At 40.0% G+C, this 288,358-nt stretch overlaps 6 protein-coding genes and 1 long non-coding RNA gene across 7 annotated transcripts; 6 read left to right on the top strand and 1 right to left on the bottom strand.

The window, feature by feature from the left end:
* Positions 1–2,225: 2,225 nt before the first annotated feature.
* Positions 2,226–10,700, top strand: LOC131193176 (uncharacterized). The gene is made up of 3 exons (XR_009153862.1): positions 2,226–2,336; positions 3,832–3,899; positions 9,989–10,700. It is a non-coding gene; the product is annotated as an uncharacterized LOC131193176 (long non-coding RNA).
* Positions 10,701–53,134: 42,434 nt separating this feature from the next.
* On the top strand, positions 53,135–137,925 carry ERGIC1 (endoplasmic reticulum-golgi intermediate compartment 1). Its single transcript, XM_058169435.1, has 11 exons — positions 53,135–53,251; positions 54,595–54,674; positions 77,456–77,517; positions 89,089–89,161; positions 111,341–111,435; positions 120,224–120,348; positions 124,454–124,558; positions 127,866–127,926; positions 130,006–130,106; positions 131,239–131,361; positions 136,108–137,925. The coding sequence occupies exons 1-11, from the start codon at positions 53,156–53,158 to the stop codon at positions 136,213–136,215; spliced, it is 1,029 nt and encodes a 342-aa protein (XP_058025418.1). The 5' UTR covers positions 53,135–53,155; the 3' UTR covers positions 136,216–137,925.
* Positions 137,926–139,869: 1,944 nt separating this feature from the next.
* On the top strand, positions 139,870–145,407 carry RPL26L1 (ribosomal protein L26 like 1). Its single transcript, XM_058169434.1, has 4 exons — positions 139,870–139,980; positions 141,708–141,880; positions 142,627–142,767; positions 145,236–145,407. Exons 2-4 carry the CDS (start codon positions 141,713–141,715, stop codon positions 145,362–145,364), a joined length of 438 nt encoding a protein of 145 aa, XP_058025417.1. The 5' UTR covers positions 139,870–139,980; positions 141,708–141,712; the 3' UTR covers positions 145,365–145,407.
* A 1,188-nt stretch (positions 145,408–146,595) lies between these two features.
* ATP6V0E1 (ATPase H+ transporting V0 subunit e1) lies at positions 146,596–160,838 on the top strand. The gene is made up of 4 exons (XM_058170308.1): positions 146,596–146,753; positions 150,509–150,556; positions 158,522–158,651; positions 160,555–160,838. Exons 1-3 carry the CDS (start codon positions 146,650–146,652, stop codon positions 158,613–158,615), a joined length of 246 nt encoding a protein of 81 aa, XP_058026291.1. The 5' UTR covers positions 146,596–146,649; the 3' UTR covers positions 158,616–158,651; positions 160,555–160,838.
* Positions 160,839–163,043: 2,205 nt separating this feature from the next.
* CREBRF (CREB3 regulatory factor) lies at positions 163,044–187,870 on the top strand. The gene is made up of 9 exons (XM_058171005.1): positions 163,044–163,181; positions 174,067–174,261; positions 174,927–175,052; positions 176,077–177,136; positions 178,506–178,700; positions 179,852–180,041; positions 180,911–180,984; positions 181,555–181,677; positions 186,839–187,870. Exons 2-9 carry the CDS (start codon positions 174,148–174,150, stop codon positions 186,952–186,954), a joined length of 1,998 nt encoding a protein of 665 aa, XP_058026988.1. The 5' UTR covers positions 163,044–163,181; positions 174,067–174,147; the 3' UTR covers positions 186,955–187,870.
* A 10,453-nt stretch (positions 187,871–198,323) lies between these two features.
* Positions 198,324–214,504, top strand: BNIP1 (BCL2 interacting protein 1). The gene is made up of 6 exons (XM_058171401.1): positions 198,324–198,475; positions 199,407–199,499; positions 200,775–200,866; positions 202,244–202,345; positions 205,188–205,306; positions 206,955–214,504. The coding sequence occupies exons 1-6, from the start codon at positions 198,392–198,394 to the stop codon at positions 207,149–207,151; spliced, it is 687 nt and encodes a 228-aa protein (XP_058027384.1). The 5' UTR covers positions 198,324–198,391; the 3' UTR covers positions 207,152–214,504.
* Positions 214,505–243,068: 28,564 nt separating this feature from the next.
* Positions 243,069–248,771, bottom strand: NKX2-5 (NK2 homeobox 5). Its single transcript, XM_058170469.1, has 2 exons — positions 248,438–248,771; positions 243,069–244,467 (listed from the first exon to the last, which is right to left on the bottom strand). Exons 1-2 carry the CDS (start codon positions 248,721–248,723, stop codon positions 243,842–243,844), a joined length of 912 nt encoding a protein of 303 aa, XP_058026452.1. The 5' UTR covers positions 248,724–248,771; the 3' UTR covers positions 243,069–243,841.
* Positions 248,772–288,358: the final 39,587 nt, after the last annotated feature.

Genomic DNA, 288,358 nt, shown 5'->3' with positions numbered 1-288,358 from the left:
TTGAAAACCTCCAGTGATGAAGCATCCACAATTCTGCAGGGAAGACGTTCCGCTGATTAATTGTTCTCACTGAAATTTCTTCTTAGTTATAGGCTGGATCACTCTTAAATAATCTTCCACTGATAGTCTAAGGGAGGGGTGTCAAACTCCTCTTTTCCCCCCTTTGCTAAACCAGAGGTGGGCGTGGCCAGCGCATGACGCATCTGGGCCATGAGTTTAACACCCCTGCTCTAAGGATAAAACACAGAACACTGTTACCGGTACCAACAACTTTGTGGGCAGAATCACCCTTATTTCTCTCATCTCTCATATTTAATATATTTGTATATGCATTGTATAATACATAAGTATGCAGTTATATCTGGATATGTTGAAACGTATTTTCTTTAGAAAATTAAATATCTTTTAAAATCCCTATTCTGCTCCATTTTTATCAGATCAATGTTAATATGACTCCCTCTAACCCAGTGGCCCCCCAACCAGGGACCTGTTCCGTGGAGAAAGGTTTTTCCGTAGCCTTGGGGGGGGGGTGCTGGTTTTGCATGCTGCCTGCATCTTGCAGGTGGGGCTTCTCTTGTTTGTGCTGCCCAGTTGCTGGCATACTGTGGCCTAGTATTGGTCCATGGACCAGGGATTGGGGACCCCTGCTCTAACCTACAAAAGGATGCAACTTTTGGGCACAAATCAGCTGCAAAGGCAAGACTGATCAAAATCAGTATAATATGTATATTGTTGTTACTTTTTAGTTCAACTAAAAATGGCACTAAATTCTCCTCTCTCTTACATGGTCACTTTTAAAAATGGCACCCTAATTCCAAACTGATGAGTGCAGATATTTATTTATTTGTCCTCTTTTTTTAAAATCTTATTGTCAAATAGGAAATAAAAATAGCTAATCTGTCTCCTGTTCTTTTGAGTATCTAGTCAGTTTCTCACGCATATGCCATACAAAAAGAAATTAAATCAAATGCTAGAACACTACCCTCCACATAATTTTCAATAGGGTTTTTTTTGTGTGTGTGGCACATTGTCTTTTGGCATATTTACCAAAAGTTGTGAGACCTTGCTATGTGATGGGGGGAAAAAAATTGTTAAAAAAATTTGTAAAAATTTTTGTAAAAAAAATTACAAAAATTTACAGTAAGAAAAAAAACAAAGCATCATCTAAAATGTTTCTGAATCTCAGTAACCTTAAGATGCATGGACCTCAACTCTCAGAATTCATGCTGTTTGGGGAATTCTGGGAACTGAAATTCACACATCTTAAAGTTGCAGAGGTTGAAAAACACTGCTCTAGAGGCACACAGCAACCTTGTTTCTATTTCTTTATGACATTTTAAAACTCTGGGAATTGTGATAGTGAAATGCCAGCATGGTGGCAAATTGGGAACTAGGTAGTCTTTCCAAGATGTGAGATTACAGGTAATCCTTGATTTATGACCATTTTTTTAACAATGTTCGGGGTTAAATAGTGTGAAAAAAGTCACATGACCTATCCTCAAAGTTATGATCAATGCCCCACCCTCAGGGTCACATGATTGCAATTCGGGCGTGCTTCCATGCCGGTATCCGGGTGTTCAGGTGCCAGCTCGCGCATGCGCGATGGATCCCCGCTCTTCCGGGTATCGGTGCTCCCATGCGCGCAAAGGCCAGCGGGGCCGTGCATACCTCACGGGATGGTTTCGCATGCGACTTCCGGCATGCAGGCCGGCACACGGGCATGTCAAAGGTTCTCCATCATGGTCCTATATGATTCCAGTTAAATGTCTGTCTCTTCTTGAAAACCTCCAGTGATGAAGCATCCACAATTCTGCAGGGAAGACGTTCCGCTGATTAATTGTTCTCATTGAAATTTCTTCTTAGTTATAGGCTGGATCACTCTTAAATAATCTTCCACTGATAGTCTAAGGGAGGGGTGTCAAACTCCTCTTTTTCCCCCTTTGCTAAACCAGAGATGGGCGGGGCCAGCGCATGACGCATCTGGGCTGTAAGTTTGACACCCCTGCCTTAAGGATAAAATATAGAACACTGTTACCACTACCAACAACTTTGTGGGCAGAATCACCCTTATTTCTCTCATCTCTCATATTTAATATATTTGTATATGCATTGTATAATACATAAGTATGCAGTTATATCTGGATATGTTGAAACGTATTTTCTTTAGAAAATTAAATATCTTTTAAAATCTTTATTCTGCTCCATTTTTATCAGATCAATGTTAATATGACTCCCTCTAACCCAGTGGCCCCCAACCTTTTCGGCACCAGGGACCTGTTCCGTGGAGAAAGGTTTTTCCGTAGCCTTGGGGGGCGCATGCTGCCTGCATCTTTCAGGTGGGGCTTCTCTTGTTTGTGCTGCCCAGTTGCTGGCATACTGTGGCCTAGTATTGGTCCATGGACCAGGGATTGGGGACCCCTGCTCTAACCTACAAAAGGATGCAACTTTTGGGCACAAATCAACTGCAATGGCAAGACTGATCAAAATCAGTATAATATGTATATTGTTGTTACTTTTTAGTTCAACTAAAAATGGCACTAAATTCTCCTCTCTCTTACATGGTCACTTTTAAAAATGGCACCCTAATTCCAAACTGATGAGTGCAGATATTTATTTATTTGTCCTCTTTTTTTAAAAATCTTATTGTCAAATAGGAAATAGAAATAGCTAATCTGTCTCCTGTTCTTTTGAGTATCTAGTCAGTTTCTCACGCATATGCCATACAAAAAGAAATTAAATCAAATGCTAGAACACTACCCTCCACATAATTTTCAATAGGTTTTTTTTTGTGTGTGTGGCATATTGTCTTTTGGCATATTTACCAAAAGTTGTGAGAGAGCTTGCTACGTGATGGAACATCAGTTGTAAAAATTTTTTACAAAATTTACAGTAAGAAAAAAAAAAAGCACTGACATCATCTAAAATGTTTCTGAATCTCAGTAACCTTAAGATGCATGGACCTCAACTCTCAGAATTCATGCTGTTTGGGGAATTCTGGGAGCTGAAATTCACACATCTTAAAGTTGCAGAGGTTGAAAAACACTGCTCTAGAGGCACACAGCAACCTTGTTTCTATTTCTTTATGACATTTTAAAACTCTGGGAATTGTGATAGTGAAATGCCAGCATGGTGGCAAATTGGGAACTAGGTAGTCTTTCCAAGATGTGAGATTACAGGTAATCCTTGACTTATGACCATTTTTTTAACAATGTTCGGGGTTAAATAGCGTGAAAAAAGTCACATGACCTATCCTCAAAGTTATGATCAATGCCCCACCCTCAGGGTCACATGATTGCAATTTGGGAGTTTGGCAACAGGCCAAAGTTTGTGGCATCCTGCGGTCAGATGATTGCAATTTGTAGCCTTCTCAGTTGGTTTCCAACGAGCAAAATAAATGGCAGAAGCCAGATTTTCTGGAAGCGGGGTAAAAATGGTCATAAAAAAATCACATGATGACTTGTTTAATGACAGCATTATTTAACAACTGAAATTCCAGTCCCAATTAGAGTCATAAGTCGAAGATCACCTGTGGGGGAGTGTGTTGCTACAAGAGCAATGTTCTAAAAACTGTTTATGTTTTATGCATATGTTTTATTTTACTGCATTTATTTTTTAATAGAAAAATGATCTCTCACTGGACAGTAAAGTACATTTTTAACGAAGTAAATAAATAAATACTAGATATAACTTGAAAATGTTGCCCTACAATCTATATGCCTGTGGCTGACCATAGCTAAAATATATTTTTAACTTTTAGAGTTATTTGTTTTGGTTTATAAACTCTGTAAATGTATTCTAATCTAATGTTTGATAAACATTTGTAATCTTTAGTGCCCTTGTCACAAGATGTCATCCAGAATGTGTAAATCCACTAATAAACATTTCTCAAGAACTTTAAGGTTTGTATTCCTCTATTTTTGGTTACTCCATGAGCTTTTTCCCCAGTCACATAAAAGAGCAACTTGGTATGCACAGAAGCCATTTATAGTGAGGGAAACAAATCAGGAGAAATGGTTTAATTCCACTTTTTGTGCATTGTTCTTCATTTCACATTTTTTTTAAAAAATGAAAACAAATAAATTGTACATTTAGTTTATAAAACTCCATGTATCATCTAGTTTAATCCTTAGTTTTACCATCTCGGCTTTCTGTTATGTAGCCTACATATGAATTACCCACTTTGATTACCCATAGCATGAATAAGGTCTACGTGTTTTACATCATTTCTAAAAAAACAAAGAAACTGATAGTGCTTGAAGATTGTATGAGTAGTCTTTTACAATACATTTGCATAGGCCACAAATCTGTTTGTTTAGCAGGAACATGAAGCAGTTCTTATCTGAATATTATTTGCATTTCAGCTGAACTTTTCTTTCTTTCACTGTTCGTTCTTTACGTGACACAATGTTCCTTGTCAGCAATAGGAGGTCTAGTTTCATACACTCTGGAGTGTTTTATATGTTTCAGTTACCTTAACAGGAATGAATCCTTTCTAAATAAAAGCTTGTCTCATTGGGATAATGGCCATTTTTCCCCATTTCACAAAATTGGCACCAAGCCTGCTTATGTAAATCTATCCATTTTGGATGTGTGTATTTGGATGGTGGGGGGGGGGGATCTTCATTCTTGAAAAACAGAAGAAGGCTCCTTTATCTGTATAATATAACTGCTACAAGGAATAAAGCATTTAAAAGTTTTATATATCCTTGTAATCTGAGATAAAAGTTGTAGGTTTTATACTGAGGGCAGGTGTACTTATGCACTTAAATTAAAATTCCATCCTGTTGTGTCTCGCTCGCTTTCCCCACAGCTGGGTCCCTCTTATCTCCTGCCGAACGCTGAGGAATGTCCTGGCATGCCTCCAGGCCCCAGCCCTGGCACCATGCCCAGACAGGCCAAGCAAGAAGAAGGGCCTGACGTGCCTCCAGCCCCCAGCCCTGGCTCCATGACCAGGCAAACGGAGCAACTAGACCCCTCCCCCTCCCCCACAGCATGTGAGCCTGAGGAATGTGAATTACCAACAGCTGGAGCCTGGAGAGATCCTCGCTTCAGGAGAATTGATAGGCGATGTCAGCAAAAGGAAGGGAGGGGCAGGCCTGGATAAGTGCTGAGTCATGGAGCCGCACCCCATGGCCTATATAAAGGATCTGCTTTCTGGCATTCTCTGGGTCAGGCAAAGTCTACCTTGGATTGCTGAAGTCACTTCCTGGTCTCCTGCCTGCCTTGAGAACTTTTCTAGGACTTTGGCAGAGCTGCAGAGGCACGCCTGATACGGACTTCCCCGACCCGGCCGTCAGTGGAGAAGTGGGACACGACACATCCACTTATCTTTGAGTTGCCAAAAAAAACCCAAAGCACTGGCATAAAATTAGTTGTCCCCACTGCCAATCCCTATCTTGTTTCTGTTGCATCTGACCTGTGTCCCTGCTGAATGGTGCTATCCCGATTTGTGAGTGGGTCAGTCATAATGAGAAAGGGAAAGTAAGAGGGGTTTTCTCTTCTCCTTTGATTTTTGTGCTGCGCCTTTTCATCACAGATTCCCCCCCTCCCCAATCAAGGCCTAGCAGCAGGACTGGGACAGGTTTCTCTCTCTAAACCGAATCTCTCTTCTTCACCCATCCACATTTTGGCATGTTAAAATTGCACAAAGTCAATCCCATAGGCCAGAGAGGCAGACCCTATCCAGGACTATGTAGTTCACTAGGTCCTCCAGGGCTAGAACCTGAATTAGGTAACCAGTTATGGGCAGCGACGATTGAAATTAACAAATACACAGAGGGTAGCAAATAAGGGTTATGCACTACTTCAGGAAAGTTTTGCTGTGCTGCCCTTACCTGCTGGGAACCTGGTGTCAAAGAGGAAGGAAGGAAGGAAGGAAGGAAGGAAGGAAGGAAGGAAGGAAGGAAGGAAGGAAGGAAGGAAGGGCTGAAAGTTATTCAGAAGAACGTGGAGAATGCAAAGGGTAGGAGAGCAATAGCTGAGATGGAAGTCAGCGACTGATCACAGGAAAAAAATCTTCTCCACATTATGCCTACTACTACAGGGCTGGAGACAACCTAAGTATAGCTCAATCCTTAGGAGTTATGTTAGCATTGGTTAACTGAGGCATCCTTGAAGTATATAAAATCAATACAGATTTAGACACCATTACCTTTTATGGAAGTAAGAGAAAAGAATGATATAATGTTAAGTAATGCTGGCATTGTGTCAAATAAAAAATGTTTGATTAGCAGAATAAGTCAGGGAAGGGCCCTTTCCTGAGCTTCACTATGTCTGGTTCAAAGTTTCCAAATAAGAATGTGAATCTCAGAAGACACATCCTTATTTAAATACGCACCCATAAAAGCTGGTACAGAAAAAGGAATGGGGAAGATGATGAATGGCCTTCTTAGCCAAACCATGTCAGCTGGGCTTTGGGGAGTGATACCAACTTTCTCTTTCTTCAGATGCTTGGTCTTTCTGGCATATTTTAAAACTTTTCCATATTCAGTTTATGGTATAGATTATATTTCCTTAAATGTGGGTCATCCTATTGAAGAAAAGCAAATTTCCCTCCCATAAGTATGTTCTTACCTGGTCCTCATCCCATTGGGAGACAATAGTAAGATTCTCTTCCCACCTTCATTTAACCATGGCATAATTTGACAGCTGTAGTTTATGTCCTACTGATTATGTTGTTCTTAATTTGTCCTCAGTCTACGTGTGAGACAAGCTTAAGTTGCCACAAATTGTATTGGTGACTTTCCAAACACCATTCAAGAGCATCGTCAAGGGATGTTATATTTATTAGATTTGGCCATCTGTAATGCTAGACAGAAGTCAAGTGTCTGTAATGATTGGATACTGAGGCAATTGAGGCATGAGAAGGTTTAGCAGTGGGGCAGCAAATTTTATACCAGTTTAGTTTTCTGCTGATTCCAGCATGGATGAATAGCATTTCATCTGAGTCATAGAAAAAGACCCAGTAGCAAAATATGGTTATGTTGTAGTGAAGTAGAAATGAACTAAGAGCCCTAGTGGTGCAGTGGGTAGAATGCGGTATCGCTAGCAAACTCTCCCCACAACCTAGATTTTGATCCTGATGGGCTCGAGGTTGACTCAACTTTACATCTTTCTGAGGTCAATAAAATGAGAACCCTTATTGTTGGGGGCAATACGCTGACATTTAAACTGCTCAGAAAGTGCTGTAAAGAACTATGGGGCAGTATGTAAATCTAAGTGTCATTGCTGTTGCTAAATGAGGAAAGAGTTTCAGGCAGATTCATTATCATCTTGGTGATAGCTAATTTCATGCATTAAAAATAACTGTAAGTTTCTTTTAATTTTGGTTGTTGTTGTTGTTTGGATAAAGAATCCAGAAATGAAACAAAGTCAAGCAAGTTTTTGTTTTGTTTTTCATCTAATGTTGTTTTCCAATTCTGTAAAACTGTCACAGCTTCAGCAGAACTAAAACCAAAAAAATAAAACTAGGAGACTATTATAACTATGTGACCTCATTCATATGTATATTGCAAGTATAGTTGCAATCATTAAGTTAGCAATGAACCATAGTTTCAAGCCATATTTTAGTACTCTAAAATCAGTCATGTTTTCATGGTATAAATCCCAGTTGCATCTATAACTAATCTATTTTATTTATTTATTTTATTTATTTATTTTGTCACAACAATATATGTAGGTATCATACAAAAAGATTATATAGTATATGAACACATAAATGAGTAAATATAAGGAGATATAAGCATATATATATATATATATAGGAAGAAGAAAAGAAAAACAATAGGACAGGAACGGTAGGCACGTTTGTGCGCTTATGCACGCCCCTTATGGTCCTCTTAGGAATGGCGTGAGGTCAATAGTAGAAAGTTAAAGCTTTTAGAATTATGAGAAGAGACCACAGAGTCGGGTAAAGTATTCCAAGCACTGATGATTCTGTTACAGAAGTCATATTTTCTGCAATCTAGATTAAAGCGGTTGACATTAAGTTTAAATCTATTGGTTGCTCTAGTATTATTGCAATTAAAGCTGAAGTAGTCTTTAACAGGAAGGACATTACAATAGATGATTCTATGACTTAGACTTAGGTCTTGTCGAAGGTGACAGAGTTCCAAGTTTTCTAAGCCTAGGATTTCAAGTCTGGTGGGATAAGGTATTTTATTGTTTTCAGAGGAATGGAGAACTCTTCTTGTAAAATATTTCTGGACATGTTCAATTGTATGGATGTCAGAGATGTGGTGAGGGTTCCAAACAGGCAAGCTGTATTCTAGAATTGGTCTAGCAAATGTTTTATATGCTCTGGTTAGTAGTGTGGTGTTTTTGGAAAAGAAGCTACTCAAGATTAGGTTTACAACTCTTAGAGCTTTTTTGGCTATGGAGTTGCAGTGGGCTTTGGCACTTAGATCATTTGACATGAAAACTCCAAGGTCTTTAACGGGATGGGGGTCGTCTGTAAGGTAATGTCCATCTAGTATGCACTTAGTGTTTGGGTTCTTTTTTCCTATATGTAAGACTGAGCATTTGCTGGTTGAGATTTGGAGTTGCCAAGTTTTAGACCAAGCAGTTAGATGATCAAGGTCGTTTTGAATGATAGATGTATTGTCTGTGGTGTTAAATAGTTTGACGTTGTCAGCAAAGAGAACACAATTACTTGCGATATGGTCACAAAGATCATTAATGTATAGTATGAAGAGTGTTGGTCCAAGGACGCTGCCTTGAGGAACGCCACTCTTGACAGGAACAGGATTTGATAGAGCATTGCCAATTTTGACCACTTGTTGTCTGTTAGACAGAAAAGCAGATATCCATTTGTGAAGGGGTCCTGAGATGCTATAGGATATTAGTTTTAGGAGAAGTTTATCGTGTACTACTGAGTCAAAAGCTTTGCAGAAGTCTATGTAGATTGCATCTATTGTTTTGCCTTGATCAAGATTTGTAGTCCATATGTTTTTACAGTGGAGAAGTTGTAAGTTACATGATAATTTTTTCCTGAAACCAAGAAGTAAACAATCCCATTAGTATAATGTGCAAACCATGTGGACAATAAAGGACACATAAGTGTTAGAAAGGTTCAAAATTTTAGTTCCAAATTCCTTACAGCTCCCTTGCCTCATTCTGCCACCACCCCAGCAGCTTTGTTCCACTTGGTGTTTTTTTCAATGCTATTTGCTAGACAAATGAAAATGCGTGTTCCCCTGCTTCCATATTTTATTTGTTTATTTATTTTTGTCACACAGTATATAAGCATAAGCATGAAATAATTATACAATATATAAGCATATATATAAGTATGAGTATGTAATAACTATATTAATTGGATATAATGAAAAACAATTGGACAGGAATGGTAGGCATGCTTGTGCTCTTATACATATAAATCTGATTTAGCACATTTCAAGTAGGCTAACACGAAAGAGCAAAATATTGTCCAGTACACAGCCACATTTTGCTCAGTATCAATTTTCAGGCAATAGAAAAGTGCCTGCCTGCCTGCCTTCCTTCCTTCCTTCCTTCCTTCCCATAAAACAATAAAACAACCCAATCCCTGAAGACTACATTTCCCTCCCCCCAACCACAGTCTTTTCCACTTCGGTTTTCATAAAGTAACTTTTGTTATTTTGTTCTTTTCTTCCAAATCTATTTTTGCCCAAGATCCACTCTTGATATTACAAACAACAATAAAAGTTTGCTCCACACTCAAAGCCTCTCATCAACCTGTATCTAGCATAACATAACATAATAACAGAGTTGGAAGGGACATTGGAGGTCTTCTAGTCCAACCCCCTGCCCAGGCAGGAAACTCTACACCATTTCAGACAAATGGCTATCCAACATTTTCTTTAAAATTTCCAGTGTTGGAGCATTCACAACTTCTGCAGGCAAATTGTTCCACTTATTGATTGTTCTAACTGTCAGGAAATTTCTCCTTAGTTCTAAGTTGCTTCTCTCCTTGATCTCTCACTAATTGTTTTGAATTTTTTTATCATAGACAATCACAAAGCACCTGGAGGCAGAACAAGAAGCAATGGATGGAAATTAATCAAGGAAAGAATCAACCTAGAACTAAGGAGAAATTTCCTGACAGAACAATTAATCAGTGGAACAGTTTGCCCCCAGAAGGTGTGGTTGCTCCATCACTAGAGGTTTTTAAGAAGAGAATGGACAACCATTTGTCTGAAATAGTATAGGGTTTCCTGTTTGAGTAGGGGGTTCAACTAGAAGACCTCCAAGGTCACTTTCAACTCTGTTATTCTGTTGTTCTGTTCATTTATTTGTCACAAGTAAGAAGACAGCTCTGCTTTAACCATGTGTTTGAAAGAAACAGAGCATATTTTGGCTTACTAAGGCAAGCACATTTCATGCTTATTTCATTCTGTGCAGCCTAGAAGTTCTACAGTAATCTGGAAATCACAAGCTGGTAGGCTCTTGTAAGCTTACTGTCAACTAGAATGCAGTGAGATGTATTGCCATATAATCCAGAGAGAAGTGTTCAAGTTTGTTAAAGTTTACTGTGTGCAAAAGGAAGCAGTTCTATTCTTGCTAAAACTGAAAACAACCAGAGGTTTGAATGTAAAAGAAAAGGGCATAAGGCTGAAAATTATGAATTATGAAGTAGTGGAAAAATCCATTGAGTAAAGTAACAGACTCCCATTTGATTGAGTTTTTTTAGAAGAGATTGGGAATTGAGTGGCACACAAATGTAATAAATAATAATAACAAAGATTGTTTAGTGTTTGCGTATATGTGTGCATATGTGTATGCATAATCAATTTGATATGATTATATATAAAAGAACCGTGGTGGCGCAGTTATTAGAAGGCAGTTTTGCAGGCCAATCCTGCCAACTGCCGGCAATTCAGTCCTGACCAGCTCAAGGTTGACTCAGCCTTCCATCCTTCCGAGGTCAGTAAAATGAGGACCCAGATTGTTGGGGGCAATAGGCTGACTCTGTAAACTGCTTGCAGCGGGCTGTAAAGCATTTGAAGTGATATATAATTTTAATTGCTATTGCTATTATGAACACACACACATATATAGGTAGCCCTTAACTCACATCCATAATTGAGCCCATACTTTTTGTTGCTAAAGGAAACATTTGTTAATTGAGTTTTGTCCCATTTTCCAACTTTTCTTGCCACCATTGATAAATGAATCACTGCAGTTGTTAATGTAATAACAAGGTTGTTAAGTGAATCTGGCTTTCCCATTGACTTTGCCTTCCAAAAGGTCACAAAAGGTGATGTCGTGTCCCACTCCTCCACTGACGGCCGGGTCAGGGAAATCCAAATCAGGCTTGCCTCTGCAGCTCTGCCCAAAGTCCTAGCAAAGTCCTCAGAGCAGGCAGGAGACCAGTAAGTGACTTCAGCAAGATAAGTTCGACGTTTGCCTGACTCAGAGACTGCCAGAAAGTAGATCCTTTATATAGGCCATGGGGTGTGGCTCCATGACTCAGCACTCATTAAGGCCTGCCCCTCCCTTCCTTCTGTTGCCTCCGCCTCTCCAATCTTCTGATGCGAGGGTCACTCCAATCAGCTGTTGTTGGGAGTAAACCCTCCTCAGGCTCACCTGCTGTGGAGGAGGGGGAGGGGTCTAGCTGCTCCGTTTGCCTGGGCATGGAGTCAGGGCTGGGGCAGGGAGATGCTCCTTCTTCTGCAGTTTGTGTGGGCATGGAGCCAGGACTGGGGCCGGGAGGCATACATTCCTCAGTGTTTGGGAGCAGGTAAGAAGGCCCCGGCTGCTCTGAGGGCGGGCAAGACACAACAGGTGATCACAACACCACCGCATACTGCAACTGTCATAAATACGAATCAGTTGCCAAGCGTCTGAATTTTGATGATATGACTGTGGAGATGCTGCAACGGTCGTAAGTGTGAAAAATGAGTATAAGTCACTTTTTTCAATGCCATTATAATTTTGAAAGGTCACTGAATGGATTGTTATAAGTTGAGGACTACATGCATTTATAATAAGCAGAGTGTAGAAATTGATCATATTAGACTAAACTATAAGCAAAAACATTGAAGAAATTGCAACAGAATTTCCTGGTCTTTCTCTGGTGATTGAGATAGCATGTCAGGCCTGGAAACCATATTAAACTTTAGGTTTCCAGACGCTGCCACATTTTTATCCTGAGGGGAGGAGGGGGGGTTGAGGGATAGGGTAGAATTCTTCAACGGCTCAAGGTTGGATGGTGTTCACGTCTGCAGGAAGAGTGGCAAGAAGTTCCTCGAATGAACTGGAGGAACGTGGGACCGTGTGATCATCCGAGGGGTCAGGGGGGTGGGACTATTGGGGTTTGTATAACTGGGGAAACGAATCCGGAACTTCAGTTTTGGGAATTGCATTCATCGTGTGCCAGTCTCCTCATGCTAGTAAAGGACTCTGAGACGAAAAGGAAAAAATGCTTCTGAGTCTTTATTTTACGCAGAAGAGGTATTTCTGGAACCTTGACATAGCATACAAATCAATCAATAAAAATAGATAAAATATCATTTTTATCTCTATTTCACTGCAAGCTTTTTAAAAAGATTCTTAAAATCAGCCAGCTGAACTTGACCAATCCAGAAGGGTAAATATGAGATAAGATGCATGGGCAGGAAAGCTGTCTGTATATAGATTGGTTCAATACTGAATGCCTTATCAAACAATGGAGAACAAATCTCTCAAAATCTGTCTGAAACAGCATGGGGTTATTTTGAAATCTGAACAACATGTAATAGCAGCATGATAAATTCATTTAGCTTTCTGGTCGTAATAGATTGTTACAGTGTGATATATTACTCTTGAATTGGATGAATGCTAGTCAGAAATTCACTGATCAAACTTGCAAGAACATTGTGTCCTGAATGTTTATATATTCCATTTCTGTAATTTTATAATAAATTCTTATTCTATGAGGTGAATATGTTCCAGATTTCTAAGCACGTGCCTGTAAAGTTCACTCACCCACAAGTGCTTTAGTTGCTAGCCCATATCTGCTGAGTAGATGCATAGAACATGAGTCACAGTGATGATGCACATCAAACACAAGAGCAGGAAGGGTAGTCAAAATCTTTTAACCTGATTTGCTATGTGCCATGTCAGGGTGACTCTAAAAAAGCGAATAAATGATATGACATTGCCTTATAAAAAGAACTGGCTTTTCGCTTTAGAATTTGTGTCAGTTGTTGAAACATTATCATATGATAAGATGTGACGATTTTGTGTTTCATCCTTCTTAGGACTGGCTAGCTTTCATTCTTCACGATCATAAGAGCTGCCCTGGATAAACTATGCTGGGGTCATCATAAAGTGGCACATGACTTTAAACCATCTTCCAATGGAGCATTTTTCTTATAACGTTTTAAACGACAAGACTTTCACAAACCTTTAAATCAGTGCTCTCCAAACTTGGCAACTTTAATACTTATGGACTTCAACTCCCAGAATTCCCCAGCCAGCCAACTTGTACAGTTGAAGTCCACAGGTCTTAAAGTTGCCAAGTTTGGAAACACCATTTTAAAATGAGACAAAGAACAGTTCGTTCCCAGGGCATGGCATAGTGTAGCCACAACCCACAACTTCCCCCTTTACATCTGTGTCTTAGAATTTCTCAGGGATTTCTGTAAACTGTCCCTCTCAGATACAACCCAACAATTGTCAGCTCACAAATTAGAATAATTAATCCAGAGTTCCACATTGTTAAGATTTTCTTGTTGTTGTATATCTTCTCAGGATTTAGGGTGTGACAAAATGGCTGAAAAAACCAAGCCACATTTCTGATGTGAAGAAAAGAAGGACCGTTCTACCTAGACCAAGGGTGTCAAACTTGCAGCGTCATGTTGTCGTCACATGACATATCATGACTTTTTTACCTTTCGCTAAACTGGGGATGGGTGTGGCCAGCATGTGACGCAACTGACCCGCAGGCTGCGAGGTTGACACCCCTAACCTAGAGTGATTTATCTCAGAGTAGAGATGCGGGCAAGTAGAGGAAATAGGAAGTGTTAGAGAAGGTTTCTTATCTATTTATAAACTCACTTTCATATTACGTATATTTAGCTTGCTACCCTCAAAACTTTCTCAGTGACACGAATATCATGTGTTACTCACATGTTTTTCATGACACCTATCTGACCCCAGTCAGTTCAGTAGTTTCACTAGTCCAGAGTTCCTATCATGAAAAAATGTCTACAGGAGGAAACAACAGGAGGGGGAAAAAAAACTTCATCTGATTTTTGCTGTCACTCGGCTTGATTAGTCTAGTACAGCCCACCTTACGTGGACATCAAAAATCAAGTTATACATATATTTTACTATGTATTGATTCTGAATTTATGTTATGAGCAGGTTTTGAATGATGTAACAATTGCCAAGAGTATTTCTGTTATACAGCAATTGAATATCCTTGTAAAGAGTCTTTCCCCAGTGTTATCTTCTCTGAGAACTTCCAGAAAGATCTTGACAAATTGATTTTGCATAATTGCCTATAAAAGAAGCAGAGTAAGCCTTACACTGAAAGTATAACAAGGATCATCTCAGCAAAATTGGAAAGTTCGGTGGGGCAGGTATTGCAACAGAAATATAAGGAGCTATGAGGAAGTGAGAATATTGTAGAAATCAATTACATACTCCATAACTGAGTCAGAAGCCCTTGCTCAGGTGGGGCAATTCTACTAGGGAGCCAAGAGAATAAAGTCATTACTTGGGGGAAGCATTCCAAACCCTATTCATCGATTTTAATTCAGAGAGGCAATTTAGGATGGCAATTAATTGAGAAAATATCATTTGAAAATCAAATGTATATTTTTCCCAATACAGGCACTTTGTATGATTTACAGTTGTTGAAAATACAGAACACAATTTAAATGTATTTCATGAAATACAAGTTTATTTTGAATTTCTTTGAGAGATAAGATGATTGTTGTGTTTTGAAATGTCTGATTTTGATTCTCTTCACCCAGTAATATCATTGTTGTGCCAATATTTTTCCAGTGCTGAAAGGAAGACTTACATTTCTCTTTGTCATTTCAAAAAGAAAAAGAAATGAGCATAAGGGATTAGCGACTGTTCAAAGTTACGGCAGACCTCCTCAGAGCTACTTACACTCTAGTGTCAAAGTTATGACAGTCATCCCCTTCTCTGCCATCCCATTATTGCACCATTCTGTACTCTGTTATGCTTCAACATCTGTAGGTATGTAGTATAAATTTGCTGAAGTAGCCATTTGGATGGCACTTTCAATGCATAACATTCTGTCATTATTTGCGGCAGATAGGGACTATTTTTGGGAGTGTTGGAAGATAACATTTCTATCAATATTATGACCAAGAAATAGAGAAACATGATATACAAAGCATGTATTTCCACTCTGCTGGCTGAGAAAAAACAAATGCACCTTCTTATTAGGGTTATTTTCTTTCTCTTTTTTAAATCAGAACTTAGAATCTGATAGATGTTGTATCTACTCACAATAGGAATTCTAAAGTAATCCTGCCACATCATTATTCTAAGTGTTCATGTTAACTTCTGGAATAATGTAATTGGGGTAGTCATTCCACCAATAGCTGACATTCTGTTCAGTAGGATACACATACGTCTTTTCACATTACATCTGAAGCAGGATTTTTATTTCCTGGGAAAAACTCCAACCAATGTCATCTATGCTCTTATTTATATTATCATATCTTCTAACATGAAAGAAATGCATAGTAGGATTTCTGGCCTTATTAAAAGTTGGTGAAGGATCTTTCCCTTCTCTTCTAATTCACATGTATAGAAACTAATTATATTATAAATATATAAGTATATTAGTGTATAAACTAATTAGAGTTTTGAAGAACACTTGGTGCTTTTATAGAATTAACAATGTCAGAATGCCCAGAGGAACCTTCGATTATAGATGAATTATCTATATAGTCCAAGTTGTTTCATCTGATTTTAGAAGAAACTTGGGGCTGTTGTCTTTTTATTTTTATGTAAAGCTCACACTTGATATATTTACAAAACAATAAGCAGTACCTTATGAAATGGCACCCTGATCCTTGATTGTATAAAAAAGTCTTTCAGGTTGTTGGCGCAGGCTGGCCATAAGAAAATATTGATGATTCTTTTGTATCGTAATATTGCCATTTTTGCTGGAGGGAGAATCCAGTTCTCCTAGAAGAGTGACTAAGAGAGAGTTCAGTCTTATCAGATTAATGACTCACAGAATTCATCACTTTGCAAACATATGACTCTTCCTTTTTGATTCATGGATTTTTCATTCTTTTCCTAGAATGTAATTTGTAACATGTGGTCAGGCAGTGACACATACCACATATTATGCTATGCAGGTTTAATATGTTAAGAAGCACGCCATGAAAAACTATGTAAACTCATATTCTCTGACAGATATTGAAACACTTCAGTTCAGATAGCGTTGGCTAAAAAAGACCAAATGAGACATAACTATAAGATGATTCAGTGAATATTTAACTCCATTTTATGAGCCTGGAGTTAAATACATCTCTCTCAACAAGAGCTTTTTCTCTCCTAGGTGCTTTTATGTATTCATGAACTGAATACATTGGATGACTGAAATCTCAGTAGTTGTGATATATTACCATCTTTTTTTCCTCTAGTAGTGCTTCTGCATGGTATACAAAGCAAGTTATGAAAATTTTTCTAATAAAGAGGAGAAGTGGTATGAAACACCTTATTACTGAAAATTGGAATATTAATATAACATGTTGACTGTAAATGTTGATATCTAAATTATAGTTATTTACCACTAGACCTTCCACTGGTTTTTTTCTTTTTACCATAGACTATTTTTATGCCTGTAATACAAAGTGCGTCTTGTACAAGCTGAATATGTTGAAACTGTTTATTAAGCATAAGATGCATAATAAAAACAATACATGGAAAACTATATCCAGTAGAAAGAAAGCAGGAAAGGAAAACAAAGTCAGAAAGAAAAACAATTGATCCAACATTAACACAGAGCAATTGTTGGGGTTTTCAAGAAGGGTTATTAGGCCATTCTAGACACATGCAATAGAATCTCCCTTAATAATCACTGGGATCCATCAGCTCTGTAACCATAAATATTACTGATGAGGTATCAGGTCCAAAGTTGATATAGATACTTATAGAACATAAGCCACCCTAATTCAGGCTTGGAATCTAATTAGCATCCTGTACTGTTGCTTCTACTCAGTCCACTTAACAATTTAAACACCTTTTGTAACCGTACTAAATACACAAGTAATTACACAAACAGCAGTTTACAGTAACCTAGGTATGAAGTTGCAAGTGGATGTGTTAAGTTTGGGTATTGACGAGGCAGGAGACCAGGTTAGTGACAACAGCTCTTTAATATAGTGTGACCCAGCAAAACTCTGGAGAAAAACCTCTCCTTATATACACTTCAGCCTGAGGCTGCATCCAATCAGAACCGAGATATTTCCCGCCTAAAACTCCCGCCAAAACTTACAGTAATACATTACACTCCTTCCCTCCCAGAAGGCACTTTGCCAATATTTGCATATTACTTCTCTACGTAGTCCTGCAGGTCGTGGGCGTCTCCTGACTCTCCCGGACCTCGCAGTTCACTTTCTGGAGTTGAGTCGAGCTTGCGGAGGGACTTTTCGTTCCTCTGAGCTCCTCCTCCCGCCATCCGCCCTGGATTATTCGCCGGCTCGGACCTGCCGTCCTCTAGAGGGACCGGAGGGTGTCGCTGGACCTCGCCGGACACAGATAAGTCTCTGTTTGGTTCTTTGCTTACGCTTTCTGTTTGTTCTTGGCGCCGGTCAGCTGTGGGGTTAATCAAATCATAGTCAGGGCTGTTCTCGCCTAATTCTGCCTTATCGCTCAATCTGTTTCTTAATTGATCTATGTGGCGCCTCCAGATTCTGCCATCGTCTAGTTCCACTAGATAAGATTTGGGGCCCGTTTGTCTATGACTATCCCCTCTTCCAGTTAGGGCCGTCGCTGTAATTATGTGCCCACACGAGTCTCCTATGTTTAACTCTCGGATTCTATCTGGTTTTGTTTTGAACCCGTCCTGTACGTAGTTCGGTGTAGCCGGTCTAGCGGGCACCGTAGCTTCCGCCCATTAATAGCTCGGCTGGGCTGCGGCGGTGGCCACACAGGGGTCCTGTGTTGGACGGTTAGGAATGCGTCGATTTGTGCCTGCCAATCGCGGGGCCGCTTCGTGATAGCGCTTCTTCGCACTCCGGACAAAGCGTTCAGCAAGGCCGTTCGGCGCGGGGTGGAGCGGCGCTGAGAGGGCATGTCGGATGCCCTCTTCAGCCAGGTACCCTTCAAATAATGCTGCGGTGAACTGTGGGCCGTTATCGGACACGAGGGTGTCCGGTAGCCCGTGCGTGGCGAAAAGGTGTTTTAGTGCTGAGATGACAGCTCCCGCGGTTGTGGATTTCATTAGGATGATCTCCAGCCATTTGGAGAATGCATCCACCACAATTAGAAATGTTTGGCCGTGGAAGGGGCCGGCAAAATCAATGTGTATGCGGGACCAAGGGCCTTGGGGTTTCTCCCACTCCAAAACTGGGGCCGTAGGTGGTAGTGGTCTGGATTCCTGACATACTTGGCATCGGCCAACCCTGTCACTGATTTCCCTGTCCATTAGGGGCCACCAGACATAGCTCCTAGCCAAACCCTTCATCCTCACAATTCCTGGGTGACCCTCATGCAGGAGTTCCAGAACTTTTTTTCTCAGCTTCTCTGGAACTACCACCCTATCCCCCCAGAGCAGGCACCCCCCTTGCACAGACAATTCCCCTTTTTTCTTTACAAATTCCTTGAAACGTCCGCCCGGCGCAGCGGGCCATCCCCTTTGAACCCAACTGATTACAGTCCTTAAAACAACGTCCCGGTAGGAGGCCCGAGCCACTTCCTGCGATGTGACTGGCCCCGAGTCCAAAGAGTCAATTAGTAGAACGGGTGTGCCCGGGGTGGGGTCCTCGATTTCCCCTGGCAATGGGCATCTGCTCAATGCGTCCGCATGCCCCAGCTCCTTTCCAGGCCGATGCTGCAGCTTGTAGGAGTATGCGGTCAAAAAAATAGTCCATCTGGTCAGTCTAGGTGAGAGTGCTACTGGCGTTGGGCGGTCGCCAGCCAGTAACCCCAATAGCGGTCTGTGATCAGTAACAATTTCGAAATCTCGCCCAAAACGTATTCGTGAAATTTTTCACCCTGACACTATTGCGAGAGCCTCCCTATCTAGCTGGCTGTAATTCCTCTCAGCCGGGACATCGCTCGTGAATAGAACGCTATAGGGGCTTCAGTGCCGTTTGGGAGTCTGTGGCTAAGTACAGCTCCTACTCCATAGGGGACGATCACAAACCAATACTAATGGCAGTCTGTTGTTGTATTGTATTAACAGGCTATCGCTTGATAGCAAACTTTTACTGCCTCAAATGCCCTATTCTCTGACTTCCCCACGACCAAACAGTGTTTTTCCAAGCAATTTATGCAGCGGTTCAGCAACGGTTGCCTTGTCTTTTAAAAACACGGCGTAAAGTTTACCAGACCCAGGAAAGCCTGGAGTTCTGTCTTGTTTTTGGGTGCTGGGGCTCTCTTTATCGCCTTGACTTTGCTCTCAGTGGGTGAATCCTTTTGTCTATTCTATAGCCCAAAATTCAACAGATTCGACCCCTATCTGACACTTGCTTGCTTTGACTTTTAATCCTGCCGACCTAAAAATGGCCAAAACTTTCCTTAATCGCTTCCCCAGTTCTCTTAAATCTTCCCCTGATACCAACACATCATCGAAATAGGGTACGACTCCCGGTAACCCTTGTAGGAGCCGCTCCATCAAATTTTGGAATAGCCCCGGGGCCACACTCACCCCGAACTGTAACCGGGTGCACTTAAAGGCACCCCGGTGCGTTACAATGGTCTGGGCCTCAGCTGTGCTAGCATCTACGGGTAGCTGTTGGTACGCTTGTGCCAAGTCTAATTTGGCGAAAACTTGTCCGTGCCTAGTGAGTGCAATAAGTGTTGCACTACTGGAACTGGGTAGGCGCTTTTGCAATGCTTTGTTCAAGGTAGCCTTGTAATCAGCGCAAATTCTTATGGACCCGTCTGGTTTTATAGGGTGACGATTGGCGCCTCCCATTTGGCATGGACAACTGGCACTAGTATCCCCTGGCTGACTAATTTATCTAACTCTTTGTCGATTTTAGGTTTGAGTGCAAAAGGAACCCTCCTTGCCTTTAACCTAATGGGGGCTATTTGGGGGTCTAAATTGAAGGAGATAGGGGTCCCTTGTACTTGCCTAAACGGTCCTCGAATACGTCTGCGAATTCCTCCATTAGGCGTTTTGCAGGTTGCATCCGCTCCGGTGGACGCCAGTCACCCCATTCCCAACGCCTGAACCAGTCTAGCCCCAGCAAGCTTGGCAAGGTTCCTCGACTAACGTGATGGGCAGGGTCTTTTCGTATGTCCCATACTTGACCTCGACGGTCGTTGTCCTCGAACAGGGATGCGGTTGCCCTGGTAATCCTGCACCCGGAGCCGTTGTTTCTGTAGCTTGCGCTTTGCGATGTGCGGCAAGGCTTTCACAAAAGTGTCCCAGGACATGATTGTGATAGCTGATCCTGTGTCTACTTCCAGTCGGCACGGTACGCCTTCAATTGTCGGGTTTGTGAAGATCTTTTCTTGATGCGGGTAGCTGCGTGGTCTATGGTAACAGTCATTCGGTTTGACTTCGCTCTTTCTTTCCTGGCCAATTGGGTCGCCTCGCCGATCTCGCGCTCTGATTGGCTGGTTTGAAATTTCGGGGAATGTGGGGTTTGCATCTCTGACTCAGAGCCGCTCTGATTGGCCGATTTGAATTTTGGTGGGAAGGTTGGGGTGCTCGGCAGACTTGAGCCAGGTGCCCTTCCTTTCACACCGCCGCAAATGGCGCCCTGAACTTACATCTTTGGCGCTGATGTCGCCCCGCAACTTCCGCATTCCTCCGGGTCTTCCTTGTCGATTTTCCGGTGTAGTGGACTTCTTCCTCCTCTTCGCTGGTTGACTCACGATAGGTTTCTTCGTGGTGGACTGTGCTCGGCTTTGCGCCCGCCATCGGCGTGAGTCGCTTTGTAAGGTGTCTGCTGCATGGTTGGACATCTCATGGGCTCTGGCTTCGTCCAGGCGTTTGCCAATGTCAGGTTGCTCTTGGCTAGCAACCGTCTCCTCAAACGGATGTCTCTGACCCCGTATAAGTTGTTCCAGCAGCTCTTCGTCCAGATCGCGGTACTGCAATGCTTGGAGGCTTGTCTCAGGGCTGCCATGTAGTCGCTGATAGACTCGCCTTCTTGTTGCCTGCGCCCCAAACTCGTGCCGTCGAGCGTATTTGGACGGGCTGGTGCGTAGTGATTCTTCAGGAGGGTCTGAAGGGTCTGCCACGACACGGAGTGTAGCGGTGTTGGCTCCGCTAGGGCTTCTGCGACGGCGATGACTGCTGACCCACAGTGGCTTATGAAGTAAGCCCGTTTGCGGTTGTCGGAGACTCCCTGTAGCTCGTTTGCCTCCAGGAAACTTTCGAAACGGGTCATATATATTCCCCATGTCTCCTGGGCAGGGTCAAACGGAGTGGGTGGCGTGTAGCCGGTCATCGCTGCAATGGCCGTCACCTTGCTGGGTTTGATTCTCGTAGTGAGTTCAGCTCTGTTCTGGTGCTCTGCCTCAAGATCCCACCTTCGTCGCCAATGTTAAGTTTGGGTATTGACGAGGCAGGAGACCAGGTTAGTGACAACAGCTCTTTAATATAGTGTGACCCAACAAAACTCTGGAGAAAAACCTCTCCTTATATACACTTCAGCCTGAGGCTGCATCCAATCAGAACCGAGATATTTCCCGCCTAAAACTCCCGCCAAAACTTACAGTAATACATTACAGGATGGACATTATAAGCTGGACTGTTTCTGTGTAGGAAAGCTTGTAATAGGTGTTCCAAGTCATGGGAATGATTGGAGCTTCCAATGGCGCCTATAGGAGGGAGATCAAAACAATCAAGTTCGTTGTTCTGACATGTCTCTTCACATGTTCATGTGACACAACAAACATATAAAAGTGAGTGGGCTTTGATTTGCACAGTTGCAACCATTCTGACTTTTTAAATGGACTCCTGTGGAAATGAACTTAGGCACATTCTCAAACTAGGTATAAGCTGTTTCTAACAATGGTTAATTCCCTCAAAAACAGGCATATTTCCCAATTTGTGCTCTTGTGAATCAACCATCACAATGTCTTCATCTTATTTATTTTTTAATTATTTTTTAATTTTTTTAACAACAAACAAACATAAAAATCTCGTCAAACCAATTACAATGTGTTGATGGGGTGTTTACATATCTTCTTGTGCAATTTCAAAATATACATCTCTTTCATATATCTGTCTTACATTGTCCAGGTCTCTTACTCAATCAATTTTTAATTAAACAGTAGTATTTTTTCTAATAACATTATTCATTCCATTCTCCTAAATTAGTTTAATTCAAATTACTTCTCTTAATCTTGACCTTTTTAAAAAAAAATCTTTTCTAACATGTTGTCTAACACAAAGAAGAGGGAGTCAAACTATTCTCCAAAGCACCTGAGGGCAGGACAAGAAGCAATGGGTGGAAACCAGGGATGAAATGCTCCCGGTTCGCACTGGCTCTCCCGATTAGGTAGCAATGGCAGCTGCTGGTTGGAGGACCGGTAGCAAAAATCCCTGGCCCCGCCCCCCCGCCTCTGCTGAGCCGCACCATCAGCAGAGGGTTTTTTTTTTACTTTTAAAAGTTTTTCTTCAGCCGAAACATGCCTTTAAAAGTAAAAAAAAACCTCTGATGATCGCGGGCTGAGCAGAGATCATCAGAACACTTTAAAAGTTTTTTTTAAAAAAACCTCTTCAGCCGAAGGGGAAAAAAAGGAAAAGGGGGGGGGCTTTAAAAGGCTCCTCTGGCCACCCCAGCTGAGTTCCTCATCACCAGAACCTTAAAAAACATGTTTTCTACATGTTAAAACAATTATTTTAAGAGGTTCTGGGCTGCTATGAGGGAACTTCAGCTGAGATCGTCAGAGGAGCTTTTAAAATCTTTTTTTCCTCTGGTGATCCCAGAGGAGTTTCCTGATCCTAGCAGGCTTTTAAAATCACTTTTTAACAGCCCCCACTTACAAGAGCCCCCACCCATGCCCACCCAATTCCCCCTCCTCACTTACCTATAATTACTGCATACTGCTCCTTTCGGGCTGGCAACGCAATGCTTACTTCAGCTACTGATTACAGCCTGCTTTGACTTCCTGCTTTGCTGAATGAGGAACTCTGGGATTTGAAGTCCACAAACCTAATTCGATTCTCTCGCCCCTCCTGTTCAACATCTATATGAAGCTGCTGGGTGAGATCATCAGTGGCTTTGGGGTGAGGTACCATCTATATGTGGATGACACCCAGTGTACTTTTCCACCCCGGGCCACCCCAACGAAGCTGTCGAAGTGCTGTCCCGGTGTCTGGAATCCGTACGGGTCTGGATGGGGAGAAACAGGCTCAAGCTCAATCCCTCCAAGACGGAGTGGCTGTGGATGCCGGCACCCTGGTACAGTCAACTGCACCCACAGCTGACTGTTGGGGGCAAGTTATTGGCCCCGATGGAAAGGGTGCGCAACTTGGGCGTTCTCCTGGATGGACGGCTGTCTTTTGAAGATCATTTGACGGCCGTCTCCAGGAGAGCTTTTTACCAGGTTCGCCTGGTCCGCCAGTTGCGCCCCTTTCTAGACCGGGATGCCTTATGCACGGTCACTCATGTGCTCGTGACATCTCGCTTGGATTACTGCAACGCTCTCTACATGGGGCTCCCCTTGAAGGGCATCCAGAGGCTGCAGTTGGTTCAGAATGCAGCTGCGCGGGTGATTGAGGGAGCCCCTCGTGGCTCCCATGTTACACCAATCCTGCGCAGATTGCACTGGCTACCTGTGGCCTTTCGGGTGCGCTTCAAGTTTTGGTTACCATCTTTAAAGCGCTCCATGGCATAGGGCCGGGTTATTTACGGGACCGCCTACTGCCACCGATTCCCTCCCACCGACCCATACGCTCTCACAGAGAGGTACTCCGTAGGGTGCCGTCCGCCAGGCAGTGCTGACTGGCGACACAAAGGCCTTTCTCTGTGGGGGCTCCCACCCTCTGGAACGAGCTTCCCCCAGGGCTGCGCCAACTTCCCGACCTCTGAACCTTCCACCGCGAGCTTAAGACACATCTATTTATTTGCGCAGGGCTAGCCTAGGGTTTTTAGTTTTAAATTTAGTTTTAATGGGGTTTTATACTATTTTAGTGATATTTTAATTTCGGCCTAATTAGTAAGTTTTTTAATTGTTGTTTTTACTTGTATTATTCTTATGTTTTATTTGGCTGTACACCGCCCTGAGTCCTTCGGGAGATAGGGCGGTATAAAAATTCGAATAAATAAATAAATAAAATAAATAAATAAATAAAGCTACTAAAGTTGGAGACCCCCTGATCTAAAAATATAAATAAAAATAATAAAATAAAATATTTGTGCAGCTTTCTGAAATTTGGTGTGTTTCTGTAGTGTTTCACTCTAACTACACACATACACAAAATCCCCCAAAGCTATATGTGGCATTTTCTGTGTGTGAGTCAGTTGTGTTGTGTGTGTATAAAGTGTGAAAGTGTGAGGTTCCTGCTTGTTGCAGGGGCCATTCTGGGTGAAGTGCAGCTGCTTTTACATTGTGTGTGAGTCAGTCGTGTTGTGTTGTGTTGTGTGTGTGTAAAATGTGAAAGTTGGTTTTTGGTACCTCTTATAGTTTTGTATACTTTGTTTATTATTTTTATTATTTATTGTTATTGGCCACGCCCACCCAGTCATCTAACCACCAAGCCACGCCCACCAATTAAGCCACGCCCACAGAACCAGTAGGGAAAATTTTTAGATTTCACCCTTGGTGGAAACTAATCAAGGAGAGAAGCAACTTAGAACTAAGGAGAAATTTCCTGACAGTAAGAACAATCAATAAGTGGAACAACTTGCCTGCAGAAGTTGTGAATGCTCCAACACTGGAAATTTTAAAGAAAATGTTGGATAGCCATTTGTCTGAAATTGTGTAGGGTTTCCCGCCTCGGCAGGAAACCCTACACAATTGGTAGTTGGAGGTCTTCTAGTTGGACTAGAAGACCTCCAAGGTCCCTTCCAACTCTGTTATTATGTTATGTTATGTCTTTCCTTCTAACCAGTGATAAAAGAGATCCCATATTTGATAATATTGCTTATCTTCTTGTACTCTAATTTCAAAGGTCAATTTATTCATCTCTGCACATTCCATCATCTTCCTAATAATTTCATCTTGCGAAGGTAATTTCTTATTTTTCCAATTTTTAGCAAACACAATCCTGGCTGCTGTAATAATATTCATACTCAAATATTTTAAATCTCTAGTATATATTTCAGGTATAATTTCCAACAAAAAAACTTCTGGCTTAAAATCTATATGTTTTTTGATCATTTTCTCCAACCATGTGTGTATTTTAGTCCAATATCTTTTCGCTTCAACGCATATCCACCACATATGGTAATATGATCCAGGTATCTGATGACACTTCCAACATTTTTCGGATTTATCCTTGAACATTCTAGCAATTCTTGTCAGAGGTAAATGCCACCAGTAAAACATCTTATACAAATTCTCTTTATATGCTGTAGACATTGTCATTTTATAGTTATATGTCCATAATTTCTTCCATGCCTCTATATCTGTCCCATAACCAAAATTCTTTCTCCAAGCAATCATTGTTTCTTTTACTTGTTCTTCCTCCAATTTAACCTCTAATAAATATCCATACAATTTCCTAATCAAGTTATCATCTGTACCTGTTAAAATCTTATCAAAACTCATTATATTATTATAAAAGCCTTCTGTTTTAGAATCTTTATCATATCTGGAGTGTATCTGCAAATAAGAAAACCAATTCATTTGTATGCCTTTTACTTCTAGTTCTAGCTTAGTTTTTAACTCACCCTTGTACTTGACAATTTGTTTTTAACTCATTCATTGTACCTGACAATTTGTTCCTTTCTAAATGCTATTGGATATGAGAATGCCTCAATAGATGATACCCAAATTGGAATTTTTTAAAAATGACTTTTCTTTATCTTCTCCCAGTTTGATGACAATGCCTCTCTTACTAAATGTCTTCTAAAATATCTCTGTGCTTTAGCTTGTCCATAAAAAGGCATGCCATCCCAGCAAACAAATCATGTCCTTCCAAAGTCAATATTCTATTATTTCTTAGAGTTATCGATTCTTTAATCCATATCAAGTTTGCTGCTTGATAATACAATTCCCAATTAGGTAGCCCAAAGCCCCCTCTCGTTCTCACATCTTGTAATAATTTTTATGTTAAGTTCGGGAAGTAACGAGGCTGGAGACCAGGGTAGTGACAACAGCTCTTTAATATATGGTGAACCCAGCAACCTGGCTGGGGAAAAACAACCCTTTATATACTGTTTAACCGGCGGCTTCAACCAATCAGCAACGTGCTTGTTTCCCGCCCAAAATATTTAAAGATACATAACACTCCTCCCCTCCCAGAAAACACTTTACCACTATTTACATATTATTTACATGTTATTTTTCGACGTAGTCACGCAAATAACCTGGGCGTCTCCTAATTCTTTCAGACCTGCGCGGTTCAGTCCTGGGTGGTGTTTTGAGCTGGTCGGAGGGGCTGTTTTCTCCTCCCAGCTCTTTCCCTAGGCCATCGGGCCCTGGATTACTGCAGACTCTTTTTCTTGGCCATCCGCCTTGGATTACTTTTTGAATTTTCCTGCTGTTTCCATCGAACCTGATGGCGTCGCTGGACCTCCGGGACCTCAGCTAAGTCTTGCGCCTCCCGGTTATGGTCAGCTGTGGGTTCAAATAAGGAGTGGTCATGATCTGTCTCATTTAGCTCGGGTTGTTCAGCTATTCGTTTCCTTATCTGATCTATGTGGCGCCTCCATACTCGGTTGTCTTGTAACTCAACCAAGTATGACTTTGGACCGTTGCTTTTATGATTTGCCCTGCGAGCCAACTTGGGCCGTCCCCATAGTTGCGGGCCCACACTCGATCGCCTATGCCCATTTCTCTGTTTTTCTAGTTCCCCTTGTAACCCTCTGGTGTGTAATGGGGATTCAAGCGGTCAAGTGGGCACCGGAGTTTCCGTCCATCAATAATTCGGCTGGGCTTCTGCCTGTAGCAGTGCTTGGGGTTCTGTGCTGAGCGGCCAGAAAGAAATCTATCTTTGTTTGCCAGTCACCTGGCTTGAGCCTGGACAATGCCTCCTTAGCGCTCCGGACGGAGCGCTCTGCAAGGCCATTCGACGCGGGGTGGAAAGGCGCAGAGAGGGCATGTCGGATGCCCTCCTCTGCCAAGTATTCCTCAAACTGGGCTGCCGTGAATTGCGGGCGTTGTCGGACACCAGAGTGTCAGGCAACCCGTGGGTTGCGAATAGGTGGCGCAGGGCTGCGATTACTGCCTCGGCCGTAGTGGATTTCATGAGTATGATCTCCAACCATTTAGAGAATGCGTCGACAACCACTAGGAAGGTTTGGACGTGGAAAGGGCCAGCAAAATCAATGTGGATTCTTGACCAGGGCCCTTGGGGTTTTTCCCATTCCCTGACTGGGGCCGTTGGGGGTAGAGGTCTGGACTCTTGGCAAGCCTGGCATTTCCCTACCCTCTCAGCAATCTCTGAGTCCATGAGTGGCCACCACACATAGCTTCTTGCCAGCCCCTTCATCCTTACGATCCCTGGGTGACCCTCGTGGAGGAGGTCCAATACCTTTCCCCTTAATTTATCCGGGATTACCACACGATCACCCCATAACAGGCACGCCCCTTGAGCCGAGAGCTCATCACGTTTTCTTACAAATTCCTTAAACCGTTCGCCCGGCTGGCGGGCCACCCTCTTGTACCCAACCGGTACAGTCCTTAACATAATGTCGGTATGATGCCGAGCCACTTCCTTAGATGTGACTGGGCCAGAGTCCAACGAGTCAATAAGGAGGATGGGTGTCCCGGAGTGGGGTCTTGATCGCCCCTGGCAGTGGGCATCGGCTCAACGCGTCTGCATGCCCCACTTCTTTCCGGTCGATGCTGCAGCTTGTATGAGTAAGCGGCTAAGAATATAGTCCATCGAGTCAACCGTGGTGAAAGTGCCACAGGCGTTGGCGATCGCCAGCCAGTAATCCTAGTAACGGTCTGTGGTCAGTCACGATTTCAAAATTCGCCCAAAGACATACTCATGGAATTTTTGACCCCTGATACAATGGCTAATGCTTCTTTGTCTAATTGGCTGTAGTTCCTCTCTGGGAGGACATCGTTCTAGAGTAGAACGCTATAGGGGCTTCTGTGCCGTTTGGAAGTCTATGGCTGAGTACAGCCCCACCCCATAAGGGGATGCATCGCAAACCAGCACTAGGGTAGTGAGTCGTGATATTGGATGAGCAGGCTATCACTTGAGAGCAGGTTCTTTACTGCTTCAAAAGCCCTATTTTCTGACTTTCCCAAGACCAAACAGTATTTTTCCTAAGAGCCTATGCAGCGGTTCCATAGCAGTTGCTTTGTTCTTTAAAAGACCGCGTAAAATTAACCAATCCCAGGAATGCCTGCAGCTCTGCTTTGTTTTTGGGCGCTGGAGCCTTCTAATTGCCTTAACCTTGCTCTCAGTAGGGTGAATTCCTTTCTTGTCTATCCGGTAGCCCAAGAAATCGACCGATTCGACCCTATCTGGCATTTATTTGTCTTGACTTTTAATCCGCTGTCCGGAAAATGCTCAAGACCTTTCTTAACGCTCCCCAATTCCTCCATGTTTTCCCTGAAATTAGGACATCATCAGTAGGGAACTACCCTGGGAGCCCTTGCAGTAGTCGTTCCATCAGGTTTTGGAACAGCCCTGGTGCCACACTAACCCCGAACTGTAACCTCGTACACTTGAAGGCCCCCCTATGTGTTACAATCGTTTGGGCTTCAGCTGTGCGGGCGTCTACTGGCAGTTGTTGGTAGGCTTGGGCCAAGTCTAACTTTGCAAAGACTTGCCCTTGCCCCAAAGAGTGCAATAAGTGTTGCACTACGGGAACCGGGTACGCGCTTTTCTGTAAGGCTTTGTTAAGCGTCGCCTTGTAGTCAGCGCAAATTCTAATTGACCCGTCCGGTTTGATGGGGGTGACGATTGGCGTCTCCCACTTTGCGTGATCGACTGGCACCAAAATCCCCTGATTTATGAGCTTATCTAGCTCCTTGTCAATTTTAGGTTTAAGGGCAAAAGGGACTCTCCTTGCCTTTAACCTAATGGGGGCTACCTGGGGATCTAAGTTGAAGGAAATAGGGGTCCCCTTGTACTTGCCCAGGCAGTCCTTGAAGACATCTTCGAATTCGTTCATGAGCATGTTCTTCAGGTTACAGTCACTTCTGTAGATGCCAGTCACTCCCATGCCCAGTGCACGAAACCAGTCTAGTCCCAACAAACTAGGCAGGGTCCCTTCGACGATCGTGATGGGCAGGGTCTTCTTGTGTGGTCCGTACTCGACGCGGACAGAGGTGGTCCCTCGAACAGGGATTCGATTCCCTTGGTAGTCGTGGACTCGTAGCCGTTGTGTTTGCAGGTGGCGCTTCGCGACTGATGGCAGTGACTTCGCCAAAGTGTCCCAGGACATTATGGTGATCGCTGACCCGGTGTCCACTTCGAGTCGGCACCGTACTCCTTCTATTTTGGGTTTGGTGAAGATCTTCTTCTCCACTCGGGTTGAGGCGCGGCCTATGACCACAGTCGTTTGGTTCGAATCCGCGCCTTTTTTGTTTGAGCCAATCGCGGGTCGCCTTGCCAATCCCCCGCTCTGATTGGCCGATTTGAATTTTCGGCGGGAAGGTTGGGGAGCTCGACAGACTTGAGCTAGGTGCCCTTTCTTCTCGCACCGCCGACATGTTGCGTCCTTAAACTTGCAGCGTTGGCGCTGGTGTTGACCTCCGCAACTTCCGCATTCGTCCCGGTCCTCTTTGCCGCGTTTCTCGGTTCGGCAGACCCCTTCCTCATCCTCACCGTCGGATTCGGTCTGGATCTCTTCTTGGTGCACCGGGGTTGACTTTGTGCTCGCCTTTGGTGTGAGAGGCTTTTGCAGTGTCTCCGCCGCTTGGGTGGACATTTCATGCGCTCGGGCTTCGTCCAGGGCGTTCGCCAGCGTCAGATTGCTTTTCGATAGTAGTCGCCTCCGCAAACGCATGTCTCTGACCCCCCTGATGAGTTGCTCCAGCAGCACCTCGTCCAGGTCTCGGTACCCACAGTCTTTGGAGGCTTTCCGCAGGGCGGCCATGTAGTCGCCGATGGATTCGCCCTCTAGCTGTCGGCGCTCTCCAAATTCAAAACGCCACACGTATTTGGACGGCGTTGGCGCAAAATGGTTTTTTAGCAGGGTTTGCAGAGTTTGCCACGATACCGATTGTATCGGCGTTGGCTCTGCCAGGGCTTCCGCGATGTCGATGACCTCGGGACCGCAGTGGCTCAAGAAGTATGCCCTTTTGCGGTTGTCTGGAACTCCTTGCAGTTCGTTGGCTTCTAGAAAGCTTTCGAAACGGGTCATATACGTTCCCCATTTCTCTCTGGCCGGGTCAAACGGTGCGGGCGGAGTGTAACTGGCCATCTCCGCTTTTCTACCCTGTGTTTGCTGGGTTCGGTTCTTTCGTGCTTCAGCTCGGTTCTGGTGCTCCTTAGCCTCGAAATCCCACCTTCGTCGCCAGTGTTAAGTTCGGGAAGTAACGAGGCTGGAGACCAGGGTAGTGACAACAGCTCTTTAATATATGGTGAACCCAGCAATCTGTCTGGGCCTGGTGCTTTTCCACTTTTCTGTTTTTTTAAGCGCTTACATTAGTTCCATCATTCTTATGTTCCTCTCCAACATCATTTCCATATCTTTAGGAATCTGGGGTAAATTTGCTTTATGTAGATAATGTTTCACATTTTCCTCATCAATTTCCTGTTTTCCATATAATTGCCTATAGAAATTTTAAACAATTTTTTTCTTCTCTTCATTTATGTATTGGATCTGGCCTTTATTATCCACTTGTTGTGATATTCTATGATTTTCTTTCTCTTTTTTGAGTTTATAAGCTAGCCATCTACCTGGCTTATTAGCATTTTCAAAATAATTCTGTTTTGCCCCTTTGATTTTTTGTGCTAGTTCTTCTTTTTCAATTAAAGCCATTTTATGTTTAATTAAATCCATTCTCATTTTAATATCTTTTCTCTCTGGAAATCTTTGAAAATCTTGCTCCCATTTCCTCTAGTCATTTTCTAGTATTTTGAAGGTTTGCTTTTTCTTAAGGTTTCTTCTCCTTACATAATATATCATCAAGCCTCTTACATATGCCTTCATTGTATCCCAACGATTTGGATTGAGGTATCTTCCTTTTTATTTTCCTTAAAGAAAAAGGTCAATTCCTTCTCTATTTTTTGTGCAAACTCTTTACCTTTTAAGATCATAGTATTTAAAGTCCATCTGGATCTTTTCCTTTGGCCTTTCCATATCAACATCATAGGGTTATGATCCGCCCAGGTATTAGCTTCTATGTCAATTTTTTCTATATTAAAACTCATTTCTGTTGTTATCCATATCATGTCTATTCTAGACCAGGACAAATGTCTATTTGAGTAAAAAGTATATTGTCTATTCTCTTGATTCCTTTCTCTCCACACATCCTTTAGATTCATTTCCTCTACCATTTTAAAAAAGGATTTTGGAAGGGTCTTTCTATTTTGCCTCATTGCTTTTTGTGTTTTATAGTCCAACTTTGCATCAACTACGCCATGAAAATCACCAAGGATACAAGTATTTTCATAGTCCAATTCAACAATCTTCATATGCAATTTCCTGTAGAAATCTTCTTGATTTTCATTCAATGCTATTAAAAGTATTTTTGTATTATCATCTATTATTTCCAACATCAAAATTCTACCATTCTCATCTAAATATATTAAATTTGCCCTAATTGTCTCTTTTATATATAAAGCTATTCCTCTTTTCTTACATTGTGGTAGTGAGGTAAATACTTTCCCTAATTTTGGTTGTATTAATACTTGTTCATAGTGCTTTTTAATATAGTCCTAGGAGAAGGGCGGTATAAAAATATGAAAAATAAATAAATAAATAAATAAATATGTACTTCTTGCAAACAATTTCCAATTTCAATATCCAATTTCAGTTTTTCTAATTTGTGAAATGTTTTCCTCCTCTTAATAGCTGAATTTAATCCATTTACATTTATTGATATCCATTTTCTCTCTTCCATTTCTATACTTTATTATTAGGGTTTATCGCTCTTGTCAATCTGGGGTCACGTCGTGGCTTAACTTCTACCTTACCACCCACAGCACCTTCTTCTTTCTCAAGCAATGCCAATAGCTCTGACTCCTGTAATTCAATCAATGTAACTTCAGCACTTGTATCCATTTCTTTCTCTTTAAAGAATTCTGCATAAAAATCCTTGGCTTTGTCTATAGTATCTATTCTATATTTTTGCTGTTGCCATGTAAACACCAGGCCCTCTGGTGCCAGCCATCTATAATTAATGCCTTTCTGCAATAAAATTTTAGTCAAGAATTGGTATTCTCTTCTCAACTCTCTTACTCTTCTTGTTTCAATACAATGATTTCTTTGCCTTTATATTTCAATGCTTTGTCTCTTGCTATTTGTAAAATTTGTGCTTTGATTTTTTGGTGAATCTTATATGAACTTCTCTAGGAAGGTTATTCCTTATTGCGTATCTTGTATGTACTCTGAAAATCTCATCAATACCATCAAGCGCCTTTTCCTTGCTAATTTCTAACACATCAGCCAAAATTTCCACCATTTTATCTGCCAAATTTTCACCCTTCTCTTCCTCTATATTCTGGAATCTAAGAAAAAATTCTGCTCTGTCAATCTCCCAGCCTAAAGATCCACCTTTATCTCTTTCAATCTCTCATTTCATTTAATTTCATTTATTAAATTTCTATACCACCCTTCTCCCGAAGGACTCAGGGCGGTTCACAGCCAATAAAACAGTATTCATAAACAAACTTAAAATACAGTATAAAAATCTAATTCTATTTGGCTAAAACCAATTAAAAATTATGCTAAGACAATGATAAAGCCTCATTTAAAACAATAGTAACTTAGGCCAACCCTGCACGGTGAAATAAAAAAGTCTTGAGCTTGCGACGGAAGGTCCGGAGGTCGGGGAGTAATCGTAACCCCAGAGGAAGCTCATTCCAGAGGGTGGGTGCCCCCACAGAGAAGGCTCTCCCCCTGGGGGTCGCCAGCCGGCATTATTTGGCTGGCTGACGGCACCCTGAGGAGACCCTCTCTGTGGGAGCGCATAGGTCAGTGGGAGGCTATCGGTGGCAACAGGCGGTCCCATAAATAACCCGGTCCCGTGCCATGGAGCACTTTAAAGGTGGTTGCCAACACCTTGAATTGCACCCAGAAGACCACCGGAAACCAGTGCAGCCTGCGCAAGATAGGTGTTATATGGGAGCCACGAGTAGCTCCCTCTATCACCCGCACAGCCACATTCTGGACCAGTTGGAACCTCCGGGTGCCCTTCAGGGGGAGCCCCATGTAGAGAGCGTTACAGTAGTCCAGGCGGAAGTGACGAGGGCATGAGTGACCGTGCACAAGGCATCCCGGTCTATGAAGGGGCGCAACTGGCGAATCAGGCATACCTGATAAAAAGCTCTCCTGGCGACAGCCGTCATATGTTCTTCTAACAATAGCCGAATATCCAGGAGAACGCCCAAGTTGCGGACCCTCTCCATAGGGGCCAATGACTCGGCTCCAACAGTCAGCAATGGAACCTGCCACTCGGTCTTGGAGGGATTGAGTCGGAGCCCGTTTCTCCCCATCCAAACTAGCACGGCTTCCAAACACCAGGACATCACGTGAACAGCCTCGTTGGGGTGGTCTGGGGTAGAAATGTACAGCTGAGTATCATCAGCATACTGATGATATTGCACCCCAAAACCACGGATGATCTCACCCAGCGGCTTCATATAGATGTTGAACAGGAGAGGCGAGAGAATTGACTCCTGAGGTATCCCACATGTGAGGCGCCTCGCGGTCGACCTCTGCCCCCCTGCCCCTCTCTGCGATCAGTCAGAGAGATAGGAGGAGAACCACCAAAAAATGGTGCCCCCCACTCCTAATCCCTCCAGCCGTCGCAGCAGGATACCATGGTCGATGGTATCAAAAGCCGCTGAGGGGTCTAATAGGACCAGGACAGAGGAACACCCCCTATCCCGAGCCCTCTAGAGATCATCTACCAGCGCGACCAAAGCCGTTTCTGTGCTGCACCCAGGTTGGAAACTGGACTGGAATGGGTTTAGATAGACAGTTTCATCCAGGTACCGGGGAAGCTGTCCTGCCACCACACTCTCAACAACCTTCGCCACAAAGCGGAGGTTGGAGACAGGACGATAATGTGATAAAATAGCTGGATCCAGGGAAGGCTTCTTGAGAAGGGGCCTCATCACCGCCTCTTTCAAGGCGGATGGGAAGACACCCTCCCTCAAAAAAGCGTTAACTATTCCCTGTAGCCAGCCTCATGTAACCTCCTGTGTGGCCAGTACCAGCCAGGAGGGACATGGGTCCAATAAACATGTGGTCGCCTTCAGCCTCCCTGGAATCCTGTCCATGTCCTCGGGAGCTACATCAACATCAACAAGACCAGCCTCCGTCATCACACCTGAATCTACCTCATCAGGGTCCAGCCCATCCCGAATCTGAGCAATTTTATCGTGCAGATATTGACCAAAATCCTCAGCACGTCCCTGCAAGGTATCCTCCTCCACTCCCTGATGTAGTAGGGAGCGGGTCACCCTAAACAAAGCAGCTGGGCAGTTATCTGCTAATGAAATAAGACTGGAAAAATACTCACGTTTTGCCAATCTTATTGCCACTAGATAGGTCTGAATATGAGACCTAACTAGTGTTTGATCAGATTCAGAATGACTGGCCCTCCAATCACTCTCTAGGCGTCTTTTCTGGCGCTTCATCTCTCTCAGCTCCTCGGAGTACCAAGGAGTTGGTCGAGATCGGCGCCGGGTCAAAGGTTGCAAAGGCACGACTCGGTCCAGAGCCCCTGCCGCTGATCTTTCCCAGGCGGCGACAAGTTCTTCTGCCGAGCCATGAGCTAGGTCCTCAGGAAGTGGCCCAAGCTCCATCAGAAACCTCTTCGGGTCCATCAGGCGCCTGGGATGGAACTGACAAGTCGGTTCCGTCTCCCTGCGGTGTGGGTTGGCGGTTCTGAAGTCGAGTCGAAGGAGGAAATGATCTGACCATGACAAGGGATTAATAACTAGGATTCCTAATTCTAGATCATTCTGCCATTGTCCCGGGACAAAAATCAGATCCAGGATGTTTCCCCCGTTGTGAGTGGGACTATTAACTACCTGGGTCAGGTCCAAGGCCGTCATGGAAGCCATGAACTCCCGACCCACCGCTGATGACTCGCCAACTGACAGCAGATTGAAATCCCCCATAACCATAAGTCTGGGGGTATCAATTGCCGTCCCGGCTATCACCTCCAGCAGCTCGGGCAGGGTTGCTGCCACACAGCAGGGAGCCAGGTACGTGACCAGCAAGCCCACCTGCATCACCTGACCTCACTTCACAAGGAGAGACTCACATCTGGCTATCTGCGGGATAGTGACCTCCCTCGGTTCCAAACCTTCTTAATAATAACCGGCAACCCCCCCACCCCTGCCTTGAGCCCTCTGCTGATGAAATGCACAGAAACCCGGTGGGCACATTTCAACAAGGGGACCCCCCCCCTCTGTGCCCAACCAGGTCTCCGAAATGCCCATAAGGTCCGCACCCCCCTCATGTATAAGATCACAAATAAGGGGGGCTTTATTCAATACGGACCTGGCATTGCACAACATCAGCCGAAGGTCCAGGCTCTGAGGATTCTCACTACCCGGGGTACGGGTGAAGTCTGAGGACCCGGAGTGCGCGACCGCTCGCAAACAGCGGGTACGCACTTCCCGAACATGATGTGGGCCCCCACTTCCGCCGTATCTGCCCCTCCCACTCACTGTGCCGATGGGATAACCCTCATGGAGTCAAATCACAGCTTCTTCCTTAACCCCTGAACCCATAACCGAACCGCGAGCTCTCGCAGGGCCCAGCCGCAACCCAGATGGATTTCCCCCGCAACCCATCTCAGCCCTCCCTCCCCTTAAAAACCCCTTAAAAGCAGATATTAAAAGTTCTTAAGTTTCTTTTTCGCCGCATGCCAGTCTACTATCAATATTTGGATTTTTTTGTCTCTTTGCTCCTCTCTCTCCTCAACTTTTTGGAGTCTATCCTCATATTTTTTCAGCATTTGTTGAATATCTTCCACTTCCTCTGTTCTTTGCTTGATCTGTTCTACTTCCACTTGCAATTTCTGCATCCCCTGTAAAATGAGCTGAAGGGAAGCTTCTTTATCTTTCTCCTTTTCTCTTTCTTTCTCCTGTAGAAGCATCGATTGTATTGTCCTTTGAGATCCTGATGGTGAGGAGGAAGGAGTTGATGTCACTGATCCATATGTTGTTCCTTTCCTACTCATTTTTATATAGAAAAACGCAAACAACAAAAATCCAAATAGTAGTCCAAGGCCACAGAAATTATTCAAAAAGTTTCTTCAGACTCTTCTGTGTCTTAATCCAAATTGAATTAGTCCCAAAAAGAAAAAAGAAAAAGTAAAAAATGTCAGAGATTGAGGAAGGAAAGAGAGAAAGAGAGGAAAGAGAGGAAGGAAAACGGAAAAATATTTAGAACTCTCTTTAAACTCTTTCTAGAGTCATTGCAGTTTGCTCAGGAAAAAAATAGGCCTTTTTTCCTTTTTCCTTTGCCTTCTTCCTTTCCCTTACAGGCTATTTCAATTGACAGTGTTAGATCCTTCCCTTCTCCCTCATCCTCTCCCCCTCCCCCACCCCACCTCACTCATAAAAAAAAAGAGAGAGAAAAAGAGGGGAAAAAACACAAAAACTCAAAAAGTTGGTTTATTACCACACCAAATAATATAAAAATATGAAGTCAAAAAAGGCAAACCAAAAAAAACACCACAAAAAACTTCCCCAAAAAAGGCTCAAAAACGTTTTCAAATCCAGAAAAGAAAATTCAACAATCTCAGTCTAAATCCGATCCAACATGGAGACACTCTCAGAAAAGAAAAAAGTCCCTTTAAAAAGCCAAAGATTTAAAAAGGAAATAATTTCTCTAAATATTCTTAGTCCGCCGCTCAATTATTTTTTTTATCCATTTTCTCCTCTTTCAAGTCTTGGGATGCTTTTAAACAGTCTAATTAATGAATCATCTCTCACCCCCATCAGCACATTTCCTTCCGCTCTTCCGTTCCAGAGCTGTCCCAACTTTGGCAGCCAGGGCTGGAATTTCCTGCCAAGAAAAAGGGCTTCTCCTGGATCAATATGGAACTTTGTGGTGTCCCCGAGATCCACAGGAAATGCCCTACATGATCACTGTCTCTTTGGGACAGTGAGGTCCAAAAAAACGGACCGTCCTCACAGGAATTCTTCGACTGCAAGTCTGGAGATCAAACTTGCATGTCATTTCGTCGCAACGTCAGCTCCGTCCCCCACACAATGTCTCCATCTTATTGACTCATTCAATTCTTTGGTTCTCATTCTCTGTATAGTTCATTACATCGGTGTCTTTTTGAATGAGTTGAAGTACTTCTTCCAAGTTGCTAACCAGTTGGGCTAAGATGCTGTTTATGAAATAGGCTATCAAATGTCTTTGTTTCTCAATTGTTGACATCAACTCTCCTTCCACTCATTTCCCATCCTCCTCCTGATGGTCTCTTACTTTTACTTTCTGTCAGCCTCTCCCCACATTGAATGTGGTTAGAGCTAAAGATAAAGGGCACACTTTACCTAGGGTACTTTCCCTCTACCTCTTTTTACGACTTGTTCGTGTGACCTCTTCATTCTTGTCAACTTTTTCAGATCTCCTGGCCTTTGTTTTATCAGATTATTTTTTTGTCTTCTCCAAGCCTTTTACAAATCATGATAGACTAAGGTAATGCTGTGCCAGGCCACAGCCCAGCCGCTCCACTCTGATTTCAGGTAAAAATTATGATCACTTGTAGTTATGGTCATATAACCATATGTGAAAGCACAATGCAAACAGTTATCAAAAGAAAAAAGAAAAAGTAAAAAATGTCAGAGATTGAGGAAGGAAAGAGAGAAAGAGAGGAAAGAGAGGAAGGAAAACGGAAAAATATTTAGAACTCTCTTTAAACTCTTTCTAGAGTCATTGCAGTTTGCTCAGGAAAAAAAAGAGGCCTTTTTTCCTTTTTCCTTTGCCTTCTTCCTTTCCCTTACAGGCTATTTCAATTGACAGTGTTAGATCCTTCCCTTCTCCCTCATCCTCTCCCCCTCCCCCACCCCACCTCAGTCATAAAAAAAAAGAGAGAGAAAAAGAGGGGAAAAAACACAAAAACTCAAAAAGTTGGTTTATTACCACACCAAATAATATAAAAATATGAAGTCAAAAAAGGCAAACCAAAAAAAACACCACAAAAAACTTCCCCAAAAAAGGCTCAAAAACGTTTTCAAATCCGGAAAAGAAAATTCAACAATCTCAGTCTAAATCCGATCCAACATGGAGACACTCTCAGAAAAGAAAAAAGTCCCTTTAAAAAGCCAAAGATTTAAAAAGGAAATAATTTCTCTAAATATTCTTAGTCCGCCGCTCAATTATTTTTTTTATCCATTTTCTCCTCTTTCAAGTCTTGGGATGCTTTTAAACAGTCTAATTAATGAATCATCTTTCACCCCCATCAGCACATTTCCTTCCGCTCTTCCGTTCCAGAGCTGTCCCAACTTTGGCAGCCAGGGCTGGAATTTCCTGCCAAGAAAAAGGGCTTCTCCTGGATCAATATGGAACTTTGTGGTGTCCCCGAGATCCACAGGAAATGCCCTACATGATCACTGTCTCTTTGGGACAGTGAGGTCCAAAAAAACGGACCGTCCTCACAGGAATTCTTCGACTGCAAGTCTGGAGATCAAACTTGCATGTCATTTTCATAGCGTCAGCTCCGTCCCCCACACAATGTCTCCATCTTATTGACTCATTCAATTCTTTGGTTCTCATTCTCTGTATAGTTCATTACATCGGTGTCTTTTTGAATGAGTTGAAGTACTTCTTCCAAGTTGCTAACCAGTTGGGCTAAGATGCTGTTTATGAAATAGGCTATCAAATGTCTTTGTTTCTCAATTGTTGACATCAACTCTCCTTCCACTCATTTCCCATCCTCCTCCTGATGGTCTCTTACTTTTACTTTCTGTCAGCCTCTCCCCACATTGAATGTGGTTAGAGCTAAAGATAAAGGGCACACTTTACCTAGGGTACTTTCCCTCTACCTCTTTTTACGACTTGTTCGTGTGACCTCTTCATTCTTGTCAACTTTTTCAGATCTCCTGGCCTTTGTTTTATCAGATTATTTTTTTGTCTTCTCCAAGCCTTTTACAAATCATGATAGACTAAGGTAATGCTGTGCCAGGCCACAGCCCAGCCGCTCCACTCTGATTTCAGGTAAAAATTATGATCACTTGTAGTTATGGTCATATAACCATATGTGAAAGCACAATGCAAACAGTTATCAAAAAGAAAATATCATTTTATGGCCTTTAAGCCAATGATGTATTGTTATATACACTGCAGATACCTTGAAAAAAGAATATCTGCATTTTGCTTAAAGCTGGGATAAATTTAAGTAACCATTAGATGCTGAATTTTTATGTGTGAATATTAAAAATGAAATTATCCATTTGCAACATAAAGCATTACGTCTAGAATTCAACTATTTTGTTCCTAGATTGAATCTGACATTTGGAATGCTTTAGTAAACAACAAGGGGAAAAAAAGAAAACCTTTACACGGGTGATAAATTTAAGTTTGTGGACAGTATCCTGATTCTGGTTTAGAACAGGTTATAACCAGCCTGTAGACATATACATTAGCTTATGATATATTTAGGATTTTAAAATATGAGAGAGAAATTCAATATTCTTAAACATAGAAGGTTTGCAGGAATTTGGTATGTATAAATGGAGGCAGAAAATAAACACTCTGTGACTTGGTTCACGCATTGTACTAACCCAAGATGTGATTTGTTTGGTTCTCACATTCAGTGCTTGGTTAACTGAGCTATTTAGACTTGTAAACTTGGTTTATGGCTTAGAAATATTGAGCAATTCAGTTAATTATTTACTGAGACAGGCATTTCACTGCTTCATTTTCTTGATTTAGCAATATCCCTTGAAAGAATGAACATTACTCTATTAATGACTTTCCTGTCTTAATCCTTTTTCCAAGTAGAACTTATTGTCAACTTCAGTTCTAATTATCATTTCCTAATTTCCAGCATACTGATTAGTTTTTGCTTACCTCATTTAAACTCTTCTTAGTGCTCATTCTGGCACATTCTAAAGAACTGCACCCCAATGGAATGCAGGCAAATTCCTGTTTCTTATCTCATACTTCCTAGACAACTGACTTTACTAAACAATGTAATGACGGAGGGTCTTATCTCAGAACCTTTGCCTTAACAGGATAAAAAAGGGAGCCAGATCAATGTTCTTTTTGTGAATTCCTTAGATTTTGAAGAAAATGACCTTTTATAAACAATATTTAAACATCATTATTTTACTTCCTAAAAAAGTTTCCCACATCATAACTCAAGTTGGAGCTCCAAAAATTGGCTCAAAATGCAGAAGTTGTTTTGAACTTCTGCATTTTAATCTTTGCTCTACAATTGCTTTACTAAAAATCCATCCCTACAAACCCATTTTAGAGCTAACTGTAGCCAGATTTATACTGAGGTATAGGATCTCTCACTTTTTGGTAATACAGTATCATTAATTTAAGGATGGAAATCTTGAAGAAGGCTAGTACTGGCATTCTACTGTTAATGGGCAGAATTTAGCCACATTCTATTGTTTTTTTAGTCAGGAGGATCGGAGCATTGCATTTATTTGATAAGTATGCATTTAACTTTCCTATTCAAATCACTAGTAATAAATTCTTTCCTTTCATCTAAAACTTTGTGCATAGAATTAAAAATGAAAACCCAAAACATCTTCAAGTTATTTTAGTGGTTTCGATCTGGACAAGTGTTAATAATGACTATAATTTCAATAATGTTTAGACCAAATATCCAGCCATTCAGCTTTCCCTGTTCTGTTATGCTCCGGATTCCCAAAATTCTGAACCAATATACACTTTGAATATACCCACCTTATCTGGGAATTGAAGGCCCAGCACATCTGCAGACAAATCTAACAATTTTAAATTCTTCAACTCAAACAAAGGTTATTTACAGAATACTGTAATTGTCCTGTATCTGCTACCTTGGCATCTCATTCAAAGACTTATCAATTTCACAAAGGCAAGGTGCTATTGTCTTCCATGGTAAACTTTGTTATGCAGAGTACAGATTACTGAGTAACCTTAAACCAGTGGTTGGCAACCCGCAGCTCTGGAGCCACATGCAGCTCTTTCATCCCTCTGCTGCAGCTCCCTGTTGCCGGTTGGCTCCACAATTGATAGGGCTTTCGGTTAGGACAGGTAGAGGAAAAAGGATGCTGCGCTAGGAGGAGACTCTATGATGGGGGAACTGGACTTCCGGTCGGTTCCAGAATTTAACGGGGGGCTTCGAGTTAGGACCTTTGTGGCTCTTTGAGTGTTTAAGGTTGCCGACCCCTGCCTTAAAGCAAAGAGTAATATTAAATCAAAGAAATTAACACATGAAAATCTAGATCTAATTCACACCATTGCCACTATAGTTCTGTGCCATTCTATTCTTGGAAATCAACCTTGTTTACATCTCATTCAAACATTGCTTCATAGTTTATATTTTGCTCTTTAAACTCACCTCGTTCTTTTGAGAATCTCGTCAACTTTTATCAGGGATGAAATCCAGCAGATTCTGATAGGTTCTGAAAAACTGGTAGTGGAAAGTTTGAGCAGTTCGGAGAACCAGTAGCGGAAATTTTGAGTAGTTTGGAGAACTGTCAAATATCACCTCTGGCTAGCCCCAGAGTGGGGTGGGAATGGAGACTTTGCAATATCCTTCCCCCAGGAGAAGGGAGGGAATGGAGACTTTGCAGTATCCTTCCCCTGCCATGCCCACCAAGCCGCACAATGCCCACCAAGCCACATCCACAGAACCAGTAGTAAAAAAAATTGGATTTTCACCATTGAATTCTATCCAGCTGTTGGAAGAAATATCCATCTGGGTTCAGTTCCAAGTGGGGACAAAGACACTGGAAACATGGAGGCTGCTTGGAAAGATGGTTTAATGGTGGTCAGGATCACATGGCTTGAGTTCCTGAACAGAAAAGGGCCTGAGATCCTGTGTGCTCCCTGGTTTTATGATTTTTCTGAGCTTTGACCTTTCTGGGGCACAGGAAGAGTATCCTGATTGGTTGTCAGACTCCCAGGGGGTGGGGGTCTTAGCTAGCCTTGCTGGCTGTCTCTCAAGCTTGCTTGAGCCTTGCCATGTGGTGAGTTTCAGTTGTATTGTGTTGCAAATCATGGGGGGATTGAGTGAGCTTGGTTGAAGCCTTAATTGCCCATTGACAAAGGTGGGGAGAATGAGTGAGCTTAGCTGAGGCTTTTAATGGCCCATTGACAAAGGTGGGGGGGAGTCAGGAAGTTGCAGGGAGCTCCTTTGTCTTTAAAATATGTTTCTCCATTTCTCATCCAGGAAGGTATAATATTCTGCTTTTAAAATATTTCCTAGAATATTTCATTCTTCTAGGAGGGGTGGGTGCTAAATTCCTACAATCCCTACTTTTTTTTTTTTTCAAAACGTGAGTTTTGAAACATGCTCTTGGCAAAATTAAAATTGATCAAATCAGTGGGTGCTTTTAATTTTCCTGATGCAAAGGAAGCCATTGATAGAGACAACAGAAAAAGATTCCTTCAGTGGCTCCCAAAAGCTTTCAACCATGAAGGTCTAGCAGCCAGGGGAAAAGTTCTGGTAAGAATTTTACAGTATCCAATTTTCTATGCCAATTAATTTCAGCTGTTAGATATCACTTTCTGAGAGCTTCCAGTCAGGTCAAGCACACATCCCAAAATTTTCACAGCCATGGTTTTCCTTTAAATTACAGGCTGCCCATTTCAAGGGTTGGTTACTGAACCTGCCCTAGCTCTTACTTTAGTCTATCCAAGATTTTTTTCCAGTCCAAATTGAGGTTAATCAGTGTGCAATCCAGGCTTTTCCTTTCTTCTTTTTTTTAAAAAATTACACACAATGAGCCCTGGGACTTCTACTCATGAGACCACCAGTGCAACATATCTTGCTTTACTGGGCAACTGGGCAGCATCATTTGTGGGTCATAGTCAGGGCTTGGGTTTTGGATATCACTTTCTGCTATCTCTTCAAGAGAGGAATTGCCTGAGGGGATGCCTCCCCATGGAATTAGCAGGAGATCTGACTCCTTGGGCTTTTAGTGCCACAGAGCAAAATCAACCTAAAAGTCTTGTGTGGAGGTAAGTGAAGGAATAGACTAATTCTGAATGGTGTGTCTCTCTGTGTGTGCCTGTGTATGCAGCTACTTTTACAATACAGGCAATACAAACATTTTGGACATATTTCCCTCCCACCAGACAAAAATCTAACGTGTTCAGAACTTGCTGTGGTAGCCACTCAAATACAATCCTTACATGAGTACTTTAGACTGATTACAATGTAAATGAGACAAGACAGAAAACCTTACAATGAATTTCCACCCTTCCCCATAGTCTTTCCAGTTGTCTTCTGGGAATTGAAAAGAGTCTTTTAGTCTTTACTTATACATCTCAGGGTCCTTTCTTTCATATCTTTTGGGTGGCATGCTTGTTGGTCAGTCAGGTTTGGAAAGGTCTGCTCCAATCTGGTTGCTATGATGACTTTCAGTGGGGGCTGGACTCAATTCCTGGCTCCAACAAATGGAAGGTCTCCTCTGGGGGCAGCATCTGGAACCATGTGCTCTGCTTCCAGTTGCAGAGTCATCTTTTCAGGGCTGAAAGACATTAGAACAGGATCTCCTCCCCACTTTTGTGGGTAATCTTCTCAGGAAAGGCATTGTAACAGGATTAAAAAAGGAGGGGGGTAGATATCTTGCAGGCAGAGTTTGAAAAGAAACAACACATCAATATTGCAGTTACTAAAAGATAATGCAGTTTCAACAAAATGCAGTTTCAACAACTGATGAGAAAGAAAAAAACTTCACATACTTCAGGAAGAGGATGAACAGGTAAAATCATTTAAATACACAGTAAATGCAAGACTGATTTTTTTTTTCTCTTGTAAGTGAACTTAAAACGTTTCCTCATAAACTTGAGTTGTTACTTTAAGATAAAGAGGAGGAGAAAAAAGCAGAAATGAAAAGTTCTGTACCCTATTCCCGGTGGCCACACGAAAATAGGGCAAAGGCTTTCTTTCTTTTCTCTCTCTCTCTTTTCCCTATTTTATTGCTTCAACCTTTTGTTTTTGTTTTTCCCTAACAATTTAAAATTCTTGTCTCTAGAGATCAGATACATTTTACAGTTACAATTACTTCAAGGGCCCACAAAGACAGACATACACACATAAAAACAAGGAGGACAGAGAGGAAAACAAAACTCTGAGATTTACACACACACTGATCATTCCCGCCATAAATCTCAGTTAAATTAGGGAAGGCACAAATCTTAACAGACAGACCACGTGGTTCCATAGAAGACAGAGAAAGAGACAAACAAACAAACAAACAAAACAAAAACCCAAACATTCCTATTTATATATTTCCCTTTTCTTTTAAGTACCTTTATTTAGCCAAATTTGTTTCCTATTCTCATCTTTATTACACAATTTCCTCAATTTCTTTTTCCGCATACCAGGTAAAACTGGCAGCCTCCGGGCACTCCAGGCCCCCAGCAGGTTTTCCAGGGGATTTCCCTCCACCCTCGAGCTACTGCTTCCCATGTTTCCCTCTCCGATGTGAGGTTTTATTTTTCACTTTGGCCTAGCCGGGTGGATCCTCCTACAATTTTCAGAAAAAAAAGTTCTGGGAAGGACTTCGACTCCCTTCTGTCGAAGTATGGGCACCTTCCTGTTAAGGGAGCTTCCAGTTTGGATCAAAAAAAAGTGATCCCAGAGGACCTACTGCCCTGCCAGTAGGTACGAGCACCTCTTCAACACTGCTTCCTGCTTCCTTTTTTGCATACCAGGCAAAGCTGGCAGCCTCCGGGCATCCAGGGCCCCAAGCAGATTTCCTGCTTCCTTTTTTTTTTTCTCCTTTTCTCCTTTTTTACTCTCTTAATTGCTTCATTCACACTTACTTTCCTCTCGCTCGGCTTCCGTTCCCAATAAACACAAAGTTCCACGTTTGGCTTCCCCCCCTTGCTTTCTCTATCCTACCGGTGGAGCTAGCAGTAGGCAGAGGTGCGGCTAGAGGTTGCTCAAAGAGGTGGAATCAGACTGTTTCCTTAGGTGGAATCCCACACACACACTTCCTCCTTCCTTAACAGAAGGTCCTGTGCTCTGGCAAAACCCCCATGCTCTCCAGACTTTTGGTCTTTCTGCGGTTAGGAAATGCACAGAGGATGCAAGATCCAGCTGTGATTGGGAGCAGGGCTCTCTCATTCACACACATGCAGGCATACACATATTTCCCATGCTTTTCCATGCTTTTAAAATTAAAATTTAGAGGTACTCACCTTCTTTCCAAGCAGTCTTTGAGCTCAACACTCAAAACCCCTTTAAAACCTAGTTCCAAATGGCCAAGGTCCAGGAAAACTTACCCACAGACTCAATGGGTCTGCTGCTAGCAAGGAGGCTTACCTGGGCCAGGTCCATTGGTTAGGTTAACAGAGTCCCATCTGCGGGTGCCAATTGTTGGAAGAAATATCCATCTGGGTTCAGTTCCAAGTGGGGACAAAGACACTGGAAACATGGAGGCTGCTTGGAAAGATGGTTTAATGGTGGTCAGGATCACATGGCTTGAGTTCCTGAACAGAAAAGGGCCTGAGATCCTGTGTGCTCCCTGGTTTTATGATTTTTCTGAGCTTTGACCTTTCTGGGGCACAGGAAGAGTATCCTGATTGGTTGACAGACTCCCAGGGGGTGGGGGTCTTAGCTAGCCTTGCTGGCTGTCTCTCAAGCTTGCTTGAGCCTTGCCATGTGGTGAGTTTCAGTTGTATTGTGTTGCAAATCATGGGGGGATTGAGTGAGCTTGGTTGAAACCTTAATTGCCCATTGACAAAGGTGGGGAGAATGAGTGAGCTTAGCTGAGGCTTTTAATGGCCCATTGACAAAGGTGGGGGGGAGTCAGGAAGTTGCAGGGAGCTCCTCTGTCTTTAAAATATGTTTCTCCATTTCTCATCCAGGAAGGTATAATATTCTGCTTTTTAAAATATTTCCTAGAATATTTCATTCTTCTAGGAGGGGGGTGGGTGCTAAATTCCTACACAGCCATGATATTTTCAGTTTTTCCCTTTAACCCACAACTCTTCCCTCACATACTGTACAGTAGTTATTTTGCAATTTGATTCTTATTCACTCTTTTTCTATAAAATAACCACCTAAACATATAAGTTAGTGGTTGTTGTCCACTTCTGTATTCAATTCACATTCTTTCAGCAGCCATAAATTTTTTACTTTTATTTCTTCCTATTTTTACTAAAAATACTTTTAGATACCCAATTCCAACTGCTTTTAATTCACCTTTATGTTTCTTCTACCATTCCCAACTCTCACTTATGTATAACATAGGCAAAATAGAGCTGATGCAAATAGCATTGATGGCAAACCTTTTAGAGACCGAGTGCCCAAACTGCAACCCAAAACCCACTTATTTATCGCAAAGTGCCAACACGGCAATTTAACCTGAGTAATAAAGTTTTACTACCTAAAATAATGATAAACAACACAGAGTTCAGCTGATTGTTCTAAGAAAAACATGATAAATGATAAACCTAATCTTGCGTAGCTTCTTCTCTGATAAGATTACGCTACTAACCAGAACATACAAACATTTGCTAGACCAATTCTTGAATACAGCTCATCTGTCTGGAACCCATATTGGACATTAATACAACTGAGCGTGTCCAGAAATATTTCACAAGAAGAGTCCTCCACTTCTTGCTCGCAAGAAAATACCTTATGCCACCAGACTTGAAATTCTGGGTTTAGAACATTTAGAACTACGCCGCCTTCAGTATGACCTGAGCATAGCTCATAAAATCATCTGCTACAATGTCCTTCCTGTCAATGACTACTTCAGCTTCAACCACAACAATACACGAGCACACAATAGATACAAACTTAAAGTGAAACGCTCCAATCTTGATAGCAAAAAATATCACTTCAGTAACAGAATGGTCAATGCCTGGAATGCACTACCAGACTCCGTGGTCTCATCCCAAAATCCCCAAAACTTTAACCTAAGACTGTCTACTGTTGACCTCATCCCATTCCTAAGAGGTCTGTAAGGGGCGTGCATAAAAGCACCAGCGTGTCTACCGTCCCTGTCCTAATGTTCCCTTTAGTTGTATTCATTTTATGTATTCAATTTATGCTTATACTATACATATTAAATAATATATATTTGATAAATAAATACAATAAATAAATAAATAAATAAATGCACTTTTATGCCCCTTCATTTTTTTCTGCTTTTGAAATATTACGTTTAGCTACAATAAAAAAGAAAAATTTTAGTAATATCATTTCTCTCTTTTCCTCCCTCTCTCTCTTTCCCCCATCTTTCTCCCTCTCTTCCCCTCTCCCTCTCTGTTTCTCTCTCTCTCTCTCTCTCTTTCCCTCCCTCTCTATTTCTCTCTCTGCTTCCCTCTGTTTCTCTCGCTCTCCCCCTGTGTGTGTGTGGGGGGGGGGGAAAGAAACCCCTGAACTGGTGCTGGGTGGTGGGAATGACGTGCTCATATGGCGGATGTGGAGACGGGCATCCCAACACAAGCAGCTCTGCAGGAAAAGAAACTGCTTTTTTTTGCCATGCCGAGCCGACACAGGGTCCCATTGTGGCTCCGTGTCGTAATGGGCTTCAGGAGGAGGATAGGACCCCGTCTCCCCCATTATGAAGTGTGCGAATGAAAAAGTTCACTCAATCAATTCCAACTTCGCAAGATCTTTTTCTTTTGCGAGAAGTTGGAATTGGTTGAGTGAAACACAATGGAGAAACACAATTGGAGCTGGGCTGGGGTGACTGCGAGCATGCCCACAGAGAGGGCTCTGCTTGCCGTGTCTGGCATCTGTGCCATAGGTTCGCCATCACGGCAATATAGTGTCCTTTCTGCTTCTTTGATAACCCTTCAACCTCACAAGAAATTACATAGGAACTTTCCCTTTCTATTAGCAGTTCCATATCCTAAAATTTCTCCAGCTATTTTCCTGTATTTAGTAAATATTATGGCAACATTATGACATTATTGCTCTAAGACAGTGATGGCTAACCTTTTTGCCATCACATGCCAAAAGTGGGGAGAGCATGGGGGGATCGCATGCATGCGTGCCCACATCCATAATTCAATGTGCCCGCCCCCCCACGCATGCGCACGCAACGCCCCGCTTTTGGCACGCGATGGCACGGTGGGCCCAGTAATCCCATTTTTTGCCCTCCCCAGGCTCCAGAGGCTTTCTTGGAGTCTGGGGAGGGTAAAAACGGCCTCCCCTGCCCCAGGAGGCCCTCTGGAGGCCAGAAACAGCCCGTTTCCTAACTTCCGGTATCCCCGGAAGGCCCAAAAATCAGTTGGCTGGCACACACGTGCGTGCTGGAGCTGAGGTACAGCAACACTCACGTCCTTACAGATATGGCTCCACATGCCACCTGTGGCACACGTGCATAGGTTTGCCATCACAGCTCTAGGATGTTTTTGGCAAAAATATAGAAGTTTTAATAACACTCCATTTCCCTATCAGACAGAACCACTTTGGTCTTTGCTAAAGTGGGGAATATGAATCTGCTTAATCTATCATACAGTCTGTCTCACATTTGCTGCAAACCATTTGAGTATGCAGCTAACAACTAGGGCATCATCTGCACACATAAGTGCACATACATTTTATCTACAAACACATATCTACCATCACAATAATTTCTTAGATAATTTAACCAGGAATACATTAAATAATTAAAGGGACTTCACACATCGTTGCTTTACTTCCTGCTGAACATTGAGTCATTTCCTAAATGGTTGCATTCTGTATCAGTTTAGATTGCACTCTCTGTTGTCTTTTTGTAGGTTTTAATTTTGGTTATAATGGTTGAATTTGGTCCTTTTTAGCTTGTGACACTGAGTGTTACATGCGAGAATGGCAGCCATATAAATTCAATAAAATAAATAAGCATTCTATTTATTCCAGCGAAGGGTTTCAAATTTTTTTACTACCGGTTCTGTGGGTGTGGCTTGGCAGGGGAAGGATACTGCAAAATCCCCATTCCCTCCCCACTCCAGGGGAAGGTTACTGCAAAATCCCCATTCCCTTTCGATCAGCTGGGACTTGGGAGGCAGAGAATAGATGGGGGCGGGGCCAGTCAGAAGTGGCATTTACCGGTTCTCCAAACTACTCAAAATTTCCGCTAGTGGTTCTCCAGAACTGGTCAGAACCTGCTGAAACTCACCTCTGATTTATTCTCATATTTACTCACTTAATATACCACTTTCACTGCATTCAGCAACCAGTCTTCAACTCTATGTTCATTCCATAATTCAAATGTATTTACTTTGTCATACACTTTCTCTTAACAAACAAATGTACACTTTTTTTCTCACAGTGAATGACCTACTGAAGATAAAAAATCTGTGTACTTCCCCTGTCTGGCATAAAATGGCATTGTACTTCCCAATTTTGCATATTTTCCACATCCCTATTCTCCTTTTTATTTGTTAATCTCTTGTAGCTTCTGCTTTTACTCTTGTCACATCCAAATAATTAGGAGATGCAGGCAGTACACTGACAAATATTCAGTATACTGGTGGTTGCTGTATAACGAGATACAGTGTAACAAAAAATAACTCTCATCTTTTAAATATAATGAATAATTTGTGTGTTCACAAAGGTACTCCCAGAATACTTTTCTAAATTTAATTATTGTTGGTCTGTATATTTTTCTATTGGAAAAATAAACAATAGAATAATAATATGATGTACAATGCATACATTTTTAATGTGTTGCTTAATATTTCTAATTGGGCCATGGGAAAATGTTTTATATCGCTGGGTGACTTTGGACCAGTCATTTTCTTTCAGTCTGGCCCACCTCATAATGTTGTTGTTGTGAGGAAAACAAGGAGTGTTAGATATGTTTGTCAGTCTATGGGCCCCTTGATGCTATCTGAGGTTGATTGATTTCTTGCAGATGTTTCATTAGGAAACAAGGTAACATCATCATTGCTAGAAGATAATGAAATTGCTCTCAAATTGCCCTTTCAGTATTGATGTGAATAATCTTGATCATTCCTTGATTAACTGTTGTTTACTGTTACCTTGTTTGTTTTTATGTTGGTAGTTCCTTAATTGGAGTATTATCTACTTCTTGATTGTTGGTTTAGTATTAATTTTGGTGTTTATTTATTTTTTTATTTATTTTATTTGCATTTATATCCCGCCCTTCTCCAAAGACTCAGGGCGGCTTACACTATGTCAGGCAATAGTCTTCATCCATTTTGTATACTATATACAAAGTCAACTTATTGCCCCCCAACAATCTGGGTCCTCATTTTACCTACCTTATAAAGGATGGAAGGCTGAGTCAACCTTGGGCCTGGTGGACTTGAACCTGCAATATTGCAAGCAGTTGCTGTTAATAACAGGCTGCATTAGCCAGTTGAGCCACCAGAGGCCCTAGTGTTAATGTCTGCTCATCAGCTGACTGCTGGTAAGAATATCTTTTTGTTTCCTTTTTGGCTTTTTGATTGTCTCTTTTGATTGGTAGGTGGATGTTATTTATTTCTATGTGCGTATTGATGGCTTACTTGTCTGACTGCAGACTTCCATGAATTCTCTAATATTTTTTAGATTTGGCTTGGTCTAGGTCCAGGATGCTGTTTCCCAATTGAAACTATGGTTAAGTCTGTCCATGTTTTGCTAAATTAAGGGGTTTTCATGTCTTCTGACTCTGGTTGCTGTTTGTGGATGCTCTTCACAGGTCTTCTCACCCTTTCTCCTACATAGTGGGCGTTAACAGTCCTTATGCTGTAAATGACTCGTTTGGATGATGTTGTATTGATGATCTGTTTCCTTTTTTGATGTTCAGGGTTGCACAATGTGTTTCTGCACATCTAAATAGGGTTGTTACACAGCTCTTGTGGGAGATTGGGTCGTTACTTTAGTGGAGCACTTAGTTGGTGTGGGTAGTTTTACGATAAAACCTGTGTTTTTAATTTGCCATCACTGCCTCTGCTGATGAGGCTATCCAGGAAGCATGTTGTTTTATTTTTCCCTTGTTTCAAATGTCCACACTAAGCTTAGGCAAGAGCAAAAAAAACTACTAAGGGGTTCCTGGTGTTCTCTGTGCTTGTTTTCTTACAGATGTTTCATTAGGCAAACTAGGTAACATGATCAGTGGTCAGAAGCACTGGATGATGTTACCTACTTATTTATTTATTAGAATTTGTCATACAAAAACGAGAACAAGAATAAAAGAAAAAATACAATGACAAGATGATAGGCACGTTAGTGCACTTATACACACCCCCTCTACTAACAACTTAAATATGAGGTAAGATCCATGGAAGTCAATTTGTAACTGAAACTATGAAAATTTGTAGCTGAGACAACTGGATCAGGTAGAGCATTCCAGACTTTGACAACTTTATTACAGAAATCATATTTTTTTACAGTCAAGTTTAGAACGAATTTTAAGTGGTTGGTTGTGTGTGTATTATTGCGATTAAAACAAAAAAAAAAGTCATTTATAGGTAAAGCATTACTATGTATAATTTTGTATGCAATATTTTGGGTAATGAAATGTCTGCAAAAAAACAAGCAAGCTCAGAGAGCATCAAGGACCCCTCATTTCAATCTGAACTACCAATATTGTCCTTTATTAAAAATTAATGATTTAATGGGAGTTATATCAATGATAATGAAAAAGCACATGCACAGAGGGAGAAAGAGAGGGAGAGAAACGCAGACTTATTTGTGAAATTTGTGCATATGGGACAGGGGCGGGTTCCAAATCCCGTTGCTAGCGGTATGCTCGTGCGCGCTCACATGCACTTGCAGCGCTTTTGCACATGCGCAGAAGCATCCAGGTGGTTGGGCGGAGCCTCCTGCCGCTGCCACTACTGGTTCGCCCGATCCGGTGTGAACCGGTAGCAACCCACCACTGATATGGGAGTTATATCAACGTTGATGCACAAGCACACACACACACACACACACAGAGGGAGAAAGAGGGAGAGAAACTGCAGCCTTATTTGTGAAATTCGTGCACATGGTTTTACAGGCCATATAATCTAAGTTTATTTTCGGGTTAATGTCTCTTTGTCTTCTGTACACGACACCAGCCAGAGCATAGACAGCCTAAAATAAACAGGGCAAGCTTGGAAGATGCGGGGAGACCTGGCCCAGAGAGTCGACTTAATGGATAACGTCATTGTAGATGAAAAACCGCCCGCATCCTTTTCAAAACTCCGAAAGTTTATTTCGAAAGTCACTCCACACCTATCTTTTAAATTATAGTCTTAAAACTCCCCTTTTAAAGTTTAATTTCCAGACCCCCTCCCACCCCGGTCTTTCCCAACCCCCAAGCCCTTCCAACACATTATGGAGACACGCGCCCATTTAGCAGCTCTGCAAGTTCTCCGCCGAGTCCCTTGCAAAAAGCACCCAGCGCGCCCCTCTTCCCGCGCGCCCCTCGCCGGTCTCCTTTAACTCGGCGGCGGAAGCGTGGCGGTGCGCGGGTCCCGCCGTCCAATGAGTTTGTGCAGCGCATCCTCCGGCTTGGCCGAGCTGGGTCCGTCACTTCCTGCCCTAGGAGCCGGCACGACTGAAGCCGAGATTTTGGGCAGAAGGGGGGGCGGGGACGTTGCGTTGCGTCCGCCACCAACATGCCCTTTGATTTCAGGAGGTGAGTGCGGCGACCCCCGGAAAGGGGTGTGCGAGAGCGAGACCCAAATGAATGAAAGGCTCCCCGGCGCCCGGGCAGCGTCCGGGAGACTCTCCTCCCATCACGCCCCTTCGATGCTGGGATCAAAAACGGCGACCTTTCCCAGTGGTGGGTAGCCCCGATGCCCGGCATGGAAGCGTTCTTCACTGCACAGAGGGGAACGTAAGAGGAAGCGGGTGTTGAGCAAGCCTTAGTAAATTGGTGGGGTTGGTAGAATCGAGTGGTGCCTGTGGGAAGAAAAGAGGCACGTCGCGTGGGTGGCTAGCTGACCTTTTAGCCCCGTGGTTTACCTTCCACCCGCAAATATGATGATGGAAGTGGGAGTAAGCAGGCACGTGGATCCAGGGGTGGATCTGGCTTGAAGAAAGAAACCTCTGATTTCCAGCGCAATTGGCAACCCGAAGGGAAACCTGGGCATGACTAGAAGTATTAGAAATGGCCCATTTGTTTCTGAGTCTTGTCTCTTGAGTTTTATTCAAAGTTTTGGCTACAGGTAGTCCCCGACTTACATCAGTTCGCTTAGTGGCCGTTCTAAGTTAACAACAGCACTGAAAACCTGACTTAGGACCATTTTTCACATTTATGACCATTGCAGCATCCCCCGCCGTGATCCCGTGGTTTACATTTGGATGCTTGCAGCACCCCGTGGTCACGTGATTTACATTTGGATACACGACTGCAGTGTCCTGGAGTCATATGACTTCGGAGTCATATGACAAGCAAAGTCAATGGGAAAGCCAGATTCAGCGATTCACTTAACAAATGTGGCAAGGAAAGTCATAAAATGGGACAAAACTCACTAAACAAATTTCTCACTTAGCAACATAAATTTTGGGTCAGTTATTGTTGTACGTTGAGAGCTACCTGTATTTAGGATTTTGAAGGATGTGTTATATTGACTATCAAATGTCTTATTTCTATGCATTTCTGGCCAGGAATCATTTTAATTGGGTAAATCTGTATAAGATTGCATATAGAACGATATAGGTATGGGTTGTAAAGGAAAGCTGAATGAGCAAAAAAACTCATAACTCCAAGACACAACTGGATGCATTTGTATGCCATGCTAAGCCCTGATAAATAAACTGGAAAGCTAACATGGTGTACTTCCCCCCCAATTTCCTTTTGCTGCTATTTTTCATTTTCTTCTGATTCTATGTCCTTCATTCCTGTCTCCCCCCCCGATTGTTTGTCTTACCATTATTATTATTCAATTTTTATCACACTTTTTTATTGTGCTGCGATTCTTACGCTTTTTTAAAAAAAATGTCCTACTGTGGCCAATTTATTTTATTGTTACAATTTGATCAATGATAGTCACAAAAGGTTTTCAGAGAGATCAGTTAAAAATATTATTGTATTCCAAATATATAAAGGTACAAATTATTACAGTAAATAACAATTTCTTCCCTGGTAGGTGGTAGAAATCTGAAATATTCTGTTTATTGTAGGAAAGTGAGCTGAATCACAGGTTCCCAGATGTTCTAACAGAAGTCTCTCTTTGGAGAGCAGCTTCTGATTGCTTCTCTCTGTGAGTCAAAATGTTCCACAATCAAACCTGAAGCCTCAGTTGTCCTATTATGATAGTGTATTTCCCAGAGTACTGTGTGTCATTTCATTTACTGTATGTTCATTTCATCCTGAAAACTTCTGAAATTGCCCTTCTAGAAAGAAATTTGCTTTTATTATGTAATAATAGGTGCGTCTAGTATTGTGAGGTATGACATAACCAAACTCAGAAATAGCAAGTTTGAAAGGAGGGTGGGTGTGGTGGACCCAGAATGGTGGCATAAAAGGTGTGTAGAATTTAAACATAGTTCTAAATCTATTATTATATAACCTTATGTTACTCTTCCCTGGGTGTGTGGGAAAAGGAAATCAGAGGGTTTTCTTAAATAATTTGTGCCTCCTGAAATAAAATGAAGTGAGGAAACACGCTACAAGATAAATAATTAATGAAACAATATGACAATGGTTATTGATGCACTTGTAATTTAATGGAAGAAATACAGTGTAAAATATTTGAATCTTTGAATCCAAGTAGTAAAACTTACTTGGGAAGCTGTCAAAGTACATTACATGCCTTAAGGGCCTAACAGATCTTACAATCTTCAATATAAATATTTATGCAAAGTTGGTTGAGAAGGAAATGGTATATCTTTTAGACCTCTGAAATTTTGCCCCGATTGAAAAAGATAATGATAAGCCACAATACTTTTATGCTGTTTAAAACTGTTAATTTGAAAGTACATAATACTGTACTTTCAAAGATTGCAGATATAGCTTCCTATAGATTTATTTTTTTAATTTAATTTTTTTAATTTTTTTTAATAATTTTTATACACATTTTATAAACATTTTTATAGATTATAGACCTCTAATTCTGCTTTATAATCCATCACTGTTATTTGAATTTCCTTTCTTGAGGAATTCAAATGACAAACAAGAAAATATAGTTTCATCTAAATTCTCCAGTATAATGAATATAGTGAAACCTTGATTTAGTGAACTTTGATATAATGAGCTTTATTTGCCATAGATCAAATATTTGCCATGGTATATGTAATTTGCACAATGTTATTATATACAAATGGTGTATATATATATTTGTTATATACAAATCATTCGATAACATGTTTTTGTATTTAACAGATTTTATGAAAAAAGAAGAGGATGTCCCCTCTTCCAAATTAGGCCATTAAATTAAGGTTAACTGTGATAATTTATGTGATAAGAGTACTATGTTATCTAGGAATATAAGAAATAGTAGTTTGCCAGCCCGCTCAGCAAGTGACTTTTCAGAACTTTAGACAATGTTGTCAAAGCATACCTGAAAAAGCCAGTGACAGCATCTGGGATATTGCTGACAGATTTCTGTTTTATAGTGAGCTATTATGTAAAATTATGGTAGCTCCTACTAACGGATAGGCTATTACTTTTTTTGCTACATTCTTTTCATGAACTGCCGAATATGAAATATTTTCAATGCGCTTCTTTGAAAACTCCCCAACAGTAGTAACAAACTCAAAATTAGTCATTCCAAGGGTGTAACTGCTTAATCTAAACCCACTCCATTTCCTGCAGGTGGGTTAATCTATATTCTCACCTACACTTGAATGTTGTTTTCAGCAATAGAAGAAAAACAATTAAAACCCACAGTCTTAGGGAGGGAAAAAAACCCTGTGGATTCATGTGGATTATTTGGAAGCAATGTCTTAAATTACTACAGAGCATACTGTATCACTGATCCTTTTTGTAACCTAGAATTATAACAATTAGCATCTCTGTCTTTTGAAATCAACTTTTTAAAATCAGTAGTAAAACAGTGAATTTTTAATATTCTTCTTCCCCTTCCAAAAAAAACCCCCAGTCCTTTTTTTCACAAGACAAAGAATGCACAAGGGGAACTGGATGTCCTTAAATCTATATAATAATAATTAATAGTGCAGATATAATCTTTACCTCGTTGTGCTTTAAAAGAACTTAAGATGCAGTGCAGTGTATTGAGGACATGTGTAAATAATGCCAAATGGCACAGCAAGTAACTATCTTATCTGCCAAGTCAGGATCAGAAATTGCTTACAAATTTGAACGATGTTGAACTTTAAAATATTTATTAAATTTATATTTATATAGAAAGCATTTAATTAAAGTAAATATAAGCTACACATATGTTTGTGGCTACATATACCAGAAGTAATACAAACTTTAAGCATGGACTAATTACAAAGATTTAGCCTCAGTTCTCAGTTATTTATTTTATTGATAGAGACATAAGCCAATATTGCAAACATAATTAGAATAAAATCCTGGAATTCTAGCAACGTCTGAACATGAATTTTAAGTTCTTCATTGATAATGTTATTGGCCTGCAGTTACTTTATCCTAAACGGAAAAATAAAATCTTTTCTACTGTCAGTTATTAATAAAACACTTGATGGCATAGTCTGAGTGTGTCTCTGTACACTTTGTATACTTCCAAATGTGGATAGCAATTTCTAGTTTCAAGATTCTAGATTGCATAAGATAACCTGAGTAAATGAGGCTTTTGTCATTGTAACATATTGGCCAAAAATCCAATACGATCCTTATCATCAGCAGAGAATGCTTCACATGGTACTATTTCAATTAAGGTTAGTAATCTAAAGTCCAGTTTCACTATCTTACTGGGGAAAAAAACCTGTATAAAAGCCAGAGTTGATCAAAGCAATGATGGGTAGGAGAAGTCAATATGTGTAAATGGTCACTGCATATGGAAAATGGCATCTTGTATATTTCTGAAACTAAAAGGAAATACATATTAATGACGATGACTTGATTAATTGAATGTATTAACTCTGTTATAGCTGTCTACTCTGTTAGACTATGAAGTTTACAAAATCTGGAAACAAAAACGACACATACACAGGGAGCCTAGTATAAAACAATCAAAACAATATGTCAAACCATACAGATATGATAGGAGTCTCAAACATACCTCAATAAACTCATTAACCCCAGGCCTGGTAACAGCACCAGGTTTTAAACCCCAGGAGAGTAGAGTAACAGAATCAAGATGACGAATGTATACAGGAAAATTAAACTATTAAGTTTAATTTTAAGTTAATTTTAAGTTTATTAAATGTATCAATGGACTTAAATGGATGTCAGAAAGTATGAATTGTAGATGCACATGAAAAAGTCCATTTCTGGATGAGAGTGCCATGTTGTGTTCCAGTGAATCTTAATAATGAAAAATAAGGAGTGAGTTTGGGTCAAAAATATCAGGGGAAATGGATGTGAAAACAGGATAAAAAAAGTCCATAAATATGATACAGCCATTCAGAGACTTATGAAAAAATGAAAATGGTCATTGACTATCTGCTGAGAAAAAGTTCTGGTTTTTTTGAATATGTTAATTAAGCATGTCCATTCCTATGTAGACCCAAAAAAAGAAATAACTCAAATATGTAATGAATATTGTTCATATTGAAAGATTGAGTAAATTAGTAAAGGATATGAGAGTAATGAGAGCTCTAAATGTGGGATACTGACATTTTGAAATAAAAATGGACATGGAAGAAAGGAAAATCAAAGAAGAAAGAAAGGAAGAGAAGTTACAAATCCTGTGGGGAAAATGATTTAAAATAGATTTATCTCTAGAATAATTGAAAAGTGAAAGCTGCTTGGAACAGAGTGAAAAGAATTATGTTACAGAATGCCACAGAAGAATGGAATTAGAGTAATGAAAATTTTGAAAAAGATACTTAATGGGATGCCTATTGAAAAATGCCATGAATGAAAAGTAATGCTTTAAGAGAAAGATTACTAAAAATGAGGAGGAAAGATTTTCTATAAAGAGAAATATTAAGATACATAAATATTGGCATAATAGTGGATAGTAAGTGGGGGCAGAAGGGGGGTGGAATGTGTGTTGAAAGAAGGAAAAGTGTTTAAGAGTCAAGTATCCAATCAAACAATTGGATAGGGGCCGTGGTAGCTCAGGCTGTAAGAAGCTGTAAGAAGCCTGTTATTAAAACACAGCAGCCTGCAATTACTGCAGGTTCAAGCCTGGCCCAAGGTTGACTCAGCCTTCCATCCTTTATAAGGTAGGTAAAATGAGGACCCAGATTGTTGGGGGGGGCAATAAGTTGACTTTGTAAATATACAAATAGAATGAGACTATTGCCTTATACACTGTAAGCCGCCCTGAGTCTTCGGAGAAGGGCGGGATATAAATGTAAATAAACAAAAAACAAAAAAAAACAATGCCAGCATATCCAGAGAATGTCATAATGGACAACACGTTCGAAGAAGTCAGAATAATATCTATGTCAAACTGTCATAAAATATTGTTAATTTCACATGCTAGTAAATTAATATTTAGGATCATTCAGTGTGGCTTTAAACTCCACAGGGAAAGGAAGATGCCAGATACTCAAGATAGTTTTAGAAAAGAACAAACAACAAGAAATCATTGCTGAGACATACTGGTTAATTAAGAAAATTAAAGAATATAAAAAAGTCATTTTGTGTACGGAAAGGCCTTTGATTGTGTCAACTTTGTGAGGTTTTGAAAAAAAGGTCGGAGAATCCCAGAACATCTCAGTGTCTTCAGGTGAAACTTGTATGCAGAATATGAAACCACAGCCTGAATGGTAAGGCATCGTGGTAAAAAAAACATGGACTAATATTAACAGAATAACAGAATAGAATAATAAAGTTGGAAGGGACCTTGGAGGTCTTCTAATGCAATCCTCTGCTCAAGCATGAAAGCCTATACTATTTCAGACAAATGGTTGTCCAATCTCTTTTTAAGGCCTCCAGTGTTTGAGCACCCAGAACTTCTGAAGGCGAGTTGTTCTAACTGTCAGGAAATTTCTTCTTAGTTCTAGGTTGGTTCTTTCCTTGGTTAGTTTCCATCCATTGCTTCTTGTTCTGAAGGCAGACCGAGAAGAAATGGATGGAAACTAATCAAGGAGAGAACCAACCTAGAATAATATTTATTTATTTATTTATTTATTTATTTATTTATTTATTTATTTATTTATTTATTTATTTATTTATTAATCACATTTATATACCGCCCTATCTCCCGAAGGACTCAGGGCGGTTCACAGGCAAATAAAAACATATAAATACAAGTTAAAATAACAATTAAAAAACTTATTCTACCAGGCCAAATTATTAAAAGCAGTATAAATAATAAAACCCATTTAAAACCAATAAATTTAAAATCTAATCCAGTCCTGCGCAGATGAATAAGTGTGTTTTAAGCTCGCGACGGAAGGTTCGGAGGTCCGGAAGTTGACGAAGTCCTGGGGGGAGTTCGTTCCAGAGGGTGGGAGCCCCCACAGAGAAGGCCCTTCCCCTGGGCGTTGCCAGACGACACTGCCTCGCTGACGGCACCCTGAGGAGTCCCTCCCTGTGAGAGCGCACGGGTCGGTGAGAGGTATTCGGTAGCAGTAGGCGGTCCCGTAAGTAACCCGGCCCTATGCCATGGAGCGCTTTAAAGGTGGTTACCAAAACCTTGAAGCGCACCCGAAAGGCCACAGGTAGCCAGTGCAGTCTGCGCAGGATAGGTGTCACACGGGAGCCACGAGGGGCTCCCTCTATCACCCGCGCAGCCGCATTCTGGACTAACTGCAGCCTCCGGATGCCCTTCAAGGGGAGCCCCATGTAGAGAGCATTGCAGTAATCCAGGCGAGACGTCACGAGGGCGTAAGTGACCGTGCATAGGGCATCCCGGTCTAGAAAGGGGTGCAACTGGCGCACCAGGCGAACCTGGTAGAAAGCTCTCCTGGAGACGGCCGTCAAATGATCTTCCAAAGACAGCCGTTCATTCAGGAGGACGCCCAAGTTGCGCACCCTCTCCATCGGGGCCAATGACTCGCCTCCAACAGTCAGCCGTGGACTTAGCTGACTGTACCGGGATGCATATTAAATATAAATAAGAACAAACCAGTAACAGTAAGTATAGTGACCTATATCTTAGAGTTGGCAATGAAGACATTGAAGTGATAAATTGACTAAAACAATAAAGGACTAGCAATTAAGAAATAGACTGCACATTAGCATTTGGTAGGTAGAGTAGCAGTGAAGCTGTTGGGAAAATATTCAGATACTGTGATGTGCTCATACCCAAAAACACCAGCACCAGAATTATACATCCTACAGTTTTCTTTGTGACACTCTGTAGAAGTGAAAGTAAAGCATGAATATTTTGTTTTGTGCATTCTGATATGTAATGGGTGTCATGTTTTTACATGCTTTTTTACAAGAAGAATGTTGGTGATCTCTTCAGTTGAATCTTCTGTATCCCATTGCTTATTCCCCTTATTTGATATCTGTCCTATGAACCAAGGTAACCTGACTCCTGCTAAATATAAATAAGATTGGAGCCTGGCAGTAATTTTATTATCCAAATGTTAAACTTTTCCTTCAGGACTTTTAAATGATGTCATTGTTTCCAGGATATGGTTTTGCTAACATCCTGTAAATTAAGTTATTATTGGAAAGGATGTGAGTGAAATTACTGGTTTGTTTATTATACAAATAGAATATTGGCGCTTGCATTTATTCATGAAAAATAGCTCATTGTCTTTTAATAATCTTAGGTTTTAAGTGTCTAATAGGTGGAAAATCTCTTAATTTTTTTTTATCCTGTGTTGACTTTTGTCCTCTGTTCTGTTTTATGATCAACTGTCAAACAGTTCTGAATGCATAGAGAGATACTAAAAAGATAGATAGATAGACAAAAATATAGAGGATGCATTGTTAATTAAATGTTATTCAAGACATCTTTGCAGCACATCAGTTAGCAATTAGACTGTTTCAATAATTCTCCTAGGCCTTAAACTGCTTTGTCAAATACATTATGGGATTGTGATGATACATCAGATATTTTGGGGCTACATATGAATTTAGCAATGGCACTTGTATACCGCTTCATAGTGTTTTACAGCCCTCTCTATGCAGTTATATATCAGAATATATCAGAGTGATTCTTAAATAGCTAGATTGAGCAGCTTTTCAGTAAAAGACAAGTCAAACTGTATAAAAATTTTTATCTTAGCCACCTAAATCATCAGAGATAGTCCTTATTTAGCAACCACAGTTGGGATAAGAAAATTGGTTGTTAAGCTAAGTGGTTGCTAATTGAGCGCTTATTTCAACCTCCTTTTGTTTTGCAGAGCTGCAAAGGTCACAAATGCAAGGATCAGTTGTCAACATTACTTTTTCATAGAATAGAATAGAATAGAATTTTTATTGGCCAAGTGTGATTGGACACACAAGGAATTTGTCTTGGTGCATATGCTCTCAGTGTACACAAAAGAAAAGATATGTTCATCAAGGTACAACATTTACAACACAATTGATGGTCAATATATCAATATAAATCATAAGGATTGCCAGCAACAAGTTATAGTCATACAGTCATAAATGGAAAGAGATTGGTGATGGGAACTATGAGAAGATTAATAGTAGTGCAGATTCAGTAAATAGTTTGACAGTGTTGATGGAATTATTTGTTTAGCAGAGTGATGGCCTTCGGGAAAAAACTGTTCTTGTGTCTAGTTGTTCTTGTGTGCAGTGCTCTATAGCGTCTTTTTGAGGGTAGGACTTGAAACAGTTTATGTCCTGGATGTGAGGGATCATCACCATCTTAACTGTGAACAGTTGCTAAATGAGGCTGTTGCTAAATGATAATTACCTGTATTAACATACAACATTTCCAGTAGTCACAAACAAATTAAAAGAAAGCTAAGGGTGTTATTATACTACATTATGTAATGCCAATTTTTTGGGATGAAACTGGGTGGATAGTTATTACTACTTTTCAAAAGGAAGAGAAGTAAAATATTTTTTAAAAAGTTTAAATTTTTACATTGGAATATGAGCAGCGATTTAAAATTAGTCTCTTATATTGGATTTAAAATAAATATTGATGCAATATAAATATATGTGTGTTGAGTTTTTAATCACTTCAAACTGAAGATCACATAGGGTGATCTTCCTTTTCTATTTAAAACCCAAATAGGGGAAATCTGAGTTGGTTAACACTATTCCATATGATACAAGAGATAACTTATTAGCTAAAATATTAAGTTGTCATTTTACAAACAAAAGCATTCCTGCAGTCCAGTAAGTAATTTGTAATGGCAGGACAGGGAATCCCAGTGCTGTTTCTTATACCATGGAGACGGTTTCCCAGTGTTGTATAGCAGATTTTTAGAGATTGTACAAGATGAAAGGAGTATCAAGAGATATTGTTTCTCCCTGTCCCCAGAGGGTGCATGATTCATAAGTAGAGTTTCATATGTGAACAATTAATAAATGTGAATATTTCATGTCTATCCACACTTTTACGTTCAGTAAACTATTACTTTTGTAAAAATGTCTGAGTGTTATTCAGGTTGAAGGGAGTTTCTTTCTCTGATGCTTGCTGCTTTCAATCAATTCTATATTAACATCTTATTTCCAGCATAAACCCAGTGTCTGTTCTTCCTTGGCTCTTGTTTTTGCAGTTCAGGAAATAATAGAACTGTAGGCCAAGAATAATGGCTTTATTTGTGTTTTGTTATGAAATATATTTTTATTGTATATTTCTCTTGAATTCGAGATACAAGTTGAGACTTTTCTTATTGCTGACAGACTAGTGTTTTAATATTTTTATTTAGATCCTCCCATGCTATGTAGCATATCAGGCAGAATCTTTTAAGAGGGGAAAGATTTATGAATCCTATTACTGAGTAGATTTGAAGTGCAACTTGTGAATTAATTGCTTACAGACGTACTTTATGTATAGACAATTATAATGACATATAGTCTTTTACTGAAGAAACTGTAGAACTTTGTATACATATATATTTTTCTGTTCCTGTTTATTTTTCTATTTATACTCTACCTCAATCCCTAAGGACTGTCAGTAGTCAATAGTCCAAGATCAATACTTCAAATTGCATGTGGAAAATATTGTAGCCTGTGAACTACTTAGCTGTGTGCACTTACTGGCTGAATTTTCTAGTGGCTTTTAAAGACAGCCCCATGTGGAGCATGGTAACAATTGTCCAAAGAGATGGTGATGAGGGTATCAGTTACTGTGGCAAGGCCCTCTTCTCTCAATAGGATTGCAGCTGGTGCACCCACAGAAGCTGGGTCAAGGCCTCTGGTTCTGCCTGCAGTTCCAGCAGGAGTTGGGAATCCAAGAGGGCCCCAGTTTCCTTGAGAAAGCATTTATATGGCCACCCTTATCACACTGCCTAAATTGGTGGGCATATACATGCAGTAAATAAATAATATTACTAGAGTGGCCTGGGGTGATAATATGAGTTGGGTATTTTTACTGTACTGATCATGCCAAACCCCAAAGTGCCAGATGACTTTTCCACTGGTTTATGTAGTCCTTAAATAGTGGGGGGAGTGGACTGATCCTCCCCACAAGTGACTGAAACTGTCATCTAAAGAAAGAGTATAATCAGTTCAGAAAATGCCTTCAATCTCCAACTCCTACAGCGATGGCGAACCTATGCCATGCGTGCCAGAGGTGGCACGCAGTGCCCTCTCTGTGGGCACGCAGCGCCCTCTCTGTGGGCACGCCAGCCATCGCCTCAGTTCAGCTCCACTATACATGCACATGTGCCTCCCGCTGCCTAGCTGGTTTTCGGGTCTCTGCTGTGCATGCACAGGGGGCGTGGTGCGTGCAGGGGGTGTGCATGTGTGGGGGGCAGGATGCATGCGGGAGGCTGCGTGCACAAGCGTGGGGGTGGGGCATGTGCAGGGATGTGTGTTCATGCATGGGGTGGGGTGCATGCAGGGGGGCAGGGTGCATGCGCAGGGGCCACGTGTGCATTGCATTTTGGGGTTTGGGTGCATGCACGCATATTCACGCACATGTGCACGTGCTTTGGGCACTTGGTCCGGAAAAGGTTAGCCATCACTGTCCTATAGGATACCCTTTCCTGTAGATACCTTGTTGATGATACAGAAGACAATTAAGGGGTTTAAAAGGACCCCAGCTCATCCACTCCGACAGCAGCAATCCCCAAAAAATACCATCTCTTTTCCATACCCCAGGCCTGAATCTTGACTGGGGAAGATCTATATAGTCTATTTCCTTGGATGCTCCCTAGGGAATCCCTAGAAATAAAAGAATGGAGATTGAATGTTAGTTATCTAATACCTCCGAGTTCAAAAAAGACATCTTAAGGAGGGGGTTACACCACAATTTCCTTAAGGATCATGGACAATGTCCCTCTTGCAATGAGGCATTATCAAGTGTCCTCCTTTCTGATATTCAAAGGAGCCAGGGGACTAAGGATATATTCCACAGGCAGAAATGGATCTTTTAGAATCTAGAGAATATCTTTTTCACATTGTCAGAGGACAAAGGCCAGAAAGACTCTCAGATAACATGAGAGTCAGTTTGGTCTAGTGCCGTAATCTATGGCATGCATGTCAGAGGTGGCACACAGCGCCCTTTCTGTGGGCACACGAGCTGTCACCCCAGTTCAGTTCCGTCGCGCATGCGTGCATGGCTCCTGCTGGCCAGCTGGTCTTTGGGTCTCTGGTGCGCATGTGCGGGGGATGGGAAACATACACGGGGCCTGCACGCACATTGCATTTTGGTGGTTTGGGCATGCGCATTCGCATGCGCACCCGCAGGCTTTGGACACTCGGCCTGGAAAAAGTTAGCCATCACTGGTCTAGTGGGTAAGACACCAGGTTAGAAAGCAGGAGACTGTGAGTTTAAGTCCTGCTTTAACCACGAAAACCAGCTAGTTGTCATTGGGCCAGTCACTCGTTCTCAGCCCAACCCATTTTACAGGGTTGTTGTTGTGGGGGAAATAGGATCAAGAAGGTATGTTGCATATGTTTGCTCCTTGAGTTATTTGTAAAATTAATAAGGGTGGAATGTAAATAAACAAAAGTATGTAATATCTATCTATCTATCTATCTATATCTATGTCTATATCTATTTATATATAACCAAATTTGTGTTTTGCTGATAAAGATAGTTTGTCGGGAAAGCGACTGCCTGAGGGCTCCTGAATTGGAGTTGAAAGGCGAAAGGGAAGCAGTATGCTCCCTCCCATATTGGGGCAGACCATATTGGGGCAGACCATATATATATAATATTCCTTTTTACTCTTACTCTTTTCATGTATTCAAATTATGTTTATACTTTTACCTGTTATCTTATATATGCTTGACAAATAAATAAATAAAAATAAAAAGAAATAAAATAAAATATATGATACCCGGTTATCACTTAGGCCCTGCCAAAATAAAATCAGGATTAAAACAAATGTAGGAGATTTTACTGACCTGTGGTAAACCTCAAAAATAGATTTTGTTTTCATTTTAAAAAATTCTTATTAATTTTCCCTATTTTGTTAATCAATTAAATAAAGCTAACACAAAAATATTCAGATAAGGACAATTATGAGTAGAATGCTGATCAGTCGATTGTCTATTAGTTTACACCCCCCTCCGTCCCCCTTTTTTTACAACCATGGAGGAACAAGGAACCTCTTTACTTTTGCTGTATTTATTCATTGTTTCATTACAAAAGTTTTCAGTCCAAAAATGGGTTGGTTTCTTTGAATACCTCTCCTATTACTTGAACATATTTCCCTCTGGGATGATGTAATTGTATGACAGAAAAGAAGAAAATAACCAATTTTATGGATATATTTTTTTATTCTTCTGGGCTTACTGCCTAATCGAAAGGATGAGACTCTAGCAGCATGGTTAAACTGAAGTTGCAGACTTCTGTGATTTTCAGATTTTGCTAGAGACTGATTATACCTTTTTGTTTTTCATCCTTTTTATAGTTTGCTTTGATTTCCAAGTGAACTCAGAAAATATTTTAATAAAGTCATTGGTTATGCTGCAGTAAAAAAAACAGAGCAAGAAGATTCTATCATCCTTGTCCAGTATAGATTTCAGAGGGAACTGTATCACCCTTACAGCCTGGGTAGCTCTACAGAAGAGGTAGGACTTCCAGATGTCCTTCAGAAAAGTTGCAGAACTAAAAAAACTCAGAGATTTGATGGAATTTGAAAATAACACACTAATTGAAACATCTGCTGGGCCTTCATTATGAACAGCTGGTGAAATATGACTTAGGAATCAAACAGATCAAAGGCTGCATGATTTATTGGCAGAAATATGTATGTATGTTTCTATTGGTAGAAATATGTATGCGGGAATGGGAATTTCAGTGGAAGAATATTACAGAATTTATTCTGAATATTAAAGAGAAAGTTAGTGTAAGATATTTTATTGTTGGGATAGATTCAGTTACAGCAGCAGTGAGTGCACTGTTGGAAGACCCACTTATGGGGCAGATTTTAAACAAAACTTGTCTTTTGCAAGAATTACACAACAGTTGCAGAAGGTAGCCTTCCAAGCCCAAGAAAAGATTTAAGATGTTAAAGACTGGTGCCCATATGTCTCCATGCACTCTCCCACTCATTCTTTGCCTGGTGAATCCTGCTGCACACTCTAGTACAGTGATAGCTAACCTTTTTGCCATCACATGCCAAAAGCAGGGGAGCAAAGGGAAGGTCGCACGAATGCTTGCCCACACCCATAATTCCATGCGCATGCAACACCACCCCCGTGCTCCCCTCACTTTTGGCATGCGATCTCCCCAGGCTCCAGAGCCTCTCTAGGAGCCTGAGGAGGATGAAAACGGTCTTCCCCACCCCCCTGGAGGACCTCCGGAGGCTGGAAACAGCCCGTGTTCCGACTTCCGGTCCCACTGAAAGTTGGCAAATGGGCCATTTCCGGCCTCCAGGGGGCCTCCAGTGGGTGGCGAAGGCTGTTTTTGCCCTCCCCAGGCTCCTAGAGAGGCTCTGGAGCCTGGGAAGAGCTAAAATGGGTCTCCCCCACCCACCCCCAGGCCCTCCAGAGGCAGGAAACAGCCTTTTTCCCTACTTCCGCGTGTCCCAGAAGGCCTGAAAATTAGCTGGCCAGTGCGCGCATGTGCGCTGGAGCTGAGCTTGCGTGCCCACGGATATGGCTTCCCGTGCCACTTGTGGCACACGTGCCATAGGTTCGCCATCACGGCTCTAGTAGATGGTTATTGTAATTGGCAGCTTGGTGAAGCAGATTTTACTGCTTGTCTTTTTACACTATGAAAGTTGAATAATTTATCATAGTCACCCTCTGACAAGGGCTTAAGGGGACAGAGATTAGGCAAACACAACAGAGTGTGAAGGAGTTTTTTTATTGTTTTATTTTAAACTTGGATAATTAAAGGCACCTCATCAGTAAGAGTACATGGTGATCTTATTGATATTATTTCTGGCTGTCCCTGACTGTTTAGAATTGAGTTCCTTTGACCAAGCATTACTTTTAAAACAAAGTTAAAACATCCCTTGGTCATTGTTTCAGAGCATTGATCCAAAGAAAAACTGGGCTGGAACATTGGTTATTAAATAATTTGCTTTACAGCCTGCCTTGATGTTCAGGAATGATTAATATTCTTTATTCTCAAAGGTATTGAGGAGCGTTGACGAGTGAATTTAATTTGTTTATGTTTGAAATCTGCTTTCAATTACCATGTTTTAACAACAGCAGATATAAAACAGTTACTGTTTCAAAGCATGTACAGGTTGTGCTCTTGATATATCAATAGATGACCATTCTTAGGGCTGTGGGGGCGAATTTTTAACAGAAAGAGGATGAACTTCCTTTATTTTTGAAGCATTTCTGTGGGTTTGTCCATGCACTAAATACTACTTTCCAGAGACTATTGTTCAGGCCTGATAGATAAAGGAATTAAAAAATTAAAGGACTGCGAATTGGAACAGAATGTCAGTATAAGAACCAGAGAGAGGATTTCTTAGAAAGAAAGAAAGAAACGGAGGGAGGGAGGAAGAGAAGCTTCTATTTTTCAACTCCTGCTCTAGTTTAGGATTAGAGAACCTTTTTAAAAAGCACTTGGTTATTTTATTTTTGGGGCATCCCTTCATGACACTGTGGAACCCCCAAAGTGTTTGCACACTGAGCCAATTGACTTTAACTATTGACTAACTTTAAGTTCACTAGAAAACCAAGTGAAAATAGCCTTGCTATGAGGGAAGAACAAGGAAAGGGACAGGCCAGCAGAAAGCAGATAGAAGGGATACCTCGAGGAGTACCTTGTAACAGAATGAAAAACATTGCTGATAGTTTCAGGAGTGGCAGTTCCAGTGCCACATTGAAGGGGTCTTCCATTTTGGACGTTCTGTTACAATTCACAATCCTTTAATTTTTTAATTCCTTCCATATAAGAGCTGAGGTGGTGCAGTGGTTAGAGTCCAGTACTGCAGGCTACTTCAGCTGACTGCTAGCTGCAGTTCGGCAGTTCAAATCTCACCGGTTCAAGGTTGACTCAGCCTTCCATCCTTCCGAGGTGGGTAAAATGAGGACCCAGATTGCTGGGGGCAATAGGCTGACTCTGTAAACCACTTAGAGAGGGCTTTAAAAACACTATAAAAGTCTAACTGCTCTTGCTATTTTCTTCAAATGATGGGTCCTAATTATTTTTCGGAACTGATTGGCTAGCTTGTCGTGTATGCTTTTTCAAGCTTAATATACTTTGCTTGAAAGAATCTTTTCATAGTAACATAAAATTTAAGTCATCCTCCCCACACCATCATACACATAACATAATGCATAGCCATTAACCCATTACATTCTCTCTTTTTTTAATATCCCATGCCAGCCATAAACAGTATGATGTTCAAAGCTTATATGTGCAAAATATTTCTGTTAGGCTGTGGAATAATCTGGGTTTCAGTGGGAAATGATGGTGTGTATGTGTTTTATTTAGTGCCTGTCAGAAATAGATTATAAAAATTAGAGTCCTTTCCCCCCTGCCCCCGGATTTGTATGGCTGCTCTCTGTGATTGCCGAATGATGCAGCAAAAATCCTGCTTAGTTTAAGATGCTCCTGCTAAGTTTAAGATGCACATTCACACACAATCTAAATATCATAATTCCTCAAAATTGCATTTTATTTAAGGTGTTTTGGGCGCAGCATTTCTTCTGCAAATCAAGTTCCTGTCTAGTGTTTGTCTCAATTGAGCAAATTACTGTCTTTAATCTGAGTCCTTCGGGAGATAGGGCGGTATATAAATACGATTAATAAATAAAATAATAGTACCTGAAAGAGAGCCAGTTTGGTGCAGTGGTTAAGGCTCCAGGCTAGAAACCAAGAGCTCTAGCCCTGTCTTGGACATGAAAACTGGGTGGGTGACTTTGGATCACTTGTAGTCTCTCAGCTCACAACGTCAGGCTTGGGTGATAAGCTAGTTGGTCAATTCCTATTACAATCAATTGATCAACACTTAATTGATCTGAAAAAGGTGGATCAAGCACTTGCCAGAAAAAGGCTTGGAAGAAAAATAACTAGTAGCTGAAACTGTATTTCCTATGTAGCAAGGCATTTCTGTTCCTTCAGTGAGAGAGAGATTGTGCACACATACCTTATTTGTTAGTATTAAATCATCTGAATAAATAATTAGAGGAATGAACCTTCCCTCCCCCCACCTTCCTGGATTTGCTTCTTGATGCAACAAAATAGACAGATGAAATTCATCAAAGCTCAACATTGCATTAATTTATCCTAATAGAAGTGTCCTCTGTGTATATATTTGCATACCCAGAAGACCTCAGAAGGACTCTGAAGCAGCTGAACTAAGGCTTCTGAAAATTTGAGAAACAAATGTGATTGCGCATTTTGCATATTTGTCCAGTCTTAATATTTATATGCTAATCATAGCAATGTAGCCTTCTGCGATATTATTGAAAGGTAACATGATCTAGCATTGTCCCTGATAGCTTTTTTCTAACGTGATGGTGTGATGATGTCTTTTTAAAGTTAGGAACTAAAAATAAATACTGCCCATTGGATTGTCCAGGGTTGGCAGTTATTTGTAATAGCTCGAGCAGTTGAAGAATCTTATCTATCTATCTATCTATCTATCTATCTATCTATCTATCTATCTATCTATCTATCTATCTATCTATCTATCTATCTATCTACCTACCTACCTACCTACCTACCTACCTACCTACCTACCTACCTACCTACCTACCTACCTACCAACCTACCTACCCATCCATCCATCCATCCATCCATCCATCCATCCATCCATCCATCCATCCATCCACTCATCCATCCATCCATCCATAGATCAGATCAAGTCGTTATGGCTTTTGTTTGCATCAGAAGAAAAGTCCCCATTCTTACCAATAGAACCTGACACTGCCCCCTTGCTCCCCAAATCAGGATTACAACAGGGATCAAAAGATTGAAGCCATTTATTTACTTTTGAAAAGCTTTCAGGTGTTTGCTAATTGTGCAACTAACTGAAAGCTAACTTAGCTGATATTGTCTGTAGAGCAGGGAGATAACCAGGAGGTACAGGTTACATTCAGACATCACTATAAACAAGGATTCATGACATTCTGGATTACTTTTAATTAGTAGTATGATATGATTTTTTTTGTTATTGTTAGCATGTTATTCCTATTTATAAGGAATAAATAATTTTGTATTATTAATATTTTTAACTGGAGTATTGATTTATTTTATTCTCAGACAACTCAAGAACACAACAAGCCAGGAGCTTAGTTCAAGCTTTATGCTATTCTATCTTTTTCTGCTGGATAAAAGGTTGTACAGTCACGAAGAGTCAGACAAGAGCAAATGAGCCACAGTATATATACAATTAGAATGAAGCTTGATTTAGAGTTGCCTACCACTATCGGTAGGCTTTGCCGCACACCTATGCTGCATAGGGGTTAAGCCATGTTGGTTGCATATGGCTGCAGACAGGCCAACACACACACACACTGCCCAAAACCCAACTGTGTTGTGCGGAGGTGCATACCCTGCATGCTGATTGATTGATCTGACTTCCTGTTCTGTGCTTTGATGTTGTGAGTGCCCCCACTCAGAATGTTATATTTGCAGAAATATAAATGGAACACCTATGCAACCATCCCCAAATGGCAGGCACATGTGTTTCCTGACCTGCAGTGCTGGAGAAGTCTGCTCGACCCTTAAACCCACGTTTTTTCTGTGATTGCTAAGCCAAAAAGATGGTTTTCTACGATAATTAGCTGAAATTTGTTAAACATAAAGCTTGTATGATGACCTATGCTAAATAAAATATTTCTTCACCCTGAAAATTGCCATAGTCACCAAGATTTTTCTAATATAAAATGAAAGATCTGGATCCAGTTCTTTCAGCTGAATTCAGAAATTAATGTTTTCTTCCTCTTTAGAGCCATATTTAAAAATATGTTGTGTTTAATGTCTCATTTGATGCAAAGGAAGCTTTGTCATATATATAAATATCTGAGATGCAAAAGTACCTATGGCTAAAAAAAAAAGGATTAAAAATATTCTATTGAACAATGTCCTCTTAGTTCAGGAAATACAGTAAGTATACATTTTGGACCGTAGATTAGTCTTCAGTGCCTTTCTCCATGTTCCCATCTCAATTTTATTTGGGAACTTGTAGAGAGTAGGTGGCAAAGGAATTAGCTTTTCAATGACTCACCAGAATGATTCACTTATATGTGGAGGGAGAAATGACCCTGAGAAAGCAGTTAAGCAGTGTGTTAAGTTCAGATTGCCTAGTCTAGATAACGAACATACAGTCCCATGAGCACTTTTAGTTCTAACAACTGTCCTTCTTACCATCTTGTGCACCAGTGTGATGACCTGGTTGTGTCTTATGCTGACAGATTTGTTGGGATATGAGCTTCAGGAATTCACAAAGATTAGCAAACCACAGTGTATGTCCTGGCCCAGATTTTTAATTGTTGCTCTTTTTTATTTTTATTTAAAAATACTCAGCAAATATGTTACTAAAAATATGTATTTTCTACTAATGTGCAACAGACACCAACATTAATTTACTATATGGAAATACGATTATGTGATTTTGGTTTTTTTCCCCAATCATCAATATTCGTCTGATTTTGATGAAAGAAATAGCTTGCCTGTTTTTCCACCTCATTAGCTTATAAGGCTTCATCCCTTACGTATAGTATAATGCAAATTACTAAGAGTAACTCTGATTTGGGCTATGTGAGGGTTAGGGTTAGGTCATGTGATCACCTTTTGCGACCTTCTGACAAGCAAACTCAATGGGGAAACCAGATTCACTTAACAACAGTGTTACTAATTTAACAACTGCAGTGATTCGCTTAACAAATGTGGCAAGAAAAATCGTAAAATGGGACAAACTCACTTAATAAATGTTTCGCTCAGCAACATAAATTTTGGGCTCAACTGTAGTCTTAACTCAAGGACTATCTATATAAGCAAACTTGATGAACTAAAGTTATCCCATTCAGTGTAAATCCAGCCAAAATCAATTTATTCTTTCATTGTGTCAATTTTTCTGCAAATTATTTTAAAAGCTCTTCATTTATTGATTAATCCAGCTTTTCCTCAATATATAATATTATATACAGCTAACCTTTGTTGATATTTGTTTTCTGTATAGCACTTAGTAATATAAAGTATCATTCATAATACAGCATTTTTATGCATTTTGCATAAAGTCACTGGCAATAAACATTACATTAGGCCAATTTTATATTGTATATTCATAACATTTTGTTCTAAAATAAATCTTTTGCATTCCTAGTGGAAATGTCAAAATTTGAGGAAATATGGAAAATGTTTACAAAAATTGCCAATGGTGGACTGAATATGCCCATTTTGGTATGAAATGCTGCTGATTGGAGAGGAAATGCATTTAATAGTAGATCTGAGATTTATTTTATGTACAGGAATTGTTAGCTAACCAATAAGATTCAGTTTCCTTGAATAATTACAATTTTTAAAAATTGTTTATAAAGCTTGCTATATTGATAATTTAGTTAGTTTTATCTTCTATTTGTAACTTTTATTTTCTATGTTTTAAATGGAATGCTGACTGTAATACTATAAATGGATGGCTGGAGGCTGGATGAATGGATGGATGAACTGAAAATGGGGAATGACTGGCAAGATCACTGCCTATCTAGCATTTTGCAGAGTATTAATTATAGAATTTATAGTATAATGGGTGTGGCTTTCCCACACGGGGACAGGGGCAATCCTGGTGAAAGGGAAGCCTTGCAGGCTGCGATGCCAGGCCAGCGTCTGGGGCATGGAGGCATTGGTGTGGGCATGGCGCTGATCTATATCTTGTGACAGCTATCCAGGCCACAATGTGTTCAGCCTTAGATCTGACTGGCACTGCCACCCTGGAGCCAGCAAGGGGCCACCCTGCCGCCTCAGCGCTTGCACAGGAGCCAGCAAGCACTGTGTCCTGGGTGAAAGGGACGTGCTCAGAATTCAGTCAGCCTGTGAGGCAAGATAGTCCCCAGGGACACCAGGCTCTGCGTGCTTGCTGCCTCCTGTGTGGGGTGGGGGTGGCCCCTCTCTAAGGCTGACTACGTTCCGGCACGGTTGTAGAACAGCACTCAGTCATCCTGGACTGCGCAGAGGCAACGCGGGCCAGTCCTTCGCTGTTTCAAGGCGGGCCAGATTTAACCACAATGCAGGCCAAATCTGGCCTGTGGGCCTTGTATTTGACACGTATGCTTTAAAGCCCAGTCAGTTTTCCAGTGAAAAAGATTTAGTTTAGCTAGCAATGCTTCCTTGCGTATATTATTCAGTAGTTTTTACCAACAAATGAAGTGTCTGTCTGTCATTAGAATTAATACATACCCCACTCCAAATATCTAGTATGTTTTTCCTGGTGACATTCTGCAGATAAAAATTCTGAGATTATTAAAGTGAAAAGTATCAAGAAGAAGAGATGTGTGCCAAAGAAGACATCATTTTTCTTTTTAAATCATCACTTCTTAATCCAGAAATATTGGCACTATTTTTAAAAACTTTGCAATAGATTGTCTCTTGCTCAAAAATCATGCTTCCTTTTATAGTGTCCGTATGGTGTTATTTTTACTGCTTTCAGCCTAGAGCTATTTCCTGTTTCCAATTATTTAGTTACACTCCAAAGTGCCTCTTTCCTTCTTGGCTTCCTCACCAGGTTTACTAAGGCATTATTGTCATTTTAGTGAGACGACGCCAGTGTTGAGGTTTTAATGGGCTGTGAGCAAGAAGTTCAGCTATTTCCTCTGCCTATGAGGCCATGATGTCATAAGCTGCTATAAGGCTCTTTATCATATGTTGCTGTTACAGTGGTCTGTGTGGAAAGAATGTAAACAGTGCTTTCCAGATGTTCCCAGTGAATCTGTAGGTCCATAAATGGGCCATTTTGTGGAAGAATATTATTTTCAATGAGAGGAAAGATGAATCAGGCTGTACAAAATTCAGTATATAGCTTTGACAATATCAAAGGCTAAAGGATTTTGTTCATGTGCATTTGTCACGTCGTGACTCCAGGTTCCATGTATCTGTTTCTATAAGTACTTTCCCAAATGTCCCGCCCATCTCCTGGCAAAGAAGTGTGTCATGTTAGAAATGCAGAAAGTTATATTTTCTCTGGAGAAATTAATAAGCATTGAAAGGCATGAGATCTTTTTGTTTTCAGCTTTATGTCAACATTCTCGAGGCAGGATGCATAATCTTCGGAATCTTTTTGTGTTAGATCAAGATTATGTCCTACATATTCTTGATCTAACATAAGATCTAATACATAAGTCAAGTTGCCTTTTCATCTTCACTTGCATCTAGGCCTTGCATAGACAGCTGGGCATAATTATTTCTTGTCATATGCATGTCTTGTCATGCAGGACTGCTGGCTTGGGTTTGATGGCTAAATTTAGGCAACATAATATTTTGGCGTGATGAAGAAGTATAAACCTTATTTTTAACATTTTTAGTTTGTCATTTTTTTAGGCAAAGGAGTTGTTGTCAATGATGAAAGAATTGTCTGAGTTGTATGCTGTTTATAGAATTGTACAGAACACATGTAGTCAAGTTAAGATAAATGGGGTTAATTGCCTTATGGGGCGTTTAAGTTGTAACTTGCAAATTGACTGAGATCGCATCTTCAATATTCAGCAGCAAAACAACCTATTTGGAGAAGTGATCATTAAAAAAAAAGGTTTGAAATGTAAGCAAGTGGGCCTTTCTGGAAGTAAATTGCTCCTTGTTTATTGTTAATTCTGCTCCAGTCTCCCTTCCCTATCTTCCTAAATGGTCAATAATCATGCTTCTGAAATTCTGATGATATTATCACATCAGTGGAAATTATTCAATAGCCTGTAGATCAGGGGTATCAAACTCGATTTCATTGAGGGCCGCATCAGGGTTGTGTTTGACTTTGGAGGGCTGTGGAAGTGGTGGTGTGTGGCCGAGGATGGGTATGGGTGTGGTCATGGTGGGCATAGCTGAGGTGGGCATGGCCATGGTGAGCGTTTGACACAGACTCAAGATGCATTTTTCCCTTCTTTCTTTCCACAGTTGTTACTATAACCATTTTCCTATCACTTCTATCAGCTATTACTGGCAAACATTTATTACTTGTTGTTCATACTCCACTAATTTTTTTATTTCTAAATTTATACCCCATTCTTTAATAGTAGATTGCTTTTCCAGGCAGAAAAGCTATTTATACTATTGTATTTTTATTATTTAACTAATAATAAAAATACAATAGCATAAATAACACGATAATACAAGGTCTAACAGCAGAGGTAAATTTCCAGGATAGTAAATAGAAATGGCTGTCAATTATTGATTGTGTATTGTAGATTAAATGGACCTACAATATGTAAAATCTGGCATTAAACTGTAGTATTAACACAGGATGTTTTTTTAATTTATTTATTTTATTTTGTCACAACAATATATGTAGGTATCATACAAAAGATTATATAGTATATAAACACATATATGAGTAAATATAAGGAGGTATAAGCATATATATAGGAAGAAGAAAAGAAAAAAAACAATAGGACAGGAACGGTAGGCACGTTTGTGCGCTTATGCACGCCCCTTATGGTCCTCTTAGGAATGGGGTGAGGTCAATAGTAGAAAGTTTTTGGATAAAACTTTTAGGATTGTGGGAAGAGACCACAGAGTCAGGTAAAGTATTCCAAGCACTGATGATTCTGTTAGGGTTAGGGTTAGGGTTAGGGTTAGGGTTGCTTGTTTTCTATCCAGATCAGGCACTTACTTGAGGCCACATAATTGTAATCCAGTCCAATTCAGTCCTGCCGCCCGTTTTCAGCCCGCAGGGTGCTCCTGGAGGCCGCGGAGGCCAAAAACAGGCCACAGGCCGGTCCTTTTATATTTCCTGGCCGGCCTTGCGGGCCAGATTTAAGCACCCTATGGGCCAGATCTGGCCCGTGGGCCTTGAATTTGACACCCCCGTTCTCGATAGACAAGGAAATGAACTGAATGAACAAAAAGTTTGTCCAGGTTGGTCTGCTTGAAAGAACTCCTAATGGAAATACTGTAGGTCAGCTGAAATGGGGCCACATGAATAAGAGGCTGGTAGAGAGTTGTTGGTGGCTTTTCTTGCACTTTGTATAGTAGTGAACTAATTCACTAATGAGCACGGTTAAGAGGTCTGCTTTTGGCCTTATTGAAGAAGCACAGGGAAAAAAGATAATCTTTCTCCATTCTCGCTTTCTCCTAACTTTCTCATCAGACCTGACCGGCCATAGACACAATTTTTTAAAAAATGCTGTTGTTCACTTAAAGAAGAGAACAAAAAAGTGTTTTAGCACTTATCAGCATAATTATGATGCTGGAACTATTAATAGAAATATTTGCAGTATTGTGAACGCTGAATCATGAAATGTTCCATCTGTTTTATAATGTTTGTGGATTTTTTTTACATGTTTTTTCAGGTTTGATATCTACAGAAAGGTGCCAAAGGACCTTACTCAGCCAACCTTTACAGGAGCAATTAGTAAGTACCTGTGTCTAAATGTGGGGTTTTGTGGGGGGTATTTTTTCTTTGCAGGTTTCAGTGCAGGATTTGAGTTTTTTCAGATCATTTATTTAAAACCGTGAGATGATATAGCAATAGTGTGCTGTATTGTATCTTCTTGAAGGCAATTTGAAGCAATATTGTCAGCCTCCAGATTGCATATTGGCCTTCAAAGTGAATTCTTGCTGAATCTTCCCACAAGGATAATATTTGACATATTTTTTCCTCCAATTTGGATGTAGGATGAAAGTGAAGACTGCTCTCAAGCAAATTAATATGAATATTTTTTGCTGAATCTTTATTTTTATCTTTCTTGTTGCCATATAGCATAATTTGAGGGTGATTTTTTAATTATTATTTGGGGTTTTAATACCAATACTATCATTGCATAGAATAGACACACATCAGGATCATTTTTTATGTCTAATATTGCATTTGTCTATTATTGCATATTAATAGGTACAAGATAGTATGGGATCTGCTGCAAGGAATACATGTTGATTGGAAGAATAGAAATTGGCTATGTATAACAGCATTCTTATGCCCACATTCTTATATGGAAGTGAGAATTAGGAACATGAGTAAAAGCAAAGAAATTGAATTTCTTAGGAAAATAATGTTTAAGATTATTGCATATAGTAAAAAAAAAAGAAAAGAAACAGGGACATAAGTTTAAGTTTACTTTATTGTCATTGCATCTCGAAATTAAATGCCATCTTCAGTGTACATCATACATAAGAAAACAATAAAAAATAAAACAAAAACACACATCCTTCGCATTCTATGCAATTGAATTGAAAACCGCTGATACTGCATTAACATTGCACTATACAGTAGAATTCAATCTAGTTACTGTCTGGGATAGAAGCTGTTTTTCAGCCTATTTGTCCTTGTTTTTATTATCCTGTACTGACTGCCAGATGGTAATAGTTCAAAAAAGGGGTGCCCAGGATGAGATGGATCTTTAAGAATGTTTTGAACTTTCTTAAGGCAGCGGGAGTTATAAAGCTCTTCCAAAGAGGGGAGAGGCCAACCAATGATCCTCTGGGCAATGAAATTAACCCTCTGGAGTGCTGTCCTATCTGCCACTGTGCAATTAGCAAACCATACACAGGTGCAGTAAATTAAGATAACTTAATATCTTAACTTAATAATTATTATTTATTATTATAATAAATAATAACAGAAAATAATGAAGGTGATATGTGATTAATGTGAAGTAGTCAGGCAAATAAAGGAACAGGAAAGTATGCAATAATAGACAAATGCAATATTAGACATAAAGAATTATCTTTTCCAAGGCCTTTATGGCTGCTCTACCAAGTGCTAAACTATGGTGTACTATTTCTTGACTGCTTGTTCCTTTATAGTTCATGATTGAGACTAAAAGGCAGAAGCTATCCACCACTTTTCATTGCCAGTTCTAAGGCTGGTTGTTCTATCTGTTGTCAGTTGTTGGCATTAAATGTATTTTCCTATTAAATATTTGAAGCCTTAACAATCTAAAATGTAATTGTCTTATCCTGTCCTTAAAAAAAATCCTTCTTACTTGTCTTTTGTTAGAACATATATTTTTTGCATATAGATGTACTGTATATTGAGTAGCGTTACAGTACTGTAGCGTACTGTAACACTACTCAATATAGTAAGTCTACTATATTTTCATTGTCTACTGTCTTGCCAGGCAGTGGATCATTCAAGGTTTCACAGAAAAATCTTGGCTTACCTGTATCAATGAATTATAGCTACATACCTTTGTCATCGTTTGTCTGAAGATGTGGAGCTATTCGTTAAAAAGGTGATCTAAATCTACAGTTCTTGGCTTGAACAACATTTACATAACCTTTCAAATCTTTCAAGTACTTTATTAAATATCCTTTCTAAAAATAAGGTGCATTAAATCAATTTATGTCAGCTGATGAATGTATTCTTGGTTTTGGATTGTACTGTAAAGTGCCTAGCAATAGCTGTTCCAAACATACTATGTATCATTGTGTCGAACTGCCCATGTTTGGATAAGGTTGCAGTGACATATGCTGTGGCATATGATAGCTAATATCCCAGTGGCACAAACTAAATGACATATTGACAGGAAAGCACTTCAAACAGCTGCTCTGTCAATCCCTGGGTCTTTTGGATGAACTGTATATATATATGCATGACCACATTGTGCAAAAATATTGCAAAGCTTTGAGGACAGAGGATTCTAGATACAAATGGAAAAAGTGTGATTTATGAAGTGTTCATGGTTTATATTCATAATACTTTCATAATAAAGCTAATTGGATCAATTTACTTTTAAAATATAATTTATTGTAAAATTTGGTATTACTTTAGGTGCCCAAACCCTTCTGTGCACCATTGGGGCAATCTTTATTTAAGCTTCTCCTCCCTTATGTTTTGGGGTGGAGTGCAGGAGTATAGAATCAGGATCTCCAAGTTCCATTATAGTTAGTTGGGTTAGATGGTGCCAGAAACCATGTCCAGAAAATGAATTCAGGGATTCTGTTATTGATATAGTGCTTCTTGACATCCAAATATGCAATATGCTGTTAATTAGCATAGTTTTTCTTCATAATAAAGTATCATACATATATTTTGCGTGGATTTCCTTTCTTCCTATTGATTTATAGCTCTCAAAGGGTCACCACCTCCAATATACACTACATAAACATGACAAAATAAATACAAAATTATGCATATACCCACTTATATTATATGACCCAGAGAAACAACACTGTGTAGTTCGGATGTATACATGTACTTGGCGAGAAAAACTAATCTTGCGAGTTAGTTGTTACATACAGGATAAACATTATACCCTTGGAAATCCCTGATCTATTATGGTTGATCCATTGCCACCAATTAGATCACTGAAGCTGACTGTCATGACTTTTGAACAGGGCAAAAAGAATGCATCAGAGGGCAACTGTTTTTAAACCAAGGTACTTCAAATGGGCTAATTTACAGAATGTGTCCAAAATCTGGAACCCAAGACTCCTGAGGGAATGAAATTTGGAAAGTTGTGGCTGTTTCAGTGGTACTGGCTGCTGCTACAGCCATGTGGTCTTCATTTTCAGTGTTCTGTGACAGTTTCTCAGTCAGACTTATAATGTCTCATTCCATTACAGCAGCAGCCATTTACCTCCCTGCTGGAAAGGGAAAAGGGAAGGGAGGAGGAAGGAACCCTCATGCACTCTTTCTGGCCCATGCCACCCCTCCGCGCATGCTTTCCCGACTCACGCAGCACTCCTTGCATACTACTACAAACCCTCCCTGATCTGCATTGATCCCTGCATGCCTTCTCTGACCTGTGCAGCACCTCATATGCAACCCACACATCCTTCTCTTCTGTGTGTCTTCCCTCACCGATGTGGGGGAAGAGTCACCCTTCCTGATCCATGCTGCCATCCCCCCCCCATGCGCTATCCACATAAGATACTTCTTATGTACTTTTAAGCATTTCCAGACACTATTCCAACCCATGCCACTCTCCCACAGGCCATCCCTGAATGGCATGGCACCTCTGCAACCCCCTACATTTCTTGACCTGCGCCCATCATGAGCCCCTTACCCAAACTGCATAGCACCTCTCATGCATCTCCAGGTACCCTTCCCAAGTGTTATGACACCTCTCATGCACCTCTTGTACTATTTTTCACCTGAACCCCACAAACGGGTGAAATCCAGCAGGTTATGACAGGTTCTGGAGAACCGGTAGCGGAAATTTTGAGTAGTTTGGAGAACTGGCAAATACTACCTCTGGCTGGCCCCAGAGTGGGTTGGGAATGGAGATTTTGCAGTATCCTCCCCCTGGAGTAGGGGGGAATGGAAATTTTGCAGTATCCTTCCCCTGCCACGCCCACCAAGCCACGGTCGCAGAACCGGTAGTAAAAAAAATTTGGATTTCACCACTGCAAAAAACCCCTCACTCTCTCCCTACCCAGCAGCAGCCATTTACCTGCCTGCTGGACTTGCAACTTCCTGTTGGCTTCCCCAATGACTTCTGTCCTATAAACAAAGTAAATTGGGAAGCTGGCATGAGTCTGAAGGAGGAGAAAGGAAGATAATGATAGAATAAGAGGGAGGGAGGAGGGAGGGAGGGAGGGGAAGGAAGGAAGGAAGGAGAAAGAAAGCTCCTAGGAGTCTCAGCCTGCATTACTGATTGAGAGTTCTGGATGTTACAGTTCCATCTTACACATTTGACATAAATATTTATATAGCTAACTTTCTTGTTCATAAAAATAGTTGTGTTTATTTATAGGTTGGGAAAGGGAAGCCTGTTCCTTACATCAGAAAGAAGCTGAACTCGGCTCTTCTTTGCTTTAGGTTATTGTGCTTCATTGTTTCAAGCAGTTGACTCCATTCCCTTAGCATTCTGGGGGGCTAAAATTACCCCTTTGCATCTAGGTTTTTTAAAAATATAAAAATATGTTTATTAAAACACATGACTTCTGTTTAAGGAAAGATAGTTTAAGGATTTTCCAGGATGTGAAATAGCATGCCAAACAAAAGCAGGAACAAAGGACGATATTGGGAGTATAGTTCTGCGAAAAAGAACTGGCACATAAACCTAATACCGTAAATAAAATAAACTAATAAAAATAAGTGGGTGTACATGTTGGTATAATGAAATTACGTTGAATAATTTTATTAAATATATAAATAATAATTAATGAAATTATATTAAAAAGTAAGAGAACAGGTACAGCAAGAACAATCAGTGGGTACAAAATGACTATTCATGGAATCAAGCAAATTCTTGTATTATTACCTAAGATTTGGCTAAATTTCCTTGACATGGCATCTGTATTTTTATTTTTTTAATGCTGGGTCAAGGGCTGTCATTCTACTCTTTCTAATCTGTGGTAGGTGTGAGAAGATCCTGATAAATCAGTTTGTGCAAGCTAATGCTCTTTCTAATCAGCTTGAAACAATATGTGCCTTCATTCAGGTATATGGATACATTCTTAGCAGAGTGTCTCCATATGCCTTTTCCCTTTTTTGGGTGGTTTTTCAAATATAAAACAATTTTTCTTCCTTTCTTTCCTTCATTTCTGCCTCAAGTTTGATAACATCCTGATTTCTTTAAATCATCTATAATATGGGCACAGTCATTCTCTGGCTGCAAGAAGTCTCACACTTTGATCCTATTCAACTGGACTCTTGTAAAGGGGTGTTAGTTCCAAATTGTTTTCCCATAGAATAATTTGTGGAAGAGTTACATACTTTGTCAGGCATTTATTTCCTGGAAGAGGCATTCATTCACTCATTTCAAAAAATGTTATATTCTGACCATTATATTTCCTAGTATTTATGAATGAATGGCTTGTGAGAATTATTAAGTTACTAGACTGTAACTCAAATGTCATGGTTTTTCTTGGTTTAAATGGTATGATTTCAACTTAAGTTGAAATTTATAGAATATGTAACACCCATTACTCTTTCTCATCTCAGGTTTATTAAAAAGTCTTGGCTGTGGCTGTAACAATTACAAATGTGCTTCCAGTTAATTCCAATTAATTTTTTTTCTAATGAGTAGGTAGAACAATTGATCTAAAAGTGGTTCCTGCCTGAACCAAGAGGTCATGCAACTCAAAGCACCCAATAAATAGACATTAGAAACATGCCTCTCCAGTTCCATGCATGTCATACTGTGAAATAAGTGATCCAAGAGTCTTCCTCTGTGCATGGAGAGTTGACCCAGGGCTTGCTCTGTATTCACAAATACTCTGCACACAAGGAAGATTGGAATTCCCACAGCTATTTTATTTACTGTATTTTGGTGTATCTCAATAAGCCTACCCAACAACAGAGTGGCCACAAGCTGTACAGGTACTACCCTGACACCTATTTTGTATGACAATTATTGCCAACATTTGCTAAAGAGACTTTTGAATTTCACGCACTTAAAAATCCCCTATCATAGCCCTATCATGGAATGCATGATATAGTCTTACAACAGGAGTACAACATAGATGTACTATGTTGGAATTACAATTACAATTCTGGAATTACAATTAGGCATGCTGGTGGAACAGTAAGATTTAAAATAATAAGAGTCCTTCCCAGGATGGGCGAAGAATATGGACAAGTGGCTATGCAAAGTGAGCTCAGCAACTGGCTTCTGGTATCTAATAACTGTTGAGTAAATGCATAGTAGACACAGTTGATGCATAGCTCATTTAGAATTGTTCTCCTTTCTTGATTGGCAGAAATTTTAATTTAATTTTTTTAGACAAGTGTTCCATAATGACTAAAAAAGGGATGCTACAATACATAGAACATTTCAACGGCAAGACTTTGTGGTGATGAAGATGGATATTGGAATGTCCTGGCATTGTGTCTGAAGAATGAATAAAGTCACATGGTGCTTAGATGTTCCCCTCCCTCAATACTGTGGCTTGAAGCATTTCTTCTTTGCCTAGTCCATGGTGATTCAGAATGGAGTCAAGATGTGGAGAATGTTTGCTTTAATTCATCAATAAATATCAGCTCTGCCTCTTTCACTGTCTTAGACTAATGCATACAGATTTTGCCACACCCTCATTGCTTTCATTTGAGTCTGCTTCCTTCATTCACAGTTATTGTTGAACACTATGAACACTCAACACTGTGACTGTGAAACTCATGGAGGTATTTTTTTAAAATATTTTGTTCATCCCACCATAACAATAGCTCAAGGCAGTGCCACCATAATAGTAGCTCAAGGCAGTGAACATCTTAATGGTCTCTCCTCCTCTTATTTTCACTACAACAACAACCCTGTAAGGTGAGTTGGGCTGAGAAAGAGAGTGATTGGTCCAAAGTCAACAAGCAGACTTTCATGCCTAAACTAGAACTAGAACTCACAGCGTCCTGGTTTCTAGACTGGTGCCTTAACCATACATCAAACTGGCTATAGAGAGAGATGTTTAATAGAATACTAATGCTGGTAAGAAACCCATAATTTTTAGCTTTTTTCTCAACAAAAATGTTTATTAAATCCAAGTGTAGACAGGTACAATTAAAGGAAAATTGTAGTGATCTGCTTAATACTAATTTGAGAAAAACTGTGATGTAGCGAATGAATCTAGTCTCATCTTTTAATATTTTGTGGGAAAAGTAGCACCTAAAGCTTAATTAGCTGCTGAGGCAACTAATGTGCAAGAAATCCCCTCCTCCCGTTGCATAGTGTCAACATTGGCCTGTAGGTTGCAAACCCCAACAGTTAAAGAAATCTGACTGGTGGAGTCTAGGAAGACAGCCTTCTCTGCCATTGTCCCTGCCCCATGCAATATTCTGTCCCTGGAGGTGAGACACGCCACCACTCTCCTGGCTTTCTGAAAAAACATAGTTTAGGGGCTTTGAATAGAGAACCTAAAGGAGCATGGAATTGTGGGACCAGTTGGTGCCATGAGAACCTTTCCTTCGTATTTTTAAACAACTTTTCATAATTCTTCACAGAGTTTTACTATTCCTGCTTCCTTTTGAAATTGTAATTCTAACGTTTTAATTTTATATATTTTGATGTTTTATTGTACACCGCTCAGTCCCTCTTTGAGGGAGATAAGTGGTTCAGAAATGTGAAAATAAATAAATAATAACGCATGTAAACTTAATCAAAGTTGGCTTAGAATCACAGTGTTTCCATTGAAGTTCAAAAGCTGGTATCAATAGGCAATCAGTCAATATCCTCTATCAAAGTCTTACATGTTTGTTTCAACATCTAAGGAGTATACATGTCTCCCAATTCCAATTGATAGAGAACATGAATTAGAAAAAAGTGTTTGTTCTCATGTCTTGCCTCCATTAGTCATCTTGATGCCCACAGAAAAATGCATGGGTTATACATCTGAACAGCAGGGCTATTCCTTTGGTTTATATATTTTCAGAACTGATTTCCTATCACCATGTCCATCTTCCAAGCCTTTCTTCTTACTTTGTCCACCACTGAAATAGCAATGGTGTCTCATTTCTGGAATTCACTCACCAAAGGAGCTATGTTGCATTTCCATGTTACCCCTTAGGAATCAGCAAAAAAAAATATTTTTATTTCTCTAGACTTTTTATTAACAATTTGGATATGTTAATTATTATAAATACCAACTAGTTCCTGTACTATTTTGCCTTCATCTGGCTGATCGGTATTATTATTTTGTTATTTTTTAATGATGTTAACGGAAACCATCTTGGGATAATTTTGATGTAAATATCTATACAAAATGAAATTATTCCTTTTGCAGCAAAGAAATTTTTCTAATGAGTCAGCTGCAGCAATAGGAAGCAAAAGAAATTGGCAAAAATTACCTGGAAGAGTGCGGTTATCTCCCTCATAACAGGTTATTTCTCTCTCGCCCTTTTGGGGGTGGTTGTATACCTCCACTACGTTGCGTCCTCTGTGTCCCATTTTTTGTGTTTTTCTGGCATTTGCATAGTGGTGATGGTCATATACATTTGTTTAATAAATTAAGAAATAATAAGCACTTTTGGTTTAGCCTTTTCAAACAGAAAATAAGATTGGTTAGAAATAAAAAGTCTTCTAATGGAGAAAGTTCTGTTTTTTTGAGATATTAGGAATTATAAAAGAAGAAGTAGGTAAGACAATTGCAGTAGACAGAAAATATTGGTAGTAATTGAATTTGGCTTTAGGTTTCTTCTGACTTAGAATCATATTTTCTGTTTTATTTCAACCTTTACATTATACAGGGTGGGTAGAAGGAAAAATGGAATATCTCTTGATTCATGTTAAGAACATCTAGGATGAAGAAAGATGAATAGTTAAGAACATCTCAGAGTTAATATGTCTTAGTGCTGATTTCATGGATTAAGCATCTGACTTTTATTATCCTGATGATAATCCATTTTCAACCTGTTTATATAACATACTATTTTAAACCAATGTTTATACTACAATGTTCAAAAAAAGGGCTTTTTATTCATTTTTCTTTGGGTGCCAGAACGTAGTTCTAAATTACCTGAGAGTGTATTTTCCATGCAGCCAACTTAAGACCCCTGATACATTGCTTTTAATACCTAACTATACTGGAAGGACAAGCGATTTCTGTCAGCCTTTGGGACTGACTAGGTCTAGGAGGTGTGAAAGAATTTTAATTTTGATTTTTATATACCATATATTGGAGTTTGGGGAAGCATTTCCATACAGCAAAGCAGTCTGTGGCTCAGACTGGTAAGACATTCTGTTATTAACACAGCTGCCTGCAATTACTGCAGGTTCTAGTCCCACCAGGCCCAAGGTTGACTCAGCCTTCCATCCTTTATAAGGTAGGTAAAATGAGGACCCAGATTGTTGTGGACAATAAGTTGACTTTGTATATACATATACAAATATACAAATGTCTTTACACAAAAGGAAAAAACAATCCAACCTATCAAAAACAGCACTACAAAAAACAGATTAGAAACACAAGTTAAAATAGGGAAGAAAATGGTAAGTGAACACCTGTCTACCGTAGACGAGTTCAAATCACCAGGACCGGATGGATTACACCCCAAGGTTCTGAAGGAACTGGCAGACGTGATCTCAGAACCACTGAACTATATCTTTCAAAGATCCTGGAGCACAGGGGAGCTGCCAGAGGACTGGAAAAGAGCTGATGTAGTTCCCATCTTCAAAAAAGGAAAAAAAACAGATCCAGGAAACTACAGACCTATCAGTCTGACCTCAATACCGGGGAAGATTCTGGAAAAAGATAATCAAGCAACGAATCACCGAACACCTAGAAGCAAACAAAGTAATAACCAAAAGCCAACATGGGTTTGTCAAAAACAGATCATGCCAGACTAATCTTATCGCATTCTTTGACAAAATGACAAAATTAGTAGACCAGAGGAATGCTGTCGATATAATTTACTTGGACTTCAGTAAAGCATTTGATAAAGTAGACCATAACCTATTACTAGATAAAGTAGAAAAATGTGGGTTAGACAGCACCACCACCAGATGGATTTGTAACTGGCTGACCAACCGCACTCAACATGTAGTCCTCAACGGAACTACATCCACATGGAGGGAAGTATGCAGTGGAGTACCCCAAGGCTCTGTTTTAGGCCCAGTACTCTTCAACATCTTCATCAATGACTTGGACGAGGGGATAGATGGGGAACTCATCAAATTTGCAGATGACACCAAGCTGGCAGGAATAGCCAACACTCCAGAAGATAGGCTCAAGTTAGAGAAAGATCTTGACAGACTTGAACATTGGGCGATATCTAACAAAATGAAATTCAACAGTAAAAAAAGTAAGGTTCTACATTTAGGCCAAAAAAACAAAATGCACCAGTACCGTATATGTGGTACCTTGCTCAATAGTAGTACCTGTGAGAGGGATCTTGGAGTCCTAGTGGACAACCATTTAGATATGAGCCAGCAGTGTGCAGCAGCTGTTAAAAAAGCCAACACAGTTCTGGGCTGCATAAACAGAGGGATAGAATCAAGATCACATGAAGTGTTAGTACTTAGTAATGCCTTGGTAAGGCCACACTTGGAATATTGCATCCAGTTTTGGTCGCCACGATGTAAAAAAGATGTTGAGACTCTAGAAAGAGTGCAGAGCAACAAAGATGATTAGGGGACTGGAGGATAAAACATGAAGAACGGTTGCAGGAACTGGGTATGTCTAGTTTAACAAAAAGAAGGACTAGGGGAGACATGATAGCTGTGTTCCAATATCTCAGGGGTTGCCACAAAGAAGAGGGAGTCGGGCTGTTCTCCAAAGCACCTGAGGGTAGAACAAGAAGCAATGGGTGGAAACTGATCAAAGAAAGAAGCAACTTAGAACTAAGGAGAAATTTCCTGACAGTTAGAACAATTAATAAGTGGAACGACTTGCCTTCAGAAGTTGTGAATGCTCCAACACTGGAAATTTTTAAGAAAATGTTGGATAACCATCTGACTGAGATGGTGTAGGGTTTCCTGCCTGGGCAGGGGATTGGACTAGAAGGCCTCCAAGGTCCCTTCCAACTCTGATGTTATGTTATGTTATGTTAAATAGGATGAAGACTATTGCTAACATAGTGTAAGCCGCCCTGAGTCTTCGGAGAAGGGCGGGATATAAATGCAAATAAAAAAATAAAAAAAATATTTAAATATTTAAATATTTAAAAGGGCCGGTTTAGCTCACGCTGGTAAAAGCCTGTTATTAAGAACACAGTAGCCTGCAATTACTGCAGGTTCGAGCCCGGCCCAAGGTTGACTCAGCCTTCCATCCTTTATAAGGTAGGTAAAATGAGGACCCAGATTGTTGGGGGGGCAATAAGTTGACTTTGTAAAAATATACAAATAGAATGAGACTATTGCCTTATACACTGTAAGCCGCCCTGAGTCTTCGGAGAAGGGCGGGGTATAAATGTAAACAAAAAAAAATAAAAAAAAAATACAGAAAGCAAATCGAGATCAAAGTTAGAAGAATCAGGATGTATTTTTAAGGAAAATTAAGTAGCATCCAGGCAACTGAGTGATAACATTGCCGTTATGGAATCAAGCTGGTTGGGGGGTGAACTTTTGAGGGAGGAATGAATTTAACTTTTATTTACCCATTTCTTTTCCAGTCTCTGTTTGCTGCTGTTTCTTCATATTGTTTCTATTCCTGTCTGAGCTTACTGGATTCATAGCCACTGAAATGTAAGTACAAGTCTTTTTTCTTGGCACCTCTCATTTTCAAAAAGTATATAATTTTCTTATCTGATAGTAAGGTTTTGCATGGAAAGAAGGGCTGCCTACACATAATACATAATTGTTGTAAGTCCTCGATTTACAACAATTCATTTAGTGACCATTCACAATTACAGTGGCACTGAAAAAAGTGACTTATGACCATTTTTCACACTTATGACCATTGCAGCATCCCCATGGTCATGTGATTTACATTTGGATGCTTAACAAGTGGTTCATATTTATGATGGTTGCAGTCTTCATTCACTTAACAACGGTGTTACTAATTTAACAACTGCAGTGATTCACTTGCATGAATGTGGCAAGGTCATAAATGGGGCAAATTTCTCACTTGGCAACATAAATTTTGGGCTCCATTGCGGTCATAAGTCGAGGGCTACCTATATATGTGTGTTTCTGAAAGCATGCTTCTAATACTGGGTCTTGTCTGTCTTCATCCTGATACCAAAACATTTCCCCCTCCCCACTTACTCCCTTTCCAGCCTCCTGACCAGCCTCCCTAACTACCTTCTTTCAATCAGCAAACAAATAATTCTCATTTTAGCCTTGCAGTTTTGAATTAACCCAATTACTTCTAAGGGCAAGGTAGAATTCCTCTGAAAAGCACTCTCACCACAATGCAGAAAGCTTGTTGCGCTGGTGCTTCTCTTGCTGTTCTTGAAGGTACAGCAGAGCAAGATAACAGCTGCTTTGCACAAATTGGGCTGAACAAGCTAGACAACATCCCAGAGTTTAATCAGTTTCGTAGGGGAGTGGAAGAACTTAGAATGACCAAGTGGGAAGCAAAGAGTCTCGGAGTCGACAAGTTCATGTTCTTAACATAGTGCAGGTGTTCTTCAGATTCCTGTTTGGGGGAAAATCAGGAAAAAAAATATTATTGTGACTGGGCCAGATAAAGCCCACCTTGAGAGGGTGGCTAATGCTTTGATTCAATCGTGCCCATGTGACCTCTTCCCTCTCATGATTATATAAATTTGATAAATTTTAAACTCTGGAGACATAGTTCGTATTCTCTTTTACATTTGCACATTTGCATGTAGACACACACACACACACACACACACAGATTCTCATATTCTGTAGTAATTGATCTTTACAATATTTACAAATACAACTTTGATGTAACTCTATTCAGGAATTGAAGATTCTGTTGTTAGCTAATTTCTAGAGATAGTAGTTAAATTGTGCTTGTGGAGTCTGACAGAATCTGGGAACAAGCAGATCTACACTGTACTTTTTATATTGACATATTGCAAATTCGCAAGTATTTTTCCTGTGTCTGGTTGGTGTTCTTCTATTTGTTTCTTTGTCTAAAACCACTGTACTCTTCATTGCAAAAAAAATGCCATAATGATAAAAACAAGAGAGACTCAGGCTTACAAGAGAGAAAGCAAAGGGATTGGAAGGAAAAATCATAAGAGAACTCGGCCATAAGCTATTACATAGTTGATGGGCTGTTTAGGGTTTCCCTGTTTCCTTTTAAAATCAATACCACTGCTGATCTTCTTCCAAGGGCAGATTCTAAGGCCACAGAGCTGAAATAATGTCTATTGCCGGTGTCAGGACATAGTCTACCTTGACTGATGTCCAAAAGGCTAACTTGTGTTGCGCTTGATAAGGGGTTTGGATTAAGGTCACCAAGAAACATTTAGGCTATAAACTTGAATAGAAAGTTGAGAAATATTTCAGAAGAAGGCAACGGGAAATCACTTTCATATTGTTGCCATAAAGCAATGTGGCTATGTTGGCTTGAGGTTGACTTTACATGAAATGAAATAATAGAATTTTATTCCAAATGCTTCAATAACCTAGTGAGAGACTTTTTCTTTCTACGTTGATCAGTGGGTAGTGAGTAAATTTGGATGTACATTGGAGTTTGAAAATGAGGAGTCAAATCAGCCTCTTTGGAGGTTCCACAAAGCAAAATGAGATCTCTACCAAATGGTTCAAACCACCTATTAAGAGTTAAAGCTACAAGGTCATGAATGACAGTGCCCAGGTTTGAGTTATGCATAAGAAAAGAAAGGAGCTCTTTTAATTGACAGTAATGAAAGTAAGTGAAACATCTGTGAATTCCTCACATGGTTACCTGATAATTTGAGCATTGTGTTACATAATTGGGAAAAGTATATTTTATTTAATGATAAAAGTAAAGGTTCCCCTCGCACATATGTGCTAGTTGTTCCCGACTAGTGGGTGGTGCTCATCTCCATTTCAAAGCCAAAAAGCCAGCATTGTTCAAAGACTTCTTCATGGTCATGTGGCCGGCATGACTAAACATCAAAGGTGCACAGAATACTGTTACCTTCTCACCAAAGGTGATCCCTATTTTTTCTACTTGCATTTTTTACATGTTTTCGAACTGCTAGGTTGGCAGAAGTTGGGACAAGTAATGGGAGCTCACCCCATTACACAGCACTAGGGATTTGAACCACTGAACTGCCGACCTTTCGATCGACAAGCTCAGCACCTTAGCTGAGCTTAATGATAGTGTATATATTTTAATTGGTAATGTTTCAAAGCTTAACATATAATTTCCGTACAAGCTATTTACATTTTATACTTAAAACAATTCCTATTTCACAATCACACATGCACAAAGAAAGGGAGAAAGAGAGAAAGAGAGAAAGAGGCAGGCAGACAGACAGACACTGTAGCTTCCCTACCAATGACTGCACCAATTTTGACAAAGTGAAGAGCATGTAAGAGTACAGTGTGAAATTTCATCAGCAAGAGGGAAAGAAGGACTATTCACTTCCACTATGCATATGTATCTATATATATAAAAGTGAAATACCACTCATGCATCATCACAAGATCTCCAGAACCGTAAAGGCTACAACTTGAAATTTGCCACGTATGTTCCTCTTGGCTTCTTGGTGCTCACTAAGAAAGGATTTTTCGAAATGACCATCAGAGCATTAGTATTTCCTATATTATTATTAACACACTCTGATGCTAAGGAGTTCTACTTCCCCTCCCCATCTGAAAAGAAATTGCAAAACACAAGCAGAGGAGAGGAGTTCCAAATGCAAAACACAAGCAGAGGAGAGGAGTTTCAGTTTTACTTTCACAGCAGCAAGCAGGGATAGGATAGGGGAGGCTTCTATGAGGCAAGGCTGAGGGAGAGAAGGGGATAGGATGGGTAGGTTTCTGTGGGGCAAAGCTGAGGGAGAGAAGTGGGATAAGATGGGGAGGCTTCTGTGGGGCAAGGCTGAGGGAGAGAAGGGGGATAGGACAGGCTAATCGTAAATACTCATTAATTTTCAAGCTGTAAGTGTCGATTTATCAAGCCCGATCACATGATTTTGTAGTGGAGCAAGGGTATTCAGCTAGTGTTTTTATATAATTGCTGGTATTAATTTCTTGAAAAAGGCCACATACAAGTATAAAAATAGTTGGAATGCAAAAATGAAGAAGTGCATATGTCACCATAATCTCTCCATTTTTTCTATCAATGGAATTTTAGAAACAATTTTTATAATAAGATACAGGTAACCCTCAACTTAGCCACAATTGGGGCCAGAAATTCATAGTTAAGCCACAGGGTAATTAAGTGTGGCATCCGATTTTACAATCTTTTTGCTGCTGCCATTAAGTGAATCACTGGGGTTATTAAGTGAGACTTGTGATTGCAATTTATGACTTTCCCTGCCAGCTTCCCTGTTGACTTTGATTGTCAGAAGCCGACAGGGAAGATTGCAAATTGGCAATCATTTGATTGCAAGATGCTGCAACCATCATGGCGGTTGCCAAGCACCAAATTATGATCATGTGACTATGGGGTTGATGTGACAATCATAACTTTGAGGAGGGTCATAAATCATTTTTTTCAGTGATGTCTTAACTTGGATCCATTCAGTGCTATCTTAATCAACCATTGTATGTTGAATAAATTGAGGGCTATCTGTGTAAAAAAGCTACTATTGCGTAATAAGCAATCATTCAGCATTAACATCTGAGTTGTTCCTTCCCATAGAAAGTAAGACTATGTTAGAACAGCTTCCTCAGTTGCTTGATTTTGACTAAAATGTAGTATGTCACCTGTCTGATCAAATTTAGAATTCTTGAAGTCGTGGGTTCACTAATCAGCGGATTAGAACTTCCTTATTGGCATGTAATCTTAGAATTATACCTCCCCTCTTTCTCTCCACATTTCATCTCGGTATAAATCTCCATCAGTCTAGCCAGTCTCTGCAATTGGAAAAGGTGCTATCAGACTTCAGATTTTTTTTTGCCACCATAGACTAATAAATATAGCAACATAGGAAATTAGCTCCGTTATTTTTAAAACTGAGTGAGACACCCAGGGAATAAAATTATCCCTTCTGGATTCAAGGGATAAGGTTAAATATAAAATAGCATTTGTTTTTCTCTTGAGAGTAAATAAATTGAGAGGATGTTGTAATTCAGCATTTCAGAGATATAAATAGTCCTGTTGGCAAAGACAACTATTTTGCTGTATTATTAATTTGGTGTTGCTAAATTTGGATAATTAAGAAAACCTATAATGGAAAAATGTCAAGCTACAGTTTGGAACTATTTGATTTTGAAAAAATTAGGATCAGAGAAAAATATTGCTCGATCAGGAAAAATTGGAATAGAATATGCATAGTTTATGATAAAAATAAATTTTACAGTTATCAAAATATAAAACATGTACATTTTTCATTCCAGCTACTTGCAGCGATCTAATGGAAAAAATAGTGTTCATATTCAGATTCCCCCCCCCCATTTTATGTGTAAAGCCCTAATAGTTGTAAGCACGTTTCCTGATTATTCAATAAGGGATATGCTATATTATTGTTTACAGAAGATAATATTAAATCACTGACATATTTATATTATAGTAAGACAGACAATTTTCTCCAACCGGGTACTGTGCAGTAAGGATTAAAACTTCTTCCTAGTAGAAGTTTTAATTTTGTTTTTCTTACTTGAGTGTGTTGATCACACTGTGGTTTTAGAATTGGTCTCCAAATTGTTGCTAAAAACTAAATTGCTTTGGATATATGGCAAAATTTTGAATTGGTTTGTCACCTGTTCCTCTTAAGCTTTGAATTCAGCTGCACGCCTTAAATGAATGAATAAATAAAATAAAAGCTGTTTCCTGTGTTGTTCATATTGTAATTAATTATTTGCAACTTTTTGATAAAATAAAATCATAGAGATAATTTTTCCAGTCAGTAGCAAATGAACTTCCTCCTTCAAGTTCTCTTTTTACAAAGCAAAAATCAGCTTTAATTAGTGACACTTAAGGTGAACAAATCAAGCCTGGGTTATGAATTACTCACTGGCATCCGGCCTAGATCATGATTAACTCACAGTGTTACCCATGACACATAATTCTTTGGGTATTAAGCATGGATGACTTTCCCTTGAAAAGAGCATTTGAATGAATAGATTGTGGCATCAAGTCACTGAGAGATCCTGCTTGTGTTGGGATTTGATGATGGCTGAAATAAATAGAAGCAACTTTGACTGTGTTTTCTGATTTTCAAAGACATTTTCTTCTTTCAGATTTATTTGCATTTGTTTTGATATTTTGGGGATTGCAGTTCTTACAAGCTTTTTTTCAGATTTTTCTTAAATCATTCCAGAGAGCTCTACTATTCCTCAGGGTGAGGGATACATATTTTAACATCCTAAAATATATTTAATGCAATGTGCTACATTATGTGGCGTTTCAAAAAAGATATTATTTTGATAATATTTTAGTCCTGCTCTCAGCGTGAACCCTGCTGGATCCCTGATGCTGGCTATTTGCATTGATAGGAAAATATATCTTGCTTCATACTTTTTTTTTTTGAAAAACACATATTAGAAATGTGTGTGGCAGGGGAGGGGGGAAAACAAGCCTCCCTATCTCCAAGCTGTGATCTTAGTTGGCACTAGCTATTCCACAATCTTTTTTTTTAACAAATGAAATATAAAATAACACTGCTTTATAGTTAAGGGTGGAGCTATGTAATTATTATCATACGTAGTCTGGCTCTAAGTTTGGTAAGGATAGAGGAAGCATTTCCTGATGTAAAACTTCCTGTAAATGTATTGTCCAAGTCCTGATGAAAACACAACAGTTCTTTATCTCTTAATCAGCAATTTCTTCCTTAACAATAACACCTGAGGAAGCATCACATTTCTGGTGCAGGTTTCCCTAAGTAAATGGCAGCATCAGAAGCCTCTAAATCAGAGGTGTCCAAACTTGGCCCCTTGAAGAGTGGTAGACTTCAACTCCCAGAATTCCCCAGCCAGCATGAGCTATAAATATGAGCAAGTTGCTGGCTGGGGAATTCTGGGAGTTGAAGTCCACCACTCTTCAAGGGGCCACGTTTGGACATCCCTGCTCTAAATAGACACTTTATAAGCCATTACATTATCAGCAGGTTCCTGTTTGGTTAACTTTGCATCTGTCTGAAAAGTTGGATGTCAGGAATTTTGGATGGGTATTTTTCCAAAATGAAGGTGTTTTTCCTTACGTTTTTTGTCTGATTGAGTCAATCTGTTGATTGAAGAACATGTACTTTTGGGTGCAGTAAATTGCTCATCCCTGGTATGTAGTGCTTTGGGCTACTCTGCTGACAAACCAATAAGTTGATGGCTGGGGAGCATAACAAGGCATCCCTGTTCACGGCAGTAACTCAGCGGCGCTGCGTGTCCAGTGTGACAATGTCTCAGATTCGATCTGCCACAGGGAGACACTTTAGCCAGGAGTTGTACTTTATTACTATTATTATTTTTCTAATGGCCTCTGAAAGCTAAAAGAAGAGTGGTAGTGATGTTAAGTGTATCATTTAGATCAGTGGCCCTCAACCACTGGCACCAGGGACCAGTTTCGTGGAGAGAGGTTCTTCCCCAGCCTGTAGGGGGCGTGGTTTCACATGCTGCCTGCATCCCATTGATGGGGTTCCCTTGTTTGCAGGGTCGCAGTTTCTGGCATGTAGCGGACCGGTGCTGGTCCACGGACTGGGGGTTGGAAACCCCTGATTTAGACACTTAATATGTCATTTGTAGGGTTATTTTCTTTTAAAAAGGGGAAATATATTCGGTCAAAGTTCAGGAATATATATTTTTTATTTTAATTTGTTTATTTATTTTGTCAAACACAACGATCGATATATATATAGGCATGAAATAACCACACAAATTGAATACAACCAAAAGGAATATTAGGACAGGAACAGTAGGCACGCTTATGCACACTCCTTACAGACCTCTTAGGAATGGGGTGAGGTCAAATATGATCTTGGACTTTGGAGGAGGTAGCCAATAAATGACATGGGGCTGAAGCTTGATTTAGAGTTGCCCACCACTGCACATATGTGTCGCTGCATACCTATATGTGAAGCGGTTGATAAGCGTAAATGGCAGATGGTTGTGGACGGGCAGATACACAGACCTCCTGAATTCCAACTGTGTGTTATGGAAAGGTGCGTGCCCTGAATGCTGATTGGTTGATCTAATTTCCTGTTCTATGCTTTGATGTTTGAGTGCCCCCTAGCCAGAATGTTAAGATTTACAGAAATATAAATGGAACCATCTCCAGATGACAAACACATACATTCCCCGATATGCTGTGCTGAAGAAGTCTGACCGATCCTTGAAGCTTCCTCCTTTATTATTGTCCAGCATATCTTTTAAGGCTGAATGAATGTGGAACATTTGAAATCTATTCTTGGACAGTTAAGATGTTACTGGATTAGTTTATTGCATATTCTTCTAGGAAACCACATTATTTTTTTGATATTCAGACTGAGATTAAGTGAAATCTAAGTGTAATGTATTCAAATTTCTATATTTTTTTTTCTTTGGGGTACTTTTGGGATAAAATGAAATAACGTTATCCTTTCAATTGCACACACCCCCCCTTTTTTTTTATCCCTTCTCCTTGCAAGATGAAATGTCACAACTCTCTCTGTTCTTCTTCTCTTTTTGCTGGAGAAATAAGAAAATGAAAACTGATTAAAATTTCAAAAAGCTCACATCATTATCCTTCAAAGCTCTGGTTTTTTATTTACGTGTAAAAAGAACACATTAAGGCAAGGAAGAGAGCTCTGACTCCAAGAACAAATAAAGGAAATGAGGTCAGTGTTCCATATTTGGATTTCTTTAAGGTTGACAGTCACAAACAGGTACCCTGTTCTACTAAGTGAATGACTCAAGTGGTTTGGAAAATTAAGCTGCAAGTTAAATGCCTTTGGTATTTCCTGGGCAGGATTAGTGGTAGGTTGATGTACCTCAGACAACATTCATTGTAATTTTTAACGGCCTTCTCTACCTCATCTTGCTGATACATCATAAATCAAATAATCTCTTTCATAGGTAACCCAGATTTGTAACTGGTGGCTGCTATTATTATAATGATCTAACTGGTGATATAATCATCATCCACCTTTTGACCTAATTAATAATCCTCTGTAGAAATGATTTTGAACTTTTCCATATATTCTCCAATTTAGGAAGGAATGAACTAATTAGTCCAACTGATGCCACAAATAATATTGCAAGGATGTGGATATGTTTACAGAGTTGCAAAATATTGCCAAAATAATGCATTTTTTTTATCATCAAGAAAATCTTACAGCTGCAAGTTTTGTACTAGCAAGTTATATTGTGTTTGCTATGTTGAAGAAGAGATGAATGATGGTAGAACATATTTTTATATTTTAAGCAAATCATTCCATACAATAATGCTTGAAGAGCTCAGATCAATAAAGTTGAGCAAAATTCAGTTCAATGAAGGTTGAAGAGTTGAGATAATTCTTACTCAAAATGTAATATTTGGTGCACATATCTTGTTAAAAAAATTAATGCTACTGTCAGAATTGTAGAAAACGAAGCAGAAGGAAAAAAACACCTGTAAAAAGAATTCATTTGGGGGCAAATTCTCCTACTTCGTTCAGCTAAAATTTATAGCATGTTCAAAACAGTTCACATTATATTTCATTTGAACTTTGTTCTTTGCTACAGCCATAACTTCCCTTTGCACTTTCTACATGTTTATACTAGTTTACAGAATTGGGGCTTTTTCTTGCTTTTTATCATAATAAATATTGGTGTAAATCTGGACGGATAACAATTTTGCTGTGGTTTGTGCACACAAGAAAGCTAATGTGTAAGAAAGGTGCACCATGTACTTATTTACTGGTTTAAGATTCAAAAAGAGTTTTTGTCCCATTTTCCTTTGAAATCATAAATAGAATGGATAACATGTTGGAAAAAGTACAGAGAATAGAATAGAATATTATCTCAATATCTAATAGCTATCATTTCTTTTGTTCCTGAAGATGGGGATGGCGGGAACCTATTTTCTTTTGAATTGCAGAACATTTCCCAACCAAATTCCTACTCCTTTCTCACATTACTTGTATGCTTCTAGATGCACCAAAATGTTTGCAGCCATATACTAACTGAGGAGGTGGTGGTATCAATTTGAGAGACATTTTCCTGTTTCAGGCTTATGCGTTGGGAATTCCAGTGGTTATTTTCTTGCATATGTCCTGCCTCCAAAAAGGTCAGACGGAAATCTCTGCACTGAGTCAATCGTTTCTTTCAGAGTTGACGGCAAGGATTTCTTTACAGATACTCCTTGACTTACAACCGTTGGCTTAGTGAGTGATCAAAGTTATAACAATATTGAAAAAAGTAACTTATAACGGTGGTGAAATCCAAATTTTTTTACTACCGGTTCTGTGAGCGTGGCTTGGTGGGTGTGATTTGGTGGGCGTGGCTTGGTGGGCATGGCAGGGGAAGGATACTGCAAAATCTCCATTCCCACCCCACTCCAGGGGAGGGATACTGCAAAATCTCCATTCCCACCCTGGTTGGGGCCAGCCGGAGGTGGTATTTGCTGGTTCTAACTACACAAAATTTCTGCTACCAGTTCTCCAGAACCTCCTGGATTTCACCCTTGACTTATAATCATTTTTCATACTTAGGACCATTGCCCCAAGGTCACGTGATTTATATTTGGATGCTTGACAACAGTTTCATATTTATGATGGTTGCAGAGTCCGAGGGTCATGCTTTTGCAACCTTCTGACAAGCAAGTCAATGGGGAAGACAGATTCACTTAACAACAGTGTAACTAATTTAACAACTGCAGTGATTCACTTAATAAATGTGGCAAGGAAAGTTCTAAAATGGCAAAACTCACTTAAGAAATTTCTCACTTAGCAACATAAATTTTGGACTCAGTTGTGGTCATAAGTTGAGGACCACCTGTATATCCTTGTTTTCAGTTAATACAAGGGATGTCAAGGGAGAAGGGTCATGGTGTCGGTATCACCAAAGTTTGGTCAAATACAGAAAAGACAGATGCAGCTACTTATTCTGAATGGTGCTGTTTCCTGGACTTGTTCAGCATTCTGTCTCTTCTACATTCCATTTGATGTGTAAACTCCTCCCTTCGGTCTTCTGGGACAACTGATTTACAAATCAGGCCTGCCTATGTCATGTCTATGACATCTTTGGATGGAATAGAGGTTGTTCATCAGTAAAGAGGATTTCCTGGATGGACTATTTTGATCCACACATTTGTTATTATCTCAGTGAGAGATCTGGAATGATATTCTAAGGTTTGTGTTGGCAACTGAAGAGTACCTTCTGATTCCTTAGAAGCATTTATATTATAGCAGCAGTTGGTAAAGTGTGTTTTGAGGATCCCTGGGGATCCCTGGGATCCCTTCAGGAGATGTGTGAATTCAAATAAAATTAACAAACATTCTCAGTTTTAATCTCTAACTCAATAAATATTGAGCCACTTTGGTGTAGTGGTTAAGGCACCAAGCTGAAACCAAGAGAGCACGAGTTCTATTCATGCCTTAAGCACAAAGCCAGGTGGGTGATCTTAGGCCAATCACTCTTTTTCAGCCCTAGGAAGGAGATAGTGAAAACCACTTTTGAAAAACCATGCCAAGAAAACTGCAAACTAGTATGTACTTACTGCAAAGTAGTAAGTATTCTTGGTGGTTTATTAAATGTTAACTACTCATAAGTGAGTAGTTAAACCATCTCAGATGTGAACACTGGAACTGGTTTGCACAAAATCATAATATGAAAAAGACTTGAACCCTATGAGGAATGTATGAGGCCGCTCTTGTCTTTGCTTCTTTGTAGGATACGAAGATTCTGCTGTTTTAGATTGCACATTAAAAGCTGAAGATCCTGAGCAAATCTCTTTTAGCATATCTCTGATGCTGTGGAACTGTTTTTTTTCCTTCCTACTGACATGTTTCTTCATGATGCTTGATTGTCTCAATCTTCAGCTCTTTCCTTCTTCTCTTTTTTCCTTTTCCTCATAAATGTGAAGAGTGTCAAGAATAGGTAGACAATGGAAAAGAATAGAATTCACTTAATGAGTTTCTGGAAATAAGGGTCAATTGTTCTCCTCTCTTTCTACTTATACTGGAACGAGCTGGTTTACTGATTTACTTGCTTCCCTTACTGTTTGTTTAGCCAAGGTTTGAAATTATGATGGTGCTGAAAAACAACCTTTACGATTGGTCCTTGAACATGCAGGCATTGCAGCATCCTTGCAGTCACATGATCACAATTCAGGCCAGTGGTGACATTCAATTTTTTTCCCTACCGATTCTGTGGGCGTGGCTTGGTGAGGGGTTTCCTGTGACTGAGTGGATGTGGCCAACTTGATGTTACTCACAGCTGCGCCCATTCAGTCAAAGGACTCCCTCCACTAATCCACACCCACAGAACCTGGTAGGAAAAAATGTGTGTATGAGCATGAGAAGGGCTCATAGTGAATACTGTGGCAGAGAGAATCCGAAGTTTTCTCCCTCTATTCATAACGGAGCTGCTGCTCCCTTTATGGTCCCCCCGGCCTCCTCTCTCCTGGGGGTCGAAGTACCTTAATTGAACAGGCTACAGCAGTTCCACTGTGAATGGAGAGAGAAAACTTTGGATTTTCTCTGCTGCATTTAACATTGAATTCTGTGGCAGCGATAATCCAACTTTTTCTCGTACTTTGACCGCTGGGAGGGATCATAAAGGGAGCAGCAGCTCCACTGTGAATGGAGGGAGAAAATGTCGGATTCTCTCTGCTACAGAATTCAACTGTAAATGCTGCAGTAGAGATAATCCAAAGTTTTGTCCCTCCATTCACAGCGGAGTTGCTACAGCCTGCCTGCAGCAGAGAAGATCTGAAGTTTTCTCCTGCAGTGGCTGCGTCTTCCCAAGGGGCTGGCCGCCCACCCGCGGCATGTCTCCCATCATGGGGTGGATGCTTAACCCGGCCTCGGAGGCTAAGCTGGGAAGACTGCGTGGAAGGCAGGCAAGCATGTCAGGGCCACCTGGCCGCAGGGAATAGAGTAAGGGAGGCCTTCGCAAGTGGGCCTGGCCATGGGGACTGCTGGGAAGGCGGCATGGAAGACAGGGAAGCACGGCAAGGCTGTAGGCCATGGGGAAGGGAGTAAGAGAGGTAGGATGGGACGGGGGGGCAGTTAGCTAGGCAGTGACTTGCAGGCTTACTTGGCAGGCAGATCAGGGCCGTTCAGTTGGGGCACAGCGTTTCAGGCAGGCAAGCTTCAGAGCAGAGACTGTGCGCAAGCGAAGATCCACACAATAGAAGTGAGGAGTGACTGGGCGGGCAAGTGGTGACCGGGCGACCAGTTCAGGGGTGTGGCCAGCCAGAGATTGCTACCGGTTCGGCGACCCAGGCCAAATGTCCGCTACCGGTTTGACTGAACTGGTCGGATTTCACCTGATTCAGCCCCTTGGCAACTGGCATACATCTATGATGGCTGCAACATCCTCTGGTCACATAATTGACAATTGCAACCTTCACAGCTGACTTCCAACAAGCATTGTTGATGGGGAAGCCAGCAGGAAGTCACAGGTCATGGTCATGCTTAATGGCCACTAGTGATTTGCTTCATGATCATAGCCAGAATTGGCAACATAGGTCGAGTGCAGTCATGTGATGTTTCGCTTTATGATCATATCATTTAGTGATGGAGTTGCTGGTCTGTTTCGTGGTTGGTAAGTGAGAACTACAAGTAATTCAGCTCTGGGGACTGCCTTATTCCACTAGGGGAATGGGAATAGGCTGGAGCTTCTATGTTCCAGGTGGGTAGAGCAAACCCAACAAGAACCTTTCACTTCCAGGGCCTTGAGCTGGTCTGTTTGACATGATAGACTCCTTTGCCTTATTGGGGCTCGTCTTCAACATATCAACAAACCTGATGTACCTTAGTTCTTTCACTGTGATTCTAGCAATGGAGAGATCAGACTTGTGTGTCCTTACTTATAGAGGGCAGCTAAGTTTCTCTTCTTGATTTCTGTAATAATTCTGGAATTTAGATTTAAGATTGATGCTGATGACATCATGTAGAGCTGCTCTGACCATCCAAAGATTGCTAATGTTGAAGCAGCCTGCTGCCTGATCTGTTTGGAGGTTCAGCCACATTGCAGAAATAGTCGATGCTTATGCTACTTGCTATTCTGCTATCTCTGGATGTTTTTTCTGATTCCTGGATTGGATTGGTCCATGAGAACTGGCAAGTTTTTTGACTTGGTATTCCTGAGCTCCAATCTTTAGCTGCAATATGGCTCTTGGGCTGTAGCCCCTCTGACACATGCCAATTACAGTATCTATAATTACTAGAATTGCCATCGTGGCCAGCATCGTGTATCTTCCTCCTCCTCCTACCTAGGTGAATTGGTTGTAACTCTTTCCCACTAGCTTTCTTTTTGGTGACTGAGAATATGTGTATGCCTGCCATTCACTTTTGTATGACACAAGGCATTTGGAGGTGTAATTTTGGAGGCCACAATTTATTTTGGTAGTATGGAATGAGCATATGCATTGTGTTGCTGTATGAATGAAATGTGTATCTGGGATATGTGATACATTGGGCAATTCCAGCCTGGAAGTCTTCAGATATGTGGATTTCATCCCTTCAGCTCTTCTCTACATTGTCTAATAAATTCTGGGAATTTATCCTCATGTCTGGACCACAGCTAGATTGAGAAGGTCTCTTTTCCCCCTGTACATATTACAGAAAAAGACAAGTACTGGTGGGCAAATTTTCTTGTAGAGAGCTTTTCACCAGCTCTAATATTCAAAGTTGAAAAACTTCTGAAAAGATTTTGAAGAATCTCAAGAGTCTCTAGAAAATTATTTGAAAAGCATTGGCTTAGAGCAAGTGTTAACTGTTCTAATAAGGGAAGTGTGATTTAATTGTTTGACTAACTGGTTCATTCGTCTCTGGTTTGTTTTTTCAGTACTATGACTGGCAAGCATTTGACAAATAATCTTGTTTGTATTCCTCATTATGCTATGCTTGAAGTTGAGAATCATATTTGGCTGTCTACTTCCTCAGCGTAATTAATGCTTGCTCAACACTTTTGAGATGCTTTAATGAAAGGTGTTGCAAAATTGTAGAATTGGTAAGGTTAGATTGTTCATCCTCATCATATATGTGTGTGGGTTAACAGGAAACAGAAGACGGAGTGCCATAGTGCCAATTATAGTGGCTGACTCAAATGAATGTTGACGTCTCTATCCTCCATTTTATTTTATATTGATATAAGATCTGCAGTTCCTTCCATAGTAGGCCAGAATGCTTTGAACATTCTTGGGTCTGAGGAAGTGACAAAGATGTTGAGTATATCTTAAATCTTAAAATAACTAAGCAATACTGTATCCTTTTTTTTTTAACCTACATTTTGATTACTTCAGAAGCTAATTCCTTATGGTAAACGGTTACAAAGAATCACAATATCAAGTACTAGGAAGTTGGGATACTAACAAACATGTTGGAGGCAGCAGCACCAGCGCTTAACCACAATGACAACAAAAGGATGTTATTTACAGTACTTGCTTGGTAATGTCTGGTACCAGTTATAAATTGCATTTGTGCAATGATGTCATGCATGTTTCTGTCTCTCTCTGCCTGCCTGTCTCTCTCTCTCTCCCTCCCTCCCTTTCTCTTACACATACATACACACACACACACACACACACACACACACACACACACACACACAGATTTCAGGGACACACACAAAGAGGGAAGAATAGAGGGAATCAGTAGGAAGAGTCTGGTTTATTCTGACTATTTAGGAAGTTTGACCTAATTTTGTATCTCTGCTCCCTTTTTATTTTTGGTTGAAATAATTATTTTTAATTATATTTCATTAAAGGGGTTATTTTTAATTATATCTTCTTAAATGTGTGGGGAGAAGGTTCTCCTTTGTTGGAAGAAATATCAGATTGAATATAACATTTCCAAGGCATTCATCTACTTCGAACTCCCCTTTTCTGCCATTAGAGGAGCGGTGGCAATAAAGCTTCTTACTGTATAATGATGAGGCATCCAGAGACAGGCTACCTTCTCCAGCTGAGGACTTCTGCATTGGTGAACTGGAAAACTTGGCAACTCCAAATCTCAACCAGCAAATGCTCAGTCTTACATATTGGAAAAAAGAACCCAAACACTAAGTACAAGCTTGATGGACATTACCTTATTGATGACCCCCACCCTCTAAAAGACCTTGGAGTTTTCATATCAAATGATCTAAGTGCCAAAGCCCATTGCAACTACATAGCAAAAAAGTCTCTAAAAGTTGTAAATCTAATTTTGTATCTCTGCTCCTTTTTATTTTTGGTAGTATGGAATGAGCATATGCATTGTGTTGCTGTATGAATGAAATGTGTATCTGGGATATGTGATACATTGGGCAATTCCAGCCTGGAAGTCTTCAGATATGTGGATTTCATCCCTTCAGCTCTTCTCTACATTGTCTAATAAATTCTGGGAATTTATCCTCATGTCTGGACCACAGCTAGATTGAGAAGGTCTCTTTTCCCCCTGTACATATTACAGAAAAAGACAAGTACTGGTGGGCAAATTTTCTTGTAGAGAGCTTTTCACCAGCTCTAATATTCAAAGTTGAAAAACTTCTGAAAAGATTTTGAAGAATCTCAAGAGTCTCTAGAAAATTATTTGAAAAGCATTGGCTTAGAGCAAGTGTTAACTGTTCTAATAAGGGAAGTGTGATTTAATTGTTTGACTAACTGGTTCATTCGTCTCTGGTTTGTTTTTTCAGTACTATGACTGGCAAGCATTTGACAAATAATCTTGTTTGTATTCCTCATTATGCTATGCTTGAAGTTGAGAATCATATTTGGCTGTCTACTTCCTCAGCGTAATTAATGCTTGCTCAACACTTTTGAGATGCTTTAATGAAAGGTGTTGCAAAATTGTAGAATTGGTAAGGTTAGATTGTTCATCCTCATCATATATGTGTGTGGGTTAACAGGAAACAGAAGACGGAGTGCCATAGTGCCAATTATAGTGGCTGACTCAAATGAATGTTGACGTCTCTATCCTCCATTTTATTTTATATTGATATAAGATCTGCAGTTCCTTCCATAGTAGGCCAGAATGCTTTGAACATTCTTGGGTCTGAGGAAGTGACAAAGATGTTGAGTATATCTTAAATCTTAAAATAACTAAGCAATACTGTATCCTTTTTTTTTTAACCTACATTTTGATTACTTCAGAAGCTAATTCCTTATGGTAAACGGTTACAAAGAATCACAATATCAAGTACTAGGAAGTTGGGATACTAACAAACATGTTGGAGGCAGCAGCACCAGCGCTTAACCACAATGACAACAAAAGGATGTTATTTACAGTACTTGCTTGGTAATGTCTGGTACCAGTTATAAATTGCATTTGTGCAATGATGTCATGCATGTTTCTGTCTCTCTCTGCCTGCCTGTCTCTCTCTCTCTCCCTCCCTCCCTTTCTCTTACACATACACACACACACACACACACACACACACACACACACACACACACAGATTTCAGGGACACACACAAAGAGGGAAGAATAGAGGGAATCAGTAGGAAGAGTCTGGTTTATTCTGACTATTTAGGAAGTTTGACCTAATTTTGTATCTCTGCTCCCTTTTTATTTTTGGTTGAAATAATTATTTTTAATTATATTTCATTAAAGGGGTTATTTTTAATTATATCTTCTTAAATGTGTGGGGAGAAGGTTCTCCTTTGTTGGAAGAAATATCAGATTGAATATAACATTTCCAAGGCATTCATCTACTTCGAACTCCCCTTTTCTGCCATTAGAGGAGCGGTGGCAATAAAGCTTCTTACTGTATAATGATGAGGCATCCAGAGACAGGCTACCTTCTCCAGCTGAGGACTTCTGCATTGGTGAACTGGAAAGCTTGTATTATCTCATAGTAGATATTACCCAATTTATACTAAAGCTTCAAATTACTTCAAGGGTAATTTACACCTTATTTTCAGGTAAAACGAGCATAAAAATCTGAGGAGACAGAAGGGCAGTCTGTCCTTGCTCAATTCTGCCATTCCTTCTGAAGATACCAGCCACAGCTGCTGGCAAAACATCAGAAAACTAAATCCTGAAGCTTAGCACTGCCCAATAGATACTAGCCATGGAAGTCTAATCCATCTATTGTGGCACTTTGTCAATGCCATTTGAGAATGAGGAAGGGTGACAAATTAGGATATAATTAGGTAAAATTGGAAGGAAGTTTTTTCTCCTCTTTGTTCTTAAAAGAGGTGAAGACTTTTAAGAACATCATGAAGACGAACAATTGTTTCCCAAGGCCACCAGTTAATTCTTTTGGGTGGGGGCAAATGGTGTACTTACAGCAACAGATGAGATGGAGATAGAAAGCTAGGATGCTGGAGTGGCAAGTTTAGAAGCTCTGTGGGAGAAGCTCAAGATCCCTCTCAAGCCTAGTACTACCTCTTCTAAAAAAAGAATAGTAAAGGAATAAAAGGTATATATAGGTAGTCCTCGACTGACAACAGATCACTTAGTGACATTTGAAGTTACAATGGCACTGAAAAAAGTGACTTATGACCATTTTTCACACTTATGACCCCAGCATTCCCATGGTCATGTGATTTACATTCAGATGTTTGACAGTTGACTCAAATTTATGACAGTTGCGGTATCCTGGGGTCATGTGATCACCTTTTGCAACCTTCTGACAAGCAAAGCCAGTGGGGAAACCAGATTCACTTACCAACAGGGATGTTAAACTCGCATTGTCAGGGTGGCGTCACATGACATATCGCGACTTTTTCCCCCTTCACTAAACTGGGCGTGGATGTGGTAAGCGCGATGCATCTGGGCCGCAGGCCATGAGTTTGGCAGCCCTGACTTAACAACTGTGTAACTAATTTAACAACTGTAGTGATAAGATTCACTTAACAAATTTCTCACTTACCAACATAAATTTTGGGCTCAATTGTAGTCATAAATTGAGGACTAACTATATTGTGTAGTGAAGAACCACAAATCAAAACTTTATTATTAGTCCATCATGCATGCTTGTAGAGTATCTTCTACAAAAGGCAATGGTTTTTTTTTTCCTAAAGAGGATAGCCAAGGGTGTTTTAATGTAAATTTTTACTTCAGGTACTGTTAAATAAAACCTTCAAAGCTTGATTGTTTTTGACAGCTTTGTTTGTTTCGGAGATTGTAACTGACAGGATAGATAAATATATAGATATGGATATCTATATGACAAGGATAGGCCTTGACTTTGTATCCGATTGGTCTAAAACTTGGCAACTTCAAATCTCAACCAGCAAATGCTCAGTCTTACATATTGGAAAAAAGAACCCAAACACTAAGTACAAGCTTGATGGACATTACCTTATTGATGACCCCCACCCTGTAAAAGACCTTGGAGTTTTCATATCAAATGATCTAAGTGCCAAAGCCCATTGCAACTACATAGCAAAAAAGGCTCTAAGAGTAGTAAACCTAATTTTGCGTAGCTTCTTTTCCAAAAATACTACACTACTAACTAGAGCATACAAAACATTTGCAAGACCCATTCTTGAATACAGCTCACCTGTCTGGAACCCATACCACATCTCTGACATTAATACAATTAAATGAGTCCAGAAATATTTTACAAGAAGAGTTCTCCGCTCCTCTGTAAACAACAAAATACCTTATACCTCCAGACTTGAAATCCTGGGATTAGAAAACTTAGAACTCCGCCGATTCTATCATCTATTGCAATGTCCTTCCTGTTAAAGACTACTTCAGCTTCAATCGCAATAATATAAGAGCAAACAATAGATTCAAACTTTATGTTAACAGCTTCAATCTTGATTGCAGAAAATATGACTTTTGTAACAGAGTTGTTAACGCTTGGAACACACTACCTGACTCTGTGGTCTCTTCTCAAACTCCCAAAAGCTTTAACCAAAAACTGTCTACCATTGACCTCACCCCATTCCTAAGAGGACTATAAGAGGCGTGCATAAGAGCACAAAAGTGTCTACCGTTCCTGTCCTATTGTTTTCTTTCATTATATGTGCTTGTATATAATGTTGTGACAAAAATAAATAAATAACTAAAAGATATGTCTCATAGATCCAGGAGGAGATGGGAAGAAGGGTAGTGAGTCCTTCTTGTGAAATAGGTAGTCTCATAAGCTGGCATCCCTCAGGAAGCACTAAGGTACTAATAAGGATAGGTGCACTGCTTATGAGGATTTATGCTTCCCTTGACTGAGATCATTCCTGGGAACTTGAAGAACTATATTACTTAATCCTAAGCAACTATGTAATCAGCCGGTGATAAACTCTATGGAAAGCTTAGTTTTGCCTGTTGGCAGCTGCAACGAAGGAACATGAAACCAGATCATCCATGAGTAGACATGTTCCTCCCTTCTGCATCATATTTATGAATCATCTCAACAAAGGATTGATTAATGCTTACCATCTGCCTTATGGATCAGTTTTAAGGAAGGACTGCCAAGCAATAGATTGAGTGTGTCACATTGTCTTAAAATGCAGTTATTCTGAACTTGCTGACCTGGCTCTTTACTGCCTTTCAGGAATAACTTATAACATGTTGCCCCATTTGGAATTTACCACCTAAAAACTAAAGGCTATCCATATAATCTTAGCATCTGAACAGTACATGTTTTTCTGAACACAGAACCCTCGTTCTGTTCCATTTGTATACTTGATTTAATGTGGTCCATCCTGAGCCCACTTGCTCCAGTAAAATATTTTCCTGATAATTTTGAAAAATCATGCTATATATCTTTCTGCCAAGAATCTGAAAAGAAAGGAAAATGCAAAATGGTTAGAAGGGAAGGAAAAAAACCCCTGAAGGGAAAGCAAGCAATTGCAGAATGAGCTCAGGAATTGATTGCTGGGAAAGAGGCGTGACTTGGATGAATTGGATGAGAAATAAACTTCATAATTAGTTATCCTTTATGCTAAGCAACTTCATTTGCGATTCTGCTTTATATGTCATGAGCATGTCCTTTTATTCTTTTTAAATAAAACATCTATTGGATCAAGTCAAACAATATCTACAGATTCCTCCTTTTATTGGGTATAAGCAACTATACTTACAGAAAACTCCATCTGGGAATTGGTTTAATGTGCTGTGTGAACCAGAAAAACCCGGAAAAAGAAAAGAAGTTGAAAATAGAAAATAGAAAAAAAAAAGTTGGCTTCATTTTCTGACTTGTTTTCTTTGGAACAAATCACAATCTTTCTTTTACATATGAAGGGTGAACCATACTGTAGCTGTATATAAATTAAATGGATGGAAACTAAGGAGAAATTTCTTGACAGAACAATTATTCAGTTGAATGGCTTGCCTTCAAAAATTGTGGATGCTCCATTACCGGAGGTTTTTAAGAAGAGATTGGACAACCATTTATCTGAAATGGTCTAGGATCTCCTGTTTGAGCAAGGTGATAAAGTAGAAAATTTCTAAGGTCCTTTCCAACTCAGTTATTCTGTTAATAATAATAGTGCAGCCATTCTGTTTTAATTTAATATGCTAATACAGACTTTGGTTTACCTTCAACGTTCTCCTTTATGTAATGATATTAGGTATATTATTAGTCATTTATAGGATTATGTGAGAAGCATATTATCTTAAGCCATTCTTGCTGTTGTTAATAAATTTGTATTTTAAAATAAAAATTAAGAAATATAGTTCATTAATCAGAAGTTTTTCATATCTGTGGCCTACTTTTTGCTAAGGAAATGTCTGCATATTACTTAATCCTAGAGCGCTTGCATATCTTGGCCTATTTTTTTTCTAAGAAACATCTGCATATTACTGAATCCTTGGAATGATGAGAACAGACATTAATGATGTAACACATATGAGAACATGAACATAAGGGAATACGTTGAGTCCACTGTTCCCACTTCCTGTCCCACAGTTCCCAGATAGTAAGGTTCATAGCCATGCTGCCTGAACATGTGGAAATTATAATAACTTTGAGGAAGGCAGGACCACATTGTCTCTTTACTCCATTCCATTCACATACCTCGTGCATAGAACAGTCTTTCTCCACTTCAGGAACTTAAAAAGAATTTTAGGTAGCTTGCTGGCTGAGAAATTCTAGGAGTTAGTCCACACATCTTAAAAGTTTCTGAGGTTGAGAAACACTGAAATGAAGCTTCTTTGAAAATTAATTGTGCTATATCTCAACTTTTAAATAATATCCTTCTATTTGTAAAATTGAATAATGGAGATCTAATTAAAATGGACTTATTTAGCCTAAATGAATGAAGCTGAAACCTGCCTGGAAAGAAATTGTTCGTAATTGACCATGTAATGTAAAAACTGCTATTTTGAACATAATTGTGTTAATTGAGAGTCAAGAAAGAGTATCAGTTTGCCCAATTATTAACGTGTCTAAGATTAAATCTGATTTCTATTCATTGTAAGTATAGTCTGTATTTTTATTGAGAAGATACACACTGTACTTATTATTTAACTGATTAGAACCTATTTTTATTTGTGCCGTTAGGAACTTTCATGTTATTTAACAGCATAATCACATAAAAAGTACATCTTTTCTCACTACTTAAATATGTTTCCTTTGAAATGATTGTTAGATCAGTTGTTCTGCATTCTGCACGTGTTCTAGAAAGACAACATGAGTATTTTGAAGAGCAGAGTAATTATTTTTCTGAACCTGCATAGCTCAGTCCTACAGCAAAATTTATTTCTCTTTCAGTGCAAATGTCCTTGGCACATTTCATTCAAATAAAGGCTTCTTTTAATATCTTCTAAAAAATGACACCACCTATTTTCTTCTCCCCTGCAGTGTGAATGAACTTTATGTGGATGATCCAGACAAAGATAGCGGGGGCAAAATAGAAGTAAATTTGAACATCAGCTTGCCAAGCCTGCACTGTGAATGTGAGTTTTCCTTATTCAGCTAAGATTACAATTGTGATTGTAGAACTATGTTAGTTTCATATTTCACATTCAGATTCCTATGAGTATACTTGTTCTTTTCTTGGAAAAAAAATACTTTTTTTTATGTAGAATTACATTCTTGCTTTTATGAATGACTTTTCTGGTGTTGCTAAATATTTATTTAGATAATAGTGTACTTATCGCGTAACAAGTGACAGGGTACTTAACAGAAAAGAGAAATATTTACTGAACACTCTTTTCTTAAAAAGGGCATGTAGAGCTAATTTGGCATATAATCTCATGTTTTCAGTACTATTCAAAGAGCTTTTATGAAATTCTTTTATGGTTTCAAAACGGCTGTAAGGCTGTTGTAACTATTTTGCAAGCGATGTGAGGGTACGGATTTTCTATGTAGAATTTCTACCACCAGCTCACATGTCACTGGATTTCTTTCTTCTATTGTGAGAGAAGAAACACAAAGTCCATTGAAGTGAATTGATCTGATGGCAACTCCTGTGCTTGTTTTTTTTTTTTATAAATAATTTTTATTTCCATTTTCCAACATCATATTTATGTACAAACTATTATCCATCATTAATCATTAAATTTTTATTTATTACTGATTCAGGCCTGCCCGATTGCCACTTCCTTTCTTCACAACCTCCCTCTCTACCCTCTACTACTTTCCCATCCATCCTCATCTCCTTCACTTTACTACTTCCTCTCCTCCTTCTCCACTCCTCCCTTCTTCCACCCTATCTAACCTTCTTATTCCCCTCCTCCTTCTCTACTCATTCCTACCTACTTTCTTCCCTCCTTCTACTCCTCTCTCCTTTTCTTCCTGAAATGGCAGTCGAGCATCCCCAATATCATTTAAAATTTTTAATTTCATATCTTCAAAAATTACTGTACATTAATAATCAATCCATGTATCATTTCCCCTTCCCCTCCCCTCCCCTCCCCCAGACTTCCCAGAGCAAATACCGGGTATTATGACCAACAATCACAAACTAACGTATACAAAATATACATATCCTTCTATTTGTAAAATTGAATAATGGAGATCTAATTAAAATGGACTTATTTAGCCTAAATGAATGAAGCTGAAACCTGCCTGGAAAGAAATTGTTCGTAATTGACCATGTAATGTAAAAACTGCTATTTTGAACATAATTGTGTTAATTGAGAGTCAAGAAAGAGTATCAGTTTGCCCAATTATTAACGTGTCTAAGATTAAATCTGATTTCTATTCATTGTAAGTATAGTCTGTATTTTTATTGAGAAGATACACACTGTACTTATTATTTAACTGATTAGAACCTATTTTTATTTGTGCCGTTAGGAACTTTCATGTTATTTAACAGCATAATCACATAAAAAGTACATCTTTTCTCACTACTTAAATATGTTTCCTTTGAAATGATTGTTAGATCAGTTGTTCTGCATTCTGCACGTGTTCTAGAAAGACAACATGAGTATTTTGAAGAGCAGAGTAATTATTTTTCTGAACCTGCATAGCTCAGTCCTACAGCAAAATTTATTTCTCTTTCAGTGCAAATGTCCTTGGCACATTTCATTCAAATAAAGGCTTCTTTTAATATCTTCTAAAAAATGACACCACCTATTTTCTTCTCCCCTGCAGTGTGAATGAACTTTATGTGGATGATCCAGACAAAGATAGCGGGGGCAAAATAGAAGTAAATTTGAACATCAGCTTGCCAAGCCTGCACTGTGAATGTGAGTTTTCCTTATTCAGCTAAGATTACAATTGTGATTGTAGAACTATGTTAGTTTCATATTTCACATTCAGATTCCTATGAGTATACTTGTTCTTTTCTTGGAAAAAAAATACTTTTTTTTATGTAGAATTACATTCTTGCTTTTATGAATGACTTTTCTGGTGTTGCTAAATATTTATTTAGATAATAGTGTACTTATCGCCGTAACAAGTGACAGGGTACTTAACAGAAAAGAGAAATATTTACTGAACACTCTTTTCTTAAAAAGGGCATGTAGAGCTAATTTGGCATATAATCTCATGTTTTCAGTACTATTCAAAGAGCTTTTATGAAATTCTTTTATGGTTTCAAAACGGCTGTAAGGCTGTTGTAACTATTTTGCAAGCGATGTGAGGGTACGGATTTTCTATGTAGAATTTCTACCACCAGCTCACATGTCACTGGATTTCTTTCTTCTATTGTGAGAGAAGAAACACAAAGTCCATTGAAGTGAATTGATCTGATGGCAACTCCTGTGCTTGTTTTTTTTTTTTATAAATAATTTTTATTTCCATTTTCCAACATCATATTTATGTACAAACTATTATCCATCATTAATCATTAAATTTTTATTTATTACTGATTCAGGCCTGCCCGATTACCACTTCCTTTCTTCACACCTCCCTCTCTACCCTCTACTACTTTCCCATCCATCCTCATCTCCTTCACTTTAATACTTCCTCTCCTCCTTCTCCACTCCTCCCTTCTTCCACCCTATCTACCTTCTTATTCCCCTCCTCCTTCTCTACTCATTCCTACCTACTTTCTTCCCTCCTTCTACTCCTCTCTCCTTTTCTTCCTGAAATGGCAGTCGAGCATCCCCAATATCATTTAAAATTTTTAATTTCATATCTTCAAAAATTACTATACATTAATAATCAATCCATGTATCATTTCCCCCCCCTTCCCCCCTCCCCCTCCCCCCCTCCCCCCAGACTTCCCAGAGCAAATACCGGGTATTATGACCAACAATCACAAACTAACGTAAACAAAATATACATAACCTCCCACCTTTAAAAATTTAAAACTTTAGATCCCCTCACAATAAAAATAAAAAGATAGGAAAGAATAATTAAAAAAAAGAAAAGAAGAGAAGCAATACCAACTTCACATATTACTTCTTCTTACAGTCCATTTTTAAAATTAATCCATCTTCTCAAATTCAATTTTTCCCCCCACTTGTATATTCCTTCAAATTTCATAAGTCCATTTCTCAAATTATTGTCCATCTTCTCGAACTCAAATTTTTATCACTTGTATATTTCTTCAATTGCCATAACATTTAATGTCCGTTCTTCTTACAGTCCATTTAAAAAATTAGTCCATCTTCTAAAGTTCAATTTTTTTTTCCAGCCACTTGTATATTCCTTCAAATTTCATAAGTCCATTTCTTAATTTACAATCCAGCTTCTCAAATTCAAATTTTCATCACTTATATATTTCTTCAATTGTCATAAGATTTAATATCCAATCTTCCAATACTACTCCATCAATCAAATATCATTTCGAATAAAATCTCTCAAATATAGTATTTCCAGCTTAACTTCGTAACTTTTACTATCTATAAACGTATCATTTAAAACAAATAATCATTTAAACTACATACACAATATAACAGTAAGCAGTTAAAATCATTACATCCACATTATCTAAATTCATAAATTTCACTTTCCATCCTTCACAATTGAATAATATCATCCCATAAATTTATACCATACGAATAGCAAATAACAAAAATCCTATAATTTATATCCTAAACAAATCAATTCCAAAAATTAACCATAATCATCATATTCACATCTTAAACATTCCTCCCCTCTCCCATTCTATTTTCCATCATTTCCAAACCAATTAACTTAGCATCTAACAACAAAGGATTCCCACTCTTTAAAACATTAATATAAAAATGTCTCGCTTTCATAACTGAATTAAGAAAATACTTTCTGCCTCTAAAATTCACTGACAAACCCATTGGGACTTCCCATCTAAAATATATCTGATGTTTCTTAAACTCATCCACTAAAAAAGCAAATTAAATTAATTTCTTAACATTTTAGGAGGAATTTCCTTCATCATTTTTATATCTTGTCCCAATATTTGGAATTTATTTTTATAAAAAGCTTGCAAAATTTCATACCTAACCTTTTTAGTTGTAAAATAAATAACCACATCCCTTGGTACTCTATTTTGTCTTGCCCACCAAGAATTAAAACGATAAATTCTTTCAATATTAGTCTCAAAATCTTCTGGCTCCACACCCTTTATCTGAGCAAAGGCTTGCGTAAAAATCTCCTTTAAATTTTCCTTCCTATTTTGTTTCAACCCCCTCACCCTTATAGCATATTCCATTAATCTATATTGTTATATTACTCTTTCTTCATCTGCCCTATCTACCTTTGCCTGTATATCTTCCATCTTATTATCTAAGTTCCAATTGTTTTGATTTTTTTGAGTTTCTTCTATTTTCCTTTGCAACTCTAAATTAGCTTTATTAATTTCTGCAAGATCATCCTCCATCTGAATACAAGAGCTCAATATTTGCGCAATTGCATCCTTTACCATTTTCATTTCCCTCTTCTGCTCTTCCACCACTTCCTTAAAATCCAACATCTCTTTCTCTATTTCATCAAATTTTTGATCTATTTCTAAAAAATGACTCTCCAAAAACTCCTGTAAAGAATTTCTTAATTCCTTTTTAATTTCTTCTTTTAATTTTTGAATCTGAGCTGAAGAAATTTCAAAGTTTTTAATGACTTTTGGCACTATTTGCTTAAAAGCCATTTAAAAAAAAAAAAATAGCTTGATAATGGACCAAGAAGAAGAAAAAAAAATTAAAAAAGAAAAATTCAAAAAACTTTTCTTCTAAATCACTATAATCCCAAAGAAGAAGAAAAAATATAAATCATAAGATTCTCGTTTCTTCCATTTAATCATTCCTATATATCTTCTATTTCGACACTAGCTGTTAGCTTTAACTTTCGTTTTCAATACACACATTCCACAAAACCGCCATTTGCTTTCTTCTCTCCTATCTTCGCAGCAAATATATCCTCAGGGGCTTGCAGTCTTCTTACAAACAAGTGTTAAAACTCCAGTTTCTGCTCCGTCCACGTTACAGTCCATCATAAATCAACTCCAGCCGTGGAAATTGGACGCTTCGTTTGTCCGCCATAAAGGCAGAAGCCTCACCCAGCCAGGAGCTTATCAGGCTATGGAAGGAGAACTCCCCATAAGCCTTAGAAGCTTATTAGGGTGTCTCAACTTCAAACCTGAATGCTCATCTTTCCTTCTTTGCCCGAAGGAGAGAATTCCAAGCTGTCGGACCCAGATTTACGATGTCCTGACAGCTCTACTGACTAGGGAGTTAGCAGCTAAATCATAGCTGCTCTCCACGAAGCGGAGCCATACTGGAAGTCTCAACTCCTGTGCTTGTTGACTGCCCCCCCCTCCCCTAAGGTGCATCTCAAATTTTTGGAAGGCAATTAATCACTATGGATCTTAGGGAAATAGAAAGGGAAAGCAATCATCATTTATAGCAGGTATTAAATTATCACAGCTTCTGGGAACCTTAGCATTAATACACATTTCTCACATAAATCTCTTGGGGATAAGTTCCTTTTTTTATTTCAGCTGTTCCCGAAGTGACTGAGTAGGACATGGTAACCATTTTCAGATGTTAATGGGATTAAAATTATAGGAGGGACAAGCTATACTGCGATTTATTCTTAGATGTGCTAAAAATGCCTTATTTTGAATCTAGTCCACTAGTTCATTTGTTGCTTCCTCTAACACAGAGCATCCCAGCAGAATCACAACATATTTTTTAGCTTTACTATCAATAGTGTAATGAGAGAGAGGCATGAAGTAAAGCTAAAACAAGTACCTTTACAGTACTGGGCAACAACTATATAGGAAATTGCCAGAGGCAGATAAGCCCAAGAATGATGTAGGGCAACTCAGCCAGAGTTTTTTATTTGCTTACACAAAACAGACAGAATCTTGCCAGACTAAACCTTTACTGCTCTCATCCTAATGGATATACCATGGGAGATTTTAGGGAATGGCTATACTTACTCTCTTCCTCTGTTTCCTATCCAATTTCTGGCTGTGCTGCCCTCTCCTTCTCCCCCTTTCTGGAATGTTCTTCCTCCTTCCTGGGAAACTGCTGCTTCAGTGTAAAACCTCATATCAGCTTCCCTTCTGTGAACACCATCTCTCACAGCAGTTGATTATTTTAGTGAAAGTGGCAAAGGAATCAATTTATACTACCCAGGAGACGTCAATGGTCACTTCTGTAAGAGAACCATGTGGATAGAATAATTGGCCACTTTGTGCTTGGATAAGGGCAATGAATATGCTACAGAGGAAGAGTTGAGGATCTTGAAGAGTATCCTGACCATGTTATAAATGCATTCATGACATGGCTAGAGTAAAGCCTTTGCAACTAGTTGCTGATGTTGCCATTCAGAAAAAGAAATTCCCAAGTTTAAAAGTCTGAATTCACAGTAGCGACATGGAATATAAGAAATATAAACATAGGAAAGTTCAACACAGTGTAATGTGAACTAAAACAATTACAGATTGACTTAGACATCAATAAATTGTGAGGTACTGGGACTGGGCACTAAAGTTCACACTGTTTTTTACTCTGGCCATAAAAAACAAAGAACAAAGTGTTGATTTTATAATTAGAATGAGTATAGCAAGAACAGAACATGACTGCAATGCAATCAGTGACATGAATAATACTAATTAGATTTCATAGTCCTTTCATTCAAGTTTATACTCCAATCAGCAAGACAGAAGAAGAGGAAGTTCATGACTTCTGTGATCAGGTTCTATTTGAAATTGACAGAAGATGCAAATAAGATGTTCTGCTTGTGATTGAAGACTGGAATGCCAAAATTGGAAACAGGAAAGAAGACAATGTAGTTGAATGGTATGGTTTAGGACAGGAGTCTCCAACCTTAGTAACTTTAAGGCTTGTGGACGTCAACTCCCAGAGAGTTGGTTTGTGTCCACAAACCTTAAAGTTTCTAAGGTTGGAGACTCCTGGTTTAGGAAACCAAAATGAAGCCAGAAACCAACTTACCAATTTCTGCCATTCCTGATGATTCCTTCATACCCAACACTGATTTCAAACAGCCAAATCGATGCCTCTGTATACTGTATGGACATCACCAAATGCAGCATTTAGAAATCAAGCTGACTATATTATTATTAAAAGAAGATGGAGGGGCTCAGTTATAGTATCAAAGATATAGTCAGGTGCTGAATATGGAACAGATCATAAAATGCTCATGTAAAAGCTCCAATTTAAGCTAAAGAAGAAGAAAAAAGTAAGTCAATTTCTACAATATGTTCTTGAACATATATCCAAATTTTTCAAGGAGAACATTAAGAATTATGTTGAAGTCCTGAACTTCATTGATAGAAAACTGCAGGAATTATGGAATGGACTTCTTCTAAGTTGTTAAAGATAAATATGAAAGGAGACTGCCAAAAATAAAGAAAGCAAACTGGATGTCAAAAGAAACCATGAAAATTGGCAAGGAGAGAAAAGAAAAGAAGAGAAGAGAAGAGAAGCCAAAGTCAAGAAAGACAAAAACCTCAGAATGGAACTTAACTATAGAGCTGTTAGAAGAAACAAGAAGCAGTATTACAACATCTGTAAAGTCATTGAAGGTGGAAGCTGACATGGAAAAACAAGGAAGGTTTTTTAAAAAATCTCTGTACCTAGAAGATTCCAATCTCAAATTGGTATGGTAAAGAGTGCCAATAAAAGGTAAAGGTTCCCCTCGCACATACGTGCTAGTCGTTGCCGACTCTAGGGGGCGGTGCTCATTTCCGTTTCAAAGCCGAAGAGCCAGTGCTGTCCGAAGACGTCTCCGTGGTCATGTGGCCGGCATGACTCAACACCAAAGGCACACGGAATGCTGTTACCTTCCCACCAAGGTGGTCCCTATTTTTTCTACTTGCATTTTTATGTGCTTTCAAAACTGCTAGGTTGGCAGAAGCTGGGACAAGGAACGGGAGCTCACCCCGTTACATGACAGCACCAGGGATTCGAACTGCTGAGTTGTCGACCTTTCGATCGACAAGCTCAACGTCCTAGCCCCTGAGCCACCGTGTCCCTATAACCAATTCAAAGGAGATCAAAAAACATTATACAGTAGAGATGTCAACATCCAAGATTCCTTAGAAGATAATTATTTTCAAGAACCTCTAGTATAGTTCAGCACTCTGGCCATTAGCAAATTAGAAGGCTACAGGAATTGATGGAATAACTGCTGAAAAATGGCAAGCAACAAAAGAAGATTCAGTCAAGATAGTCAGGTAGATATCTTAGGTGTCCCTAAGCTTGAAAATAAGATTATTTTCCAATGGCAAAGATGATATATAGCATTTTCTATTAACTCATTCTCTGAACAGCCACATTTAGTTGTCTTTTCTTCCCATAATGTACTAGCAGGACAATATAATTATTATTGTACTTTATTTATTTGATATATTTATGTAGCTGCCCATCTCATATGCATGAGTCTTAATGACAAAGTTAAAAACCAAAATGGAATATAATGAAAAAAACCAAAAACACCACAAAAATAAGTTTAAAAAAAAATTACAAACAATAAAAAATATATTAGAAAGGCTTTGAGGAAAACAAAAGTTATATTCCATTTATTCATCTCTTTGTGTATGGGTTAACTGATCAGATGTTTTGGGGAGCATTGTTGAGCCATATCAAATACTAGAAGCTTGTCGATAGCTTTCAAAAGAAGAGTTGATGCTTGCATTCTAGCATTGACACACTGAATACTTCTGGTAGTATTTAACAGAATACTAAATTCTACGAGTTCATAAAACTAGGGGAACATTAAATATTTAATGATGATCATTTTTCTATCTAATTTCACTTTCATACAAAAATGGGAAATACAGTTATTTCTTTATGTTAATTTATAATAAATTCTCTCTTTCTCTTTTTAACTCTGGTCTTCCACCTGTAGTGATTGGATTAGATATTCAAGATGAAATGGGAAGACATGAAGTTGGCCACATTGATAACTCAATGAAAATTCCTCTGAATAATGGCGATGGGTGCAGATTTGAGGGTCATTTCAGCATCAATAAGGCAAGTAAAACTGAACATTCAGGGGAAATCTTGAAAAGCTTTGAAAAGAAACTGTTTGTATGTCTAGAGAGTTAAATGTGCTGCGAGAACTGTGATTTGGGTCATATACAAGTACAGAAGAAATACTGCTGTTTAAAGTGGCCCTCAGATTGTAAACACTGCTGTTAAAGTGGCCCTCAGATTATATAGGAATGAGATACAAAATTTGTCATTTATGAAGAAAAAACAGGTTTGGTGTTAAGTTTTCCCCTTAATAGCATAGGTATCTGCAACTTTTCTAACTCATAATAAAAGTAAGAAGTTATTACAGAACTAACTGATGAAATCGGAACCTCTTCCTGAATAAGTGTCGTGGTTGACAATTTTCATATAGCTTTGGTTCCTGGAAATCAGAATCTTGTTAAGAAAATTGATTTTCTGTTCCATGGAACGTTGCTACAAGATGAAGCAATCTACAGTTAAGTACATTTTCCATTCTGCTGTTTCAAGCAACAGTTGGAGTGTTTAGCAAGAAAATATCCCATCCTTACTATTTTGAAATAACTTGTTAATAAACACATTCATTTCCATGCTGATTGTGAACAGTCACTTTTCATTTATGTATTCCATTTTGAAATATACTCTCCAAAATCACTGACAGTAGTAGTTCCAGTTTATTGGGCATTAGTCAGATCCCATTTTAAGTACCCATCCAGTCTAAAGTCTAGGCATTGCACGATTCAGACAAACTGAACAAGGTCAGTAGAGGGTAATATAGAGGAGAACTAAAAATAAGCTTCAGTGAAGAGTAATGGGAGAAATTACGAGTGTTTAAAATGAAAGAAGACGACTGAGGAAAAATAAAGTAACACTGTTCAAACATCTGAAAAAAATACAGGGAAAAAAGTCATGATCATCAAAATTGTGAATGTCAGTTACAGGAAATCACACTGCAAATGATTTTTTTTGGGGGGGGGAGGGCCTAAGACTTGGAAACTGCTTCTGGACTTCGTGCTGTAAAAAGAAAAAAATGAAACTGTGATTTTAGGTCTTGATGATTACATTACTTTATTTTTATAGAGATGGCTAGTACTTGCTAAACAGATAAAGCAAAAAATTGATGTTGTAATTGTATTTTGTACTCTACTGTACTGAAAAAAGTTGGAATTCACTGCCTCGTTTTTTCTTTATGTCTTACCTTTCCCTCCTTCTTTTCCTTCCCCTATTCCCTTTTTTATATTTGTCTCTATTTTTGTTTTATGTTATAGTAAATTTAGTCAAAAACTAATTAAAAAAGGACTATCGAACATGAAGGGCAATTTGATGGTACAACCAGTTTTTTAGATCAGGTGGGATTCCTTTTACTGGGTGTGTTCAAGCAAGAGTTAGACTGGAATGCTTCAATTTGGATTCCTGGATTAAGCAGAATTAGATCTGCTGTTCTAAATGGTTCCTTCCAACTTTTGATTCTATAATACGTTCACATGATTTCATAATGAAAGGCATGGTGGCTCAATGGCTTAATGAAACTGGAGATGGTCTCTGCTCCAGCAGTTTAATCCCTAGCTCTGCATGGTGGAGTGAACTGCCGTCACTTACCTTAGCTTCTGCTCACCTTGTAGTTTGACAGCATGTTCTATGCGAGTAGATAAATAGGTACCATTTCAGTGGGGAGATGAATTGGTGTTCCGTGCAGGCAATCAGATTCCTGCCAGTTCTGAATCTTCTGGGTTGTGGCACCTCTTTGCAAAGTGGCTCCAGAGAAGGGGGGGCTTGGATGATGCTGCAGGTAGAGCCACTTGTATTTCTAGCGCAAAGCTAGTTTGCTCTCCTTTGGCACACTATAGGAAACACATGTGTGTACCTAATAGCTGGTAAACAGGCAGCCAAGCTACAAATCTTCATTAGCTTGGTAGTTTCCTCACTACGTAATAATCCGACATGCCAATAATAATAATAATGATTTCATGGTTAAATGATTAGCTTTAAGACTACTTTAAATAGCAGCAACAACAAACTGTTACCAATACACTGTCACAATTAGAACTGTTGCCCATTTATATGTGCATATAACTCAACAATTTAGAAGAAAAAACCTTGCAGTTTTTTTGTTGTCATACGTATATATGCAACCAGACATCATTGGAGAAATATTCTTTGTTCCTTCTGAAAAGAGAAAATATTTTTATTAGAATTTTGTTACTACCTGAAGTTTTATAATTGCTTGCGTTAAAACAAATACTTTAGAAAGTGTAATGTATAATTAATCCCAGGGCACATCTTTCATCAGTTAAACTAGAAATTTATTTTGACTAAATGCAACAGCCCAAATTCTAAAGGAATGTAAGAAAGAAAATTGGGTATACTGTGTTTTCCTGAAAATACGATCTACCCCAAAAAGAAGCCATAGCTTGATTTTCATGCCTGTGCCTAATATAAGCCCTACTCCAAAAATAAACTCTAGTTAAGCCCCACCCACCTTCTGGTTGTACAGGGTGGGGCAAGGCACATATGTAAAAATCAAGCTAGGGTGAGGGTGAAGGGTTTGAGCTGCTCCACGTGCCCTGCACCCGCGTACCTTAGGACTGCTGCTGCTTGACTTCTGTGGCCGCTGGTGGCCATATGCCACGTGGTGCATCGCGCTGGTGCTGCTACTCACAGCAGGAAGCCGCATGGTTCATCGTGCAGTGCCACCACTCATGGCAGGAGGCTGCATGGCACATTGCACGAATGCCACCACTTCTGGCAAGATGCCGCAAGGTGTGTTGCACCAGTGTCACCGCTCACGCAGGAGGCTGCATGGCACATTGCACCGATGCCACCACTTCTGGCAAGATGCCGCAAAGTGTGTTGCACCACACCTCGCGGCATCTTGCTTGTGGCAGGAGGCTGCATGGCTCATCACGCCAGTGCCACCGCTCGCGCACATAATGGCACAACACACGAGGCAGCCTCCTGCCATGAGGAGTGGCACCAGCGTGCTGAGTCACGTGGCATCTGGATGTGAGTGGCTACAAGCAGCCGCAGAAGAAGTCAGCCAGCAGTGCAACAGATGTCGGGCGTGGGAGGCCTGGCTGCGGTGGTCCTAAGGTAAGTGGGCAAGACATCCCCCGAAAATAAGATCTGGCGTTTATTTTGGGGCCCAAAAGAAGATAAGACCGGGTCTTATTTTCAGGGAAACATGGTAGTATTTACTGAGGCAAAGGGCATGACAGAAAGAGGAAATAATGCTATATTGATAGATTCCATTTTTGGTTCATCAGTGATAGGAGTAATGTTAATATAGAATTTTAAAGTGCTTTAGAGTTGATTCTGACTTTCTGAAGAGCATAACAAGTCTGCATGTTTCTTTTTCTCTTTTCTCCTCAAAACATTGTATCTTCTGGCTTATGAGTCACCACAGGGCAAAGAGCTGTAACCTAAAGTAGTACAATGCTGCCTTCTATTCCAAGGACCTCTTAGCTAATAAAGAATGACACCCTGATGGGAAGAAGCATCTTGATTAAAGAGCGAGGATCTTCAGTTCTCAGGATGGGAGTAGAAGAGCCTCAGTTTCACTTACTAGCAGCTATGAAAAACCAGACCTGCTAGGTGGGATGGGTGGGGTGGCATTAGATAATCCAGCCTTATAAGGCCACCTGTGACTCCACAGGGTGGAGGAAAAGGCGCCTGTAGCATGTTGTTGATAGAATAAAGATGTACAGCCAACTCATGCCTCTTGTTTGCACCACAGGCTATGAAATTGTACTGCCTATTAATTCATGTTAGAATATGCCTAAAAATGGTGTGCCATCAGGCTTGTTCATTTTGCCATGTAAATATTTTCCTTGATAGAGTATGATTATTATTTTCTTTACCATGTTTTTCATATTAGCTAGTTTCTTTATTGACTAGTTGCAAAACCTAAAAGAATCCACTGTAGGGTGTGTTTTTTCTCTCTCTTAAATTATAATTACGAACATTTAAAGGGGGGGATTGAATTGTATAAGCATTTCAAGCATTTCCAGTCATTGCTGATCCTGCATCTTCCAGGGATTATAAGTGTTTTGAAGTTTCAAATTACACATCCAACATTGGCTGCTGATGGTTTTAAGCACAACAGAAACTGAACTTTGCTTTCTTTTAGGTTCCAGGGAATTTTCATGTATCAACACATAGTGCCACTGCACAGCCTCAGAATCCTGATATGACACATGTCATCCACAAACTCTCCTTTGGTGACAAGCTGCAGGTGAGTTCTGAGAGCTACAGCTCACAAGAAGGTTGTGCATCTTGTTAAACAATTGTAGGTAGCAAAATGCAAGGCATTTCTATTCAGTCTGATACACTGGTTTATTTCTGTTGTGACAGGTCGCTGCATCAGAAAAATAGCCTATGTATGGTCAATTTATTTCAAACTAGGGGAAGGGTGCTTACCAATGCATGCATACTACATAGATGGAAATCCATTTGTGTGTAAATGGCAAGGAGTTACCAACTTGTGCAACGCAGCCCGTAAGAATGAGCTCATCTGTGCATGTCTCCTTTGTCTGCTAGAAACAACTGCTAGGAATATCTGGTGCAATTATGTGATCTATGCTTACAATTGAAAAGAAAGATTGGGTGGAAAGGAAAACTAAACAAATTAGTTCAATGAGAAAAACATAATTTTATGTAATAGGGTGCTTTTTTCTGAATGTTATTTTGCAACCTGTTAAAAATATGCCTTGCTAATATTAAGTCAGGTTTATTCTTTCAACTACAAAAGCTCCAGTTTGGAATTATTTACTTCGTTATTGAGTCCTTTTCTTCTTGTCCCTCAGGAATTGCTTATTTATGGGAGTTCTTTGCTCACTATAGTGGCTCACTATAGTTTCTTGTACCTTCTGGTGTGTGTATGTGTGTGTGTGTGTATACAGTATATTTGAACAAACGCTGTGTTTTATCTCACACATAGTTTCAAGAATAGTTTTGAATAGTTTGTGTTCTTTGCTGTTACTAATAGTAGAATTGAGGGCTTATTAACACTTTGTCTTTTCTACGAATAATGGGTGTCCTACAAGATAAAAAGGGTATTTAGTATTTTTTAATTTGGTATGTACTTATATCTAACTGTAGTACAAAACATATCGTCACTTCTGCTCTATCTCAGCCTCACCCAAGCTAGCATCTTCCAGATCTGTTGGGAGTACAACTCCCGAAGTTTTGGGAGTTCCATTCCTAACATAGCTAGAGAATGACAGGTTGGGAAACATTACACAATCTGCAACACAAAGGAGTGGGCTTGAGGATCTTAGTATCAGGATAAGTCCAGAAAGAGAGGTAAACATGTAAAAATGCAGTAGTAAAGCTAAACTGCTAAGGATCATGGAGGTTTTTGTACTCTACTGTCCAAGACAGTAATCTTCAGACTATCTCAGACAAATGGCTGTCTGATCTTTTCATGAAAATATCCAGTGATGAAACATCCATAAGTTTAGGAAGCAGGCTGTTCCACTGCTTAGTGCCTCTCACAATCAGGAAATTTCTTCTTACTTAAGTTTGGATATCTCTGTATAATTCTTCCATCCCTTGTTTCTTACCTTACTGACAGGTGCTATAGAGAATCAATCTTTGTGACATCCCCTCATGTATTGGAAAACCGCTATCATGTCTTCCCCTACCCTTCTCTTCTTTACATGAAGCACACCCAGTTCCTTTAGTTGCTCTTTGTAGTATTTAGCCTGCAAGAATCTTACCACCTTTGTTGCTCTTCTCTGCATGTTTTCCAATTCCTCAACATCATTTCTGTATTGTGGAACTGGACACAGTATTGCAAGTGCTGCATATTGACTAGTGCAACATAGATCAATATGAATAGAAGATAATATATGTTGCTCAGGGTTCAACAATGAAGTCCTTGGTGCTCTCTTAATTGATTTTTTGCTTGTAGATGTTCCATTACCTGACTAGATAACATTCATCATTGCTAGTGAGTGTGGGGCTTACTCAGTGGTGAAATGTAAAATTTGTTACTACTGGTTCTGTGGGTGTAGCTTGGGGGGGGTGTAATGTGACTGGGTGGGTGTGGCCAACTTTTTTTTTTTACTTTTAAAAACATTTTTTCTACAACCTCTTTAGCCGAAGAGGTTGTAAAAAAATGCTTTTAAAAGGCTCTGCCAATCCCAGCTGAGCCATGCGATCATCAGAGGCTTTTTTTTTACTTTTAAAAGCATTTTTTTGGCCGAAGATAAAATGCTTTTAAAAGTAAAAAAAAAACAACCCTCTGATGATCACGCTGCTCAGCTGGGCATGGGGGGGGGCAGGGATTTTTGCTACTGGTTCTCCAAACCACCTGCCACTATTGCTACAGGATCGAGTGATCCGGTCCGAACCAGGAGCATTTCACCCCTGGGCTTACTCCATTTTTATACAGGAGCTTGCCCTGTCAGTGGGTTTTTATCCTTGTAGTTTTTTTATGAGGGCATTGTTTTCTTTTTGTTTGTCGGTATCAATCTCTGCTTGGCTGCCAGAGAGTATTGGATTCGATTGGATTGGATTTTTATTGTCTGGTGTGTACATATGGTTTTATTGTTCGAATAGTATGCACATATGGTTTAGCTCTATGTGTCTATTGATGGATGATTTGCTGAATACAAATCTTCCAGAAATTCCCAGCGTTTTTGGATTTAGCATGATCTAGGATGCTTACAGTTTTCCAATGGATCTATGGTTGAATCTGTCCATTTGTTGCGAGGATTTTCATTCTGATTGCTAGTTGGGGTTCTTGGAATGTCCTCAGACTGTTAGTCTTGAAAAAAAGAAACTGCCTTAAAATCGGTATCCTCAAACTCGAATCTAAATTAATCTTCTCAGTGGTTTTATATTTCAGGCCAGATCATGAAAGTGTTTTGTCTTTGTAGTGTAATGGATTCGCTGAGCTCATAACTTGGCATGAGCTCTATTTTTAAAAAAATGCTGCTTCTCAATGAGCTGTTCGGATGACACATCTATGAATGAAGTTCTGTCAAAAACAGAGCTGCGGTCATGTTTCTGCATAATCTTTCAGTAGATGTTGTGCCACTTGGTGCAGGGCAAATCTCTTAGAGTGTTAATAATTAATGCCTCTTTAGAAAACCAGCTGCACCATCCTTTTATAAGTGTTACCCTTGTGTCGGTTGTTGCTTTTGTAAAGCAAAGTTGATATTTAAGCATTTTCAATTTTTAAAAAAAATCTTACTGAAGTTTAATGAAATTCTATGATACTTCACTTATCTTTGTATGCTCAGAATTTACTGTAACTTTATAAAATTAGCTAATATATGCCAAGTATTGTAGATATGTTGAAATGCTTCGGTTGCTTTAAGATACTTTTGTTTACAAGGTCTCTGGAAATTCAAAAAAAATTGTTCCCAAGTAAGGATGAATGATGACATCAATACAAAACTATATGAAAATTGAAGAGGTTTCTTCCCTTTTGCTTCCTCCTCTTCTTATCTCTGTTTAAGGATTATTTTATTTCTCTTCGGAAAACAGAAAAACACATACTTAATGCAAAAATATATTTTGTGGTGTTTCAGGTCCACAACATTCATGGAGCATTCAATGCACTGGAGGGAACAAACAAACTCAGTTCAAATCGTATGTACAATTTGTGGTGTTCAATTTATTTTGTATTAATATAATGTTCATAATTGGAGAAGCTTACAAAAACTAATCTGATTGTATCATTGGTGGTCTTAAGCAATGAAATAAATTTGGGATGACTTGATTTCCCAGGGTACAAAAGAGATCAATTATAAATAACCGCTTCCTTAGTGTGCTAGTCTTCAGATACATTTGAATACAGTATATAATTCTCAGCTGGCCTTAGTCACTGGCCATGCTGGGAATTATACATAAGTACATCTAAAGAGCACCGGGTTGGGGAAAATTGATCTTTTGATGTTTTGCATTGTTGATGGCTTCTGCAACCAGAGATTTGTTGATTACTGTGGCTTCTAGAGATGTCTGATACCTGAATAAGATAGTATAAACTTGTCTCTAAGAGCAACTTCAAAAGACTATTGACCTTCATAGGTTAGCTGCAATTCAAAAAAGCTTAAGTCTTTTAATAAAATTGGTTAATCAGAAAAGATGCTGTCAGACCAGGGGTGAAATCTGACAGGTTCTGGAGAACCGGTAGTGAAAATTTTGAGCAGTTCAGAGAACTGGTAGCGGAAATTTTGAGTAGTTTCGAGAACCAGCAAATACCCCCTCTGGCTGGCCCCAGAATGGAGTGGGAATGGAGATTTTGCAGTATCTTTCCCCTACCATTCCCACCAAGCCACACCACGTCCACCAAGCCACGGCCACAGAACCGGTAGGAAAAAAAGTTGGATTTCACCACTGTGTCAGACGCCTTCTGATATTTTGCTACCAGTCTTACAGAGGTCTCCTCTTGGAAAACTTCCATGGATGTGTGTTGGAAGGAAAGAAACAAAGATAAAAAGGAGCCAGGGCAGAGATGCAAAGTTTTAAAGAATCATGTATATCAGGAAATGAGTCTGATCCTAGCCAACATCTTTCTTCTTGGCATTCCTTCCTTTGTATTTACTTATAGGAGGAAATAAATTAGACTAGTTTAAGGTAACTGTACTTTGAAACTATAGTAATTCCATTTAGCTACTACTGAAAGACTATTTCCTGTCCTACAGAATTTCTATCTTTGCTATGAGATTATGTTTCAAAACCCCATGTTTCTATCCAGCTTCCTTTCAAACAGATGATTTCTTCAACTTGAAATATGATGACCCTTCATTGGCAGTAATATGATCCATGACTTAAATGTAATGCTTTTTTAAAAAAATGTTATTTGAATATCAAGTGGGTAAGACCGAACATAATTGCACGTAAAATTATATACCAGTGATGGCAAACCTTTTTGGCACCAAGTGCCGAAAAGGTTGTGCGCACATCTGGGCTGCAACTTGGAAGAGGAGATGCCCAGGGTGCATGCGCACCCCCGAAAATGAACTTCCGGTTTCAGCTACTGAACTTCCAGTTTCAGCCAGCTACTCTTCTGGGTTTCTGGCGCACATGCACACCTGACGATTAGCTGGCTGGCGCGCATGCTCACGCAGGAAAATGGAAGACCAGCTCTTTTAGTTTCCGGCACTGCCGCATGCAAAAAGGCCAGCTGATTGTTGCACGCGCATGCGCACCAGAAACCTGGAAGAAGAACGGGCAACGCCATGCGTACCAGGCGACATGGCTCCATATGCCATTTTGGGCACGTGTGCCATAGGTTCGCCATCACGGTTATATACTATCCCCAAATTCATTGGACAACTTAAGTTAATATTGAAAGTTTTCTAGTGTATATGATGATTGAGCGTTGCAAATCAGAATAATCTTTCAACATTTAGTCAAATTAGATTTTTCATGTTTTACTGAATGTGGTAGAGCATCTTGCAGTCCACCAAAAGAAAAAAAAAAGGATTAGATATATTTTTGTACATTGAGAAAAATTAGGACAATTGCATATTATTTCCAGTTAATAATATAATTATTATATTTAATATAATAGCAATTATTATAATTGTTATATAAATATAACAATTAATACAATTCTGAACAGATTAAACCATGTTCAAGACTTGTACTTGGAAATCTGTACACCAGAAGAGCATTTGTGTTGTTTTTGAGTTTCTCAAAAAGAGGTATATTCTGTTTACACAGCCCTTGCTTCTCATGATTATATACTGAAGATTGTTCCTACTGTGTATGAAGACATGAGCGGCAAACAGCGGTACTCATACCAATATACTGTAGCCAATAAGGTAAAGATAATACATCCCTTTCTAAAATGACTTGATTTTCCAGTCTTGTGTCGATTGTTGCTCTTTCAATGTGCATTTGTTTAAACAGTACGCATAGCACCCTCTTCTGGAAGTATAGAAAAAAAGAAAACAAAAAGTAAGGTTGAAGTATATTTAACCTGTACGAATTTCAGTGCAGTGAAACTGATAGGAATGAAAAATTCTGTTTTTCAAACTTCCCAGTTTAGTCCAATAAAGTTTTCAGCTCAGAAACGTACCCAATCGCATAGAGGAAGTACTCAGACATGAATATTTGAATATATCTTTTCAACTCCATGGCAATGAAAATATTATTTGCAGATTAACATAGAAAAAGGATAGATATATGAATACTTGATATTCTGACATAAAGGGCTATAAATTGATTGACCAATCATTGCTTCCTACTTTGTGAGTAACTGTTTTATATTGTTGAAGCATGACTGAATTAATGGATTTTGAGATAGATCCTTCCTATCAGTTAAGTATAATTTTCTCTATCCAGGGCATTTGCTTCCTTTTACAAAAACAAATGTTTAAAAATTGATGTAGTTCGCTTCAACCCTGCTAATCTCATATGAAAGAATTTACTTTTACACAGATTACCTGACTTCATAATGCTACGTTCCGGATTTTTAAAATTATTATTCCTTTTCCTTTCATTGTTTCTCAAGACCTTTTTAATATGCACTTCAATTACCTACCAGTTTTTGGGAAATTTTGCCATTTCTAACCTTTTGAACTTTAGGAATTAAAATGCTTCTTTAAAATTTACAGGATCTCATAGTATCGATTTTCTCTCATAGCCCAGAAAGTTGTAACTGCTACTTTACAGTATAAGAGGTACTAATTTTGTCCTATCCATAATTGAGTTAAAGCAAGATATTGTCATACATGGGATAGGCCCTGTAAAATCAGTATCTTAAAAAATCATTACTAGTTTAAGTCCAATTAGATTTTGAAGGGCGTGCTCTTTAAAGTTAACTTGGATTCCAATAAACATCTCAAAGACTATCAGTATCTTAGGGAAAGTGAGTAGACATATGCAGAATTCTTAGGGGTCTGTTTTATACATATAAGTATATTTATTCTCTGCCATGCATCCTTTTTTTAGGAATATGTAGCATATAGTCACACAGGACGCATTATTCCAGCCATTTGGTTTCGATATGATTTGAGCCCTATTACAGTGAAGTACACAGAAAGGCGACAGCCTTTGTACAGATTTATCACAACGGTAAGTTACTGTCACCCTCTTGTCCTTGCTTATTCTTAAACTGAGTGTGTATGCTAGACAATGAAGTCAAAAAAGAGCTATAATGCTGAACTTGTTCCCAGATGCATCCAGAAAACAAAAAATTGTTCAGTTAGGACAATGGGAAGGTATTGAATGCTTTAGCCTAAAGGCTGAGACATTGAGTGGGAAGTGGAGGGAGGGAGGTTAAATTGTGGGTTTTTAAATTTGATTTTAATGTTGTAGCATTTAATGTAGCATTTTGTAAAAGATTCTCAAATTTGTACTGCCACAGATAATATTCCCAAATAGCAACTCTAGTGTGCAAAGATTTTATTTTCATCGCACATTGTCATCCTGCCCTCACAACACAATGCTAGAATTCTAATATTATAGAATCAAAAAAGGGAGGTTTTTTTTTAGAGTTTGTTTTACAGATATTGTGTTTTCTTAACAACGGCCACAAAAATGGTCATACAATTTGAACGGTCATGTGACCAACTCAATTTATGACCATCATGACATATAACCATAATTGGCAGGCTGCAGTATAGTTGTTTGTACTGTAGTGAAATATTCTTTTTCTTTATTGTATCTCATTAGACTAATACAGTAGAGAGAAATGCAGTTTGTTCATTATGAAATCATGACTTCATGGAACTGTAGTTAGGCGGTATCTGAAGGACTACATATTACACACTACTCTGATACATTATTCAGTACAGAAATGTTGTTGTGGCTCCAGCCCCCAAACCTGGCCCCATGTCCGAAAGTGACTCTGAGAGTGAGGGGGAAGGGCCGGTAAGGCTTACCTCAGGAGCACCGATTCCTTTGGCCCGGCTCCAGGAGCCAGAACCAGGCCAGTTGGAGGACGTAATGAGGCCGACATCCCCTGATTCCTCCCTTCCTCAGGCTACGCCTACAGATGCAGCTGATAATCATACTAATCAAGCCTGGACCGACCCGCGCTTCAGAAGATTAGAGAGGCGGCGTCATCAAAGGGAACGGTGGGGCAGGAGCCCCACCCCACAGGATATATAAGGAGCTTTGGGACTGCTCTCACTTCTACGGGAAGCAAATTAGCTGAACCGTGTTGAAGTGAGCTGAAGTCTTAATCTGTTTGAACTTTTTGGCAGGCAGCTGCGTTTTCTCGGCCAGGACTGATAGGAGCCGTGTAACCACTGGCTGTAGGCCAGCTCGTTACTCCAAAGTGAGGACGGAGATAGAACAAATGTAAATGTAAATTTGTGTTTGCAATCCTTCATTTGTTGTAATTTGTGGAATTTTTGAATGCCCATTGGCTTTTTATTTTAGTGCTCTTTACCTATCCCTTATCATAAGTGTTGTCATTTGCCCATTTGTCCTGGCTTCTAATCTATTCTATATGGTAATAGCGGCTTGCCTATTTTAGCGTTCTTCCTTTGTCAGGGTAGTGATTTAAGAGCTGACCAGCTGCTGCAATGATGCAATGATGTAATGATGGGAATGAGTCAGCAAGGTTTTTGGGCTGTTATCCCTTTAAGAGCCTGTATAATAAGAATAGGCCCTGTTAGGGCATCGCTCTGTCACTGTGTGTTCTTCCCTGCTGTAATTTGCTGCTTGTTTGACCTCTGCCTGTAGTAAGTGTATGCATAGTATATATTCTTTTGTAGATAAAACCATTATTTATTACAAACCTCTGTTTGCTGTTATTGCTCCTGGATTGTCTCACGTAGTAAAGTTGTATGCACTCTGACCTCCTTTTCTTAATTTTTTTTTTTTAATTTACATTTATATCCCGCCCTTCTCCGAAGACTCAGGGCGGCTTACAGTGTGTAAGGCAATAGTCTCATTCTATTAATCTGCTTCTTTGGCACTAGGATCCAGTTGAACTTCTCACATCTTGGCTTATTTGTTTTTTTTAATGCTAATAGAGTATGAAGTCAACAAACAATCAGGTTCTAGCTTTAGGTCTAAAGTTCTTGATCGAAGGGACAATCCCTGTTCATATGTGCTTTAATGTGCCTTTTTCTACCATTACTAGAAATTTTTCTTGTAAATACTAACCTTCCATTTCTGTTATGTTGAAATACCAGCCTCTATGCTAGGACAAAATCTAGAGGAGGCTCATAGGGCAAAGGCCTTTCAAACTAGCAGAGTTACTCTCCAGGCCATCATCATTTTTGCTGTCCCAAGTCCCTACTGCATCATGATTGACCTGGAGTTGAATTGGAATAGTCATGATTGTGGAGAGGGCTATAGCCTTCTGGCCCAGGCAAAAATTATTGATTGGCTCAACATAAGAGGAACTGGAGATGTTATTTTCATTTTTTTGTGACTCATGTCTGCATACTATCCATTTGGCCTAATCATGCTTATTGATTGTCGTATAATCATGAGATAGTGACGTTTCGTCTAATAAATGTCCTAGCTCCTTAATTGAAGTGAAATGGTGGCTATCCTAAGAAACCCAGTTGTTTCTACCCGTTCTGTGAATTCTCTGTGTGTAGGCGCGTTTCATTTTTTGAAATAGACATGGAATTATATTTTTCCTATGTTTAGAAAAGTGAAGTCATACTTTCCTGCTTTGATGCATCAAGTATTTCTCCTCTACCATCTTGTGGTTTAAAACCTCTTGTGTCAGCTGATTTGTGTTGGTTGAAGTTACCTAACTCATTCTGCTGTTACAGTCCCTAAAAAGTAACTGTGCATCACTTTTGGTAGAAGGCAGGGTAAATGAACTAAGAGGAGTAGTTGGGGGAAAACATTTTACTTTGCAAAAAGAAAAAAAAAGTAAAGAGATCAGTTTCTTTCCTTTCTTTCTGTGGTTTTTTTATCTCCCAGAATTTTAGTTGTGTTTTGAAAAATGCATTAACATTTCTTTTTTTAACGGAAACCTATTTCCATCTCACTGAGCTCACTGGACACAAATATTTGAATGAAAAATACACACAGAAATGAGCAGTTCCTCCTCCATTGCTTCTGTTATTGCTGTTGAAGTTCTATATACAGAGAGTCACAATCACAACTGAGCCCAGAATTTATATTGCTAAGTGAGACATTTGTTAAATGAATTTTGCCCCATTTTATGACCTTCTAGTCACAGTTGCTAAGTAAATAACTGCAGTTGTTAAGTTAGTGACATGGTTGTTAAGTGAACTGGCTTCCCCACTGACTTTGCCTGTTAGAAAATTGCAAAAGGTGATCCCATGACACGTCAATCGTCATAAACATGAGTCAATTGCCAAGCATCTGAATTTTGATTACATGACCATGGGGACATTGCAACACTCGTAAGTGTGAAAAATGGTCATAAGTCATGTTTTTCAGTGGAATTGTTCCTTTGAATGGTCAATAAATGAAGTTTTTTGTAGTTTATTTATAACCTTATCTGTAACCTTATTCCTAGTTCCCTTCACAATTGAATAATTATTAATCTCAGTATTACAAGTCCTGTGTACAAGAACAATAATGTTTATCAAATTCAGTATGTAACCCAAAGAGACAAAGCATCCTTCCTAACTTAGTGGCCTGATGGCTACAATTAACATAATGCCCAGCCAGTTAATGGGATTGAGACCAACATATCTGGAGGGCATCCAGTTCAGGGGTGAAATTCAGCAGGTTCTGACAAGTTCTGGAGAACCGGTAGCGGAAATTTTGAATAGTTCGAAGAATTGGCAAAGACTACCTCTGGCTGGCCCCAGAGTGGGTTGGGAATGGAGATTTTGCAATTTCCTTCTCCAGGAGTGGGGAGGGAATGGGGATTTTGCAGTATTCTTCCCCTGGAGTGGGATGGGAATGGAGATTTTGCAGTATCCTTCCCCTGCCACACCCACCAAGCCACGCCCACAGAACCGGTAGTAAAAAAAAATTGAATTTCACCACTGATCCAGTTGGAAGAAGGCTGCTATAATATCTATCCAGAAGTAAATTCTATAGTATTAGAGTCTTGCATCACAGGAATCCTATGTATGTATACCCAGAGTGAGGCACACTGAGTTTAGTCAGGTATACTCCTAAAACAGTGATTAAAGAATGCTTCTCAAAATAACCTGAACAGCACTAAACAGCTGCAACTAGAAGCAGCCACAATGGCGGGAGGAAAGGAATGGAGGAAAGCAGAATGGGAAGCAAATGTCATCCCAGTATAGTTTTTTGCATGGATGGGGCGATTAGTTGGGAAGATCCTTAATCAGTAGTAGGTTGCTACCAGTTCGCCCCAGATCAGGCAAACCGGTAGTGGCGGCAGGGTAGGCTCCGCCCACCTGCTCGGACGTCTCTGTGCATGTGCAAAAACATTGCGCGAACGTGCAAGCGCCCATGAGCAAACCGGTAGCGATGGGATTTGAAACCCACTACTGTCCTTAATGCTATATTGTACTATACTGGGCATTAAAATGACATGACCTCAACCTAATGTGGTTCTAATGTAATCAGGAAGAACAAGACAAAAGATAGAAATGGGGTTGAAACGCACGCATTAGTGATTTTTTAAAGGGAAATATTTACTAAGATCTAAAGAATTCAGAAAAACACACTACAACACTAAGGTGTTTTATACTGTATTTAACAAAAGGTTCAAATGTTTATCCAGCTCATTGATTAAAGTTACATTAACTGCATCTAGCATGTTTCACTAAAAAGTAACAATAAAAATCAAGCAGCTGTATGTTGAGGTCTTTCTGAGGCTTGTGGGGAAGGAAGTGGGAGGGGAGGGGAGGTAAGGCAAACAGTACTTAACGTTTCCTTCTTCTTTATCCATTTCAGATTTGTGCCATCATTGGTGGAACATTTACTGTGGCTGGGATTCTTGACTCCTGCATTTTTACAGCCTCTGAAGCCTGGAAAAAGATCCAACTAGGAAAGATGCAGTAACAAAGCAATCTTCAGCCTAGTCTTGTGAGAAGAAGCATAGAAGAAAGAGCCCACGGCTATCGATTTTTCTTCGTATCATTTCAGTTGACAAATGTCACACAAGCCGCTGGAAAAATAAGGCTGCAGAAACAAATAAACCTCCCAAACAACCAATCATAGTCTTTGAAAATTAGCATCATTTGCAAGGGAACGTGGTTTTATATGTACCATTCTCATTCAATGTTTTTGGGGTTTATTGTCATTTATGTATTACAATTAGATCTGACAGATTGGTATAATTATGTTTTAAAATCTCAAAAGGCAACTTCGGGCAAGATTTTAATTATGTAACTCAGATTTTATCCAAGAATTATAGAACTGAACAATCATACAGTACAAGTACTCCTTGACTTATAGCCAGTCGTTTAGCAACTGCTTGAAGTTACAACAGACCTACCTTGGGACTACTTATGACCCATATTCAAAGTTCCAGTGATAGATTTTCCCCCTGCAGTCACGTGACTAGACTTTGAGCGCTTGCTGACATGGCCACGTTTGCAGCCATTTGTGGCATCCACGGTCACGTGACTGAATTTATGATGATTTGGCCAAAACCTGGAGTTACTTTCAATTTTTGGCAAAACTGCATTAATAGTGAACCATTGGTTTGTTTAATGACCGTGGTGTTCTCTTAATGACCTCAGTGGCCGCTTTATGACCATATCATTTGTTTTACAACTCATGATTTATGGTCTTGATGACTAGGCTCCATTATGATCGTAACTTGAAGGACCAGCTGTACTGAACAATAATATTGATTTCAGTAACATTTTGTTTTGTTAAAAAAACTAGCCCAGATATTCAGAACAGTCTATTGATCTTTTTGCATTATGTATTTTTCAGATGAACAGAAACCAAGAACCTATGATCTTGTTATCTTTTTGGCAGCTGAGAAACATTTCCTGGGTGAACATTTAAACGGTTTAATCTTCCTGGGATTTGATTCTCTAGCCCAGTTAGCCGAAAGATGACAGTAATTCTTTTATTCTTCTGGAAGGTTAAAATATTTTTACTTAATTTCCAACAACATTTGATCATTTGATAGATAGAAGTAGCCTAAAAAAATAGAAACAATTAGAAAAAATGAAGGAGTATAAATAAGTCTCATTTGTAAATAAGGCAGATTATGTTTTTGTATTTGTGAGACTTCTCTTCTTACTTTTTGAATGATACAGATCATTCAGCTGTCCAGATCAAAAAAAATAATTTAAAGGAAAAGCAATGAAGACAATACTTGGTCGATACTCCAATGGGGTAGAAGAGTATCATATTTAAAAAGAGGAGTATCTTCCATAAATACTGGAAATATAGTAAGTTATCTATCTTCAGGAAGTTATTGGACAATAACCTGCTCATCTTTAAAATGTTAATTTCCAAGCATTTGCCAAACTGGTAGCCTTAAAGGCAAGAACCTAGTTTAATGATTCTTAAAAGCTAGGTACCACGCTGTATAAAAGGAAACTCATTTTGTGTGTGAACATTTTCTTTTGTATCTGTTCTGAGTATAAAATAATTGTTTATTTCATTCTGCAAGTGAATGTGGGGACAAAGTGATAAGGCAAATATCATGCAAGTTAATACTTTTTTATATGGTGTTGGCATTGATTTATAGGGGCTTTCAATAGAACCCACCAGTTTTCATAACGACAACTCTTTTGATATACAGTATGACTCATAATTTGGGAATGCTTTGTACATTTTATATCACCTAAGATGGATACAAATGATATGTTCTTTAGTTTTTCTGTACCTTTAAAAAGAAACAGCAAGATTGCTGGTATTACAGTTTGGAAACAGTCATTATTTGCTGTCAGAATAACTTGTGATCTTTTTAAGAGTGACCTTTTAAAATTTGAAAGTGTCAAATTAATATGCTGTGATTAAATTGCTTTGGGCCAGAAAACCTTTATCTATTGTTCTATGATTCTTTTTGGAGAAGTAAATCCCATTAGTTTAGTGGGACAAACTTGTAGAAATGAATGTTCCTCTAATTTGCCCAACATGTCTATTTTTACTTTGTTACAGGTACAGAAAAGATATTTTTCTTATCTTGAAATTCTTGCTGATTTGCCCCCCATCTTTTTCTTTCTTGAATTTTCTATAAAATATTTAGAATTTTCCACTATTTTTCTTGAGAAATTATTTTTATTTTGATGGATTTGTACCAGGGGTGGGTTCTACTTACCTTTATTACCGCTTTATTTTATTTATTTTTATTTATTTAAACTTTTATACCGCCCTTCTCCCGAAGGACTCAGGGCGGTGTACAGCAATGGGAGCGCACACGTGTGCTTCTGCGCATGCGCATATTGTTAATTATGATGTCCAGGCGGGTAGGTGGAGCCTCCCGCCTCTTTTACTACCGGTTCTAACGAACCGGGAGCAACCCACCACTGATTAGTACTATTTGCATGGATTTTACATATATTTTTCAATATGTAAAAATCTGAAAAAAATGAACACATAGTCATTTCTGAGTGCCTGTGCCTTTCTTCTGAGGAAATGAAGATAGTGTTTTTGAGGTGGAAAGTTTGGCAGCAGTGTTGTTTTGCTTCAGATTTTGTTTTTTATCTTTAAGAAAAAAGATAAGTGCAAGATATTTATCTAGCTAAATCAACAGAATATTGGCTTAAGCAAAAAAAAATAGAACACCTAATATTAAGAAGATCCATTGAGTTCTCTTTTTTACTAAATTTCAAGAAAGCTTTGTTTTTGAACTCATGTAGTAGTGTGTTTTAGTCTAATAACATATCTATTAGAGCAGCAGTGAGTTTTAGATTTACCTATATTGGGAGAACAATCTGTATTTCAATGCTACTTCTGCAGGAAAATTACATTACATCTTGTGGTGTTTTTAAGTACCACTGTAAAATAAATTAATTTGTTCAATGTGTGATGCCATTGCATAGTGGGGGGAATTATCAGTGAATATTCATAATGTCATGTGGTTAAACATCTGTCAATCATCTACGTTTTAATTCGTTTTTGGTTAAAATCTGAATGAAAAGGCAGGTGAGCTCTTCCTAGGAATTTGGCAAGCCAGTACATGCCAACCCTGTATTATACGGTAGTATTCATTATGTATACCGTTCCTTCAATCCACGCTTGGATCCTGTTCAAACCTTTTTCGCTCCCAAACTGGAAAGTGCGCCTATTGAATACGATCCAATTCAAACGCACGGAATCTCTTTAAAATGTCTCGCAATTTGAAAAGGATCGTTCACGTTTGTGAAAGAAAGAGAAACGTTGATGTTACTTTACTTTTGCGGCCTTTTTCATTTCGTCACCACTAACCCCACCGCCGCCACCGCGCGTGTATCCCTTCCAATAAGAATTTTTCCCGAACCCTAAATAAGGGAGACGCTGAAGGGAAGGGACAGTCACAAAAAATGGGCGACGGAAGAATGGAATAAGTGAAAGTTGAATGAACTGATAAATAGGTTGCGGTTTTTGCGAATGGAAAGAGAAAGTATGAACGGGTGAATGGGACATGAGCCTGAATAAAGAACGGGGAGGGGGGTGCATTGACAATACAGGAATTGAGACGCCCAGCACCACTTGCTATTACATCGCATTGGACGCCAGGTGGCGCCGACCCACACATCTTTCTGCTCAAAACATTCTCAGAGTTGAGGCAATTCTCGCGAGACCTCGAAGAGACCTCACTAGAACCGGCGGAAGTAGGAGCAAGCTCTTTCCGGGCGGCCATAGCCGATCGAGCTGCAGGTAAAGACTATATGGAGGGGTGGGTTTTTCTAATCCGTTGTCATCCGTTCGTTGGCGGCACATTCTCTGTTGTGATTTGCGGGAAAATGCACAAAACGGAAAGTCTTTTGTTGCCGTTCCTGTATTTTAAGCAGCAGAAACTTCAGGATGTCATTTCTGCGGCGGCCCTTCGGTCCGCCGATCTCTCCCTCCTTGGGGGCTGAAGGGGCCGGTAAAATCTGTCCCCTGGTGGAGGTTGCCTAGAGCATGTTGTCTTCAAGCTGCTGCAAGGGTCTTATTTGAATGACTATATTTTCGCCGTGTATATGCATACATTCGAATTAGACTGATGTTTCTCTGTGTCTTGTGTGTGTGTGTGTGTGGGTATATGCATAATGGTTATCTTTTGAGAGCTGAATGCAACGAAATTGCATTTTAATGTATGCTGATTAGTGTGCATTTAAAGTGACAGTAAAGTTTTATTCTGTTCTATTCGTTGTAGACTTAAAAGGTTGTTGTTCAGCCTTAGCAAGGCGAGAGGTTAGAATAGTAACTTCAAATCGTTTTGAGGTGGCTTGCCATTTTTCACATCAATACTTATGCGCCTACCCCCCCCCCCCCTTGATACTGGGGAAATGAGCTCTTTTCAAAATTTGTCTGCTACTTGCCCTAATGAAAGTGTAAAAATTATTTATTTGGGGATCTTACGACTTCAGCAATATTAGAATGTTTAATATCTTAACATAATATCTTACATAAGCTTGCAAAGAAGTACAGTATTGTGAACATAGCGAAATTTATAAATATTTCTGTTTAGGATTTTTTGTCGGTTACATATTGGTTGTTTTCAGGTTACTCTCTGAACTTTGTACTTACTTTAAGAGGCATAATGAAAAATATACATAGGAAGATTAATTATTGTAGGTAGACTACTAATCTACCAAAGACAATAAGGTCTTTCATGATTTTATTGGTTATGTTGATAATTAGAAATACTGCACTGAAGAGTCATAAACATTAGACCTTTATAGAGAGCATATTGTAGGACATTATTAGAGCAGGAAAGAAATAATTTTTTGTATGTTTTATAAACTGGCATTCAGTTGTCATTTCCCCACCCTTATGTCCAAGATGCAAAAGTATCTTCAAGTTCCCATAGATACAGGTGATGTTATATATTCTGACAATAATATACTCTTACCTTGAAAATACTACAATTATATCTGCCCAAAGTCCAGTTGGTCTTATCGTTTATTTACTTGATTTTTATAGCCCTCCATCTCAACAAGTGATTCTGGGTTTCATCCTAAAATGTAGAATCAAAATCAGATGTAACAAAAGAATATGGTCACCAATTAGAACTATTGCCATGGATGTTAATACAGCCAAGAAACAGACCTTTAACACACTTGAGGTCCAGGGGCACAACCAAGTGTTCGTGGTTTTATGAAAAGCCAGATGATCAGAGTCATCTTGATTTTTGAAGGGAAAATGTTCAGAGGACAGAAACTATGGCTGAGAAGGCACTTGCCCTAGTTCACACCAGCTGACATTCCTTGGCAGATGGGGCCCAACCTGCTGGACTAAATTGGATGGATAGAACCAACTGGGAGAAGACAGTCCTAAACTATGAAGGTCTTTAATAGTAATAAGCAGCACTTTGAATTGCACCTGGAGGCAAACTGGCAGATGCAATCTTAATATATTCCTCAATTAATGCTTAATTATATAATGTGTATTTTCTCCAGTCAAAATGAAGTTCAATCCATTTGTGACTTCGGATCGCAGCAAGAATCGCAAACGGCACTTCAATGCTCCATCTCACATTCGGAGGAAGATCATGTCTTCACCCCTGTCCAAAGAATTGAGGCAGAAGTACAATGTTCGTTCTATGCCCATCCGAAAGGATGATGAAGTTCAAGTATGTGAAGTTTTCCATTTCTTCTATGAATCATAATGAAATCCATAAGCAATTAAAATAGTACAATGGGGAGAGGTGAAATAGCCAAAGCACTACATAACAAGTCCATAAATCACACAAATTGAGCTTCCTTACTACTTGTGGAAGACCCAAGTTTTAACAGCCTTCTGCAAGACTAAGGTGATTTGGGCTATCTGAATGTTACGTAGGGCAGTTACTGCAGCAGAGAAAGTAGCATACATTCATTTATAGTGAGCTCATTACAGCAGAGTCTCTGAATTAAAAACCTTTCTTCCCAGGTTTTTTGTTGTTTGGGGTTAACTTGCTATTTATGTTAAGATTGCCAATGGACTCAACCCTTGTATCTATTATTTATACCTGCTCTTTCTTCCACTCCATTCCCAACTTCCACAATCTCTCAGTCGCACTTGCTTTAAGGAATAGTAAACAGGTGATAACATTTGTTCCACCTAAAGCAGGGGTGTCAAACTGGCAGCCCGCGGGTCCACCTCAGCTCCATGAAGGGGAAAAATGTCACTTGACAGCAACATGACACTGTGGGTTTGACACCCGTGACCTAAAGCATACAGTATTGCCTTCCAAGTCTGTGGGGCTTCACTACAATTAGTGTGGTTACTATATTATGGGTGTATAAAATCATGTTAGGATGCTAGGATCATTCATAAATCATAAGTATTATATTAAAATGTAATGTTTTAAAGAATAACAGATATTTTTATTTCTAGGTTGTTCGGGGCCATTATAAAGGACAGCAGATTGGCAAAGTAGTCCAGGTATATAGAAAGAAATACGTTATTTACATTGAGCGTGTACAGCGTGAGAAAGCTAATGGCACAACTGTACATGTGGGCATTCACCCTAGTAAGGTGAGTTTTAATCAGACGATTATTTACACATATTTTATAATTATATGTTATTACTAATTTCAAAAATGAATGCATTGAAATAGTTGTACAAAGACATAAGAAACCATAATACAGGATAAATTAGTCTTCCCCTCTATTTTCAGCTGGGTTTTGCTGACTAGCAGTTCTGATTTTTGAAGTTCATGTGTGTGATTAGGGCATCCATCTTTCACAAAGCTGGTGTAGAAAAATGGTTAATTTCTCCAAAGCTTTTTCCTAGTATTAGTCAAAAAATTATTCTATTTGTGTTTTATGATTGTACATACTAAGTTCTGAAATAAAAGATGTCCGCAGTTAAGCAAGTCCTGGGTAGTACTTGGATGGTAGACCATCAAGAAAGCCCAGGGGTGTTAGACCTAGAAGTTAAAAAAACATTCCAAAAGAAGGCAGTGAAACATCAGTCCTGTACTGCTGCCAAGACATGCCTGTGAAGTCACTTATTTATTTATTTAATCAAATTTTTATACCGCCCTATCTCCCGAAGGACTCAGGGCGGTTCACAGCCAGATAAAAATACAGAAATCATACACAATAAAACTGATTAAAAAACTTATTTAAATAGGCCAGAATTAAAATTACAGTTAAAATGATAAAACCCCATTATCTAAAAATTAATAATTAACTCCGGTAAAAATTAAGTAAAACTTTTAGTCCAGTCCCGCTTGGATAAATAAATGCGTTTTCAGCTCACGGCGAAAAGTCCGAAGATCAGGCACTTGGCCTAAACCAGGGGGAAGTTCGTTCCAAAGCGTAGGAGCTCCCACAGAGAAGGCCCTACCCCTGGGGGTCGCCAGCTGACATTGTTTGGCGGACGGCACCCTGAAAAGACCCTCTCTGTGTGAGCGTACGGGTCGGTGGGAGGCATGGGGTAACAGCAGGCGGTCTTCCAAAGGGGGTGGGTTATATTTTATCTCTTCAGCTTTCTCTTTATGTTGAATGTGTTTTGAAGGACATGCTGATGTGTTTTCTTGACTTAATTAGCAATATATTATTCCTAGAAAATTTAGCTAGACTCTATCCAAAGCAGCAAACATAATTTCTATTAAAGGAAATTATTACTATTACTACTAACATGTTCTGTCTCTGCATAATGCTTGTGTGGATGAGAAAAATCAGCAAGAATATATATTTTTTAAATTTATTTCTGTTTATAGAAATTATAGTGGAAATATAATGATTTTAACCAAATCATTGTATTCCTAAATTTTTCTGGATCTCTATAAACTAATACCATCTGATTCAAATCCCATGATAAGAAACTGAATATATAATTCAAATAACAGTGAGAGAGTAACAATAGGCTTACCAAGAATATCATTATTTTTGGTGTTTGGTGATAACGAGTAGAAGCACTAAATTTATTATTGCAGTATTCCAGGAACTGTCCAAGCCTAACGTTTTAAGGACTTCTATATTCTAAAAATGTTACCATTGTTTAAAAAGTTATGACTTGTTTTAAGTGAATTGTCAGTTTATATCGGGGCGTCAAACTATTTCATTGAGAGTCGCATCAGAGTTATGGGTTGGTTTGTTTTTACTGCTTGGAATCATACTTTATAATAAAGATTTGGAATAAATCTCTTATGTGGACATCAGATGTTAAAAATCATTCCCTGCATTCCTTTAGAAATTCATAATTCCAGACTATAACATGCTCAAGATTCTCCAAAGGGAATATTTGTATTTATGTGATTTTGTTTGAATTCATTATTTCCATTGTTCCTTGACTTAATATTGATCCACTTCTACATTTCATTTAATTTAACTTTCCATCAAGTGCATTATTTTTAGTTCTTAGAAGCTTGGCCAGGTGTGCCATCTCAGCCGTGGGAAAAGATGGTATAGACTGGTGTGAGTGGCATGTTAGGTGGTGGCAGCAAAGGGCAGGGCAATCAAAAAGGCAGAGATGAAGGGGAAAAAGACAGGCATCACGAAGACTACCAACTACCTTAACAAAATACACCACCTAACATCTACCATGCAAACTCAATAGGAGAAAAAAAGACAATAAAAGTCAGAAGAGGCAGTAGAGTGCAGGGTGGCCAAAAGGGCAGAGAATGGAGGAAGTGGAGAGAGCAGCAGGGCCGAAGAGAAGTCTTTGCCTAATAACTGCAATTCTGGGTAACAAGAACTGCTATTGCTAAGCAGGGTAGTAATGTTTTACGTAACAACTGCTTTGCTTAACAATGGAAATTCTGGTGGCAGTTAGGGTCTTTAAGCTGAAAAGAAAGCCACAAGAGACAAGCTGTAATGTAGGGTATAACTGCATCATTTTAAAAAATGAGCAACAAATCTACAAGTATGATCCACTTATTTACTCTATAAATTTATTTATAAATTCTATAAATAACTTACGTAGTGAATCATTCATACTGATGTTCCTTGGAAGATTTAAGGAAAAATATAAAGTATTTGCTTTGACATTACAGGTGGTGATCACAAGATTAAAGCTGGACAAGGATCGTAAAAAGATCTTGGAACGCAAAGCAAAGTCTCGCCAGGTTGGAAAAGAGAAAGGAAAATACAAGGAAGAAACAATTGAAAAGATGCAAGAATAAAATGGACTTTTTGTCAGATCCATTAAAATTCCAGTAAATTGTATTGTATCAGTGTTCTTATTTTTGCAATTTATACTGTACTTTGGTATAGTAACAAAAAAGCAATATATTGCAAATTAGGTGAAAAAATAGATTTTTCCCCTTATCAAAAAATACATGGATGCAGAGAAATGCTTAGCTATACTAGTTAATAGTATATTTGTTGCAGGGAATTCATGGTTGAAAGTGAAAACTATGGTATCAAACATTAACTTCCAGGGCTATTTTTCAAATCATTGAAATTAAGCTAAGAAATTAAGAACTACTATCCTAACATCTTAGTTCATAAATAATTAACATTGACAAGCTAGTAGGGATAGTGTTTTCTACAAGGCAAAATCTAACTACAGCATCCTTTATAATGTTTTCTGAGTAGAGAACGTAATAACTGGGTTATTTTCATTGGCAAAATCCAGTGATTTGGATTAACAAGATGGTTTGGGAATGGAATACAAGCCTGCATTCCTTGTTGGTTAAAGGCCAAAGTCTCTTGTATCCAGATGTTCTGCTTTAACAGTTGAATTTGAAACGGCTCCCTTCTGCTCAGCATTGCCCATTCTTCCTCTGTAACTACTATTTTAGATTTGTACATCACGCAGGTTTGTGGATGAATTACTAATCTCTTGCCACTCAGTTGCTGAGGTGAACCTCATTTCCCAGGTTCCTTTCTGCCCATTTTGCTGCAGTTTCTGTCGTAAGAGGGAAAGGGACCTTGGAAAAAATAGCCTTTAAGCAAAAACCAGCTTTCTTTCCAACTCGGATGAGGGAGGGAAAGAAATCTTAATTTGTAAATGTATTTCGCTGTGAAATGTGTCAAACGTTAAGATAAGTAGTTAAGAGTTACAAATGATATAGCCACGATCGGGGTGGGGGGGTGGGTGGGAGCTGTGAATAAAAGGAACGCCAAAGCTAGGTGGCGAGTTGCAAGACACCGGGGCAGTTAAACGAAAGACCGGCCTTATGCGTTTGGCCTAAGGAGGCCACTACGCAACAAACGTAGAATATATTATATATATATATATGTACGTTTAATATAAACGTAGAATATATAAGCTAGAAAAGCCGCGCTCTCAACGAGAAAGACCCTCACCCCCTGCCCAAGGAGGCGCGAAAAGACGCCTTCCGCAGACCTACGGCTCCTCCGATTGGCCAGGACGCCAAGGCAGGCGTGGCTATCGAAAACGGGTGTCGATCGGCCGCGTAGCGTTGGTTAGAGAGCCGGAGTCAGTACGGAAAGGAGGCAGCTATGGCGTACGGCGGCCTAGTAGTGCCCATCATCGTCGTGAGCGTTTTCTGGGGGGTGATCGGTGGAATTTTGCCGTGGTTGGTCCCCAAGGGCCCTAACCGGGGGTAAGTAACCGGAAAAAAAAGGAGGACGTCAGGGCGCGCCGTGGAAAAGGAGGGAGAGGCGAAGACCCTGGCTTCCCTTCCCCCGCTTTTGGCCTGCTTGCCTGCCCGGAGAACGCTTGTCACGGCTCTGGTGCCGTCCCGGGGGACAAGAAACAATGGGGGCTTGGAGAACCACTGCAACGCAGCTCCCTTTCCTTCTCCCCCCCCCCCCCACATGTTGTCAGCAGGTCTCAGATGGGTGTTTGTGGGTTGCCTCTTAATCATGAAAACACTCCCCACCCCCCGAGGGAACCCCGCTCTCCCGCCCGAACCACTTGGGCTTGTTTGGGGGCGGGAGGGGGGGAAGGAATCTTTTATGTGGCGAGGCCCTTCCTCGCAACATCGGCTCCTGCGAGGCTGGCTGAAAGGAGCAGAGCCTTATCAGCGTCTTGTGATGGCTTTTTTTTTTTTTTTGGAGGCTGCTCTCTTCATTTAAGTTACTGTTCTTGCTCCAAGGGGGGGGCATGAGACAAATGTTCCGGTTCGTTTTGTCATTTTATATAGCCTATTTCTGTAAACGCAAATCGCTGAATACGAATGGCATTTCAGGTAACTTTCCCTATATCGTTGTTCCGGATGCTTCGTTTTCCTTTTACAGCATTGATATGAAAACGTGATTTATCGCTCTTCGTTTTTGTTTATTTTAAATCTACAAAGCGCTTTTTATTTTATTTTTTATTTTATTTTAATTGCTAAGTGGAGGTGAATGGAAGGAATGGAACAACAAAACAAAAGGAAACTTTGAGGGCTGCCTAGATGATTTGAATTCCCAAATCTCATAAGCCTTGCCCAGGAGGTGGTGGTGGTTGTTGTTGTTAGCAGTGGTGGTGGTACTACCAGGAGAGGTTGTAGTTCAAAGGATTTTGAAGGTAAGAGATAGCTGCTCCCTACAATTAAAGCAGAAAAAAAGAGCACCATTTGCAGTAGAGCAAAATAAAATTACTGCGCAAATTATAGGAAGCTATTTTTGCCACTAGAAGGCAGGCTTCTGAGAAAGGAAGCTTCAAAATTAGGCTGCTTTGGATAAGAAGACTCTACTATTTCTACATGTAGACTTCAAAAGAAGATAACAGTTGGAGCAAGATCTCCTTGTCAAAGAAGAAACAGGTTTTGAGGTATTCTAGCCCAAAACTACTTAGGGCTTTCGCAATAACTTGGGTTCAGAAATGTACTGTGGGTGAAACAATATAGAGTTGCATACTTATTAATCCAGTTGCAGTTTCCGAAGGCCACCCAATATACTTCTCCATTTGATGCTTGAGCAAGGGATGAGTAAATGTCCTGATTTGCCTTTTCCAAGGAATATCTGAGCTGGTCTGTACAGTAAAGTCTTGCACTTCCTGTGTTGCATTGGATTTAGTTAACATTGTTCTTAAGTGGGTTTTTATTTCTTTGAATTTGTAGAACAGGTGTCTATGTATGCTAAGTTTCCACATACAACAGACTGCCATATCATAGATAGGTATATTGTGACAAATCACTTTTAATAAATGTATCAGTTCAATGTGTGACTAGATTATATTAATAATACACACAATGAATTTAAGAAAATAATCCAAAGTATAATGGAATAACAGAGTTGGAAGGGACCTTGGAGATCTTCTAGTCCAACCACCTATTCAGGCAGGAAATCATATACCATTTCAGGCAAATAGTTAACCAATTTCTTCTTTAAAACTTCCAGTGTTGGAGCTTTCACAACTTCTGGAGACAAGTCATTGTTAATTGTTCTAACTGTCAGGAAATTTCTCCTTAGTTTTAGGTTGCTTCTTTCCTTAGTTAGTTTCCATCCATTGCTTCTTGTCCTGCCTTCAGGTACTTTGGAGAATAGGTTGACTCCCTCTTCTTTGTGCCAACCCCTGAGATATCAGAACACTATCATGTCATCCCTAGTTCTTTCTTTCATTAAACTAGATCAATTACAGCAACCATTCTTTATATGTCTTTTTGGCACAGAAAATATATAAGCTTCCAAAATGGCTGTAACTACTTTTCTATCAGTGCCCTGGCCTTCATAAAATTCACTGGAAAACAATAATCATAGTTAACAGATTATAATTAGTTCAGTGTACAGTATTTTCTTTTTGTTTTGAATAGAATTTGAATTCTGTAGCTGAACCAACTGTCATCTGTTCTAACTATAACCTAATTCAACGTGAGAATGATTGTGTAGATGCTTGGCAGAAAAGGAAAGCAAGCATAACTAGCCATACCAGTGGTTCCCTGGTCTTTTACTTATGGAAATCAGCAAAAAATCATTTTTACTCATAGGGAATATAATTTGAACTGAAACTTTTCCTGAAAACATTGTTCTTACCATTGCCATGGTGCCTTTCATATAGGGTATTAAATTCTTATAAAACCCACAAATAGCAATGATATAATTAGCTTGGTTCTGATCTCTATAGCAAGAATAGCTTTCTGTTAAAATTGCATAAATAATTAATGGCCTATAATGAAAATAGTGATTTTGCAATATCTTCTATTTAGAAAAATGTTTTTATGTCCAAGTGTCAGATGTCCGAGTGTCAGATGTTGAATAATATTTGCATAAGCTTCATGAGTCTGGGAAAAGAATGACCAAATGAATGGTGGTTTTCAGGATATATTTTGATGCCCTCTATTTCAAACAAAGTCTTATTCATTCAGCTTTGCAAGCAGTCTTTTTTAATGTAATTGGAGCATTGATTTTTTTTTTGTCTGATTTACTAACTCTACTGAAACAACAACCAAAGCCAGTTTGGTGCAATGGATAAAACATCAGACTAGAAACTGGGAGACCATAAGTTCTAGTCCCACCTTAATCACAAAACCAGCTGCATGACCTTGGGCTAGTCACTCTCAAGCAATGACAAAGCACTTCTGAAATATTATAAAACTGCAAGAACTTTTCCAGACAGTTGCCAGGAGTCAATGGTGACTCGAAGACCTCTGTAGAAACTGGATTATATATGATAATGTCTGAATATTGCATGTTTTAAAAATGTATATATAAATTCTTAGGCTTATATGAATGGACAGTATTTTATTATTTTGGATAATTTATTTTGCTCTAGTTGAGAAGGTTAGGCAGCTAACTCTGATAAATATATCTACCTGCTATAGTTACTGAGAATTTATCAACCATAGGCTATAGATGCCATTGGCTTCTCATGACAGGTATGCATATACAAAAGGTGCTTTTCTTTAAAAAGAGAGAGAGAGAATAAGGAGGAGAGGCAGAAGAGAAATAAATCCCAAATTTGGAATGGTAGCATTTCATTCTTTGAAAACATGGTAATGACTGAAAGATTGAGTTGTGGATCTAAAAGTTCCTGATAGCAGAATGGAAACTACTGTTGGAACAGATTTCCCATTCTTTCCCAATGATCTGGATTAGAGAGTTTGGAAAGAAAAGCTTTACACTTTCATTTTACATTTTATACAAGTTGGCTGTGTCCTAATGATTCACTCTTAATTTATCGTAAACATGGCCTTGTTTACTTTGAGCTATGATTATGGTACTGACTTATCTTACAATAACCTAATGTAATCTACAGTACCCTACATATTTTAACATTTAGGAACACTTTGGAAAATTATTATTTAATGATTATATCAGTATGTCTCCATTGTGTGTAATAAAATTAGAGAAATATCTTTCCCGCCTTTTTATTTCTAATGCCAATTTGTAAGTATGACTTTTATTTTATTAGCCATCTTTCTTCTTTCCACAGTGTTATTAATACAATGCTGGTGATAACTGCTGTGTGCTGCTACCTATTGTAAGTATTAATGTTTTATTTCATATGTGGTAAAATCTATGCTGTAACTACAAAATAATCGTATTTTGACTTTAGTGTCTTGATTTTGGAATGGGAAGATTTGCATCATAGTGAATAATGCAAAAAAAATGTGTACATGACATATAGTATTGATCTGTAAGTGTTCATGTATTTTTTGTCATTCAGTGTTTTCGTCATAAAAAGACAGCATAACATTGGTGGCAAATGCAACTTGTTCATCTTTTAATATTATCTACGTTAGCATTGTTTCTACTTATTATTTTTATTTGTTATCCTACTAAAATAGTAGGATTCTGTATTTGGATTCTGTAGTAGGAATGAAGGTCTAAGAGCTTTTTTGTTCTATGGTATTGCTATACTTTGCAACAATCTGTGCATTTTAATAAGCTATGTCTTCTGCTAGTCTTTAAATTCTCTGAATAGTTGCAGAAATAATATTCCTGAATACTGTGATAATGAAAACAAAAAAACAAGCAAATAATCTGAACTATTATTGTGTATAGCAAGTTTTATCTAAGCATTGGCCTTCATCTTGCCTTGAGAGCATAGGCACCAAGACAAATTCCTTGTGTGTCCAATCACACTTGGCCAATAAAAAATTCTATTCTTTATAAACTGTGAGTCACATTGTTTATTCCTAAACAAGATATGACTTACAGTAGCTTGAAGTAGCCTAGGAGATAAAAGTCCTACATAACTTGTTTTTTATACACATGTTGTACTTATTTATGGTTCAACAAACCCAAAGACTCATAAATATGAAGCTATGACCCCAGTGACTTTTAAAAATGCTCTGCATCATGATTTTTCTGTTTTAATGTTGCATTGAATGAAAGTCCCTGTATTCCTTATCATTGGCTCCTAACATTTGTAGATTAATGTATGAAGGATCATTGCCCACTGTCTTTGAAGTAGTCAGGAGATTTCCAGATCTACATATATACATACATACATTCACACAACATACACCTATAGTAATATTAGCTGTTTTTATACATCTTTCTTTTAGGCTAGCCTGCTAGCAAAAGAAGAAAGCAGTGGTGGTATTCAAGTAGTTTAACAACCAGTTCTCTGCCGTAATGATTTCTTCCAACAACCAGTTTGCCAGAAAGTTAACAACCGGTTCTCCCGAAGTGGTGCGAACTGGCTGAATCCCACCACTGGAAGGAAGTTATATTATCCTAAGTTCTTGGCTACCAATCTGTCAGATAATATTTTAAAATATTTTGTGTACAGCCATCCATAAAGTACTTTGAGAATGTTTCAGTGTTGAGAGATTGTGTTGTTAATAAATAAGGAGTTAATAAACTTGGAAATATGTTTGGGAATGTAAGTTTCAGAAGATATGTGTGAATTCAGCATAGCTTACACCCACCTATCTTGATAAACACACCAAAGCTAACATATTTCCTCTCTTCCCTTTAGCACCTACTAGTTGAGCTAGTGAGTATGAGATCCCTGAGATTGTCAGCCTCTCTTCTAGTTTGCAAGTGAATTTACCCAGTGGCTTATCCATTGCAATGGACTGGAAGGAAGGAGCTGTTGCTCTCCTGATCTGGTAGAATGCCAGTATGTATGAGGGGGAAATGACCATCCACCCACTCCCATTTAATTCCCCCAAAATCGTACTTATCTACAACAATGGCAGTGTCCAATATGTCAGTGAGAGTATTCAGTTGTTGTGACCCAGACCCAAGCAGGTAGCAACAAATGCAGTCCTTAATAAAAATAAACTTTATTCAAGCAGCTGGGAATTGACCCATTCCCAACATCGTGATACTCAAAAGAAAGCAAAGGCTTCTCACACAAAATAATGTGTCATTATCTCCAACCTGCTCCAATTTAGATAATTGCCAAGGCCTTTGCAGATAAGCATCTGGAGCAGAAAAGGGAGAGCTGTCAAGGTCTCTTCAGAGAAACATCCAGAGCAGGGAATGAGGCGAGCGCACCAGTGCTGGTCTCCTTTTAAACCTTATGGGAGGGGCCAATTATCTCTTGGCCCTACTCCTGAGGTGACCTCTCTGCTTGAGCTGCTCCTGCCTTCTGGCAGCTTGCCTCATGCCAGCATTAGGAACAGGCTCATCGCATCCGATTCCGCCGACAGCACCCCAGGCTGCTGACGGATCACAACATCAGTTACCCATCAAAAACATCTGGAGCCAGTTCTGTTATTTGAACTTGACTGTAGTAAGTGGTGAACCAAGTAGGTCCTTGAATGCAAAAAGCTGCCTTCATATTATACTGAGCCCAAGCATCTGCTTTAAACTACAGTGATGGCAAAATGATAAAGCATACATCACGGCACAACCCTGTCACTATTCATACTTTGATTTCAATTTTGCATGCAAGTACATATATCACAGTGTGTGTGTTGTATTATCACAAGGCATTTTTGCAGCCCTCTATGCTGACTCAGACTATTGATACAGCCAACTGATACTATTATTGATAGTGACAGGCAACAGCTTGATTTACAAAACAATACCATATCATATAGTGATCCTGCAGCATGAGTTACTTGCCCCAGGTAATAATTTATTTATTGTATTTATTTAGCAAATGTATATAGCTGCCCATCTCACAAATGAGGCTAGGCAGCAAACCACAACAAATATTTGAAATAAGTATAAACAACTATTAATGACAATTAAATAGAAATAAGACTTTAATAGTAAAAAAAAGGAGAATTTACATTGATGGAAAACATGCTGAAATTAAAGCTCTTCTTTTTTTCTCCCGCATCACCTGCTTTTTTCCATTTCATCTGTGCATTCTATACATTAATTTTATACTTATATAATTTTAGAAATAGAAGTCGTTATAGCAGATGGGAGCATTAGCTGATCTTCCCTGATCCCCAAAATACTAAGCAGTGTTGGACTTAATACTTGGGAAGCAACCAAGAAAGGCAAAGCTTGGCTAGCTTGGGGAGACCAAAAACTTTCTCAGAGGAAAGCAGTAGTGCCTGCTATATAATTCATTGCTACCAACCCAAATTTACTCATGCTGACACTGGAGTCAAGCTGAATTGAAGCAGATATTACATTTGAAGTAGAGATAGCTTTATTAAATAAATATCATTTAACATGGTTATATTTATGATGGGTACAGCTCATTTACACAAATATAATTTTAGATACTTTTCTACTGTTCATGAAAGCAATACTTCACTGGCTTGAAATATGATTATGAATGTCTACAAAGTAATGATTGCTCATTCACAATAGAGAGCATCCTTGCCTGACCTGACATCTTCCAGATGTGTTTTGAAGTACAACTCCCCAAATTCTCAGACACCAGATCTAGAAGCCACCACACTGGGAAGGCGTGTACACGTGTAGAGGAAACCAAATACTATCTTAGAGTATAGAACAGGATTACAAATGTTTGTGTGACTGGAAACCTAATTTTTAGTGTTATGGAGATTTTGTATATCATTTTATCACTTGATAATAACTTATTAATATACCTTCAAGAACTTTTTAATTAGCATTTTTATCTTTCAGAGAACAAAAGGATAGGCATTATTCTTGACTCTTTATAAATCACATTCATTTCTTTTAATTTTCCTGACACTGCTAAACAGCCATGTTACACTTAAACATCTTACATAAACAGCATCTCGGTCTATATGTATTTATTTAAGTTGTGTGAATTGCAGCAAAACTGAGTGGAAGTTCTTCCTGGCAAGTAATAGTAAGGTATGAGATGCTCAATTTAAACTTCTTTGGTTATTCTGTTATTAATAAAACATGTAAAAATAATATCTTAGTATAAAGCATAGAGTGAAGAGCTTCTTAAGAGTTGAAATATAATGGTCACACAATAATTTTACGTCTTTCTAATACATTTCCTGCTTCAGCTTGCCAGCTGCACAGTTAAAGCTCACTTTCTGTCCAGTTGTCCATTATGTTATTCAGTTTTAGCAGATAGCATTAGAAGATGGTTGTAGCAGATTTCTCCTTTCCCAGTATTCCTGCATGCTGTCTATAGTTCATAATGAATACATGACTTTTCTTAATTTAATAATCCTAATTTTTGTCCTTCCAATAAAAAATGCAGTACTCAAACAGCAGCTCTGAATGTCACTGTTGCTGTACTAATGGGGTTTCTATTGTTCCGGCTATAACTAATTATTTCAATAGATGGATGAGTGAAATGTTAAGCAGCTACCTTGCTATCAAGGGGTCAGCTTTATCTCCTTTCGATGTTTGTCTTTGGGACCTATATTTTACATTAAAATAACAAATTCTTAGTAACAAATTCTTGCTTTTAGTTTATATACAATATTCCAGCAACATATTTTTGGGACTGCTAAAACTGTTTTATCTTGTTCATGGAAACAAAGCCTTAACACGGCACTACTGGCACAAGGAGTTCTTCCTCTTTTCTTCATACCCTTGGGCAATAAAAGACTATTGGAATATACTGAAGTGAACCCACATGAAATCTGCAAAAGACAGTACTGACATTGTCTGGAATTGTTTTGTTTACAGCGTGACTCAGTTTTTCTGGTGTCCAGCGACTAAATCTCTTTTTCAAGTTATAATATCTTCCATGTTCAGAAGAATTTAAACTAACTCTTGAAGCGTCCTTGGTGCTCTCTGAACTTGCTTGTTTTCTTGCAGACATTTCATTACCCAAACTAGGTAACATCTTCAGTGCTAGTAAGGAGTGGAGTTTACTCTCAGTTTATATTCTAGTGGCTCTCCTGTCAGTGTTGGTGGGATAGTTTGAAGATTTTCATTGATTGGGCTGCTTATACTCTTGGCTCGTTCGACAGTTCCTTGATTGGAGTATTGTTTACTAGATTGTGGGTCTGACATTAATTTTGAAGTTGAGCTATGCATATCTGGGTGCTGATTGCTGATGGAGAGGTGTTTGGGGTTTTTTGTTCCTTTTTTGGCTTACTGATTATCTCTTTTGCACAGTATGTAGATATTCTTTATGTCCATGTGGCTATTGATGGCTAATTTGTCAGAGTGCCAGGCTCTTAGAAATTCCCTAGTGTTTTTGGATTTGGCTTGGTCTCGAACGGTCACAGTTTCCCAGTTGAAATTATGGTTGAGTCTGTCCATATGTTGTGAAATTAAACAGTTTTTGTCATACCTTCTGTCTACTAGTTGGTGTTCATGGATGCATTTTGCCAGTATTCTGCCTGTTTGTTCCATGTAGTGGCTGTTGCACTCATTAAGCTAACTCTTGCTGAAAAGAGTGTGAAAAATCCAGGGTAATTTGGAAACTGGATAATTTGCCCCGAATAATATAGAAAGCTGTGTATTAGCCATGGTATATATTCCATTGGGGAATTCGTGATAATAGATGTGTACTGTGCAGTATATTTGTGTTTTTGTGAGTATGCTTTTCCAAAAGTCTTGAATAATACTAGTCTGCTTTGTAAAAGCCCAGTATTCAGTACAACAAAAAGAGGCTGTTTACATTTATTCAGTCTCCCACCCGCAATCCCATTTGCTTTTGTAAGCTTCTAGGAATGCATTTTTTTTTTTCAAAATAATCAATTTTTGGAAAACATTTCCTGCATTTTTGTCATAGAATCTCTGTTAGTTTCAAAGCTTACATTCCACAGTTGGTTGGAATGAGGAATTATAATTAACTATGGCTAGGAACTAAAGCCCTGTGTTTGCTTATGAACTAAGCATAGACCATAGAGTGCATTCCAAGCTTTTTGATGCTGTACAACAGCACATGATAGGAAATAAATATTGGTAAGAGCAGAGACCCTGTAGAAAACACTGTCTTTATCAACAACTTCTGAAAGACCTTCTCAATTTTTGTGAAATAGAAATTGATAGAAATACTGACTTACGCAGCCATAAGTAAATATTTGCAGTGGTACTTGCACATTATATGGTAAGAAGATAAAAAAACATGAGGGTGTTTTTTTTTAGAAAGGATCACATATAATATTGTGCTACTAGAGGTCCTACCAATTTGATGTAGGTAAGGATATCTATAATGCAGCTGTCTATCCTGAAATCCCCGCGGACTAGCAGTAAAATAAGGAAAATGCTAATGTCTCTTAAGGTCCTGTATGTTGTTTTAAAGATTTAGACTGATTTTTGTTCAGTTGTTTAACATGTACTTAACATTAGAGGGGGAAATTAATTAACAAAATCTAAAAATAGTTAATCTTTGTATCTGTCTATGGTTGTTGTTTTATCCCCCATCTGATCAGTATTTTATTTTTTGATGGAAGCATCCAGGTTTGTATGGAATTTTCCATGACTGCCAAAGCTCTCTGCATTTATAGCAGCTCCCATTACAAAGCTGCTTTGCTGTTTCTCCTTCAAAAGCATTCTAGAAATAGCAGTTAGATGTACCATTGTGTTCACAACCTGTTTTGTATACTGAACATTAGTTCAGCAGTAATTCTCTACAGTTTAAAGAGATTTTAAAGTCCATTTTCAAATCTGAATTAGGTTAAATTCAGTGATTAAAAAACAAATGTGCTGCATTTTCCTCTGTGTTTTCCATTGTGAAAAATGTTTGTATCTTAGCCATGACTTCTGTTTGGTTAATGTGACCACTGCTTTGAGAAGGAAGGTCTTGTATATTATAATATACTACTGCGATTTCAAAAGTTCTTAAGAGCAATTTTGCATAACATTATTAAAATATGTGAGTATAAGCTTTTTCTTTGCTAGAGATGTATGATAAAAATAATTAACTTTTCTCTTATTTTCTTGTATCTAAGGCAAAAAAAATCAGTAGCAAAGTGGCATACAGATATATACAGATTCTCTCTCTCTCTCTCTCTATTAAAGGAAGATCTTGCAAAGATTTTTTAAAAACAGAAAAACTAGAAAAAGTAAAATAAAAAGGAAAGGGAAAAGGAAAAGGAATAACAAAAAAGAAATTTTCAAAAGCAAATTCTGACCATCTTTGTAGCAATTATAGACATGGTAATTACCATCTCTACCTTCTCATTTACATATCATAGTTTACTTCTTTCCATAAACAAACCTTTGCAATCAGTCCCAAAATCATTTCATTTTTTTTCCATTCTCAGCAAAAAATCTATAAAGGAAAGATATCTAAAAAAGCAAACTCTGATCATCTTTGTAGCAGTCATAGACATGGTAATTACCATATCCAGCCTCTCATATTACTTATCATAGTTTCCTTCTTTCCATAAACAAACCTTTGTAATCAGTCCCAAACTCGCTTCATTTTTTCCATTTCCAGTAAAATGTCTACATATAAAACTATGTATAAAGGAAAATAAATGTATATGTTCTCAAGGCAGAACATACTCGCTTAGAAAACAAAATACAAGATAATTTATAGTTCAGATTAATAGGTATACATAAGTCATATATATAATTGCTATGATGCTAAAACAGAACCATATTTCATTAGAAGAAATGAAAGAGGTCTGCAACAAAATATTGCCGTTTAGAATCCTCCTGCCAACTGTGTCCTCCTCAGTAGTATTCCTTTCAAATTCCTCTGACGTTCTCATTTTCCATTTTTTTGTCTTAGCATTTGGTGGCTGCTTGAGATACTTATTGCCTATTTTCAGGAGCAGGACAGGGGAGACTTTTTTTTTTCCCCTTGTACTTTTCCTTGTACCTCAGCAATTTTTCCAAAACATAATTCAGAATCTAAAACTTGAAAATTTGGTAGGGAAAAGTTATTGGGTTGTTGAATGTGATACATCTTTAGTCATATAACATTTTATCCCTTTTAAGAAAAGTATTAATAAATAGATAATTGATAGGATTATCTATTCTTTGAAATGAAAAGGGCATTTTCTAAGAAATATATCCTGGACTTGTAAGTAAATCCTAAGACTATTATAGTCCTTTTCTTTTGAAATTTCAGTTCTGCTAGTATTAGTGTAGATGCTAGACTTATTCTATTTCTGCCGTGTTAATATTCCTTATTAGCCAATTATTTAATAAATCTGCTCTTATTTTGCAGCTGGCTGATTGCCATTCTGGCTCAGTTGAACCCACTCTTTGGACCACAGTTAAAAAGTGACACAATCCTGTATCTGAAGGAACAGTGGCCTTAACAATTACGTCTTTTTCTATGACAGTATATCAGCTAGGTAAATGCCATTTTGTTCTTTTTGGTTTTCATTATATTTATATATATCTTTTTGTTCAAGGAGTGAATATTGTTCTCCCTGTTCCATCATTATTGTTATATAGTTTTGTGATTATTTTTGTATATGTGCAGCATATCAGAGATGACAAAACAGAAACTGGGAGCTCAAAGCAATAATCTTGCTGAGATAGGATAGTTATTGCATAAGATGAAACCAACTCACTTTACTGAAAAAAATATAAGCATAAACCTTGTTTTTCCTAACAACATTATTATGTCAGGGGAAAGACTTAACTTTTCAGGCTCAGCTTTGATTGCAGTTCATCAGACTTAGAAACGGGAATAGGGCTGGTCATTGATTAAAAGAGATTGGAGAATAGTCCAGTGATAAAATGTTAATTATAGAAGGCCAAGGAAAGGACTAATGGAACTTACCAGAGGAATTGGTATTCTGGTCAACAGATAGAACAGTTTCTTCTTAGATCTGTTGACAGATGACCCTAATACAGTGTGCTATATGAACATCGAGACTGTATAATATAAACTGAGATGGATATTTATGTGCAGCTCATGGACTAAACTAAAACATTCTTTTGTACCTGTTTCATAGCCACAGTAAAAGAGATTTCCACTTAGAGACTTTAGTAATAGTTAATTTTTCATGTTTTTCTTTTTTTCTTCCTTAATATTACTTTTCATATGAAAAATAATGGATATTTTCTTTTATATTACTGAAAACTATTAATAGCATGGGTCCTTTTTGATTGTTGGCAATATCTGTGTAAACTGAATTCCAAACTTCATATTGCCATACCGTAGAAGACTTTTACTACATACTTATCAGAGAGCTTCAAAAAACAGGCAACCCAATGTAATTAGGTTGTTTATTGAGCTGTATACTAATTATTCTAAGCCAAACAGGCAAATCAGTCCCCTTTCTAAAGCCGCCATATGTTATTAATTCACAAGTACTTTTATTCATTGCTATTAGCAAGACTACAGTATTCATTTTATTTGTCTTTTAAATATGAGACAGAAAAGCAGCCATATCACCTGGGCTTGAAGTGCATTGTATGGAATATGAGCAAGTTTTTCAGGTCCAAAAGTAAATGGTTTTGGGTGCAGAATGGTGAAGTTTGCCACACAAATGATTACAGAAAGGATTATACCAAACCATGAATCTGGTTCCTGTTATAACAGTTTAGAAAGCGTCTTTGCCTTTTATTTCCAGAACTCTGATTTCCCCAAATATAATTTGTTCTGTTGGAAACAAGTTGAGGAGAAATGTTATGCTTTTAATTATCTTTTTTTCCCCTTGAGACAAAGCTTTAGTGTTTTCAAATCAGACATGGAATGAATTTGGGTGATGACTCAGGATTGGGGGTGTAGATTTATTTCCTATTTAAAATTTTAGTAGTTCATAAAAGACAGTGATCATACTGTCCTTTGCAAAGAGAAACCTTACACGATGAAGCAATGATCTTTATCATATTTGTTATGGCGAATTTGCTGTTGCCAAATAACTTTGACTTGGAAGTATGGGAGTGTCAACAAAAGATTAGCTAGGGTCTCAGCCTTATTAGTCAAAACTGATATTCTATCACTAGGTTCAGTTTTCATTTTAGACAGCTTCTTTTTAAAAAGAACAGTCAGATTTAACATGACTGTTAATTAATATTCATATATTAATATTGCATTATTAGCAGGACTAGCAATTGTATTGAAGCAAAAACTAGTATTTCAAGACCCAAATGATACTGGACATTAAAATAAAACTTTATTTGAACTGTTGCAGTATCTTGAATATTAAAGTTTTATATCCGTCCCACCCTCTGGAATCTTATAATTGCTTCATTTTTGGATTAAAATGCTTCTGAAATAAATTGTTTTTTCTTTCCTTATAGGTTATGATAAAGTTCCATTGATTGAATGGTGCCTTTGCTGTATTTTGAATCAATCCGTGTCTATGTCCATGTCTTAATGCTTCTGTTCTGTTATGAAGAATACTTAATTCAGACATTTTTCATACTCCTGAAGTGCCTAAAGGGTATTTTGTACCCAATTTCTGTAAAATTTTGCTTGAATTTCAAGTGTTACAAAATATTCCATCATTCCTATGATGGCTAGGTTTATTGACAACACCGTATATCTCACCAAGCAAACTTGGAATAAATTTCTATTCTGTTTACTTTTCTGGCTTTACTTGGGTTGTTATTTTTGCATTAATGTATAGAAACGTAAGTTTTGAATCACACATTTATGAATTCATGACTTTTAGAGTGCTATTAGTTAGAGTGCTATCAGTTTAGTTACACTTGGCTATTTCATTGTAACTTCATTGATGATATATTTCCTTTTGCAGATACACCTGCACATTCAGAAAATATAGATCTTGTGTCCAATATCTTCTCAATTTTATTTTCTCAGATTTAACTAATTCCAGAGCCTAAATATCATAAGATATGAAAATATGAATAGCTTCATTGGATTTGTACAGCAGAAACCTGTAAAACTGTGCCTTGAAGTCCGGTGTAATAATGTCCAAGTTGTAAATAAGTGAAATTGGTCAGGAATTTCAGTATTTATGTATAGAATTAGTTGAGATTACCAGTATTTGTTATATTCAAAATTAAATTGTAGAAAGAGATCTGTTCATTAAATAGCTAAAATTGTTGTTCAGGTCAGATCCGAATTTACTGCAGAAATACTGCTGATGGTTGATTGGTCAGAGCTGAATGTGTATCTAATTTGAAGGGAAAATATTAATAAATTATGTCAGGTACAAAAGATAATTCAGTGTAAATGGTAACCATGGATACATTTTAAAAAGAATATGATGCTCGTGGAAATACTGCAAGGGGATGACTAAGCTTTCTGAAGACAATTGTGATCCAAATCCTAGGTTGAATCCATACATGTACATACTTATTTTCCCCCCTCTCATGTCTAGATATTTGCACTAGCATGTATGAACAACTACACTGAAGAACACTATTAGAGCTAATAAGAAAATTTTGGTCCAGTATTTTGACTTCTGAAGGTTTATTTACACAGACAGTAATCCTCAACTTGCAATCACAATTGGAACCAGAATTGCCATTGCTAGCAAGTTGGTTGTTAAGAAAGTTACACCAAATTTTATGATTTCCTGGCTACAGTTGTTAAGTGACTCACTGCAGTTGTTAAGTGAATCCAAATTAAGTCAACTACAAATGACTCAATCCCATGTTAGATGGGATTTAGAGAATCATTTGGAAAAGACAATGCTTCCTTGGGATCTATTTGTAGGGTTTTTTTATTAAACAATTTTGCAACAACCAAACAATAATTTGCTTTCAGTAGTTCAGATCCCATAGGCTAGACATTTTAGACCCTTAATCCTGCAGCCAGTACTTGTGCAGTTTCTCATGCATCCAAATTATGTTTATACTTTTACCTATTATTTTATATATGATTGACAAATAAATAAAAATAAAAGATAGCTAGATAGCTAGCTAGCTAGATAGCTAGCTAGCTAGATAGATAGTTAGTTGCACAATGAATAGGCCCTCAGGACTGTCATCCTAACCCTCACCAAGTACCTGCGAAGTAGCAGGACTATGCATCCTTCCCCATCTGTTTTTAAAGGATTAGGGTGGATTTCTAGGATGACACCTCATCATAATGGGCCTCTGTGGCTCAGACTGGTAAGACAGTCTGTTATTAACACAGCTGCCTGCAATTACTGCAGGATCTAGTCCCACCAGGCCCAACGTTGACTCAGCCTTCCATCCTTTATAAGGTAGGTAAAATGAGGACCCAGATTGTTGGGGGCAATAAGTTGACTTTGTATATAAATATACAAATAGAATGAAGACTATTGCTAACATAGTGTAAGCCGCCCTGAGTCTTCGGAGAAGGGCGGGATATAAATGCAAATAAAAAATAATAATTCATTCTGAATTAAGTAAGGTTGCACGACCGACTCGGTGCCCCCCCCCCCCCAACACGAGTCTGGCAAGATTGGAGAAAATTTAGAGATCACTAGAAATCAGCTGGGATCGATTTAAAACCGAGCCCTTTGGTTCTCCCTCCATAGACGAGCGAGCAGCGCGACTACTTTGCAATGAGAAGCTGTGCTAGCTCACCACCACCCCTCCCCCGTTGAATTCCCGCCGCCGTCCCCGTCAGCTGAGCAAGAAACCTTCCCTTCTCCCCGCCCTCGCCCTTCGTCCGTCACATGAGAGGGGAGACCACTTTGTGCGGCTGCTGATTGGTCCCTGACCGCGCGCTTTCTGATTGGAGGCCTCGACGCCTCGCTTTCTGCCTCGACTCGGCCGTGTTCGCCCTTCCCCCCACTCCCTCCCTCCCCGTTTTTTAAAGGCCACGTGATGGGGGCGAGTCACGCGATTTCCGGGAATCCGTCAGGAAGGGACATAAACAAAACAAACCCCAGAGCGGCATGGAGGGGCCGGGCCAGCGCTATAGCCCCAGCAGAAGCTGGGACCAGAAGTGAGACGTCCTCTATCCCCCCGCTGGGTCGGGGCCCCAGGTGAGGAGCCACCAAGGGAGATGGGAAGCCGTTGAAGCGCCGACCGAGAAGGAGGTGGGGAGGGAGGGAGAAGTTTGGGGGGCTCCGTGGCCCCGCGGCGGGAGTGGGGGGACGAGGACGGCCAGAGCGACGGTCCCGGCAGGTTCTTGCATGAGCCGGGAAGCCCTTCTGCGGGCGGAAGGATGCGGGCGGGAGGCGCCGATGGTCCTTGCTGCCCAGGGGCAGCGGGAGGAAGAGGGAGAAGGGCGATTTAGGATGGAGGCTGCTGAGAACGGCGCGGTCGAGGTCGCCTTCGTGGAGGCAGCGAAAGGTGGTTGTCCTTCCGCAGCGTGGCTCGGGGAAAAAAGCGATCCGGGGGCCACCGCATTGAGAACTATCGGCGGAAGGGGTAGGTTTTAGGGCAAATGGGGCCGCGTTGGTTTAAAGTTAAGATTAAAAGGGGTTGTTGTTGTTTTTCCTCCCCGTTTTTGCAATCCTGGAAGTGTCATGTAGAGTGGAGAGAGCGAACATGCCCGTCGTCTTCGAGCGCTCGCCCTGGGTGGAAAGGGACATGGAAGGGGGCGTGTGCTTGCTTGCCTTTCTCTTCAGACTGCAGAGGTTTCTTTTGGTCTCCTTTTTCCGGGTAAGCTGAAGGAGGGAACCTTTAGGCTAGGCGTTTCTTCAGACATCGGCATTTGAGTCCTTGGGATGAATTTAGTGCTTCGTTTTTTGTAAGGAACTTTTTTCATTTTAATCTCCTCCACCCCAAAAAAAACAACAACAACCCGGATTTAACTCGTTTATAACCGTAGGAAGTAGAGAGATGGAGGAAGAAGGAGACCTAGCTTATTATGTTTTGTGCAGAATTTTGGGATGTTTTCTTTTACTAGTTGGGAAACTCTTTCACCTATTATAAAGAGCACGCTCCAGTCTTGCGAGGTCCATTCGGCTTGGTTCCATACAACATTTTCCGTTTCAGAAGAGTTTGTCTGTCTTAGGTGTAACGACAAAAATACGCTGTCGGGGTTTTTTTTTTGTTAATGAGAAAAATCTGTAAACACTGTTGAGTACAGCTGACGAAATGGTGAGAGAGCCAAGTGTTCGAAGAATCTCGTAGGTTTGAAATCGCGTTCACAGCCGAAGGCTTGCACACGTCGGCCCGGTGTGCTCACCCCAATATTGGTTCCCCGCTTAATCTATAGGGGAAGGAAGCGAAACAAGGTTACGTGGCTCGACCCTCGTGGTTGTCATGTTGGGTAGTAAATACCGGCGAGTGGAGAAAACGCAAGTGATTGGCGGTGGGATCCCCTCCGCCCCCCCCCAGAGCAGACACTGATGGGAAAGGAGAAAACCTTTCCCTTCAGTTTTGCAGTGCTGAATGTGACTGGATGGGGCGTGTGCGGAGTCCTTGTATGTATTGCAACGCTAGGAGTTGGCAAAGTTCAATTGTAGCACTAAGGAGGGAAACGGAGGCATCTGAGATTCACCATCGCTACCCACCTTTAGTGTGGACCCCTCTTCTCTGAGATCCTCCTAGGCGGCATAAGAATGTTTGTAATAAAATAAAAAGAAACCCCACCCATCCCGCATTGATAGGCTACAGGTATCTTATTCTCCCTCTTCTTTTTAAGAAACTTTGCAGCACAAAAACATTTATTTATTTTTTACTTCCACGATGGGATTCAGAGATCTGCCCAGATCTCTTCCCCTCGTTGGCTTCGGCGGGGGGCTGGCGGAGGCCGGCGGACTTCTGATTAGTTTGGAACATCCAGAAAGTGATTTGTTTACATGTCGCGTCATTCTAACTTGAGAGAGGCCGCTAGTCAGAAAGAAGGACGCCGAGCGCGCCCAATGGCGGCAGACTTTGGGATAGAGCGAGCCAATAGGATTACAGGGAGGGCGGAGCGAAACGACAATTAGTTGGAGTGTGTTTCGGTCCTGTTTGATGGAGCGGCCATATTGGATGGGAGGTGTGTTAGTGGTTCAGCTTAGTGATATGAATTGACGAGTTTCGAGCACCGGAATATTAAAAGAAATCATTCAGTTAGAATTGAGGGGTGATAAGAAAAAAGCTACAGCTGAGAAACAACTCTCTAATCATACAGTATTGTAGAACTGGCAAGCAGTAAGCTGGGCACCTTTTTCATAGCAGAGAGGAAAAAGTTGTAAGCTTCTCCATTACCACCAAAGTGCAAGAAGACTAAATAAAAAGTAGGCAGGACGTGCTTTGTTTTGTGCTGTGTGTATAACTTCCTTCCCTGGGTTAATGGGTGCAGTTCAAATACAGTGCCAGATTTCTATCTATTAGCAGGTAGATGATAGAAATGACTAGCTGAAAAATAGCAGACTGTCCATCTTTGAGAAGTGACAATGAAGATGAAAGTAAATGCAGGCTGCCCATTGAACGGATGTCCTTCATTACAGGACATTTTGTTCAGCTGGTCACTGAAGTGGATACTTCAGGTGGTTGGACCTCTTTGCAAGCAGGACCTAGGTTGTGGAATTTTGAATGGAAGAAATACGACTATTTTAGATAAACAATAGATTGTATGGTTTAATTGCATTTTAACACTGCTTGATATTGTGTTTTGATTGCAGTTTGTGGAATTTATTTTTTCTACATCTTTTTAAAGAGGTGATGATTCTGCTATAGATTTAAATTGGACATATTCATCCTAAAACAAGCATACTCTTATTCAGGCCCTACACAATTCAGGTTTTAAAGATTTAAATCTTGAAAATCTAGAAAATAATTACCAACCAGCACATATTTTTCCATTGTTATTGGATTATAATCTCCATAATATAAATCTAGCTGCATTTTGTATTAATTGAAGTTTTCAGGGGCTCTTTAAATGTATAAATATATAACATGTATTGCAAACTTTTAAGTATGATGTTACCACAGATGGAATAATGTTCAGCTGAGTATAGAAAAGGTTGAAATGTATACACTGAATTTTAAGGTATCCAATCCAGTATCATCAATACATTGGTACCATCTCTTTCTACAGTTCCCAATTTATCCAACAGGTTCAGATTTTAAATAATAATAGGGACAAAATAGAACCTGTAGCATGTCAAGGATATGGTATCAAGCAACTTTCTAGTATGCCAAACTTTTTTCAGTAGGACTGAAACAGTTGCTGCTGTATAGCATCTGAAAGATATGCCTTTACTAGGTTATCAAGAGAGCTATCTGGGCTAATACTGTAATACAAAAACCCCTAAGAATCCAGAAGAATTAACACTTCCATTATCCAATTTCTTTTGTAAATTTTAAATAATACAATCAAAACATTTTCACCAATAAATAATTGAAATAAATACAGTACTATATACAGTAGTCCTCAATTTACAAACTTTCATTTAGTGAAATCTAAATTATATTTTATATTTGTATTGCAAAACCAGAGAAATTATTCAAAGCTAATCAATTTTTAATTGCATTGATATTTTTTATTGTCAGCTCTACAAAATAGACAATGATTGTTGCATATGGTAAGCAGTTTCTAAATCAAAATAAAAAAACAAGACATGAAGATCAAACTCTTCCTTTGCACTATGAAACCTCTTGCTGCCTGATCTTTTCTTTTATGTACACTGAGAGCATATGCACCAAGACAAATTCCTTGTGTGTCCAATCACACTTGGCCAATAAAATTCTATTCTATTCTATTCTGATGTTGCTTAATTTAAGTCCCCGCTTTTCCTTCTTGGTATGTGACTGTCTAGGCTCTTCTTAAAAACCTCCAGTGATGGAGCACCCACAACTTCTGAAGGCAAGCTATTCCACTGGTTAATTGTCCTCACTGTTAGGAAGTAAAACTTTAATTATAAGGTGGGTTAACTGTCCAGCTACATCAAATTTATATGTTTTCTTGGTTTATTTAAGCCTCTGCCACTTGTGATCCATTAATGCAGGCTATTATGTGTTTTGACCTTTCAAAGGCTTGAGACCTCAGGTGCAATCTTCAGCTTCAAAGCAGGCAACATGAGATTTGATGAATCAGAGATTAAGCTAGTTACCAATTACTTTTGAAAGCAGAAAAACCCTTCTAGGGTGCTGATCATAAAAAATTCAGTATTTTTGAAGAACCAGTAAAGTAGGACTTTCAGTTCTTTTACTCTGTGGTCTGGAAGAGTGCAGGAGAAATGTGTCTCTGCTAGAACTTTATCTTGTAATAGCATGGCTATAAGGATGCTTCAGTACACATAATTAGAACAGAATATAAATTTTAGCTATACAAATGCCAGACCTTATAAAGATACTTTATTGACTAATTTCCTGTTTCACCTGTAGATACATCCTTATTTTTAAGGAAGATTTATTGATAAATTCATTATATGGTATATCTATAATACGTTATGTTTGTATCGTGAGTCTGTACTAGGGAGTTTTTCATGACAAAATAATCTCTTTGTTTTGACTGATATCTCTTAGGCCTGCAGCAACAAACGTTTCCTGAGCTTGGAAACAGCAAGTCTGTGAAGCAACTAGGGAGAATCAGTTTATAGAAATCAGTTTATTCATTGTTTCTTGGATGAAAGATCTCAAGTATCTTGATTTAAAATTGAAAATTAAGAACTAATGCAAGAAAAATTTGAAGATAAAAATTAGATGAGTACCCTTTTATTTTAATTGTTGCATAGGTCTGTCAAGCAGGAATAGAATGAAACAAAATATTTGCACTGTAAATTGCAAACTGCTTTTAACAATTTGTATTATGAATTGAAAAATATGCACTTCTATTTTTATTTTTTAAAAAAACATTTTTTCTTTTAAAAATATTTTCCCTCAACTTTTAGTTTTATTTCAGGGATGCACAAACTCTGGGGGCCAAAGATTACAGTTTGTTTTTAAGTAGTGTGCTTAGGGCAGCACTTCAAAAACTGAACAGGACCAGAGCATTGATAAAGACAAATAAAATTGCAATATAATTAAATGGTATTACTTTCCATACTTTTTAAAATATGACTTTTATGACAGAGTAAATGTCTGTCTTATCTATTTAATTTTGCAGCAGCTGTTGACTAGATCTCCATAGCTAAGCACAAGTACCTACAGTATAGTTACATATTCTGAGGAGAAATCTGGGTCCTGCCTTACATACTAGTCAGGCTTTTCAGTAGTAGAATATTGACACACGTATGTCATTCGGCTTTTAACTTTACAATACCTGTGATGAGTGTTCTATACATGCACTCAGTTCTCTTTCCCCTTTCCCACAAAAAATTGTGTCCCCTGTATTAAACAATGTTTACATTGGAGAAGCTAAGCCAATTAAAGTTTTAAAATTCCTGTGAAGAAAAGGAAAACAACTCTGAGCATTGACTTTACAACCCAAAAGAAATCCCAAATCCCAAATATTATATTTTTGAAAGTAAATTTGTATCACACTGAATTAAATTTTTCTCTAAATTTACAGCCTGTTTTCTTACAAAATTGCTATTAAGTTTTCACTATACTGTAGTGAAGAGATTGCTGTGTTTTATTAGGAGTTGTGATACACTTAGAAGCTAAACCTTCGTATTAGTTTTAGGAAAAAATCACCACTGTCCTATGCTGAGAGTTACGTAAATTCCAGTTGGTATTGTACAAATTATTATAAGATGTTCAGTAGCAATTGAAGACAGTTCTGTCTGTCTTCAGAAGACCTATCATTTATGGACCATAGAACCTCAAATGCTTCATATAATAAAAATATTTGTGCTTCGGTCAGCAGTGCGGTATGCAGGAATACCTGGGTCTCATCTGATTCATTATCAATTAAAGCATTTGCACTACTTTGCTTGGAGGGGAAAAAATATTTGAACTATTCTGGCATGGTCATGTAGATTGGGCAAAGTGATCTCTTAGACATTGCTGAATTACAGTTTCAAACATCCCTCACTATTGATATGAATTATGAAAGTCATAAGACCAATGTCCAGAGATCTTCAATTCATTCTATATTTAATAGATTGCCATAAATGACCTTTATATTAAATTATAAATGTTGGGTTCCAAACTTACATGCAACTTGTAATTTTATTTCAAATTACTCCAAGAAGGTATGTTAGTAATGCAAATTCAATAAGCAGTATAACTCCAAAATGCCATCATTTAGCCACAGAATTAATGCAGGTACTGAGTTTTACATGTGCTCCATTTAGCTTGCTCTAACTTTTCTTCTATTTGCAGTTTGATTTATTAGAAGGATGGAGTGATAAAGCAAGTAAAGAAATAACTAGAGCACAGGTAACTGTAAACTCAGAGGGAACTTTCCAAATCCAGGAAACATTCAGAATTGTCAATTACATAAAGCTGAAAGGGGAATACTCTGCCCTATCTCTAATACTGTATCCTCAAAGCTACTAGCCTGATCATAAAAGAGAATCTATTAAGCATTAAGTAATCGATTTTGCAAAAAAAGCTGATGGGGTAGATGTGGTTAGTATTTGCATGATAAGTTACCAGAAATCTGAGACCCAAAGGCTCAACTGGAAAATAAAAAATTACCAGACAATGGCATTGGCAAATCATCATGTCTGTAGCACTGGAGTTTTTCTCAAAAAATTGAATCTTGGATTCAGCAGGATACAATTGGATGGCAAGAAACATTTTACAGAGTAGTTTGAGTTAATTGGGTTTGGGGAAAATTGCTTTAAATATTTCTCTGTAAAGATTGGATCCCTTAAATTGATGGATGCTAGATTTCTTAGGTATGTCTTGATTAAGCACACAAAAGTCCAAGGATTTTTTTTAAAAAAAGTCTATACCAGCTTTTCATTTTCAGATCATGTTTCTATTTTGCTTTCTATCCCAAGTTCCAAATATTTTAGAGGAAATGGCTAGTGCTTTTTCTTAGAACAAGGGTAAATTCACAATTAGTCTTTCTGCACAGTTTTATTGCTACAGCATTTCTGTTTTTCAGAATATTTTCACAACATTTGTATCTCAGCAAAACTGCACTTTTGTTTTTCCAGGCTGCTACTTACCAATAAATTCTCAGTTTAGTTAAGAAGGGTTTAAAAATAATTGGAATATTTCTGCTTGAACGTGGAATTATCTAGGTGACTTTTAGATGTATTTGACACAATTCCCATCATGTTTGTTCACTGGATGTATTAATTGAGGAGATTGTAGGGGATTCTTTGTGCCACTGCAGCTAGAACAGTGTCATAATGAACATGGAGACCCTCCACAAGTTGAGAAAGGAAGACATAAAAATGAGCTTTTCATTGTCAGCTATGATAATTGATCAACAGTAGTGAATTCTGCACAAGCAGAATCTATGTTATCATTCTGTAATAAAAGGTTTATATATATTGTGCATAAGGATACATAGCATAATGCATAATTTTTGTAATCTGGCATAATCGTCATGAATGCCAAAGTTATTTATCAAAGCTATTAACAGAGAATTTTTTGTGTGTGTATGCATTTGAAGTCTGCTTTGTGTTGTGATCTGTACACCAAGCTGTACACAGGAAAAATCTTTCTATAAATACTGTTCTCAAGAGTGTGAAAGGCCACCTTCTGGAAGTCAGTTTTAAAAAAATCAAGGAAGCAAGAACTCCGGAACTAGAAAAATGAAAACTTCCTTCTTAGTCTTTTTAAAAAACCTTATTGTTTTGAGCAAATAATTGTTATAGTCCTTTAAAATTTCAAAAAGAAAAAGAATATTCTCCAAATCTAAATTATCTAGGTGTGGTTTGTAATTGTTGCTTTCCTATTGAAGGCAGAAATAGAAAGCAAATTAAAAAATTAGATGGCTGATGGATGCTGCTCTGTTCAGCTGTTTGAAGCAGTTTAAAGAATTCAAGCAGGGTGATTTGAGCAGTCAGAACAAAGGGTGATGGACTGCTACTTGACTTAAATCTGTGCTACAATTAGTCATTTTTTCCTTGTAATAATTATTGTGAATGGACATTAAGGTGACATATCTTTCATTTTTCCTCATAGCAAATAAATTCAGATGTTGCTCTTTTTACTTACATTACAACAATACATGCAGTATTGCTCAGGAGCCTTTATCCTCCTCTAGGTGATGCAACTGGGGGATTGAGAACTATGAATATAGCACCTGTCTGTTTTTTAAAGGCCTGCATCTTTAAACCAACTGCACAGCCCAAGAAGAGATGCAGAGTTGCAGACAGGTGCACTATTCATTGACTACATAAAAGCCTTCGACTGTGTTGACCATGACAGGCTTTGGAACTGCCTCAAAGAACTGGAATATCATCACACCACATTCAGCTCACTCAGTCATTGTACTCTGATTAGGAAGCTGCTGTAGAAATGGAATATGAAGACACAAAATGATTCAGAATTGGAAAAGACACTTGACAAGGTTGAATCCTGTCACCTATCTTATTCAACATGTACACACCAATAGTTATGAGAAATGCACATTTGGAGAATCTGCCATTGGATTTAAAATCAATGGTATGAATATCAACAACCTCCAATATCAGATGATACAACATTGCTCAAGGAAAGCAAGGACGATCTGGAGTGGCTAATTCTGAGAGTTAAAGATGAAAGTGAAAAATTTAGACTGCACCTTAACATCAAGAAAACAAAGGTAATGACAACTGCAGAGAACACACAGATCAGAATGCAGATTTGTGAGACCATCAAAAAAGTAAAGAATCTTCCTGAGCTCTAAAATTGACCAAACTGGTGTCTTCAGCCCTGAGATAAGAAAGCATATAGCAATTGGAAGAACTGCAATGTCTTGCATGAATAACATCTGGAAGAGTAAAGACATCAGCCTCATAACCAAATGCAGATTAGTCAATGCCTTTTTTCCCCAATTGCTACTTGTGGCAGCAAAATCTGGACTCAAAAGGCAGATCAGAGAAGGGTGAACACCTTTGAACTGTGGTGCTAGAAGCAACTATTTTACACATCCCATTGACTGCAAAAATAACAAAGAAGTCTAGACCAAAACTGCCCAAAAATATCACTTTAAGTCAAGATTGCCATACAAAGGCTGTTGTTATACTTTGGTCATATCATGAGAGCTGACTCATTTGAAAAGTCAATCATGCTGGGAGAGATCAGCAGAAGGAGAAGGGGCCACCCTAGTACCTGCTGGCTGAACACTGTAAAGGGTGACACCGGGATGACCATAGCAGATCCAAAAGAGATAGTGCAAGACAGAGGGGCAGGAGAGTGCGGATCCATAGAGTGCCCAAGGGTTGGATAGGACTGAATGGCTGATGATGGCTGTATTTGCTCTTCCTTGTGTTTCAAAGGATCTTTTTGGAACCAAATATAAATGGATCTTTGGAATCAAATCTAAACCAAATCTACAGCTGTAAAATCTGTATTAATTACTAATCTATAAATAAAAGAGTACTGCTATATACATACACTGCCTTGGTAGTGATGCTGAGTTAAGTGATCCTTGTGATTAACAACTTTTTCGGTGTTGATAATTTGTATCTACATCAGTTTGTCAAAATGCAGTTGCTATACATGAAAATTCTAAGAAAGTTTAATTCTTTACAAAAAGTCTGATCTTCTTTATAAGGGAAAAACATTATTAGAAATAAAAATTATTAGAATTTGTTTTCTTTCCTTATTCTGGTATATCTTAACCTGCTAATGTTTCACTGAATTGTTATATAAAATTGTTCCTAGTATGTAAAGTAGTCACCCTGCTTTAATATGCTTAATTTTTGTGTGCTTATTTTAAGGGATTTTATACCATGAAATATTTTTTTCCAATAATAAACAGTAGTAGAATAATAAAGGCTTCACAAAAACACCATAATTATAACATGGGACATTAAAAACATTGACAAATGAAGTTGAAATCAGGAATAATAAAACATTAAATAATAGCAGCAGCAGATAAATCACTTATTTCTGCATAATCAAATACAGACTGGGATGGAAACTTTTCAAACTGTTTGGAAACTTGATATGCATAATAAGATCATTTTCATATTTTATTTGAATTACATATAAGTTTTTCTACATTTGAAAAAATAGCTTTATACGTTATAAAAAGAGATGGATATGCTTTTATGATTCAGGATAATGTGCCCGAAAGTAATTCTATTAGGAATAATTATACAAGTAGGACTAAAATATTGTTTTTCATAATGACAAAATAGCCAATCCTGAGCAAAACAGTTGCCTCTGTAAAGTCATAAGAGGCAACTTCTTGTGTATGAATATGAATTCTTCTGAATCCATAGGACCACCTACTTTCTTGTGACATAGCATAGAAAGTACCTATTACTATAGAAGCACAAACATTTGGCCCATGTTAAAATAATTCATCTGAATATTAACATTAGGCTGAAGCAGTCCCATGCTCTGGTTGTACTTTGATACTTATTAGAATATTGAAATGAGGATTCCTGGACCAATTCCACATCCTGGTAACACATTGTTCAGTTTACATACAGTGTAGGGCTGTCTTTGAAAACAATTGAGAAACAGTCATTGCAAATGTTCTGAATACAAAACTGTGTTTTAGAGCAGAGTTAGATGAAGGAAACATATATTAAAACAGCTGCACAGACCATTTCTTTGTTTCCAAACATAACTCAGATATGACAATAGATAAAAAGAAAATGTGAAAGAGAGAGAATGAAAATGGAAAAACTGGAGGAATAGAAAGTACAAGTCCTATGTGGGAAAGTATTTGATTAAATTAATCTCATAACACAATCCCGGTTGATATAAGATTATATAGAAGCTTCTTGGACTAGAATTGTTTTACAAATTACCTCTGAAATCTGCAATTACATTAATAGAAAGTATGAAAAAAGAGGATGAAGAGAAAGAGAATGTAGAGATGTGTATAAAAATAATTGCAGCAACAAATGAGGACTAAGATACTAAGCATGCATTTAATGTAAAATCACTTAATGGCTTTCTTTTCATTTCATTTCATTTCAGGCACAAATTCCCTGGAGAAAAAAATATTCCAAGTAATCAAAGTAAACATTTTCCTAGCAAAAAATCTGCAACTCGCCTTGTATGAGTTATACGCTGCCTACTAACCCGGAAAAAAAGCTGGAACAGAATTTGCAAGCAAGGAAAACAAAAAAGTTGGAATTGAATTTGGAGGATCTGGGCCTGGAAATGCCTCAGGTAAATGCCCAATTGCTCTAAGCAGTTTTAATCCTGTTTCAAAAGCAAAATAACAGCTTAAAAGGATTGTATCTAATTTGGTATCTACCAGTGTAGTATCATTATTCTTCAAAAAACAATATACTTTGGTGGATTTCTTAAAACAGGAATATATGTTCTTGGGAAAGAACTCCAAAGTAGAACAAGCAAGAAGGCATGTAGAACTTGCTACCTCTTCTGACCATTATGTTATGAAAAGATATTTTTATTATCAATAAAAGTAAGAAGTTTAGATGGCTACAGTACATATTTTTTAAAATTTCAAATATTGTAGATAGGATAGAAAGATGTAGAGATCGCGCCTTGTGCAAACCCATCATTTGTTTTAATCATTTTTATTGAATAAATGACAGTAGCTGGATTCACAGACAAAAATAATGATGGGTTCAGAAAAATGCTAAACCAAACTGAACCAAATTGGCCCAGCACATCTCATAAAGTCAGCCAGAATCATAATACCATATTTGTAGAAAATACTAAAAGGTTGTTCAAATGTTTATTCTTAATGCATTGTAAGAATGGGAAAAAAAGGAAAAGACAGGATATTCGAAGGATTGATATTTTTGTTTAGTTTTATAATAGAATATAGATGTTTTAAGTTCCAAACTAATATTTATTTATTATAGCCCAGTGTGAGTGGAATGGACCCTCCATTTGGAGATGCCTTTCAAAGCCACATGTTTTCGGAACAGACACTGATCAGCACAGATCTCTTGGCTAATAATTCTGACCCAGATTTCATGTATGAATTGGTAAGCTGCATTCATTTGTCTTTAATTGCATGAAGCATTTTTCTTGTTCCTAAAGAAATTTAGGTGAAGCTACCTTTTGAAATCATAATATGTATATCATATAAGTTAATTTTTATACTTCTGTAAAAACTGTTCTAATTCTGACTTTTCTTAAGTTTATGAGCTGTATTATAATGGGGATGACATAAAATGTGTGTGTATCTGTGATTAAGTGTATGTATGTGTATTAGACTTTTATATGGTGGATACTAAAAATTCATGAGAAGATTCCTTTGGATCAGACCAAAAGCCTTATCTGTCACCTCTGTCATGTGTACATTTTTAAATTACATCATACTTGCTTTTATTCAGTTTTTTTCTAAATCACATAGTTCCAAACTTGTAGTCTTTCCTGGTTCGAGGATTAATTCAGACTTTCGATCATTTGGGATGATGCCCATTTTAAACATATTCTAATATATTTAATTGAATTTAAAATGGTCTCCGGGGGATGGCAGAGAACAGGAAGGCCTGGAGGAAAGTTGTCCATGGGGTCGCGATGGTCATACACGACTTCGCAACTAACAAAAAATATATATTTAATATATAATTAAAATAAAACACTTCAGAATCTGAATGTTATGTGATTAATTTGAGAAATAATGGACTTCTTACCACTTTGTCTCTTGTTCTGATTCATTCAGTGTCATTGACCATGTCTTATTGAGTTTTAAAGAAAGGAATGGTTGTTCCTATTGGCAGGGTAAGCACTGAGGTAACCATAGGAATCGTTGACTCTCCAAACTCCCAAAAAGTTCAGAACCAATATACAGCATAGGACTATGTATGATAATTTGGTAAACCCACTGGATTCAATGCAAGTTACTTTAGGATTACTGCTAAGTTTTATATATGTGACATGTGTCCTTCAAGGTGCACCTGATATTATTAATTTCTTTTGGTCTTAGCTGGTTGATGGGATAAGAATCTGGATAGAAAATGCATTACCTGTTATTGATATGCTTATGTCTGTTTACTTTAATAGGACAGAGGAATGGATTGCCAACAGAGTTCCAGGGACAATCTCCTTTCTGTAGAGGACTGTAAAGAATTTGAGAACTTAGAGACTCTTACTGAGATTCTGGATACTGAAATGTCTTTCCCTGCTAATTGGGATCAGTGGGATACTTACTGTGAAGATTTAACAAAGTATACAAAATTAACCAGCTGTGACATTTGGGGAACAAAAGAGGTGGACTATTTAGGTCTTGATGATTTTTCAAGCCCGTATCAAGATGAAGAGGTAATAAGTAAAACTCCAACTCTGGCTCAGCTCAACAGTGAGGACTCTCAGCCTGTCTCAGATCCACTATGCTATTCAGAGTTGCTGTTCAATGCAAAACAAACCCAATTAACGTCTCTGCCAACCAAGAAAATTACAAGAGCAGCCGCGCCAGTTTGTTCATCAAAAACTGCTCAGGCTGAAGCACCTTTATCTGAGTTTGCTCAGAAAGCAAGCAAAGCCAATTCAAGCACACAAATCATGGTTAAGACCAATATGTACAATAATGAGAAAGTGAATATTCACATTGAATGTAAGGATTATGTTAAAAAGGCAAAAGTGAAGATAAATCCAGTGCACCAGAACAGGTCCGCTCTGAGCCAGGCAAATGCTGATGCTGCAAAAGAAAACACCTGCTATTGTGGAGCTGTAGCAAAGAGACAAGAGCAGAAAGGAATTGACCTCCTTCAGAATCACAGTGCTCCTGTATTGCCTTTCAAAGAGACTCAGGCTCTGCTTCTCACGCCACCCCAGGAAGCTCCAGGACTTATTGCTGAGAAGAGCAGCCTCTCTGCTAGCACCTCGGTGTCAGATCCTTCACAGAAAAAAGAAGAGCATAATTATTCTCTTTTTGTTAGTGATGGCTCAGCTGATCATGCAGGCACAGCCGATCCTGATGAGGATGAAGATGATGAGGAAGAGTTGGAAGATGAAGATCACGATGAAGGCTTTGGAAGTGAGCACGAACTATCTGAAAACGATGAAGAGGAGGATTATGAGGATGATAAAGATGATGACATCAGTGATACATTTTCTGAACCAGGTAATTAAACTCATGTGATCTAGATGCAAACTATTAAACCGCTCTTCTTGGTAATGCTCGATGTTCTTGAAATTGAAATTGAAAATGAGTTTTTAGCCAAGTAATTTCTTGCTTAATGTAACCAAAGGAAACACAGTTTGGACTGCAACAGTGCTGTATTGTAATATAATGTCTTATACAACACTGATGAGGTTTGTTTATATTTCATATTTCTAAACCACCCACCTCAAAGAGGGAGGTCCTGAGCAGTGTAGGTTGCTTTTAAGATAAGCTGTAAATCATCAACAATATATATAACAGCCTGTCAAGCATCCATTTAGAGGTGTAGGTTTTTTTACATTTTGGGAATGTTGAGGTCTTATACAAAAATTTGATGGCCAAGCTGTATGATCTATATAGAAGTTTTTCCAGAAATGGTGTTGATCATTCTAATGAATAAATGCCACTGCTTCTTGTTTTCCATCAAGTGATTTATTATTCTTTCCATTGCATAGCCTAATATAAATAATTCATGGCTGTAGCTATCTAACATTCTATCTAACATTCATTTCCTATAAGCATAAACAGACACAAGTACAAATGACTTCTGTGGGGAAAAATCATATCTGGTCTGGGAAGCCAGATGCCTATTTTAATATGAGATTAGAAAAATACCTGTTTAGGCTGATTGGTAATAGTAAAATTTCACTCTTTGTTTAAAGTAGTGGTTGCCAACCCGCAGTCCGTGGATTGGTACCAGTCCACGGGCCTGTTGGGACCCGGCTGCACAAATGGTGAGCAGGCGAGTGAAGCTTCATCTGCACATGCGAAGGATCTAGGTTGCATGTGTGAAACTCTCCCCACCCCCAGTCCATGGAAGACAATTTGTCTTCCGAAAAATTGGTCCTTAGAGCCAGAAAGGTTGAGGACCACTGGTTTAAAGCATAAAATGGAAGCTAAAAAGTTTTATGCATTTAATGTAATATAATATTACTCTGTAATTCTAGTGCATATTTTTATCTGTATCTGACTGTGCACTGTAACGAATCAGTGATCATTTTGACTTTCTAAAATCAAAGAGGTAGAATGCTGATTTGGAAGAGACCATTAGTTGAGGAGACAATTTGGTAAAGAACTTCCAGGCTCTGCTTAAGAACAAAATGGTTTAGAGATGCTCTGGAAAAATCCTATGCCATTAGTCATCTGATAAATTCTCTGATGGCATATGGAAGGAAAAAAATTGAACACTGCCAGAAATTGTCAGTTTAAAGTCTCATTTTCCCTTTATTCCAATCCCTTTTACCCTTACTTTTGATATACTCTCTTCTACTTATCTCTGGTCAATTTGCTCTGGACAGGCTCTATAAAAGTTCAACTTTATAATGTTTAGGTTTTGAAAATGATTCTGTAGAAGATTTGAAAGATTTGACTGCAATATCTTGTCGAAAAAGAGGCAAGCGGAGATACTTCTGGGAATATAGTGAACAACTGACGCCATCACAGCAGGAAAGAATGTTAAGGCCTTCCGAGTGGAATCGAGAAACCTTACCAAGCAACATGTATCAGAAGAACGGATTACATCATGGTAAGAGCTGCTGTTTACAGGGGCATGGCACACTTCTTAAAGTTTTGTCAGAATTTCCTGTATCATTTAAATAAGGCATTTCAAACCTGTTTAATATGTATAGGGTTAACATTGTGTTGGGATTTGGAGGTATTGAAATGTGCATGAATATATGGTGGTAGTATTCTAAAATTTCCTCACCATAACTTTCTTTTAAATAAAATATGCAACTTTTATTCATTGTTCCATTAATTTATTGAAGTAATTGGAGGAGGAGGAAGGAGTCATAAAACAATTTGCTTTTGCAACTTAGAAACATTTCTTCCCTATTTTGTGTATCATTTGTGACACTGGCAAAATTTGTTTTCATCTTCCTCTTTCCAGGAAATGCCTTATGGGTAGTCCTCAACTTACAACTATGATCGAGCACAAACTTTTCATTGCTAACTGAGACAGTTGTTAAATCAGTTTTATCTATTTTATAATGTTTCTTGCCACACTTGTTAAGTGAATCATCATATTTGTTACGTCAGTAACATGGTCGGTAAAGTGAATCTGTCTTACCCATTGATTTTGCTTATCAGAAGGTTGCAGAAAGTGAACATGTAACCCCCAGGACACAGCAACCATCATAAATATGAGCCAATTGCCAAGTGTCTGAATTTTGATTGTGTGATCATGGGGATGCTGTAATAGTTGTAAGTGTGAAAAAGGGTGATAAGTCACTTTTTTCAGTGGTGTTATAACTTCAAACGGTCATTAAATGAAAGCTTGTAAGTCAAGGACTACTTGTAATAGTCCGCATTGGTAAACATTAAACTTGGTGAAAGAAATGAAAATGATGCTTTTTATGTTATTGGTTAGAGCGGTTGTCATTAGTTACATCAACATTTATCAAAAATGCTTTAAATTAAATATGTAATAATCTAAAATAAACAGATGTATTACTGATTTTCTAAGTATCTCGTGCACCTGCAGCATGGTATTTATTTTTGCCTAGTATTATTTCTAACATGTTTTGTAAGTTGTTTAAAGTCCACATAGACTTCTTAGTTGTACTATAAGAGTACAAATAAACACCAGTGTTCAATAAGCATTGTAACTTAAATGTATATCTTCAAATTAAATGAAAATTTGCAACCTATTGATTATAATTGTATATATTTAAACAGGAAAATATGCTGTTAAAAAGTCACGAAGGACTGATGTAGAAGATCTGACACCTAACCCTAAAAAACTACTACAAATTGGAAATGAACTTAGGAAACTGAATAAAGTAATTAGCGATTTGACCCCTGTCAGTGAACTTCCCTTAACAGCAAGACCAAGATCAAGGAAAGAAAAAAATAAACTTGCCTCTAGGTAACAATTTCCTGAATAAATATAGCATTAACAATTCTATTTGTTCCCTGTTTATGCTTTGTGTTTGTATGCTTGGGTGTATACATGCACGTATATAATATATAAATATATTGATGTGAGCCACCGAGAGTTGGGTAGTATACAAATCTGATAAATTATTATTATATTCCTATTGACAAGCATTTGTAGAATATTGAAAAAGGAAAAGTTATTCTGCAAGTGACAGATATTCTGTATCCAACGGCTTGGTTAAGTCTAATCATATACAAAAGTTTGTATATTATTTATTTAACAAATTTATAAGGCAGCCCAACTCATAGTGACTGAGGGCATTAAATTCTTCCTTACTTCCTTAATTAAAATTCACCCTAACTCTCTTGCCTCACACACCTCATAGCACATTGGAAGAGTCTCTGATCAAAATTGCCTGCTGTGTATAGCCAGAATGGTTACATTTTAACTGAATTACTGAAATGTGTAAGATTCTGGGATGGTAAGATGTTATCAATTTTGGGTTGTTGTTTTTTAAATTTTTATAGTATCGTTTTTGTTTTAATGTCATTTTTTTATTCCTATTTATGACAGTTCGTTTTTAAGATTGTACTGTACATGTTTTAAATTGTATTTGCTAAATATAAATGCCTTAGAGTCTCTTGATTGTGATGGATAGAAATACGTTTAATAAATAATCACAGAGGAATCATTTTGTTAGCAAAAGGAGAAACGAGAGCTGGAATCAGAAATTATAGTCTGGGTGTACTGCTTGGTAACATCTAATATTTTGAACCTCTTGATTATTTGTGCGATGAACAGTCCAAACAACAGGAACAATATCTCACCTTCAATTCTTTTCCTTCTCAACATCACAGGGCTTGCCGACTGAAAAAGAAAGCTCAGTATGAAGCCAACAAAGTTAAACTTTGGGGACTCAATACTGAATATGGTAAGCTTTTATAAAAGGAAAAAAAGCAGCTGTTGTGTATTTGAAAGTATTACGCGTACTTGGTTTCAATTTATTAAAATTAGGATACCTTATTAAATCTTTCAAGTATGCTGATTGATGAAACTGTCCGTTTTGAAGTATGATAATTATCTGAAAGCTGATTGATATGGGTAATTTACAAGGTATTCAGTAAACTTATTGTGCTTTTGTAAAGACATTAAAAGGTTTAACAACCTGAAATATTTGCCACATTGATGGGAAACTAGGGAGGAGGGGACATTGTAGTTTAGGGTGTCCCCCAGAGTCTTGTCTGGCATCCATTTATTTGTTACATACAAAGATTTTTTTCTTTAAATATTTTTTCTACCTTTCAATCTTTAGTCTACCTTTTTTCTGTATTTTTATGAGTTCTGTCTTCAGCATTAATGTAGTTTTATTAGTTACTTTATATCAATATGGAAATTTCAGGTGGAGAATGGTATAAAATTGCTTTTACATAATAGATGTATTCTTCCTTTTCAGAAAAATTGCAGTAAGGAGGACTGATATTGTTGCTTGATCTCTTTGCAGATAACTTACTGTTTGTGATCAATTCTATCAAGCAAGAAATTGTGAACAGAGTGCAGAGTCCTAAAGATGAGAGAGTAACAAATATGAGTCAGAAACTTGATGTACTTATTAAAGACACTCTTGGTAAGTGAACAAGAAACACAGTACTATTTTTAAGCAGTAAAAAATCAAAATAGTGCTCCCACTTTAGTATTTCTAAATTTTGAAAATCCTGATTTTAATTATCTAATTTATGCACTATTCATGGCCATCCATCTCATAAAAGGGGACTCTGGCATATAGCAAAAAAAAGTATTAAAACAATAAACATGTCAAGCGTAGTCATAAAAAAAACACACGAGAGATTTGCTTAGCAATGGAGCCACCTCAAAACCTCACTGACCCCTTGAAACCCTCTAGACCTGATGATAAAGCCAGGTCTTGAGGGACTTCCAGAAAATAAAGGAAGGATGAAGCTGAATCACTTCAGGGGGAAGAACATTCCATAAGGAGGGAGCCATAGCAGAGAAGGCTTGTCTCCTCAGGCCTGCCAAATATAGTTCCCTGAGTAACGGAACCTGCAGGATGTCTCCCTTGCCAGATTTGATGGGATGAGCAGATGTAATTGGTAGAGGCAGTCCCTCAAATAACCTGGCCCCATGTCATAAAGAGTTTTAAAGATCAAAATACAGCATCTTGAATTGGATCTGAAAGCAGACTGGCAACAATGCAGCTTACAGAGCAGATATGTAACATTTGTTTTAGTACACATAACTGCCCACATTACTGCACTTTGCACCAGCTGAAGCTTCTAGATACTCTTCGAGGGTAGTATAGCTCATTACAGTAATCCAATCCGGAAGTAATTAGGGCATGAGTAACTGTGAGCACTGCCTCCCCCTGCATGATCCAGGAATGGATGTAACTGTTCAAAGCATGAAACTACAAAGGCATAATCCTAGAACTGGCAGGCACCAAACTCTAAATGACTCAGTTTTGCTAGGGTTCGGGTAAGTCTGTTGTTCCCCATGCAAACCCCCATGCCACTGCTAGAACCCAATCATAACACACACACACACACACACAAAACCAGGCTGCTTTGACAAGCCAGATCTAAAGAGCAGTTTATTTATTTATTTTATTTATTTATTTATTTTTCATATTTTTATACCGCCCTTCTCCGAAGACTCAGGGCGGTGTACAGCATAAATAAAACATAAATATCAAAAAATTTAAAATACAATATTCATTAAAAATCTGATTCAATAAGCTGACAATTTAAAATTAATAAATAAAAATTATAAAATAAATTAAACTCCTTAAGAACCCCACTAATAAACCCTCAAATTAAAATTTATCATTAGGACAGCCCTGCTTGGTGAAAGAAGAAAGTTTTGAGCTCGCGCTTAAAGGTCCGAAGATCAGGGAGAAGACGTAGCCCCACAGGTAGTTCATTCCACAGGGCCGGAGCCCCCACAGAGAACGCTCTTCCCCTGGGGGTCGCCAGCCGACATTGTCTGGCTGACGGCACCCTGAGGAGGCCCTCTCTGTGGGAGCGCACAGGTCGATGGGAGGTTACTGGCGGCAGCAGGCGGTCCCGTAAATATCCCGGTCCCATGCCATGGAGCGCTTTAAAGGTGATAACCAAAACCTTGAATCGCACCCAGAAGACCACCGGCAACCAATGCAGCCTGCGCAGAAGAGGTGTTACATGGGAGCTACGAAACGCTCCCTCAATCCCCTGCGCGGCCGCATTCTGTACCAGTTGGAGCCTCCTGGTGCTATTGAAGGGGAGCCCCATGTAGAGAGCATTGCAGTAATCCAGACGGGAAGTAACGAGGGCATGAGTGACTGTGCATAACGAGTCCCGATCCAGGAAAGGGCGCAATTGGCGAATCAGGCGAACTTGATAAAAAGCTCCCCTGGTGACGGCTGTCAAATGATCATCTAAAGACAGCCGTGCGTCCAGGAGAACGCCTACATTGTGCACCGATTCCCTGGGGGCTTAGTTGGCTTAGCTCACAATTGTAAGAACTCTGTCCGGCTCTTCAAACTCAACAGATTCAAACCAAAGTCTGATCTGGTTACTCAGATAGCACACATCATCTTTTACCCTTGATGTATATCTTCCCTTTCATTCAAGAGATCAACAATTACCAGTCTTAAAATTATTCTTTCTTCTGTCATTTGCATTTGTATACACTGAGAGAGAGAATGTCCATAGTGTACTGATTTTAATTTAAAGAAAGCTGATTAAAAGACACCAAAGTTAAGCTCTTTCTCTGTAGGGTGGTCTCATAATTTATTCACTGACACTTTTTTACATTTCTCTTTGGGTTGGATATATACCAGGCAAAACAAAAAGCCTGCATATAGTACTGTAGCTACCATGTTTCCCCGAAAATAAGACCCTGTCTTATATTTTTTTGAACCCCAAAATAAGGGCTTGGCCTTGTTATTGGGCCTTATTATCGGTGGATGTTTTATTATTTTGGGGGTGCAGGAGTCAGCAAGTGTGGCCACCTCATGGCTGCTGCCGTGTTGCGTTGCTATGGCAGCGCAACACAGCCACTTGTCAGTAGTTCTCTGGGGCGACCAAAGGTGGGAATCTCTCCAGCATTTTTGGCACTTGCCAGCCTCCCATCCATCCATCCATCTCCCTCGCCTGCAAACTCCCGCCCTATTCCTGCCTCTCTGCCAGGTGACCCCCGGCAGCCCCAGACGCCCAAAGCCTGCACCCGCCGGGCTCCCTTTTCCACAGCACCTAGCTCTTTATCGAGGGGGTTGACATGTGGGGCAGGGGAGAAGCAAGATGCGTGGAGCGAGACAGGGCTTGCTCCTCTTGCTGTCTCTTCTCCCCCATTCGCCAGGGGCGGGGGAGATGCAAGACACGCATCTTACCTGCCTTGCAGCTGTTGCATGTCTCGCCGTTGTCTGCAGGTAAAACCAAACGTCTTGCAAGTTCGAGAAATTTGAACACTTGAGGGGTTTTTTTTACCTTACGTGTTTGCCTGCAGACAATGGCAAGACACGTGATGGAGTTGCAAGGCAGGTAAAATGGCTCCACACACCCCAATGGTACCGTAACAGTAGCCTGGCTACTGCCCTTCCCCGCCATCTCTTTGTCGAGGAAGGTGGCAGGTAGGGCAGGGGAGAAGCGAGACGTGGAGCATGACGGGGTCCTCTTGTCGTCTCTTCTCCCCCTCTTGCTGGGCATGGCAGAACTTCCTGCCCCTGCCCAAATTGGATGCAATTTGGGGATGGCAGGTGGGGAGAGGTGGGGCCGGGGAGACATGAGACATGTGTCTTACCTGCCTTGTAGCTCTGTTGGGTGTCTCGCCGTTGTCTGCAGGCAAACACGTTGTAGGGTAAAACCAAACTTCTCGTGAGTTTGAGAAGTTTGATTGAACTCGTGAGGGTTTTTTTATCCTACAACATGTTTGCCTGCAAACAATGGCGAGACATGTGGAGCTGCAAGGCAGGTAAGACATATCTCACTTCTCCCCAGCCCCACCCCTCCCCACCTGCTACCTCAAATTGCATCCAATTTGGGCAGGGGCAAGAAGCCCTGCCATGCCCGGGGAGAGGGGGAGAGGAGTGAGCCCTGTCTCACTCCATGCGTCTCGCTTCTCCCCCACCCCTCTCGATAAAGAGCCGGGCCCTGTGGAAAAGGGAGCCAGGTGAGCTTTGGGCATCTGGGGCTGCCGGGAGTCACCCGGCGGAGAGGCGGGAGCAGGGCAAGAGTTTGCAAGCGATCGCTTTCCTTTTTCCTTCTCTCCCAAAAGCACTCCTCGGGCGCAGCCACTTCTGCAGCAGGAGACTCATGCCTTTTGCCCGATCACTTGGCCTCCTGCTGCAGAAGTGGCCGCAATCCATGGCAAAAACGGACATACTTGCTGGAAGTGCCAGCCAGAGCAGCACCCATGAAACAGCTGTTCTGTGGACAGAATTGCCTGCTGTGACTGTCACCATTAGATAAGGAGGGTGCTGTCATGTCCCACTCCTCCACTGACGGCCGGGTCAGGGAAATCCGAATCAGGCGTGCCTTTACAGCTCTGCCAAAGTCCTAGCAAAGTTCTCAAGGCAGGCAGGAGACCAGAAAGTGACTTCAGCAAGATATGTTAGACTTTGCCTGACTCAGAGAATGCCAGAAAGCAGATCCTTTATATAGACCATGGGGTGTGGCTCCATGACTCAGCACTTATCCAGGCCTGCCCCTCCCTTCCTTCTGTTGCCGCCGCCTATCAATTCTTCTGAAGTGAGGGTCACTTCAGTCTGCAGCTGTTGGTAATTGACCTCCCTCAGGCTCACATGCTGTGGGGAAGGGGGAGGGGTCTAGTTGCTCCATTTGCTTGGGCATGGAGCCAGAGCTGGGGGCTGGAGGTACTTCTTCCTCCTCAGCCTGTCTGGGCATGGAGCCAGGGCTGGGGCCGGGAGGCATACTAGGACATTCCTCAGCGTTCGGAAGCAGATAAGAAGGCCCCGGCTGCGGTGAAAGCAGACGAGACACAACAGGTGCGAGGCATGTGGGATGCGTCACTTGACCTCCGGCTTCTTTTGCAGCCGCAATTGGCTGCAAAAGCGGCCGCGCTTGCTGGAGGCAACGGCCTTAAGCGACACCCGTGAATCAGCTGTGAATGGCGGGTAGAGCGGCTCAGCTAATTCAATTAAGGGGCCGAGAAGCCCTGAGGTGATCGGGAAAGGGAAAGGCTGCCTCCTGTGCTGGTCATGCCCACCCCGTCACTACGGCTTATTTTTGGGGGAGGGCATATATTTACTCACTCCAAAAATCAGGCTTGGCCTTACTTTTGGGACATGTCCCATTTTCGGGAAAACATGGTACTTGCTTTGATTTAAGATTACGATTTCTTAATAAAAAAGTGTATAGGGCTACACATAGATTTGAAGGTTATAAACAATGTGTACTAAGATTTATTTGACCTCATTATTGATTAAACTAGCCTCAAGTTACCTAACAACTGCAGTCAGTTTCTTCTATATTCTTCTCTGCAATGTTGCTGCCTACTCAGGTTTATCATGTATTACACATATACATATACATATACATATACATATACATATACATATACATATACATATATATATATATATATATATATATATATATTCAGCTTGTCATTGTTCATCAGCCATCTTCTGGTGAGTGGAATCAGATTTTAAATACTTTATATGAAAATATGTTTGATCTTATTAACACTGGCACAACTTAAATTTGTAATAAAGAACAAGGGACACATAAATTCTTAGTAATATTCTGAAGATGTGTTTTTACTCATTTCTCTAGGACAGCCGGTATCTGGACAAACTTCAGAATTTGTGAACCAGGTTTTAGAAAAAACAGCAGAAGGAGATCCTACAGGAGGACTTGTTGGGCTGCGAATACCAACATCAAAAATTTAACAGACATCATTTTATCCCATCACACTGATCAGAGCTTTGCCTGCATCATGAACTACTACATTGTAGAATTAATTCTGGTCTGCATGTGAGTTTAGTGCTGTATAAAACACAGTTTTAAGTTCCATTATTATTATTTTTTATTTTGTTTTTATAACAATGTAGTAAGGTAAGTGAAAGCATGATATAAAATGCTTAATGGCATTTTGGAGCATAAACCTTGTAGATCTAAATCTGCTTCTGGCATAAATGTAATGGCTACATGTTTATTTTAAAATTAAGTTTATTTAGGACCAGATTATATAACTTATGTAGGAGCAAAATGTTTTTTGCAAAGAAAAAATCTAGTAAAATGCCAAACATTTTGGCAGGTTTATGCTCTTAAGTTTAAAAAAAATGTAAACTCAAGGATTTTTTTTTTCAAAAATTGTTGCTTTTTTTCTTCTAAATTAAACAATAAGTTTTCTTTGTAACCTAACTTGTAAATAGCACACTTAGCAATAAAGCTAGTGTGCCATATAAAAAAATATAATTTTTCTGAGCTTGATACGGTATTTAAATGTCTGTGCAAGTAAGAAATAACGTATACTCTTTGTGCCTTGTATTGAATAGGGAGGGAGGGAAGGGGAAGAATAAATATGGAATAGTAAACGTTTTGTAGGATGAAGAAACTCCTATGGGAGAGAAGATATATAGATGGTCTCATGGGTTTTAATGTATTTGTTCCAGCTCTTACAAATTTTTGAATGTATATAGGAATATGTTGAAAATGTAGATATGCCACAGAGTCTATGTATTGTATAAAAGATGGCTCTAGAAAAAAAATTTTCGGTACTTGGCCGGAAGAAAACAAATACTTGCACATTAATGCGATTGTTTATTTTTGTACCAAAGACAAATGCAACTGAAATGGCAAATTGTCAGTCTGAAACTGAGTGCCACACTTCTATTTTTGAATGGCTATGATGAACTACTTGCTCTGTACCATGTATGGTTCTTGTCCTTTATCCACTTACTCCATTGACAGATTATGATGTGGCTTTATATTGTGCCTTACTTGTATATTAGAACCAAGTTTATTTTTCATTCCCCGGGACTCCTTAAACCCTTTTAGAAGCAAACAACACTTAAAGCAGAATAAAGGAACTTCAAATAGATCTGATTTAAAATTATATTAATAGTTTGTACTGGCATAGGGTGACCAATTTTTAGTGGTCTTGGAAAATAGGGTTTTTATAATAATTCCACTACATCTCTTAACAGCAGCTTCTCTGCCTCTTTTATTGAGTAAATCTTGGCATTTAATTTTCTGGGGCTCATTAGTACTAGTCTTTTGACTAGTTGAGAACTGGTTCTTTCATGCTACTATGGCATCAGTGCAAACAACGAAACTGTTGTAGGACTTGGGCAAAGATATACATACTTCAGTGGTCTGGTTGGTAATTTATTTTTAAATTTAAGTTGAAATGTACTGAAGAAAGAGCAAAAACTTCTATAACAGATTAAAGGTCTCTTAAACTTAAAAGCAACAGACATTTCTCAAATACCGTACTGTCAGTGTGAGTTTCACTTAAGTCTGTACCACTTTTCTGATGTTTGCCTTTGTTAATAAATCTGCTTGTTTATTCACAAATGTCAATAACTGATGTATGGTTTCTCTTACGTAAGTCTTATAAATATGACTAGTTTTAAAGCATTAATATTCTCCTACTTGTTTTTCATGGGTTTTCTTACAAGTTGCCTTCAGCACCAATAGTATAGCCAGTCGGTTCCTTGACATTTAGCAGTCTTCCTGTTGAATTCTGTTGAGGCGCAGTCACAAGATATTGTACAAACGTTTAGGCTTTGAGGCCTAAATTTCACTCCTGTCTACTCATAGTTTCTTTTATTTTTTTTAAAGTAAGGCTTTAGGTGTAAAATCATGTATTTTAGTCTGCTATCAGATGGAAAGCTCTATTTTGTATGACTGAAAACTGCACTAAAATGCAGTGTCTTCAGCTTTTTATTGTTATTTTGTTTTTACCTGAGGGATTGAGCAAATTACATTTCAGTCAATTATAATCCAATTTCTTTAATAAATCATGGCATATAAGGGCATTACACAATAATACTTAGGTTATTTCCAGAGTAAACTGAATGCTTTGACAAATGGCACTTTAGCATATACTTCCTTCAAAGCATTCTAACTTGATTGGATCTCAGAGGTATACTGTTTAATTTTCCTCCATTATTTTGGGTGATAGGGTGTTCATGCGGTGAAATGCTTAGCCTCTAAGATGTTAGGAACTTCCATAAGAATATACTGGTCACTCCCTAATCCTAAGCAAACATGCTTTAAAATATCCCATTTTACATGGAATTTACTACACTGCTGCATAGGACTGTAGCCTTAACTTTTTCTAAAATAGAAAGTTTGAGCCTAAATTAAATCTCGGTAAAAAAGAAAAAAACAAAGTACGTTACATTAGGTCAACTGATCTTCTAATCTACCATTTTATCAGGAACTAACTCCAGTGGTATAAAGGTCATACTTCATCCCAATGCTCTGAATTGCCTCTTGGCATCAAGCTTCTAATCTATTGTAGGTATTATTGGCATTTTTCGTATATTAAACATATATTTCTTTTAAACATGATTTTAAAATTTAATAGGCTATAAAAGTTGTTAAATATCTATTGCTTAAAAGTTAAAAGTACATTATTTTGATTACCCATTGATTTCATTGGAGCTACCTTAAGTTCGGATTCAAACATTTGTTCTAGCCATGAAAGTTTCAATATGGAAAGACTGAAGTTATTTCTAACTTCAAAAACTTTTTTAAAAAATCATTTCTAGCTTCTAAGAATAATGGAAATTTCTGCTGCTGCAATACTGTTTTCAGATGCAAAATAATACAACATTTAGCATTGGTTACTGTAGTATATTCTACAAATTAAGTTGTCCTTCTTAAAATATACTGAAAATCTGATTAAAAATTAAGGCTGCAGTCTTAAGCATTCTTACTTGGAAGTAGGTTTCACTGTATTATGGGATGCCTCTGTAAACCTTGTTTAAGATTGGGGAGCAAATCTGATAGTATATGCAAACACAGCAAAGTTTTTGAAAGGTAAAAATAGTACATTAAAAACTATTGTGACCTTCCTCTACCAGGATTATGTTTATAATGCTGTTATGTTCTGTGGTCCATTTCCAGCTGGAGCTCAGAGATATGTATTGAAGGTCTTGTCTCTGTTTAGAAAAAAATATTCTGTTCAAAGCATGATCTGTTTGCAACTTTTATAATGTTTAATGTTGTGTATTTTTTCCTTTTTTTTTAAAAAAAAAGACACAATTAAAATATTGGTTTTGTTTTTTTTCCTGTCATCCTTGAGCCCAAGCATTTCTATTCACATACAAACTCATCAATGTATGCAACATCCTTTGTAATTGAAAATAAATTGTGAAGAGAAGTTCTGACATTGTGGTACATTTAGTGTGTTTTTGTTTGATTTTTACCCATAGATTGCCGTCACAAAAACACCAGGATTTATTTATTTATTTTTTCTTAGTATCCTTGGTGCATCTGTATTAAATGGTTGACCTTCTCATGAACATATATTGCTTACACAGATGAACACACACAGAATCATGGCCAAAAAGAGACATTCTGAGTATGTTTTGGTACATTGCATGTATCTCGTACTTTGTGGAATGTGGGCAACAGTGTGTTGGTTTACAAAATCTGGATTAGAAATCCTATCTTCCATAGCAGAGCATGAATGAACTTAAAAACTGGTCTTTAGTTCCACATTATAAGCCAAAGTATGTCAGAAGTATTCTGTATAAAATACAGAATATTTTCTATACTGTGAGTCAGGAATACTGCATGTGATGAGTTAGGATTGTTAACTAATGCCATAATTGACGATTGTGGGGCTCAGTATCTACTGGACCACCTCATAGAAACATCAAACTATTATAGGTTATACATAGTAGTTATGGCTTATGCAATCCCATACAAGTATGATATATTTAGTAAACCAGAACAAGATGATGAGTTTGTGTAACGTGATCTCAGTCAGGATGTTATGAGTGGGTATTGAAAATAGGAATCCACAAATTGGTGTTACCAATCCCAGAGCTGAGTTTTGAGGAAACAAACGTTTTTGAGTAACATTCTAATGCTGCAATTCAGAGAAAGATTTACATAACATGAATCATAAATGGGAACAAGATGCAGAGTACAATGAAAGTTTTGTGGCTATTTGGTGATCCCTGAAAGGATGACTCAACTGCTTGATTAGGTAAAGATTTATTCTTACATATTACAGGGGGATCTTAGTTAATAAAATAAAAATATAAAGCAAACATTAAACAGACAGTAGCAGGAACTATCGGTAATAGCCTTGAAGAAAACAAACTCTACTTTCCTGATGAGCTGGCATGACTCCTAAACTGATGAAAATCACTTATCTGCGCTGGAGATAAAGTATGCAGGTGTAAGAAAATTAATTGAATAAATATGTGGACATTTATAACCCTGTTTTGCTATTTTTTATTACAAGAAAATTAGTTAAATACTAAGTATAATTGGAAACTTGCAATATTCTGCTCATTTCTAGCCATATGCCTTTTTCCTTTTTGAAGAAGTGCCTGATATTTGATTACCGTATATACTCGAGTATAAGCCGACCCGAATATAAGCCGAGGCACCTAATTTTACCACAAAAAACTGGGAAAAACTATTGACTCGAGTATAAGCCGAGGGTGGGAAATGAGGCAGCTACTGGTCAATGTAAAAAATAAAGATAGAGCCAAGTAAAATAACATGAATATTTATTTGAACGAAAAACAATAAAAGTGCAAAAGGGGGAAGGAGGATTCCCAGCTCTAAACAAAGGGAAATCCCGGAATGCCAGCGCGAAAGGTGGTGCTCGCTCCTCCTCCCTTGCCCAAAACCCCCAACATGATATTGGAATTGAATGCCATTATATACCTGCTGAGGGGATAATTTGAATAACTTGAAAGATATAAAAGCTCTAAACATATTTGTTTAAAAATCTAAAATCTATACTTAAAATAAATGAATATAAAGTAATAAAGTTCTTTAAAGTTGTAATTCACTTTGCTGCTGAAAAAGAAAGGAAGCTTAACACCTTAAATGGTATTTATTAACTGAAATATCATCAAATCAAATATATAATGAGGTATATTATAATGACCTTTGTTTTCAGAAAGAAGCATGATGGAAGTTTTTCAATAAAGGGGAAATATAGAAAAACTTAGTGTCATGCTCATATATCATCTTTACAGATGTTGTTAACACTATACTATGGCAGCATATGATGGTACAATGTTTCAATCAATTTCAGGATGAAAACTCATCAATGAGGAGGAGGAGTATAATTTATTAACCTTGTATGATATCAGTTTCTCAAGGACTCTAGAAGGACCCGAGGAAGAAATCTCTGCCCCTCCCACTTTCCCTTTCCAACCCAGCCTTCCAAGGGGACCCGAGAGGAAGAAATCTCTGCCCCTCCCACTTTCCCTTTCCAACCCAGCCTTCCAAGGGGACCTTGAGGAGAAATCTCTGCCCCTCCCACTTTCCCTTTCCAAGGCAGCCTTCCAAGAGGACCTCTCGAAAAGAGCGAAAGCTTTCTCCTGGTCGCTTTACCACCACCATACCCTCCACGCCGCCATCCTAGGCTGGGTTAGAAACAAGGAGGGGAAGTTCAAGGACCACATCGATGGCACGAGCTCAGATTGCCGGCTGGGGATGATGGGCGCTGCAGTGCGATCTCGGGAGAGACTAGGGGAAGAAAGAATGACTGTTTCCCACACCCTAGGATTGGGGAAAACATTGACCCCCCTTAGTTGCGGGAGAAGGGTTGCGCTCAAAGCGGTCGCCTCCATCCATCAATCCATCCTTCCTTCCTTCCTTCCTTCCATCCTTTTTTTTTTCCCAGCGAGCGTGCGTGTGTGTGACATGCAAGCAAGACGCCTCACGGGCATGTGAACTGGGTATGTCTAGTTTAGGGGTGACATGATAGGAACATTCCAATATCTCAGGGGCTGCCACAAAGAAGGGGGAATCAAACTATTCTCCAAAGCACCTGAGGGCAGGACAAGAAGCATGGGTGGAAACTAATCAAGGAGAGAAGCAACCTAGAACTAAGGAGAAATTTCCTGACAGTTAGAACAATTAACCAGTGGAACAACTTGCCTCCAGAAGTTGTGAATGCTCCAACACTGAAAGTTTTTAAGAAGTTATTGGATAAGCATTTGAAGTGGTATAAGGTTTCCTGCGTAAGCAGGGGTTAGACTAGAAGACCTCCAAGGTCCCTTCCAACTCTATTATTCTGTTTTTTTGTTCTGTTTTCTTTCTAATCTATCTATCTATCTATCTATCTATCTATCTATCTATCTATCTATCTATCTATCTATCTATCTATCTATCTATCTATCTATCTAATTAGCTAGCTAGCTAGCTATCATTATCTCGCTTCAAAAGACAAAACCTAAACACGAAGTTGTAGCTGAATAGCCCTACATAATTTAGCTTTTTCCAAGCTGGTGATTTCCAAAGGCTTTGAAATGCGACTTTCCTCATCCTCTGCCAGGATAAGCTGATGTGCTCAGAAGGCTGGGAATGGTGGCATTTCCCTACATTTCTTGTGGGCAGAAGGTGGACCCCTATGTTTCCTTGAAAACACCTCCCAATATTTATTAGAGTGACTTCTCTCCCCAGAAGAAAGGGGCGAGCGCTGTTTAACAATCCCGCCAGCTAAATCCTATCGAGTCAAAGGGGCCAGTCAATGGGGCTAGGATGAATTCTGGGTCACCAGGGACCCTTTTTTTGTGCCCGTTCCCCAACCAGGGCGGGCCAAGCAGCCGCACTTTTAGCGGCTCTGGAATGGATGTTGGGGTAACCCAAGAGGCAGCCTCTTTTCAACTCCCCGCCTTTTTAAACGCTGCCTGCCGGGCGGCGACAGGGACGCGGACACCAAAAGCGGCGCCTGCTCTTCTCCGCTTTTATTTTATTTTAGTATTCAATCGGCAGCAGAGGCTCGAGCCTTCTGGGGCGCCGGGAAAAGGAGCCGAGGAGCTGCAGCAACGTTGCAAGAGAGCCGAAAAGAGGGGTGGGGGGGGGAGAGAAGCAAAAAAGAAGAAGAAGCAGCAAGCTTTCCAGCCGACTTCGGTGTGGCGCGAGAATCCGATCCACCGCCTCCTTCCCCCGGCCGACAGGGCTGAACTGCCGCTGCACCACCACTTCCCAAAACAGATTTCCAGACTTGGAAGCAGCCCGCCACGAAAGGAGGAGGAGGAGGAGGAAGCGGCGCGGCTGCTCCTGCTGCTGTTTCGCGCCCTCCGCCCCCTTCCAGCGCCTTGACGCAGAGCGAGAGAGAGCAGAGAAAGGAACCGCGCCGTCCGACCGGCTGTGTGTGTGTTTGTGGTGGGGGTCTCGTCCCAGCCACCCACCCACTCGCTCCCTTTCCTCTTCGGAGCGTGGGCTGATCTTAGAAGCCGCTGTCCCGCGGGCCGCCGCCTCCTCCTCTTCCTCCACGCCGCCTCTTGCACGCCTCAACCCCCATCCCCACCCTCTCCGCGTGAAGGTCACCTCCTCCTCTTCCAGGCGGCGGCGGTGGCGGCTCCAGCGGAGCGCCACAGCCGGCAGCTCCGCTTCCTCCCACCTTCCTCCTTGCTAAAGGGCCAAAGTCGGCTCCCGCCCGCAGTCCAGCCGAACGGTGAAAGCGGAGCGGCGCCGCATGTCGCTTTCACCGTTCGGCTGGACTGCGACCGCTTGGCTCGGGTCCGCAGTAACTCCCGCCAGGCTGTGCCAAGAAACCATTTAAAAGCCCAACTTCTGAAGCACGGAGGAGAAGAAAGCCCTGGCGGGCTTTTAAATGGTTTCTTCGCGCACAGCCTGGCGGAGTTACTGCGGACCCGAGCCAAGCCGGTCGCAGTCCAGCCGAACGGTGAAAGCGGAGCGGCGCCGGCATGTCGCTTTCACCGCTCGGCTGGACTGCGACCGCTTGGCTCGGGTCCGCAGTAACTCCCGCCAGGCTGTGCCGCCAAGAAACCATTTAAAAGCCCAACTTCTGAAGCACGGAGGGAGAAGAAAGCCCTGGCGGGGCTTTTAAATGGTTTCTTCGCGGCACAGCCTGGCGGGAGTTACTGCGGACCCGAGCCAAGCCGGTCGCAGTCCAGCCGAACGGTGAAAGCGGAGCGGCGCTCGGCATGTCGCTTTCACCGTTCGGCTGGACTGCGACCGCTTGGCTCGGGTCCGCAGTAACTCCCGCCAGGCTGTGCCAAGAAACCATTTAAAAGCCCAACTTCTGAAGCACGGAGGAGAAGAAAGCCCTGGCGGGCTTTTAAATGGTTTCTTCGCGGCACAGCCTGGCGGAGTTACTGCGGACCCGAGCCAAGCCGGTCGCAGTCCAGCCGAACGGTGAAAGCGGAGCGGCGCCGCATGTCGCTTTCACCGTTCGGCTGGACTGCGACCGGCTTGGCTCAGGTCCGCGCGGCGAACTGCTCAGCCTTGGGCAAATCCCGCCGGACGATCTCGCCGCCTCTTTGGCGTCTCCTGTGCGGGGTTCCCGAAGTACATCAAGACGTAGACTCGAGTATAAGCCGAGGGGGCGCTTTTCAGCACAAAAAACGTGCTGAAAAACTCGGCTTATACTCGAGTATATACGGTAAATAGTTTTTTTATAGAATATTTAGAGACTTGTTTTAAATTCCAATAGTTTCTTAATATACAGTATTTTAATGGGAAAAAAGTGTTTTGTCAGCGGGTGATGATGGAATAGTTTTACCCATTTTTCTCATGTCTTCAATTTCTTTGGCTTATTTTTTTATATATATAACTGCTTATCACAAAAAGGGAAAGCACAAAGGGTATCTAAATATATCAGTAGCCAAAAACAACAACCAAAATAAATAAACCCCAGCATTCACTTAAAGAATTTAATTCTGTAGCAGAGGTGGGTTTCAGCAGGTTTTGACTAGTTCTGGAGAACTGATAGCAGAAATTTTGAGTAGTTCGGAGAACCGGTAAATACCACCTCTGACTGGCCCCGCTCCCATCTATTCTCTGCCTCCCGAGTCCCAGCTGATCGGGAGGCAATGAGGATTTTGCAGTAACCTTCCCCTGGAGTGGGGTGGGAATGGAGATTTTACAGTATCCTTCCCCTGCCACGCCCACCAAGCCAAGCCACACCCACAGAACCAGTAGTAAAAAAAATTGAAACTCAACACTAGGATATAACAACAACAATAATGAAAACGTTGAATGAGCTGAACCTATATTATATATGCTAGGCTATTTTAGATCAAGTCTGAATTTGAGTAAAACATTTCAAAATTTCAGAAATTATCAAGTAACGCTATATATTTAGGCTTTCTATAAAGAAGATATCTTAAAAAGTATAAGAGCCCATTAAATAATTTCAAACTAATGGCTCATTCAGCGCAATTTCCGCAGCAATCCTGCAGTCAAGTTCTCCTTTCCTATCTAGGACGACTTTATCTGTAAATACTGGGAAAATTCTCCACTGCAAAAACATATGAACTACTAATCTTGATCAAGGCAAAGCAATAGATGCAATCTACATAGACTTCTGCAAAGCTGTTGACTCAGTAGTACATGATAAACTTCTCCTAAAACTAAAATCCTACGGCATTTCAGGACCCCTTCACAATTGGATAAATGCCTTCCTGTCAAACAGACAACAAGTGGTCAAAATCGGCAATGCTCTATCAAATCCTGTTCCTGTCAAAAGTGGCGTTCCCCAAGGCAGCGTTCTTGGACCAACGCTCTTCATACTATACATAAATGATCTCTGTGACCTTATCTCAAGTTATTGTGTTCTCTTTGCTGACGATGTCAAACTATTTAACACCACCACCAATACTTCTACCCTTCAAAAAGATCTTGACTTTGTATCCGATTGGTCTAAAACTTGGCAACTCCAAATCTCAACCAGCAAATGCTCAGTCTTACATATTGGAAAAAAGAACCCAAACACTAAGTACAAGCTTGATGGACATTACCTTACCGACGACCCCCACCCTGTTAAAGACCTTGGAGTTTACATATCAAATGATCTAAGTGCCAAAGTCCACTGCAACTACATAGCAAAAAAGGCTCTAAGAGTTGTAAACCTAATCTTGCGTAGCTTCTTTTCCAAAAACTCTACACTACTAACCAGAGCATACAAAACATTTGCTAGACCTATTCTTGAATACAGTTCACCTGTCTGGAACCCACACCACATCTCTGACATTAATACAATTGAACGTGTCCAGAAATATTTTACAAGAAGAGTTCTCCGCTTCCCTGAAAACAACAAAATACCTTACACCACCAGACTTAAAATCCTGGGATTAGAAAACTTAGAAGTCTACTGACTCCGACAAGACCTGTGTTTAACACACAGAATCATCTATTGCAATGTCCTTCCTGTTGAAGACTGCTTCAGCTTCAATTGCAATAATACAAGAGCAAACAATAGATTTAAACTTAATGTTAACTGCTTCAATCTTGATTGCAGAAAATATGACTTTTGTAACAGAGTTGTTAACGCTTGGAACACACTACCTGACTTTGTGGTCTCTTCTCAAACTCCCAAAAGCTTTAACCAAAAACTGTCTACCATTGACATCACCCTATTCCTAAGAGGACTATAAGGGGCGTGCATAAGAGCACAAAAGTGCCTACCGTTCCTGTCCTAATGTTTCATTATATCAAATTAATACAATTATTACATACTTTTGCTCATATATATGCTTATATGATGTTTTGTTGATTTATGTTGATGCTTGTGTATACTGTTGTGACAAAAAAAAATATAGCTTAACTTTCTGCAAAGAACTCAAATATCGAGTTCTTCTCTTTTTGGAGGACAGCAAGAATAATGGTACAACTATAAACCCCAATAAATAACATTACATGTTATACTCAGATAAAAGGCGCTACAGCAAAGGAAAATCTGAATTAACAGTCGTTTCCAAATAATTCCGTCACCGCAATCTTAAACATACTGTAGTGGAGGGGTCTCCAACCTTGGCAACTTTAAGACTTGTGGACTGCAACTCCCAGAATTCCTCGGGCAGCTGAGAGTTGAAGTCCACAAGTCTTAAAGTTGCCAAGGTTGGAGACCCCTGCTGTAGTAGACACTGTTCTCTCTCCTGACTGCAAAGACTCAGGTCAGCGCGGCTGTCGGGGAAAACGTGGCAGAATTCGAGCCACAAGAAATTCCTCTTTTCGTCCAGCGCCACTTCGCCCACCCTTCGCAGCTGGAAGACCGGGATGGGAGCGGGGTGGGGGGCGTTTCCTGACAAAGGAATACGTCATGCCTACGCCAGCCAATGACATCTCTTTGTGGAGGTTCGAGCTCGAAGTCCGCTCGTGTTCCTAATCGCCTTGGCTTCCTTCTCGCTCGCCGTAGTAAGCCCCAAGATGGCGGCGGCCGGTGACGTGCCGGTTCGGGTTTGCAATCAGGAGATTGTCAAATTCGACCTGGAGATTAAAGCCGCCGTGCAGGTATAGTTCCCGTCGCCGTTGCTCAATCATTCACGGTGTCATCGCTGGGCATTTTATCTATAATCCCGTAACCACCCGTCTCTCTTTATCAATGGTCGATCATCCGGTACAGGTCGGCTCAGCTGCATCCCTCAGCCAGCCTTGTAGTTAAGTAGCTGGACGGGTCAGTTTGGCTCGACTTAATGAAGATCTGTGCTGTTATAAATGCTGCAGGTCACTTGGCCGTTTCGGCGGCCTCAGATTTGGCCAATTGCTTCTTTGGACGCTGTAATTTGTCAGCTGTTTATTTTCCCTACTCTGGTGGGTGATGGTAATTTCACCTGGCATCCCTCCTTCAAATGGTTATTTTTTTAAAAAAAAATCAAGAATAAATACGTGACTTAAAGTATCCCACTGATATAACATCAAGCTTTCCTGAAATTGCTGCATTTTAAGGATCCAGATATATATGTTCCAAGAGAACATAGGTGCAAAAAGTGTTTGTTCTGTTGGTTAATTTTTTTTGTCTTTTCCCTGGGAACCAGGAGTGAAATCCAGCAGGTTCTGACAGGTTCTGGAGAATCAGTAGTGGAAATTTTGAGCAATTCGGAGAACCGGCAAATACCACCTCTGGCTGGAGTGGGGTGGGAATGAAGATTTTGCAATATCCTTCCCCTGCCACGCTCACCAAGCCACGCCCAACAAGCCATGCCCACAGAACCGGTAGTAAAAACATTTGGATTTCACCACTGCTGGGAACTCACATGATGTACATTACACTCCTTCCTCTTACTGTTTTCCCACAACAAACAACTCTTGGTAACAGGCTGGGTTGAGAGGGTGACTAGTTCAAAGTCACCCAGTAGAATTCCATGGTTGAGGACGGGCTAGAATCCATATATTAAGAATCTTTCCAGTCCTAGGCTGACATTAGGATTTTCTTGTTTCTCAGGATATCCGGGATTGTACAGGACCTGTAAGTGCACTTGCAGAATTGAATGCCAAAGTAAAAGAAAAATTCCAGCATTTACGTCTCAGAATACAAGTGAGGAATATTGACAAAATATTAGAGATGTTTTGAAAATAAACTCATAGATGTTTTTACTAGCTTCCAGCTCTCACGTTTGCATTCACCTGCATGTAATTCCTTGTTGCTTGAACACTAAACTGTTTTAAAAGGTGGTTTTTTTAGGAGTTTAACGTTCTTGAATTTATATCTGTCAACAATGGTCAAAGACCACAAGTTACACAGCTTGGTTTCACCAGAGCTCATAGTAAGAATGTTGAAAATGTCATGAATTTATTTTACTGCTACTTCAGTTATGTGCATTTGAAAATCTTATAATGCATAATGCTGAATATCTGTTAGATACAATCTATACATTACTATATTACTATAGTATAATCTAAAAGTATGATTCTTAGTCTCAATATGTTAAAGACATATGAAGTGGATGCAGAACTTGGAAAGCAGTTGTAGAGAGGAAAGAGTGGAAATTTCAATGAATAAACAAATTTATCTTAAACATACTTAGAATTTATGTAAGATGTTCCACTATTAGAACATTACTATCGGTTGCTGATTTCTTTTTAAAAAAAAACATGCTGGAAATCTAACCAAATTTTGGATCCTTTTTTCATATGTGAGGGCAATGTTGTAAAGTTCAACAATACTGAACAATGATTTAATCAATTAAAATACAGTAACAAAAGTAGTTTTGCTGGGGAGCAGAGATAGAAAAAGTTAATGTCCTTTAATTAGAGGAACATCATGTGGAATCTGGTTTTGCTAGTAATTGTTTCCCATTGGGGATGTGTATATATTTTCTTCATATCAGCTGGTTCTGCATAAGAATTGCCATGTCAATTCACCTACAACTGCATAAAATATGGCCTTTAGTTTTATTCTATTTACTAAGTAAACAAGTTGTCTTACCTTCAAACTCCACTAAAGAACACCAGGTGTTCTGTTCATGCTCTGTAAATTTCTAAGAATCAAAGATGTGCACTGACTTGTTTCCTGAGTAAGATAGGAGATAGATTGCAATATTCCATGGCTCTTGATCATTGGTATAAAGGTGGGAAAAGGTATGCAATATCGCGTCTAGATATTCAAAAGGTGATTCAGACTGCACACTACTACTGAGAGAGATGTTCTTATAGGTTCTTTACTTGAAAGTGGGTAAATAAAATTAATAGCAACACTGAAAAAAATTGACAGCCCTAATGGATCACATTTTGTATTTGTGCATTTACTAGCATATTTCCTTTTTGAATATAGAAGTATTCATAAATAATGTGTGTTTATGGTTCTTTTTAGGAACTTGAACAGATGGCTAAGGAGCAAGATAAAGAATCAGAAAAACAAGTATTACTCCAAGAAGCAGAGAACCATAAAAAGCAAATGCTCAGGTCAGTTAAAAATTTCAGGTTACCAAGACCAACTATGTAATACGTTTTATTAGCTGACTTTGCAGAATAGGAAGTTTGGAATATAGGAAGCACTAAAGTTATCCCTTTATCCCTTTGATGGTTTGTATATTTCAGTTCTATACTTCCTTTTCTGTAAGCAACTCCCTACTTCTTTTTAAATTAATCAAGGCCATAAGTGGTTATTAATTTCTTTTTTTTTTAATCAAGGCCATAAGTGGTAGCCATAAGTGGTTATTATACAAAAAGGTAATCACCTGCCTTCAATGGCTTTTTGCTTTTCTTCTGTACTCCCAGGTTTACTCAAAAAGTTTCTTCAACCCTGTAGAGCAGATTTGGAAGGCATATGGATAGGAAGGAGGAGTTCAGTTGGACACAATCCAAGAAGGACTCATGAGGGAAAAAAGTTTTAAGAAAAGTAAATAATACCTTGTGCATGTTTTTTCAGGGGAAAAATTCCTATTTTGTTGCCTTACACATAGCAATTTATCAATTAAACATCAAGGTCAAATTCAGCTCTGTAAAATGGGGTGAACCGATGGGATTGGAGAATCACTTAAGTAACAATGGACCAGAATTGTTTGTTTGTTTGTTTATCTCCCTGTCAAGTATCCTAGTGTTCCTTTCTCAGATAAATAAACGATGTGCCTTTCAAGCTTAAAAGTACAGGTTTATGTTAGCAGGACTGATTTTTGTTTGCAGCTGGTACTCAACCTGTTATATATGGGGATCTCTAGAAAGCAGTATTAGACAGTATTATTATATATATATTAGCAGTATTAGTACTAGACATCTCCATTAAATTTAGTGGGGCTTTCTTCCAACAATGTGAATTCTTCCTTCTTTTCATGGAAAAAAATAATTCCCTACAATACTCTATTACTACAATTAGCTCTGACTTACAATGCAACTTTTGATCAGTTGATGGGAAAATAGTTTGATTCAGGCCATCCATCTAATACTAGAAACATCATTATAAAGATTGCCAAAAGTTTGGGTAATAGTCATTGATTTCTGTAAGTAAGTATTTTAAATTGCTTTTATCAAATTTTAGTAATAATTCGTTTCTGGAACTTTGCACTTTGATATGGCCCAAGGGCTAATCCATAAAGACTCATTGCCAGTGCTGTAAGTATCCAGATATTTTCACTGTTAAACAGGCCACTAACTAAGGATAAGTGATAAGTGGTGATAAGATGTAAAGAAATAGAAAAATAAATGTATAATGCAGTTTTTAATATAACAGGAAGGCTAATAAGTATTAATTAAGCCAATGGCAAATTGAATGCTTTCATTTTATGAATTCAGATATTTCAGGAACTTTGTATGTAATACAAAGGTGTGTATTAATAATTTCAGCAATCAGACAGCCTGGCGTAAGGCAAACCTAGCTTGCAAAATTGCAATTGACAATTCTGAGAAAGATGAATTGCTGCGAGGAGGAGATCCTTTACGACAAAGGTATGTAATTATTCTTTTTCGTTGTTATCAAAAATTGGCACAAAAATTCCCAACCTCCTGCTAAATACCATTTCAGAAATTCATTCATGTGAACCATTATAAATCTGTGCTGTTCTCATTTGCAATGAGTTTTGTGAGCTGCTGCTGGGAAGTCAGACAGCTGAAGTTCTCTCTTGCTGATTTCAGCCCCTGTACTTAATGCATGCTTACGCCTTCCTTTGCATCTTATCTATTTGGGGAATAGATATAGATCTCGGTGCATATATTGGTAGCTATGTCTTTAATTCAATCCTATGGGTCTCTTTGAAATAATTCCTACTAGATTTGATAGATCTTGCTTCTAAGAAAGTTGACTAATTGTGTCGTATTAAGAATGACTTTACATTGGTTTGCATATATTTGGGCTAATTTATAAAGTATTCTTGAATATTAAAATGTTGATCACTAGTAATAGGAATAAGTAGTGGGCAGCTTTTTTGCTCTTAAAGCGTTTACCTGAAAAAGGTCTGTCCCCAAAAGCAGAATTTTGATATGCAGTATAGGGTATTACAGCCAGCCCCCAGAGACAAGAGGGCTTCCCTTGCTGCATCCATTCTGAAATAGAAGCAGGATTTTGGCATAAGGTATTTGCAATCAGCCTCCAGAAATAATTTTTTCTGTGCAAAAATCTTACTTGGATTTTGGGACGGTTCTTTTTCAGCCAGCCCCCAGAGACAGGAGGACTCCCTTTCTGGCTGACTGCAAACTCCCTGTGCCACAAACACCTCTGTGCTAAAATTCTGCTTTGGTTTTGGTATGGATCTTTTTCAGCCAGCCCCCAGAAACCAGACGGAATCCTCTTATCTGCCACCTGATAATCTTTCCTGCTGGGGAAATAATTCCTCTATTGACATGCTGGGGAAGCCAGCAGAGAAGATGGCAAATGGCGATCAGATTTTTGCAATCATGTGACCACGGGGATGCTGGAGTGACTATAACTCCAGGCATGTGCCATAACACCATCCATTCAGCACCTTCATAATTTTAAATAGTGGCTGAACAAATGGACATTAAGTGAGGATAACAATATTTGTAATTAACTTTCTAATCAAGCTATATAATGTTCCAAAGGAAAGAGCCTGGATTCTTGCAGTGGTAGCTAACATTTGTTCATTATTATGGATCCATTTATTACATCTTAAATTTATTCCTCCATTAAAACCATATAACATTCAAGCAGGAACATTTCATAAACTCTGAGCGCTCAAGCAGAAAATTATCTTTAGATTAAGAGCTTTATCACACTAAGGTATTTACTCCTATTGTAAACTGCCTGAAAAGGAAAACAGTTTAAGAACCATCTTTTCAGATTTCAGTCCCTTCCTCATTTTGGCCATAGTGATGGCCTACTATCCACTTGGTGGATTCCTTTGCTTCTTTACCCCTGCCACCCATGCCAGGCAAACCAGCAGCAATCATTGTCTTTTCTGTGAACAGGCCACGTATGTGGTTTCAATCAATGAATCTTTTGTATGAGTTTTGGTCTTTTAACCTTTCTGTGTCGAAAGAGAGAGAGAGAGAGGGAGAAGAAGGAAGGAAGGAAGGAAAGAAAGAAAGAAGGAAGGAAGGAAGAAAGAAAGAAAGAAAGAAAGAAAGAAAGAAAGAAAGAAAGAAAGAAAGAAAGAAAGAAAGAAAGAAAGAAAGAAAGAAAGAAAAAGAAAAAAAACTAAATTTTATCATTTGGGCTACAAGGCAACAGGCAAAAGTCTGGCCAGTATGTCACTAAGCAGTCCAAAATGAAAGAGCCATAGTGACGCAGTGGTTAGAATGCAGTACTGCAGACTACTTCTGCTGATCAGCAGTTCGGCAGTTCGATTCTCACCGGTTCAAGGTTGACTCAGCCTTCCATGCTTCTGAGGTTGGGTAAAATGAGAACCCAGATTGTTGGGGGCAATAGGCTGACTCTGTAAACTGCTTAGAGAGGGCTGTAAAGCACTATGAAGCAGTATATAAAAGTGCTATTGCTGTTGCTATCTCAAGGGCAACTGCCAGTGATTGAAAGGAGGAAGTATTTCTCTGGCATTGCCCAGCAGCCAATTTGAATGGAGGGGTTTGCCTGCAGTGAAATGAAGTGCAGCAGGCAAACTGGACAGCCCTGATTGAACAGGCATAAATGAGAGAACATTATTTTTGACCTATAGAAACAAAAACAGAGGTTGCCTTCCTAGTGGTTTGGATCTGACAAGATGGCAGAGTATTTTTTCTCTACTAGTTGGTCATACTCAGACTGGAACAATCTGGGTCATGCAGATCAGCTCTAATGCAAATAAAGTTGAGTTGAGCTCAACATTTGGTATCCTCATGAACAAGTATGTACATCTTGGTATGATGTAAAAATATGTTTCCATTGCTTTTTTGAAAAGATGTTTTCCTACTTCTGTACTTAGCCTTACTCCTTAATTGTGAGATAGTTTTACTAACCAGAGCTTGTTCCTCTCAGGTTTCTCTATCAAGTTCAGGCAGATGATAGTACTGGGACTTGAAGGAGCCTAAGAAACTTAGCAAGTGGCAGCATCTAACTGCTGTAGAAGCTATGTAGGCATAGACTTGGTTAGCTGATTGATGCAGAAACCACATAGTTTAGAATCATAAGCTAGACTGAATAATTGAACAAAATATCTTAGCAGAAGGGAGTGGCAAATTCTCTGCATCATCCCAAGGAAACTGTAATTTAAAGCATGTTTGCAATTGTACTGGAATGCAGTCGTGATGCCATCTTTTCTATGGCCCTCCCGGAAGAAGAAACTAGAAAGGAATATAATTTGAAACTCCATGTTGGATTTCTTTCTCTCTTCTCTTTTAGAAAGTCTACTAAGGAAAGTCTGGCAGAGGGGGCAAGTAACATCACAGAGAGCCTGATGGGAATTAGCAGAATGATGTCTCAGCAGGTTCAGCAAAGTGAGGAAACCATGCAATCTCTAGGTAACTAAATAATCTGGATTTAAGTTCAAGATGGACAGTTGGTCTTCAGATGCAACAGGTTTTTCCCACCCCACCCCTATATCCTCCCCAGAGCCATTGATCTTTGGTCATTTATAGGGTGCTTTGATGAGAGGACGAAACAAGGAGAATTAGGCGTTGTGTACCTTCCTCTCACTGGAGATGTTTATGAATTCAGCTTTCTTTGTGAGAGAATTATTACCACTTTCTCATTAAGGTCTAAGTAATCTGTCACCTATAGGAATATTAGTTCAAGGCTTAAAGGAATAATGTTATTTGGTACAACCAAGATGTACTGAGAAGATGCATTTTTATTCTGTCAGATTCAAGCATTTCTTTTCTTGGCAATTGAATTCATAAAACCAGTTGGTTTAAATAGAAATGAATGCTTCTGCACCAGAGACAGATTCTTTGTGTGTCTAATCACCTTTGTCCAAATAAAGTCTCCCCTCGCCTCCCCTCCTCTCCTCTTCTCCATTCCATTCCATTCTATTCCATTCCATTTGGCACAGTACTGGAGGGAAAAATGGCTTGCCCTTAGATTTAAGGGGCAAGTTGCCTTTCCACTTAAAAGATTCACACCTTTTTCTCCCCCCCCCCATCCCCTATCTGTTATTTTAATAGCTTAGTTTATGATGATGACTTCAAAAGAAGGCAATACCTAGCCTATCTCGCTAATTCCAAAGAAAATTGGACCTGGCTAGCACTTGGATGGGAGGCCACCTGAAAATCTCAGAGATGGAAAATGCATATTAAAAGGAATACACGTAGCACAAGGCAAACTTGACTGTACAAAAGTTATCACTGTGGACCCCCTGCTCACTTTCCTTAGGGTCCTTAGGGTGCCTTTGAGATTATTTGAATATGCTGTAATCCATTCTGGGGTTGGGGAGTCAGATTTGGATTTGCCTTTGATTAGACTAGAAGATGATTGTCTGGTTGATGCTTTGTCATTTTGTTTTGTGATGAAGAGTTGTGTGTTTGTACATCCAGTTTTCGCCTCCAAAGAGTGGCAACTAGGAGAAAAAGTATTTTTATTTGCTTCCACAGAAGATGTTAAGCATTAAACTAACTCCCATATGCTTTGGGAAACTCTGTGATTTTACTGAGCAAACTCTTCCACTATATGTTTATGTTGGCTCTTTCCCTCTTAGTTTGTAACTGTAGGCCTAAAAGACTTCATGCTTTTATCTGATTTTAGATGGATCAGATTGCTTGAACTAAATGCTTATGAACGTTTATACATTGCTGTTTTAATTATTTACATCTGCCTTTTTAAAGTGTTTGTGATCAGCCTTAAGGGAGCGTACGGTCTGTTGGGATGCAGAGTTTGGCTGAGGTGAAAATTTTAATGGTTCTGGAACTTGAGCCAACACTGATCTCAGTCTTTTATGAATGGGCCTCTTCAAGATGGTAACATATCAATCAGATGGTCATCAGATAACAAGAGAGCCATTTGAATTGATTTCATCTGGCTCCAAATCTAAAATATGAAGCTTTAAGCCAATTTACCCAGTGAATTGCATGTGGTATGTTTTCTTTCACGGGACACAGAAAGATGCTTCCACAATATAAGATTTTGCTAGATGCTTCGGAAACAATCCACTGAAATGTACATTTTATTTTTCAGTTAATTCTTCACGAACTATCTTGGATGCCAATGAGGAATTTAAGTCCATGTCTGGGACAATACAGCTGGGGCGAAAGCTTATTACAAAGTATAACCGCAGGGAGCTGACTGATAAATTGCTCATCTTTCTTGCCCTTGCCTTGTTTTTGGCCACTGTGCTTTACATCTTGAAGAAAAGACTATTTCCATTTTTGTGATCTCTTTAGGTGAAAGGAGGAAGCATGACTGTGAGGGGAAAAAAGAAAGGCAGTATATTGCAAAAAGACTTCTGACAGAAGAGACTTCCATTAGGAAAAACTTTATACTGAACTAGTAAGCCAAATGAGCAGCAGGTTAGAACAAGAGGAAAAAGTGTGCTTGTTTGCTCTGAGGCTGGAAGGCTGCACCACTTGTCATAGTCTGTGAGGCATATTCCAATATCCCCCATCTTTGGCCATTTCTACCCCTTTTCTCAGTTCACTATAGAACTGAGAGGACTAGAAGAATACTAATAAATATATATAAATATATTGTATATTATACCTTTGATAAAGTAGATGTGAATGCCAGTACTGTGAAAATCTTATAAATTAAAGGACGCAAAGTGTATAATAAGCCTTATTACTGGCTCTTTTTGAATTATAAAAAATGACCATTTCCTCACATTGTCTCCAGAAAAAGCAATGAGGCAAATTCCCAAATGTCTTTTTAATTGATGCGTCTATATTATTTATTTATATGTTTCTCTTGCCAGTGTTATTTAGATAGATTCCTTTGCTTCATCCCAGATTCTAGTTCTCCCCTATGTAGCAAATGACTAGATTAGATGACTGGGCCAATTAATCTCTCTCAAAACTAGATTACTTATGGGTAATCAAACAAATTCTCTATCAACTGTACTAGACCAATGTACTAGATTATATCCATGGTCTTCAAGAAAAGGACTTCATTGATTGATTCAGCTTGATTATAATACACTAAATGTTTGTTACTGTATTGAAGTAAGTGAAAAAATGGTGCAGTAAATATGTTTTCCTCATTTCTACTGTCAATATAGGTGGATAGAGGGCAGATGATAAAGATGATTGTTCACAATTATAGACCAAGTAAAAAATATTTTTGTTTATAAGCCACTTTTGAAATCTTTTATCTATAAACTGTCGAGTCGCTTTATGAGTGAGATGGGCGGTATTCAATTTTGATAAATAAATCTTGCCAAGAAGATTTACAGCCAGGAGTCAACACTTGACTAGAAGCCCTGTGCGTGCACACATACCCGTGCACGCACAAACACACACATTGAGAACCAGAGACTGTGGTTTTGTGTGTATGCCACAAGATGGCACTGAAGGACCATATTTTTAAAAATAACACTGTTCTTTAATTTGTAGTCTTTGAATGGGCAACTATTCAAAATAATAGTACTGCCTTAAAGCATAAAATGCTAGGCAGAGAGGAATCAAAGAAGCAAACTGCACTTAAAAAGTATTTATTTCAATCTTAAGCAAAAGAACTAAACAAACATGTTTATATGAGTTTTGTGACACTAAGATTAACTTTTTTTATTATGTTTAAAAGACAACTTGTGCAAAGAGTTCTCTGGCATACAGCACAAGGGTAAAATATACCGTGAGTGTGTAGAACTAAGTTCAGATCCCAACATACAGATCAACCTCAGTGGAAATGGGATGCAGTGAGCTACAGTCAAAGAGTCTTATGCAATAGTGTGGCTGACAGCCCCCTACTTTGTGGTGTGGCCCAAAACAGTAAATTGACTTTTGCTTTTTTTAAAAACCCATAATAATATGGGTGGTCCAATTGATAAACTGCAGTCTAGTTTTCATCAATTGGATTAGCCACTTTAGCCACAAATAGCTTAAATGTCAAATCTGGGGGACATTTTCTTTGACTAAGAAAATTGTTTTTCCAAGACGCTGGCTTTCGATTACGTTCTGTGGTTTATAAAATTGAACATCATCAACAAAAGAAAGCAGAGCAAGGAGGCCCTGACTAAAAACAGTTCAGCAGGAGTCTCAAAAGATCTCTCCACCTGCACACTGCAGTGAGCCCTGGCAATGCGCCGAAACCAAAAATCATGTTTAATGCAAGCACTGTTGACTAATTCAGCCATGTCGAGTCTTGTTGGTTTTATTTGGATATCTCTGTGGTTAATTAGTAAGTTCTCCCTCTCCTCCCCGCCCCCTCTCTTGTATATTTCTCATTATCCAATAAATTTTTATGCCTAGAGATATGGCTGCTTTGACTTAATAAGTTGATTGCTTGTTAAAATCTTCTCCATGTGCAAGCAGTTACGGAACTACTACTTGTATTTCATGAATAACACATTTAGTAATGGTTGTAATTTGGGGTTTTAGAGGGGACGGTCCAAAAAATTTTCTGTTTTAGTTTTCTTAAAGCTGATCCAAATGGAGAAGTCCTTGGTAAACGGGCTAAGGGGGCTGGCTGATTTTAAATTGGTGGTATGGCCTCTCATACAGAGGTTTATTTTATTTTTATGAAATGCTGCTTCTTTTAACTGGTGATGTCACCAGAGTACTTTCAGAGTTGGGTGGTCTTGAAATATAACCAACACATAAACCGAGTGGACTAAAATTTCAGTGAATGAATCAGAATTCCGCAGATGGATTAGAATGTATCAAGACACTCAGGATCAGAGGTACAGCCTATGAGTGTGTTTTACTGGGAATCCTTGTCAAAAAATGCCTGCTAGTGAGATTCTAAATTATTTCTCAGCCCCGTTTGTAACATGTCAGTAATACTAAATGAAGGATGAAAATTTTGATTCTCCACATTTTGTTGAATTGCAGCTTCCATTGCCCCACCAGCATGGCCAATCATCAATCTGATTGTTCAGAGTTTGCCAAGTTTGAAAATCCACCAAACAACATAAGCAAAGAGAAGTGGGGAGGCAGGAGGGGCAGGAAATCTGCAGTGCTGACACGAGTTGAGGTAGGGAGAATGTGCTTACGGCAGAGAAATGCTTTCCACATTAAGAAACTTCTCCCAAATGGCTGGATGAATTCACTGCTGGAGTGTTTCTAAAAATGCCACCACCAGATGCATGCAGTGGCTGTCGCCTGCCAAGTGGCGCAGCCGCATATGCCAGCTGGGAGAGGAATGGGCACGGCTGACTGGAATCCATCCAGGTTGAGAATAGCCAAGCTCCAGATGCAAACCTGCTCTTAAGTAAACATAGCTCCTCTCTAGAGCAGAGCCAGATGGACCATCTTCTTTCTTGCCTTGATTATTTTTACTAATTACCATTTGCCAAGACCATCTAGAGAGAGACATCTCCAGATTTGCTGAGCTCCCGTTACTTGTCCCAGCTTCTGCCAACCTAGCAGTTTCGAAAGCACGTAAAATGCAAACAGAAAAAATAGGGATCACCTTTGGTGGGAAGGTAACAGTGTTCCGTGTGCCTTTGGCGTTGAGTCATGCCGGCCACATGACCACGGAGACGTCTTCAGACAGTGCTGGCTCTTCGGCTTTGAAACGGAGATGAGCACCACCCCCTAGAGTCGGCAATGACTAGCACGTATATGCGAGGGGAACTTTTACCTTTACCTTTATGCATATTTTACAAGCAACATGGATTTTATTTTATTTTATTTTTTTGGCTATTTAGATTTAAACACAATAGTACATACACATTTTGGAGTTTGCTTATGGTGATTTCTTTTACATTTGGATCCCATTCTCATTCATGGAAAAAGGAAGATCTACTGTTTTCATTCTGTTTTCCAGTGAATTTTAGCCAGATCAATAAGCTTTGGTAATAGACAATTCTAAACATACAAAAATCTGCCTGTGCTAGCAGAATATATAATATAATTTTTATTAGGAAGAGAATTGCAGACTTGCCAGCAAATTTATCAGGAATTACTAAACATCAACCAATGTGCTCATTATGTTCTTATTCAGAACTTACTTCTACTGGAGTCCGAGGAATTTCTCCATAAATAAATTATTCAGGAGTAGTATTGTTTACCTTAGTGAACCATGAAACATAGTTTGTAGTAGACATGCATGGGACTGAGCTACTACTTTGATTTTTCCCTTCCCTCTGTCCCTTTCTTCTTTTAATATAATTCACCTTTAGTCTCTAAAAAAAGATGGGCTTGATATGTGAATAAATACAAATAGTTTCTCAATGATTATGTTGGGAAAACTTGTTTTAAAGCAAAATGCTACTGTATTAGAGGGTTTGATCAAATTGATCAATCCATTTCAAGTTAAGTATCTTTACTTTGGAGTTGCAGCAATGTCAATCTAGGAAATAGAGGTTCAAATCCTGCGTTGGCCTACAAGCTCATTGGCTGATTGTCTCCAGTCTTTCTGTCTCAGCTTCATCTACTGAGACTCTTATTAGAGAACATGGGGGACTTTGTGATGTCTCGAATGTCTTAGTTCAAGATATGATGGTCTTTAACTCCCATCATTTTCACAGTCAAACTGGAAAGTACCAGCTTGAGCACAGCTGCCATCAAGGAAGGTGCAATCTCAATGCAATTAATAAATAGAGTGGATCTCATTGATGTGCATGGAGAAATATGCCTTGCCACATTCTTTGTTGCTGAACTCATTAAGACTTTTAAAAAGTGCTTATCTTTCACTGGATTGTAATGTAGGCACTTGGATCCATTTAACAGATTAACACAGAGACACTTTATTCCTGCCTCTTGTTCAACTGCTAAAGACTGAACAGATTCATGCACCTCTTGCCATTTCTTTGCCATATTGGCAGGCTTAACCAAGTCTTTTCTAATGCTTGTTGAGATAAAAGTTAGATAAGAGTTGCTATTTGAGTTAAGGAGATAACTAAGCCTCAGTACATAGACTTTATGTGTGGCAGTGGGTTGCTGCCATGCCATTGGGCTAAGAATCAATTCACAGGGATCAACCAAAGGTCAGCAATCTCCCTTCTAGTCCTCTACCCAAATTATTGTCATTTGAAAACTTGTCAACTTATCAGGCCCCGGTCTTTTAAGTGATTTTATAGCCAGGTATTGGGTTTTACCTGACAGTCCACTTTTATACATGTGTGAATCTGCCTTGAACTCGGGTCTACATTGAAAATCTCAACCTCTCTCTCTGTGGTGGGCTATCATGGTTGGTGCTGGAAGCATTGATGACTGTCAATAAAAATCACACTTTGCAGATGGACTTGGATGCTGTTCTTTACATCCTTAGAACAAAACCAATACAATTTCAGTTCATTTCTGCATATCAATTTTATTTATTGATAGCAAAAATCTATAGAAACTAATAATAGTGGTTTTTAGTTAAAAGGATGTAACAAGTGGTTCCAATATTTCAGGTGTCTCAGATGTTGAAAATACTGCTTATTCAAACAATGTTGTTAACAAACATTATAACTGTAACTATTGCCATTGGGATATATCTGGTAGATCTTATTTGTCTCTGACTTAACAGTTTCACTAGTACAGGATGTATTGATCTTGGTTTGCAATGAGACTAATATTTGAGTACCTACATTTTATCCTAGTCCTGTATCTATTACCATCTTTCTCTCAGTAATTATTTCACGAAGTCTTTGTCAACTTATTGTCATCCAGTTGATCTGAACTCCAAAACATTTGACCCCAATTTTGGGAGAGCCATTTGCTTACATATGTATTTCACGATAGTCTTCAGGTCTAGGTATCGGCCTCAGTTCTTTCTCGAGTCACAAGTTCTTCTCAACTAGTCTGTCATTTGCTCAAACAATAATAACTCTGGTGATCCCAGGCTTGTTATTTACATTTTAACTTCTTCAGTTGTATTTTTGCTCTGAATACCTTTATGGGATGAAGGAGTTGGTGTGACAGGAGGGATATAGTCAATTATTTCCCTTAATTTAGGAGTAGCAAGTTAATGAGGTATGCTACGAGAACAGCAATGAAAATACAGTGCTGAATTTGGTTATTATTGACAGCCAGTTCCTTATTTATGGAAATCTCAGACCCTAAACTATGGGCCTAAAAGTTTGTGTTAGGTTGTATCCAGCGGTGGGTTTCAAAAAATTTTACTACCAGTTCTGTGGGCATGGCTTAGTGGGTGTGGCTTGGTGGGCACAGCAGGGCAAGGATACTGTAAAATCTCCATTCCCTCCCCAATCCAGGGAAAGGATACTGCAAAATCTCCATTTCCTCCCAATCAGCTGGGACCTGGGAGGCAGAAAATAGATGGGGGCGGGGCCAGTCAGAATTTTTACTACCGGTTCTTCAAACTACTCAAAATTTCCGCTACCGGTTCTCCAAAACTGGTCAGAACCTGCTGAAATCCACCCCTGGTTCTCTCTCTCTCTCTCTCACACACACACACGGGGGGGGGAGAGTACAATGTCAAAACAGTGCAGGTGAGATGTTTTCAGCCACTCAGTCTGTCCTTTTTAAATTATATATATATTTAGCTGCTGACTGTGAGGTTGATCAAGCAGGATTGCTGTCAGCTTTTCTAATGGCCAACTAAAGGCCCATTCTCATCTCCGTTATCTCCACCTTTACGACCCTGCCAGATCCAAATTGCTGCCTCCACCTTGTGATTTGCTCCATGTTTGTTGTCACTTTCTACATTAAAGGCAAATGCCATTCAGAGCTTTTCAGGGCGATAATGCTCCTCCTTGGTGTATTCCCTGCGATAAGAACCCAGAGGGAAAGCAGGGAGACAGGTCCTGAAAGAATCAGGACACACCAGCCTCCTCCCATCGATCCACGGGGATAAATCTCTTAAATAAGATGAAAGCAGGCTGACTTCCTCTTTTCAAACACATCACAAATAGGGAACACTTTTTCAGGGATTTTATCTGTTCTTGTCTTCAATCTTTGCCACTCGGCATACTAATCCAGACTGAGGAAATCATGTAAGTGACATGGACACGTGTAGCAATTGGGATTAGTTTATAGTGATGATAAAAGGGCTTCAGCCACAAGGGAGACATAAATGGCAGTAGGTAAAACGACGTTTCCTGTAATTTCCTCACTTATCCAGAAATTCCCAGGCCAGCCATGTTTTTAATTCCATGAAAGACAAGGAGATCCAGTCCTAGTCTGGACATGACACTAAGCCAACATTAAGTTTAACCATGGTTTACTGAGGAAATCCCAATTAACATGATTCATATAATCTTCTAAGCAATATACTTTACAAGTATAATAACCAAGTTCACATATATCACAAAACAAAGTATATTTTGGCTTAGTGTGATCCAAAAAAAACCAACCTTGGGTGCCTTTGCTGATCAACTGTGTTTGTTTACAAGATGGAGATTGTGCAGATGACCACAAACCGTTACACAGAGAGGACATCAGTCCAACATCTTTAGAATAGGAGCATTACGTACCAATAATTTATTGTTTTCAATATCCTCACCACAGCTGGGTAGTTAGAATCCTTGATCTGAAGTCCTTGAGATGCATCCTTAAGACTTCCTCCTGCTCCTCATGCACTGCGTGACTCTTAGCGTTTCTGACCCATGGCCTCTGCTTCCTGGAACCACCACGTCTTTTTTTTGTCCTATGCTCCATGATGTTGCCTTCATCCCCCCCACCCAACATATATATTTGAAGGAGCTTTGTTTCAGGGAGCTGCTCTGATATGAAGCAAATAGCAATCTGTGGTATTTTTCAAGTGGCGTGAATTCAATTCATTCATTCTGTTGGTGACACTTAAAGAGAGTAGGAATGAAATCAGACAGGCAGCTACTTTAGGCTGACATGGATACATACCCTCCTCCCTTCTGGTTCCGTGCCTCTGATTATAAGGGCTATTCTGCTTTAGGCAGTAGGAGAGACCATCCCTTTTAATCCATATATCTGTCAAGTCTCCTTGCAGGGATCAGCTGATCTTCAGGATCAGAGATTTGGCTTTGAAAGACTTGTCTCTTCAGTCCCACTGATCAGATGTTCTCTGGGCTTGGAGACGTGGTAGCTAAAGAGACACAGCTGATTCTTTAGCTGCCTGGTCTTAGATCCTGTGGAGTAGTTGATCCTGGGCTTAGAAACCTGGCTTTGACAGAGGGATCCCATGTTCATCAGCTATTCTGAGCTGGGTGGATCTTCTGAAAGATGACTAGACCCAAACCAATCCATATCTCACCAGCTATTATAAGCAAACTGCCCAGTTTCCAAAGATGGTTAGATCCATCTGCAGGCTTGTACAGGCAAAGTTGAGCAATATTAGTAGAGCAAGTATACACACATCTCCTAATATAAATAGCAATCCTATTTATCAGCAGTGCTGTGATTGGCAGAATTCCCTCTGCTATGAATTTTCCAAACAAACTGGCCTTGCAGAACACACCATGCATACACAAAACCAGAACATCATTATCAGGTAGCAATCCAAAGCAGAGCCAGGATAGGGCTCAGCAATGGGTTCAGCAAATGTTATGCCACTTCTGTTGGCACAAGAATGAGTAAATAGCACTTTCACGGAGTTTTTTGGGGAAAGCCTTACAGTTAGCAGCCTTTCTTCTTTAGATTGCTTGGTTTTATTTATTAAAGACTTTCCTGTCTGTGGAGATTCTCTTCTCCATAAGGAAGGTCTTTAAAAACTTTCTTCTGCTTTTTGTGCAGAACTGATGATGCTCAATATCTCTTCTTCAGATCCTATGGCATTCCCCTTTTTCTCGGTCCTGGTTTCTTCAGATCAGAATTAATGTAACTCTTAGCTTGCACTATGAAAATCTGGGCATAATAGTGGATTTAGCTTTGCGTGTAGTTATCCGAACCTTCCAGAGTGTATGCTTAAAGTCAAATTTTGGGCAATATTCCCAATTTTTTTCACACTGCAGTGTCTTGAAAGTAATAACGATGGAGGTGGGTGGATGGTTTCTTCTTTGTCAATTTATATTTATTGGATTCAATCACTCCCTTCTTTCCCCTTCCCATAAAGCAAGAGGTGATTGTCCAGCAGCTAGTCTCTTTCAGATTTCATGCTTTATAGGAGTGATCTAATTGAGAGCGCCCCAGATTGAAAAGCCTTCTTCCAAAATAGCACAAGAGAAGCAATGGAGGGACAATAGGCAGAAAAATCTCAGCGAAATAGTGCTTTTTTTTTCTTTTTCTTTTTCTTTTTTTGTAGTGAGCCCCTGTCACTGTGGAGGCCAAAGAAAGTAGCTTAGCTTTTTCCCCCCTCTTGTGCAGCCAAAAGCCAGTAGACATTAACAACCCTTTTGCCATCGACTCACAATCCTCCATCTTGACATATTGGTTATTTTTCAAGTGTCGCTCTAACAATAACCAGACGTGTTTATTGCCCATTGAAATATGGGAGTGCAGCTCCTCTCCCTCCTTGGAGATACCTTGTCTGGAACTCAAAAGGGGAAGAACGTCCCTCTAAATAAACAAAGAGGCTCTCTACTTGGCCTAAGCTCCGTGCACTCCAGACATGAGAGGCTTTCTTCCATTTACTGGCTAGCCTGGGCTCCAGATGTGCTTGGCAGCAGGAAGGTGGGTGTACCCCATCATTCGGAGAGGCCAAGACAAGATCATGCTGCCCACTGAACAGTCCCAACTGCAGGAACACAGGTAGAAGTCCAACCCGCCAGCCCCATTTAGTATTGTACTTGAACATCAGTCCCACGGAAGTGAGTGAGTGAGATGACTTCTTCAATAGTTAGGATCGCAGTTGCAACTTTTCTTGATGGATTTTAAAAAAGGCTAAATTGGATTTGAAAAAGGCTAAATTGTTAAATTATTGAAAGAAAAGAGTAGCCTTCCTCTTCATTTTGCCCGCACTGCTTCTGAATCCCTTTTACCCACAGGAAAAGAAGGAAAGAAATGTTGTTTCCTAGTTCACTTACTTAGGCTGTTAGCACAATGTGAGCTGGAAGGGAAAGTGACCTGTGGGGTTATGAGTGTGTGTTGTTTGATTTATTTGCTTGAGCTACCGCATTGCTTTTCCCAAGAGTTCCTGCCAGTGGGCCATCTGGAGTTTGCTTGAGGATAGTTACATTTTGACCAATGAAGTTAAAGGGGAAGAATTCTTTTGTCTAAGAAAGGAGAATCCTTTCTCAGAAATGCTGAAGAACGGCAGAAAATGGAAAGAACATGCTTGCAGCTAAGAACATGCACCAGATTCAATTCTCTGGGGGCTATCAGAATTGATGAGGAGGAGGAGTTACATTTATATGCCAGCTGACTCCCAGCTCTCTGATTTACAAGTTGTTTAAAATATTAAAACAAGAAGAATAACTAGCAGTAAGAAGGGCAAAGGTGGCAGGATGGCAGAGAAGAAAGGAAAACCTTCTATATAGGTTAAAGCGGCCTTCAACCACCTTTATCAAAATCCTAAATTAAGAGCCAAGTCTTCAAGGTTCTTCAAAACATTAGCAGAGTGGGGGCTGTTTGGATCTCAGGGAGAATCTGGTTCAATCGGGCAGGTGCTGCTAAAGAAAAGATGCACTTCCAGAGTCTGATAGATGGCACTGTAAATCAAAGGAACCTGGAGTATCCCTACCCTGCCAGGTTGAATTGACCAGGCAGATACAGCTGGTCCGTCAACTAATCAGGCCCTTTGTTAGGGTAGGGTTAATGATGCTAGTCAAAGATGCTCAGTCACTTCTTCTTTTTCATACCAAATATGATACAAACTGTAACAGGAAATCATGGAAGGCAACAACACAACGCTCCCAGCTCCCAAGTGCGGTTCCATGAAGGAGGCAGTGCTTTTTCAGAGGAAATTATTGAATCCTTCACTCTGATTTCCTGGCTCAAGATTCCATTTTTCTTCAAGGAAATCATCTGAGATGGGGGGATTGCAGTTCGACTATGGAATACAGAATGGTGGGAAAGAGAAGCACTGTACCTTTGTTTAGGCACAGCATGATGTTATGTGTGCAGTTTCTCCTCCCATCACCAGTAGTCCATGTTGCCCATGTGACCTTTGGCCTGTTGTGTAAACCAAAGAGGAATTGTTCAGCTTTTGTATGGTTCTGCATCTCAGATTTTCCTAATATGGTGCTGCCTATAAATGTGCTAGTGGAAGAAGGTGGTCATATCACAATCGTTGTGATATGTTCAGTTGCCTGAAATACAACTCCTGGAATTTGCTGGAACTGTTCGAGTTGCATAGTTTGACAATATCTGAAGGAAGCACCATCCTTTGTTAGATCTTGCCTTGTGCCTCCTTGAAGAGGGTTCTGATGTTTGTTACAGTACAATATTGCATACAATTGTGGGATCTGACTCACAAACTTTCCATCACTAGGTGGCAGGGCAATATAACCTTCAAATCAAGTCTGTTCTGGTTCAAAGCGACCTGAGGTTAGTGTTTTATGATTTTTTTTTTTTTTATATTCAAAAAGTTTTTATTAGTCAAAAAAAAGGTTTATACAAATACATATCAGGTATGGTAAATTTTCATTTTTCTTATCTAAAATAAGAATTTTACTCAAATTTTTAACACATACAACAGCCATATGGCAAGCAGGTGACACAAGTAGCTAAGTTTACAAATTTTAAATACGTAATAAAGAAGAGTCAAGAATAAACAGAATATCGTACAAAGAGAATAAGGAAAACCAACACAATCCCAAATATCTTTATCACTTCCTAGTTTTGGATCTCAGAACTCTGGGTTCAGCCTGACCTAACTCCAGGGCCGCAACAGCGGCAGCCGCTCGCCCCATGATCTATAACCTCCCTTCTTCAATTCCTGGGTCATCTGATTCCAGGAGGGCTTTGTGTTCCTCCACATAGGCCGTAGCCTCCGCAATTGTACTGATTTTTTCGTAATGCCCTCCCGGAAAATCATCAATCCTCTGGCATCAGCCATCTGAAGCCCACTCCTTCTGGTACAATTTGCTTGACAAAAATAATATTTCTTTCTTTTTCACGTACCTGTCTGGGAATCTGCCTCAGAATGGCTATCTCCCTGCCCCTGTAAATCAGTGCCCCACTCCTATGTTTTCTAAGAATTTCATCTCTCGCCTCTTCTCACAAATTTGACATGAACCTCTCTGGGAACTGCATGCGTGCGTGCATATTGCTAATTAACTCTATAAACTCGATCCACATCCCAATTCATGAAATCAACACCTCTCCCAAGAAATTCTCCCAACAATTTAGCCACAACATCTCTCAAGTCTTCTTGGTCCACTTCTTCCAAATTTTGAAACCTAAGGAAATAAGACATTTTATCCATCTGTAGTCCAAGCACAGCATTGCCTGTCGTCTCCTCTCTTTTCTGCACTGCCGCATCTCACCCTCAAACCTTCCACTTTCTGCTTGTTTTCTGCTGAAACTTGTTGAGTATCCTTTAAATCCTTTTGGATAGTCACAATTTCTGCTCTTATTTCATCAATTTCTTGTCCATATTAGATAACTTTTCCAAAATTCTCTCCATCTCTCCAGCAGTTGGTCTCTGACCTTTTGCCATTAAGGAAAAAAAATACAAAATCCTCAGGCAGGCACAGTATCCTTGTAATTTCCTCCGGATCCACCAGGGGCACTCACAGGAGCAACGAGTCCAGAGTACAGTTAGTCAACCAGGAAGCCGAAGGAAGTGATGTCATCAAAATTCTCATAGTGAAGGCGGAAGCTGGGCGCCACCACTGTTCCCCAGAAGGAGGGGCCTCAAACCTTCCCTCCTAAATTTCTCCATCACCTCTTCTCTCCAGAGCTCCACAAAACCGGTAATCTTCTTATTTTAAGTTCTCCTCTCTCCAGAATAACTCGTGCTCCTTCCAACCGCAGGGGAGAAAACCCCCGCACTCCGGGCACTCCACTCACGTTTACCGATATTCCTTCCTTCTCCTCCTCAATTCTTCTCCGTTCCTGTTCACCACCAGGCTGCTGCAGTTATAAATCCAATGCCCGGTGTCACGGGCACAGCGGCAAGCGGCGACCAAAATAATGGCGCGGCCTGTGGCCTCAAACCCCGCCAAGCCTAGGGCCAGCGCCAGCATCGGTCCCCACAGTCCTGTATGTCGGCTGGGAGACCCCTGGCGAGCCGTCCGTGCGGCAGGTGTCCTTTTCGGAACACCTGGCCCCTGAGGGCCTCGGCGGCGGCCGGATTCGGGCGCTGGAGGCAGGAGAAGCCTTCCAGACGTCCGTTGCCGCTGGACACCGGAAGTCATCTCAGTGTTTTATGATTTTTGATGGCACAGTTCCTTCCGAGTCCTTTTACAAGTTCCATGTAATTCAGTGCAATTTTTGGTTTCTGAGGTGAAGGCCTCAATTCAGGTGAAGGCCTCAATTCAGGGGTGAAATGTAAAATTTGTTACTACCAGTTCTGTGGGCGTGGCTCGGTGGTAGTGGTGTTGGAGGATAATGTGACTGGGTGGCTTGGCCAACTTTTTTTTTTTTTACTTTTAAAAACATTTTTTCTACAACCTCTTTGGCCTCTGATGATCAGGGAACTCCGCTGGGATCGCCAGAAGGGCCTTTTAAAAGCATTTTTTACAGCCTCTTTGGCTGAAGAGGCTATAGAAAAAAAGCTTTTAAAGGGTTCTGATGATCCCAGCTGAGTTGCTTGATTGCCAGAACCCATTAAAAGCATTTTTTTACAGCCTCTTCGGCCGAAGAGGTTGTAGAAAAAATGCTTTGAAAAGGTTCTGACAATCCCAGCTGAGCCGTACAATCATCAGAGGCTTTTTTTTTACTTTTAAAAGCATTTTTTCAGCCAAAGAAAAATGCTTTTAAAAGCCTCTGATGATCAGGGAACTCAGCTGGGATCGCCAGAAGGGCCTTTTAAAAGCATTTTTACAGCCTCTTTGGCCGAAGAGGTTATAGAAAAAATGCTTTGAAAAGGTTCTGACGATCCCAGCTGAGTTGCCTGATCGCCAGAACCCATTAAAATCATTTTTTTACAGTCTCTTCGGCCAAAAAGGTGGTAGAAAAAATGCTTTGAAAAGGTTCTGACAATCCCAGCTGAATCACACAATCATCAGAGGCTTTTTTTTTACTTTTAAAAGCATTTTTTTCAGCCAAAGAAAAAATGCTTTTAAAAGTAAAACAACCCTCTGATGATCGTGCGGCTCAGCTGGGCATGCTGGGTGGGGGGAGGGATTTTTGCTACCGGTTCTCCGAATCACCCGCCGCCATCGCTACCGGATCGGGCAATCAGTTCCAAACCGGGAGCATTTCACCCCTGCCTCAATTGCAAAGTTTCCTGTTGCAGTGAGGGGATAAGATGACCCAAATTTACACATCTCCTTGGGGCTTCTCATCTGGTAATATCCCTGCCAATGAAGTTTTTGAACCAAAGAAAAGTAGGAGATTCACAAACAATAATCTCAGGAAGTATAAAACTAAGAATGCAATTTAATGTTATGGGTTTAATTCCCTTTACTTTGGACAGATAATTAGGATCTCAGTTCAGGACACTCTGTTGCAACAGAAGGGGGTCTTTGAGACAGTTTGGGGTAAGTTTATATCCCTGTGTTGACTGGCAACTCAGTGTGCCTATAAGATGTTGTGTAATCCATAGCTGCAAGAGACAAAAGACTTTTCAAACAAAGAAACACTGTCTTAAAATCTGACCTTCTTGATATCCTGTCTTGTTTTAATAATAAATACTGGACAGAAATGATTTGTTGGTTTATTCATCTGTTATACTCTCCTTTCTACACTGATGAGCATTCAGGGTAGCTAACAAAATTAAGGTGAAAAACTACTATTATTAAAAATTTATTGCAATATTCCTCAGGTATGAAGGAAATGAGGTTGCAATACCTGGAATTGCAGCTGAACTTGGGTGGTTGAACTAAAGGCCAACGGCCAAGATGCTGATTCCCACTGAGGTGGATAATATAGTATGCCTTAAATGGGACTGGGAGCCACATTCGGCCCTCCAAACAAGCTCCATGCGGTCTTTCTTGTAATTTCTTGGGGTCTTGGAAAAAAAAGTTCTCCCTGTCGGGGAAAACGGCCGTCAGGACTGGGTTAATCTCCTCGATGCTGATTGGACCGAGTCTTAAAATTATTCGTTTGTGGTCCCCGCCTACTCCTTTTCCTTTCCAGCTTTTTCGACTCGGTTAGCTTTGGACCGGTCGTGTTTTTTATTACCTCAAACCTTGGCATAGGAGTTAAGGTTTCAGGTTAATTTTTTTTTTTTTTTCTACTTTTTGGCCATTTATGGATTTAAAGTGTTTCAGCGAAGAAGGGACTGGCTCCCGAGCCCGCTGAAGGCGGCCTGGGCGTTGTTTTTTTTTTTTTCCTTTTTTTTCGCCCGGCCAGCCAAACAGCTGAGAGGCGCCCACGGGCGTGTTCCCCGTAGCGCGGAGAGCCGCGGCGGCGGTTGAAAGGGGAGAAAAAACCACCGGCAGGCTCACGGGCAGGTCCCCGACGTGTTCTCGACGGCCGGCTCTATATATATCTCTCTCAGCGCCTCAATCCTTTCCGCCTCGCTCCGCGCTTATTTCACCACAGGAGCCTTTTAAGCGCGTTCGTAGCGAGGCGGCCCCCCACCCCCACCCCAAATTTGATCGGCGGTTTTGGAGGCATTTGGGGAGCTGCACAGAGGCAATTGCAGGACTGCAGTGAGGCCATCGGGCTGGCAAACAAGCGGCGGCCGGTGGAGCGAACGGCCTAAAATAAAAGAAGACAATTTATTGTGCCGCTTCAAGCCCAGCAGCCGGTTATCCAGCAGCCGGCTGGACGTGGAAGGCCTGAATCGCCTGCAGCCCCTTTTCAGAACAACTACAGCAAAACTGTAAGTAGGCCACAGCGGCCCTGAATTGGCGGGAAAAAATTCAAAATGGCGGACGCCATTTGCAACCAGCCGGAATTGCCGGCCTCAGCCCAAGAAGTCTCTAATCAAGACAACCCTGAGGAGGGCTCCTCTTCAGGCCCTCGGGACTCACCAACCAGGGGCAGGAAAATGGCCAAGGGCAAGAAAGGGGCGCGGGCGGAGGAGAGGCGCCATAAGGCGCTCGAGAGGGCTTTCTCTAAGGCATCCAAGAGGGTTCGCAGATCCCCTTCACCTAAACAAAGGGGGAACAAGAGCACCTCCGACCCTCAGGCCTCTCCCAACCCAGATCTCAGTTCAATACCAATCCAGGGGTCTGGGTCTTGGTCCCCGGACAGATCATCTCCATGGCCCATGGCCCAGGCTGGGGTTGCTCCTTTGTTCCGTACGCTTTCGGAAATAGACCTTCAAAATATTGCTGGCCCAATCCCAAGTCAATCAGACAATGTGATCCAGGAGCCAGGAGGGCCTAGGCAACAATCGGAGGCCACATTACCCCAGCTAACAGCTTGTCAGCTTCCTGATTCTTTGGGATTGATGATTCAACAGGCTATACGCCAGGAATTAGCTTCTCTCCTCCAAAAGGAATCTGCCCCCCCCGCGGCCCCCAAACCTCGTAGCGTGGATAGAGCACGAGAGGCCTCTACTTTAGGTTCAGTCAGGTTCAGACCTCAGGGGGAACAAACCAACGAGGTGGACAGCCAAGCCTCTTTATCTGAAGAGGAGGATACCGGGGAGGCCTTGTCGGAAGATGAGGGGTTAGGGCCTGATCAACCATCATTTGTGGGGCTCTTTAAACCTCATCTCTTTCGTTCTCTGCTGTTTAAGGCATTAACAACCACGGGTCTTGGGGCGGTTCAGGCCCCTCCGGCCGAGACTCGGTCTCTGCCTAGCACCTCAACTAGTCTATTTGTGGAACCCACGGTGGTTGCAGAAACCATCCCTGCTCCAAAGATGTTTGTGGACGTGGTCCAGCGGCAATGGTCTCATCCGGGTTCGGGCTCTAATCCCAACGCCACAGACAAGAAGTTTTATAATTGTGCTCCGGAGCTGGAGAATATTTTGCAGGTACCTACGGTAGATGCCCCGGTAGTGGCTCTGACAACGACATCCCATGTTACGGGTCCGGAGAATGAAGCTCTTCGTCCGGAAGATAAAAGAGCGGACCAATCCCTCGTCAAATCCCATCAGGCCGCGGCCTGGTCCATCAGGTCCTCCATAGCGTCTTCCTTTTTTAATAGAGCATCAATTATGTGGCTGAAACAGCTTCAGAGCCGCCTTGCAGCTTCAGACGTAAGAGCCCATCAGGACCTTAATAAGGTAATTGCAGCCTTAGAATTCTCCGCCGATTCAACATTGAACGCAGCCAGGTTCTCAGCAAAATCTATCGGGTCCACCGTCACTTCCCGCCGGCTTTTATGGCTCCGACACTGGCGGGCTGACACCAGGAATAAGTGGCGCCTGGCATCCTCTCCCTATGCAGGCTCACACTTGTTCGGGGCCTCTCTGGACCCGATCCTAGTAGAAACCAAGGACAAGAAGAAGGTGTTGCCATCCTTATCCCGCCGGGAGAACTTCACAACAGCCGTACTTTCGCCCAGGGCTGCTTCTTCTTCTTCTTCTTCCTTCGTGACCAGGAACTCGGAGGAGCGGGGTTTCACGACAAAGGTTTTCTCCGTATAGAGGGAACTCTCAGAGGACCGATCAGGTTAGACCAGGGTCCAAATTCACCGCCCGTAAATCATTCAGGGGAGGGCGGGGTAAGCCTTTCAACCGCTTCAAATGATTCTGTGGAGGTTACCCCCATTGGAGGCCGGCTGACTCATTTTTTGGCCCAATGGGAATCCTCCACTTCAGACAAGTGGGTTCTAGATACCATCCGTCTAGGTCTGGCCCTAGAGTTCCTGTCCACCCCCCCTACGGTTTTCTTGCCTTGCCCAGTTTCCAACCGCAGTTCCAGCTCTGCCATCGTGGAGTCGGCGGTCAACCATCTTCTGTCTATTCGGGCCATCCAACCGGTCCCCATTGATCAACGGAAACAGGGCTTCTATTCCAGGCTCTTTGTAGTTAGCAAACCGTCGGGGGGGCTGGAGGGCTATTCTAGACCTTAAAGCTCTTAATAGATACATTGTGTACCGTCGTTTTAAAATGCACTCCTTACGTTCCATCTTAGAGTGCATAAGGCTAGGGGATTACATGGCATCCATTGATTTAACGGAAGCCTATCTACACATTCCCATTAGACGAGACCACCGTAAGTTCCTCAGATTTTGCTTCAAGGGCGCTCACTATCAGTATAGGGATTACCCTTTGGGTTGTCTTCGGCCCCCAGGGTTTTCACTAAAATCATGGTGGCTCTCCTGGCCCATATTCGAGGGACCCCGGTTAGGCTTCAAGCCTACTTAGATGATATTCTCATTCTCTCTTCCTCAAAGGAAAAAGCAAATAGGGATATTTCTTTGACCATTGAGGTGTTACAATCTCACGGGTTCTCGATTAATTGGGATAAGAGCCACCTTATACCTTCGACTTCCATTGTTCACTTAGGGGCTCAGATTGATTCACAGAAGTCGATGGTCTATCTGTCGGCTGAACGCCAAAGTAGTTTAGCGGAGTTAGCCAGTATATCTAGGAGGTCTCAATCAGTTCCCATAGAGCAACTTGCCAAGCTCCTAGGGAAGATGGTTTCGGCATACGATATAGTTCCATGGTCTCGCCTCCACAGTCGGCCCCTTCAGTGGTTCCTCTTGCCACACCAGAGGAGCCAATGCGGTCTTTCCAGACGACGGGTGTCGCTGCCACGGGAGGTAGCCGACTCTTTGGCATGGTGGAATCCGGAGGGGGTGTCCAGAGGATCAGTCTTCAGGGAACCAGTGAGGACCGTTATCACCACCGACGCCAGCCTGTCGGGATGGGGAGCTCATCTGGATCAACACCTGGCCCAGGGCAAGTGGAACCTATCGGAAATCGGCCACGGCATCAATTTTTTGGAGCTGAGGGCCATCCGCCTCGCTCTCTTGGCCTTCGAGACACTCATTCAGGACGGGGATGTCCTTGTCCTCACGGACAATGTGACAGCGAAGGCGCATATAAACAGATGGGGAGGTACTCACTCTCGTTCGTTGATGACGGAAACACTCTCCCTCGGTCAGTGGGCCGAATCCCACCTGCGGTCAATAAGAGCGGAACATATTGCGGGGGCGGAAAATTGCACAGCGGACTCCCTCAGCCGTCAGACCATCGACCAGTCGGAATGGTCATTATCCCCAGAGAATTTCCAAGAGTTGAAATCCAGGTTCGGGCTCCCGGTGGTGGATTTGTTCTCTTCCGAGACCAACAATCAAGTGCCCCGATTCTTTTCGAGGTTCCCTGCTTGGGGAGCGGAATCAGTGGACGCCCTACGCAGCAGCTGGCCTCGGGGTCTCCTATACGCCTTTCCACCGATTCCACTGATCCCCAGAGTGATCCGGAAGCTCCTATCCGAGAAGTCAGAATTAATATTGGTCGCCCCCTTCTGGCCCAGGAGACCTTGGTTTGCGGACCTGATCACTCTGTCAATTCGAGAACCGTGGAGGATTCCGGACAGCCAGGTGTCCCTCTGCCAGGGACCAGTTCGGCATCCCAACCCGCAATGGCTACGCCTAGCCGTGTGGAGGTTGAGCGGTGCGTCTTAGCTACAGCAAGGGTTCCGAATCAGGTCATTCCTACCATGCTAGCGTCTCGCCGAGACTCTACCAAACGAATCTACGAGGCCACGTGGCGCACATTCGAAAAGTGGTGCACAACTCACAGTATAGGGGCCTCTTCGGCTTCCGTCTTGGACATTCTGGCTTTTCTGCAACGAGGCCTCGATTCAGGACTGGCGACGAACACACTTAAGAGGCAGGTGGCGGCTATTTCGTCAGTCCTGAGGTGCGGATCACTCATTTCCCTTTCAAAGGAGCCCCTCATTCAACAATTCTTCCGGGGGGCCAGCAATGTTAACCCGCCGGTCGTACATCGCTTTCCATCTTGGCGATTGAACGCGGTGCTCAATGCTCTAACCAAGACACCATTTGAACCACTTAGAGATTCCTCTCTCCGGTTTCTGTCGCTGAAGGTTTCCTTTCTGATAGCCATCACATCGGCACGCAGAATTTCGGAATTATCAGCCTTGTCAATCCGTCAAGACCTCTGCACTTTCTTTAAGGATAGGGTGGTGCTACGTCTAGACCCTACCTTCATTCCGAAGGTTAACAGTCAATTCCATAGAGCACAAGACATCGTACTGCCTAATTTCTGCCCAAATCCCAGACACCATTTGGAAAAAGTGTGGCACACTCTAGACGTTCGGAGAGCATTGAAGATTTACATTGATCGGACATCAACCTTCCGCAAAACAGAAGCCCTCTTTGTTTCATTCCAACCACTTACTCTGGGTCAGAAGGTGACAAAATCGGTTCTGGCTAGGTGGATCAGGGCGACAATAGCCACAGCATATGAGAGTCAGTCCCTTCCGGTGCCGCGTAATATTACGGCACACTCTACCAGGAGTGCAGCCTCTTCTGCCGCTTGGGGGGCCCAGGCTTCGATCGATGAGATCTGCAGAGCAGCAACGTGGTCCACTCCTTCCTCGTTCATTCGACACTACCGGGTAGACTCCTACGCGTCGGCGGACGCAGCGTTTGGCAGACGAGTTCTACAGACGGTTTTTTCGCAACAACAATGACTAGCCGCCTTCGACCCTCCCGGTAAGACATTGGGCTTTGGTATGTCCCAGTCCTGACGGCCGTTTTCCCCGACAGGGAGAAGGGAACGTTGTCTTACCTGAACGTCCCTTCTTAGAGAGGGGAAAACGGCCGTCAGCCCCACCCAAGGCGTCGGTTCAGTCTGGGGTCAGGGGCGGGAGGGCGCTAATTCTCTCTCATTTCAGTTCAACACGACGACCTGCAGTTGGATCCTCGCTGAAAAAGCTGGAAAGGAAAAGGAGTAGGCGGGGACCACAAACGAATAATTTTAAGACTCGGTCCAATCAGCATCGAGGAGATTAACCCAGTCCTGACGGCCGTTTTCCCCTCTCTAAGAAGGGACGTTCAGGTAAGACAACGTTCCCATTTCTTGATTTCTGTCATTCTTGGCTGATTTCCTATTGTACTCAATTCTGTAATATAGTACAATAGAAGATCACTTAATAACTCAGAAAAGTATTTCCCTATTTGGGTAAAATCTTGCTTTTAATTCATCCTAAATCCCATTTATTTCTCTAAACACATAGGAACAGATTTCTAAAGTGACCAGATTTGAATTGTAAATCACTAGACTGACACTAGATGACAGTAGAGACATATGGAACCTACCAATTGCAGCTTTGGAGTTCTGCAGCCCTGACTATAAGCCTTAGGAACTCAGCTGATGTCTAAGTAGGAGGTAGTCTGAACTTCATCTTGTGTCTTTATATTCTTTGTCTATTCAGCTTTTCAAATTTAAATCCAACAGAGCTTGCTTTCCCTTAAAACATTGTACATATTATATTTTGATAATCAATGGTGCAGATACATCATTATATCTTTGGACTTAATTAACTTAAGAAGGGGGTGGTAACTTTTAGTTTTTTCACTTTAAAATGTGTGAATCTGGTACTTAAGGAACCTATTGCTGAGTGTAGCTATGAACAAGGATCTTTGAAATTGTCTCTGAATTAGACCACTATAGCATTATCTGCTGCTTTAGTCTAGAGTACTAGTGTCAGTTCACACCTACTTTTACAAGCACTCCCTTTAACCTGGTTATTTGTATAACATCTGCTGGAAGTTGGTACCTTCCTGAAGATCCCTGAGGACTGTCAACTGGCTTACATCAATAAACCACCAGCACCTGGGACTAGACCTAAACTTGACCTCTATTCTCAGCTGATCCATCACCAGAAGGAGCTCTTTGAAGGACAAGGAAATGGTAGACATTCTGAAGGTAGCTAAGTAGTCATTTCGGAGTGGTAAGATAACACAACCATCTGCTTTGAATCATTGGTTCTTAAGTGTAAAGTTGTTATTGTTGATTTGAATGGCAGAGGCTCACTGTTTTTAGTGGGAACACGTATTTCCCTAGTATTTTTCCTAGCAATGTTTTGTTAAATGCAAAGTAGGAACTTAATGTGTTCAATCTGCCATTATTGAAAGTAACCCCTATGCCTTCCCCCCCCATACTGACTTCTGGGATGTTGTGTAATCCTATACAAAGGGAATCCAAGTGATTCTACTTATGAATGAGAAGATAAGAGGTTTTCTTTCCTGATGTTTTGAAGTCATTACTGATAGATAAGTGAATAGAAGTACATGTACTTTTCTTCAGAGAAAAAAGTTGGGTGGTCCTGGCTAGAGTAAATTGGTCTTCTGTGGCTACTTTCTTAGCCTTCCACTAAAGCCTCCAGATTTGTACCTCTAGGGACCAGCACATAAATCTCACTGTGGACAGAAGGCAAAGGAAGGCATAATGAAAAGACACCACACACAGAGTTAACTTTGGTGATTTAATTTCAAATTTCATATATGTGTTATATATATTACTTATATGTGTTATATCCTAAGGCTATCGCTAAGTGTTGTATCTAATAATTTATGATGAATGTATTTTTCTATGACTATGATAATGATTTATCACTTATTGCTTGTATGTATGTACGCTGAGAGCTTATGCACCGGAGACAAATTCCTTATGTGTCCAATCACCCTTGGCCAATAAAGAATTCTATTCTATTCTAATTCTATTCTGTTCTGTTCTTGAATGCTTCATGAGTGTTACCTATGCAGTTTTTGCTAACTCACACTCCACACAAATAGCACAGACCACTGAAATCTGACGAATTAAACCTGAATAAGGAGAGCTCTGCTAAAACGTACCCATTTATCTGCATATTTTTCAACATGTTACTTTGCAGGATGCTCAAAGTCCAATCTTCTCAGATTAAAAATGTAGCGTCCTATTGTTATGTCAGCCTTTGATGAGTCTTTTCATCTTCCCCATATTTGAGGCCTGTTGATGTGTTGTGCCTGTAACTCCTGTCATGTCTTTTCATCTCATGCCTTCCCAGAGGACTGATATTTGTTTCCCACTATCCTTCCCTCTCATTTCTTCATTGCTTTTGACATGAAAATACCATTGCCTATTTTCCTTTATGTGGCAAACTTGAAAATACGCTTCTGCCCTATTTTTATACACCAGGGTCTGAAGGGGAAAATCCAGGGCTAATGACACCCCTCATCTGCTTTCATTCATCTGTGTGCATGAATGAATTAAACCAATTACAGTGAAAATGGGACATGTGTATTTTCTTCAGAAAATAAGCATCTAGTTCCTCCAGAGGAAGGTCCTGCTGTTTTTTATTTTTTTATTTTATTTTATTTGCATTTATATCCCGCCCTTCTCCGAAGACTCAGGGCGGCTTACACTATGTTAGCAATAGTCTTCATCCTATTTGTATATTTATATACAAAGTCAACTTATTGCCCCCAACAATCTGGGTCCTCATTTTACCTACCTTATAAAGGATGGAAGGCTGAGTCAACCTTGGGCCTGGTGGGACTAGAACCTGCAGTAATTGCAGGCAGCTGTGTTAATAACAGACTGTCTTACCAGTCTGAGCCACAGAGGCCCTTTTTTGATACACTGAGGATGGAGAGATGCTCTGGAGCTGGTGAACCTGCCTTCATTCATTTGGGTTTCCTCTATCATTTCCCTGCTGCACAACTTAAAGATGGTTTTGGATATGAGTGCTTTTGATTCTGTTTGAAACTACCCTTACTAATGAACTCACCGATTCTCAGAGGGTTGTAACATTGCTCCTGCCTAAATTAGGCCAGTGGGGGAGTTATTAACTGCATGGTTAAATTAACTTAAATTAAATTAAGAGTTATTAACTGCATAGGGCTGTGAAAATATCTACAGACCCCTCACATCCTGGACATAAATTGTTCCAACTTCTATCCTCAAAAAGACGTTATAAGGCACTGCACACCAAAACAACTAGACCAGGGGTCAGCAACTCATGGCTCTGGAGCCGCATGTGGCTCTTTCATCCCTCTGCTGTGGCTCCTTATTGCCGGCTGGCTCCACAATTGATAGGGCTTTTGGTTAGGACAGGTAGAGGAAAAAGGACGCTGTGCTAGGAAGAGACTCTATGATGGGGAAACCGGACTTCCAGTCGGCTCCAGAAATGAATGAGGGGCTTCTGGTTAGGACCTTTGTGGCTCTTTGAGTGTTTAAGGTTGCCGACCCCTGAACTAGACACTAGTTTTTCCCCAGATGCCATCACTCTGTTTAACAACTAATTCCCACAACTCTGTCAAATAATTTACTAAGACTGTATTACTAGTATTCTTCTCTTCCTTACTAGTATCTATCTCTTCCCAGTTATTACCATAATCATGTTGCTTGTATCTCTCAATTATATTGTTTTTATTTGTTTCCTAATACGATTTGATAGCTTATTAGTAACCTTGACTATCACTAAGTGTTGTATCCTTTTATTCTTGATGAATGTATTATTTTATTTTCCTTATGTACACTGAGAGCATATACACCTAAGACAAATTCCTTGTGTGTCCAATCACACTTGGCCAATAAAGAATTCTTGTTGTGGGTGATCTGCCACCAAAGGTAGAGCCTGATGCTTGGGACTCCTCAGACAAGGTGCAGAGGCTTCATTGTAGAAGAGACAATGAATCAGACTAAGGAGTGAACCCCTGCAGCCCTGCAGGAACACCAAATTATGAGTCAGAACACACAAACTATGGATCTGTGTCTGAAAGTACCAAGCTGCTTTTGGCTAATGTGGCAAGTGGGGGGGGGACTTCATATAAATCTGCAGGTCCTTCTTCCACTGGGTTTGTGGGTGAATTGCTCTACCAAGTGGCCTTGCTTGTTCATCAGCTCCTTCAGATGAGGACAAAGATAGTAACTTTGCTCTCATTCACCCACTGCTCTAACAGTGATCTCCTGTGGCTCAGAGCGAGTGAGGCATTCGTGTTCACTCCTGTCATGTCCAGGTTGTCACAAAACAGGGAAGGGGATGCAGGAGAGGTGTCATTGTCCTGTTTTTTGAGGTGACCAAGTCTATGTACCGCAGCAGCCTACCCCATCACTAAGCTACAAGAGTTACTTTGTGGAAAAGAAGCATTAGCGGTATGATCAATAGCTTCATAAGGATAATGAGATTCATTCCTTTTTGAGTAATTGATTATAATGCTTAACTATCCCAAGATAAATTATCCATATTGTCCAGGGTGATTAGTTTCCAATCTGGACCTTCACGTCTTCCAATGGTATGCCTGTTTTCACCCACCTTATTGTGGTTGTCCTCTTTTTTCTTCCACCATTCCCAAGCATCATGAACTTCTCAAGAGACAGCTGGGTATTTTCTTAAAGTGTCCACAATATTATAATTTGAGACTGGTCATATGTGCTTCAGATGAGAATTCTGTCATGATTTGTTCTATTTGGTTTTTTAAAAAAAAAATTGATTTGGTCTTTTTTTAAAAAAAAAAAAAGTTGGTATCCTTAGCATAGTCTATGATAGAATCATAGAATCTTTTTGTGGGAACAGCATGACCTGCCAATAAAGGGAATTGTGGATTTACCATTTTCAACAGCTATGTGGATGGATGCCTTATAATTACTGTTTTTCTTTGACAAAGCTTTCCAGGGGACCCTGTGACGAAGAACAACCATGGATTGCAGTCAGTGGGGAAATCCAATTTTTTTTACTACTGGTTCTGTGGGAGTGGTTTGGTGGATGTGGCAGGGAAAAGATACTGCAAAATCTCCATTCCCATCCTACTCTGGGGCCAGCCAAAGGTGGTATTTGCCAGTTCTCCAAACATTTCAAAATTTCCGCTACCAGTTCTCCAGAACCTGTCAGAATCTGCTGGATTTCAACCCTGATTGCCGTGTAAAAATAGAGGCAACCATAAGGTAGCAGTACTTTTTCCTACTTGTTCTGCAGGGATTTAATGATTACCTTCGAGTGGGTTGCTTGTGCTGGAACCTGCACAAAAGTCTAACTAAAAAATTAGTCATAATAATTATTCAAGAATGCTGGTGGACGACTACTTTCCAAACCTATGGTTCCTACCCAAAGGTTAGAATCATTCATGAGGACTAGCACCCAATGATATTGCATAACAGCAAACGATGAAATATTGGTCTCACTTGATGGATATTTGGCCAAAGTACCATCTTCCAGCTTAATTTCCCACTATTCTGATGGTATCAGTAGTAAGTATAGACGCATCCCTGCACTTTGCACCTGTGGCAAAGCCCATACTTGCTTTTAGATGGCAAGAAAATCTGTGATGTGTCTGCTATAAATGCTTTAGATGAATCTAAAATGAACATGATGATATAAGTGGGAGCTAATTGTTTGCATTCTCTCCAGCCCTTGACATCTGTCCCTCTGTTAAACGTGACCTTGATCTCTGCACAACAAAATTCTAAACTTGATCTCAATGCATTGTTGGAAACAGCTGTCCATAAGAGTGTTGGACGAAACAGATCGTGGGCGTGAAGACCTTAGTATGAAGAAAGAGATACATTCTGGTTTTCTATTCAGCAGAAGAGACACGCTCTGCTTCCAAAGAAAGAGCCATATAGGAAAAGAAGGAAGTGCAAGCAAAAAATAAAAATAAAATGGAAGACAAAGTCCTTTATAGCTTTTGTGGAGAACATGCTGTGTTGCTGACTCCCAAGACTGGACTTTGAAAGCCAGGAGATCCTTCAGAGGAAAAATGCTGCCTTAAAATAAACTGACCAAGGGAAGGAGAGCAGAAGGAAGTGTAGAGGAATAAAAAGAAGAGGAATGAAGTCTGCCAGCTGGTCATATTTCAAAACAAAAGTGTTTCAAAAGCTCAGCTGTTCCTTGATGTGTCAACAGATGTTGCCAGGTGCTGTATGAGGCCTGTGCAAATTTCCACACAGAAATTTAACACTTGGGGAAGCTGAATATGCATCTCTAGTAACTGTAGAAATAATGATCCCATGATATAAATTTCTTGTCTCATAAGATTATATACAGTATTCCAACAAATGTTGGTATTAGCCAAACATGCATATGCAATGTGATTGTTAATCACAGGATTCATTGTTAATCAATGAGCAAATTAGTGTGGAATTTCCATTCATTTGTCAAACATTTACAAAATCTCTGCATCCATTTTTTATAGCCTGAAGTAATGCCATGGTATCTTAAATCTGAGATCTTATATAATGTAACTTATAATAGATATTAGAGGCAATTGAAAAACATGAATAAGTAATTGCATGGATTGAGGGTGGCTGGCTGAGGAACTCTGGGAATTGAAGTCCACAAACCTTAAAATTACTAAGGTTGGAGACCCCTGATCTAAAAAATATAAATTAAATAAAATAATAAAATAAAATATTTGTGCAGCTTTCTGAGATTTGGTGTGTTTCTATAGTGTTTCACTCTAACTACACAAACACACAAATCTCACAAAGTTGTATGTGGCATTTTGTGTGTGAGAGAGAGAGTCAGTTGTGTTGTGTTGTATTGCGTGTGTGTAAAGTGTGAAAGTTCGTTTTTGAGCTTTTTGTGGCTGTGTGAGGTTCCTGCTTGTTGCAGGGGCCATTTTGGGTGAAGTACAGCTGCTTACATTGTGTGTGCGTCTATTGTGTTGTGTTTTGTGTGTGTGTGTGTGTGTGTGTGTGTGTGTCCCTTCGCAAGGACTTGGAGGCAGCTCCTCTGAGGAAGAGGAGGCGGCAAAGCTCTTCCTGTCCCCCGGGAGAAATCGCCCTGTCTCTGCAGCATTGGTCATGTGACTGAGTGGGCGTGGCCAACTTGATGTCACTCACAGCAAGGTGCCGCCCCAGCTTGCCCTGAGTGACTTCAAGTTGGCCATGCCCACTCAGTCACATGATCAAGCCACGCCCACCAAATAAGCCACACCCACAGAACCGGTAGTAAAAAAATTTGGAACCCACCCCTGGATGGGAATTAAGATATTTTGGGGTAAGGAGGGGAAAACATTTCCCTTAAGAATTTCTAGGAATAGGCAGGCGGCCTTCCATCCAATCCCATTTCCCTCTAGAACACTGTGGATTTCATACAAAGCTACTATATATTTGGCATATTAACTTGGCAGTAAGTTAGCATGTTTGGGTTCATACGTCATTTTGGGGTAATTGATTGATATGAAGCTTGTTACTGTAATTTATCTACCACAGTTTAGTGTGTTCCATGTTGCCAGATAATTGTGAATTACTCACTTTTTTTTCAAAATTATCATGTAGATAATAGCTTCCTGTATTAGGTGAATCAGACCATTATGCTGAGTGGGGCATAAAATGTTATTAACTCCTCTCTCTCTGTAGCAGGTAATTTCAACATTTAAATAAATAATAATCACAAATACTTCAGATAAAATAACATGGGATTATCTGGATTTTTTAAAAAATGAAAAAATACGGCATCTCAATTTTTTCTAGAGCTTTATACCCTTTTATTAGTGAGGACATCCCTCCCCACAAGTCTTGCTGTCTTGCCTCAAGAAAATGATTGACAATATGGATCACTCAGATCAGATGGCATTCAGATTGTCCCCCTCAGATCAGATAATATTCAACATGCTACTGGAAAATTGGCTAAATATATGCCATTGAATGTTGACTCTCAGTGACTACACAGCTGGATTTTCTTCATGAGCTGTGTCTCTCACCTTGTCTTTCAGGACTCCAATATGACATTCAGCAATACCAGCCGTAAGATAGGTAACTCAGTCCATCCAGCTTCTGCTGGTCGTTCTCTTCTCTTTCGGTTTTCCCAACACTAGATACGTCCAGAAACAGCTGAGGATTTTTGTATGAAATGAGTGTTATATGTGATATGAATAAATTAAAACCTTTGGGAAATCTAGTTCCTGATGTTGCTGTGCAGGAAGAAAAACAATCCAAATGTACGAAGACAGAATTACAGTGGGAATATAGAACACATGAAGCTTGAATGTGGGATAAATCAACAGTTCAAGTGAAAGATGAAATAGTTGACTTCACATTGATATTTAATAAATTTAATAAATAATAAAAATAATATCATAGTCATCAGTGAATTGGAGTGGACTGGAAATGGACACTTTCAATTAGAAGAGCTCACTATTTATTACCCATGAAAAACAAAAAATAGGACCATCTTGTTTTTGTATTCAGGAGGTAAAGATAAAGGTACCCCTCGCACATACGTGCTAGTTGTTGCTGACTCTAGGGGTGGTGCTTATCTCCCTTTCAAAGCGGAAGAGCCAGCGCTGTCCGAAGACGTCTCCGTGGTCATGTGGCCGGCATGACTCAATGCCAAAGGCGCACGGAACACTGTTACCTTCCCACCAAAGGTGATCCCTATTTTTTCTACTTGCATTTTTACGTGCTTTCGAAACTGCTAGGTTGGCAGAAGCTGGGACAAGTAACGGGAGCTCACCCCGTTACACGGCAGCACTAGGGATTCAAACCGCTGAGCTGCTGACCTTTTTGATGGACAAGCTCAACGTCCTAGCCCCTGAGCAAATACACTACTTGGGTATACTGCAGTCAAAGACCAAATATTAGACTGGAGGACAGCCCTGAATTATCATAGTAATCCAACTTTATGCTCCAACCATCATTTGGCCATTTAAAGCATAGTTTATGTTTAAGAGGACATTTTATCAGAATAGAGCTGGAAAGGAAGTTGGAGGTCTTCTAGTCCAACCCCCTGATCAAGCAGGAGACCCTGGTACCATTTCAGACAAGTAGCTGTTCAGTCTCTTCTTAAAAACCTCCAGTGATGAAGTAGCCACAACTTCTAAAGGTAACCTTTTTTCACTGGTTAATTGTTCCCACTGGTAGGAATAAATAAAAATATTGAATATTTTTAAATATAAATATTTTTATATTTTTATGGTCAGCTACAATATGAAATAAATAGAGAGCATACAAATGCCAAAGCTGGAAACAGCAAAGAGGAAAGTGTAGTTGGACTTTACAGCCTAGAAAACAGAATTGGAGAATGACTTATCAGTTTCTGCTAATGTAATGAAGTTTTCATTGCTAAAACATTCTTCAAACAACCAGAATGTTGCCTGTATACATGGACAACATCAGATGGAACACACAGAAGTCAAATAGACTATATTACTGGTACAAGAAAGTGAAAGACCTCAACTTTAATGATAAGGTTGTGACCAGGAGCCGATTATGAAAGAAATCAATCAAATTGTGTAAGTTTGAAGCCAAGCTAAAGTGGAAGAAGAAATCCAGTTAGTTTCCTTGATATGTTCTTAATATATAACCACAATTTTCAAGGACAGCATCAAGAATTACTTTGAAGTTCTGAACCTCATTGGCAGGAAACCATAGGAACTGTGGAATAAAATCAAAAAATTTGTTAGGAAATAATGTGGAAAAGATCGAGAAAGAGAAGAAAACAAACCAGAGGTCAGTGAAATGGTAGAAATTGCTGGGAAAAAAGCCAAACTCGGGACCCACAAAGATGCCAAAAAGAAATGTAACCAGAAACTTCTGTGAGCTGTTAGAAGAGATAAGGAACAGTATTACAACAATATCTATAAGACATAGAAACAGACATAAAAAACAAAGTAAAAAAGCCTTCCAAAAGATCTTCAAAAGAAGATTGAACTGAGCTAGAAAAACTGTTTTAAAATTCTGTACAGTAGGGATGTCAAAACCAAGCTATTTTAGGATTTTTTTAAGAACATCTAGCATTCAAAGATGAAGCAGCCCAATCATTGCCAAGTCAGAAGCTTCAGGGAATTGATAGAATATTACAGCAATATGGCAAGCAATAAAAGATGGGTCAGTAAAGTTCTAATCAAATTAAGTCAGAAAATGTGATAAATGACACAGTGGCCAACAAAACAGAGTTTATAGAAAGAGAACCAAAAAGGTTTAATAGAATCTGCAAATTATTGCACCATATCATTAATTTCAAATGCTGGCAAAATTATTCTTCAGATCATCCCTCACAGATTGGAGTCCTTGATGGAATGGGAGATGCCAGATGTTCAAGCTGATTTTAAAAAAGGCTGGTGAATGGGAAATATGATTGCTAATGCACTCTAAATAATCAAAAAAGCCAAAGAACACACACAAAAAGAAGTTATTATGTGATTCTTTGACCATAGCAAAGACCCTCAGTTTGCTTCACATGTAAAACCTATATACAGGAGAAGGAGACCACAGTCCAGATAGACCATGACAAAACAGACCAGCTCCCAGATCAGCAAAGGAGATAAGGCTGTATACTATCCCTTTATTTAGTCAACCTATGTTTTGAATATATTTTGAGAGCGGCTGAATTGAAAGACAAACATGATTTTAAAATTGGAAGAAGAAACATCAATAACATGCGTTATGCTGATCTCACTGCTCTGATGAAGGAGAGAAGCAATTTAGAACTAAGGAGAAATTTCCTGACAATTAGAACAATCAGTAAGTGGAACAACTTGCCTGCAGAACTTGTGAATGCTCCAACACTGGAAATTTTTAAGAAAATGTTGGATAGCCATTTGTCTGAAATGGTGTAGGGTTTCCTGCCTCGGCAGGGGGTTGGACTAGAAGACCTCCAAGGTCCCTTCCAACTCTGTTATTATGTGTTATGTTATGTTATGTTATGTTATGTTATGTTATGTTATGTTATGTTATGTTATGTTATGTTATGTTATGTTATGTTATGTTATGATACATAAAAAATGATTTGCAAGCTCTAATAATGAAGGTGAAGGGACTAAGTTAAGTATAAATATCAGAGTAGGTAATTATAACAGACACCAAATTCAATGATAACAGATGGTGGAAATCCATCTCAGAACCGAAGTTACAGAACTGAAGTTGGGGATAGCTTCTACTTTTAAAACCAACTATCAAAAGTAAATCGTCTACTATCATGAAATACGCCACAGACTAACACTTGGTAGAGTTGCAATGAGGGTCTTGGAAAAAATACCCAATATTGTGACATATTTATACCTAATAAGAATTGTGCAGGCAATTCTTTTCCGTGGGATACAGAAGGGGAGTGAAAGATGGAGTATGAAGAAGCAGGGTAGGAACAGTATTGGTGCTTTTGTACCAATCAGAGAAGACTCTTGAGAATACCAAGGACAGTCAGGAAAACAAATCATAGAACAATTCAATTCAGAGTTCTTACTTGAGATGCAAAGGACCAGCCTCCAATTACCATATTTTGCATGAAACAAACAGGAAACTGTATTCAGTGGCAAGGTTTCTTCCTCCTTTACGGATTAATTAATCTATATTATTTCCCTGTAGTTATGATTGTCTGCCTTTCAGTTGCAGATGTTGGGGCATCACAAATGAAAATAAGAATCCAAAGTTAGACCGAGAGCCATTTGATCAGTTACAGACCAGCTCTTTTCACTATTTTTTAACCAGGCCATAGGAATCTGACTCTCATGAAAAACAATTGTGCCCTTCGGTAGCCATCTCTTCTCAGTGACTGAGATTCTAGGCTCTAACTTCATTCTGAGGTTATGAATTCCATTCCAGATATGCTGTCTGAATAAGTAGGATCTTTTGCCTGCTCCAAGTTTATCTTCAAAAGATTGTGCCAGGTTGGAGTGAAGATAACTTTACCCACTTTCATCATACTGGGGCTGATTTAATTCACTTCTTCTACCATCTTATCTTTCCTTCCTTCCTTTTTAAAAGAAAAGCTCACCTTCATATAAGGAAGAACAGGGAGGTGTCTATTTGGGGCAAATTGCTTATTTGGGCAAATTCCCCAAAACTGAAAACAACCTAAGTGATTTTTCCTTGTTTTGCAGCCTCAATCTAACAAAACTTGCTAGAATGGCTGGGGTGGGAGGGTTGGGAAGAGGAAGCGGTGGGTGGGAGAGAGAAAAATCCGGATGGAAGTCCACCGAGCTTGGGGTTGCTGATCATCAAATCCCCTTCTCGGATGTCAGGGATGGGAACGAGAGAGCGCACCAACAACAAACAGAACAATCCGAGGCAGTCAAAACATCCTGGGGGGCTCCGAGGCGCATTGTGTCGGCTCTTCAGAGCGCCATTAGGAGGACAGGGGAGCCTGCTCGCTATCGAACCCATCAGTAAACAAGGATGGAGACGCACAGCCAAGAAGGCGTTGGATGGGAATCGGGAGGGAGGGCTGCCCTCCAAGGGAGACCCTCCACTGGACTGTAGCGACTTCCCCCTTGCTATTGCTCAACCACCCAAATGTCTCCTATCCCACCCGCCTGTCCCCCCCAAAAAATGCACTTGGTGCCCTCCAAATACAGGTAGTCCTTGGCTTACAACCGTTCATTTAGTGACCGTTACAAATTCACTGGGAAAAAGTGAATTATGACCATTTTTCACACTTACGACTTGCATACCTCCCCCCAGGATCATGTGATCAAAATTCAGATGCTTGGCAACTGTTTCATACTTATGACTGTTGCTGCATTCCAAGATCATGTGATCCCCTTTTGCGACTTTCTGACAAGCAAAGTCAATGGGGCAGCCAGATCCACTTAACAACTGGGTTACTAACTTATCAGCTGCGGTGATTCATTTAACAACTTTGGCAAGAAAGGTCGTAAAGGGGGCCAAACCTCACTTAACAAATGTCTCACTTAACAAATGAAATGTGGTGGTGGGGGGTTTGGTTGTTTGTTTTCAATTGTGGTCGTAAGTCGAGGACCACCTGTATATGGAAGAAAGCTTCTACCATAGCCTCTTTTGGCTCTTCCTGGAGCTATTCTCTGAAAATAAAGCCACCAACAATCTCCCATCACCGTCTCGCCTGCTGCAGCCACCTCTTGAAGCCAAGGTCAGACGGCACAGGGTAGTGGTGAAATCTATTTTTTTTTACTACCAGTTCTGTGGGCGTGGCTTGGTGGGCAAGGTGTGGCTTGGTGGGCATGGCAGGAGAAGGATACTGCAAAATCCCCATTCCCACCCCACTCCTGGGGGAAGGATATTGCAAAATCTCCATTCCCACCCCACTCTGGGGCCAGCCAGAGGTGGTATTTGGCGGTTCTCCAAACTAGTCAAAATTTCCGCTACCCGTTCTCCAGAACCTGTCAGAACCTGCTGGATTTCACCCCTGGGACAGGGGATAGTTGGAGGGCACACCGGCACAACTGTGGGGAGGTCCCCCATTCCTCTCGTGAAGTCCTATTTCGAGAGAACTTTCCGAGAAGCGTGTGGCCGGTGGGCACCACTGCGTTGCAAGCCAGCCGGAGCTTCGGACGTGAATTTATGGCGCAGCGCTTCCCAGGACTTCGTACATCGGTCCTGCTCGGGCGTGAGGACAGCGCCTTCCTGCGGTGACCGGCATTGCCCTGTAAACTTCGTGGAGTCTATTTTTCAAACGGAGGTCATCCTCTTTCGTTGGAAAGATTAAAAGCGCTTGAGAAACTCCGCTTCGCCTTTTCCCCCGCGTACCGTTGTGCCGAACATCCTTGAAGCCGATGAGATGGTCTCCCGCAGGAACTGTGGAGTCGTAGGGTCAAAGCTGCCAACGTTGGTATTTAGCTGTTAATGTTGCAATGCTTGCTTGGTATTCTAAGGAAGGGGGTGCCGTTGCCCCCGTCAGTCTCGGGCAGCCAGTACAAGGAGACCAGCCTTAAAAAAGCCGATTGATCGCCCAGTTCCGCTTCCTCAGAATATTATACCAATTTCACGAAAGTCGGTGCCCTCCAAGGCTTACCTGTCCTATCATCCACTTCCTCAGTGGCCGTATTCATTGGGAAACGTGGAGACTAATCCAGTACCTCTCGAAGGCAGCTCTTTTCAGAATCACCGAAAGCCATAAAGATACTCCTGGAGGGTGAAAGCAACTTGACAAGGGGACAGCAGCTGGCCAGCTTTTCTGCTGTCAGGAATCAAACACAACCAGATCTGGCTAGAACTCGGATGAAACGCCACCAGGAAATCTCAGGGCTATATGAGAATTCCCGGAAGGCGAGTGTGATTACAAGAAGTTTATTGTCTTGTTCTGAAAAGAAGAAGAGGAGCGGAGCAATCAGTTTCTTTCAATTGTCGGATAATAAGAGAGATCCGAGAGAAACACCTGTGGAGGATGACTTGCCTTAAATTGCAGAACACAGCAACCTTCATGGTCAGGCGGCATTCCCTGGCTAGCTTCTCGACATTTGCCTTGGGACTCCAGGTCCCAGAATGCTTAATTGGTAATGCTGCGGTTGGAGCAAAAGGCTCGAGTCTTTTAGAAGGGTCCTGATTTGCAAAGACCGCCTCGAAACAGCGTCATTGTCTCCCGTCGCTCCTCTCGGTAGACTCAGATCTTCTGGGTGGGTTATTTATTAAATTTATGTGCCGCCCATCTTGTCCAGAGACGACTCTGGGTGGCTTACAGACATTACAATTATTACACATTAAAATGGGTTAGTAGCCCAAAGAGTAGATCATGTCTGAATAGTGTTGTCCGAGTTATTTCATCACTAATGATCTAGGTATATCATGATTGGTGCTCTAACACAGGGGTCTCCAACCTTGGTCCCTTTAAGACTTGTGGACTTCAACTCCCAGAGTTCCTCAGCCAGCTTTGCTTTGCTGGCTGAGTGACTCTGGGAGTTGAAGTCCACAAGTCTTAAAGGGACCAAGGTTAGAGACCCCTGCTCTAACATGAAGAGGGTGGTTTGTATGTGTTAGGCGGCCTTATAGGCTTTGGGTGAGGTCGCTCAAAATGTGCCAGTTGGGGGGTATTGTTTCACTTTTGATGGCCGTGCTCCGCATATTGTGGTGATTAGGTGTTGGTTGCATTAAACTAGCCGTTGGTTAATAAACGTCTGAATAATTTTCGAGAAAAAGTTCATCGGACTCCAATCCCCGTTCCAAGGCCCTGCTTATATATGCCAGTGTAGGACTAAAAGCCCTTTTGTTTACAGCCCTTTCGAGCAGGGCGCCATCGACTATGCAAATAGGTCTCTTTGCATACTGATATTTAGGGCCTACTTCTAAATTAATGCAGTTAATGCGTTTTTATGGCTGTGATTTCATATAGAGGACACGGCCACCCGCGCGGGTTAAGCCTCTGCGCTACTGTTGTTTTGACTCTATTTCATTGCAAATTCTTTGGGAATTCCAACAGCGGGAGGCCTTGCGGGTCTACATATCTACAGTAAGCAAAAGGAGTAATTACATCCCAAGAAATTCAGTGGGACTTTACAGGCTTTGTGAGTTACAAGAAGCCATCCTTCGGACTGGACGGCGGGATATTTAGACTCGTGAGAATCGTGCTCTAATCGCGGCATCTTCTGAAGGGGGGAGGGGACTTCTCCCATTTTCATTCCAACTAAAAGCAAACTGATTTGCAAAGGAGCGCAAGGAAACACATAAAGCAGCCCAAATTCAAGCCACTCTTTTTAATGACATCAGTTCTTTTTTGTTGGGGTACAGAAACCAACACCCCCTTCCCCCATCCCGAAAGAAGTCACCTATATCAACGCCACGGCCGGGCAGTGCATTTCATACTCTCAGCAAACCGATTTAGTGCAGAATTCTACGGGGATCACAACAGCCTGCGCCTTCTCCTGGGGTGGCCGGGCGGTGGTGCGCATCGCATCTGAAATCAAGTAGGGCCGCCTTTCAAAGAAAACTCACCAACCAGGAATAGTTCCCGCAAGGCAAACGCCTACTTGGCAACCCGGCCTTTTGAAGAAACGGTGAAAAGAAGTGGGGTGCGCCCGTGTTCTCTGCTGGTATGGAAAAGAAAAGGAAATCGATTCGATAAAGGTCCTTCGCGGTTTCTAGGCAGATTTAGCTGTATTATTTTTAAAAGTAGGAAAGATAGGTAAACTAAACTCTTTCCCTGTTAACACCAAAGCGCTCTGCGACTTCGGGAGTCTTTGTAGACCTAACTTCGAAGCAGGAGCGAAGGAACACAGGTCCGGCCACCTCCTGTCTTTGGACCGAGGTGCGTGCGCCAGAACACGGGCCTCCATGAGGCTTCAGTCCTATGGAAATCCGAAGTGGCCCGTCGAAAACTGGAGCAGGAATCGGCGGCCCCACTTCCGCGCGCACCCTCTGGAGAATCTCCTCGGCCGCACCTAGCGCGGAAAAGGGCGCGCTCTCTCGGCTTCTGATGTCCGGGACAATGGTGCAGGCCGCTTCTCCGAAGGAGGCGTCGGGCTGCATCCGAGTCTGCTCCCGGAAGGCCTCTGGTCGTCTTGACCCTACCAGGCTCGGATGCCATGCAATGCGGAAAGGCCGCCGTTCCCTTGCGGGATGGACGTTTGCACTGGGTTCAAGTCCCCCACGCTGAAGTTCATGAAGTTGCCGGCGGCGGCCGAAGGCTGGACGCTCTGCACGGCCGGATAGCTGCAGCTGTAGCTGGCGTTGCAGGCCCCAGTGCCTCCGCCACCGCCGCCGTAGCTGCCGTAGGCCGGGTAGGCGTTGTAGCTGTAGGGGTTGAGGCTGACGTTGTAGGGAGAGCTGTAAGGAGACGAGTCGCCCAGGCAGGGCTTCCCGTCGCGAACCAGGACCGGCACGGCTATCCGGCGAGGCGGCGGGATGCTGCCCACCAGCTCCAGGCTCTGATCCTGCCTTTGCCTCTTGCACTTGTAGCGGCGGTTCTGGAACCAGATCTTCACCTGGGTGGAGGTGAGCTTCAGCACGTTGGCCAAGTGGTCTCTCTCCGGGGCCGAGAGGTATTTCTGCTGCTTGAAGCGGCGCTCCAGCTCGTAGACTTGCGCTTGCGAGAAAAGTACGCGGGGTTTCCGCCTCTTCCTCTGCCTGGGCCGCTCCGCCTCTTCGGCGTCCCGCTTCTCCTGCTCCAGCGACTTCGAGAGGACGCAGAGCTCTGCGGGGAGGCAAAAACAGAAAAACCGAACCGGCGATCAGAGGGTGGAGGCGAGAGCAGGTTTAGGAAGCAGCCTTCGCCCGCCCGCGGCCGCTTTTGTCCCCTGCCGGGTCTGATGAGGCTTCCCTTCCTTCGCTTTGGTTTGATGGCATTTAGCGCTCTCTGGATGAATGATAACCGGCATCAAGAGTCTTACATCTAATCTTACACCTGAGCCTGGCCGTGGCCGCCACCCCATCATTGCATTCCTAGTCTAACCTTCCTTACGGAACTCTGACGGTTTCTCGGTTTGCTTTGAACCCTTTTGTTCTCTTCTGTCTTCCCTGAGCTGACGAAACTAGGGATGTTTAAAAGTAATTCTACATTATTCCAAACTCCAAAATAAATTGCATACATTCCTCCCCTAAGATTGCAGATCCAAGGACAATTAAAAGTCAATAAAGATGGCCTGATTTGAGTCGATAGTATTCATTAAAACAGAAAGGAGACCCCCCCCTCCCCACACACACATTCCTCCTTTGGATATAGTTGTCCCTTAGATGTGTTTTGAAGCCAATTCAATTAACACAGAAATATTGAAGCATGTATGCCTGGAAAGTATCAACATCCTTGGAAGTTCAGTAGAAGCTTCTGTAATCCTACCCATACGAAGCCTATTTAATATGAGAGCCACAGATCAAACAAAGTAAGGGAGTAAATGAAGTGAGAGATAATTTCTAACTTCCCCAGCTGAAGAAAATTGAGAGGTTCAAGTGCTTAACTTTGGCTGATTTGCTCCCACAGAAACTGGCATGTGTGGGTCAGGAAAATAACCCTTCAATCTAGAAAAATTCTGCAAACAATCTCTATGGAAATCCTTAGGATTTATTCCACCAAACAAAAATGATTTGGGCAAAAATAAGGGAGAAAAAGGATTTCTCTGGTCTAATTTCCAAACAAGGCTGAGAAATGAAATATTTGTAATTCCTTCCAAACCATAGATGCCTAAAGTTATTTGCAACTACAACCATTAGTTGTTATTGTGATTATAAATAAGCCTTATCAAATTCAACCAGCTCCATTAAATAATTCAGTCAATAAAAAAGACCAGGATTCTATTTCCCTATTATTATTTATACTTGAAAGATACTTTTGCTGCATGCTGTGTGTATCCAGCCAATTGTAGCTAACAAACAATTAGCTAAAATTAAACAATCCGGCTCACTCTGTCCAATATGTTTATTGGATTTAGGCATGGATTTTAATTTGCATACTCCTAACTGAAACTGAAATTATCAGAACTTTTTTTCACTTCAGATATAAATGAAATGAAATTACAGATAATGGGGAAAAAATATATATAAGGACCTTCAACCCCCAGTCTTGTGAACATTTACTTGAGAGTAAAATGGTTTGAAATCAATGCAAATGAAGGACTACTAAATATTAAACTCATTTTTAATTGTATATAGGGCTATCGTGGTTCTTTTTGTTTTGTTAATTTCTGTAGTTTAAAGTATATGTATAATGGGATCCACATAGTTTTTGTTTTGTTTTTTTGCTGAAGCCTAGGGCTTATACTAGGATAAATATATAAAGTCAAGATGCTGTGTGTTTTCCAGAAGCAAAGTCACATCATTAATTGCATTCTGATTCCTTCCTGAGAAGTGAGAGGAGAGTGAAGGAATTAAGGATTTCCTTCCTTCCAATCCAAGAGATAGGTCACCTGAACAGGGATATTCCTTTCACCAGCTATCAGCTCAATGGGTGCTATTTCAATACAGACTCACTGCAAGTAAATCAATGAAGAAAAAGTTGGTAACTACTTTAAACTGGAAATAGAGGACTAAGGACTGAATGCCATGTAGTCTTTTTTTCTATTGTACTCCATAGATTGCTAATTAAAAAGTTCATAGGTAATTCAGTTGATTTGCTTAAGGGTCATTGAAAAGGGGCCTTCTAGCCAGGTGTTTGGGGCCAGTATTGAAAGACAGGGACCAGCTCTAATTCCTCATGAACAACTTATCTCCTGCCAACAGAACAAGGTAATTCTCTGATGGTTGAATATTCTCCCTTTAGACACCCTGATTTAAACATCCTGAAATGTCCAATGGGAAGGATCCTTGATTCATTTTCCAATAGAGATTAAATCAACATCCCTAGCGATTCTGGGAGGTTGACACCCACATTCCATTGGAATACTACTGGTCTCTCCCCACCTTATGTGGAGAGAGATTGGGGTCCTCTCCCAAGTGAGTGTGTAGAAGATGGCAGTTTAAGGGATAAAAAAGTGGGATCCAAGTTCAGCTTGACTCCAATAATCTTGGGAGCAAGATTAATGCCAGGAAAGAATTGCTCAAAAAGAACTTAACAGTTGTATTCTCCTGGCTTGATGACCCCAGAATTTCACTCCATCTCAGGCTGAGATACTTAGCATATTTGCCCAGGAATCTGTTCCAGGAAAATCCAGTTCAGAAGAATTCTCTTTCTTTCTTTCTTGTATTTATTGTATCAGTTGGGAGAGAAAATCTGTTTCCAAAGTCTCAAGATGTCTTTAGAGGCCAGAGGACAAAGTGAGAACCACGATCAAAGCAAGGCAATGGTACAATTTGCAAACCCATTTCTGTGTATTCAGAAGCAAACCCCATTGAGATCAGAGGGACTTTTCACAGGTTAGAAAATAGAACATAGGATGCAAACTTAAGACATTTTCAGCCATGAGTGAATCCAAAGAATTCAATAGATTTGCTTCTCAGTAGAAATAACCAGTTTTGTATTACAACTGTTTTGATGGATCTATTGTGAACCTTGAATATATTCTATATCTTACTCTGAAAGGAGAGCTTAGCAGTAAACATTTAGTAACAATAATGTCATAACTAAATTCAGCTGTTTAAATAGATTCACGCTTAATAAAAACAAAAACTATTTCATTGAATTTTGAAGAATGAAAAAATGTTGCTTAAAGTGTTCAAATTAGCCCTTCAACTATTTGGGGGGGGGGCTTGGCTAAAATGAGATGAAGGGATTTGGAGGTGTTGAGGTGTCCCTGTAGTTTCTAAATACTTGGGCATTTTCTACACATCTTTGAATGCCAGTCCCATTGTAGCTGAGTAGATGTTGTAGTAGTAGGATCAGATTTATGAACAAGGACTCAGGAAGGACTCAATAAGAGTATTTAAGGGAAGACATTTTGTTTCCAAATATTCTGACTTCATGGGAATAAAAACTAATTTATTCTTGGGTAATTAACCTTTAAAATGGGGGAAGGAGTTTATCTTAGATCCACTGAGATTAAGATAATGTCAGAAGAGAAATTTTTTTGTCTAAAATTTTCTTGGGCAGTCATTCCAAATTCCAGATAATCTTCCTTTCAGTTAAATATGTTAAGATTGAACTACTCTAAAGGGTTATTGTAAGGACTGCAACAAAGGAGGGAAATGAAAGCCAGTTTCAAGAGCTAAGGTAGTATTAGGTATTGTCCTAATTAAGTATAATTTTTCCGCATCAGTGGTATTAATCTTACATAGTGTACTTAGATTGTCATCAGTTACTTGTCACAAAAACAGCAAGTCACCCACATAGGAATCTAAGGATATTGATATCGGGGGATCTTCCCTAGGGGAGGGGTGAGACGTTGTCATGACCCCCCCTAAACAGACTATACAGGACCGAACACAATCGAAGGCGTCTTCTTCGATGCACCACTTAAATCCCTCCCAGCCACCAGAAATCGACCGCCATCCACGTTGGGTTACTGTTCCCTCCTAACCTTTCTATAGTCTCTCTTCGTCCGGAGCTGCAACACGGAAGGGCCCAACAAGGCAGAGGCGGGTTCAGGGCTCCCACCCACTTGCTTGCCTGGCCCGCAGACACCTCCCCGGACATGCCCTCCTCGGAAGGAGCCGTTCTTCCCCAGGGATCCGGCTTGGCAGAGGATGCTTCGGCCCCGCAACACGGGCGCCGACCCCACCCCCTCCCCCGCGGTTACCTTTTTTGCTCTCTTTCGGCTCCTTGCTCGGTTCGATCTCCACGTAGCTCTTGGCGAAGAAAGGGCCGGGAAAAGTGCTGCCGCTGCCTTTGGCCAGGCCGGCCGGGGCCTCGGCGAGAGGGGCGTCCTCTGCCGGGTAGGACTCTTGCTTGAAGGTGGCCAGCATGCAGGAGGAGGGCGAGCCCAAGGCCGAGAGCTCCAGGGACGCCAGGCCGCTGGGATGCTGCTCCAGACTCAAGATATCCTTGACCGAGAAAGGCGTGCTGGTCACAGGGCTCGGGAACATGGTGGGCGCTGCAGCGGAGCTGAGGCCGGTGCCCCCCGCGAGCGCCGGCTTCCGAAGGGCGCCGCGCCGGCCAAGCGCCCAGCCTTGGCTTGTGGTCTGGAGGCAGGTAGGGAGGCGGGACCCCGAGGAGGAGGGACCCTGCCCTTGGGGAGTCTTCTCATTGGTCCGCCCGGGCGCCACGGCCCGCGAGGGGCAGCTTGCCCGACCCACCTAATATAGGCATGGAGCTCCGCGAAGCGCCGCCGAAGGAAAAAGGCAGGAGCGCCGGCCTTGGCTGCGTCTCCTGTCGGCGGAGAGGCCTCTTGTGTACTAAAACTCTGCGTTCCGCCATCCATCACGCCGTCAGGCTAGATAAACACACCGCGAGCAAAGCCTCAGGCGAAGGCAGTGGCCTGAATGTCAAGAGAGCTGGGAGAGCGGAGGCAAGCAGGGGCTGCCTCTCTTTTCCCTCCCGGTCCTTGATCGGGGAATCCGGCGGGTGGGTGAGTGGGAGGCTGGCCGGAGCCTCAACCACCAGCTCCTCTCCCTCTACTCCCTCGCCCCGAACCAGCCTCCAGAGACGGCCTGCACTGCCTCGCCGGCTTTGCCGCCTTTCTCTTCCTCCGCGGAAAAGCGGGAAGAAAGCCAACCGGCCCGAGACAGCCCACTACTCCCTGAGGCGATTCAGGTTTCTTGGGTAGGGGAGGAAGACTTTGGAAAGGCTGCCTTTTCCTTTACGTTCATCACCAACATAGTAATCCGTCCCTTTATTTATTTACTTAAAAAAAAAAGATTTGTATTTACGATTAGCCGCCTTGAACGCCGAATGGGAAGGCGCGGTGCGAACTCTGCATATGAGCCGCGGAAATACCGACCCTCGCACCCTCAAAGGCTCACAGCTCTTACTCTCTCGGTCCGCGCTACTTCTTTACCGGTGCGTTCAACATCGGCGGCCCAGCTAAGCCCTTCAGGAAACCTTAGGCCAGACTCCTCTTAGCTGAAACAATCCGGCTCGCCCGGGGTCAGGGTTGATGACCTTACCCGGCCTGGCCGCCGCCGCTGCTGGTAAAACATTGTCCGTCTGTCCACCCCTCGTCCGTCCCCTCCCGCGTCTTCCCCGCCGCCCTTTCCCGAGGACACCCTGTGGCTTACCGAAAGAGACGCAAGCTAAATCTCTTGAGCCCCGTATTTGAGCAGCTTCCGTATTTGCTGGGGTTTTGACTTAGGACAGACAGAAAAATTGGCCCCGCTAATTGGACCCCAGCGCTAGAACTGCACACACACCCCACCCCGCCCCGCTTCACTTCGGCTCTGGCTGAAGTCGGGCTTTTGCTGGAAGGAAAGCAGGGCCGTGAAAAACACTCGCCTCCCTAACCCGCAATCCGGATTGAACCGATTGAGAGAAGGGAGAGGGACCGGCGCCATCCAGGGGAAAGTCTTTGTTTCCCTCTTTAACTAGGAGAGGCCTGATAAGAGCAGGGCCGGCCAGCGGTGGAGGAGAGGTGCTTGCTCCCGTTCTTCTAGATAAGGGGAAGCGGGGGACCGGAGCAGACTCCATCCGGACCGTCGAGGGTCAGGGAGGGCGCAGCATTCGGGTGGGGTCAGGTGGGGTCGGGTAGATATTCGCTCAAAGTTCCCTCAAGAGCCTTTTCCCCCAGGTGGAAAGAGCTTTCTTTCTTTTCAAGGGTCTCTTTCTCTCTCTCTCTCTCTCTCTCTCTCTCCCTCTGAGGGATCATTAAGTCGTGCCACCCGCTAGACCCTTTCCACCTGGGAGGGAAGAAGAGCCAAGACTTGCCGGTTGTCGTGCTAAGGCCGCAGGTGCGCTGGGGGTGGGGGGGAAGCTGTTCTTTTCGGCACAGCTAAAGCAGCCGGATGGGCAGCGACCCGGGGTAAGGCAGCTCTCATACTCTTCCTGGTCTCTCTCGACTTGGCAGTCACCCCGGAGCCTTCAGCCTCCGCCAACTTTGCACATTTTGGGATTATCCTCTTTGAACGAGGTGAAGGACCATCGATGCCTTCGGTTGGAAGAACATGCCTTCCGGTTTACTGAATCAGAACCTTATATGTACACTATGATTTCGAAGTAAATCACACATTTTCTACTTCAACAAATATAATGGAAGTATAAAATAACAATCTCTCTCCCCCTTCCCCTTTCTCCCCCTCTAACCCTTATAAGGCTTATATATTATTAATCAGTTAACTAAGAGCACAGATGAAATTACATTAAAACTACCCAGATTTAATACGTTGTGCAAATACTGCCCCTAGTTTTATAAAGTATCGTAGTTTTCCATGTCTCATATTTCCATGTAGCACAGTGTAAGGGGTACATCTCTTGGGGGAAAAATATTATGCAATAATAGGTAAAGTTCAGACAGTCAGTCTTCAGTCTTGGTGGTTTCTAGATCATGTTCTTGCTGAGGTTTGTTTGGTAGCAATACAGAAGCTACTGGTTATTGCTGCCTTGTGACTCCATCTCCCCCCCACCCTCCAATGTCCTATTGTAGTTTACAGCACTGGGATTTCCTGGTGGTCTCCTGGCCAAGTACTAACTAGGCTCCACCCTCTTTAGCTTCTGAGCCCAGGAATGGCTGATCAGGTTTATTGCCTGCTGAAACTGCATATAGTGCGAGGAGGAAATTGTAGGTGAACCCCACCCACCCCATAAACACACACACACCCCGCCCCGCTTCACTTCGGCTCTGGCTGAAGTCGGGCTTTTGCTGGAAGAAAAGCAGGGCCGTGAAAAACACTCGCCTCCCTAACCCGCAATCCGGATTGAACCGATTGAGAGAAGGGAGAGGGACCGGCGCCATCCAGGAGAAAGTCTTCGTTTCCCTCTTTAACTAGGAGAGGCCTGATAAGAGCAGGGCCGGCCAGCGGTGGAGGAGAGGTGCTTGCTCCCGTTCCTTCTAGATAAGGGGAAGCGGGGGACCGGAGCAGACTCCATCCGGACCGTCGAGGGTCAGGGCGGGCGCAGCATTCGGGTGGGGTCAGGTGGGGTCGGGTAGATATTCGCTCAAAGTTCCCTCAAGAGCCTTTTCCCCCAGGTGGAAAGAGCTTTCTTTCTTTTCAAGGGTCTCTCTCTCTCTCTCTCTCTCTCTCTCCCCCTCTGAGGGATCATTAAGTCGTGCCACCCGCTAGACCCTTTCCACCTGGGAGGGAAGAAGAGCCAAGACTTGCCGGTTGTCGTGCTAAGGCCGCAGGTGCGCTGGGGGTGGGGGGGAAGCTGTTCTTTTCGGCACAGCTAAAGCAGCCGGATGGGGAGCGACCCGGGGTAAGGCAGCTCTCGTACTCTTCCTGGTCTCTCTCGACTTGGCAGTCACCCCGGAGCCTTCAGCCTCCGCCAACTTTGCACATTTTGGGATTATCCTCTTTGAACGAGGTGAAGGACCATCGATACCTTCGGTTGGAAGAACATGCCTTCCGGTTTACTGAATCAGAACCTTATATGTACACTATGATTTCGAAGTAAATCACACATTTTCTACTTCAACAAATATAATGGAAGTATAAAATAACAATCTCTCTCTCTCTCCCCCTTCCCCTTTCTCCCCCTCTAACCCTTATATATTATTAATCAGTTAACTAAGAGCACAGATGAAATTACATTAAAACTACCCAGATTTAATACGTTGTGCAAATACTGCCCCTAGTTTTATAAAGTATCGTAGTTTTCCATATCTCATATTTCCATGTAGCACAGTGTAAGGGGTACATCTCTTGGGGAAAAAATATTATGCAATAATAGGTAAAGTTCAGACAGTCAGTCTTCAGTCTTGGTGGTTTCTAGATCATGTTCTTGCTGAGGTTTGTTTGGTAGCAATACAGAAGCTACTGGTTATTGCTGCCTTGTGACTCCATCTCCCCCCCACCCTCCATTGTCCTATTGTAGTTTACAGCACTGGGATTTCCTGGTGGTCTCCTGGCCAAGTACTAACTAGGCTCCACCCTCTTTAGCTTCTGAGCCCAGGAATGGCTGATCAGGTTTATTGCCTGCTGAAACTGCATATAGTGCGAGGAGGAAATTGTAGGTGAACCCCACCCACCCCATAAACACACACACAGATGGAAGCTGGAATGCAACTGAGGGCAGGGCGAACCTTCTGCTTTATAGTCTCCTTTTTTTGAATGTGGCTGTCCAGACACTTTTCCCTCCACATTCTACTGATTGAACACAATTTAACACTCTGCAGTCTTGTAGATATATCTGAAGCTGCTGCAGGTTCTATTTATTTCAATAAACACCTTGATCCTAAGTGTTTATATGTGCCTCACTTCACCAATTTATATCCTGCAATTCTATGATTATTTATTTATTAAATTTGTTTGCTGCCCTTCTCATCCAGGATGATGGGGGGGGGGACACCTTGATGATACAATACCTTTTAACTGATTGTAGGTTCTATAGGTTTTTAAAACTATTATTTCAGAAATTGGGGAAAGACACAGGGCCAGTAATATAAGGAAATGAGGATGGTGGTGAAAGTTTATTCAAATTCCAGGAGCATTAATAAGCAGAGAAAATGATTAACCAGGGTAAGATTATTTTTCTCCTAGAAATAAATTGATCATCCGTCCCTCTTGGGAGACCTTCATGCTGTGGAAAACATCCCATCCTTTTGCTTGTTTGTTCTGTTGTTGCTTTTTGACCTTCTCCCTTAGACATGCATCAGGAGCAATTGAGCAGGGATCCTCAGCCTTATCTGAGACTAATTGTTTCCAGAAGGGTTATGGCTTTGGACATTATCTCACTCCTTTTTGCTCTCTATCCATTTCCCTGCCCCAGTCCCCACCTCCCCCACAGCCATCTATGGCTCCCAGTTGTATTTAAAGACTGTTTTTTGATCTGCAATTTGTAAGTCTTTGCCGAAAAGTGATTCTCTGGGGAGGGAGGGAGGGAGGGAGGGAGGGAAGGAAGGAAGGAAGGAAGGAAGGAAGGAAGGAAGGAAGGAAGGAAGGAAGGAAACTGACCAGTTGGGTTGTAGGGGGCCTAGTCAGAAATCTGTCTCCCTCCTGTCCTCTCCCCAACCTCACCTCCCTAAGCAAGGAATTCATTTTATCTCACAAGAAAATGGAAGTGGCAACATCCGATTCAATTAAAATTCTTGCCCTAGGAAGGTTTTTGGGGATGGTATATCAGATCCAAACTCTGTGATGACAGTTTGAGAGATTAGTCTGTATACAGAAACCCAAAATATAAGGCTGGGCAAAAAAGAAGAGGGGAATTAGTAGATCAGCCTCTTTACTGTTTGAGCTCCCTTTCTTCGTTATTGTATTTCAATAACTTAAGCAGACTTTTCTCTTGTGTTTCTATAAATTAAATCTCAAGTAGAGCAAATTCAATAACATTTTTTACACTGTAATCCAATCCAAATGTAGGCAGAAACAGCTTTTATTGGGACAATGAATATAATTTTCAATGAAGTCTTATAAAATATTATATTATAAATAATATAAAAAAATATTAGAATTTTTTTCTTTTTCTCTTATAGAGGACGAATGCTGCTTTTAATGCATTTGCTGGGATATCTCTGGGCCACTAATAAGTTATTTTTGCTTCCAAAGCATCATGTTAAACTATATCCAAATTTATATAAGCAGAATGCAATAATTTTTGGCTGAAATCTATACCTTTAATTAATAAAATATGTTTAATTGGGTCATCTCTTTTTCTGAGGTAACAGGAATAATAGTAGTTTTGTATATTTATGTGTAAGCAGATATGAATCCTAAAAATGTCAGACATTGAAAGACTGAGCAAAAAGGCCTATTTTTGTTGGTAGCCAACGCACACCCCATGGTCAGGATCTGTGCCATCTCCCCCCCTCTCCATTATGCTGAAGAAAGTTAAGTCTGATATTTTCCTTACTTGAGGCAACCTACTCTCCAGTTGTAGTGTTTTAAGAATGAAAGAATTTCCTAAATTGTAGTTTGATATTAAGTCTTAGAAGGTAAGGAGCCTTTTGTGTTTTCAAAATGGAAGCGTTGGTTGTACAACAGTTGGGGAAAACATGCATGGGAATGGGCATTTTTAAAATTAACTTATTCCTTTAAACAGGTAAGGTGGCATATCTAGGAGGTCCATTTATTTCAGCATTCCCAAGTTTGTCTGTTTCATATTCCTTGCTTCTCCCTGAGTGCAGCTTAGACCTGCAAGTGTCATCTCCTGTCGATTAATTGCAAGGACAGAAAGGCAGTGGTAGAGTAATAGTCCAAGGAGGGAATCAACTATAATGATGGTCCGAAACTGTTAATTATACCTCAATGACATAGTAACACAAAGACTGGCTTGTCCTTGGAGACAGGCCTGTGGCAAGAAGTTGTTGATAATGATGATTACTATTAATAATTAATATAATTATATTTTGTACAGAAACCTTTGTAACAGTTGACATACTTGTTCTCACACAATAAAAGGCAGGATGTTGTACAATAATTTTAATTATTTAAAAATAGATTCGGGAAATGAAATTAGAGAAAAGGTGAAATTGTCATAATTATCCCATTCTGAGAATGAATTTTAACTCAAAACACCCCCATTATGGTTCAATAGCTTTTGGTTTTATTAGCACACAATCATTTCTCAGAAGCAAGCTGCACCTGACATACTTTCAAAACTTGACTCCTAGATTTAAAGACACACTGCCTCTTGATGCTGAGATCACAACTTTAAACAGCCTACACTTCTCTGAAGTCTCTTCCCTTCTGTTTAATAGAACTCCTCCGAAAATGCTCAGTAACATAAGAAAACATGCCCTTTGTAATACAATAGAGGATTGCCTTACTATTGTGTTTTGTATAACAATTCTGGCTCCCTTCATTATTTCTTGCTAAGTCACCGTCTAAGACAATCCGTTAATTCCTTGATTACAACGTCAATTAAGCCACCGTGTTGTGATTTCCAAGCAGCCACTATTTAGGGAGAGTGGAAAGAAAAAAGAACCACCCAGAGGGACGAGGCGCGATTCTTTAAACGTCTGGGAGATACGCGTAATCTGATCTACTGTGCTCAGAAGTTGGGCGCTGTTGTTTTCTGCGGCGCTTGCTCTGTTGGAGCGGCCAAGGCTTCACAGCAGAGCAAAACACAGCGTAAGACATGGCCATAAGGCCAGGAATTCAACACGTATATCTACACAGCACATTTATTTATATAACGTTACGTGCACCTCCAGCACGGATTAACTACTGCGGGAGCTGCACCCAAAGGCCATTTGGGAGGCCGGCGGATGGCTCCGACGGCTCTCCCTCCTCTTTGGTCCGGGGCGTGTCACTGAATCTGGCCCAGCTCGCGCCCATAAAGCCATTATTAATGCTCCACGGCGTCGGTGGGAATCCCCGCTCGGTCCTGGGGGGCGGCGGGTGGATGGACGACGGGACAGGACGGACGCAGGCCGGAGCGGAGCGCCAATGATTAATGGGCCGCTAAGGCGAAACTGTTCCCGCCGGCCTCCGTTCGTTTAATGCAGCCAGGAGCCACCGCTCGTTATCCGGCGCTTTATCTCCCATTGAGCTCCCTCTGCTAATACTCCAAATGGCCGCTTTCGCCTCGCCCTGTTTACAGCCCCCTTCGACGGACGCCCCCCTGATGAATTGACATTAGCACTTTTTCGCACTCCTGTATCAACAAAAAAGGACTGCAGGGCTGCAATAATGGCGGGAAAAGCAAACACTCGCCCGACCAGATCGAGCGCGTCTGCTCTGTGTCCGCCTGATGGATGAGCCAAGCCTGACAGGCTGCAGCTCGGGGCCTGGCCTTGCACGGCGCACCGCAGCGCGGTGGGAGGACGGAGAAGGGGAACGCCGGCCGTTTGGCTGCTGCGGGCTGGGAGACGGAGCCTCTCTGGGGCGCTGGAAAATGGCAGGGCGTCTCGGCGCTTGAGCCCTCCCGGTGAGGGTGTGCAGGGGAGGCAAGATGGGCGGGGAGGCAGTGTGTCAAATACGTATCCACAAGGCCGCGGCCTTTGCCCTCCACCCATCCGCCCCCAGGCTGCCATCTTTTTCCTACTACAGGGCCGCTCCCGTTTTTGACGAAACACGCAGGCCTTCTTTCCAGCACTATTTCACCTTCCCTCCCAGTCTGCGCAAAAAAAAAAAAAAAAAAAGGCGTTTTCTGTTTCCTCACAAATCAAATAACAACAGTGTTGGGGGGAAATTAAAGAAGCAGATACTGCCTCTATAAGATAGTAAAGACTTGTTGGGCCAATAACAAAAAATGTGGAGAGAATGGAAGAACAGATAACTGGCCTCTTTAAGGAGCTTCTAAAGATTGGCCATGTGTGAGGAGAGAGAAAGTGAAAAGAAGCAATTGGGCTTATTAATAGTTAAAGGAAATAAATTGTATAATAGATAGAATGTCTCAACCCTAATCTCCCTTTAGCATCGCATCTCAGAATTATGGTGGAGGGGCGGGGAACCAACAATGGACCAATTTATATTGGTTTTCAAGAATGTAATTTTAAATGATTTAACTGTTTTAACTTTAAAGAATTTAGTTACTATTTTTTCCTCTGTAGGAGCCCATGGGGGGTGAGGAGAACCTAAAGAGCTCTTTGCGTATGATTTAAGATACGGAATAAAATTGCAGAAGAAAACTTTTAAAAATCTGATTTTCTAGCTTTTATTTCTGTGCTAATTTATACACTGATGCTTTTCTTAAGTAATCGGAGGATCTATAAACACTGTAATTTACCTTTCTCACAAGTGCTAGGCATGTTTAAGTAGACATGTCTACTTTAAGTAGTTTTGGAAAGTGTTTTGTATTTTATAGGCAAAACCAAAACAATTGTTTTAAATTTATTTCTAAAACTTATTTACTATTGAAACATGCATGAACTTATTTATAGATTTTTGAAAAACTGAAAATTCTGTCAAGATTCATAATAATTTATACTTAAAAGTTCAAACGTCAATAGGTTGAGTTTGGTCAAGATTGATTGCAACATTTAATAGTAGATTAAAAGATGAAATGGTTTCATTTGAAAAGATTCCCTAATTAATTCAGCAGATTTATATATTTATTTGTAAATGTGAGTGCCTGTTACATCTGAAGCTATTAAATACTATTTAAAATATTGTTTCTAGAGCGATGTTCTTGAACAACTATTTGTGCTAGAAATATTTGCTATATACAAATACAACTAATTATAATTATAAGCTCACGATTAATTACTTTTAAAATATGTTTATGAACCCCAGCAAAAGTTATGGACAACTGCAACAACCTAGTCCTAGGCATATTTAGTAAAATAAACTAATTTACACTGACTTACATGGAATTTACTTGAATATACATAGATATTGCAAATTGAATGCAATACTTAAAACATTATTTAAAAGATTTTTTTTTCTTGAAAAGGGAAAACTTAAAACTACACTTTGTTTTCAGATGATTGATTTAATTCCCCATGGGAGAAAGATTGCTAGCTATGTTCTGGAACCATGAGCAATCTGCCCAAGGTCTCTGTTTATAAACTTTGAGTTTCTGATACCTTGGCACTAATTGAGCACTAGCACTTCAAGTGTTGTGGGTGTATTAAGAGCTAGGATTCCAGCAACAGGCTATTAGCAGTTCCTTGAGTAAATCTTTGCAGATTTCCTCCTGCTTCCTCTGCCTGGGCTTCCTCCCCCTTTCTTAACTGCAGAACTAGCAGAGAAAATGGTCTTGTTGACATTGCTCCTGGCTTCTTAACACTTTAGAGGATGAGAGGCGCCAGTTCAAATGCACTGCACTTTAGCTTGCACTATACCTGCTCACAGCTTATATCCATCAACAAATACTAGCCCATATTGGGCACAGATGACAACAATATACACCAGAGAGAAATTAGTCCATAACAGCGTTACCATTTTGACCAAAGAGCTGGTCTAAGAGGTTATATTCCTACTCATCTCAGTCTATTTTTAAAAAAATCTCTGAAATATTTTGAAGATTCTGAAAAAGGATAAACTATAAAAAATAGGGGAAAAAAGAATAGTTTGCTGTGAAATCTATAGATAAAACTTTATTCTCATTGTCAAATATGAATCAGTCATAAATATAGCAACATGCAAATCTGAAAGAACAAATATTTCCAAGTGTATAAAGATTCTAATTAAAAAGGAATCTTTATATTGTATCTTCTGAGAAAACCCACTGATACTTCTTGAAAGGCTCCTATCCGATTGTAGGACAAGTAAATTTTTTTACAAATAAACCATTCCCTTCCTGGCCTAGGGATCTACAGAGTGAGAGAGTTCTCCTTGTTGAAAAATAAGCATGGTTTTTGGTCTGTATGAGTCTGGCAGCCCTATAAGGTTGAGAAGCAGCATTGCATTAGATGTACCTTGGTGCAGTTGGACAGGACACTCAAATATTTGCACATCTTTGGATAGCAAAGTCTGAAGTAGATGCTGAATGGTCAGATCTCTTATCTAGTGGGTTCCTTAAGGTAGGTTATCATGGTAAGTATATCATATTTGGTGTAGTGGTTAGAGCAACAAGCCTAGAATCTGGAACACTGTGAGTTCTAGAACTGCCTTAGGCAGAAAGCCATCTGGGTGACCTTGGGCTAGTCACTTTTCTCAGCCCTGGAAAGGAGGCAATGGCAAACCACTTCTGAAAAATCTTGCCAAGAAAATAGGGACTTGTCCAGGCAAGGCCACCATTGAACAGAAGAGGGAAAATCATGGTAAGTAGGGAATGAAACAGAATTAGGCATTTTTGAAGTTACTTTTTGGCACATAAGTAGTTCTGATCGTCTTACTAATTTATATCACACCTTTGTGCTAATGTGATATGTGATATGCAAAGCATATAAAATACAACTTTAAAAATTAAAAGCAAATAAATAACCAAGTAAGTGTGTTTGTTAATCATATTAAAAGTAAATAGTTAAATGTGCAGGGAAAATTATTCCATTAGAAGACTATTCCATTTGGTTTGAGGGATCAGTCTGATAAAAGACCAATTTACCCTTCAAGAAGCCTATAGGTAGCTTTAAAGCCTCCCCAAGCATTTCTTAAAGATTGTGAGACAATTGAGGATATTTGTGGTTAGATACACCATACATGCTACTTTTGTGGGAGAGGCACAAGCTTCCCTTCCAGCAACAGTCTCCTCCCCATTTGGCCAGCCTGGAATGAAGTTTCCAAACAAAGTTTCTTCCTTTGTCAATCAAAGGGAATACTAATCAGAAGTACTAGGAGTTAAGATTGGTAGCAAGATTAGATGCAAGATGCAATTGACAGACGAAAAAACATTTCAATATATTTTAGCATCTGGCCTTATTTAATTCTGTTATAGTGTGATAATACAGTTACTTGGATTTAGGGATAGATAGACAACATAATAGCATGTGTTTGTTTATTAAAATTGGCTCCCATCAAAGTACATAGAAGCTGTTTGATGAATGATTAGATGAGATGATTAGAAAGTTACTATAAAAATCAGGTACTTTCTTAACAGCCCAGTGATTTACCAATTCAATACCATTCAACAAATCAGGCAGCATTACAAAGGTAGAGATGGAGAGCACAATTTAATAAACACTAACAGATTTGGATAAAATACCTACAGTATCCTCCAGCATTGGGGAAAGAAGTGCCTGAAAACAAAAATACCCAATTGTGGAAAAATTCCTAGTCATTTTCACTGTTCTAATAACTAGTGTTTTGGAAAGGACAGAACATTGTTGTGTGTTTTTAATTGACACCAGCTTAGATAGTTGCTTAACATTTGCTACTGACAGCTTCAACTACAATAGCAATGGATTTTTTTTTCACCCTATCTTAAATGATGAAAAAGCCATCTGAAATTCCAGCTTGGAAACCAGTTTATTGCAGAGAATGATAATTTCTCCCAAACTAATAAAATGAGGATTTAAATTACATGTAGACTATTAAGCCTTGGCTTTGTTCTAACTATTGGGACTAACAATTTGGAAAAACCTATTCGTGTCAGAATGTAGGTGCATGGAAGTATCCGATTTTCCGTTCTTAAAGGGAGAATGTGGGACGAGTTCGGTAGCTACCAAATCGGAAACCACGGTGGGCCTAAACTAGCGAGGACGGGCTTTGCAGGGGGGGAAAAAAACCTCCCTTGGCAAACCGGTGCCACTTGGAGGTCTCCTTCCGGAGCTTCCAGGGGGCCGGAAGGCTCCACGTTGCACCCGAGGCGTTTCGGAGAGGCCCTATTTTGCCTCGCCTGGCTTCAGCTTAGTGGGCGGCGAGGAACAGGGCAATCGGCGGTCTTTTCTCACGATCTAGCTCTCTCTCGCTGGGCCAAACCCAAGAATGCAGCAGCTGGCCGCGCAAAGGGTGGCGCCGCCGTACATCTGGAGAGCGCGGCTCCTTACTTTCAAAGCGCCGTGTGGTTGGTGGCTTGGGAACACGCGAAGCAGCAAGGCCGGTCGGGGTGACACGGACCTGCTGCTGGGAAGGAAAGGAAAGCCTCCTCGGCTGGAAGAAGGAAGGGCTGGGCGGAGCGAAGGTCGAGCTGGGCTGACTTGCCGTCCCTGTGAGCGCGCAGGGGCTCTTCGGTATGGCTCTATCGCCCATGCCGGCGGGCAGTGACAAAGGGCCATTAGCCGCCGCTTCTCTCTCCCCCCCCTGGAAAGGACTTCCCACCGGGGAAGATAAAGGCGGCGATAGAGGTTCTGAAATAGTTGCCCCTCTCCGCTCTCCCAGCGTTATCAGGGGAAGATAGTGCCGCGAGGCAGGGCGAGGTCATGTTATCTGCGCTCTTGGCCGCCGTCCCCAAACGCTGCCTTGTCAGGAGAGACGCCACCCGCATTAGGACCCAGACTGGGCTTCTTCCGTCCTCAGTCACTCACCAAATCTCCCAGGACCCGCCGCGATCGACAACTCGTTCCCAGGAGAATTAGAAAGGCTCCGGCCGCCGAGGGGGGTGGGGTGGGGGGTGAGGGTCTGCGCAGGCGGGGCTGAGCGCACCGGTGTCTCCTCCCTGCTTGCCATCCAGCCGCCTCCTCTCCTCTGGCGGCCACGAAAGGCAACCCGTGCTCACCCCATGCCTGGCGGGCTTCAACTCCCATCGTTCCTGACCAGCCTACAGTACAGCCCAACGCCTCTGCAGCGCATCGCAAGCCGATCCTAGATCTAGCGCAGCCTTTAGAGAAGGGGGGGGCAACCCAGCGGAAGGCGCCTCTATCGAGTTTGCAAGGCTTCAAATCACAACCTTGATTGGATTGCAAGGCTAAAAAAGACCAGTAGGGCTACAGTGTTTTTAAGCAAACGTCTTCGTTGAGAAGTCAGACCCTCTTCCATCTCATCGCCCTCCCCCCAATGAAATCAGTAGGTCTAGGTTCTGAGTCTTCTTCTTCCCCGACTCTATTTTTTTTTATGGTGAAAAACATGACTGAAAAACTTTTCACTACAAAAGTTTACTAATACGTATTAAGTGCTCCACTAGTTGCAACATTTCACAGCCTTTAGAGAAATCGATATTAATTTCTAAGAGTTGGCTCTGGTGTCCTACCTAGTTATGTTTTTTTGTATAAACCTTTAATTTAAGAATATTACAATGCCACGGGCTAATAGGAATACAATTGCAGGTGATATACGAAACTAAGAGAATTCTCTATAGAAAGTAGCGAGCTTGAATTTCCCAATCTAACACAAAGCATGGTGTTATCTTTATGGTCTTCAAAATTCAGTCTTTTCTTCTATAGTTAGGATGGTCATGGTATCAGTGAAATGTCTTCATATTGCAAGTGCCATTGGAACCAAGATAATATTAACAAGGAATACTCAGTGCATCTAATGTAATGCAAGTGGCAAACGGCTCAGTAAAATAGCTGTTGTCAAATTAAGAACTTTGAGACGACGGTGCATCCAAATAGGCTCTCACTATACTTTGTTTTCAGTGGAATTGTGAATTGCATTCTAGTCATGTTTAAATAGCTTTCGGTATAAAAAGAAACCACTAAATCAATAAACCAATACATTAAATGGATCAGTCCTTTCGTTTTAAAATAAATTGATACAGGTAGGATTTCATATTTCACCATTAATCACACACTGTTGCTCTTCAAATAACCTGAATATGGAGGTGCTGATATCCAATAATTATAATTTCTATGTCCAAAAGGCAATATACCAACACTTTTGTGTCCGACCTGTCCCCCACTCCAAATATATAACCGGGTAAGGGGTTTCAATTGCAGGAAATGAATACTTGTATAAAATTTGTCTTCAGTTGGAAAGACTTCCACATCGACTTACTGAGACTGCTACACTTAGATATAAAATAATAAGCAAGGGAGAAAAAAATTGAACAAGAAAATTCAATGTGAGCTCTTATTGTCATAGGAACCTCTTAATTACTAGTTATAATGAAAATGTAATGAGGTTTTTAGTGAATATTTTCTGCTAATTGATATCAATGTTCTTCATGTTATCATTAGAACTTCATCTTTGCTTCATCTCTGGATTAAAGAAACATGAATTAAATTTCCTGGGGGTTCTCCAGTAGCAAGAAAACGGTATTCAGTTGTTCTGATCACGTGGCTTATTTGAAATTTTAAATTCCCAGCAGGTCTAGGTATAAGAACCAAAATGAACGCTTCCGATAAATGATGTGTGTGCCGATTTACAGCTGGCAGGTGTCCTCTGACACCTTTCCTCCTTAGGTATATGCTGCTTTTCAGAGCGAACGAAATGGTCACTTCCAAGTTTTCCTAACAGGATGAGCACCTTTTGCCAGCATAGTCAGTCCGCCATTGATTCTAAAGTCCCAGCATCTCAGCCGCTAAACCAGAGTTCAACTCAACAGTAGATTCAAAAAGGAATTAAACTCTCCTATTCTCACATTCAAAGCAAGAGTGGATTGAAGGGCACCTGCAGTTCTAATCGGGTTCTAAGAACCAGTTCCGTTTCTTCACGAAGACTTTCGCTTGACACCACGATTCAAACAAATCCAGGGCCTTTTCACTCCAGAAACACATTTGCTGTGGTCTTTAAAATAAATAGGAAAAAACAACAGCAATAAGAATGATGTTTCTTCCCAATTAAAACAATTTTATCACCACTATGTAAATTCGAAGATAAATCCCACTGAGCTCAATCAAAATTATATTGCAAGTAAAAGTGAGAAAGATTGCAATTAATTTTTTTTAAAAAAATCAACTTTTTATGAGCAATTCTATTAGAAAATCATAGCGATTGACTCCTCCTGATAATGGAAGTTAGATTCTCCACTCCTCTCTGAAAGTTCCGTCAAAGCAAAGGTGCAGAAGGAAAAAGAAAACAAGATTGCGGGAAGCCAAAAACAGGAAAAAATCAGCTTTCCAGTGAGATTTAACATCAAAATCCTCAACTAGTTTTAAGATAGGAAAGAACAGCTTTTTTGTTCTAAATTTAGAAGGTTCATCATTGTTAGAGTATTAGTGAGCTAGGAATTAGTGCAATTCCTGTAAGTAAACTATTATGAATTGCCGATTAAAAAATTGCTTTTGGTGGAAATTCGCTACTCTTTCCCTACTGTTCTCTTTGCTGAATAGTAATCAATGAATTTTTTTCTTTCATTTACCCATCTGCGTTGCAAAGTCACTTTCTGAAGCAGGGACATATCCATTGCATCTATCCCCAGCCAAACCGACGGGGCTGGGAAGGCGGGGAAAGATATTTTCTGCCCTCGTCCCCTCCGACGGCCTCGACCTACCCTGGGATCTGATACCTGAATAATAGGTATTTTTCAGGGGATTTTGACTCCATTTGTCGGAGAAGACGTTCGGCTTTTCCCTCCCGAATTGGGACCAGCGCCTAAGCAAAAAGGGCTTCCGGACTTTTGCTGTTCAAGGAGAAGAAACGTGGAAAGAGGGGCGCAAGGAAAGACACCCTGTGAAGCGCCCTCCCAATAAAGAACGAAATAGAGAAGCTTCCCCGCGCCCCACCCGCTTCATTAGGCGCCTTCGGACTTGTGAGGCGCAGACGTCGCCTGTACAGAGCGATCCAAACGAAAAACCGACGGCGTGGGAGGATGGGGAGAAACCAGTGACATTTACCCAAACCCACGTAGTGCATTCCTCCAAAAACTTAAACCGGGAATGGCAAAATTGGAGTCGAGGCAAACCTCATCGGGGCGCGCAGGCGGTCCCAGAACAAGGGCGCCTTCTCCCCAACAGTTCGAATCTTGAAGAGCGGCCGGGTTCGTTTTGTATCCGATTTGGACGGCAAAAACCGGCTGCAGCCCTTCTAAATCGTCATCCGGATTTTTGCGCTCCGGATACGACAGTCCCTCTGACATGTCAGGGAGGTGCTTTGGATGTTGGATGCGCGGTTGTTGTGATATTATATGCATGGGAAGTGTAACCTTTCGCATGAGGACAAAATAAATAGTTTCTCGCATAAATAGTGAATTCAACGAATGTTAACACGTTTGAACGTGCAATATACTCATTTGTGGTAAAAGTATTCTGAATGTCTACGGTGCAATATATATATTGTTCTGCTCCGTGACCAAACGGAGGAATTATCTCTGCGTTTTCTGCTTTTTTTATTGGTGCCCGCCTCAAGCACATTTAGTGGAAAGGCGAGACCCAAATTCACCTTCCTCATCCTCACAGCCACAGTAAATAGATGTCGGCGCGTTTTTTGTTTTTTTTTAGTGTTATGTGGCTTCAAAAAGATGTGGATATATATCTATGAGACGAGTTTTGCTTTTTCAGATGGCACCCCCTCCTCCCCAATGCCACTGGAACATAAATAAAATTTAGGTAAAAACAGTTGAAACCCCGACTTTGGTTCAGACCGTCTTTTGTACAGATTTCAACACTGCAGTGCAAACTAAAAAGAACGGGAAAGGGGGAAAAATAGTGCCAGAAGAGACGCCTTTCCCTCCTGGCTTTTTTCTTTCCCTTCAACTCTTAACTCTCTGGAACCTCTATCATCTGAACAAGAAAGTGCATTTTACAACTTGGAAATATTTAATTTGTTGAATTGAAATGCTATATATAAATATAATGTATGTGTATACACACATATATACAATACACACACACACAAATATACATACATATATATTTTATATATGTGCGTATATGTGTATTATGTGTATATACATGCATATACATACATACATACATAGCTATATATATATCACGTGGATTTGTGTTGACACAATAAGGCGGTGATCCTACAACAATCATACACCACCACACCTCTTCTGGGGTAAATCGCCCTGACGGGGTAAATACCAAACGCCGATATTTGCAAGCGCATCCCCCATTGACAAGACGAGACGTCGGTCTTCTCCAATGTGCTGAGGCGAGGAATACCTACTCTGAAGTAAGCCCCTCTGTTGCTAAATAAGGCCGAAAAACTGAAACGGTGGCCCTCTGCCTCTGCCTCCTCCTCCTCCTCCTCCTCCTCCTCCTCCCTCTGCCCCTGTACCTTTAAAAGCCGCCTGACACACTGAAATTAAGCAGGTGAGCCTTTCCCTGTCACTGTCGGGGAAGAAACTGCCGGAAGTCTCCTGCTTAATTTCTGTGTGTCAACCCCAGCTATTTTTAACGAGGACTCAGGAGCTTGAGCGGGGGTGGGAAATGCGACGATCGAATTAATAGCTTTTCTGGGAGAGAAATGAGATTATCTTTTCTCTCCTCCCCGCCCCCTCTCAATTCCGGTTCTGGAGAGAAGCCTCGGAGCGAGTCGGTTTGTCACCCGGTTAAAGCAAACGGCTGAAAAGTGAAAGTCTGCCTTGGCGACAGTTACCCCACTATGGTAACAGGGTTCCTATCATTTTCCGGGTTGGGGAGCTGGATCTGTACAGTCAATTTATTTATAGACTTGCACCCTACTCCGAGCAATAAATTAAAAATGCACGTTGTTGAAACAATAGTTTATGACTCTCTCAAACACACACACGCTAAAACACACACATATTAAAGTTAAAAGGAATCTATGCTAGTAAATTTGCAAATACAAGTGCTAAGTATTCTATTGACCTGTGTGACATAAAAGGGCCTCATCAATCCCACAAGAAAAAGATCAATTTTTCCAAGAAGTTACAGTTGGCTCTCAGCATCGCAGGGCTGTTGTTGTGGGAAAATAGGAGGTGAGAGGTTTGATGGATATGTTAAGTTATTTGTAAAGATAATAAAGATGGAATATAAACAAGTGAATAAAGATCTATATCAGATGGGCAATGAGTCTGGCCTCCAATCTTTTACAAGTATAAAGAAAGAGAAGGAAGGAGGGAGGGAGGGAGAGAAAGGATGGATGGATGGAAGGAAGGAAGGAAGGAAGGAAGGAAGAAAGAAAGAAAGAAAGAAAGAAAGAAAGAAAGAAAGAAAGAAAGAAATGCCCAGCTGCCATTCAAGAGGCCATCTGAGTTAAGGGGTGGGGGGTGTCTAGATTTTTACTTTATTTATTCAACATATTTATATAGTCACCCATCTCACAATCAAGTGTTTCTGATTTTGGTCTGAAGATCTAGTATTAGCTGCATCACTGAGAAAGTCTTTTTGCACACTCATAAATTCAATAGTCTAACAAGGTTTATCCAGTTCAGGTCACCATATTTTTGTTTTAAAGCAGGGATATTTGTTTGTTTGCTTGCTTGCTTGCTTGTTTGTTTGTTTGTTCGTTCATTCATTCATTCATTCATTCATTCATTCATTCACTTAATCAAACAAAAATACTCATGGATTCCTCAGCTTGAAAACAGGAGTGAGGGGAAAATCTTTTTTTCCTTGATATTTGAACTCCAGAAACTTCCAGCATAAAAGACCTAGAAGAAGAGAGCCAGGGGAAGGGAGTCATCTGGCATAAATCCATCCCAGGCACTCTCTCTCCCACTCCCTCCCTCCCTCTCTCCCCCCTCCCCCCCCCCCTCTCTCTCTCTCTCACACACACACACACACACACACACACACACACACACACACGGAGGAACCCTAACCAAAAACAGTGGGATATGTTCCCTGTGAATCAGGAATAAACTCCAGCTAGGCTGACTTGCCTTCCCCTTGTCATTATTCAGTGTCACATTCTGAGATTTCCAAATTCTGTCTGGAGGACTCCTAGGGTCTTTCAAATGTACTGGAAACTCCTTGAAGAGAGGATCAGCGACAGCAACGAGTGGCAAAAGGCATCTTTTGGCCACCAACTTTAGGGATCTTGCTTTAGGAATTGGCAGGCTTGCAATGAAAGGGGTAGATCCGCTCTTTCCATTCCAAAGCTTTTCTGCCCGTGCACTCTGAAGCTCTTCAGCAAGCAAATGGGTGTAGGAAAAGGTCAGAAGGGATGGAAAATCCCCACCTTAAATTGGAGTTGCTTGGCCTGACCTGATTGCCGGTCTCCCTGTTATCTAGGCCTGGGAAGTGTCAGGACTCTCCACAGCCTCCCTGCCTGCTTTATCTGGCTTGTGGTAATTAGAGGTTAGAGGTGGTGGATAAAGGGGTGCATCCAATGGCTTGGGGTGGGTAGCAGCAGCAGCCTGGAAGCAGGAACAGTCTAAGGTGACCCTCTCTTTTGCTGATGTTTTTTCACTGCCTCTTTCCATATGGGGGAATAAAAAAAAACTTTAGAGATTTCCCCATAGGTGGTAGCCTCAGTGGCTTTGGTACAATGAGTTTGCCAGGATTCCACGATGCCTGGCTTTTGCAGCTTTGAGGAAACCACAACAGTCCTTTTTATCATTTCCCCCAGATTGAACCATCTGGCCTACGATGTTGGATTACTCATTTATGAGACCACCTACTTCGTTTTATTTTAACATAAACGAGCCCCAAATATGATAATTATGCCAGAATTTGGGACTCTAGCTTCAGATCTGCTCTTAGGATATCTAGGCATATACATTTTTCATCTAGGTGGAGAGGTTGAAAAAGAAAAGTCTTTTCCCAACATGGCAAATCTTGAAAATAGGTCCACAATTCATACAGGTATAGGATGGAGGAGTGAAGAGCTTTGCTTCGTAACACCAGAGCAGCTTCAACACAAAGAGTTAATTAGGAAAAGGGGAACAACAGCTTGCTCAAAACCCTTATAGGCATATCCTTCTCATTGTCCTCCTCTCCATGGTCAATGTCCAGCTGTAATTAGAAGTGAAGAGAGCATTTCCTCTCCCAGTGCTTCTCTGGGCAAAGAGGCACCAGCAAATGCTTTCCCATAATGATGAAAACATCTGCAGTGATCTTCAGATGTCATGCCTTGCAGACTCCCCCTTTGCTCCACTCCCACCGTCTATCAGTGTTGCTTTTCCTTTGCCGCCCCCCCCCTTGTCTCCTCTACTCCTGTCACTCCAAAAACTCCACCGGCTGAGAAGATTTTCTTTCCCTGTTCAACATCCACGATATGATTATATCCTCTCAAGTATCATGTCTGCCCTGAGGATGATTATGGTGCCCATTAGGGCAGGGATGGATTGCCTGAGATTTGTTTGTTTTGCTTTCTAGCTTCTTCTGTTGCCAACTGGAGGACAGGTTGGAGAACCTCTGGAGAATATGAGAGCCGAAGAGCATTTACTCCGAAGACTTTTGTGGTGCTAGAATGTGCTGAAATCTAATACTTTTGCAAGCAACTGTGCAGTTCCTAAGAATGGGCGCTATAACAGTTATGGTATAGACACAGGCAAGATCTCCAAAATCATACCTACTGCCTGCAAATGGCAGCGTCTTTTATCATACAATGAAGTTGCTTTCAGACTCATCCCTTTCTCTAAAAAATATTGCGTCACACAGGGAGAATCCCAAAATGCATCCCGGTCAGCACATTGTTTTCCATATTTCATGTGTCATTTTATACCCAATTTTTCCCCCCAGATCAGATATTTGTAGTTGGAAGAAAGGGAGAGGAAATTAAAGAAAATCAAACATAATGTTGGATTTATCTAGTGCAGGCAGGCATACTGGTGAATATTTGAACTTCTGTGCATTTAATTAAACACTTCCCATTTGCAGCTTCAGCCCTTTTATTGCTACTTCAAGATTACTAGGTATTTACTAAAGAATACAGCTTAATTTTTGGATTGCCTCTCTAATCTTCCCAGGATGGGAAAATTTACTGACTGAATTGTTTTCTTTTCTCTTTTTTAAAGTGAGAAAGTGGCATTTCACTGTGTAAACAAAGTACATCTAAACATTAATAACACAAATCTTTCCTGGCAAAAGGACAGAGTGAGACTAGAGCAATTAGGAGAGGCGATGCAAAAGGCTAGACTGTTCATCATCATTACCACCCCATTTCTGCTCACCGGGAAGCAATAAATTAGACAAGATTTACAAAGAGACACTTTCAGTTGAGATGCTGGGAAGCTTTGTGGACTGGAACGATGATGATATGTGGATGTATTAGAATGGGATCTTCTTGCCCCAAAGAAATGATGCAGCCAATTAATATCGTGCTTGTAATGTGTTGGCAATATGATAATAAATATATTCTGTGTACGCGGGGCTACATAATATTAAATAAGGCCTACAACTCAGGAGGGAAATCCAGCACGTTCTGACAGGTTCTGGCAGAAATTTTGAGTAGTTCAGAGAACCGGCAAATACCACCTCTGGCTGGCACCAGAGTGGGGTGGGAATGGAGATTTTGCAATATCCTTCCCCTGCCACGCCCACCAAGCCACACCATGCCCATCAAGCCACGCCCACAGAACCAGTAGTAAAAAAAATTGGATTTCACCACTGCTACAACTAATATGTGCAGAGACGTAACTATAGCATCAGGAGGAGGAGAAGTATCCATTCTGAGTTTATTTTTTTATTACATTTTTTTATGACTGTTTTCTCTCCCCTTTCCCCATAATCACTGCCCTGGATGGAACTCCTTTCACGCATATCTGGTTGATAATCTGCTTGGAAATTTTGATTTGACTCTTATAGTTAGTCCCACCCATGCAGCAGAGATATTTGGGTGTCAGTCATCAAGGTAGCATTTAACCTGTGACTGGTATTTAGGGAAAAAGATTGCTGCTTAAGTGCAGTAGCTGGATCATGTGACCTTCAGGTTCCCACAAGTTCTGCTGTTCAGTACATCTTGGACATTCCATCCGGTCAAAGAGAGCACCCCCTGCTGGCCTTAGATTCATATAGTATTCTCATTTTATTTTAGCATTAGGAGTGTAATTTAGTGCTTTGTCTCATTATGCCTGCTCTGGAAGACATTTTCAAAAGAAAAGACAATGTAAAATTGAATCTGCTCCTCAAAAATGAAATCTTATAGCTAAAATGTTTACAGTTTTTTGTATAAACTCTAGCAGAATCGCGGAATTAGAAAGAGCTATTTAGGCCATCAAAATAAGCCCTCTTCTCAGTACAGGAATACTATTATTACCTCTACCATCACTAATACCCTTTTCATTCTTTTCCTTTTTTTAAATGTATATCCAAAGGAGGAGAAAAGCTTATTATATCCTGGTTGGCTGTGCCTACTCTTGGAGTAGCTCCATTGCATCTGGCTGGAAATATTTGGGGGTTTTTTAGTATATGAAAATACTGAACCCTTGGAGGTATTGAGTCCAAGAAATGGGGGAGAGGGCAGAATTTTAAAATGAGTTTTTACTTTGGATGGTATATATAAAGTAAATGACAAATAAACTATGTGTCTTCAGAGAGAAAAATGTGGTTAACCACATTTTAAAACCATTCTCTCCTTTGTTTTTTATGGTGATGCTGGCAGTAGCAGTGGTTTAGTCTAAATTTTTATGGTGGGGACATAATCCAGATAAAGTTAAGCACAATTAAATTATTTTGATTGCATCAGGAGAGATTTAAGCAAATATGTAATTTTACCATCCTTGAGCATTTAAAGGGCTTAATGTTGACTGGATTGTGCATAGAATTTTATACCTGGAACACAGACAGGACTACCTATAATTGCAGCCTATAAGTAAGTTAAGTAAGTAATATTAAAATTTCCCTTGTACAAGTTTAACTCCTATTGACTTCAGGTTCATTGCATAGAGTTTTCTCAGCAGCAATGCAGAAATAGACTGTCACTCATTACGATCTTGTAGAACATTGTTTTAGGCCCCATGGAATCCCCGGTGGTCTCCCATCCAAATATTAATTAGGCCTGATACATATTTTTTCCATCTGCTGCGGACATGGATTACTCGCTTTTCCATTTCAATTTATTAGAGTTTTCTATAAATTTTGAAACTTTGCTGCATCACATTACAGCATACTGTTCTAAGCACATTCCAGAAGCTAAAAAATGCTTATACGATAGCACTTAAACATAAAATAGGCATATGTAGAGACATTCTATAGCTCAATCTGGGTAAGCACTCACTAATTCTACAACACTTTCACTTCTTTGTTTAGAATCCTCTCTATGGATTATTCTGTTACATGATGTTGACAGATTTGAGGGCTCTGATAGATGAAGCCAGAAGTGCGGTTTGATGTTGAAGACTGCTGTTATTGGCCTGGCAATGTGTCCAAATTTCTTACAAAGTTACAGGCTGATGGCTCATCATAAGAAGGAAATGGTTGAAGATACTTTTGGAATATGAGTTGGGTTAAGCCTATTTCAACACATTTGACTTCCTGATAAGAATATTGGGAGACAGAAGAGAGGGAGAAGTACTGGGGACAGGGACCAAGAGGTCTCTTTTTAGTCCAGGACAGTATTTCTCCAATTTGGCAGCTTTAAAATGGGTGGACTTTAAGGCAAGGCTGGCTGGGGAATTCTGGGAATTGAAGCTGCCAAGGTTGAGAAACACTAGTTCCTGTTTACCATTCCAGTTGCAGCATTGGGGGGTAGATGACCAGATTATAAAGAATGGATTAGATTGGACAACAAAGGAAGACATCAAGGATGGGAAGGGAGGAGATGGTTCTCGGTAAAAGAACAGAGAAGTACTGGTAACCAGTATGGTTGTCATGATCAAAAATAATTTAAAAAGAACTTTTTAAAAAGTATAATACAAGCTAGAAAACTGGTCATGTTAGATTCAGACTTAGATCACAGACTAGCATGGGAGACATTGAAGGATCACTGTTGGCTGAGGATAGGGGTTGGCAGGAACAGGCACGAGATGTTATCCTTTGGAAGGATACTTTTCATATTTATTATTTCTTTCTTTCTTTCTTTATATTGGTTTTATTTATCTCAATGCTATGTCCCAGGGTCATGTGATCATCTTTGGTGACCTTCTGACAGTAAATTCAATGTGAGAGCCAGGTTCACTTAACAACCGTGTTACTAACTTAACAATGGCAGTGATTTGCTTAACAATTGTGGCAAGAAAGGTCATATTATGGGGCAAAATTCACTTAACAACTGTTTCACTTAGCAACATAAAGTGTGGGCTCAATTGTGGACATAAATCAAGAACTACTTGTATCAAATATAATTTTTAATTAGGCAAATATTGGTAAATATAACCTATACGAAGAGAAGAAACAATTCCTCCATAATTGTTAAAAGTGAGAAAGGGTCCTGAAAGAAAAGAAGTTTTAAAAACACTGCTATATAGTAATTATAGCTCGCTGGCTACCTGGGGATAAGGATTGAAAAAAGGGAGGAATGGTTGCATCCCATTGGTAGGGCCCAATTTCCTTCCCAGTTAAAAAAAAATAAAAAATAAAGGAGAGAAGGGCATATCCTGATCAGGATTTATTTAAAACGATGTTGAAGAGAATCTCACATGGAACTGAAGGGCCCTAGGAAGAGAAATGTCTGCTAAATGACATGTTTTCTTATTTGTTACTCTGGTCTCCTCTTTTTGTATAAATGGCTAAAACCTATATTTTAGGTTTTAGTTTAGAGTCACCTTATAGGGGAGATGGGGAGCACAGAAATACAACAACAACAACAATATAGTTGCTATTTTACGGCATTATTCTGGTTTTTTCTTTAAAACCAGTTATACCCAGAGTATCCTTCAAGGTACTCCAGAGAAGAAAACAAGACTATGGACAACCTTTATTGTAAAGTTATAGTAACAGAAGCTTGCAAGTCTGAAAGCATGTTTCCCCTTCCATTCCTTCGTACTACAAAGAACTAGGGAGGGTCCCTTTTGAGAGGATTCACATGCCCCCATTTTTCTGTGGATTAAGATACCTTTTAGAATAGAATATCACAATTGGGAGGGACCTTAGAGGTCTTCTAGTCCAAACCCCTGCTCAGGCAGGAAAACTTATATCATTTCAGACAAGTGGTTGTCCAATCTCTTCTTAAAAACTTCCAGTGTTGCAGCATTCACAACTTCTGGAGGCAAGCCGTTCCACTGATTAATTGTTCTAACCTGTCAGGAAATTTTTCCTTAGTTCTAGGTTGCTTCTCTCCTTGATTAGTTTCCACCCATTGCTTCTTGTTTTTCCCTCAGGTGCTTTGGAGAATAGCTTGACTGTTGACTCCCTCTTCTTTGTGGCAGCTCCTGAGATATTGGAGCACTGCTATCATGTCACTCCTAGTCCTTCTTTTCATTAAAGTAGACATACCTGATTCCAGCAATCGTTCTTTATATGTTTTAGCCTCCAGTCCCCTAATCATCTTTGTTGCTCTTTTCTGCACTCTTTCTAGTGTCTTAACATTTTTTTACATCATGGTGACCAAAACTGGATGCGGTTTTGACTGACCATTGTCTAGGCTGTGGCTCTTCCTTCTGCCCCCCCCCTCCCCGGGTTATTCTCACCACCCATTACAGATGTTTACACTGGCCACATAAAAAGTAATAAAGGAAGAAAGTAAGGAAACAGCTTTCCTTTATTGCTTTAAAATTGTTGGATAGAGTTCAATTTTCTGATTGGCTGAGGTGGCAACATTTTATATTCAGGCTCTTCTGATTCATTTCCAAGGTGATCTGTTTGCATGTTATATAACTGAACTGTAGCCAAGCAGCCATATACAATTGGGTGAAATATTTCATGAGTGGTAATGATGTGTGCTAGGTTATGAGCAAAAAACACCCCAGTCTAACATAGCTGCCAGTTTCAGCATTAACTGTATAAGTAGTTTTCTAGCATGCTATTCAAGTGCTACTTAGTAGTGTCAATTGGAGTGATGCATATTGTGATGGGGACAGCTGCCTACTAGGACCTGGATGAAGGCCATTAATGCAGCTTTGAAATAATCTAACAGATATGAAAAATCAGCTCACCTTTGGATAATTTCTCATCTAAAGTTGATGAGTAAATTTCAATATCTTCCATTTAATGATATGCATCTCTCATCTCTCTCATGATAAGTGTTTTAAAAAATTATATACTTTACTTTCTCTGTTTAGCTAGATAATGGTGTAAAATAAACAATCTCTCTCTCTCTCTCTGTGTCTGTCTCTCTGTCTGTTTCTCTGTTTCTCTGTCTCTCTGTCTGTCTCTGCCTGTCTCCCTCATGGTTGTGCAGTTCGGCATTCTGAATAACATTTCTATTTAGTAGAGGAACTAACTGGGTACATCTGTAAAGGTCAAATGGATACTGTGGAGCTTATCTTAGATACCAACCAGAGAGTGCAGGGATAGTGTGATTTTGTATAGCCCATGTAAGCATTTGGAACAGCAATGTATTCAAGGTTGTCATTAGTAAGACCATAGGGGAAAACCCCTTAGCAATGCTACATGGGAAATTATTTATCCCACTATTTTATACTTCTCTGTAAATAATAATGCACAATATTTGTGATGACAACTTGCTATGGGCTAATCCAGTGTGATTAACTTGCTGTCTCTGTTGTACTTTGTTCCAAAACCAGCTGGTTCACAAGGGGACAAAAGTTGACCTTGTAGATATCCTTAAACTGCAGTTCCCAGAAATCCCAGGCAGCAGGGCCAATAAGAAAGGATTCTGAAAGCTATAATTTAACAAGGTCTTTTTCAAAGGGCACATTTCTCAACTTTGCAGCAGATTTTTGGCTTCCTGATGAGCAGATGATGTGGACATTATACTTCTGGTGAAGCAACTGTGCCTGGCATCTTCAGAGATAGAAGTGGTTGCTCTGTAGTGTATTTCTTGGCAGCTCCCAGGAACTAAGTAGACACTGACTGAGCTCTGGATCATGTGATTAGAATTCTAGAATTCTAGAATTAGAGTTCTAGAATTCTAGTTCAGTTTTTGGATAATTTGTTGAATCCATTTGTTTGTCTGTGGTATTTTTAGGAATCTTTTCCAACTCCAAAGCTCAATAGTCTTTCTATCCTTCTTCAAAGCTCTTCAAAGTGCAACTTTTGTCTCCATAGAATATAACAGGGAATACTATTATGGCATAGTTCTGATCTTCGTAGATACAGGTAGTCCTTAATTTACGACAGTTCATTTAGTGACTGTTTGAAGTTACAATGGCAGTGAAAAAAAGTGCCTTATGAGCATTTTTCACACTTATAACCATTGCATGGTCATGGGACCAAAATTTTGACAACTGTATTTATGATGGTTGCATTGCCCAAGGGTTATATGGTGATTTTTTTGCAACCTTCTGACAAGTAGATGATGGGTAAACCAGATTAAATTAGTAAGCCAATTACTAATTTAACAACTGCAATGATTCACGTAACAACTTTGGCAATAAAGGTTGTAAAATGGGGCAAAACTCACTTAACAAACGTTGAATTTATGTTTTACTGACAAAGAAATAAAGGGAGACTAGTATAGATCTATTTCAAGCTATTTAGCTAGCTGATGAGAACTAAATAGCTTGAAATAGATCTATACTAGTCTCCCTTTATTTCTTTGTCAGTAAAACATAAATTCAACACAAAAATAGTTTGTTGTGAAAGCGACTGCCTGCGAAGGCTCCTGGATTGGGGCTGAAAGGCAAAAGCAGAGCACCCCGTCCCATAATTTGGTAGACCAGGTTGCCCTGATAAAACCGCTTCACTTAACAAATGTTTTGCTTAGCAACATAAATTTTGGGCTCAATTGTAGTCAAGGACTACCTGTATAGACACATCCAAACATCTGACTATCTTTTCCAAGGCTTTCCTGGTTGCTATACCAAATGCTAATTGTATTTCTTGACTGCTTGCTTCTCTATTGCTGAAAAGGCATTCCTAATTAGTAAAAGCTATATGCCACTTGGAAATCTTCATTGTCAGTTCTAAGGCTGGTTGTTGTGCCTGTTGTCATTAGTTTGATCTTTATCTTTAATTTAAGTCCTATTTTTTTCACTGCGTTCCTTGACTTGTGTTAGATCTTTTACATTGTTCGCTATCAGGGTTGTGCCATCAGCATAGTAAAAGTATTCTTTCTCTGATTTTAAAACCACTTCCATATTCTTCCAAATGCCACTTCCTATAATATATATTCAGCATATAAACTGAAGCCTTGTCTGACTTCTTTGCCAGCCTAGAGCCAACCTGTTTCACCATATTTGGCCAGTCCTATGGCTTTTCGACCTGTTTATAGGTCAATGAAGACAAGGAGATGTTTTGGAATTTTCATTTTTCTAAGCACATTCCACAGATGTCATGATTAACAAAATCTAAGACCATGTGAAGCACATACTGACTTCCTTTTGCTGTTTGTCAGCTTTCCAACATGCATTAGCAATAACGTCTTGTGTTCTTTAGCTTTTTCTAAGGGCAGCTTGAACATCTGGTACCTTTTCCATGTATGGCTGTAATTGCACTAGATGATCCTGAGCATTATTTTGCTATCATATGAAATTAAGGATACTGTACAATAACTTGCACACACTATTCCTTTTTTGGTATTGGAACATAGATTGACCTCTTCCCAATTGCCAGGTCCTGTGGCATCTCACATTTGACAAGTATCACTTCTACCTTCTATCCAACTCATTAATAAAAACATTAAAGTGTAGAGAATCTAAGGCTGATGTGATTCATGTCTCCAGTTTCATTATGCATATTCTTTGAGTACATTTTTTGGGCCAAATATATATCCATTTGTCATGCCCTCATGTCCACATTTAATCAGCTTGCTAATTAGCTTTTCAAGAGATGTCAAGTGGTTTAGTAAATTTAACTTATAATATATGTACAGCAATCTCATAATGTATTAGGAAAGTTATTAAATGAAAAACATTTCTTAATAAATCCATACTGATTTATTTTTTGTTTTGTTTTGAAGGTGCTTATTGCTTGTCTTTTTATGACTTATGTAGAATCTTTTCAGGTACCATTGTCAGTCTGACTGGTCTATAATTTTTTGGCTTTCTCTCCCTCTGCAATTTCTCTTAAAAGAAAGGGACATTTGCTTTTGGGACAACCCAACACCACTCATATGATCCTTCACCAATTTTCTGGATGTCTCAAAGCTAATATATAGATGTTGAACCAGACTATCTGAAAATATTGTATGGTTCACCAAACTCAACTTATTGTGAGCTTTAAACTTTCTGTCATAATCTCTTTGTTAGCTTTTCCAGTTAGACCAGACTAGGAAACAATGTCATGCATACTAATATTATTTTTACCAAAAGATTATAAAGACATGCAAGACTGAATGTGCTTTCCCTTTCTTCCTTTTATCTTTGTAGAAACTAGGAAGGGACATATCTGAGGCACTTATTCACATTACTGTTCTGGTTCGGACTCAGTTTTCTTTTAACTGACCATTATCTTGGTTGCGGCTCTTCCATTGGTTCCTCAAGGTTATTCCTTCTGCCCATTACACTCTTCCATTATGTCCCCATCAATGAGAAAATACAATCCATCTCTCTTTGAGTTGGCACAAATTAATGACTGCATGAAACCTGCTGTCCTCATTGCCAATCCTTATTCTATCTTTACTGGATTTGATTGGAGACATTGGTGAAGAATGTTATTCCAATTCTCCTATGGAGCCATTGCCCTTCCCTGTGAGCCTTTGAGGTAGGTAGCTCAGGAAACAGACACCATAATAAATGTTAGACCTCGATTTTATTGATGTAACAATAGACATATGAAATCCTCACACAGTTTCCCCTTCCCTCACTTTTCTGTCAAAGGAAGTCCCCGTGGGACAAACTTGAGTTTCCTTCTCATGACCTCTTATTTTCAGGAGCTAAGCCCTATTTCTTAAAGTCCAGAATTCAGACTAAGAGCCTTTCCTCACATACATCTAAACACACTTCAGGAACTTATCTTTTCTGCTTTCCTCTTGTCCAATCCCTATTCAATAGTCCTAACTGTCATCTGTTGGGTTACTGTTGTAATTTTAGCAAAAAGTTCGAAACCCATATACAAAAGGATCCTGAATACTTTCAGATGAAAGTTAAACCAATGTTTAACTTTATGTTTAACAATGGCCTGAAAAATAGTCCGTCAAGCCTGAATTTGACTTCAGAGTTCGATTTGCGATGGGTGCATTACTTGGAACCTGACGTAGTCAATATGTCCTGGAATTCAATATGAATAGTGAAGTGGATTGTCTCCCATTTTCCATGTGGATCTATCAGCTGATTTCTGGGTTTCAACCAGGCACTAGATGGCATGTGAGGGTACCCAAAAAGTGGAGGCAAGTGAAGTGGGGAAAGCTGGCTCTTTGCATGTCAGGTGTTCAATTCCATGGAAAGAGATAAAAGTTGCCAGATTCTGACAGATCTGGCAACTATCCACCCTGGTACAAATGGCAGATGCCAATCATGGGATTCGAGATCTAGTGGTAAAATTTTCAGTCCCCTTTCTCCTCTGACCTCTCCTATCTCCAGCAATCAGCTGCCAGGAGCTTATGCAAATCTAGAGCAACTTTGGACAGATGGATAAACCTGTCTGTCAAAACTTACTTGCTCCCTATCCCCATCCCAGTTAAGAAGAGAGTTTGGTGGAAGTTTTCATCCTGGCTGGTGATATTTTGTGAAAGGAGAAGAAAATAAAGTTGAGGAATGCATCAATTCCTTTCCTTAATTTTCTCTGCACACAAACACAAAAATCTATGTATTTATTGAATTTATTTGCTGCCTGTCTTGTAGCAAATGACTATGGGTGGTTTCCAGCCTTAAAATATGGGCATTATGTGCAAGTAGGCAGCAGTATAAATTTTCTAAATAAATAAATAAAAATAAATCAGCATGTGACAGCCTCTCTCTTGGGAGAGATTGGCAATAGGGGAAACAAATTTTGTGGCAATATATAGTTTTTGCCAGCTTAAAGACTGACACACAGCACTAATATGGATAGTGGGGAAAGGTCCAGCATGTAGTCTGATCCTTAGATCAAAACTAAGCGTTTTATCATTTAGCTTTAGTTCCCTTAATACCAATTATTCCAGGCTAATACATTCTATAATATTTTTACTACTTCCACTTCATTGACTATATCTTCTTTCTTGGGTAGTGTTAAGTGAAAGATAATTGGTCATTATGTTGGAAATGTTCTGGTGCCCAAAGCAAAAGCAAACAAGCAAACAAACAAACAAAAATTAAGGGCTGGGCTGGACACATGATCAGGCCATCCTGAACACGACTGCCTTCCAGTGGCAGAAGTACGGCAATTCAATGGTTATTTTGAGGAGCAGGCACGGATGACTCATTCTTCCGCATCCCTGTTTCATGCAATAATCTGGGAACTCACTTTGGCTTCCTTGTTGAGGAGGAAGATGAAAGCAGCAGTGGATGAGAGCCAGGGCTCTGCAACTGCCACTCTAGAAAGATTTCAGAACAATATACCTGTTTATTCTTTGACATTATAATAATTCCAGACACTGGTTGGGATAACATTTTCTATGTTGTTTAGTCTCAGGACTTTTTGTGCTACAGCCTTAAATGGCATGGCTCTCTTATGTAAACTGGCTGGAAATAAAGCTCTTGATTAGTGAATTCCCCTCCACCCCCTTTAAAAAAAAAATTTTCCTGGAAAAAACACACACTCTACTTTTATCATTTAATCTGTTGCTTAGGATAGAAAGGGAATGTGGCACAACTCTTATCAATTTTTCTTGGTTAAAAACAGACAGCTCCTCCTATTTACTTTTTCATCAGTGAATTTCTAAATAAAGAAAAAAGCTTAGCTTTTCACAATTCCACTAGTGCCCGTGTTAAGAGAAATGGTTGGGATGACTGTGGAAAGCAGTAATCAGGAGCCTGAGGAAAGCACTTGTTTTTACCTTGGAACCAGTGGAAGAGTTTAACTCCAAAGAAGCACAGTATGGAAACAAGAGGAAGTTGCTTGACCTCGGACAAGTCATAAAGCAATCCTTTCAATGTATAGCAGGAAAAAAAATGGGTGGGCTGGACTTAGGTAGAGCTGACAGAGAGATGTTAGAGACAGATAGATGATAGATAGACAGACAGACAGACAGATGATAGGTAGATTTTAAATTTCCCGCCAAATTTCACCGTTACCATAGTGATTCCACATTACCATAGCAATTGCCAAAGGAATTGCCATTAAAGTTAGAAAGAGAGAGATAAAACTAAGAAATATTTGATTAAGGGAGAGATACTTCTTCATTACTAAAATTAGGAAGAGTGTGAAATAAAACAAAGAAATAAGAAAGATACTACTTCAATACCAATTTCATTAAAACTCAAATTATCACTATGCCAGCCAGAAAATCCAACGCTGACAAAATCTTAGAAACAAGATTAATAACTATTGAACAAAATTTAGAAAAAAGATTACTAGCTATTGAACAAAACCTAGAAAAAAAATACAAGATATTGAACAAAACTTAGAAAAAAAAATCCTTACAATCATTGAACAAAATTTCACTAACTTGATAAAACAAATTTCAACACTAAAAAATGAAAACTCAAATGAACTAAATCTCTTCCCAACTCATCTATCATTACACAATTCACAACCTAATACACAACCTACAATTCAACCTAGACAACAAATAAATACAACACAACCTAAACAACAAATAACTACTAACCAACTAATCAGAGATGCTATGGAGAGAGGACAAAAAATAAACAATGCAATATTATTTGGACTAGAAAACACTAACGAACCTGATATCAATAAGATTCAAAACATCATTGGATATAACTCATCAACCATCTTCCCAAATGAAATAATTGCTGTCTCCAGAGATGGACCAGAATATAAAAACAGTGATGGGACAACAGCACCAAGATTTTGTAGAGTCACATGTATAAATGAGGGCAGCAAACGTAAATTCATTTATACCATAAACTCAATTGCTAAAACCAACCCTGCCTACAGTAAACTTAGATCACGTCCTGATCTATCTTTTCTACAACGGATATGTTCTCGTGAACTTCGCACAGAACTTAAATGAAGACAAGACAATGGCGAATCCAACCTATACATCGACTACCGTGCAGATTGCATAAAAAATAAAACCTTCAATCAAAAAATCACCTCCAAACCCCCCATCACCCATAACAATCAACCAGTCATCCCATTATTCAACCAAGTACCCATCACCCTACCATCCATTCAACCAACCATCCAACCATCCAACCTACCATCCATTCAACCAACCATCCAACCAGCCATCCAAACAGCCATTCAACCAGCCATCCAAACAGCCATCCAACCAGCCATCCAACAATCCACCCAACCAGCCATCCAACCAGCCATCCATCCCACCAGCCAAACTACCATCCAACCAGCCACCCAACCAACCATTCAACCAAACATCTCAATACAAAACATCCAACCATCCATCCAACCATCTATTCAACCACCTATTGTGCACAACCCCCAACCTACAAACATCCAAAACTAGGTATGCATGCCCCTTACCTCTACAACACCAATTACTACAGATCTCAAATGCAAATTGATAAATGCAAGAAGCATTGTTAACAAATTACCTGAATTTATCCTCTTGTTAAACAGTGGTACATTAGATATTATTTTTGTTTGTGAAACATGGCTGAACTCATCCCTTCCTGACTCCATTATCTCAAACAAAGAATATCAAGTTTATCGATCAGATCGTGAAAACCGAAGAGGTGGTGGAGTGGCTATCTTTTACAAAAAGTCACTGAATCTAAAAAATATCCAGGTTGCACAAAAACTTTCTCTTCCTGAAACTATTGTATGCGACCTATCCCTCAACACTACTCTTCGATTCTTAATATGCTACAGAGCCCCTGACTATGACATTACCCACGCAAACATGCTAACCTCACTGCTAACATGGGCTACCTCTTGCCCATATCCTCTCATCTTCCTGGGTGACCTAAATCTACCTCTCATAAACTGGATAACTAATGAATGTACAACCGATCCAATCCATACTACACTATACAACGCTGTTACAAACCTAGGTCTTGAACAACTTGTAACTAACAACACAAGACTCAACAACTGCCTTGATCTCATCTTCTGCAACAACTCCAACTCAATTTATGGACTACAAATTAAAGAACCTTTTTCCAACAGTGACCACTGCATGATTGATTTTCGTCTCAATATACGTCCATACTTAAATCGTAATAACAATAGTATTCCCAGCTACAACTTCAAAAAAGCCAACTACGATCTTATAAACAACGATCTTTCATTTCTGGACTGGCAAAATCTGTTTGCAACCTGCACAACCGCTGAAGACCACTATAGAGTTTTCCTACTTGAAATCAATAAAGTCATTAAACTATATGTACCACAAATGACCACCATGACCAGGAAAAGCAAACTACCCATATCAATAAAAAAGCTTCAATCAAAAAAAAATCCCTCTGGAAAAGAAACAAAAAAGGCTGTGTAGCAAATTTCAAAATCCGCTACAAAAATATATGCTACCAAATAAAAACTGAATGCACAAATTATCACACCAAGCAAGAAGAGAACCTTTTGCGCACAAATTCCAATCGTGCCTTTTATAATTTTGTTAACAATAAACTTAAAGACTCTAGATCCATCCCCCCACTAAAAGATTCTAACAACAAAGAATGCAATGACGAAACAGTTAAAGCAAACCTCTTCAACATTTTCTTTGGCTCAGTTTTTGTTAATAGCAATAACACATATCCGACATTCCATAAACGCACCAGCAATGAATATGATGACTTAACTCATATAGATTTCACAGAAGATAACGTTGAAAAAGCTCTTCATAACTTGATTGCTATCTATTGGACCTGATGGACTATGTGCATACTTCTTAAAAAACTTTCCACTAATATAGCAGAACCCCTAAGCATAATCTTTGATAAAGCTTTCACTACCAGTTCCCTTCCCAAACTTTGGTCACTAGCCACAGTCATCCCTATCTTCAAAAAAGGAGACCTCAGCCTAGTTGAAAATTACAGACCGATCTCTCTGTGCTGCGTCAACTGCAAAGTCATGGAATCAATCATCAACCAATCCATTACCTCACACTTAGAAACTAACAACCTACTCTCCAATAAACAATTTGGTTTCAGGAAAAAATTATCATGCAACTTACAACTTCTTCACTGTAAAAACATATGGACTACAAATCTCGATCAAGGCAAAACAATAGATGCAATCTACATAGACTTCTGCAAAGCTTTTGACTCAGTAGTACATGATAAACTTCTCCTAAAACTAAAATCCTATGGCATTTCAGGACCCCTTCACAAATGGATATCTGCATTTCTGTCCAACAGACAACAAGTGGTCAAAATTGGCAATGCTCTATCAAATCCTGTTCCTGTCAAGAGTGGCGTTCCTCAAGGCAGCATCCTTGGACCAACACTCTTCATACTATACATTAATGATCTTTGTGACCATATCTCAAGTAATTGTGTTCTCTTTGCTGACGATGTCAAACTATTTAACACCACAGACAATGCATCTATCATCCAAAAAGACCTTGACCATCTAACCGCTTGGTCTAAAAATTGGCAACTCAGATCTCAACCAGCAAATGCTCAGTCTTACATATTGGAAAAAGAACCCAAACACTAAGTACATACTTGATGGACATTACCTTACAGATGACCCCACCCGTTAAAGACCTTGGAGTTTTCATGTCAAATGATCTAAGTGCCAAAGCCCACTGTAACTACATAGCAAAAAGGCCCTAAGAGTTGTAAACCTAATCTCATGTAGCTTCTTTTCCAAAACACGACACTACTAACCAGAGCATATAAAACATTTGCTAGACCAATTCTAGAATACAGCTCGCCTGTTTGGAACCCTCACCACATCTCTGACATCAATACAATTGAGCGAGTCCAGAAATATTTTACAAGAAGAGTTCTCCATTCCTCTGAAAACAACAAAATACCTTATCCCACCAGACTTGAAATCCTAGGCTTAGAAAACTTGGAACTCCGTCGCCTTCGACAAGACCTAAGTCTAACTCATAGAATCATCTATTGTAATGGCCTTCCTGTTAAAGACTACTTCAGCTTTAATTGCAACAATACAAGAGCAATCAACAGATTTAAACTTAATGTTAACTGCTTTAATCTAGATTGCAGAAAATATGACTTCTGTAACAGAATCATCAGTGCTTGGAATACTTTACCTGACTCTGTGGTCTCTTCCCATAATCCTAAAAGCTTCAACCAAAAACTGTCTACTATTGACCTCACCCCATTCCTAAGAGGACCATAAGGGGCGTGCATAAGCGCACAAATGTGCCTACCGTTCCTGTCCTATTGTTTTCTTTTCTTTTCTTTTCTCTTTCCTATATATATATATATTGATGCTTATACCTCCTAATATTTACTCATATATATGTTTATATACTATATAATCCTTTTTATATGATGTTGTGACAAAAATAAATAAATAAAATAAAATAAATAGATAGCTATAGATATATAAGATAGATAAATAGATGATAGATAGATAGATAGATAGATAGATAGATAGATAGATAGATAGATAGATAGATAGATAGATAGATATGTCAAACATTGCTGCTTTGAGAAATAAGCAGTGGCCTGACCTCATGCTGGGGCAACTTGGTTGTGCAGCATGGAGCTCTATCTGGCAGTGTTATCAAACCAGCAATGAGAAGCACCATAATTATGGAACATTGTCACCAATGTCTTGAAGCTCAGCATTCTTTAGTTGAAGAGGCCCAGATCGGCTTTCCCAATGTTGTGTACTTCAGAATTCCTGACCATTGATCCTTAGAATGGCTGGTGTTCAATCTAGATGATCATCTCTAGGTATTGACTAAAGTAGGATATTATTCAGTGTAACATGCAGCAGTATGCCATGTGACTTCATTTCATGGCCTTACACTGTTGTCAGTGACAATATTAGGCTAGCAAGGGTAATAAAGATATATCTAAATATTTTTTTTTGACCTGATGCTGATTGTTCTAACTCCCATCTCATCTAGCATAGGAATGCTGCTGGTTGGTAATTATAGTAGCTGTAAGATGACTGGAGACACCAAATTTAGGGAAAATGCTGTACAGTATTCCATTCTGAATCTTCAATACATTTACTTATTCGATAAATAAATAAATAAAACTTAAATAATAAATGTTGTAGTTTTCTGCTTTGTGACTCATTATCTAATGCATATAGCTGTTGCATACTTATTTTTGTTTGTTTGTAAGCTTCCCAGGTGGTTTGCAAAATAATATTTTAGCAATAGCAATAGCACTTAGACTTATATACCGCTCCATAGTTTCCAAATTGCTAGCACATTGCCCCCAACAATCTGGGTCCTCATTTTACTGACTTCAGAAGGATGGAAGGCTGAGTCAACCTTGAGCTGGTCAGGATTGAATTCCTGGTTGTGGGCAGAGTGAGCCTCAATACTGCATTCTAACCACTGTGCCACCACAGCTTTTAAAATTTCCCCAGTGGGATGCCTTTTAGTATCCCTTTAGATGCTAGAAGCCCTTTAGAATCCCCAAGCTTCCTAAGATCATAAAATCTTTTAGAATTTTATTTTGTAAAGCACTTTTAATTAAAAAAAATAGTCCTGTGTTGTGAAATAGGACTTCTATCCCACTTTTCCTCCACACTAAATTTAGAGTCATATTTTTATTTAGTGATCAGGTCACCTATGAATATTATTATCTGATAATCTGAAGGAAAAAAAACACTTCAATATAAGTATTTCACAGGTGCTTCTGGCATAAGTTAAATTTATACAAAAGCAAAACATAAATGGCAACAAAGGTAAGCACATTTCTTCGTCCATCTTTCTACCTCTGTCCATCATAATGAGTTCTGTATTTAGTTTCCCAGATGTGAGCAAATTTGTAATAGATTCCTGTATCAGAAATCTAATAGCAAGTTGATTACGCAACCACTTTTGGAATACATCACTAATACAATACTGATTTTATTTTGTAAATTGGGTTAGTTGCTATTGTTAAGATTTTTTTTTTAAAGTAGTATCAGCAAAGGTGAAGTTCCATCAAGTTGGCTCCATCTGGCTAGATTATAGCTGAAGTGCACTGTCAGTGGGTCAAAGCTTAATGCATTTTCTATAACTTAATCCTATGGGCAAATTTAGAGCTGACAGCTCTGTTCCTCACAGGTCATAGGACTCAAGGGCCACCCTGTCAGGTGGTGGAGGGCTGGTGGTGTATTTTTAATTCATTGCTGCTTGGGACTGATGGAAATCTATCATCTCTCAGACAACTTTGAAAGTCATGCAGTAAATGGCTGGTGATTAAACTTGTGGCTGCTGGTTTGGACAGACTGTGGAGTTATAGTTTCACTTGCATATCTCGGTTAACAATGAATCTTTATTAAAACTCAAACAGTAAAGAGCAGTATTTGGTAGAAACACCCCACTTCTACTCCTTCCCAAGACAATTATTCTCAAGAGAGGGAATAGTTTAGAATGGCAGTTTGATTCTGCTCTGCTATGAATGAACTCTTATATATTAGGTCACCTGTATATGATCACCTATAGGTTAGGTCTGAGTAAAAGTGACAGGAGCTCAGAAGTAATAAAACTGGGGGCTTTTCTGGGATCATCTCATATTTGGATAATGGAAAATTTAAAAAGTTTCCATTCCAGTTCTTCACTACAGTGTAATTCTTCACTACACCTCAACTTAACAACCACTTTGAAGGATGAACCATATTTGAAGGATGCAAATATCGTCACACTGTATAAGAACAAAGGTGACAGGGGTGACTGTAACAACTACAATGGCATCTCTCTTCATAGTGTTGTAGGGAAGCTGCTTGCCCTTGTCATACTGAAGAGGCTCCAGGTGCTTGCAGAGAGAGTCTATCCAGAATCACAGTGTGGATTTTGAGCCAACAGGTCCACTATTGACATGGTATTTTCCCTTAGACAGTTGCAAGAGAAATGCAGGGAACAAAGACATAGCCTTCATAGATCTTACAAAGGCTTTTGATTTGGTTAGTAGGGATGGTCTTTATAAAATTCTCCCCAAGATTGGATGTCACCTCAGCTCCTCAACATCATCAGGTCCTTTCATGAGGAAATGAAGGGCACTGTAGGTTTTTTTTTTTTACAATTACAGTTAAAGTGTAATTTTTTACCACACCTCAACTTAACAACCACAACTGAGCCCCAAATTTTTGTTGCTAAGTGAGTCATTTGTTAAGCTAGTTTTGCCCCATTATGCAACCTTACTTGTCCCGCTCGTTAAGTGAATCACTACTGTTGTCAAGTTAGTAACGTGGTTGTTGAGTGAATCTGGCTTACCCATTGACTTCGCTTGTCAGAAGATCGCAAAAAGGGATCACATGACCCCAGGATACTGCATCTGTCATAAATACGAGTCAGTTGCCAAGCGCTCGAATTTTGATCATGTGACCATGGGGATGCTGCAGAGATCATAAGTGTGAAAAATGGTCATAAGTCAGTTTTTTAAGTGGCTTTGTCATTAAATGAACTATTTGCCATTAAATGAACTATTGGAAGTTGAGGACTACCTGTACTTTTGTTTTCACTCTGAATTTTTTTTCCTGTTC

This window comes from Ahaetulla prasina, chromosome 2 (genome assembly GCF_028640845.1).
Source record: "Ahaetulla prasina isolate Xishuangbanna chromosome 2, ASM2864084v1, whole genome shotgun sequence".
Classification (NCBI taxonomy): domain Eukaryota; kingdom Metazoa; phylum Chordata; class Lepidosauria; order Squamata; family Colubridae; genus Ahaetulla; species Ahaetulla prasina.
Note: the sequence above shows the minus strand (reverse complement) of the source record. Positions and strands in the feature narration are given on the sequence as shown.

Coding starts and splice junctions, on each gene's coding strand:
- ERGIC1 (XM_058169435.1), top strand. CDS start 53,156: ATGAAAGGCTCCCCGGCGCCCGGGCAGCGTCCGGGAGACTCTCCTCCC. Junction 53,252..54,594: donor AACGGCGACCTTTCCCAGTG/GTGGGTAGCCCC, acceptor TGTTTATTGTAG/GAAAGTGAGCTGAATCACAG. Junction 120,349..124,453: donor GTCATTTCAGCATCAATAAG/GCAAGTAAAACT, acceptor GCTTTCTTTTAG/GTTCCAGGGAATTTTCATGT.
- RPL26L1 (XM_058169434.1), top strand. CDS start 141,713: ATGAAGTTCAATCCATTTGTGACTTCGGATCGCAGCAAGAATCGCAAA. Junction 141,881..142,626: donor GAAAGGATGATGAAGTTCAA/GTATGTGAAGTT, acceptor TTTTATTTCTAG/GTTGTTCGGGGCCATTATAA. Junction 142,768..145,235: donor TGGGCATTCACCCTAGTAAG/GTGAGTTTTAAT, acceptor TTGACATTACAG/GTGGTGATCACAAGATTAAA.
- ATP6V0E1 (XM_058170308.1), top strand. CDS start 146,650: ATGGCGTACGGCGGCCTAGTAGTGCCCATCATCGTCGTGAGCGTTTTC. Junction 146,754..150,508: donor CCCAAGGGCCCTAACCGGGG/GTAAGTAACCGG, acceptor TTCTTTCCACAG/TGTTATTAATACAATGCTGG. Junction 150,557..158,521: donor GCTGTGTGCTGCTACCTATT/GTAAGTATTAAT, acceptor CTTATTTTGCAG/CTGGCTGATTGCCATTCTGG.
- CREBRF (XM_058171005.1), top strand. CDS start 174,148: ATGAGTTATACGCTGCCTACTAACCCGGAAAAAAAGCTGGAACAGAAT. Junction 175,053..176,076: donor CAGATTTCATGTATGAATTG/GTAAGCTGCATT, acceptor TTACTTTAATAG/GACAGAGGAATGGATTGCCA. Junction 181,678..186,838: donor ACTTATTAAAGACACTCTTG/GTAAGTGAACAA, acceptor TCATTTCTCTAG/GACAGCCGGTATCTGGACAA.
- BNIP1 (XM_058171401.1), top strand. CDS start 198,392: ATGGCGGCGGCCGGTGACGTGCCGGTTCGGGTTTGCAATCAGGAGATT. Junction 198,476..199,406: donor AGATTAAAGCCGCCGTGCAG/GTATAGTTCCCG, acceptor CTTGTTTCTCAG/GATATCCGGGATTGTACAGG. Junction 199,500..200,774: donor ATTTACGTCTCAGAATACAA/GTGAGGAATATT, acceptor GGTTCTTTTTAG/GAACTTGAACAGATGGCTAA.
- NKX2-5 (XM_058170469.1), bottom strand. CDS start 248,723: ATGTTCCCGAGCCCTGTGACCAGCACGCCTTTCTCGGTCAAGGATATC. Junction 244,468..248,437: donor GCCGAAAGAGAGCAAAAAAG/GTAACCGCGGGG, acceptor GCCTCCCCGCAG/AGCTCTGCGTCCTCTCGAAG.